The sequence below is a fragment of the Homalodisca vitripennis genome, chromosome 1 (genome assembly GCF_021130785.1).
Source record: "Homalodisca vitripennis isolate AUS2020 chromosome 1, UT_GWSS_2.1, whole genome shotgun sequence".
Taxonomy (NCBI): Eukaryota; Metazoa; Arthropoda; class Insecta; order Hemiptera; family Cicadellidae; genus Homalodisca; species Homalodisca vitripennis.
Window position 1 is genome coordinate 229,619,300 of NC_060207.1, and position 288,358 is coordinate 229,907,657.

A 288,358-nucleotide genomic window follows, 5' to 3' on the forward strand; every position below is an offset into this window, starting at 1 on the left:
AATTGGTTCATGGCGTAAGTATAGATTATGTGTACTATATCTGATGTTTTTATTTTAGCTAATGTTCGTAAGCAAGTATATTTGCATCACATTATCCACTCATTACAAAAGTAACCAATTTATGAGTATGCCTATTTATGCACACATTATTCTAAAAAGTTAATTGAACTCAATTTTTCCAAGTGAAAAATATTGCTTTTGTAGTACTAAGTGATTTTCTACATTTTTCAAAACAAAATATGCAATAGTTGTTTTAGTTTATTTTCTCTCTCTTCAAGTGAGTGGGCTTATTCACAGTTCAGATACAGAGTGTTACATACGGTACAGAAACGTAATCTACATAGCCTCAAGTATATTTACCTGAATAAAAAAATAGTGCCACGTGGCAATCTCTGGTGTCGACTATTCTAATTGGGTTTTCGTTTGGTTCATAAAGCCGGGAGCCGGGAAGAACCGTACATTACTGCCTGCGATATTTACAAAGCATGAAGTTTTGGTGACAGAACTAATAGTGAGTCTGAGCTAGTTGTCTGTTCCTTCCAAGACAGCCTGATTCCGCGGTTATACCCTTCTATAATTCGATATCACTAAAGCGTAGAAAACCTTTCAGAGAAGTACCTGAAGCTTAACAATTGCAATAAGTGAAACAAAGCTCCAAACAATATATTAAGTTTATAGCTAATTTCGATCACAAGATATCGAACGGACAGACAGACAAATAAAATGTTTCCAAATGTATTTTTTACCAAATTATTTTTAATCCTAGTTTTTGAAATGCGACTATTGTAGAAAGACGAGTGTTATCGTTTGAGAAAGCTAAATAGTTTTACCAGAGCGAAGCGACATCGTTATACGGAGCACTCATTACAACATAACGAGATTCCGCTGTCGCTTCTCCGTTTATTTCCAATTAAAGTTTGTTTATTATGATCGGTTCATCCGCCTCATTATTCTATTTATTTGTGACATAAACTTCATTATATTTTAAATTCGCCTGAATAAAAAATAGTGCCACGTGGCAATCTCTGGTGTCGACTATTCTAATTGGGTTTTCGTTGGTTCATAAAGCCGGGAGCGGGGAAGAACCGTGCATCACTGCCTGCGATATTTACCCAGCATGAAGTTTTGGTGACAGAACCAATGTTGTGTCTTAGCTAGTTGTCTGTTCCTTCCAAGACAGCCAGAGTCCACGGTTATACCCTTCTACCTGTATAATTCTACATTTAAAATATGATGAAGTTTATGTCACAAATAAATATAATAATAAGAGGCGGATGAACCGATCATAATAAACAAACTTTAATTTGAAATAAACGAAGAAGCGACAGCGGAATCTCGTTATGTTGTAATGAGTGCTCCGTTTAACGATGTCGCTTCGCTCCCGTAAAACTATTTAGCTTTCTCAAACGATAACCCTCGTCTTTCTATAATAGTCGCATTTCCAAAACTAGGATTAAAAATAATTTGGTAAAAAATACATTTGGAAACATTTTATTTGTCTGTCTGTCCGTTCGATATCTTGGGATCGAAATTACCTATAAACTTAACATATTGTATGGAACTTTGCTTCACTTATTGGGATTGTTAGGCTTCAGGTATTTCTCTGAACGGTTTTCACGCTTTAGTGATATCTAGTAAGGAAACTTTGAATGTGAATTACGATCATAATTCTGTGGTAGTTGCCGAAGTCACTCTGGTTCTAGTGTTTGTCACAACATTGTCACGCTGAAAGTAGCAATAAAATCTTTGATAAAACTGTGGACTACCTTTAAGTAAAGTGGCCAAATAACTTTGGAGCGGATAGTCTGCTCGATTTGGGAATTCTCAATCAAGACAAGTGATTTGGTGTCAGGAGACCGCAACACTGAAGAAAGTACTGCCAGCAAAAGCTGAAAGAGCGCAGAGAGGAGAGTAGTGAAACAAAGATGACAGGTATGTGATGAAGAATAACCGGTACCTAAACTGGTAATGATATCTATAAAAGGACTTTTTATTCACATTTATAAATATTTTTGCACAATTTATTCTGCAATCTCAGTCTTATAACAAAAGGTACACAGACACAGTCGACACTATTCACTAACACAAATCATGCAGCAAACAATATTTAAGCAATAGAAAATATTTACTATCGCAATAATTCCATTTCTATTCCGTCTAATAAATATCCCTCTTACATTAAAAAACGAAAATCCTGTCTTGATTATGTCGGCAGTGAAAAGACAGAGCCAATTATCTCTGCTGACAACGCAAAGGCATAAACTGACGAGAACGTCCTCTATTGCCACATAAACTGTAGATGGAACATTTCAGTTTCATTAAAATAAATAATATTATTATTATAAATATTATCGCCTTAGTGAAGGTTTTTATTTGTACTTTTATTTTATAAATATAATGTTTTAGTATGATATATTAAATATATTATACTTCAAAATATTTCAGCATAAGTATTTATAACTCTAAGCTATAGGAGCTTATCTCGTGTATGCTCTTTGTCTCTTGAAAATCCATTACTCTACAACACAGTATTGAGGTAGCGTCATGAATGTAAAACAAATGTTTCTAATTTTATTTTAATTATCATGCCTAATGGTTTACAATGATTGAATGTGGAACAATTTATACTTACTTGGATATCTTGAATATAAAACATAGATATTAGGGCTTGGCAAAACGCTGAAAGAGGAAAGGTATATCGGGCTGCGAAATGTTCCAAGAGCACAGGATAGGTTGTACAAAGACTGGCAAGCTGTAGAATTAAGGCTTATGTAGACAAAGCGAGGTATTACCAGTGAGAAAGATCCTGGAAAGTTGTGAAACATTGAAATAGAGCAATAACTAGCTGTCCTCATTGCGCAAAAGAGTGCAAATATAAATGTTATGATAAAAAAGGGAGGAAGTAACCTTTAGAAGAGAATATTATGCAAGGTAGAAGCATACCGCACACAATTCCGTGTAAGAGTTTAGAAAAAAACTAAATGTTTACTTGAATATGTTGTTAAAGCAACTCTGTAAAGTGCTAAGGAAGCGTATAGGGGAGGGAACAGATAACAACAGGAGCAATTAAGAAGCGATCATCTTCAATGGTAACGGCTTTTTAAAGAGGAAAAGATGTGTGTGTGCGCGCGCGTGTGTGTGTGTTTGTTTCTTAAGTACAAATGAACAAGGAGTTTCAAACAATGGAAAAATGAAACAATGTGACAAGGAAAGTAGGCTGCTGTATAAGTCTCGTACTTGTATCTGGAAATGGAGGAGGCAACAAAAGCTTCACTTCTCTCTCTCTCTCTCTCTCTCTCGTCTCTCTCCTCTCTCTCTCTCTCTCTCTCTCTCTCTCTCTCTCTCTTTCATCGTTATATGAAAAATGTGGAGGATCGACATAGAAGATGAATGGTCTCATATGGTATGTAACATCCACTATTTAAGACTATTCTCTTGTATGTCACAGTTACACTGACTGTTTGTAATAATCACACTTTAACATTCATATAGTGCAACATCCTGATAACTTGAGGCAGGTGTAATTTTCTATTTATTAGTAATGATTATTATATTTCTGTCACTCCTTGTATGTACTATGTAGATATGTATATATTAAAAATATGTATGCGAATTGTTGCAGACAGCATGTGAGAGGGATTACAAGATAAACAACACTGATAAGAAGTCTCTCCTAAACTTTAAACCTTCGCTGTATTTACCTTTTGGTCGTAATTTTTAATTTTGATTGTTCACGTAATTTCCTCACGAATAATCAGTACATTACTGCTACATTTGATAAATATGATCGCTTTTTTATCAAGAATATAATCAATTCTAAACCATTCATAAACATGTAGTAAATTAACAAAAAAAAAAAAAACTTTTAAATTTAAAAATTGTTTTAATTTTTTATACAAAGAGAATATAATAAAATAATTTAAATTTAATATTACGTCAGTAAAATAGTAAATACTCTAGACACAACTTTCACTTTTGTATTACCTTTTCAGTAATAAAGTTTCATTTGATATAATTATTACCTAAGATATGCCATTATAAAGGCACAATATTTTAAGTCTTACATATAGAAACCAAGATTATCAGAAACAAAGTCACATTTATACAATGGCCTGAAATGTAATTCTTCATTGTTTGAAATGTTTTACTCTTTTGGAGAATATAAGAATACAAGAAGCGGTCAATAATAGAATTTTTATTCTTCAAAGCACTTTACCTGAATCTGCAGTAGAGACACGTGACAATCTCCTGGTGTCGACCTTAATCTTATTGGATTGTTTGCGTTTGTTCAGGAAACATTATTGTAGAAGGATCTTATTTCATTTCCTGGTAGTCTCTTTGCCTACCTGTGTCTCAGGCATTTTATTTAGTATTGAACATTTAAGCTCTAGAACCTTGATTATAAAGCACCTATAAATAAAACTGGATTATAAACAAGCAATCCTTGCACAACAAGCCTGCGCTCATCTTCACGTCGAAACACATTTTTAAGATGTTTAACTAAAGCTTTAGCTTTGTTTGGTTACATCAGAAGAATGAGCAGTCCGTGTCAGCTTAACTCGTGTATTTATTTTCAGCAAGAAACAAATTCAAACATTTAATAAAGAGAAACAATGTATGTTGTAGTTCATATTTGAATGAAGTAAATTTTTAAGTTACTTGTATAATTAGGTTACTTTAAAAAAAATTAATAGACCTAGTAGTAGTAAATACAGTAGGTTATTTTTGATTCCTAGTAGACTGTTAAGATTGTATTATCTAAATTTACGCTATTAGATTAGCCACACTATTAAATTAGTGCTATTAGATTAGTGAATACCCTTTATGTTGTAACACCAATAAAAATTAGGAGTACTGTAATGCCAATAAATTCGTCCGCGTAGTGTTGAAAAATTATGTAGACGAATTTAGTCAGAGATGAGAAGGATATCCTGCGATCGAAAGCTCGCTTTAACCTAAACTATTTTAGGTAAGAGGAAATTTTTCAACAATTGCAATTAATACAGTGATACAAGGTATCAGTAACACTTTTTTTAAATCTGTAATCTGATCCCTTCTTCGAGTGGATAATCAACCTAAAACTTGACTACAATCAAGATTAAAGTAAACTATCAGAGCATTTTGACATGCAAAATTCAGGAACCACAATAACTATGTGGTGTATCAACTGCATTCACAATATCTATAAAATATATACTTAATAAATACAAAACAAAAATTACTGAAACCGGACTACAGAACATAGATCGTATTAGGTCTAAATTAAAAATTCTAGCCATGGAAGAGTAAATTGTTTTTTGAAAGCATTCATATTTTTTTCAAATCAATAAACTAAAAATTTCAGAGATGATATATGCAACAAAGAAATGCAAAGTAATCTACATAATTAAAAGAAGAGTATAGTGCATTTGTTTACTAATCAATAGATTTTTGTAATTCTGCAGTTTAATTCTGTATTTTTAACTTTTGTATGGTTATCATTGCTATCTCATTATATTTTATATACGACAGTTATGTTGTACTCGTATGTCTACCCTGTGAAAACAGTAAGTATACAACCCTGGCTGCTAAGTACTCGTATGTGTGTGCAATACTTTTTTCACTCTCTGATTACGCTGCGACGTTTCCTCTCCATGTGCTGTTGATCTCGTGATTAAGAACTTCAAAAAATGTCACCTTAATAAGATCATAACTAGGAATAATTTAACTTATGCCTAATTTATGTCTAAAAGGATTTTGGGTTTTTAAATTGTTTTTAATTATATTAAAATCATAACTCGAGAGACATAATATTTTTAAAATCGTGTTAGGCAGGAAATAGGTCAAGTAAGATAGAATCAGGACCCCCCTAATGGAAATGACAAGCTTTTAAATACTACTTAATGGACAACACTGACCCTTGCAAAGAGCTTCGTCCATATAAATACTGTTGTTCTTAAGAGCACTAAATGTGTATCTCTGATATATTTGAACTTACTTTTGATTAGGTTTTTTTTCATTAGTACGGTGCGGTCTTGGATGTTCTATACATAATTCTACAAGTGAGTATATTCACGGATACGTCATATATGCGTGTGCATAGTAACGTATTATTATCTAAGAGAAATGCAAACAACATTATTTACAACAGTTCTCCCCCAAACTAAAACACAGCAGTTGATATTACAAGGATAGTACCTAAGACCACAGATGTAGTCTATAAACTCAATTACCTTGTACAAACACTCCCTCTGGACTAAATTACCTGAGTTATGGCATCCTCAATTCTCCCTCGTACACGACCTCGCCCTCATAATATTCACTCACTGTCACAAGTAGTCAATATAGCTTACTATGTACGTTTACTTTGTAACGTATATATATATATATATATATATATATATATATATATATTTATTTATTTTTAAGCTTCAAATTTATAAAAAATAAAGGTATTATGTATTTCATTTATGTTGTTATACTTGTATTATTTATACCAATTGACATTAACAATGTTATTGCAGTAGCATAATTACGTTCACGATAGAGCATACTATCTAGCTCTTATCTCCATTGCTGTATTGTATAATATAAATTGATGATAAATTTCATTTTAAAACACGACTTGGACAATACGTTGTTTCCGAGAAGAGTTCCTATTATTAAACATATACTGTGGAATATACAGATTATACAGTAGATTGAATAATTTTGTATTAAAACTTAACTGAATTTCGTAGAAAATATTTAGAGGCGGTTAAAATCACTTTTCAAATTATACTTCTTCTGCCCTCGTTACCGTAAGTTTCATTGTCAAATAGCCATTATTTATTTATATCTCACTGTAATGTGCATAATTAACACATCATAAAATAATGGGATGTTTATAATCAAGGTCATAAATTAAGACTGTTTCTATAAAGTTTATTTAATTTCTCTCGCCATGGAAAGTAAAATCTAACATAATCTGATATTATTTACTAGGAAGTCAGGGACAGACACGTAGGTGAACACAGGCAAGATACGTAAACACTTCTTATTATGGAGCTCCGAGAACGTGGCTTACCCTCCAGTTCTCTGACGGTTTTACATTTTGTGTGCCAGGCAGAACATGAATTTCAATATAATTCTGATAATATAGATCACAGAAAATGCCACTTTTGTCATTTTCCTACTTTGATTTTTTTACACATCAGGGTATCGGCAATATAAGGATATGAATAATGTACTGTGAATAATGTTTGTAAATATGTCACTAAATATTATCATCAGTCCCGACACCAATACCCGTTATAGTTAATATACTATCCGTTCCAAAAAGAACAAACACAAGTTGGCTACTACTCCGTTTCTACTTTTAAATTGTTCAAACAGAAACTTTAATGACGTGTTGCACAGTTTCTAAAACTCACAAAACACAACTTTACTTTACGATGTTTTAAAAATCTAACAATGAAATATTGACAATCTTTGCATTTCAAAATGAATTCAACTAGAAAGTGCATTTTAGAAATGTTGTGTTACTCAAAATCGTGGTCTAATAGCGAGTGAATGATGATCACGCTGTATTGGGTAAACATTTTTATCAGTGTCTTAAGTTGATGAAATCTTTTTAAACTCTAGTAACGGCCAAAATAAATTAATAAATGGGCTAGCCAAAGTATTAGTTTATACAGGCAGAATTAAAAGTCAAACAATGACAATATGAAGCTGCAGGGTGTATGTCGACACTTCTACCAAACCCATAATATATAATATTTGGTATCATAGTATTGACCTGTTTCTACCTCTTTTTTATTTAGAACATCTTTAAGCTTTATTTCTGCAAACAAAGATCTTAAAGTTTAAAATTTTAGTAACGTTTCTTCACAATACTCTGCAAGTACAATGTTAAAAATATTGTAAAATTTTTACCTTTGCTGGGCAGCCTTCCATGAGCTAAGTGCCTTTATTGTAAGACTCATATGCTTCAACATCTACAGTAGACTTTGCAAGAATTAATCAAAGATTCAGAGGATTGTAAAATGTTGTTACTCATTTAATTTTGCAGGATAATTATTAATAACGCTTAAATTTCTCCTATTATTTTTAGGACTGTCAGGTCATCCAACGAGTGTTAGTTCTAAAAGGCTCTAAGCAATTGTAGTAATATGGCCACTAGAGAGGTGTAGGAACTATCTCTAATCCACTTATGCAGTCGGAGAGACTATTACTTGTTGTGGTTACATTGTCCATTGTTTACAATCACACGTGACTGACATAGCCTACCTTATTGAAATGCGGTGTGAACGAAAATTCTTCTACTACTTTTACACCCTGTCCCTCTTCTATTATTTTATGTCTATACCCATATATAAACTCCCTGTTCGACATAACTGTGGTCCTAACTTGAAAATGGTTACTGGAATTTATTTGTTTTAGAATATATTTTTTTTGAATTTATGCGTTTAAAACCTACAATTTCTCATTCAGCCAGGAGCAATATATGTTTAAAAGTGTATCTTTGATTAAAACTCTGCTTTAATACATAAAGTTATCAAAAATCTACACTCACATTAGCACTATTCTAAAGAAAATAATGTAAAAATAGATAATTCTGTTTAAAGCATACGGATCTTTGCATCCAATATTTTTACCACAATTTTGTGCGATAAAATACAAGGCGAGAATTCCAGTGTGAAGAGGACTGGAAAGCAGCTTGTATTAAATTGTAGCGATATTAAAAAAAAGCTTTGAAGGTGATCTAACCCAAATTATGTGTGAGAGTTTTCTTGTCAACAGTAAAGGTGACACTCTGGCTTGGTGATTTTACCACAAGACCGCTTTTTTGTCTCACAGGAGATTACCAACTCCCACCTGCCGAGGTTATTGTCAAGATGGCTTCGTAAGTGCCACGCCTCCTCCATACACTGATGAACATTGCTGTACATTTTAATAAATAATATTATTTATTGGCATTATTATTAGGGATTAATCCAATAATATGGGTTTATTTTTTACAAATTAATTAAAGTATCACAACGTTATTAATGTTAAATTTTAACATTCAAATCATTACTTTTCAATTTATTTTGAATAGCGAATGTATCAACGAATCGATATCATGGCAAACTAATACGTGATAATAACATAGATAGCATAATTCAATTGCTAATTGTTAGTTTGTACCAATAAATAAAAGATATATGAAATATTTACCATATTCGGGAATACTCATTTAAATGAACTGTAATATTGATGCCAATTTCTAAAACCACCCGTATAATGAAAGAAAATAGTTAATAAGACTTGCCATTCTTATGAATATGTATGCCTAATGATTTAATATTTACAGGAGGTATTAAAGGTATCATCCAGGAGTCAATGTTATAAAAGGCCAGCGATTACTAGGCGATAAAAAGACTTGCATAGTTTTATGGTAATTAATATGTACAATCGATTGATTACAATTCTACAGGAAGATGACTGCATGATTAATTATTGGCAAAATAAAATATAATTTCATGAGTTCATAGCGGCTAGACGCTAGAAGCTTGTATGGCTGATCATGCACCACGGTTCCATGTGTAAGGGTGCAGATTTGTTCAGCAAACCCAACAGATAGTACAGTAAGTGGTGAATCATTTTAATTTGAAACTCAAATGATTTATAACCCCTTTATTCTCGTATTCATATATTAATTAATATGGTATATTGGAACTTTTACAGTTTTCTCTAACTTAAGTTATGCACTCAATAATAGGATTCTCTACTAAGAATGGCCATTTTATAGCAACTAACTAAAGATTAAATTATTCGCTCCTCCAGATGTGAGTACAATCATATAATCTATTGTTACAACAAGACGTTAGCAGAGTTACAGAAGGGACACAATATAATTACTTCGGTCAAGATTCTGCCTTAGGCTGTTAACTTTCGAGAACGAGTTTATAACTCTTGTGGTACTCTTATTAGGATCTTCAACTGATCATTTTCAAAATTTTTTGTTATTCAAACATCTTTAAGAAGCAACTTATACAGCAATATTTACACAGATTTTAGGTAATTATCAATATTGTTAATTCAATTCTTCAATTTTAATTTGAAGAAAACAGTTTATAAAACGAGTTTTTTATAGTAGTCGTATATCATTATTTTCAGGTAAATTAATATAAATTGTCGTCTATTGTTAAGTGAATGATTATAACTATATAAGATACTTACACTTTATTGCACGTAACTACTGTTTTGCAATAATTTATTGATACAAATATTTTACTCATTTCAAACATTTCTATTAATAAACCAGTGATATTCCTGCTTTCATAACTATATTATGTCTTGCCTCAATTATGATACCTCAAAATTAGGTTTATTATTTTATAAGAATTTTCCCTCATTACGTACCTACAAATTATTCTTTATAAAAACGCCGAAAATAATATTCAAGATATGTTTGGTTAAGTAATAATTTTATATACTATTATGAAACTATATTTATATTTTATTATAGCTGTATCCTTTTATGTTACTATCTTATACTTGTACGGTATATAATTTAAATTTATCGAGTAAACTTACAAGTAATCATAAGTCAGGTTTTATACTTTCATTATTAACTATGTCATTGTTTTGAGAAAATAAAGGGTTTTGTTGTTATTTCCTATAACTATTATCTATATTTATACCGTATCATAAATTGGGTCATTGGATAAGGTATTAGAATATGTCATTTTGCAATTTCAAAAATATTATATAATATGCCTTTTAAACTTTTGATAAAATGATAAACGGACATGTTTTTCATAAGAGTTGAAGTGCAAACAACGTTGCACCACTAAAGATGGCGTAAGACGAAATATTGTTGACTGGAATGGGTATTTGACAAATTGCAGATCGTGGTCAACATTGGCTTTAATGTCAGATGATCGAAGAAGCCCCATGTGGAAGAGTAATATCCACGTTTTCAGCCTTCTGGTAACTGACGAAGATTGCCGTTGTTAGTGAACTTGCACAAATCTGAGAAATGCATCAGGATGTAATAAGCCCTCGGATAACCCTTTGAGCAATATTGAGGTCATTTGTTGGACGAGAATCATTACATGTGACCGCTGACCAAATAATAGTCCCAAACATAGGACACATTTGGGGTACAAAAGTGAAAATTTTGATGGCGCTTCCTTCAAAGGAATGTGATAAAAAGCTATCGCTTCTGGTACCCCTTGAACTGACCAGATTAATCTCATTGAGTGATTGTCGCAAGTATCAGAGTGTTCCCCGCCTATTTGGAGAAATCTATACTTTTTTAGGTAATTGTTATTATTGGAACTATTTCCAAGAATACCGTTGTACCGGAATACGCTTATTTCTAATATAAAAACAAAGATAAAATAATTTACAGAATTAAGCCGTAAAATAATGAATCTGAAATATATTATTATAGAACATAATTCAAGATTGGTAAGTAAGAAATTATACTAGTAATTTCACTTCATCATGCAATAAAATAAATTTAGCGGTAGCGTAGGTTTATTTCTATATTGGCACTTGAGACTCTCTAAGGAAGTTTTAATTTAAAAGTTTTCTCGCTTTCTCAGCTTTGCATAATTTCCCTTTTATTGCCCATGAAACCTTTAATTACTAAAGCGAAACAAAGATACTGTTAAAGGAATAATGAAAGTTAAATATTGTGTTGTTTTTTACGAAATATTTTGTTTCAAGACAACAAAATCATTTTAAGATAATAAAAATATAACTTTGTATTCCTGGACTTGTTTGTTTCCAAGCACATAATGGATTTACAATACTTAAGTATCAGGCCTGACCTTGATACAGTGCTCTTACATTTATTCCAAGATGAATGGTGACACAAGTGAATATTGCTTATTTTGGTATATAATTAACGAAACATTAATTCAGCATCACACGCTTTTAAATAATTGTTTATACTTATTTCTTTACCATAACTATATACATAAATAAAGACTTCTTAATGATTATACGAGTTATGATTATGAGAACTAAATCTCCTTTTAAAATTAACATTATGCATTTGAAGGAAGTCTAATTTATTATTAGTTTCATGAGTCCACGTGAACTTACAAGAATTTAAGATAAGAATTTAGAAAATTCTGTAATTTAGTAAAAAACGGCTGAAGTGAATTATGAGATTTTTACAATAAGAAAAGAGAGTTACAGCTTCATGGAGTAACATTTCCAAATATCTCTATCAACCCCTCTAAGAGAACATATATATTTTTAATTGATTTATTATGTATTTTAGTTATTCCTATAATAAGTATTTCAACTATTTAGATTTAACGAATTATATCTGACGTTTCTAGCCCGTGGTTAAAATAATGGCTGAGAAAGTCACACAGGAAATGATGTTTTTAAACATTTTATATTACAGACGAGGCGGATCGCTTTATTGCCTATCGACTGTTTGGATATCATTTTAATTTTGTATTATAAAATTTTTATTATTTTACAGTTTTAAGGCATTTTTGATAAAATTTTAAATTAACCAAACTGAATAATGAATAATGATGAATAATGATATTTATTCCGTAAGTACATACAAATTAGAAATACATTTTCGTCTCGGAATTCCACTAACCATCATTATCCAGTATCGATGGTTAGGCAACAAAAATTAAAAACTAATTATTCAGTCTACCTCAAGTTGACACATAATATCTTCGGGCTTGTGCACATAGATAAATATAATAAATAATGTAAATAACTGTTGTATAATAAATAATGTAAATAAATGCTCTATAATAAATAATGTAAATAAATGTTCTATAATAAATAATGTAAATAAATGTTGTATAATGAATAAATTAATTAATTAAATATAGTTAACAACACATATATAAAATCAACAAATCTAAATAACAATAACAAAACTTAACAAATTATACAACAAAACTTTAACCAGTTAACAATTTATTTATATTAAAACATGTAAACTGTAACTGTCTATGACAAACAATGTAAATAAATGTTCTATAATAAATAATGTAAATAAATGTTGTATAATAAACAAATATATTAATTGAATATAGTTAACAACACATATAGAAATATCAACAAATCCAAATAACAATAACAAAAACTTAACAAAATATACAGGGTGATTCGGTTAGTGATACCGGCACTTTCTGAGCTGATTGTACTATACAAAATAAAGAAAAAAGTTCATATAAACATGGGTCCGGAAATGCTTCCTTACTGGGTTATGGCCATTTGAAGATTTCACCAAAAATTGTGTGCAGGAGGTCAAATGATGATTTGCCGCGTGTTTATGAAGAGATATTTATAGGCGAATGCAACTTTTTCTAACGGATTTTTAGATGAGAAATAGATTTCATCTCATAGCTGTATCTCATTTAGTTTTTTTGTTATACTACAAAAAACAGAAATAAAATATTTTTGAAAACACTTTTTTAAGGTTTAACGGACAATTATTTTGTTAAATAGGCATTGAAGACCCACATTTTTACAAAGAAACTTGCAGAAAATTTAATTCTGAATAAACTTATGTGCCACACGGCTATTAACAGCGAAGTATTAGTTTCTGGAATTTAAATTTTACAACAAACATTCTACCAAGCAAGAAATTCCAAAGCAAAGGAAAACCGCATTTTAATGACATAGACTAGCCTAGACATAAGATTTATTAGGATGCAATTTAAATTAAGTTTTAAATAAATTATTTTTTTTCATCTAAAGCTTATAATACTACGTACCACTTTCATAACAGGTGTTCAAAAATCAGTCCTTGTACTTCAATACACTTAGCAGCTCGCTTTCTGATTGATCGAGTTATCCTCCGCAACGCTGCACGATTGTTTTTGATTTGTGCGGCGGCATCTTCAATTCGATTTATAAACTCTTCACGTGTATTTACTTTTTCCTTGTACACCAGGTTCTTCATCCAACCCCATATACAGAAATCTAATGGAGTTAGATCTGGTGATCTTGGTGGCCAAGTGTGTGGTCCACCGCGACCAATCCATCGCCCGGGAAACTACTCGTTTAAGTGCATTGTTACATTATGGGAAAAGTGGGCAGGGGCACCATCATATTGATAAATAATATTGCACCTTGCTGCTAATGGAACATCTTCTAATAATAGTGGTAGTTGTTCTGTAAGGAATTCTAAGTACATGCGGGAATTTAGATGTCCTCGGAGAATGAATGGTCCTATTAATCGATCATGAATGAGTCCACACCATACATTTACACTAAATCTGTGTTGAAAGTTGCGCACGATTGTACTATGTGGATTTCCCTCTGCCCAAGTGTGTTCATTGTGAAGGTTGTTTACGCCATCTCGGGTAAATTGAGCTTCATCAGTGAATAAAATGGTTCTATGATGTTGACGGTTTCTAATTAACCAGTAGCAAAATTCCAATCGAAGAGGAGGATCTGTTGGTTGAATATTTTGAACTTGTTGTTTATGGTAAGGGAACATGCTATTTTTGCGCAAAGTTCTCCATACTTCAGACTGAGACACTGCGAATCGCCTAGAAAGACGCCGTGTACTGACACCAGGACTGCGTTCAGTAGCCATGATTATAGCCTCTTCCATATCTACATTATTCTGGGCAGGGCGATCCCCATAATTATTAATACTAGGAAGTTTACCTGTTACTCTTAGGGTACGAAATGATCCACTGATCGTTTTTGGGTTTGGAACTCTGCGATTAGGAAATCGTCTTCGGTATTCTGCAGTAGCAGCGGTTGCATTTCCGTCACAAACGCCTAAGACAAATACCATGTCGGCATATTCTTCCGTTGTAAATAACAAAGGCATTGCAATTGTGATAGTAAGTTACTTTAAAATACACTTCACTAACAAACGAGTAGTAAATTAATTGTATTAAATTGCACTCATTAAACTAGTACAGAATTGGTAACAAATAATTTGGATTCCTCAATAAATTGCAGTGTATTGTTGAACAGCTGATTTGTGATACCAACTTATAAAAACATAATTTACCTTCTGTAAAGCTAACGTGACAAAGATATGTAGGTACATGATGTAACCATTTGAATAGTCCTAAAAAGTAATAGTATTATTGTAATAGTATTATGTTCCATTAGCAGCAAGGTGCAATATTATTTATCAACATGATGGTGCCCCTGCCCACTTTTCCCATAATGTAACAATGCACTTAAACGAGCAGTTTCCCGGGCGATGGATTGGTCGCGGTGGACCACACACTTGGCCACCAAGATCACCAGATCTAACTCCATTAGATTTCTGTATATGGGGTTGGATGAAGAACCTGGTGTACCAGGAAAAATTAAATACACGTGAAGAGTTAATAAATCGAATTGAAGATGCCGCCGCACAAATCAAAAACAATCGTGCAGCGTTGCGGAGGATAACTCGATCAATCAGATAGCGAGCTGCTAAGTGTATTGAAGTACAAGGACTGATTTTTGAACACCTGTTATGAAAGTGGTACGTAGTATTATAAGCTTTAGATGAAAAACAATAATTTATTTAAAACTTAATTTAAATTGCATCCTAATAAATCTTATGTGTAGGCTAGTCTATGTGATTAAAATGCGGTTTTCCTTTGCTTTGGAATTTCTTGCTTGGTAGAATGTTTGTTGTAAAATTAAATTCCAGAAACTAATACTTCGCTGTTAATAGCCGTGTGGCACATAATTTTATTCAGAAATAAATTTTCTGCAAATTTCTTTGTAAAAATGTGGGTCTTCAATGCCTATTTAACAAAATAATTGTCCGTTAAACCTTAAAAAAGTGTTTTTCAAAAATATTTTATTTCTGTTTTTTTGTAGTATAACAAAAAAAACTAAATGAGATACAGCTATGAGATGAACTTTATTCAATTTCTCATCTAAAAATCCGTTAGAAAAGTTGCATTCGCCTATAAATATCTCTTCATAAACACGCGGCAAATCATCATTTGACCTCCTGCACACAATTTTTGGTGAAATCTTCAATTGGCCATAACCCAGTAAGGAAGCATTTCCGGACCCATCTTTATATGAACTTTTTTCTTTATTTTTTATAGTACAATCAGCTCAGAAAGTGCCGGTAACACTAACCGAATCACCCTGTATAACAAATCTTTAACCAGTTATCAATTTTTTTTAAGAGTTTAAAGAAAAGAAAACCAAAATAAAAAAGAGTTCTAACTTAATACCTTTGTCAACTGCATAATTTCCTCATCCAGCAAAAGCCAGCTTTTTAGGGTTTTTTTAAATATGTTTAAAGATTTAATTCTTTTAATTTTTTCGGGAATTAGATTAAAGATTTGTGGTCCAATAAATACAAAAGATCTAAGTAAAATACTTTTTAAGACCTTTGGCTTTCTGAGTAAGTTGGATGATTTACTTCTTGCGTTATATTTATGGTGTACCTGTTCAGTTTGTTTGTTTCCACTTCTCGTATAAAATATTTGCAATACTTTAAACATATAGAGGTGCTGGACAGGCAATATCTTAAGCTGTACAAACAGTGGAAAAGAAGATTCCAGCTTTTTCTTACATACAATTATTCTAATAAAATGGTTTTGCAAGGTTCTCACCCTTTTCACTAGAGTTTTAAAAGTACCTCCCCAACAATGTATACCGTATTGGAGTCTTGAATTTATTAATGCGTAGTAAAGACATCTAAGTAAATCTATGTCACACATATTTCTTAAATAGTAAAATTTTCTTACACTACTTCTTAACACTTTAATTAACTCTTCAATACGCTCTTTCCAAGTTAACTTGTAATCAACTATAACTCCAAGATATTTAAAATAGTTTACTTTGTCAACTACTTCACAATTGCATTGTATATTTAGAGCACATTTCATAGAATGAAATCTTATTTCTCTTTCAAAATTAAGTTCTGTGGAGCCAAAAATTTATTTATTTTGTTTTAGATACATTAACACTCATTTTATTGTCAATACACCATTGTCTCACAGTTATTAAAGTGTTATTTACATTATTCCACAAGGTTTGTGTATTGTTACTAGATCCATCCAAACTAATCTAATCAAAAAAAACTAATCATCCAATCACTCTCCTAGATATATGAAAATCTTCTTTCTTTCTTTTCTTATAGTTCTAGATAGTCATTATTCTCCGGTCTCTGTGTTTCCGACATATACAGAGACTTATACATATTTTTCCAGCTTTTACGTGTAATCATTAATGTCTGTGATCCATATAATATAAGAAGAGACTTGAACACAGCCTCCATAAATAGATATTTATCTATAATTTATGTTCTAGTACACTTAAACACAGACTCTTATTTGTTATCCTCCAAAAATTTCTGTGTTATTTAACAATTGCGCGATCCAGAAAGATTCTTCTAGTTAAAAAATTACAGATAATATACTCTTAATGAATCCAAAGTTTAAGTGCACTTAAAAAACTTATCTGTCTCTCTAAGTTAACTTTCTTATGGCATTTCCAAAGTTTCATGAAGAGCACTTTCCAAATAATCTGAAAGAGCACATAAAACCCGAATAAAGCATGAAGCACATTCTGTTGTCAGCCTCGTGACACAAACAGTATATTCCCCTTAACTTTTACTTTGGTAGAGTACTAAATTCTGCTCCCGATGCAACATCCTGTCACAACACAATCTGTTCTTTCCTTCAGTTCTGCGAAAAAATTTGCCCTAAGCACATAACGTCTTATTATTGGTCGGCAATTAAATTTCGTTTTTTAGAATTGCCTTGTTAATACGTTACCATCAATCAGAGTTTATGTAACTAAAATGAATCTCACGTTTTAAATTGTGTGATATTCTTGTATAGGGGACTCAGAACCTAATATAAATTAACGAAAATGTAGGTAAATTTATAGAATAATTATGTGAACAACTAATATATCTTCAAAAGTATTTGTATATACTTTCTTCTTCATTACACTTCAAAAGCTTGTTCTATATGATAAATGAATAGTTTATAAACATTCATCTAAGAGTGTAGGGTCAATATTCCATAGTACGTTAATGAATTTTGGGGATAAATCTGACAACTGCATTTATGAGAAATGATATGCGAGATTAGGTAATATCGCAATAAATGGACGCCACATAATGTGTCGCTTAACAGGCTTCGCTTAGGTTGAATATAACATTACAAGTCTATAATTCATTTTATTTTATATCCATTTGCAAGTATATTAGCTAGTTTTTTCAATATTTGAAGTAGAAAAATGGAACAGTTGAGAGCGCCTTAGAGTACAATGAATGTATATACACACAAATATCGGAATTTGTTTGAGTAATTTTAATATCTCCTAAGAGGCCAGAGGAGCAGGGCTCTTGCTTGGTAGCCGATCTGTGACTCTTTTTAGTAAGAACTTATGACATAGCATGAACATACATATTAAAGTTCATGACATTTAAATGAGTAGATTATCAGATTTAATAGCTATATGTGTATGAAATGAATAAAAGTCAATGTTAATTGTGTACTATTATTCCTTTTATTTGGTATTTTCAAAATAGTATTACAAATTCAATAACTGGACTGTAACCAGTTAGTTGTGAGTAGAATTTTGTGTAAAGAAATAATGAAATCGGTTAAAAAACTGCAAAACACTAATGTTTTTACTACATATAGACATTTTCTGAATTTACGTCGCTTGAACGAAATCTTCAGAAAAGTTTTAAAATATATTTGTAGCTGAAGTTAAGACAACTCTCACGTAGTTTAAAAACTACATGTTTTCTATGTAAGGGAATCTAATTTACTACATAAACAAATCAAACGTTATAAACCTGCAATTCTCTGAATAAAAATCCCTAACATTGGAGTTCAGATTTATCTATTTCTGATAAGAATTCATTGAAACCTTCTTTCCAGATAAGAATGTACTTTGTGAAGAGGCTGTCTGATAAGGAGTATATTTATGGACACTGTAATACATCCTCCGGTTTTCTTATCCCTCCTTGTATATTTCATGTATCTCTTAGTATGATAAATGAGTTTTGTACATAGAAGAGATGAAAGTTTCAAGTTTCATTGGGCTTATACTTTGTTCTCCAAGAATATTTTTTTTCGTTTGTTTGGTGTTAGTCTTTAACATAGAAATATATGCATTAAAAACTTATATTGTAACTGAATTTAAAACGTCAGCAGTAAAGTACCTTATCGCATGATTATTATTTCAAAACACTAAGTTTTATTTACTTCATTATTTAAATAAACGTTGCCTTTTAATGTAAATGTTATTACATTTTACACCGAGCGGTTTTGCGTCTGTTTTGTCCTGATATTTATAATATGAGTTTAATTCCTTCAGCTCAACATATTAACCACCACATACATATTAATTATTCAATAAAAATTTATAACGTTTAATCGGGTCAGGGATAGTTTGTAAAAATATATAACCCTAAGACACCGGATAGAACAGTCGAGAGGGGTAAAATCCAGGGTTCGGAAGGGAGAGGTAGTTTCCAAGTTCAGCTCAGAACCGAATTAATGTAAAACCAAAACCCGAAGCTAATACAGCACCGATGATCAACGGATCAATATGCTTTCATCATCGCAGACTCGGAAACGAAAGGGAATAAAGGGAAGGCGTCAGCATTTGCTTTAGGATGACTGTTCCACTACCTAAACGTCCCCTAATACGACAGTTGTTAGTTCAACTGAAGCTCGAAAACGAGGAACGCTGGAGCCAACTTACGTCAAGCGACCCAGCGGCCAAAAAAAAAGAAATGATAGCTAAATAAATCGGTACTTTGGGATTATACCGACCACACTAGTATGAAGAACACAAAAATAGAAATTTATAGAAACAAACATGATAGAACGAAAAAACAACTCTTCAATTACAAAATTACAAACTTACAAGCATTTCCAGGTATTGTGATCGGTATTGTTGTCGCTGTTATCTTATCTTTCTCGAGAATCCTGATTACGGCAGGCCGCGCGGCATCACGTGATTTGCACGGTACATAATTGCCTTTCCATTACAATTCAATTTATATTTCTGATTAGCCCCTCTAGAATTTGATATTTTACTGATAGGTACTATCTCGAGGGATGTTTTTCTTTCGTCGACATCAGCGCGGGGCAGCACCGAAGGTGCTGCCAAAGCCCGCGCTGATGGCCGGAGGCACTCGCATTTTGGGTGGCGGAATGTGATCAAGAATAAAAACAAGTTTTTAGTGTTTTTTTAATAAAGAGTTTAGTTTGGTAAATGATTGTTTTTGTTGAATTTTTGTGTTTGGAGAAATGTAGAGGTAAAACACGGAAGTACAACAAAGCGATGCACCAGCTGAACGGGCGGCGAGACTGCAATCACGTTATCTAGTAGACGCTCGACTTTGACCTCTGTCTGAGGATGGGGAGGGGTTTGCGATAAGACAATTCCTGTTTTATATTGACGAAATATTGTTCTACGCTAATCTAGTAATCAGTAGAAACGAAATGTGAAATAACGACTCATGTCTGGGTGTGGTCGGTATAATCCCAAAGTACCAATAAATCTAAATGCGAACACTAGTTCGCTCGAAATCACACATAGCTCGACAAGCGCTCGAAAGTAAGGAACGCTGGTGCCAACGTACGTCAAGCGACCCAGCAGCCTCGAAAAGAAACGGTAAACTAAATAAAAACTAAATGTAAACACTGGCTCGCTCGAAATCGCGCCTAGAGCACGAAACTAAGGAACGCTGGTGCCAACGTACGTCAAGCGACCCAGCGGCCTCGAAAAGAAACGATAAACTAAATAAAAACTAAATGTAAACACTTGCTCGCTCAAAATCGCGCCTAGCTCGCCTAGAGCTCGAAACTAAGGAACGCTGGTGCCAACGTACGTCAAGCGACCCAGCGGCCTCGAACAGAAACGATAAACTAAATAAAAGCTGAATGTAAACACTAGCTCGCTCGAAATCGCGCCTAGCTCGCCTAGAGCTCGAAGCTAAGGAACGCCGGTGCCAACGTACGTCAAGCGACCCAGCGGCCTCGAAAAGAAACGATAAACGAAATAAAATTAAACTAAAGCTCAGGAACACTGGTGCCAACGTACGTCAAGCAACCCAGTGGCCTCGAAAAGAAACGATAAACTAAATTAAAATACGTTCAATCCTAGACCAAAATTCAGGAACGCTGGTGCCAACGTACGTACGTCAAGCGACCCAGCGACCTCGAAAAGAAACGATAATTAAGTAAAACTAAATTAAATTACGCCTAGCCCGAAGCTCAGGAACGCTGGTGCCAACGTACGTCAAGCGACCCAGCGGCCTCGAAAAGAAACGATAAACGAAATAAAATTAAACTAAAGCTCAGGAACACTGGTGCCAACGTACGTCAAGCAACCCAGTGGCCTCGAAAAGAAACGATAAACTAAATTAAAATACGTTCAATCCTAGACCAAAATTCAGGAACGCTGGTGCCAACGTACGTACGTCAAGCGACCCAGCGACCTCGAAAAGAAACGATAATTAAGTAAAAACTAAATTAAATTACGCTTAGCCTGAAGCTCAGGAGCGCTGGTGCCAACGTACGTCAAGCGACCCAGCGGCCTCGAAAAGAAACGATAAATTAAGTAAAACTAAATTCAAACTCTTCTTTACTAGTGATAGAATCTAATCCTATTCGTACTGATCTATTTTCTTGCTACACTTTATATCTATAATTATATTCTGTTAGCAGCTTAAGTACGTAATGTCATGTACTTATCCTATCGTTAGTGACTAGGCAAGTTCAGGTAAAAGCGTGTTTTGGCAGGTAAATAAGTACCTACTTACTTGCACCTTATCGTGGCGTATGTGGGGGCGGCGACTCCGACTCGACGACTTCGACTGCTAGACACCGGCGAAAGACAGCGACCGAGAGAGCGAGGAAGCCAGGCACAGCGTACTTACGTACTGGAGTCGTCCGCTGTAAGGCGCTTCAGCCCTTGAAGCGAACTCCGGCGGATGTATCCTGAAACTCTGTGTCTTACCCGGTCGAGTCGGACCTCGTCAGCTGACGTCTCCTGCTTTGATGTTGAGCTACTAGAGTATAATTAATTGTAGGTGGAAGAAGCAAAGATCTTAACATGTCATTAAACTAAAAATAATTCTCCTCTCAAAAAATAAAAATGCCTTATTTAAACCCCCTGTAAAAATGACATGTTTACATCCCCCACCCACTTCGGGGAAACAATATGAGAAAAAAGTTAAACTTTCGATTTCTATCAGTTGGACCCCGTATACGTTTTCACGTCCTTTACATGGGCCGTTTGAGTTTTGTTTGTCGAACTTTCTTTCAATTCGACGATATTTGGGCCTTTAAACGTAACTACTTCAAAGGGGCCTACAAAACGGGGCGCCAGCTTCGATGCATACGCGTCAGGAGCCGAAGACATGGTATGATGTCTTTTCCAGACCAACTGTCCAACACGGAGATTATGATCTCGTCGCCTGAGGTCATAATATCGAGACTGCCTCTGGAAGGCACGGGCTAAATTGCGATGACAGCTTTGATAAATCCTTTTAAATTCTTCCATTCGTTGTTCGTGTCGTTTCTCCTCGTGTAGTCGTTTCCTGGTCGCCGGAGTACTCAAACGCAGGTCCACATATTGCTCTAGGTAGTCTCAGCTCGCGTCCAAAGTTAAGCATGGCTGGCGTGAATTTTGTTGATTCGTGGTTCGCTGTGTTTAATGCATATCTAAACTCACTTAGTTTAGCATCCCACGATCGGTGGTCTTCACCAACGAATTGCGATATCAAGGTTTTGATGACGCGGTTAGAACGTTCTACTGGATTGCTCTGAGGACTATAAGGGGCCGTCAGCTGACAGTCGACGTTCCAGTTTCTACAAAGATCCCGAAATATTTTTGAAACAAATTGTGACCCATTATCGGTTATTAAAACGCTGGGTGCACCGTATCTGAACAAAATCATTTCTTTGAAACTCTTTACCACATTAGCCGCCGTGGCCGATCTAAGTGGACTAAGTTCTAACCACTTGCTGTAGTAATCTTGACATACTAGTATAAACCGATTTCCGCTCTTCGATCGTGGTAAGGGGCCCACTATATCTGTGGTAACCGTGTACCACGGACCTTGTGGCTTACGAAAATACATCTTCCCGGCGGGCTTCGTTTGGTCAACTTTATATCGTTGACATATCAGACATTTTTTTTACGTATGCCTTTACGTCACGAAACCAACCTGGCCAGTAATAACACTGGGAGAGCTTTAAGGCAGTTTTTCTAACACCCAAATGACCTGCAGTTTCTTTGTCGTGATTTTCTTGCAGTACTTTCGGGCGGTCTTCTTCGCGAACACACATTTTCCAGTGGGCTTGTCTGCGTCCGTTATTTCCTTTTACTACTATTCGACGATAGAGGTTCCCATCTTTTATAATTAGATTTGAATCACCCTTTGTGGCCATCTTGTATAGCCTTTTATACCATCGGTTCCTATCAACCATCCCTACATCATTGGATTCATCTTTAATTTCTTCCTGACGTGGTCTTCTGTTTACCTGCCTTCTTTTCTGAGCTGAACAATTTTCAGCCGTAAATGATCCTATATGCTCAATTTGTTGCTCATATACCGGGTTCCGAGACAGAGCGTCAGCCACTTTGTTTAGGGCTCCTTTTTCGGTATCATATCTCCATGTCATGTTGCTGGAGTTCCAACACCCAGCGGGCCAGCCGACCAGAAGGAGTCTCTAACTTTTGTAACCATCTCAAAGCCTGATGGTCCGATTCTGCGATAAAGTGATATCCCTCTAGGTATGGGCGAAATTTTTTTACGGCCCAGACTAGCGCTAAGCATTCTTTTTCTGTGACTGAGAATTTGCGTTCATTGCCCGTCAACAATCTGCTACCGTACGCAATCACAACTTCTTTTCCGTTCTGTGTTTGTGTTAACGATGCTCCAAGGCCATCGCCCGAGGCGTCCACTCTTAAAACAAACGTTTGTCCAAAATCAGGACAGGCTAGGATAGGCGTAGTCGTTAATTTTTCCTTAAGAGTCTTGAATGAACTCTCCTGTTCTTCCGTCCATTGCCATCTAGTATCTTTCTTCAACAGTCTTGTGAGGGGGGTGGTCAGAGATGCGAAGTTGGGGACGAACCTCCGATACCACGAGGCCATACCAAGGAAGCCTCTTAGAGTTTTCAAATTGGACGGCCTAGGAAATTCTACAATGGCTCGAACTTTCTCTGGATCTGTCTTAATGCCCCTGTCGTTCACAACGTGACCCAAATACTTCAGTTCAGTTTTGCAGAAGTGACATTTGGCAGGGTTAAGTTTCAGACCTGCTCTTCTTAGTCGTTGAAAAACCTCTTGAAGAAGCTCTAGATGAGCCTCGAAGTTAGGGCTCACGATAACCAAGTCATCCAGATAGGCAAACACTTTAGGTTCCAATTCTGGTCCTATAACGGTGTCCAAGAGGCGCTGGAAGGTAGCCCCAGCCGAATGCAAACCAAATGGCATGACGCGAAATTGGAACAATCCTTTTCCAGGTACAGTGAATGCTGTCAGCGGCCGACTTTCCTCTGATAAAGGGACCTGCCAATATCCATCTTTGAGGTCGATGGTCGAAATATAGCGGGCTTCCTTGAGTTTTTCTAGAATGGGGTTGATTTGTGGCAAGGGGTAAGCATCCTTCACCGTGACTGCATTTAGACGCCGAAAATCGATACAAACTCTGTATGTACCAGATGGTTTTTTGGTAAGTACAATCGGTGAGCTCCACGGACTCGAAGACGGTTCGATCACTTCAGCTTCGATCATACGCTCTAACTCTTTTTCTAGTACAGCCTGCATTGCCGGATTTCTCGTATAGTACCTTTGTTTAATAGGTGTATTATCGATCAGGCGAATCTTGTGTTCAACTAGTGCTGTTTTACCCGTAACATCATCGAATTTAGGCAACTCCTCTGTTAGAAATTTTTCTAAGACCTCTTGTTCATCTTCTGATAGCTGATTCAATCCGCTAACATCCCCTACATCACTCCTCTTTAAGAAGATATTACGTTCATGTCGCGTCTGGGAAGGGAAATCATATGTCAGCAACCCCAACGATTCAATCGAATCGACACCAACTATCAGGTCCGAAGTAAGTGACGGCACGCAAAGTGCTTCCAACGTATGCGTCGTATCTCTATAGGAGATCAAGCCTTCGAACGTATAATATTCTTCTAACGATGTCTGTGAGCCATCAGCCATCCGGATTTTCATCGGGCGTTTAAATGGTACATTTCCGTTTCTTCTCAAATGCTCAGCTAGTCTCTTTCCCACCATTGAAATCGTTGCTCCAGTATCTATTAGAGCAGAAAATATGCTACCGTAGATTTCTATTTCGATGTGTGGTCTGCTGTCCATGTTTCTGCTGCTCTGTACTGATCCAGAAAAATTCGCTATTGTGCGAAGCCAACTCTGCCAGTCTTCTGGGGTCGTTCTTAATTTCTTCGGTTGGGACTCAGGTGACCCCTTCTCGGCTGAGTCCACCGACCGTTTCCCGTCTGGCAATTGCAAGCGGTAGTTGCTATACCTTGTCGCTTACAATAAAAACACCTCAAGGTCTTGGGCCTCTGGCATTCTCGAAAAAAATGCCCTCTTTTTTCGCAGTTCCAACATATGGTGTCGTCGCGTATACGCCTCACCGTGTTAACTGGGGTTTGGAACCTCACGTTAAGCTCACGTTTATCTTTTTGAACGTTAGGTTTGACAATTTTGGTTTCTGTCGTCCGTCTTTGCGTGTGGTTCGCCTCACCATGAATGGTGCAACTCATTTCATTTTCTACTTGAGCGGGTTTTGTCTTTGTAACGCCGTTCTTGCTAACCGCAGACGCTTCGTGAGATTTATCACACTTCTTCTTTGCATAGTATGCCGTCTCTGGCACTAGGGCGAGTGATGGCAGTGGAGGAGGCCGGTAAGTGTTTCGGGCCCTCAAATATTCTTCATACTGCTCAGCCTGGTGAATCATATCCGATATGGTCCTACATTCTTGTCGTTTCATCGTAAGTTTATACTCGGGACGCATGTTTGAATATAAAATATTGAGTTTTTTCGTCTAATGTTACCGAACCTCTTCTGCGCATTAATGTCATTAAAGCCACGACAAAGTCTTTAAATTGCTCCTCTTGACCTTGTGTACGCTTCCGGATCTCGTCATCAAGATTTTGTTTGTATCCAGGAGGAAGAAACTGTGTTCCAAAGTCCCTCCGAAAATCCACATAATTGTCCCATAAGTCCTTGTTGTTCCTATACCACAGGAGTGCAGAGTTTTGGAAAATCTCTGGCAAGGCTGTAAGGATGTCGTTTCGTTCAATACCGTACGCGTCGAGTAGCTCATCCAATCTCTCTAGGAACGAGATCGGTCCTTTCACTCCGTCAAAACGAAGATTCCATTTCCTTACTAGGTTGCATAAGTTATGCGAGTCATTCTGTAGATCGAAACAACCTGGTCGTTTTTGTTTCGCCTTATTTAAACCCCCCTTAAAAATGACATGTTACAAATTAAATAATTTATAAGAGAATATTTCATTTCCTCATTACCACAAGTCATTAGTCGTTTTTTGTGTTTTTGTATCCAAACCTGAACGGTAATGAAAATTATTGTATTTTGATTCATTTGAATTTTATTCTCCAGCACAAAAGGAAAATTTATAACAAATAGGTAAAGCTTAAAATAAATACCAACTATGAAGTTACGCAAAGAATATACAAGGTAGACTATGTTATCTGGATGAATGAAGAATGTAAGCTGAGATTTGGGAAACTTTGCGGACATTAATTAATCTGAACTCACGAGTTTCTATAATCTCTATTACCTTTAGTTTTACGTTGTTAATTTACGGATGGAAACTGAATATTGTAATAATGACAGCAATTTCTTTGAGGAAAATAAATATTTTGTCGTTTCTCTTTTATATTATCGGGAGGAACATTTCCTAGTCTTAGATTATAAGTATTGATTGTCAGCTAACGTCATAAATTAAAGTTCATAAAGTCGGGTGTATTTACCTGTCATCATAACAGTGAATTACGCCTTTTAAATATTGTTAAAAATGGTATGTACTTTAAAAATAAAATAGGAACGAAACAACCTTGAGAACAATATCAATGTTGGATAACGAATCCTTGTATGAGTTTTTGAAGCGTATATGAATGGATACTTCTTTAGTTTATATTTTTAACGAATAAAAATTCTTTTAAAGGGTTTTCTTTATTTTGGAGGGCTTTTCGTCCTGTTTATTCATTAAATGCAAGAAATGGGCAAATTTCTTGGGATGTCTTTAATTAAAAGAAATATTTTCTTTTTCTCTAACTGAGGTAAGACGAGGTTTTATTGCCGCTTCGGGAAACCTTTCGATGAAGTGCGATTTGGAAATTACCTTATCTAATTTTAAACATTATAAAGTATGTACTTGATGAATTAAAATTTCTAAAAAAATACTTCAACTTACTTCTAAATTTATGTAACCATTTTACAACAAATCTCAATTGTTCTCAACTATCTATTCAGCTACAGACATATTGGGAACAAAAATTGTGATCCTGTCATCGCATTCCTGTTTGTTATAGTGAATATTGTTCAGTTTGTTCAAATATAAATTGCATATTTCATATGGCACTGAGTGCACTGGCTGAAGTTTCATTGCTCGCATTCCTGTTTGTTATAGTGAATATTGTTCAGTTTGTTCAAATATAAATTGCATATTTCATGTTGCACTAAATACACTGGCTGAAGTTTCATTGCTAACAGTCTGTGCTTTGTTATTATTAGTTCTAACACTAATCTCAGTAATATTTTCTGAACACTGATAATTCTCTAACAACTGAGTCTCTTAACAGGATTTCAGACATTTGCCATCTTCATATGTTGCAGAGTATAACACTACGTTTCGAGGATTGAAATCTACCCACTTCCTCAGGTGTTCAAAAGACCCTAAGTACAATTACTGTTAGATTAATTATTAAGTAATACCTGATGAACTACATGAAGTCCAGACTGGAACTTTCATTGCTTCACCTTCGTTGGTTCGGGCGTGACGTATTTGAGCTCTTTGATCCAGTGAAGAGACATCGTTTAGTTCAATCTCTCCGGGGGTTTTGTCCAAATAATTGCACTTTTATCCTGATATTTTGTTATAAGACAAATACAGTATTATATACTAAATTCAATACAGTTATTTTATATGTATTTAATGTAAACTCAACTAAAATGTAAACCTTTTACTCGAACCTGAGTTATTCATTGTGGTTGGAAAATGCTTACGGGACTGATTGTTTGTGCGTTTTTACCTTCAGTCAAACCTGGTACTGTCATGTTTATCGGACTTTTTTTATCAGGTTTACACCGTAATAGGATGATTTTAAGTTCAAGCCCAAGCATAAAGTAAGGCGTTTTAAATTAGGGACATCCTCTGTGTAAAACCTGTTTTCGCCCACCGCTGACATCTATTAGATGACTTGGATGGTGTATGGTGGGCGTAACACGTAGGATCTGAGTTAGAGTTTGCACAGTTTTAAATTCTGTCTCTGAGCGTAGCACTTTTTATCAGTTCTGTTGGCATTGAACAGTACCTACAGTGCTTCTTATAATGTTTGATAGGATCCTCGCACAGGCCATCAGGCCATGAAAACGGTAGAGTAATGCTAAATAGGAATCGATCGGTCTCTATAATAAAACAAGTTTCATTGACACTCACCGCTTTCAGATGATTATTAACGGTGAAGCACTCTTTTGTTGGTGAAACAAATTACCTTACGGCTTTAAAGCTATTGGCAGTGGAGACCGAAAGATTAAAGAAACAAATGAGAGGTCACGTGATATATCGACCTGCTTTGTTCTGACACAGTACAGCAGCAGCCTCTCTGTCTCTGCCTCCATCAGCTGTGCACAGCTGGTCTGCCATTAGTGTTAAAACAGTACCGTAATGTGCTGTGTAGAATTAAAACGCTTGATTTCTCATTATTGTTTAAAGTGTATTTTGATCAAGTATTTACTAATAGATAATTATAACGCCGATCAATACTGTGGCATTTGTTTTACATTGAAGTTTATGTGTGGACTAGCGGTTACCCGCGGCTTATTGTTCGCGATTTCGTACTGGATAACAAGTACGTCATTGGCATGACATTTTTAAAATGGATGAATAAACACTCCTGAAGATATTACTTCCCGTCATCGCTATTTTTCGGAAGAAATCGCGTTTGTGAGGCTGCCCTAATCGAGAAAATATATGCATTCATTGGTCTCAAAAGTTTACTATAAGCAAAAACCTTATACTTACAACCAAAAATAATCTACTTACAGTCTACGGTATTTCTGGCGTTATAGTAGCGTTTGAATTGTTGTCCCGATCTAGAAGTTTGGTCCGAAAAGTCTACTTCGGTCAAAAAGTGACTACTTTCGGCCATTTAAACCTGCTTCCGGTGCCGTAATAAAATTTCCGTTTTTACACTGATTAGGATATAGTAAAATTTCATAATTAATCTCTAAAGTGACATAATGTGGGGCAAGTACACTACCGCGTGAGGCGAAGCCCTGAGTCCCGCAATCAAACTTTAGAGATGAGAATTGGACGATTATGAGTATGTGAGAGTGGGTAATAAGCATATGATAATGAAATCAGAGCTGTTTTTAGTTTTTTATTCAGTACACGTTAGTGAAGTTGACAAATACCATGGTGGTTGTGACCCTGACTTCCGCGTTTGACAAAAGCTTTGGTATGATTTGTTTATTTTAACCTAGTTTATAATTATGTGTTAAGTTTGTTCTTTACCTAAATAAGAGATTATATTTCAGATGCCGAACGTAGTGTTACCGATTTTTGTATCACTAAACGATGGCAAATGTCCGGAAAAATACGGTTTTCATTCACAATCCTTCCATCATCAAAAACAAAATTCAAACATAGAGTAATACAATTTGTATTGCACATCAACATGTGAACGTTATCTTTATCGTCAAAGTAAATTAAATGCTAAAAGTTGTTCATTTTTTAAACACATTGTAGAACACAAATCCCATAGAATAGTTGATGTTTTAAAAGACCTGTGCTTCTAAATGTAACTGCAGATAAGATTTAAACTGTGAATAATAATAATTCTAATTGTTAAAGATTCTGGACAGTCATAATGCATCTGGATTCAAAACAATTGTCACCAAATTGTACATGTTTTTCATAAGTAAACGTCTTCTCTAATAATATTCTAAATTATTGATTATGGACACTTTATTCAGAGGATTGTATCTTCTATTTGCATCATTATGTGTTGTATAAATTAAACACGAGTATTAAAACGGTTTATTTTCTTACAGTTGTACAACTTAAAATAAAGTACGTCTAAATAAATAAACAAGTATAATGAAATGAAATATAAGTAATTTGTAGTGACTAGACATTTCAAAAATTTTCTTAGGACCTCTAATCTATTATTACATAAGAGACGAACACTGTTTTTTTTTTAATTTAGCAGTGTTTCTCAAAATCTATCAAGATGGATATTAAATACTTTATTATTGTTATTTATGAAAAAACATGCAGACTGAAAAAATAAACGTCGTAAAATATTGGGTTTTAAAAGTCAAATATATCATTATAGTAGATCAAAGGCTTAAACACCTATCCCTATACATTGGGAAAGTCATACGAAGTCATGGGTACCAACTAATTCTATATAAAATTATGATAAACTTACAATCGAACGTTATCAACAGCAGTATAAGCCTAAACTGTTTGCTTAAAGTTAATGTACTATCAATTAGGTCAATTCATCAAAGAGCTATAAACAATTGACAAAAGCAATCAAACTGCAATTAACGCCATTACGATTTAGTGTCAGGTGGCGGAAAGAGGAGTCTCTGATGTATTGACTGGAATATTACCATTGCTTCACCATAATTGACTGTTTGAACTTCAATTAAATAGTTCATTACACAAAATTTTATCTTCATACTTTATTTTTGTCAAAAAATATAATTATATTTTCTAAATTTTTCTAAAGATGAATGTCGGGCTATGGATCACGTAAAAACACTATAGTTCACTGAGAACTCAAAATAAATGTTATGATTCAATTATAATATTTGCTTATAAACGTTTTCAAACATTTATTACTTCTGTATACTATGTCTATGACGACATAGTTACGTTATTGATAAATCATTTTTTTAGAGAAGTGAACTTTGTTATAAACCAAACAATTTACAAGCAAAGTGAGTATTACCGCAAATGTTCAGTTTTTTCTTATCTAACAGTAATATGCATGTCTTTTCAACCAAATTTTAAAACTTAAATAATGGATTCATGCGTTTCATTGCTCTCTAGTGCTTTAGGTTGAGTTCTAGAGTACGAAAATCATTACTGACTCCTGGATTAGCTTATCAAAATAAAATATTCCCTCAGCCTTCTCTTCTCTTACTTATCAAACAGAATCATGTACAATCAAACATTTAATTATAACAACTAGTAATTTTAAACCAACGTCAAGAATATATTCATTGTTGTTTTGTTTTAGTAAACATTTCTAATCGGAAATACTGATATAAAAACTACGGATTTGTGGCAGATGGAAGTAAATATCTCGACTTATCAATTACGTTGGTCGAAAAGAAGAATTATAAAAAAATAATATTGTAATCAGCATTCCTATGAGCAACATAATTTTCAAGAGAATTTAGCAAAAGTTTCAAAAACGAAAATCTTTTAATATTGAAAACAAGTTACAAAAAAAGTTAACACAATAAAGTCTTTATATTTCTAAGAGACTGCTATATAAAAATTACACAAATATTCCTCTTCTATCAAATATTCCCAAAACTCAGATTTAAATCTCTGTACTCTCTGTAGCCAAGAACCCGAGAGTTAACTTGTATTTATAAGCACCCATCCTGGTTTTTATTATAATCGGTTAAGGCATCTCTTCTAAGAATAAAATCGATCATCATCATCAATGATAGTTTTAGTGGAGGTTCAAATGGGAGGGTATGGAAATTGTTTAAAACATCTAACGATCATTTTTTCTCAAATACTATTTCTCATGGATTTAGATACTTCAAACAAACCCTCAGACACATAAATTATAGTTACACCATCATCACGAAACTAGATAAAGAGAGTGAAAATCTCCACTTCCAGCCAAGTAACCGGCCTTTGTAGGCTGCAATAAATACATAATTTATTTCGTTACGATCAATTAGTAATTCTTGTGTGCTACCATTTTTATGATTCCTCTCACAAAGCTTATGTGAAACTTTAGAAAACACTCAAACCTAATCAAATGCATTTAACATAGTTTAATTTATTTAATTGACCTTTGTTTAAAAATAGCTTCACTATTGAACTCAGAATCGTTCAAGTTACATATTTACGCTTAGATATTGAATACGGTAATGAAGATATCTTCACATTGCCATAAAATTGATTATAATAATAGTAATGTTAAGATATTTTATGGTAATGATGAAAACCCCGGTTCGTGAAGCTCCTGATGCACTCAAATAGAATATTTGCTAACCGACAGGATTACAATATTTATAAGTATTGAACAAACTGATATTTTTAATAAAAAACACATTTTATTAAAATTTAAAATTAATGAGTAAGAAGTACAATTAATACAGGTACGCAATTTCAGTAGTCATACTACCCCAAATAAATAACACTCGTACAGAACTCTGTGAACCTTTCCAATTATGATGAATTATTCAATTAGTTCGCTCGGTGACACGTTTAATACGTCATTCATGAGTGGTAATTGGTCGGGACGAGAACTCATATTAATTACACTCATCAGTCGTTTACGTTTCTAACCGAGTTTGGAGCGTCAGGTCTTAAATTTTAATAAAGGTCTTAATTTAATACGTGTCCTGTAATCTGATTTTTTATGTATTTTCACACCTGATTTCATGGCATTACTCCCAGATATAAACTTTGGTAGGGTTATAGTGGGGTGGAGTGTCTGAGTATGGTGCGATAAGGGGCTTGTATGTCAGAGATATATTGCCACATAAAGAGATTCCTATTATATGCAATATAAAACTAATTATAAAATATAATTATAATTATTTTTATAAGTGTTTAACAAAGTCTTGTGCGAACTAACGTCTCGTTACAAAACTTTGACATCAAGGAATGTTCGAAGCATAAATTCATTTTACTCTTAGACAATTTTTCAAATAAATGACAAAAGGAGTATATTTTTAAATGTAATTGCGAGTCTAATAAATTTTTATTCCTTCATTTAAATGCTAACACCATCACGACTAAAGTAAACGAACTGACATCAAAGTGTATAAGATTAGCCTCATATTTACAAAATTTTCTAGCTTGTGATTTATAAAATCACTATGTTATCAATTGAAAATCATGAGTTGGGTGGTTTATATGATCTAAAACAACATAAATGGGGCAGTGTAGAACATTTAACTAGAGAATTTCACTAAATTGGAGCTCTAACAGAAACACGAATATAAAATGTGTTTTATTATTTATTGTTATGCATCAAAATAATTTTAAATATACAAAGTAATCAAGTAAAAGCAGTATGTTGAGGATGATAGATACCTGCACAAGTAGAACGGCGACACACGACGGTTCATGTATACATAGTGGTTGTTACGGTGCAATAACCTAGTAAACTTGTTATATAGCAGGAACTTGGTGAGAACGAATATCACTTTAGATTGGCTATAACCAGCTCACTATTGTGTGATATTGCTGCAAAACAAGGAGCGACTAATCGATAGTCCTGTGGTATTAATTATTCTCATTTGATTGAAACAATATGGCATACCATTAGACTGTCTTACTCTTGTAAATGAATTCTTATGGTTAAAGCTAAATCGATTTTTGATCAAAAGGAGAAATACCGTCCTCAAGGACCTGTGATAGGTTTTATCATAACAGAATACGATGAGATAGGAAGGGTTTGGTATCAAACATGGTGGTTAAACACTCACAGACAGGATTTGAACTTATGGTTGTTCTGCTTGCACAGGAGTACTTGCTTATAATAGCACAGATGGCGTAAGTAGCAAAGTTACATTGCCTTTACTTAGTTGATATATCTATCTTCTGAAGCCACATAAACTACTTGGCTAAATGTTGCAGAATAATGTATGGGAAGATGTATAGCACTATGAAAAAAATAATTTACAAAGTTCTAAACGAGTATCCAAGATAAAGCTGATAAATTCAATAATAAAATAGCGTCAAATGAACAAAAACCTGGCAACCTGTAATTAAAAGCTATGATGAAATTATAAATAACTTGCTAATTTAAATATACTCGATATAAATATCGTTGTTGAACAGGTATTCATTTGATGGTGTGAAAATGTAGGTATATTATGGGGTAATTTTTGATGCTTGAATACTTTTATGTAATCATTTTGCTCTTAAAATGTCATCCTCTTGCAAAAAGAAACGTAGAAATAAAAATTCTCAATACATTGGCCAGTTACTAACAACGAGGATCGAATACAAAGAGGATCGAGTTTCAATGAGTTTATTGATTTCACAGGCAGACGAGCGATGTATTCGTATTTCCACACGTAACTTATTGCCAATTACTTACACCCAATTGTCAGTTCCCACAATCTGATTACAGGGAAATGCATATTTATAAAGCGTTAAAAAGTATAACTTTAGTTACTTTAACGCCTACTGCCCTACTCCACCATCAAGAGAGAAATTATGTTACTATATTTGCTCTTCAATGCACAATCACACAGCTATACTGGCGTAGCAAATGATTAAATATTTTAAGGCCATAATGTAAACTAGAGTGTCTAGCCTGTAGTCTTCAAATTGGTGTAACCGTGCAGGTCTTAATCGTTCACAAGTAAGCATTTCTTTACGGAATATCAATGCTTATAATTAAACAAAAAACATCACTTTCTATAACTTTAATTCACTCATAATTCTGGCCCAATACACGTCAGTCTCATTTAAGTAAAAGGTACAACAATTTATAATTACCAGTTACCTTAATTATGGACCATGTAGACTTAGTCAAATTGATAACCTACCCAAAAATATGTATGCCCGCAATATAAGATTGTACATGGAACTAAAGGTTTTGTTCTGATTGTACATCAGAAAAATAACCAGAAACACAATGTGAAGAATGTAAAATGCCTTACTTATTACAGTGTTAAAAGTTAGAATGACAATCATATTTTTGTTCTGGATATATAAATTTTAACTTATACTATCCAACCCAATTAGATTTTAGGCCAACCACCAATCACGACCCTTTATGCTGTAACTTGGTCTCAGTGTTAATGTTGAGTTTGCTCCAGTTCACCTTCCTCTCAGTTCAGCATCTTAAATCTGACGCTGTCACACACTTGACTCCTGGAATCTGGAGTCATGTTCGTCTGCAGAGATCCATAAAAAACTCGATGGCAAAGAAGTTCAAAAATAACTCTTTGCATACTATTATATGAGTATTTTTTGTATGTTAATCAACAACAATTTGTCATTTACAGTTATAATTTATTTCATATTAAATGCATAATTTCGTAAATAATATTGCACCTTTTCATCGATATTGTGTAACACAATTTAAGTTCGTATAAGGTTTGACATAAAGCAAATGCACAAATTGTAATTAGTAAAGAGTATATTTACATTTATAGTCAGTTCTCTTGTATTAACCTCTCTAACATAGCTCTAAACTAGCATGATGTTATCTTACTAAAACTGAGTAATCACCGTGTAGAACTATCCTAACCTTAGAAAGCAACGTTTACAGTACAAACTAACAACTCTCCCCGATTACACTTTACTTATAACCGAAGCAAAGAAATCCTCTGCTCAGCCAACGTCTCGAACTCTCGCTCCTTGAAAGACCACCTAATGAGGCGCGAGATTGTATTTGAAAGAAACAACATTTATATTTTCCCTCCAACTTTCTCTCAGATATTTTCAGGCAAAGGGTCTTACTTGAAACACGTTTAATATGTTTTTATAGAATTCGTTAATGAAGGTGACTTAAAAAAGTGTATAAGAGCAAAACTGAGTTACAAAACTTTTAGGTAAAGAGGCTTTAAATAGTAAGAAAATTAACTTTTGATATTTCGTTAAATAATTGTTTACAATAAGTAAGAAATCAAGCATAATTCATTTAGTATTATTATATGACTTCAATAACTTGTTTTCGTTCATATTAAAATTAAATTATTAGTAGCCTACTGTCCAGCCAACTTATCTGTCCCTCTAAGATATGGGATTATCTTGCGGGCTTGGAATTCTGCGGCCAGAACACAGCCTTAGGTTTTCCCACGCTTGACGAGGTCTTTCAATCAAAAAGTATCACTAGGGTTGTCCAGTAAGTTTATCTTCGTGGTTTGGCATCTGTAGGGAAGTAACATGGTTAATATGCGCTAGCTGTATCTGAGGATTGGCCTTCCAAAGGTATACGACACAGCACATGATGCGTAAACAAGACGTGGCTTCGCTGAGAGGTTGACAAAGTACTTTATATTTTTGACTAGCCAGGGCTGTCTGAGCTTTGTTATTTCACTATTTATACTTTCATCACACATGAATCTTAATATTGTCGTAAGTGCTGATGACCTTTGTTCAACTGTGACTTTTTTGTGTAATGTTTTTACCTGTCAAACAGGTAAAAAATCGGTAACGTTCATAATGAAATTTAATATATATATATATAAACTCATTCTTCCCCCTAGGCTAATATATAACGAACCTAATGAAAGTTTGCATCTTTAAATTCAATCGTTAACCTATTAACATGTTTAAATGCCTACACGTCATGATCGATGACTTTATTTACTTAATTCATGCTAAGTATTTAAAACCTGGTAACGTAGTATTTTATTATATTCAAAGTTAAACAAGAAGCTGATAGATTTTCTGTATTTCAATATGTTTTATGAAATAGGGTAGAAACATTTTAATTAAATATTCAAAATAAGAAACTCAAAGTTTTATAGAGGTCAAACGGGGATACAAAGTATTAAAGAGCCGTTTAAATTATTCCTTCATTGAATCTCATTGTCATAATTGTGTTTCTGGTAAATCATTATTTAAATTCACTGACCCAAACCAACGCAACAATTTATTTTATTACAAAATTGTAGTTGATTAATATATAAAAGTAGCAAATTTATTTATTACTTTCTTCTTCAACTACTTCTGGATTTAAATATTTTAAATAAATAAAGACTATATACTATAAGTATAGTGTTTCATTAGTGTATAGATAATATTTAGATCAATGTTGACCTACATTTTGTTTATAATTGTTTTTAGAACAAACTTGATCATAAAATATATATTTCATGTACACTCTCAGCACGATTTTAGTGCATACTTTAAGAAAGTCATAATTAAAAAATAACTAATAAGAGAGGAATTGTAATTTGATACAATGATTAAACAATTTTTAACGTAAAACTGTGAGAGAACTTTCGAATTAGAGATTTCTTCTTCAGCAACAACGTCAAGCTAAGCCACGCCTCGGTTTGTCGATTACGGTTTACCTGCTAAATATTGAGATGTATTTACAATGTGTATGAGTATGAGATGTGTGATCGCTCCTGCTTACAACCTCAGCATGTGGGTGGGTTAACATAGCAGCAGCTGACACATTATTGGTTCAGTTGACATTAGTTAAAATATTGGACTAACGGAGTCAGTTCGCTTGTAGCTGCCACAGTAAACAACAAATTTGATTTCTGGATGCCACCATTTGTCTCTGTGTCTGTCCGGATGAATTGTTTAAATGTCCATAGGTACAGCTAACAATATACTTACTCTTATTTCTTTGTATGGCTAAATATTTTTAAGATATTTCTAACCAAATATGACATGGTTTTATTGTTGTTACCCAAATCTGTACCATCATTTTGGTACGGGACGTTTCATTAATGTAACATACTTTTATCCTTAAATGTATGGCATGGTTTAATTTAACAAGTATGTATATGTGAAATATAATTCATCACTACTTTGAAATGTGATGAGACGTGATTAAATAATTTGCTCATTGTCATTTTACCAAAATACCAATGTAGATCAAACTTGTATTTCTTAGGCAACCAAAAAAAGTGAATACGTATGTGAATATTACGTTCTTAATGGTGTATAGAAATAATATATATATATATATATATATATATATATTGTACTTAGAAAATTACTTAAAACTCATCAGCAATAAGTCTGTAATAAACATTAAAATCCGCTAGCTAAGCAACTTGTTAAAATACTTTGCCAAAACAAAAGTAATGTCATGGACATAGATACAACTGAAAATTAAAATTTTAACAGTATAATATACAAAATTAATAAGATTAATACAGTTTTACAGATTCCTTTTAAAATGTCCCTAAAATCAACCTTGCTTATATGAGCACGATACTTTATTTCCTTATTGTAACATAACAGAATTACATTACAACATTTATGCAGTACAATAAATTTACTATCTAAATATAACTTAAAATATGTTGTTGTCAGAAAAAAACAGATCACGAATTTCTACAAAATAGCTTAGAAAGATATCAGTTTTGGGTTGTTTTTCAGTGACTTATTTCTTTCTTTCTTTTTGGCAGAAATTTTAACTCACATCACAACACACTCATGTTATATATGATCGTGTTGCTGAAACTATTTTTCCATCAGCCGATAAAGCAAGAGTTCCAGTCCAAGCTTGTTGTGACAAAGGGTTTACATAAAAAGTACATTTTCCGGATACCACGCGGTCACCCAATATAGCTTTTCTTTGTCGCAATCCTTTCACGCTGAGAACCCAACACGACGGGTCAAATTAGTTCACTCTTCCTTCTGGAATGTATTTAAAATACGAAATACCGTTACTGCCATAATGCAAGGTCAAGGTAATGTTCAAGTAAAATCTAGGTTTCAAGTAAATTTCGGATGTTATACTGATCTATGTAAGTAATACATTACAGACTTAGAGGTTTGCTTGATATGATTAAGATAGTTATAATACTTAGATATACTTACTTGCACATACTTATTTCTGGTTACTAGTGTTTACCTGTAAATACATTACGCAAACAATACTTAACGTGCATCACTGTTATTGTAGGGTAAGGCACTGATAATACTATAAATATGGTGTATTTATTGAGGTTTATCGTTATGTACACTCATGCTACACAGTGCTTAGTAATAAATATTCACGTTTCAATAAAGTCTGCATAAAAACCTCATGATAGAAAACAGTAAAATATTTAAATTTGTGTTAGTTTAAAACCTCTGTTAGCGCTGTTAGTTTCCTTACCTATGAGTTTTCTTGAGACGAAACACGATGTAGTGATACACAATACAACTACAACTTCAGAAATCCTCGTATAAAATATCACGGGAAGAGTATTAATTGTATATATTTTAGAATTCAAAATATGTCAACTGCTCTGGGTGCGTGATAACTATAATTAGGCATTTTCGAAATTTTGAGAAACGTATTCAAATAGAACCTGTATTGATTTTAATCAACTTTTTTATAGACACCTAACACCTTCTGATTTTCAATCTGCTTCCCGCCGCGTATCTCTCCAGGAGGTACGTGCAGGGGCGCAACTCACTCCACTTCCACAACCGGTATTGCCCTTGGTCCTTGTCCGCCCTTACCAGTTCATTCCTTCGCCAAGCATCTACTTGGGCGACTATTGGTTGTACAACAAGGCTAACATCACTAAATTTTTGCTAGCTTAAGTTAAGTACTTTTAATTACTTCTAATTAAATGATGAATGAAGTTATATGCATATAATGTTACAATAATTTGTTGCAAACAAGTAAACAATTCAAAACATGTTCATTTTTGAAAAATATAATTAGCTAAAGGAACTTCACCGCAAAAAAATAGTTTTATTCTTCTCTCATAATAAAAAGCATTCATAAAAAAAACTATACTCAATTGAATAATAAATGTTTTTAATGAAAGTGGTAAAATCGGTGTCAACTTGAAATAAATAGTCTAACCGTCACTTTAGTACCAATTTTAATTTGAATTTACTATACATTATGGCCGTTACCCACATTTCCGTAATTCGTCCATAAACAATTCAAACCTGCTGCATTATAACCCAACTAAGTAACAATTTAAAAATAAGATTAAATTTTTTAATAATAGTTAATTATTTACAAACTTAATTTTACTTACAATTTGAACAAATAAATAAATATGTATATATATATATATGTATATATATATATATATATACATATTGGCCAATATTGCCTATATTGGCCTATGGGCAATACGAAAGCCATTCCTAAAAATAAAGTATCCTTTGGAAGGTTATTTTTTTATTTTGTTCCTTGTAATAATTTATCTCTTAAATACGGAACAGGTCGATCGTTGTAACAGCTTCCAGGTAATAGGAGGACCAAACATACAGTGTTAGAGTAAATATTCTCATACATAGAATGTATTGTATTAGGCTATAGTTAATTATAGATACCTAATTATTATTTAATATCTATGTACAGTGAATATGAGTGATTACTGCTGTTTACAAACTGAGCATGTGCGGCGAGGTTGGCAGCAGCTGACACATTATTGGTTGAGCTCACATTACTCACAATATCGGATTAATGCAGTCAGGCCGGCTTTAGTGGTCGCGGTAATTGGCAAATTTGACTCCCGGACATCACCATTTGTTTCTGTGTCCGTCCTGATTCAATTAAAGTCTCATATTTATAACTACGGGAATAACAACAATTTATCACTTAAAGTCGTGTTGTGATCCTTAATTGGTATTAACTGCTTTCGTCAAACATACATTACAGAGTTAAATTTATGTAATATTGTTTACAAAGTGTATGTTTTATTCCATAATGTATGTGTATCGTGATTTTACAATATAATCAAAAGGCGTCAGTTCCTCGGTCACCAACCCTACATTTGACATGAAATGAAAGATAAAATACTGTGTAATAATACTTTCTGGTCTGTTTCTGAGCTGCAATATATTATGGCAGTTTTTAAAACAACCAAAACTGTTTATTATAACGATTAAATACATTAAGGCCCTAATATAAGCAAATTATTATTTCATAGTAAAATAATAGTTCCAGTCCTTTATAATAAATATAAGCGTCGTAAATGTTTGATAACCATATGAAATACTATTAAAATGTACGTTAACAGTGCTATTAAGTTAAAGATAAATAATTTTACATTAAATAAAAATATCTTTAAGTCTGGAGGGGAACAGTGCTACTAAGTTGAAAAAATAATTTTACTGTTTAAGTTGTTAAAATAAGCTACTGAAATGAAAGATGTAATTTTGATTTCATATATTTCAACTGTCAGAAGTCAGCAAGGATCCATTATATATTGTGTTTAGAGGCCAACTAAGACTAGAACAGCTGTTAGATAAATATTTTATAAATCATCAATATTATGCTGACTTTGATATTAATTTATATTTCATACTGAGTTAGTTCCAAACAATCCCCATACAAAATTCTCTATCGAATAATACGTTTGAAACTGATCTACATTAGTGATAACTAGAATAAAGAGCCGTGGCATTTTATGCCCTTAATGACTTCTACGTCAATTACGAATGCCATGTGGTTTTGACAATATCAGTAGTTCTAATATGAACAATTTTCTTAGGCCCTAGCCTGGTAACATAGGTTCTCCTTGGTGTATCATCTGGTGCCCATGTACATAGTGTAGATATTGATAATCACATTAGTGATGATAGTTAGAAGCACTTTGAACCTTGATTTTTCTATGTTTTGCACAAGGAACTAAAGAACTATGGAAGGGCCATAAGTAAGGGTCCATGTGAATGTTGTGTTTAATTTCAGTTCACGTTCTTCTTAAAGCAGCTTCTGGAATTTTACGCTATCATCGACTTAACTCCTGGCCCTAGTAATTTACAGATATCACAGCTCAAGATTTTGTGTCACTTCAAATTGAAACCAGGATTATTTTCATTTCAAGTAAGTTCGAATCATCTGGGAAAGTTTTAGATGATGGATAGTGCCGTTCCGTTTCCCATATATCGGTGACTAAGGGGCTTTCAGCATTTAATAGTTTGCGATTTATCGGTGAATAAGGCGCCTGAGTACTCAGTACTTTGCGATATATCGGTGACTAAGGCGCCTGAGTACTCAGTACTTTGCGATACATCGGTGATTAAGGCGCTTCAGCACTCAATAGCTTGTGGTTATTACTCAGATAGTAATCAAGGCTATTTTATTTCCCATAAAACAATATTTTTAAGAAATGCAATATTTAACACCTTATTATTATTTTAATCTAAAATTGTGTAACATCTCCACATATTGCCGAGTGGGTCCGCAACTTAAAAACAGAATATTATTGGAGATTTAAACAGAAAAAATAGCATTCAAATTGAAAATTTCTTGAAAATACTTACTTCTAGTTTTTTAGCTAATTCAAGAAGAATTATTAATAGTTATAATTTATAATGAGACCATTCCTCTCTGATGTGTTCACGTCACGATATATACGTGGCTAACTCCAATTTGCAGTAAAGGTCTGATTAATTATATCGTCAGTAACGGTCAACTATAATGGACTGATGATAATTGCATTGTGTTGGGAATTAATCAAGCTTGTTTATATTGCAGCTATCGACTATTTTACTTATTTTATTTGGTAAACAGTTACTTTGAGTCTATAATAAATTTTATTGCCCCAGAACCAAGAAACTAACTAATAAAGACACATTTCCGTAAGAAAATTTGTTCCGAAAGAGTTTGATCGGTTGTACTTTAATTTAACATGACAATTCACTTTGTAAATAATAGTTAATTCATTTTGTAAGTAGTTTCCTACATGTGAACGATTTATTGCTACAATGTATAATTTATCTTACCAATGTCATTTCAGTAAGATTTAATTTTCTGTTGGATCGCGTATGCAAACGAGAACAGATATAAAATAATAAACGAATTTCATGAGTATTTATGTAGCTGTAACTCCAGCTACTGGAAGCAGGATTATGGAAGGCTTCAGGTACCTTATGGCTTTAGTCTAAGCTGGTTACAAGAGAACAGGTTTACACAGGAAAGGCATTACGGCAATGTTTTGGTTGTAATCGCATTGAATTTGTAAGTTTCTCTTAGATGTAACTCTTCTAAAAGTATAAATAAAATACTCATCATAGATAAGAAAAATAAACCGTGCATATTCCATGGAGTTGATGATAATTTTTAAGTATTACTTCTACTGACAGTTTTCAATGTGTGAGAAAAAGTATATTTTGAAACATTTTATTGTTGCATACTATACTGTCGGTAGGTAATGAAATGACGATAAAATAATTAGTGAATTCAATTTAATCCAATATTTAGTATACTCAAAGTATCATGATTATGAATGATAATGACAAAAATGTACAGATACCTGATTTAGCCTAAGACTCCCTGGGCAGTCTAGCGGTTCTCGGGTTAAAACTAGAAACGCGTTGAAGGAGGTCGTATTATAATAACAAAACCGATCAATTACATTACATGAAATAAACAATTAAATGGTCGTTTAAAAAATTACACGCCTAATTTAATGACTTGCCGAATTTTTATGTCGCACAGTTCATTAAAAAGTTCTCATATAATTATAAAATAACCTAATCAAAAACAGTTGTACCTTTCTTTCCCAAATAGTTTTTAATCGGATTGCAGATTTCAGATTTAAGAATTCCGAAAGTCTTGTTGAAAAGTATAAAACAGCATTATTAATCTTTTTATCTACTTAAAATCTGCAAGTTTTCGTTTTTAAATAATTTTATGCAGAAAAAACAAATTAAGATCTACCGTTTAGCTTGTGATCAGCTCTTAAATTAGCGATCTATAATTTTTATCCGAAAATACTTTTTATCTCAACTTTACGAGTTGGATTATTGTATTTCTCAGTTTTTTCAGAACCCATTACACAATGGTGTAACAAACAAAGTAAACACTGGAAGCCTTTGAATTAGGTTTTAAAAGAGAGTAACAAACAAGTTTAATGTATACAAGTCAAAAAATAAAGGTACAAATGTCATACATTTTTATATTTATAAACAGTTATGTAAAATTATAAGTTATGTAATCTAATATTATTTCCCTTGTTAATTGGAAAAAAATCAACCTAATATTTATGAAATTATTAAACTTGTATCTGTATTTTAAAACACACAAAAAATTAAAACATTTAAATTTTGTTTTGTAAAATAATACAGAAAACTTGAATAATAAGGTGACACGCTTAATTTAAAAATAAAATTGTTGTAGTTTGCATTATAAAATCCATTATACTACTTAAAGGTCTAAATAAGTGGTTATACGGCTTAGGAGGGTAAGTATGGCTTATACTTTTGGGAGTGAGGAATAATCATGCCAGTTCGTGAGCTGCAAAATTATTGGTGATTTAAAACCGCCTAAATTGCATTCAAGTTGACAAAATGTCTAGAAACTACTTACTTCTAGTTTTTTCGCCAATTCAAAAGAGTTATTAATAGTTATAGTTGTAATGAGACCATTTCACTCTGAGGTATTCACATCACGATATGTACGTGGCTAATTCTAATTTGCAGTAAAGGTCTGATTGATTACATCGTCAGTAACGGTCAACTGTAATGGGCTGGTGGTAATTGCATTGTGCTGGGAATTAATCACGCTTTTTTATATTGCAGCTATTGAATATTGAATATACATACTTATTTTATCCGGTAAGCAGTTGCTCTGAGTCTATAATAATTTTTATTGCCTCAGTACCAAGAAACGAACTAATAAAGAAACATATCCGTAATAAATTTTCTTCCGAAAGAGTTTGATCGGTTCTACCCTAATTTAAATGACAATACACTTGATAAATAATATTTTATTCATTTTGTAAGTAGTTTCCTACATGGGAACGATTTATTGCTACAAAAGTACAATTTATCTTACAAATGTAATTTCAGTACATTTAATTTGCTCTTTGATCGCATTTGCAAATGAGAACAGATATAAAATAATAAAAGAATTTAATGACTCTTAGAACAGTGAGAGTTATTTTTATGAGTATTTATGTAGCTGTAACTCCAGCTACTGGAAGCAGGCTTCAGGTACTTTATGGTTTTGTTCTAAGCTGGTTACAAGAGAACAGATTTACACAGGAAGTGCATTACGGCAATGTTTTGGTTGTAATCGCATTGACTTTGTAAGTTTCTCTTTGATATAACTTTTATACAAGTATTGTAATAAAATACTCATCATAGATAAGAAAACCAAACCGAGCATATTTTTTGGAGCTGATGGTAATTTGTAAGCGTCACTTCTATTGAAACTTTTCAATGTGTAATAAAATTGTATATTTTAAACCATTTTATTGTTGCATACTATACAGTCGTTAGGAACATTGTTTCTTCAACTGTAATGAAATGACGATAACATTATTAGTGAATTCAATTTAATCCAATATTTAGTATAGTCAAAGTATCATTATGATGAATGATAATGACAAAAATGTACAGATACCTGATTTAGCCTAAGACTCCCTGGGCAGTCTAGCGGTTCTCGGGTTAAAACTAGAAACGCGTTGAAGGAGGTCGTATTATAATAACAAAACCGATCAATTACATTACATGAAATAAACAATTAAATGGTCGTTTAAAAAAATTACACGCCTAATTTAATGACTTGCCGAATTTTTATGTCGCACAGTTCATTAAAAAGTTCTCATATAATTATAAAATAACCTAATCAAAACAGTTGTACCTTTCTTTCCCAAATAGTTTTTAATCGGATTGCAGATTTCAGATTTAAGAATTCCGAAAGTCTTGTTGAAAAGTATAAAACAGCATTATTAATCTTTTTATCTACTTAAAATCTGCAAGTTTTCGTTTTTTAAATAATTTTATGCAGAAAAAAACAAATTAAGATCTACCGTTTAGCTTGTGATCAGCTCTTAAATTAGCGATCTATAATTTTTATCCGAAAATACTTTTTATCTCAACTTTACGAGTTGGATTATTGTATTTCTCAGTTTTTTCAGAACCCATTACACAATGGTGTAACAAACAAAGTAAACACTGGAAGCCTTTGAATTAGGTTTTAAAAGAGAGTAACAAACAAGTTTAATGTATACAAGTCAAAAAATAAAGGTACAAATGTCATACATTTTTATATTTATAAACAGTTATGTAAAATTATAAGTTATGTAATCTAATATTATTTCCCTTGTTAATTGGAAAAAAATCAACCTAATATTTATGAAATTATTAAACTTGTATCTGTATTTTAAAACACACAAAAAATTAAAACATTTAAATTTTGTTTTGTAAAATAATACAGAAAACTTGAATAATAAGGTGACACGCTTAATTTAAAAATAAAATTGTTGTAGTTTGCATTATAAAATCCATTATACTACTTAAAGGTCTAAATAAGTGGTTATACGGCTTAGGAGGGTAAGTATGGCTTATACTTTTGGGAGTGAGGAATAATCATGCCAGTTCGTGAGCTGCAAAATTATTGGTGATTTAAAACCGCCTAAATTGCATTCAAGTTGACAAAATGTCTAGAAACTACTTACTTCTAGTTTTTTCGCCAATTCAAAAGAGTTATTAATAGTTATAGTTGTAATGAGACCATTTCACTCTGAGGTATTCACATCACGATATGTACGTGGCTAATTCTAATTTGCAGTAAAGGTCTGATTGATTACATCGTCAGTAACGGTCAACTGTAATGGGCTGGTGGTAATTGCATTGTGCTGGGAATTAATCACGCTTTTTTATATTGCAGCTATTGAATATTGAATATACATACTTATTTTATCCGGTAAGCAGTTGCTCTGAGTCTATAATAATTTTTATTGCCTCAGTACCAAGAAACGAACTAATAAAGAAACATATCCGTAATAAATTTTCTTCCGAAAGAGTTTGATCGGTTCTACCCTAATTTAAATGACAATACACTTGATAAATAATATTTTATTCATTTTGTAAGTAGTTTCCTACATGGGAACGATTTATTGCTACAAAAGTACAATTTATCTTACAAATGTAATTTCAGTACATTTAATTTGCTCTTTGATCGCATTTGCAAATGAGAACAGATATAAAATAATAAAAGAATTTAATGACTCTTAGAACAGTGAGAGTTATTTTTATGAGTATTTATGTAGCTGTAGCTCCAGCTACTGGAAGCAGGCTTCAGGTACTTTATGGTTTTGTTCTAAGCTGGTTACAAGAGAACAGATTTACACAGGAAGTGCATTACGGCAATGTTTTGGTTGTAATCGCATTGACTTTGTAAGTTTCTCTTTGATATAACTTTTATACAAGTATTGTAATAAAATACTCATCATAGATAAGAAAACCAAACCGAGCATATTTTTTGGAGCTGATGGTAATTTGTAAGCGTCACTTCTATTGAAACTTTTCAATGTGTAATAAATTGTATATTTTAAACCATTTTATTGTTGCATACTATACAGTCGTTAGGAACATTGTTTCTTCAACTGTAATGAAATGACGATAACATTATTAGTGAATTCAATTTAATCCAATATTTAGTATAGTTAAAGTATCATTATGATGAATGATTAATGACAAAAATGTACAAATATCTGATTCAATCTAAGACAACCTGGGCAGTCTAGCGGTTCTCGGGTTTTAAAAACTAGAAACGCGTTGAAGGAGGTCGTGGTATAATAACAAAACCGATCAATTACATTACATGAAATAAACAATTAAATGGTCGTTTAAAAAATTACACGCCTAATTTAATGACTTGCCGAATTTTTATGCCGCACAGTTCATTAAAAAGTTCTCATATAATTATAAAATAACCTAATCAAAACAGTTGTACCTTTCTTTCCCAAAGAGTTTTTAATCGGATTACAGGTTTCAGATTTAAGAATTTCTAAAGTTTTGTTGAAAGGTATAAAAAAGCATTATTAATCTTTTTATCTACTTAAAATCTGCAAGTTATCGTTTTTAAATAATTTTATGCAGAAATAAAAAAGTTAAGATCTACCGTTTAGCTTGTGATCAGCTCTTAAATTAGCGATCTATAATTTTTATCCGAGAATACTTCTTATCTCAACTTTACGAGTTGGATTATTGTATTTCTCAGTTTTTTCAGAACCCATTACACAATGGTGTAAGAAACAAAGAAAACACTTGAAGCCTTTGAATTACATTTTAAAAGAGAGTAACAAACAATTTTAATGTATACAAGTCAAAAAATAAAGGTACAAAGCTCTTACATTTTTATATTTATAAACAGTTATGTAAAAGTTGCTGTATTTTAAAACACAAAAAATAAAAACATTTAAATTTTGTTTGGTAAAATATTACAGAAAACTAGAATAATAAGGTGACACGCTTAATTTAAAAACAAAATTGTTGTATTTTACATTATAAAATCCATTATACTACTTAAAGGTCTAAATAAGTGGTCATACGGCTTAGGAGAGTAAGTATGGCTTATACTTTTGGGAGTGAGGAATAATCATGCCAGTTCGTGAGCTGCAAAATTAATTATTTTAACACTCTTAGGGACTAAACTCTGTCACTGAAAATGTTATTTTCCATGGCTTTACAGTTTGCCTGCCTGTACGAAATGAGTGCCATTATACGTTTGCATGCTGACGATTTATACCTTTAATCATAAAGAAATAGTCCAATAAAAAAATCTTCTTATATTTGAGGTTCTGAGGTGTGAATCTGTTTTGGGGACCTTTGCCATTTTTCTTCAACATTTTTAATTACTAGAATTGTCAAACTTAATTTTTAATCAATTCTTCATAATACCTTGTATTTTAGCACTTTCTTTTGTTTATGTTGTCATGAATAAACAAGTCATCAAAGTTCCCAAGTCATCATTATGAACGTGACGTAGGCCTGAAAGATTAGTAGTTCATAGCAACAGTTAGCACCCTCTCTTTATTAACGTAACACAATTTATTCAAGTAACAGAATAATATAAATAATGTATGGATTCTAAATGGTTTGACTCACAAAGGCGATAATATTTAAACATACCAATACTGATGAATTTATGTGACCAATAATAACTCTAATCATATACATTAATGAGGAAAATTGGACATGGACGCGGTTGTCACTTGAAGAACGTGGCAGGCAACCCACATTCACTCTACTGCAATGTTGTCGATGTGAGATGTCGTTCGCTTCTGGGTAACCAACATATTCATACATCTTTATAATTATATAATTTATAACTATCATCATAATAGATTTTTTTCAATTGTATTATTGCATTGTTATGTAATTTAAACGTGTAGTGTTATGGGTAACTTTACGGTTATAAAAATAAAAGTTCAATCAACACATTGTGATTGTGAAATGGTATTCATGAGCAATTGGTTCTGTCACTGACTTCTCCTGTATTCACTTCCACAATTCACATGATGTGCATATACTGGTATTATACCATCTTACCGTCATAATTATGCATTAAAACTATATCTTCACGAAATATGGAAAATAGAAACTGTAGAGCAGGCATACACTCTTGCTTACTCACAGATGCCGTGTACTCTTGTCCGTGCCCATTCGCTTGTTTTTATTTGCTCTGGGATTAAATACGAGCACAAACATTTAAACATCCGACACCGTTTATATGAAACCAATTGTACACGAGCCATTGTTGTCTACACCCCTCTAAGCGTGACAAATTCAAAACCATGGAATCTGTTAAACCACCCAGACCATCACTTGCATCGTTTTTTGCTGGATTTTAACTAAGCTTATATCAACTACTGAATCATATGAATCGCGACGACTTTTGAGTTTTAAAGTGTTACACAATGATTTTGCTAAATTATTTTGTGTAAGCTATTTGTTATTTTAACTATTCATACTAATAATATATGGCTAAAACAACAACAGTAATTCTATTAAAGATAATCAGATTGTCTTCTTTCTTTGATAATACCATATTTATAGAGACTAGTAGTAAGTAGTACTCCATGTTTTGTTAGCAATAATACATATAATAAAGATAATCAGGAAATGAAATTAATCAATGTATAGGCTAATAAAAATTGTAGATATTTTCAGAAGAAGAATAAGTATTATTATGAGTAAACTACCCATTAGTACTGTAATAATTCGATAAGTTAGAGTAAAGGCTAACCAGAGTTCAAATTGTCTTCGACGAGTAAAATCTTCAATTGTTTATTTACTAGTTAAATCTGATTAGCAAATTTACCTGTTCCTGATTCTAAACTCTAAACAATCAAACTTGTAGTGAATGACGTTATTGTCTGTTTGTCATTACGGGCGTTACAACAATTCCTAATCAGGTGGAAGTGTGCACGTGACTGGCTTGTCGAGCTGGAGGTTGAACTTGGAACTCTCACCGTACATTTGAGTCGTACCTGCAATTTTCCTGGTTATTAGTGTACAGTAAAGGGGAAATACTATCTACACAGAATTAACTGTACGGATCATTTTTCAATTTAGTTTCGAACTTGATCCCTGGTATTGGATTAATTTATAAAACTTTCATATTCAGCGGTTATTTAGTACGAAAACCATATGAATAGTCCACCTTCGAGAATCTATTTAGTTTGCTGATATTTCACAATTCATGTTTTGCTGATATTTTTTGTGTATTTAGTTTCAAGTTCTTGACATTTGTAATACATTAAGCCACTAACAAATTTTTAGTTATTAATGGTTGTGTTTAATGGAATTAGTATTTTAACACTGCTTAGATATTAGGTTGAAAATAATCAACCGTGCAAAATGTAGAAAATACAACATTATTGCTTTCTGAATAGTGGAGAGAGTAATGCAAACTTTTTTGTAATAATTGGTATTAAATGATAAAAATAACAATAAATACTTACTAGACTCAAGTGAACTTTCAACTTTACTATCCTTTTGACTTATTCAGAAAGTAGACGTAGATCCTAAACGGAAATGTTCAAATGTACGGAAATAGAGTATTATGAAAATGCTATAATAATTGTTTATAACCTCGTACTATTATTGATACTTCACTTTGTCTGAGAAAGATTGCGTGTGTAGAGTTGAAGTTTTGCATTTCTTGATTTCTACTTGATTTCTACAAAGAAAAAAATGAGTTCTATAATGTTATTTGTCCAACTATTGAATTGGCCAGAGGATCGTTGGAGCCTATCACAAGTAAACTGACACAATGCCTCTTTTGTTTGCCAGGGGATGTAAAATGTTATTTGCTCTATGACTGCCTATCGTTCTATCTTTCAATAATGAAAGCTGCAGACTTTAAGTATTGCATTAAACCTAAGCGAAGCCTGTCACGTGACACATGGTGTGGCGTACTCCTACCTCCCTGTATAATGCAACAGGAGTTTATTGGTTATTAAAGTTTGAAAAGAAATTTTTATTTATATACTTCGGAAGATTGCAGTAAAATGCATGTAATTTCAGTAACTACAGTAATATGTGACGCAAAGGATAAACGTAACAGAGAAAGTGTTAATAAAAACCTGCATGGATATATAATTAACTGTAATTGCAATAAAACACGCATTATATAATTAGACCAAGCTGTATGGAGCATTTTGGTCCACATTGAGAAATCGTAGTGCAATAAAACAAAGATCTGTCATGAAAACAACAATTTCCATTTATCAACGCCAATATCAACCAATGAAATCACCGAATTGGTACAACACTGGATGTTTAATTATGGTTTCATACTATTTGTTTGTAAATGTCAATTAAACATTGTAGACAAAGTGGAACTTTGCAAAATGTTACAAAAGGAAGCGTTTAGAAGCTGTACAATTTGACGAAGGTAATGTTATAACACGGCATTAATTTATGGAAATCAGTCTTTTAATAAATATTCCACTAATAATAAATTATTCCTATTAATGCTGAAAAATATATTATTTACTAATATTGGGATTCTTTTAATACTGTCGTCTGAAATAATTGAGGTATAATTTAAAATATTACCATTTACAGTCGTAGAATTACATTTTGGGTAACTTATAATTTCATCGATTCCTACATTGTTACTTGCGAGTTACAATGGCAGTGTCGGAATAAAAACCATACAATAGCCATTAAAATTAATAGGCTACTCAATTATCAAAATTAAACACTTTTCCATTATTTTATGGTGGTTTCAAGACTACATACATCCGAGTTGTGATAAAGCCAGAAAATATTTTACAACCTTCATACAAGAAAATAACCAAACGTGGATGAATAGTTCACCAACAGTGATCAAATTTTTTATTTACGTCCAAGATTTATATAAAAAGTAAGAGCCGTTTTATGATAGTTTTTGATATTTCTCGATAAGGTCAAAAATACACAACTGGCCGCTATTGGCCACTTTAATTTTACTATTAATCAGATCTTTCTTGATATTAAAACTAGTTTTTCTTGTAAATACTATCGGATTAATTTGTTATTTTAATTTGCACAACTATTAGTTTCACTGTATCAGTAACTTATATAGTACTGCTACGACTGAATTAATTGTAAGCTGTACAATAATAGATATTTGACGCGATTATCCATCTATTCTGTGTTCCTTCTGTCGGTAAATTACCTAACGAGGTATTTAATGTTATAGTCTTTTAAAAGATCTCAAGAACTATTATATCAGTTTCTTTGATCTATGGGATATAAGCAATATACCTAACTTGTTCGCTCTCTGATATTGCTCCAGATCACCGGTACGGATGTTAATATCGTGTTGAACTATTCCACTCCATCCTTCAGTGTTAACACTTCACTCTTTTTCACATGCTTTTCGCATCTTCTCTTCTCTTTCATTATATCTGTCTTAAGTACTACCACTGAACTGACACTGAGTTTTTAACTTATTCAGTAGTAAGTGACAAACAAAACTGTTATAAAATTATTTCTATACGTATGTGGTCATTAACAAAAACAGCAATCACAGTTTTACATGTCTTTGCTGCTAGATTTGTAATAATATGGTAACAGTAATAACACAGACATAGAGTATTAAAATATTATATTGTTATGGATTATTTATTATTCAAATAAATAACAACATTGCAAATAGTAATAGTATCACATATCAATTTTGTCTTCAAACAAAATAAAGCCTTCAAAACTTTGTGTTATTAGCATAAGAATTTATTTACTGCACGAATTGACAGCTGACCATTATAAGTTACAGAATAATTTATACGGAGAATACAAGCGGCTTCAAGTTATAGTGATACATTTTGTAACATGTTTAGTTAGTTGACTGATTACATACACTATTTTAGTCTAACGGAGGGGAACATTCTACTCCTAAATTCCTAAAGAGATGTTAAGTGAAGGAACGCAATAGTTCAGTTGAGGTGGGTCGCCAATTTGTTACGGTTTGGCAGTTTGGAGGCCGACACCCTCTTGTTGGCATTCCTGCTGGTTATTTATCTCACTACAAGTAGTTGACAAAACTAGAGCGATTACTGACTTTGTAGATTTCTATTTCTTGTACGTAAGTATGGATTAATTACTCATGGGGTGTATAATAAGTGGATAATAAGTGGAGAAATTAAACCTTTTATGGACTAGCAACTTCCACAAACAGTTCTGATGCTCCTTAGTTTTCTGAAAAGTAAATTATTATAATATGTCATAAAAATAACAAGCAATATAACGTGGTATGAAAAAAAAAGAATATTTTACTATATTTTAATAATCACGGAGCAGTTTTTTACATGCTCATAGTCCTACATTGAAAATATACGTAACAACGATTGAAAATAGGATGCACATGATTCGTTTTAAACTGTAATAAAGTACGAGCATTATTTGAGATATTATACTTAATTTCAAATATTTACCCTTAGTTATAGACTAGTAAATAGAAACTTAAGCGAATGGTTTCTTAAAGTCTCTAAGTATAAATTAATGAAACCATAAAATTCTCTTTCTTTTACAATGTATAGCAGCTACGGGCCTCTAAGACCATTTGGCCTCTGGGAGGTACAACTTTTGTCAGTTCTCTGTCTGAAGATCAGTGACTTTTAGAGCTACTATTCTCTAAGAGCATTCAACTCCTGCGACCTCCAGTTTCTGGAAGTTTTCTATCTGGAAATCTGAAATCCGAAATCTAGCAGCTTCTACAAGCAGTCAGTCTGTATTATCTCCAGATTCTGTCTGCTCCTTAAATTTGGAGATCATAGACCCTTAGAACTCTCAGACTTTAGGAGCATTGAACCTCTGTGACCTCCAACTTCTGACATCGCTCTGTCTGGAGAACATACATAATAAGAGATCTCAGCCTCTAAGAGTATTTCGCCTCTCCAAGCTCCGGATTCTGGAAGCCTCCTCCATTATTTGGAGATCATGGAGACTGAGTGTTCTCAGCCTCTTAAAGCATTTAGTCCATGTGAGCTGAGCTTCTGACAGCTTCCTGTCTTTGGAGCTCTCAGCGTCTATGAGCTGTAAATTATAATACTTACATTCCTAAAAATGAACAATGAATAATTACAATTTAAATATCTCGAAAATGGAGCCCAATATAGTTCTTGGTGAAGTACACTTGATCTTGGACGTGAAGCAATATTGGGCAATAGTGTGTGTAATGAAAAGTTTCCTCCAATTTTGATCGCTAAGCTCAGGATGTTTGGCGATTATACACCTCTAAACTGAAAGCAACCTAGATAAAATTTCTAATAATATTCAATCATATAAATAGTGCTACTACTAATACTAATAATGTTGTGTTTATTGGTGTATATACACTGTATAAAATGGTGTGAAAAAGTCGATCTCTTTGTGTGTAGGGTTACGTTTATTCGTGTCAGTAAAATCTACCAACAGGATACTCTGGCATACTTGCGAGTTAATATTGATCTTCATTTATTGTCAGTAGTGTCGTATTTTCTGAGAATAACAGTATGTGTTTATTCTGGCTAATAATGTATAAGTTTCTTCTTGATAGTTTGAAGCAAAGGAGTTACACAGATTACTCATGTAGATCCACGAGTAAATATTTAAGATGAAGTAGTTGTGATAAAGAAGCTGCCTGCCCCCCCCCTCCCATCAGTTAATGCACACTCCACGGTTATATGTTTGTCTATAATATTTTAGGAACTGTTTTATACACAAATGCGTAAATATAGTAGTTATTATTATGTTTAACATTGCTATAAAATTTACTTTTTAATTTTTATAAAATGGTGAATAGCACAATTTTCAACCACAGCTTATAATTATTAATGAATACCAAATTCCCATATGATGGTTTTCTTATTATTACAAAATATTAGTAATTACAGAAAAAATACCCCGAGTGACTGAACTATAGCGCACGTACGAACATGCTCGCCCTACAACACTGTTTACAACAGGATCGGCTGCTATCCGATTTTACTAGTGAAATGTGAAAAGCCTCTCGAACAGCTGTCACTGATGGAATGTTCAGTAAAAAATGCACTGAACGTTGACACTTCTCACTCGTTCTATCTGCAATGCAATGTCCCACCGGCTATTTTCATCTATAGTAAATATTACTAAATTTGTGGTTATTGACCAAACAATTGAATGGCTTACAGACAGTTTAATATCAAACGTGTTTGTAAATAAGCTTTAGAGTAATGTAAAATGTTTAGATTTTACTTAATCTATAATATTATCGAATTAATAATCGTTGAAATTATCTGTTATGTGACGTATAAATGCGAAAATAATAATGCATCAAAGGGTTTATGTCTGCATCTCCTCTAACTTAAGTACTAAAAATATGTTTCACGTCATTGTATAAGTTTTTATGTATTATACTAATGCTATAGCACATTGTATACGTAGCACATTTTGTATTCATTGGAAAAATATTTAAATTTGTAAGAAAGATAAATTTGTTAATACTGTCTCCAGATATAATGATTTTGTTACTCGCTCTAGTTATAGGTGGGTACAACATTCCTATTTTAGCTTGTAAATGAAGTAACAACGACTAAGAGCTTAGTTTCCAGGCTGCGTTTTGCTTTAGGCAATATTCAATTTTTTATCTCATCGGTAACTACTGATACTCACTTCTAGTATAACCAACAATTAATTATTGAACCATAGCTTGCCGTTATACTACGAGTATAAAAGTTAAAATTCTAATCTAATAATACATCCATCCATTCATACAAGCATTACACACACACACACACACACACACACACACACACACACACACAAACACACACATATCCATTCATTTAGATACACCAGATCGAAATTTGACTGTTTTTAGCTCAATACTATTTAGTTATCCTAGCGACTCACCATGAACTCATCCACCGAGTAAAACGCATTAATCACCAGAATAATGAATAAAAATACTGAAATAATTTAATTGTAAATAAATATTTATCATATAAATTAAATATCAATCACTTGGAAGAGATACGCATTTGAGATGTAAATGTATTTATCTTGAATTACAAATTACAAACTGAAAACAGGAGTCCTAGTCATGGCGTGGACTTCCTAACACTGAGTCCTTTACCACAACTAAAAATTATTGTATTCTTCAGTTTATAATCTGAATTTAATCTATTGAATTTCATGTTATCAACAAAAAATATGGGTTTAAATATGAGTCCCGAAATATAAACAATTTATTAGGAAGAGTATGGTAATGACTGGTATTTCACGAATGGTGTTCAGTTATACAATATAACTAATATCTAAATTAACAACTAATTTGTAAAATGTACTTATACAACGTATTCCTTTTTAAAAATTTAAATTCCACTATTTAAACGTAAATTCCGTATAAAGCAGTTTAACTTCCACAGTAGAGCAGCGTTTTAACAAAACTCGATCACGAGGAAGCCGCAAGATTTGAGGAGTTAAATATGTAAACCTGGTTGAATATTCATGCAGGTTTTGCACAGTTGGTTTTTTTATTAAATACAGTATTCCATTATAAACAGTTCCTTGACGCCAAGTTTTAAATAGAAATAGACTGCAAAACCGCTCATTGTGGCCCGTATTTTCGTACTAAACGTTAAAATATACAAATTGGATAAAAATAGTAAACAGCATTTTAACAGGAGTAATTTCACAGCAATAACGTAGACATTTAGTAGCATTATGTGTATCCGAGCAATAACATAATTTTGGCAGAAAAACTATTTTAAGTAAAAATGTATTATTATTTGGTAAATGTTTCAAAATAAAGTGAGAATCGGTTTGTAGAGCTCAATATATACTTTTGTCAATATTAACAATTTTTAAATCCACAGCTATCTCTGTAAAAAGAACACTGTATGTAAAAGGTAAAGCCCTCACTCACTCATCAATAATTCACTAACTTCACCATATCTCACAATGTTTAAACTTGGCACATGTATGGTTAGGTGTAAGAGAGGACTTAATGGTCCTAACCTCGCCAATTGAATGTGTTTTTCATGTGTTCAATAAAGACATTTTTCATTTCATTTCATGTATGCATCATGGCCTAAATAGAAACACTAAACCATTTTATAATAGTAAAACAGGGATAGAAGTTAAATTACCAACTTTTTGATGCCCTAGAAATTTTAAACACATATGAATTATGTGTGTTATGTATGTATTTTATGACGATCAACTAACCATTGGGGTTTTAATCCTTAAAAAACTTATTTTTTCATTTCTCTATTTTGAAATTTGAAACATGTGCGTCCCATCGTCTAAACAGAAAAATAAATGTTCTTTTTATAAGACCAACCACCCGTATGGAGTAAATGGGGTTCCACCCAAGTGCCTTATGCTCACAAATACAAAGTGTACAGAATTTTCACAAACAGCAAGGCTGTATTTGACACACATGTTTATTATGCCCTCAACATACTACCAGATCTGGAAATACCTTAGACCGGAAGTAGGTTACAGAGGCCGCTTTGTAAATCACTTTTTTTGAATAATGTAGACTTATCTGAACAACTTATGTATATACTATCTCGATTTAAACAATAATTTAAACACTACTACGGTGTTTGAAATATATTTCAGCGGAAAAGATTTTAAGCCAAAGGAAACTTTTCAGACCAACTTTCCTAATCGTGACAACAAACGCTGCTAGGGCACCGGAAAAGCCTTAGACAAAAGGTAAACAAAATTTATATAAATCCCTTATACAAAATCCCGATAGTATTATCGTTACATATTACATTCATAACTTTTGCTCATCGAGTTACCCGGAATAGATATTGTGTCCACCATAACACACCGCGAAAGGGTTAATAGTGGTTAATCTGATTTTCTTTTTTATGCCTCTATAATGCTTTCTATAATTCTCACTTTCAGTTTAAGTATTATGGGCATTGAAAAAAATTGTATTTATTTAATTTCATGAATGAAATTAAGTTCCTGTACGAGTCGGCAAATACTTTTTGTTCAAGAAAAGAATTAAATTAGTTATTGTATGATTAAGATGAGATGAATAGAAAAAACATAATGGCAAAATGATAGGATCTCAGCGAAACCTTGAACATCTGGCCTCAATTTAAATAAAAATCTAAATTTTTCAGTGTAATGAGTCATTATATTATTGAGATTTTAAAATGTTGTGTACATTTTTGACTATTTACTGTTATGATTTTCAAGCTATGTGAGCTTGTATCTCATTATACTTTTACGTGTACTATTTACAACTCAAACAATGCAATGAAACTCTTAGTTTCAATATGGTATTAAGTTTAAAAAAACACAGTTAAAAAGTTGAATAGTTTTAACTACAGGTATAAGGTAACTCTTCAGAACATAATGCAGCAGTTTTATAATATTATATTGATATCTAATAGTAGCTAAACCTATTTCTTAGTAAAGCAATGTAACCAGTGTTTTACCAGATGTATTAAGCAACTACCTTTGTTACGTAAACGTTACTGGATTTTACCCGCTAAGCAAACTGTTTCAATATGCAATAAATCCTGTATTAAGTTTATGTATCTTTAACGGCCGTACCTCAACTCATTTCTTATTACGTGGCTATACTAAACCTCAGCGTTTCAAAATTAACTTAGAGCCGTTCCAACAAAATCTTAAATAAGTATTATTACGTAACATTCGTAATGCATTTAAACACTAATGAATTGATTTTAAAAGATAATCAGCATTAATTGCTTGAATGCTTGTGTTAGTTAACTGTAACGAAAATAAATACAAGTTTCGATAAAAGGTGTCCATTCCCTGCCACTGGTGGTAGAGCCTGAAAAATAATCTTACGCAAACAGAAGAAAGAAACATGGCATCAAACACTCCCTAGTAATGTGGCCAAACCGTTGTACCGACAGCGGGGTAAACACGGTTTGGAAACACTAAAACTCGTTCGCAGCGGCACTACACCACCTTGTCCTCCGGCGTTGGAATTTGATTTCATGGGTTGTGATTTACATAGTGATCATGTAATCTGTGTAATCTATGGGAATTAACTGTTGATTCAACTAAACATGAGGTAAACAAATATATTATTTTTAAGTTACGGAAAACGTAATACTGGAAGAGGAGGAAACAGCACGCATTGTTACAACATTTCATTCACCAAAGCTTATATATTTTACAATATATAATAAAATATGTTATTAGGTTCAAAATAAATTCCTTGTCAAAGAAAGAATTCTTACTGTCTATTGAAATGGAAAACATTACACGGATCTGTAGAATATATGATTGATCCATGCAAATTAATAAGAAAGGGGTGTATTAAATTTTAGGTGTGTACAATACAAAGTGTCTAAACATAAATCTATAAAATCAATCAATCAGCCCATTCGTGTAATAACACGTCATTCAATCAATAAAGAACACTGAGCGTCGCTGGTTATCGTAAGCAGTTGCGAAAATTTACAAACAAAGAATATTTGCTAAGTGTTTGGTGAGCTAATTTCAGTATGTGACCAGCAATGAGCACTTAGCCGTCAGCAACACGTTAGCCACATCAATAGCATTGTGACGTCACTAGCCACCTGTGATATCACCATTTACCAAGAGTAATTAACGTCATTAAAGTTATCGCTGATCATACCTCTACAAAGCATTTGTCTTTCCGTTGTTTCTCTTGTGTTTATTCGATTTTTAACCTTTAAATCCGTAAAATTTTCATAAAAAACAATCCTCATCCATATTTATACCAAGTTTACAACAATCTTCTCAACAACTTCACACTCTCATAATACTCGATATGCACGGAATATTGGTGTTGTCCCAATGCAAATTAGTAAATCCATATCATCAACTAACTCTTTCTATATATCCCATCTTCTATTTAGAAATCTTTGTCGATATTTTTCCTGACCACCAAATTTTTGATTCACCATCGGTATTTATGTGTAAAAAACGTTCAAATGAATGGGTTGTCTCTTATCAGTATTGACGAGGCTGAATCAATTATTACGGCTGAATACAGACGGGACTACTTCTAACATTGCCCCCCCCCTCCTTATCTAACCCTCCTTATCTAACCTGTTACTCCACTACCGACAATTATGAATGGATTCATGGTAGCTCGTAGTATAATTTATATATTTAACTTTACTGCTTCACTTTAATCCTCTCAACCAACTACTGTATATAAGTGAATACTCTGTCGTTCTTCTTGATTCTGAGGAATACACCATCCTAAATTTTAATACTTTTAATTATCCGCTAATATTGACATTAGTACAATATTCCATGAAGTGTGTGTGTGTGTGTGTGTGTGTGTGTGTGTGTGTGTGTGTGTGTGTGTGGGCGCGCGACGACGAGCGCACCACGTAGTTCGAATGATTTTATATTGAATAAAGACAGCAAACTACAATCCGCCCGCCCACGGTTTCATGGCAGCAACTCGAGCCTACGCACAGGCTTTCTACAGGCCCATGTAGGCTTTATTTCCTAGGTCACTAATATTTTTTTATTAATGAGTTCAACTTCTTAAAATAAATTAACTGTTACTACTAACGAATGTACAACTAGTTATATAAATAGATTCCTTAATTGTATATTATTAAATAACTTATAATTACTGCTTAATTTTTACATTGTTACTCTTTGTTTATGTTTTAAGGAGTTTAAGTTTTAGTTTGTACACTATTTCATGTACCGAAATTGGAAATAAATTATGATTCAATTCAATTCAATTCAAAAACTTCGTATAACTAAAGTTGTCGTTGTCTAATAAGATCAAAAGAAAGTCAATGACGAAGAAGCTCAAAACGAAACGTTAATATAGTTTCCACATCAGAGACACCTACAAATAGGTGAAGTGGTAGTCTCATTGTCTCATTAGTTGTGTACCTGATTTGAAATGTTAACTTGTCTATTATTTTAGAAGTAAAACTCTTGTCCGAACAGTAGTGTACCTTTTCTTATGTGACATAATCCAAATGTATGTATAACAAGAATATAGGTTTTTATGGTTTGCTTACGTATTACTGAAATTTAAACAATTGTATAGTAAAATTAAAGAAAAAATGTGGTTACAGAATTGCGATGCTTATGGTTCTATGATTAAAAGTGTTTGCATTTCACTCCAAGTTTGGCAAGAAAATGTTTATGCAATGTGATTTGTGTAAGACAAGTGTTCTCTTTTCAAACTTGATTCAATAACGACTTAGAAAGACCCAAGGTTTTCATAGCAGATAATTTGTTAAACTACCAATTATAAACTCGAGACTGAAACTATACAAAGCTGTAATTTAAACTAAGATATAATCTCACGTTATAACTTTTCTTAAGATGTTTGGCTCAATACTCGAAGAAAACTTTTCACTCGAAAAAATATTTTCCTCAAAAACAGAATGTATACATTTTTATTAAATGTTTGGTCCGTTTAAAATTAATTTATTTACCTGATTATTAATAAATTAAAAATGGACGTTCCCTTTCAGCTATTAGTTATTAACTGTTGGGTGTGTTTATTTCTTAACATTCTATAATGTATCAATATATACAAATTATTAAAGAGCTACTTCAGTTTGTATTATTTCCTCCAATAACTTGACAATGGTTTGTAAAAAAACACATACGAGCTTATAACGACATCTGAAACAATGTTAGAATATAAATGACCGGTTTTTAATTAACTATCGCACTGTTTCATTAACAGTGATTTTGCAGATTCAATGTCAGCAAGTCCAAATTTATCATAGCAATATTAATTTTCTAGCTCAAATAACAATATAATAAACACAGTCCTAAAGCCTACCATACACAAGTAATTGGTTAAACCGTTCAAACAAAACACTAAATGCTTATGAAAATTGACGAAAAATAAAAATACTTGTACTGAAAAAAAAAGTAATACTACTGAACAGTAACTAATTTATTGGTTTAACTTTTAAAAATAAACTGTTTAATACCTTAACATTATTGGGAGTTCGTTGCACATATTTGATCCAAAGTAGTTAAAAATCTTAAAAGCGATCAACTAAACAGTTTTACACTAACAAGAGCTTCACTGAGCGACTACATCACGGGCAGAAAAAATGTATCTGTCAAATATGTCACCTTCTAATGTCACCTCACATAAGTGTTTAACTTGTGATTAAAAAATTGAATTTAACTGATTTATTAAATATTTTCTCCGACTTGACTTGTGCATTGACGTGTTTTAGTTTCCTTGACATATTTCAGTGTTTACATCGTGCCTGGTGTATTTGTGCTATGAGAATAAATTATCATTTAAATATAAAAAAATACTTTCATGGCTAATCTCCAGGCAATATGGTACATAATTCTTATGTTGTAAATGATAATTCTTCAAATAATATCAGACCACATAATGACAGGTTTTACATGAAGAACAAGTCATTCCCATGAGTATTATCATATCGATACAGGGGAAACTCGTATCCTTAACTTCTGCTATATTTTTTTTGGTCCTGTCTTTAGGATAGGAACTATTAATTTTAATCACAACACTTTTACTTATAACAATCAAGTAAAAAGGATTAGAGTAACAAAGATTGTATATAAAATAAGTTCAAACAAACCCAAAGTGATTGAATCATGTTAATTATTGAAAATAAATCTCATTTATAATAGGAAAGCTTTTAAAATCAGTTGAATTGTAAAGTATTTACATTACAAAGACTAAATATAATCCTTCCTGAATTTCACCCAAGCCTTAACGTTTGATTCAAATTTCTTTATAAGTGATTATTGATTTAAATCTGAAGTAACATTATATTTAATTCATCTAAACACAGGTTGTATCTAGCTGAAGTTTTTTTTCAAATTTGTACAAATTTAAATTAATAATAAATACACCGAGCTCAAAAATAAATGGGACCTAATCCCTACACGAGAGTAGGGAAAAGACGTCGATGCAGTTCTACCGTATACTGGAGGAGAACTGACACATGTTATGCCAGACAACTCTTAAAGAAGTTTTCTAATAAAACTTAGTCCATTTCACACGAGATTACATGTCACTTCTATACGGCTTGTCCACACGGGTGACTGATACCTTTGTTGGAACCTGATTATTTTCCTCTACTTCCTATCACAGAATACACACATATCCTTGAGAAGTTTCTCCCTTTAGTAACAAGCTTTAATAGATTTTTCACCAGTCTGTAGCGAAAGTAGGAATGTCCAATAGAAGTTGTGAGAATCAAAAGTGGTAATTTTCCGGTCGGACAGTTGGATATACTCCCCTAACTAGGAAGTCTATTCATAGTTAGGCTAATGGCGCAGTGTATCGGGTATAACGGTCATCACAAGATAACCAGGCCAAACGACGTCGAGTGGCTGCTGTTTGGAAGGGTGGCTGCTGAGCGATCCTATCCTTTAAACAGCCAACCTACCCGATCATTGGTGGTGATTTGGAAGTCACCTCTAAGCCGTTGGGTCCTCATTTTGTGTCAGTGAGACTTTCTTAGCCCTAAGTTCCCTAGGTAAAATAAAACCACTTTTTCCTTTATTTACCACTTGTACTAGTAATCCGTTTTTAATATATAAAATAATAGAACCATCTGTTTTTAATTTAGTTGGCAATATATACTTAAAAAGTGGAAACATCATATTTAACATTTCATCATATAATAATGTTATGTATATATTTTCTTTTTTTGTTATTAATATTTAGAGCGATGTAGACAGTATCTTTCACAACTTGTACTACATAACTTGTAGTGTTGTTCGAGCTTAAATCGAATTTCCGCAATTGTTCAAGTACCGGTAATAGAGGTTATCTTTCTTAGTTTAAAGAAAATTAGAAGTTATACAAATGTAGTCTGTCTTTGTCAATTATAAAAGAAGGGAAATATAATACTTTGATTTGCTAAACAGGTGCTATTAAATACTTTGGTTGATTCGAAGCAAGATATATAAACCTTACATTGTATCGTTTCAGAAAGTGATTAGGCAGGTAAATAGTAAAGTAAGTCAATATTGCCAAATTCTTGGAACAGATTCTCGTTAAAATACACACTGACTTGTTTTTAAATGTTAAATGAAGTGGAATCATAACCAACTTTATGGAGAAGAAATGAGTTTCCTTTGTTGTTCCCATTCGTGTTTAAAACCGCGAAGGAATTATTTTCCTGGAATATATTTGTTTATATATCAAACGTTCCTCTTAATACACAAATAGATTACAATTCAATGTTCTGCAAAATTCTCTATAAGGAAATAATGGCACACAAAAACGGAAAGATTTTATTTATGTTAATATTTGTACTGCCAGATAAATACCTATAACCGTTTGAACTAAAAACAAAATCCACTATCCTGTAAACTTTTATCAATAATTTTCAATATACTACAACTTCGTAGAGAGGAATTTACAGAAATACTGAAATATAGTCCTTTTTTTAGCAAACATGGATTAAAGACTATGTGGAACGTGTATATTCAATGTGGGACTCGTTTTAAATGGAATAATATTAGCCTAATTGGGCCTCAACTTGATTCCAGGCAGGATAAAAACTGTGTAGTATTTTATTGAAAGTTGTCAATCTTCACATTCTAAATCTCTTAAATAATAAACTATAACATTGTCGAGTCTTACACATCATCTTCTCGTTTAAAATTACTGAACTATTCGATATATCCTATAAAACCTAAAAGTTCTTAATAATTTTCAGTTTCATATTTTGGTATCCTAGACCAACTGACGTTTTTAAAGTACTTCATTAAATTGTATTCGATACAACAAGGTCCTGCACGTCCTCTTGTCATTTATTGAGCATTTGAGTAAATGGAAAGTGGATCAGTATTGAGCTGTCTTACTTTACTAATTAGTTTTGTTTTTTAAATTAGGTATAATTTTAATTACAGTTTCGGGTAACATTAAGTGTTTGTTACCACATGTATTTCCAATCCCTGCAGCTTTATTTTTATTTTCATATCATAACACGAATTTCATATGATTGCCAATTAAAATTCTCCAGTCTGGTAGAGAGAGCCAATTTGCATTTTATAAGGGCACAATCTAGTTTCCTCTATGACAAGAATTGACAATCAGCCGAGCTAATTTTAGTGGAGGTCTATAATTATGGAAGTGTAAGATATTACAAAAAAATGATAAATTGGTTTAATTTCAGATTACATTTTATCTAATCGTATTTAGTGTACTAGTTACGTCGTCGAAATCTGCCAACGAGATAAAGAGACTAAAATGGTGGCTCGAATGTGTACAAAACTAGATTAGTACAAACTATCACTCACCTCCCAGAGTACTTTTTCATGATCTTTCCAGTCAGATTTTTCCTTGTTCGATTTACATTTACGGAGGGCTAGGTATGTTTAAGCTATCATGGTACATTCGTGATTATAACATAGTACATATCATAAGAATCGTGTAATTTAATAATGAGAATCTTCGTTTCATATTGTATGTAATAAAATATAACATGAGAAATACACTAAAAAATAAAACTAAAACTCCTATTCGTACGTGGCTGTGTTTACTTCCGGTATGAGTGTGGGTAATTCCTTTTGACTAAAAATAGACGTCTCAACCACAACCAAATACCACAAGCTCTGTCCTCGGGTCTGTGGTCTTTTCGTGGAGCTAATATTCGTGATGCCAAGAATATATATTTCATTATTTATTCTGCTTAAAGGCGAGTGAACCACACCATAGGACGCTCGGAGATCGAATGTAACGATTTAAAATTATCCTTATAAAGAGAATTGCTTTTATTATTGTACACTTGTTGCACTTCGGTATGGACATAGTTTAGTATTTTGCTTTTTTTTAACATACGGAACACATTATTCATGAATAATTCTCAGTATACAAGTACACAGTTGTATATCTTCCTTTGAGTTATCATACTGTACATAACTGTACATTACAGTTTTAAATGGCTCATTATACAATAGACATATTAGTTTTACTAATCCTTATTTTCCTTTAGAGATTATTATTTTGTGATATGCACATTTCAAGGGGATCGGACAAGGAAAAAGCATCTCTTTATCTCTCTGAGCCCTTATACGTATTACCATGTAAATCCTTGGTTAATAACAAGCTTAGATTAAAGCTGAGTACTTTACTATTGGCAAAGGGTGAAATTGAGTTATTTATTATGATTTAACAGCTAGTAAAACATATCTCTATATAAGCATAAAATCTGTGTTGTTCATTATATAATCTCAAATTTTTCCCTCGAATCTAAGTGTTTAGATTTTTAGCTTTTTTAACCTCATAATAAAACACTATATATAACCTGACTAAATAATGCCACGAATGTATAATGATATTTGTACGAATGTATAAATGATACTCCTTCAAAAATCGGCATTTTTTCATTCAATTACAGCAATGTTGATTAACATCTCACATGATTAACCCATAACAGTTTTAAGAATGATGTAATGCAACTATGCATGAAAATCCTTTTCAAAAAGATTATTAGTGAGTTCGTATGAAATTAAATTGAAGGTTTATAAATGTAAACTATACCTTACAGATTCTCTTATAGAGTACAAACGGGATGGACACAACATGAGGCATACAATAGCAGTACGATATTTATTGCCATTAGGCACAACTGCTGCAATAACTCACATTAGCTTTATGTTGCTCTGTTTTTATAAAGGCCTTTATAATAAAGTTCAATGCAGACAGACGTAGACGAATGTTAATGCGCACAATTCAAATTAGCCAATTACAGCCGCACGTGACTGCATCAAGCCAATATTGTGGCTAATGAGAGTTAAGGCAACAATGTACAACCTATTTTTTATTTACAAATGATACTCCTGTTAATTTTTTAAATTAATAATTAGTCTATCTGTGACAAAATATAAAAACACTATATTTTAATTTGGTCAGTTTTTGGGAGTCATAACTGAAACCATTAACTCTTTTAGAATTCAGTATTTAGGAAAAAGCTTTTAGATTGTTTATTTCTTTCTAAAATAATTAGGAAAGAGGTTTTTGACTAACATATTCTAAGAAAAATGCAAGAAAAAAAACACAAAATTATCAATATAAATAAAATAAAATTTGGTCTTCCCTTTCTTTTACAAATTTTGAATTTAAATGTAAACTTTGTAAGCAGGATTATAGAGAATGTTAGAGTATTAGAAGACCGGAATAACAACGAGAGATCTTATAACTCTCGAAAAAGTGGAGAAGTATCAACACAGAAGATGTATAGTTTAAAAGAAATGGAACTTGTTTGTGAAGTAATATTAAAACAATGTTTCATACAGATATAAAATTGTATACACAACATGTTTTGTTACGTAAGTAGCGGTGGAATGAATAGATATCGTCATAGCTATGTCAGAATATCAAATCGTAATTCTCTATCCAATAACACACATATAAAAATATTCTCAGAATTTTTGACGTTATTTGGATTTGCGTGTCTAGAGTAACATGCAAACTGCATTTTAAATATTTTAGTCTCCGATTTGATACATTTTATCTTGTTAAAAGTCCAACTGGTTCTAATATTCTGAAAATTTATATTGCGAAATAACCTAAAATGACTCGGCTGATTAATTTAAAGTTTGCAATTTCATCTAACGGAAGGAAGAGGGGGACTCGGCAAACTTTTGCATGAATAAGAGTTGTATTTGCATAAAGTTGTGTTGCAACAAGACAGTGCCTAAGTATACATCCTTTCATAAAACACAACTGATATTCTGCAACCAACACTTTGAAAATACATTAAATGAGTGAAGTTATTAGATAATCATTTCATCTGTTAATACATTTTTTTAAATTGTGTCGCTACCATTTCGCAGCTGCTCAGGCTTAACGATTATCATTCTTTGAACATTTATAAGAATGTTATTAATATAATGGCATTATTTTTTCTAGAGGGGGTTTGAGGAATTATAAAGCATTTCTTTACAAAAATTTTTTTTTATTAATAATTCAAATCTATAGAAATCAAAGCCAACTCAATACTAAACTATTCTTTTTGAATGGCCTAAAAAAGTAATTGAAAATATGCTGTAAACCATTCTAAAGTCCGGCTCTTTAATATTGTTAAATTCGGGCAGTATTTTTGTTTTTATACAGTTACTCACAATATACGTTTTGGTGTCTTTAATTTATTTTAATCTTCGTTCATATAAGGACCAGAAGAATAGGCATTCATTTTTATATGTTGAAATTTTTTTGTCAATATTATTGTTTTTTAATTTTATTTCATATTAGTTTTAGAAATAGTCAGCCTGCCTTCTTAGAACTGGAAAACAATAGAATGTACCTTGAGTACGAATTTATTACACATAAAAAGTAAAAAAAAAATGTTTAATCAAAATACCAAAACCTAAACTTTTATAATCTTTGATGCTTTCACATAATTTGGCGTACAGGCTGTTCATTAACCTCCAAATACCGTATTTATGTGTGTACTAATAAAATGTTAATTCTAAATAATTTTAAGTTTTTAACTTATTTAATAATACATTAGTGGTTGTGGCCTAATAATCAATTTTCTGATTATGTAATTAACAATTTAGGACAAACATGTAAGACTTCGCATAAACGTAGTTATGGTGGAAAGGGTTGATCCAATTGGGGTTAAAAGGGTTTGAACGTTATGTGTAGACAACATGTTGCTCCAACGTGCATTTACTTCGTGATTATAACATTGTAGTGCAATAAACTAAACTGTTCACCTGGGGAGACAATGAGAACGCCTTTTCACCTAGATTAAATTTTATTTTGTAGCCTAGGTCTCTGATGTCAAAACGTTGTAATAATCTCTTCAGAAGTCTCTATCTCTATGACAGCGTCAAATTTCAGCCTCTGCTCTAAGAGGAAGGTGATACGTAGCTGAACTTAATATTCGCACGTACGATCTGCATGAGAAAAAACAATATGATCAGACCTCAACATCTGAGTGTTCTCTACAATCTTTAAATAAATATATACAATTTTTTTATCCATAGATGTTTACAAACATTTAGAAAATCTAACCGTCAGAAATAGATCATGCATAAAAAATATGGCATAAATAGTTCACATTTATAATTAATAAATATTAAATATTATTGTAATTCATTATTTTCAAGCCAAATAAATTATAAATTGATATATTATTATACACTTAATTTATCTCATAAAATTACACAGATTTGAGTTTTAGTTTTTTATTGGAAAAACACCTTTATATTTTCTTTATTATACAAAAATTAGTATTATTATATACGAAAATTATATCATGTTTAAAAAGAAAATATTTTTGCAATCGTAATAAGACTTACACTGTAGTCTTCTTATACTTACAATTTACTCCTTTAACCGTTCACTCCCATTTCGTGAAAGCCTGCGTCATAAAAGCCAATTGTAGTCCATTTACGGAACAACCTTACGTTTAGGTTTTCTTTGTTTTCATTTTACAATCATATTATCACTATTAAAATAACAAATGGTGCACTTAATTTTTCTTATAAATGACAATGATAAATTCTTGGTTATTTACTCAATAAAACATCGGTTAATCCAATCAAACTTTAAGTTACGTTACTTGCAGAAAATATTATATATTTGTTAAAAATTTTCGGAACTAATGGTCCGGAATGGAAAGGTTATCGTTTAGGTAATGTTTAGTCTCCATGGCTTCGGAAAATTCCTATTCCCATTTGTTTGACAAAAAATAGTCAAAACAACATGTTGAGATACTTTTATTCCAATTTTTTTGTTTTCATTTTCTACAAATCCAGATATGCTGGAAATCCAATTTTAATCGTTAAAATAATATTTTTATGTAGTTTACGTTAGTATAAATTTTGTGTGAAACCTTAAAAAAATTCAAATTTTATTGTGATGAAATATACATATAATTACAGTGCCGTGGATCATTCTGACACACAACAGTCGAGAACAGTTCCAGGATAAGTGACAGTTACGTTGAAGTTGATCCAGGCCATTGGGTGACCTCTAACTGCTTATCTTTACAGCGGTTATCAGGCTGTAAGGGAACATTCAACAGCAAGTTGAGCTACTGCAGTTATTCCACTCGTATACAAACGGATGTCTAAGTAGATATAATTGTGAATTAAATTCACCATTGTATACTTATTCTTTTGAAGTACAATTTGCTATTAAGTTGTAAGTAACTGATATCAAAATATATTTAATTTTTTAAAAAATAAATAAAAACACCTACCTACTATTTGTGTGTTGTTGTACAACTTGTATTTATTTCTTTATTTATTTTTTATTTTTTGGAGTGCCGATGGCCGAGTGGTCTAAGACGCTCGACTTCGAGTCTGAGTTAGACATAGCGCAGGTTTCGAATCCTGTCTGCGACCGTTGTACTTTTTATCAGTACCATCGACCTTGTACTGTATCGACTCTCCCCCTTATTCTGTTTGATAAGATCTTCGCACAGGCTAGTGGCCCATGAGGACGGGCAGAATAAGGCTAAAAGGAGATCGGCTTCTCCTTTAAAAAAAAGAACAAAAAAAAAAACCAGTTGGATTAATTATACTTAAATAGTTATTTAAAGTTAATTAGTTTTTACTGTTTAGATATGTATGCCATTCTGTTGTAACAGATATGATTTGTTTTTTTAATAATTAAATAAGGTTGTCAATTATAAAACTAATTATTTTTAAACATTTTAAATAATAAATATTATAATTTCGTTTCCATATATTTATTGTGAAATTGAATCATAGAAAATATATTTACAACATAAATGTTTATCCTTGCCCATACAAGACTATATGAACCATATTTAACGGACAGTTGTTGAAAAGATTGTGTACTCTACGTATACTGTGTCGGTTAGTGACAAGTGCAGTTTTTCAGTTGTCAAAGACATTGAAGTGTTGTTTTAATGAACACAACTTTTAACGAGTGAACTGAACATGGCCAGATGAAAGGAAAGTCATTTGATGCGCAAAGCGTCCAGCTACGTTCCTCCAATTATATGTAATCGCGTGATGGTTTCTGAAATAGACAAAAAGTAAATACTTTAAATGAAGATCAAATATATTATAAACTAGTATTTCAACAACTTTACACAATGTCATTAAAAACTTGAAGGGTCACAATACAGAATCTATGAATCCCTTCAACTTGTGTTTACTCACAGCATAGGCTACCTATCGCAAAATTTTTTCGATTTTTAGCATTTCAAACCATCCATACCAAAATGTCAACATTGTTAAGGTGTGCGGTAATCGCATAACTGCTCGCTTTTACGTGTCTCTGAAATAAGAACTATATGAATTGTATTCTTTAAACTAATTTTAGTAAACTTTTAGTTGTGATTGTTTTATGCTTTAGGCAAACCGGGATTTTTTAAGTTTGATATAAATATTTAACATATTTTATCAGCAAGTGATATTTTCTAGATAAACCACGTACCTTACAATCTGAATTAGTTCAGTGAGCTGTGAGTTCCAGAGGGTACATAAACTTGAAACTTTGGTCTTAGTGAGTAAATAATTAGTAGTATGGTGAGTCAGTAGCGTTCAGATATGGCGGTTCAATACGCCAGGTTAAAGCAATCACTCATTAGCAAAGTAACTCAATTTTTAAAGAAATAAGATTAATGTTACTAAGTACTAGACGCATATGTGTGTTGCAACATAAAAGGGTTAAATAGGTTTTCACTTAAAACTGCATTTATCAACGGAGTAAAATGAAAATCATAGCTTTTTACAAGTATACCAATATAAGACTATTAAGACTAATAACAAATATAAATATTATATATTGTAATTTACGTAAAATATGGTTAGTTAAAACTGACTATACTATAAAACTAAATCTACACTTCTGAAATAAAAATAGATATTAAAACCAAATTTTACTGTAAAACGTAACTACTATTTAATTAAAACTAGAATAAAATGTTCATGCAAACGCTAGTTTATTGACTGATGATTTCAATGCGAGTTTTCGTATAACGCATGCGTATTACCTATCCTTTACAAGAAATACAAAGAAAGAAAAACAAAATAAGAGTAGCAAAATATTAAGGAATATTAGATAAAAAAGTAAAACTTGTATAAATATCCAAACTAAAGTATAATTATTAAACATTTCAAATATAAAATGACAAACTTCATAACTATTATAAAACATAAAATATATACCGTTAAGTTATTAACGTTTTTTTACAGTTACAACTCTTGAACATTTTAGATTAACGTGTGTTGTCGTCTTCATAACCAATGAAAGTGTAAAGGTCGTTTATTTACTGAGTTTTTTTTAACGGAGGTTACTAATAAATTGTATAGGTATGAACGAAGCATTGATCTAATGTATTGTAGTTTGAATGGATTTATTTAATTAGTTTTAAATCTTAGGCCTTGTCGGGAGGGACAGCTGCAGGAAGTGTTCCTGGCCTTATAGCGTCTTAAAGTTGTCCTCACTACTTAATTATTAGACATGCTCTTGTATTTGTAGCAGTAGAATCTTCTTTCGATAGGGAAATAAATACAATCTTAGTACAAAAAGATTAAAAAAACCACTGAAGAATCAAGAAGGCTTTTACAGTATTGATAAGGCTGCCCCTGTCATTGCTTAAAAGATTCTTCAGGAACCATTTAGGTTACACCAGAAACTATGATGATAATTGTTATAATTACTTTAAGTACTACGATTGATGATATGGTTTCATGTGTCTCTCTGTTATTAAAAAATTTCGTAGATTTTTAGCCTATTTAACTTTACACACACACACACACACACACACACACACAGGATTGAGAATACTATACTAAAGGATTAACAGTGAATATGTATATATATATACAATAATAAACTTTCTTAACACTTTTCGTTTTTTATGTATTTTTAATTAACTTTTCAAATCCTAAGAATTCATCTTCAGTTACTTTTAGGTTGATGAATTCTAAAAGTACCTGAGAATGAATTGTTAGATTTTGAAATGTACATTTTACGAAATAAAAATACATAAAAATTATTAAAAAGGTTTATATTGTATAATATATATATATGTGTGTGTGTGTGTTTGTGTGTGTGTGTGTGTGTGTGTGTGTGTGTGTGTGTGTGTGTGTGTGTGCGTGCGTAAGCCTCGAAAAGCGTTTGATATATATATATATATATATTTTTTTTTCGAGGCTACATCTCTAATATGTTTATATGTTTATGTTTATAACTGATATGCGTCTCCGGTGCCGTCATAAATAATTAAATATTGTTCGTAAGCGTAATGGCGCACTAATGTCACAGTAGAGAAATAATCTACTGTATAGTTAATTAACGCACACAGCGCTCCGTAATGAGAAGAGATGATTACATAGTTGTGATCGACAATGAAGTACCAGCGGCAAGAACATGAATACCTGTTTGATTAAGGAACTCGATCTTGGAATGGTTTTGCTTTAAGCACAGAGCTGTAACTGGATATTTTGTCAAGACCAATATTTGTGGGCATTTTATAACCGACAATGTGTAACTGGGTGATAAGAGTACTGTACATTTGGTACCTTATATATGATGAACTACTTTAATATATTTACAGAAACACTTTTCTTTAGAATATTTCTTTAAATATTTATGAAGTTGACCAACACCAAACAACCATAAATTGATTTTTTTTGTTATGTTAGTTCCATGTTGTTACGCCATATGTCTTAATCTATATATATAAAAATGAATGTTTGTATGTTTGTCCTTTATGGAATCGTGAACTATTGGACCGATCATGATGAAAATTTGTACGTATATGTATTTTTCCACGGAGAAGGTTTATAAGCTATGCCCATCCCTTTCCCGATTCAGGATTCCGCCCCACTGGTTACAGAAATACCCATAAGAAATGCATTGCAGCAAACATATGTTAACGTCTTTTCAAATTTTTAATCAGCTGTTCTTTGTAAACATATATTACACTTATAGTTTTAAAGCATAGAGTAAGCTTAAGAGAAACGACAAATTTTGTTTAAACTGTTTTTGCAATCACTGTTAAACATAGACTTTACTATCCAGATAATACAATTCAAATTTGACGTAAAAATTCACCTTTAACTGCAATATTTATTTAATATAAACCATGCTCATGCTTGATCAGAAGAGTAATGCAGATATCATAATTACTATCTTACGTTGGCTACAAATATAAAGAATGTTATAAAATCAACCTTAGTTGTTTTTTTTGACAGAAGTATGGTTCTCAAAACTCCGTGTGTGTACATATTCTCTCGATCGAGACAACAAAAGCAAGCTCAATCGTGGCATCGGAGATATAACTAATTTAATCTAAAATTTATTATAGTAAAAAAAAAAGTTTACTAAGTAATATAAGGACTTCGGTTCTTAAGATTTGCGTGCGAAGCCGTGGGTAACAGCTAGATAGAGGCAGGAATATGGTACATACCTTCATAATACGCCCAAGAGGCTCACGATGGAACGACTATCAATTATCTCAGCAATGTTTAGAATGTGATAGAAAAAGAATAAGTGAATATAGTGTACTGTTTTCAACGGGAAAATTGCGTGCGAAGCCGCGGGCAACTTTTGCAAAAAATTATTGAAATGCGCAGCAAAGCGCGCCGGGCCCGCTAGTTATAAATAATTCCAAAGAAAACTGCATATTTTAGTATGTAAAATAAAAACTAGTATTGCATTGACATTCTTTAATTAATTTGTTTCTATGTAACTTTAAAAAAAATGCATATGTTGCAAGATAAAACACTAACGAGTATTTGATTGATGTTTTCTTAACTTAGGCCTACTTTGTATTAGTTTATATGCAACTTTAACGAAAATACATACGTTTCGTGATATAAAACGATAACGGGTATTGGATTAATGTTCTTCACTTAATTTGTATCAGTTTGTATTTATTGTATAACAAAAATGCTATAGCTTCATTTCAAGATTATACAAAGTTAAATAGTGACCAGACTGCGGGTCAGAGTAGGGGAGTTCCCGTACACCTGACAGCGGACAACATCCTGCCTAACAGAGTGACTGTCGGTGGACCGATGTTTATCAATGGATAATGTGGATATTGACCGCGATGTAGTTTTACACAACATTTTAATCCTCTATGTTAAATTGTTCGAAAGTTATCGCGCATACAGATGAATACACACAAAGCCAGAAACAGAATCAGCGTATCTGATTACGTCATCAACTGCTGGGGTAGAATACACTAATCGCTTAGCCAATGTTATTTTATATTGCGAGTTATAAATATAAAAATACACTTTAAGAGCGCAGGCCTAGATTTTACAATTAATAAATGTATTTTAAACATTTATTTAAATAAATTCTTTACTAATGTAGAACACAAACCGCTCTTACAAAACCAAATTTTTTTTGCCTGAAAAATTGCTATGAAACAGCAATCTTGTCCCCCTTTTCGGTTCCAGATTCCCTTTTTTTCTCCGTAAAAGGAATGTTCCTGATTAATGACGAGGCCACGTGTATTTATCTTACAAACGTTTTGACTCATGATTATTCTTATCGCTACAACTTCTTGTTTGAACATTGGGACATTTTTAGCAACGCTAAACTGTCTATAATTGTGCAACGACAATGAATCCCACTTTAAGGTTAAAACAGCCTGTACTTATTTTTATTTATGACTGTACTTCTTTGTAAATACTCCTTTGCGTTTGTTTCTTTGTGTATAAAATATTACTGACAAGGCAAAATTATGAAGCAGATCTCGTAAGCATTAGTGGAACGAGGTATAAACCGTAAACTATAATCTAAATCTTCCTAGAAGGGTTAAAATTGCCTACTGCTTTAGAAGTAAACATTTCAATTTGTTTATAACATTGGCAGTTGGATAGTGAAGCCTGTCCCTCGAGAGGCTGGAAAAATGTATTATCTGTCTAAGATAAAATTGCTGAATTAATACATTTGTAAAGAATATGAGTATCATCATATGACGTAGTACTTGACGCAATAACACAATATGCATGCAACCTAATGAAATATGTTACAGACTTGAAAGTTTTCATGCAACCTGAGCAAAGCCTGTTGTGTGACTCCTGCCTTATATTACCCCTAGTGTAGGTCACGTAATGCAAGGTAAAAAAAGTATGTAAAATTATTGCATTGTCTCATTTATAAACTCATTTAATTAATTTTTTGGTTATAGAATCAGACACTTGACATTGTAGATTCTACTACATTTTTGAAGAAAATGTATTAAAAATATTCTCTTATTTTTTTATATAAATTCTAAATATACATATAATACATTTCTTCATTTACGAAACTTAATCTTGCTATAATATACAGTTTAAGATAAAAAACATTGCAAGAAAAGTTATTATATTAATTTCCAAATAATAAATTATGGAATATAATCTTAAAATATGTGAATGTTCGAAAATGTCTTATCAAAAAAGTGTCCGCATTGAGTGGAATTACATTGATTTACTATCAGCACAAAACTATCGTAAAATGACAATAAAAGAGAGTCTGCAGCTGATGCAACATAAAGTTTCTTTTATAGATCAATTCAGTCGGCTGGAAAACTTCCTTCTTCTGGACTGAGACAGACATTAGTATTAATTTAGGAATGACAAATTTATAATTAAAATGCCATGAGAGTTATTTTTGAATATTATTATAAAAATGACCCTTGAGTGGTTTAATTATAGAACATATTATAACATTCTTGACCTGCTGAAAAGGTTTTTAAACAATCTTAATACCTTGGGTGTAAAGTTGTTTTTATTTGATTCTGGTTACTTGTTGACGAAACAAACTCCAGCCTGTGAGGTATATGTTCATAAGTCAGCGTCCTGTGTCTGCCAGTTTGTTAAATATCTCTGCCTCTTCTCTCTTACTTATGTATGTCTAGACCACTTGTTATGCTACAATAACACATACACTTTAAAGATCTCTAAATGTAGAGACTCGAAAGAATCAAGAATTGCAGTTTTTAAGATTCTGTGAGTGTAAATAAGTGTATATTGGAATTATATTTTATTATTTTAAGCACTCTGAAAAATGTGATTTTCCGCTGTCCCGCAGAACACCTAACCATAAATAAATTTCGGTTAAATTAAACCGTAATATGCTATCATCAGAACCTGATTAGAACTGTACTTAGCTAAGTACCTCTAAACACAAATCTCCGAAGGTAGTCTAGAGCAAACGAGATGAATGTGAGGATTCCTAGTCAATCATCGATCTAGAAATATTGTAAGAATTTTTTAACAATCAACCCTCCAGAACAGAGTATTCAAATAAGACAGCTGGTCTGTCCATGGGATCTCCTGATCGTATTACAAAAGGGTGTTTTATTTTAAGGAATGTGCCTTTAATTTGTATACATAATTCAAATCACAATAATTAATTTACATTCATAGTTTTGATTGTATCAACAAAATCTGATTGTTACAGAATATTATTTTGTACTGAAAGGTTGTGTGTTGGCATATTGTACGAGTCATCCATACCATAGTGAAGACCCTATATTACTGAAAAATAAGAAATATAATTACACTGAGGGTTGATCCTTGAGGAATACCGTAACTTAGTTGAATCTTTTTAGAGAATTTCTCTTTGATTAGGAAAACTTATCTTCTACGACTAAGGAGATAATTAAGCTATTGGAGAGGCAAAACTCTGATGCCTTAAAATTCAAATTTGCCATGCAATTTAGTGCGATTAACGCAGTCAATGTTTTTTGTTAGGTCGTGCTGTACGTAATGTGGCATTTCGACCTTCTAGCCTCTCCACACCCTTTTAGATTATACTAAGGACTTCGCTTATGGTTAGGGTTTACTTACTCTTCCTGAAACTAGATATATATACTCAGAAAGTCGGTTGTACTTGTTTAAAGCATTCTAATCAAATGATACTTTGGATTATATCAGTCTAATTACATATTTTGTGTTAAATGCATAAATTTATTTAGTATTACAACAAACACAATTAAAATAATCAATTGTAGTTATTTCGAAATTTATCGAAATTATTTATGTTAATGTTAACTACAATTATTTAACTATTTTACAACAAACTTTATTTTTATTAATCGTACAGAGATATTTTTCATTTTAAATTGTACTTTTTATTTTAATTTTTAATTAAAATAAATGTGTTATAAAAATAATGTCATACAGTCTAAAAATACATTCCTTTCAAGTATCCTTAGCAACATCCATTTAATCTACTTGTAAAAGTTAATCTACTTGAACATTTCCATCAATATTGTAAAAGTTCACTCATTTTGTTTTGTTATTCAGCTTATAAACTTACAAAGGATTTCCCTCCCAACTTGTTACTTTTCTTTTTTAACCCTTTGAGTGCCGGAGCATCGCTGTCAGCGATCCCGCATTATACGTAAGAAATGCCAGAATCGCTGTTAGCGACTTCTCCAGTAACGCTTATATTTTATATAGTATTTATCTAAATTGGCTCAATGACTATACATACGCATTCCAAAGGCTTCAACGTAACTTTTGATGTAGGTTTTGTTGCATTTTGGTTAGATTCTGATTTTTACGGCGGTTGTAAAGTGAGCGCGTCAGTCGCGTTTAGAATCGGCCGCTACGCGGACGAGCCGTCACGTGATTTGTTTGCGCTGCTGTTTATTTCACAAATGATATTGAAAGTTTTTAATTGTAAATGGGTTTGTAGTGTTAGTATCTTCAAATTATTTCGTTTGTGTATGTTGTTCTAGTCTGTGTGTTAGTAGAACAATGACGGCCGCGAGTTACCTTAGCATCTAGTACTTTACTAAATACGTTTGTATAGTTTTTATGTTTTTGTGTTCGTTCAGTGATATTTATAAACAATGAGTCCTACAAAAATTGCTGACAATGAAGACCTAGTATTGCAGGCATTAGATTTAAGCATTATCCGTGTAGACAATACACAAAGTGTTAGGTTAGGTAAGAAAATTTCTAGTTTTGTAGTGGTTCATATTTTCATATTTATTTTCCAAACTTTATTTATAAGTATTAAAAAATGTTTATATGTCTTTTTGTAAAGAATTAAATGGAGTATAAGATAGAATAACTAAAAGGGAAAAAATAAAATATTTCAATAACACTAAGTTGTGCCAAAATAAAAAACTAAATGTTTTTGCTCATAAAGTTCTTATTAATGTTTTTTTTTTATTTGAATAAAAACGTTAAATAAGTAATTAATGTATTATGTGTATAAAGAAAATATATTTATCTAGACAAAAACAAAAACCTAAGACATTATACCTATAAATAAATTTGTTATGAATTTTTAAACAGACCCTTGCAGAACCAGGCATTTTCGCTCGGCATTTTATGCATACCATATAGTAAAACGCTGCGGCACTCAAAGGGTTAAGTATTGAGTTATAACAAAGCTTTATAAATTGTCACTAAAACAACTGTTTCATTAAACAACCACCTAAATTTGCATCTATTTTCTGACACTAAAAGTAAGGAATTCAAAAAAATGTATGCATTATTTTTTTGAAAATGAGAAATAAAATTTCTAATATACTATAGGAATTAAATGTAGAAAGATATTATTTGAAAACAATGTAATGTATTTCTATATGTAGTTGTTGTACTATTTTAAAACAAAATATCTACTACGTCATATTTACTCCCATCACATGTCAAATTTTGAATGGGTCTAATAGAAACTGTCACTGTAAGGTATATTTATAGGGAGTGGAATGTTAGTGAACATTTGGCCCCTTTTTTTATAGTTTTATAAAACAATATTATTCGTTAATTGTGCACATCTTATGCCTATGATACTTCCTGTGACAGTTCCAGATATTTCTGCCTGCAGGTGACGATTAGCAAAGGTTTAAGGACATTTATTACACTTTTTGGGACATTAATAAATAGTAAAAATAATATTTGAATTACTAATATATGATATTTGAGAGTTGTGTAGGTGTATAACCACGTAAAGTACTAAGTGATTCAATATCTCAATATGACTACCTTCAATTTATAAGATTATTTTGTGTATATATAAGATGAAATTCTCAGTTTATGCCAAGACACAACGAAGCCTGAGGATAACCGCACCATTGAGCTGATTCGATAGCTTCAGTTTTATCCGAGCTGGAAAGCTGAAATGGGCTTCACTTTATTTATTGTTGGGCATCTATGCGGATGTTTCAGTAGGGTACATTTCGAAGCAGTTATACTACGTTAATAAAGTTTTATATTTATATTTCGCTAATAAAATCATAGTTATAATTGTAGGACTGATTGAATAATATATGACCATTTGCAACTCTAAACAAACATGCTTATAATTTACAACAAAAAAATATGAAACTTTACAAATCAATTATTATCTTAATAATTTAAACACATTGTTAATTGTACATACATTGTTAATTGAATACATTTGAAAAGCAGACTGCAATTCCCTTACTTTTGTTTAAGTCGAAGCTACGTTTCTTAATGAATCTTTTATGCACACTGAACCTCGTGTCTAATTTAATATATAAACATTAATGGAATAAATATATAGCTTACTGTACTTGTTTATTACATTTTAATATTTTGAAAATTTACAATAAGTTAATTTTTTGTTGAGGCGCCAAATTTAAACATATTCATCACACAAATACAGGAAAACATGAAAACACAATAAAAACAAGAACTAAATCCATTTAATAAAGTAGATTTATTAAAAAGGCTGAATCATGTTGATTTGCATTAGTTTTTTGACAGTTCCAGATTAAGAAACAAAGTTTTACCGAAATTCATGACTTAATAGAACTAGACATATTAAGGAAAGAGTGCAATCTTCAAAAGCTTAGGAACTTTATAGAAACTCACAATATAGAATTCTATTTGGGTATTTATTTTAATAGTAGTGTGTCTTATGTTGATTTGAGAACACTTAAAATTTTTTTTATTGATGTGGTTCAACCTTACTTTTTACATATATTAATAACATTTCCCACATTAGGGAAATGGAGATTACAAGTTGGATTAAAATTTCTCGTTTTTTATTTTGAAGGGCAACTTTGTATTTTATATTTGCGTTACGTTAGTGACCAAGCACTAACTAATATTTGGTTTAAATTTGCTGTTAAAATTATATATTTACTAAAAATCCTCATTTTTATATGTGCTCAACAATGGTAGCGTAAAATACTGATACAAGACGTTCACCTCCACTTTCAATTTGTTTACATTATTAGGCATAAAGTAGCTTGATGATAACAACACCATGGACATTAGTGTTGGAAGCTTTTTTCGCTTAAACCAGAAAAGTTCATAGACATGTAAAACCTACGAAATTTCTTGCGAGCCCTTGGGTAATTGCTAGTTTCATTTAAATAAAATTTATTTATTTATTTATATGAAACACATTTATACAAATTAGTTTTACAGTAAAGTTCTTTAATATATTTTTTCAAACGATATGAATACAACTGTTTTTCATTAAACATATTTTGAGATACAAACATTTAAATAACTGGAAAGAATATTCATTTAGTACTATAATATTTACCGTTCTATAGCTGTTATGGGTTCCTCATATGAAAAATCTAGTTTCATGACGCAAAGCTAAACTTGGCTGTCATGAAAGATTTGACTTTTTGATTTCTAGCTTAGTGACTGGATATCGGCTGTTTAGTGAACTCAAGCAAAACGTAGGATCACTTTGTCAATCCGCTTACAGCCGACACTGTTCACCACTTGACAACAAGCTCCAGGACATTGCGGGGATACTTGTACTTGAGCAGTGGCTGCGGTCTAGTGAACTCAAGCGAAACATACTATCACTTTGTCAATCCGCTTAGAGCCGACACTGTTCACCAATTGACTACAAGCTCCAGGACATTGCGGGTATACTCGTACTTGAGCAGTGGCTGCGGTCTAGTGAACTCAAGCGAAACATACTATCACTTTGTCAATCCGCTTAGAGCCGACACTGTTCACCAATTGACTACAAGCTCCAGGACATTGCGGGTATACTCGTACTTGAGCAGTGGCTGCGGTCTAGTGAACTCAAGCGAAACATACTATCACTTTGTCAATCCGCTTAGAGCCGACACTGTTCACCAATTGACTACAAGCTCCAGGATATTGCGGGTATGCTCGTACTTGAGCAGTGGCTGCGGTCTAGTGAACTCAAGCGAAACATACTATCACTTTGTCAATCCGCTTAGAGCCGACACTGTTCACCAATTGACTACAAGCTCCAGGACATTGCGGGTATACTCGTACTTGAGCAGTGGCTGCGGTCTAGTGAACTCAAGCGAAACATACTATCACTTTGTCAATCCGCTTAGAGCCGACACTGTTCACCAATTGACTACAAGCTCCAGGATATTGCGGGTATGCTCGTACTTGAGCAGTGGCTGCGGTCTAGTGAACTCAAGCGAAACATACTATCACTTTGTCAATCCGCTTAGAGCCGACACTGTTCACCAATTGACTACAAGCTCCAGGACATTGCGGGTATACTCGTACTTGAGCAGTGGCTGCGGACATTCTCGATGTGTGAGAGTTAAACTTTAGAGACTTCTGAACTTCTGGAAAGTCTCAGCTAATGGAAGACTTGTGGGATCTTAACATTTCTGCCACCTGGAGGCTTTTAGAGATTTAAACTTCCACACTTCTAATTTTAAGTTTATGTATACGGACCTGGTTTGAGTTCTTAAAGAATACTCGAATCACATCTATTCTACAAAATGTTTATGCCAATTTCTGATGAAAAACATGCATCTAAACTACGTCAAGTAAAACTATTTCAATCTTTAAAATTCGATGTATGGGATTTAGTACGACTTAATAAGTGTTTTCCAATGAATCATGTTTAAAATAATATGTAAGAGTATGATTGTATTTATATTTGTTTAGATAAGAAAGATGTAATAGATTAATTTAAAATGCACCTAACAGCACTCTCTTCAAATCATTTTTTAAGCACTATTTTAGGTAAAATTACTGTCTTGAAAATTCACAATTAATTATTTATCTTATAAAAAATTAATTTGTTACTGTTTGGGTATTGGTAATTACATGCAAATTTTAATAAATGTGATCTGTATTTATAACCCTATACAACCACCCCTATGCGTAAAATTGGTCATAATTATAACGTGATGAATGTTTATTCGGGGAATAAGTATTTAATAAGAGAAATATATGTGTCATACAATTAACATTTCTAAAATATAATACATTTACCTCAAATAACGTTACTGCAGGTTAGTATTGTACACATGAACCACAACTAAGCTAATAGTTCTAGCTGCAATATCACTGTATTACGTCAGCAACAAAAGGCGCAGATGTATTCACGCCGAGTTCTAAGAACTAAACTATATAAGAGTGTTCAAGCGGGTAACCAGTTAACGAGCTAACTTTGCCACTGCCTTCAAACGATCTTACTTCATCATGAGTTCATGTCAACACTAACAGTGAACCGCAGCGTACATTACATCCTCTACAGTATGTGTTTATGAATGTGTCACTGAGACACTTCTGATTTACTCCTCATTACAATGTGCTTACTAATGTATAGCATCACTTATTAATGAGTTACGTACTCGTTTTGTACAGACACAATATTTGGTAATATTAACAGTCTGATATTGACTCATAGCTTACACTCGAGATCAATTTCAGGGAATGCCGTCGTTACATCTAGTGTAGAATATTAATATTTACAACAAATTCATTTATCAAATTGTGCAATGGGAATGAGCAAGTATATATTACACTACTCGTTATACTAACGAAGAGTTTGTCATGAAGGCCAACAGAGCAGAAAACAAAGTTGAACATAAAGGACTGCAGTGCAAGCTGTAAACAGATTCCAAGGATACTCGTCAAGGATATCGCAATCAAGGTCAGTGCAGACTACAGAACAGCCTCTCAACTGTCAAGGCATTGTATCCTGAACGAAGTTGAAGAGAAAGGGCTGCAGTGTATACAGTAAACAGACTCCGAGGATACTCGTCAAGGATAACGCAATCAAGGTCAGTGCAGACTACAGACTACAGAACAGCCTCTCAACTGTCAAGGCATTGTATCCTGAACGAAGTTGAAGAGAAAGGGCTGCAGTGCATGCAGTAAACAGATTCCTAGGATACTCGTCAAGGATAACGCAATCAAGGTCAGTGCAGACTATAGACTACAGAACAGCCTCTCAACTGTCAAGGCATTGTATCCTGAACGAAGTTGAAGAGAAAGGGCTGCAGTGCATGCAGTAAACAGATTCCGAGGATACTCGTCAAGGATAACGCAATCAAGGTCAGTGCAGACTACAGAACAGCTTCTCAACTGTCAAGGCACTGTATCCTGAACGAAGTTGAAGAGAAAGGGCTGCAGTGCATGCAGTAAACAGATTTCGAGGATACTCGTCAAGGATAACGCAATCAAGGTCAGTGCAGACTACAGAACAGCCTCTCAACTGTCAAGGCATTGTATCCTGAACGAAGTTGAAGAGAAAGGGCTGCAGTGCATGCAGTAAACAGATTCCGAGGATACTCGTCAAGGATAACGCAATCAAGGTCTGTGCAGACTACAGAACAGCCTCTCAACTGTCAAGGCACTGTATCCTGAACGAAGTTGAAGAGAAAGGGCTGCAGTGCATGCAGTAAACAGATTTCGAGGATACTCGTCAAGGATAACGCAATCAAGGTCAGTGCAGACTACAGACTACAGAACAGCCTCTCAACTGTCAAGGCATTGTATCCTGAACGAAGTTGAAGAGAAAGGGCTGCAGTGCATGCAGTAAACAGATTCCGAGGATACTCGTCAAGGATAACGCAATCAAGGTCAGTGCAGACTACAGACTACAGAACAGCCTCTCAACTGACAAGGCTCTGTATCCTGAACGAAGGACACTACCGAGTGCGCGTTACGATCGCCCGGACCCCTCCTGCTTTACTGGCCTGTTTCATATTTATGTTTTGACAAGTAGGTACCTTAACCTATCAACCTAAAACCGCGTAGGAGTATCTGATGTTTATAGGACAGCACGATACTGAAGGACTGGGACTGATAAAGCCAACCAGTTATTTGATCAAGTGATAAGTTTCAAAAAAGGAATGAGATAGTGAATGACCTCTAGCTTTCACCATTAACGTTCTTTCACCACTAGATTTACAATGAAGGATAACTTGGTGGCACCACAAGACATTTTGGTGTTTCTACCAAATACTGAACTTTTTTACAGTTAAGTTTTTTTAATTAAATTTGTATATCGTTGTAAGTAATGCTGAATTTAGTTGTTTGTTAAAGTGGTTAAAAAGTATAAGGGCAATTCCAAAACTTTGCTCACTCTGTATAAACTTATTCATGTAATCTACCAATTCATTGTTTCACTCATAAAAAGTTATATGAAATACAGTAAAAATACCGATTATGTCGTGTTCGTCGGTACAGTTGTCAGTTATCTGCAAGAACAGTTTATCGTGTTGAACAGTGGACATGTCCTGACCTGCCTGGGGCTAAACGTTGCTCGACACAGAGAAACAACTTTACTCCAACTTTGGTTACAGTTAGATTGACTGTAGGGAGCTGGTATTTATATTATTTCCTTTGAACGTTTATTTTAATACAATCACTTTCTGACCAATATAATTTACAGAATTGTCCACAAAAGGAAAAATTACATGATAGAAATCAGTGGCTGTCGCCACCTTTTTCTTGAATATTTATTTCACAAACTACTAAACTGTGTATATAAAACCAATTCAATTATTTCTCAATTTAAAAATATAAACTTATCGAATAGCTTTGCATTTAGAAACATGCGGCTTCCGTTGGTTAACTCTAGTTACGCATGTGTCTGTGATGGGCAAACCCATTTTATAAGTGAACCATAACAGATGTTTTATTAATCACTTTAGAGATAACCTTGAAGTCTAATATAGTTCAATATCAATATTTATATTATAATTGATTTTCTTCATCTCGCGAATGTTTCGTTATGGGTACATATGATAAACTGACATTGCGAAATTATAAATTAGAATTCAATATAATTTAAGTCGAATTGGTATACATTTTCTAATGTTATTTCATTTTATAATATTTATCAATTTAAGACTTTTAAAGTGTGTTGTGTTTTATTATATATAGGTAAGTTCAGCTGTCAATATTGCAAGATGAAAGAAGTTGTTAGACAAAAAATTACTTCTATTTCATAGACCTAAGTTAAAAAAAAAACTATTAGAATCTTTTATAAAATAATAATTTTCAGCTTTTGGGGTATACATTGGGTGCTTCATGATAAAAAACCTTTCTGAATAACTAAATTGTTACACTTTAATGCTATCTATAACTCCTATCTATAAATCTATATGGTTACGTATAACTCCAACTGCATATACGAGGTGCGAATATGGCAGTGAATGTCAACTCCATCACGAATCGGTGATGTACAGACCAAATACCATCATCGTAGACTAATATTGGTGTAACAGTTAATATTGGTGTAACAGTTTGCTTCACAAAACAAAACCAACTTCAATGCCACAATCATCTAAGAAAAAACGACAGTGATATCGTCTCAAAGTTTTAAACTACTTCAGAAGTCATTACCATTAACCAACCAACTAACGAGTGTTACAGTAACATTTTCTCGTAACTTATGACGTGAAAATTCTACTTAAACTTAGTTGAGTCTTTAATAGTAAATTTTATTACTACGTCTTCTCTCTGTTGTTCTGACAATGAAATTTTGATTCTCTCATAAAACTTTTAAATTACTATATCTGACCAGTCTTTCTCACTTAACAGATACACAAAAGAATATGAATGTTTTCTACAAAAAGTTATATATCCTATGTGGATACTATTGTCGTGGATTAACTCTGGACATTTTCAAATTGAGAGAGCACCGCTTCACCTTCAATGACAGTTTAACAAATGGTGTTTGGAGCAGTAGTATTTATGATACCCAAAAATTTAACGTAGACACAAGCTTTTTATAATGAATTTTAAACTAGACGATGCCAACTTACCTTGCCTTCCAAGTCCAGGAGTGTTTCCACAAACAAAGTTTAAAAAGGTTTGCCGTGTTGACTTAGTAACAGTGTCAAAGTTTGTATATCCAAACTTTGTTGCAGTTCGCAAAAGAGTTGAGAACACGCCAGTTACAGTTACTACTGTCCCTCAACTAGAACCGCTGTTTGTAACATTTGACAACAGCACTCTACACTGTGGTCTTGACATTAGTTTAGTCGTGCAGAAAACTCAATAAAATACTGCAATAAGTTCTTAAATATAAGTACTGTATTACATTTCTAATTATGAGTATTTTGTTATTGTTTTTGTTTTATACTGTAGTTAACTTACAATCCTCATGTTTTAAGTAAAAATATATTTTCTTCCCTTCAGATTACCTAACAAATTGTCATATTCGCCTCCAATTACGTCCCTATTACGTAAGAATAAGGTCCAAGATTCGTATAGGGCTGTCTAATTTTCATTATTTTGGTATATTGAAGGAAGAACAGTACATCTCTCTTCCGCACTTGACTTATCTAGACCTGTAAGAGATTCATTTATCAGGAGATAAGACCGAGAGGGTCGCGGAAAACCGGTTTTTACGAAACAGTTGCACAGTTTAGTATTAAATAAATTTATCTACTAAACGGCCATTATCTCTCTGTAAGACGCCTTGGTATTGTTGTTTACCATGTTGATTTCTGAAGAAGAAAAGTTTTTTTCTTTTTACATTTGTAAATCCTTTTTATTAGAGACATTACGCAATAAATATATATGTTATAGTATATAAATACTTTTACGCACTTAAAGCAAATAACCTACGCTCAAATTTAGTGATAAGACAACATTTATTCTATATTAAATTGCCTGTTACAGTCTTCTTGAATAATGTAAATATATTAGAAAATCCTATTGATACAATCACGTACCACGTTTATTTACGCATTTATTCATTCTACAGGTATCCAAAAGTTGTACGCCTAAAAAACTAAAAGGACTAAATTTTATTTACATTAACAACAATCAATATTCAGTAGTTTTGGAATATTGTGGCTGAAACCCGTATAAAAGGGTATTAATGGTATTATTCTCAGGTTTTATTGTAATAATAATAATAATTATAATAAATATTAAAATAAATTATAATTTAATAAACATCTTTCTTAATTTAAAGTTATTCCAACTCAAAGAATATACATTCAATCAACGTATATTCTTCATATCTTGTTCTTGAATTCTTAATCAAAAACACATTTTCTGAAACTGTTTTCATGGTGTGAAGTTAAATTTCGTTATTCTGTTGCTTAGTTCAAAGTTATTCTAGGTGTTTTAAGTACTTTTATGGCGTTCTTACTCTCAGTACACACATTCCAATTAACTTTAAACGGTTCTTTAACGAAGCTGGATTTGTGAAAAGAAAACATTTCTGTGCAGCAGTTTTTATTTCTCTGCTATCAAACAGATATGTGGTCGATATCCACTCAGCTCTAGGGTCCAATATCGACTTCAACAACCTTATCGAGAACCGATCTCCTTCAATGGACACAGGCCAATAATATCCAACACTCTTTAGAACCGCGGGAATTATTTTGGAAAAATGCATTTAGATGATTAACCGAATTATCGTACGAGTAACTTTAAGTTTGAACTGTTCTCTTCAGTATCACGACTCATTCATAAATAATATTTTTTTGCCTGGGAAACGAACGTCCGCTCCACTGTCAGACTTCTAATCCGATTAAGCAGTTCTCTTAAACCATCTTCAATAATCTAGCCAACTTGGAGGTGAAGATAGGCACAGGTATAGGCAATTTTGGACTCTTTTTTGTTTGAAAAAACTTTTTAGAGCCAATTTGATGATGTTCTTCCTATATATATTTGATAAGCTCATCGCTGGGTGATACGGACGTATTAAAGATGTCTTTATAAGTGTGAAATTAACTGATAACACAGTCGACAAATACTATAAATACTGTGTCTTGAGGTTATATATAGTCAAGAACATTGATAAAGGTTATAAGTTTAAAATGTCATCACTAGCACATCTTCCAACAAATCGATTGCCTAATTTTATTTTTTTAATGGTTCAGTAGTAAACTTGAGTGCAATAAAACTAAAATGTGAAATTAAAATGTATGTTCTCATAAGATTAATATCATACTGTTACATTTGAATTTTTATCCAAATTAATCCCTTACTTTATTATCTTCAGCTCAAATATTATAACAAAATAGTTTTATTTTATCTTACTTAGAGGATTTAATGTCCCTTTGAGAAAGGCACTTTTTTATGTACGAGAAAGTAATTTTTTTACAACAGTAAAGTTGTAATTAAACCACCAAAGTGTGTGGTCCTTGTTGGTTTGCAGGCGGTCAACAAAATGTCAGGAGTTTATTACTTTGAGGAGTCTGAGTGCACCACGTGGCTAGCACAGGTAGGTTAGAATATTCGACACTTATTTATGGAAGGACTAAATAAGACAAGAATGGTACATTGATTCTCTGTTTAATATGGTTAGTAACGTCATCCCGTCACAGTTCTTTGTGTATGGTTTAAATACAATAATTACCCATAGAGCACTAATTCTACAACTTCCCAATGTCTTAGAAAGGTAACATTTCACTCACGTGCCTCATGATGTAAATATAAAAAGAAATCCAATTCATGAATTGAGGGATTTTTATGGTGTTTCAACTCCTAGAATAAATATATTTTGATTTTCAAATTCCCGAAGTCCTAGAAATATTAAATTAGATAATAACGTTCTTCGTGTCGTTAATATAAAAACAAAATAATTTTCAAGAATATTAACATCATAAAAACCGGTTTCAACCCTAGAAAAACTATATTTTGGTTCTTTATTCCAATCACCAACAACGATGAAATTTGAATGCAAGTGTTATTTTCTCTCAACTCGCAAAGCAAAAACGTCTAATGAAGATTATCCACCCCTAGGAACTGAAATAAAGTTGCAGCCGGTAGAAGAACTACTCGTATATTTTGTTGTCTTACTTCCCACTAGAAAAATGTTACTAAGCTTTTATAAACTACCGTTATGTGCCCACGTGGGCACTACCTTCACATTACACATCACTTTGATGTAGATATTCGTATCTAATGTCTTTACCTTTTAACACATTTTAATAATTAATAATTTTTATTACGCAGCGATTAAGAGAATTCGTTAGAATTTTTTATATATTTTTTATATCTATACTTATAGAACTATTGTTAAAATATGTAACTTGCCCAATAGAGAAATGTATTAATTAAAAAAATGTCTAAAGAAAAAGAGAGAAATAGCATATATAAAACTTTACAATATTCAAATTTAATATTGAACTTTTAGTTTAATATATCTAAGGTTCCTAACACTCAAAAATAGAAAATATTAATAATTAATAGATTTTGTAAACAGTGTGATACATAGAAATAACAGAAGTTCTATTGAATTTAAAAAGTTCATTTTAAAAACTAAATTGATTTGTGATAGACTAGATGTTATTTTTTTAGTCAGAATCAATATTGCAACATAAAAGATACTGATTTAGTAATGTATTTTTATTTAGGAATATGTTGAAGTGGCAGATGATGTCTTTGGGTTCACCGTGCGGTGGTTTCCAGTCTAATAAACTTGTAAGGCAATTTCCCTTCACAGATAACTCGGCGACCTACGTCATGGATAAAGCCCATTAGCTCGTCCTCAAAGTGACAGGTCGGACAGCAGACGGGTGTGTTGGGACAAAGTTGACTTTATACAAGTACACAGTATGCGGTATAATCTGAAGTATTGTCTAACACGTGTTCAATTGGTAAAAATTGCTAAATCGTTAAATGTGTTTGAACTATGTAACTTAATTTCAATAAGCGACACCATATTGCGCCTCTTAAAAATAATCAGAATTAAACAGATTCAGAAGATAATTTCTTGTAAATACAGTTTATTCAGCATATTCACTGGAACTGAAATCTCAGTTGTGCCACAAACACCGTTTGCTCCTTAGTTGTGAATGTACTTTTCCAGCAATGCTCTTTTCATGCTGAAGTTTCATGATAGATCTTTTAAGGAGGTCCTCTTTTGTAGAACCTGAAACACAAAATTGCCATCGTAATTTCTTTTTTGAAGCCACGGTGAAAGCTGAGTTGGTAAGAATACAAATCAACCAGTATTGATATAATTTCAAAATACGATGACCTTGAGGTACGTTATTTGATTACAGCTACACAAAATCATCATGTTTGAAGTTTATCCGGCTAACTAAATATCGTTCTACAGACACCTATACCATCTATTTTTACCACAGAGTATATACTCCTGCCAGATGCGCTTGGACCTTATAAGATTATACAGTCTCTTGTCACCAACTGGTATCTTGGCGTACATAAACAATTTGTTATATTTATAATGTATTTAAATAATTTTATAAAATATGTTATCACCATATTAAATTAAGAAAATTAATCTAAAAGTATAAGTGTGACATCATTATGTAGTTAAATAATGATTATTTTACTTCATGTTGAATTTAAATATTAAATTTACTATTTCATAAGAGAATAATTGTCATATGTTAATTTTTATTAATTTTTAAATTGTTTTACAAAATGTTTGTAATAATAATTTAAAAACTAATTAATAACACATATCCATGATTAACGGTGGGGGGGGAGATAATTACACTGAGTGCGCGTGCGAGGCGCTTCGGTTGGCGAGGATCCGTAATCCTGTAGGGACTGCAGGTCTCTCTCTATAAACCAACACAGTAAAACACAGAACGCTAAGTAGACCAGTGTGAGGATATGAGACAAAGATCGCATAAATATATCACGTGCAGTTTCGTGTTTAATATTCTCAATAAATATATGCTCATTAAAACCTTTGAGAAGAAGAACTATAGACAAGTTTTATCTTGTCCCTCTCCCTATACTATAACATCCATATTGAGGAGTTAATTAATTTATTCTAAAGTTTCTATAAGAGAGACACATATAAAAGTTAGTACGATGACATGCCACACTATTTGGCGCACACCTCACTAGATTCCTACCACAGATCTGTTCATTGACATATACTGTAGTCCGATTGTCTCACCACCTTAATTTATATACTTTACTAGATGTTACCCACGGCTTCGCACACAAATCTTAAGAACCGAAGTCCTTATATTACTTAGTAAAAGCAATTATGCGCAATTGGCTGCGGGGTAAACAGCTAGTTCGTCAATAAATTCATAGTATTTTTATAACGAAAACTCTTCATTTTCAATAAAATACCAATTACAACCAAATACCCACGGCTTCGCACACGATTTCCTACAGAAAACTTGGGACATAGGAGGCATATTTCTTTTGAATGTCGTTATTACCCTTCTGAGATAAATGATCTATTTAAGATTTAAATTTTAAAACCGTCTCAATATTCACCTGTGAAATAACTGGAATTTTTCTCCAATATTCCATGATTTTTGTATACAATTGAACTATATTAGACCATCGTGGACAGGAGTCAAAAAGTCGGAATTCATTAGCGCACATACAATGAAATAAATGAAGGCGTTCAATGTAATTTTGAAACGAAAATAGGCATTTTTTAGGTACACATTATTACAGTCTAATGATTATGAGCTTCAGATGTTAAGCGAAATTGCGTATGGTTTTTATTTTAGGCTTTGCGCGTGTACCACTTCTGGATCAAATTAGTTATATCTCCGATGCCATGATTGAGCTTGCTTTGTTGTCTGAGAGATTGAGAGAATATGGACACACGGAGTTTTGAGAACCATACTTCTGTCAAAAAAAAAAAAAAAAAAAACAACTAAGGTTGGTTTTATAACATTCTTTATATTTGTAGCCAACGTAAGATAGTAATTTTGATATCTGCATTGCTCTTCTGATCAAGCACGAGCATGGTTTATATTAGATAAATATTGCAGTTAAAGGTGAATTTTTTTGTCAAATTTGAATTGTATTATCTGGATAGTAAAGTCTATGATTAACAGTGATTGTAGAAACAGTTGAAACAAAATTTGCTGTTTCTCTTAAGCTTTACTCTATGCTTTCAAACTATAAGTGTAAAGAAATTTAAAATAGTAATTAATTGATATAAACATATATTTCTTTTGTCGCATTATATATGTTTACAAAGAACAGCTGATTAAATTTGAAAAGGCACTTTCACTTAATAACATATGTTTGCTGCAATGCATTTCTTACGGATATTTCTGTAACTTTTATAGACCAGTGGGGCGAAATCCTGAATCGGGAACAGGATAAAAAGTATCCTATGTCCTTCTCCCAGTTCTTAGCTACCTCCCTACCAATTTTCAGCCAAATCGGATCAGCCATTCTTGACTTATAAATAGTGTAACTAACACGACTTTCTTTTATATATATAGATTACTTAATGCAAGCTCGTCATAATTCACACCCTAATTAGATTAATGTAAAGTTCGACTAGAAGCGCTGTTGTTATGCCGATACAACTGGACTATAACGACTGAGCCGGCCATATATCATGGGTAACTGACCAACTTTGTTGCTGACCGCACAATTTAACACAGCAATTCCTGCCACTCTCGTTATGCCCTTGGTTCGCTCCTGTTGTGAGTCATCATCAACGAGGTAATATATACCGACAACAAATCCTGTTATAACAAACTGATATAATTAGTATGATAATGACGTTGTGTTTGGGTCTTCATACGGTATTGTTTCAACAACGTGTTTTCTATCTTTAATTATACATCTGTACCTAAATAGTTATCCCAACTTCCCAAGCAATAATTTTTTTATACGCCAATTCGTTATAAAATATAAAATAATAGTGCACGAACTAAAAGTCAACTCGCATCGTACACGCTTCAAGTGCTTTCGTTAAGTTTACATAGACAATTATCTTAAAAAGAAGTTGATGTCAGTCGCTCCAACTTTAATGGTGATCGAAGTTTGGAAGATTTAAAAATACCAAACAATAATATCGTATTTTAATATTTCACTTCAGACACTTTAATCCTGCGTCATTTACAAAAATAAAACTGATTACATAGTCAGCGTCAGGCAACTATATAAACCGAGGATTTGGCTTAGAATTCAGCGTTCTGTATATGTATCTCGTTGGCTGAGAGCGTTATACGTAATACTTGTATATTGTACAAGCTTTTTTTTGTGTCAAGCTAAAAAATATGACCTAAAAAATTATTTTTTAATATTTTAAACCCTTTTGCTGCTCTTCTTTTTTACTTCAACAAATAGTGTTATAACGGTTCAAAGTTTTCTTCAGGAAAAATTTCACAACATCTATTTTGTTTGGCTTTACATTAATATTTAGTGAAAATCTCCAAGTTTATCTATCGTTTTTTAAGTATATTATTTAGATTTAATGTAATTTAGTTGTTTCGTCATCAGTCATTTAAACATTTTAAAATTTTTCATGTACTGCAGTATGATAAACATGAGTAAAGAGATTAGTTCTTATTTATCTTCACAGTTTATTTGGGTTCCTTTTATGATAATACATTTCTAAGTAATGAGGAGTTAAAAAACTAACCTACGTAAATTATTATCCATGTAATATATTTAGTTCCATATGGCAAACTAAAAATAAATAAATAAATGTAAATGCAAACAAATAATATATAAATATTTATTATATATTATACACAATGCAATGAATTTGTTCTTGAAGATAAATAGCGATGTTCACTATGTAGCAATTACTTCTCCTGTACTACAGCATAGTAGTGCTCCACATTAAGTGTTAAATAATGCAGGTTGTGTTTTAGCGAAGTGTGATATATGCCGCCATTAAGGGTCCAGTGTTTCGCTTAAACTTGATTTACTGATCAACTTCTTGCGGGTATACGCTGTTAATACTCTCAGAGGTCAACATAAGTCAAACTTACTCACTTGTAAATAATACAATGAATTGTATGAATAATTAAAAAATACGTTGCAGCAGAAAAATTTACTAGATAAACAAAGATTTGGTATTTAAATTTATTCAGATTCGCAGTTAATATTGCTACTATCGGATGTACTTACATAACATTAAATAAAAAAACTGTTAGTTTTATTGTCCAACTTTGTACCTAATAATGTTATTTATGTAAGTATCCGTAGTTCATATTGCAACTATCCGTTGTAGGTTGTACTTATATAACATTAAATAATAAAACTGTTAGTTTTATTGTCCAACTTTGTACCTAATAATGTTATTTATGTAAGTATCCGTAGTTCATATTGCAACTATCCGTTGTAGGTTGTACTTACATAACATTAAATAATAAAACTGTTAGTTTTATTGTCCAACTTTGTACCTAATAATGTTATTTATGTAAGTATCCGTAGTTCATATTGCTACTATCGGTTGTACTTACATAACATTAAATAATAAAACTGTTAGTTTTATTGTCCAACTTTGTACCTAATAATGTTATTTATGTAAGTATCCGTAGTTCATATTGCAACTATCCGTTGTAGGTTGTACTTACATAACATTAAATAATAAAACTGTTAGTTTTATTGTCCAACTTTGAACCTAATAATGTTATTTATGTAAGTATCCGTAGTTCATATTGCAACTATCCGTTGTAGGTTGTACTTACATAACATTAAATAATAAAACTGTTAGTTTTATTGTCCAACTTTGTACCTAATAATGTTATTTATGTAAGTATCCGTAGTTCATATTGCAACTATCCGTTGTAGGTTGTACTTACATAACATTAAATAATAAAACTGTTAGTTTTATTGTCCAACTTTGTACCTAATAATGTTATTTATGTAAGTATCCGTAGTTCATATTGCAACTATCCGTTGTAGGTTGTACTTATATAACATTAAATAATAAAACTGTTAGTTTTATTGTCCAACTTTGTACCTAATAATGTTATTTATGTAAGTATCCGTAGTTCATATTGCAACTATCCGTTGTAGGTTGTACTTACATAACATTAAATAATAAAACTGTTAGTTTTATTGTCCAACTTTGTACCTAATAATGTTATTTATGTAAGTATCCGTAGTTCATATTGCAACTATCCGTTGTAGGTTGTACTTACATAACATTAAATAATAAAACTGTTAGTTTTATTGTCCAACTTTGTACCTAATAATGTTATTTATGTAAGTATCCGTAGTTCATATTGCAACTATCCGTTGTAGGTTGTACTTACATAACATTAAATAATAAAACTGTTAGTTTTATTGTCCAACTTTGTACCTAATAATGTTATTTATGTAAGTATCCGTAGTTCATATTGCAACTATCCGTTGTAGGTTGTACTTACATAACATTAAATAAAAAAACTGTTAGTTTTATTGTCCAACTTTGTGAACCTAATAATGTTATTTATGTAAGTATCCGTAGTTCATATTGCAACTATCCGTTGTAGGTTGTACTTACATAACATTAAATAATAAAACTGTTAGTTTTATTGTCCAACTTTGTACCTAATAATGTTATTTATGTAAGTATCCGTAGTTCATATTGCAACTATCCGTTGTAGGTTGTACTTACATAACATTAAATAATAAAACTGTTAGTTTTATTGTCCAACTTTGTACCTAATAATGTTATTTATGTAAGTATCCGTAGTTCATATTGCAACTATCCGTTGTAGGTTGTACTTACATAACATTAAATAATAAAACTGTTAGTTTTATTGTCCAACTTTGTACCTAATAATGTTATTTATGTAAGTATCCGTAGTTCATATTGCTACTATCCGTTGTAGGTTGTACTTACATAACATTAAATAATAAAACTGTTAGTTTTATTGTCCAACTTTGTACCTAATAATGTTATTTATGTAAGTATCCGTAGTTCATATTGCAACTATCCGTTGTAGGTTGTACTTACATAACATTAAATAATAAAACTGTTAGTTTTATTGTCCAACTTTGAACCTAATAATGTTATTTATGTAAGTATCCGTAGTTCATATTGCAACTATCCGTTGTAGGTTGTACTTACATAACATTAAATAATAAAACTGTTAGTTTTATTGTCCAACTTTGTACCTAATAATGTTATTTATGTAAGTATCCGTAGTTCATATTGCAACTATCGGTTGTATTAACGTAACAGTATAAAATTAAACAATTTATCTTAATAGCCTGCATAATTCTTTAATTAACATTTAATAACATTTTGAAAGTAAATTGTGTGCATAACTGTTTTTAGAAAACGTTTAGAAATTTAAAAAATACAAACTTTTAACACTTGTAAACGATCGTTTTGAATAATACGAGTACTTTACTCTGTAATGTAAACCTTTACATACATTTAGGGACATCTATGAAGCAAGATGAATTTGTCGATGCAATAAAGACTATGTAAAGATTACATGAAAAGAGGTGATTTTACAAAGCACGGTGCTTAAGTCTGCAGGCCTTTATAGCCGCCGCGCCACCACCGACCCAACCCTTGCACATTAACTCTGACGTTTGAGAGCTGAAGTTAAGTTTACCCCGCAACAACAACGATAAACTTCAAAAATATTTACCCCGTAATTTGTGTAGAATTGGGTGCAGTCACATTTTAAATACATGTTTAATACACATCAAATCGCGTTTTAGTTTTTTTTTTTAAGACCATACTTTTTTATTGTATAAACGGTGCATTTGATCAATGGTGATTTTTTTTCAGAATCATTAATAAAAATATGGAAAAATATAAGTAGGGATTTGTACTATTTATATATTTAAAATAATAAATCTCCCATTATTCTAAGATTATCTTAGTACGACACTGTACAAACGTGTGTGTTCTGAACGTAGTAATTATATATTCTAATCTTACGTATTTACGCATCCAATCAGTAATAAAGAAGTTATAATTAAATAATTATGAATAAATGCTTAATTAGTAAGGAAAATAATTTAAAATAAATTTATTATTATTACAAATATAACAATTAACTTATTTTGACTGCCTCTACCGTTCGTTAATCTAAACTTCATTCTTAAAGTATGCATGTACATATTTACTACTGTCCTAGAATGTTTTTGGGAACTTCCACAACTTTAGTCATGAGATAGGATTATTAACATAAAAACATGATTTGATTTTAGGTCGCACTGACCAATTTAAAATGCTCAGCATTTTTTCAGTTTAATTTCTTAGGTCTGGAGCAGTAAAAGTATACAGAGTGGAGAATATCTCGACATATAGGTAAGTAGTGGTTATTTTGGCAACCTTGAGATCAGAGTTTAAAGCGAAACGGAGATGGCCAATTTTCTAATGACCATCGTTGGCCTGGGATATGTAAAGTAAATATCGTATACCGCTCAACGATGACTTACTTTACATATCCCTTTTGGGTTCTTCGAACTTTCAGACGAGAGAGCCTGTTGAAATAAATATTTCAAAAAAATTACCTTACATTTAAAAGTGCCTAAAATATTAAAAAGCGTCCTTACGATACACTTTGAAAACATGTTTATTGAAATAGAAAGATAAGCCATAAACATGATGTCTTCATATGTGTTTAGCATTCGGAATTTTCGTACAGTTACTTTACAGAGTGAGAAATTACAAATTTTGCAGCATAAAAACTTATAGGGAGAGCGTTAACAATGAGTTAGGCCATCCAATTCAAGCAAAAAACCCAACACGGGTCAGCTGCCTTGGTGTTGAATGTCATTAACCGCTTTTTATGGTACTTAGACTTCCCACTCTCTCATAGAAGTTCCGGTTTCATTCATATTATATTCCGTAGTTATGTTTATAATAATAGCATTGCTTCTGGTATGGCGTGTAAAGGTTCCGTTTAAAGTTTTCGATGACTTTGAATGAATCAGTAAATTCTGATTTGGATTCAGATCATTCAGTTAAAAAATGGGAAAGAAAAACGGTCAGTCATGTACGGGAAAATAGCCCAACCGTAGGATTGAGTCTATTTTTATATTTAATCTACTGTGGTTATGAAATCTGGGGGATTATTAGTTTTTTTGTTTGTTTTGTAGGTCTATGAATACGGATAGACCAAAAAACTACTCATAAAAAATTATTTTTCGTATAACTCTTTTATGCGTGTGTATGTATATGAAAAATAGTGAGATTTCCAATTATTACATAAATAATCCATATTTGTATATAACCAGAAGGATGAAATAATACCTCAAGTAAATTTGTATCAATAGTCAGGTCAAGATAAGAATCAGATGTTTTTAAGCATATTACGGACATGACATAATATTAAATTACGATGTACCACAGCACTAGCTGACAACCACTATAAGTTATATTACGACTAACTGACGGTCGATTTACTCCACTTAAGTCTAAGAACTGATACCTTATGCAGTTCACAATTAAATTGTTGTGTATAATTTATTTAAAATATTACAGATATCTTACCATCCGCTAAGTACATTCCCTGAAGTCTGACGCTGTCAAAAACTTGGCTCCTGAAATCTGGACTCCACGTTCGTCTAAGAGTTAAACAATAGTCGGTGACGTAGAGCTCAAATTAGAAACCAAATCCTTTTGACATCAATGACATCTACATCAAATCTAATCTAGACTTGACCTTGTTGTCTTATCAGGTACACAATTTCGTATACTATGATGTTATCGACATTATCCAAAAGCAATCAAGTTTTCTACACATAACGTAGCTAATGTGTAGATAACCTCTATTAGCTTAATGTTTTTTATCTAGGTATCTCTGATGTTGAAACAACGCAAAGAGTTCGATTTGAAATTCTTCCTCAGCTGACTTCTTTTAATCTCTTCCAGATTCCAGGAATCTAGTCTTTGATAGCGTCAGATTTCAGCCCGTGTACTAAGCGGAAGTTGAAATACAGTTTTACTCAACATTAATTAACCCTTTCCACCATAGCTAACATCATGCCATGGAGCTAGAACCAAAGAAGAACATAAGCGTACTTAGTATACTGTACTTAGTAAACAAGTTGTGCGGTAACGTAAATTTAAAAACTTTTAATAATTACATTTCATGCATATTCTCAAACAATTAAAGATATAATCCTACATTCTTAAAGCAATCACAATTAATTGTAAAATTAGTAAACGAAAACTTGGAATTGATAGTGTAATTTTGTATAAAAAACGCTAAAACTGAAGTGCAAATATACGTTATATTTTTTGTAGATGGAAAATGTAATTGGCTTGATGACATAAACGCCATAATTTGTAAAAAATGAGCGCTCTTTACATTTAAACTACTTGATATATTTTTTAATAGTTGGAGCCTACAACAACTCATTCTTTATGGTCTCCCTGGATAGCCAAATGAACCTGCCATTAATACTTGAATGATAGCTTTTATTAAGACCTGTACAATCGGCTATAAACTACACTTTTAGCTTTTTGATACAACAATATTACATCGTCGTTGACAAATATTTTTACAGTGTTATTCCTGATAATGCTAGATACCCAATTTCTGTATTGACTGAGCGTTAGCAAGCATATTTCTGTATATATTAGCTGTCAGCGCTAAATATACGCGATATCTCAAAAAGTACTGACCTTTACATCCTTGTAAGGATGATACATATAGTTAGGCCTACAGTAACTTATAAAACTGGATAGCTTGTTTACTCACATCTAGAAACTGGTGAATATCACTATTAGGTAATTTTTTGCTAGATACCCAACGTTAGCGTTAGCATATATAGTAATAAACTATACATAAGGCTTAAGTAAAATTGAATATCACTTTAATAATAATTAATTGAATAAAATGAGCACTTGTTATATGATATTATTATAACACGTGATCTATTAATGACTTAATGTGTATTTTTATTATTTAAACGCACCTATGAAATTCAACTTAATGGCCAAAAAATGTGAATGTATTATGCAGTAAAATATCTTGAGCAAAACAATAAAAAATTTATTTGAAGGCTAAAAAGATTTTAATAATTAAACTAAAATAACTTCGTACCACTACGTTATTGAGGCCTAGGACAAAATCATAGGACCAAAAGCAGCTGTATTTACCATTCCGCTCCTGACTACCACCTTCTTGTTATTGTCCCAGATTACGCGCGACCTTACCAAATTTAATTTCGAAATTTTTGAGTTTGTCGTCAGAGTTACATTTTCACTTGTGAGTGCGCGCCTTGTTATTTGTGCCCTTTAATTTTGTGCAGTGACATCGCTTCGGTTCTATTTTCTCCAGTCTGGACTTTAATATTTTGATGCATCAGTTAGGTTTGATACACTTTTTTGAGTGCAGCCCAATACCGCACTTTTTAGGTTCATGTGCATACTTATTTACTAATATTTCCAACTGAGGAAGAGGGTGAATTTCAACCGTCGAAACGTAGGGTTATACATTTTTGTAACATATAATACAGGCTAATTTCCGAAAATTTTGTTATTCTTAAAATTTATTTTAATTAATGAACAGTATAAATATGTAACAAAATTCCATAGACTTGTTTTTTTTATCATTCTCTACAGCAACACACTTTTTATATCAAATACAATAACAGAAGAACGCTGCTTATTTCCCAAGCGTGTATTTCATGTTAGTTATTTGTAACATAGAGTAATGTCCAAAATACATAATTATTTAGTACAAAAACAAATATTTCTCATAATACTTTTCATTTTTCAATATGTATTCTATGAGATTAAATATTTTTCACTCTTTCACATTATTTTGACAGGATTACAGTATCTTTGTTTTTCGTTGTTAAACTTTGGAAAATTTATTATGAAATATTATTTACATTTTAATATCATAAATTATTATTTTCTATAGAAATGTATAGCATTAGTCCTTCTTGTAATAAGATAAAAGAAACTCCACAAAGTTTCGAGAAGCAGTATCAGTCCTCTTCTTCAGGTTTTAATCAAGAAAAGTTTAAAAAAACTAAAATTTTAAACAGTTTTAACATATGCGTGAACACATCACAGACAAATTTAACAATGAAATGATCTCTTACGTCAAAAATTACAAATATAAACATTCATGAATCAAACACCACACCCGAAGATACACAGACTACAAATAAATATACAACACAGATCCATCACAAGTACATGTGACATGCCACAGCATACACGGAAAAATATCAGTATGTTTATGGTTTTTGTGTCGTCATGTACCACATATTTGTTGTTAACTTTGAGTTTAGTATGTTCATCTGTCTTGATATGCTTAATTGTACGCTTGATAATGTTTTAGTCTTTGGTACTTGATAAGTGCACAAACATTAATCATCAACACTTCGTTGTCAATGTTACATCATTCACTTGTAGTACTGTGTGACCTTGTAAAATTGTTTTATTATTATTAAATGCATGAATAATATCTTAAATTATCTACAGGTGGTATTTTCCTTATTTGCATAAATCCCACTTTCAAGTTTAGAAGAACATTTTTAAGGACATGGTGTCAAAGTAATTGCGTATGTAATTCGTATTACTGATAATAAACAAGACAACTCAATAAAGAGCGTAAACGTTTATAAAGAAATAATTTAAAGTCAAGATAATAATTGCTTCAAAAATACGTGTTTTAGTAAGCAACTTTTTTAAAACATATAATCTCAAAATACTAAAATGAAAACTTTAATAGCTTTAATAGGAGGAGATAGTGTATTTTATATATTTCACATCTAAAGAAGGCACGTCTATAACGTATGAACTTTACATTTATATCTCAAATAAGTATATAAAGTAGTAATTTAAAATAAATAAAATCGTTGTACAAAATCATGGATTTATTTATAATAATATAAATAATGATGACGAATATTAATTATTATTTGTTGAATATAATTCATATTATTTTAGTTATTATTTTTTATTTTATTATTTACTTAGGGGTAATCATATTTAATAGTACAACATTTGGTTTCTAAAACTAAAAAAAATATTGAAAATCAGAGTTAAAATTCACAGTATCCTTTGTATAACAAAAAGAGTAACTGATATGACTGAAATGCCTTAATTACGATTGTTCGCACAAATAAGTATTTTGCAATATTAAATTGTTTTTCCTAATCCTTCACACACAGACTTAAAATTTATGTAATCATGTGTAACCCTTTTATGGAATTCGTACCCTATAATATACAAGGAGATGAACGTTTAACAGTGTATAATTTTTTAACATTGTAAATAATGTGATGCTTATCAACCGATAACGTTTCAATCGCAGATAGTATTATGTTATTGTTAATGCCTGGTTTTTTTCGTCTAAAATTATATGTTATATATACATACTGGAATGGCCATTGTGTTATAAATTTTATATCACTAACTATACAATTATGTTTGTTTTTGTAAATAATTATCAAATTCAAAATTTGTAGAATGAAAGCAGTATGTTAATAATTTTACTGAACTGTAAAATCTTAATATATTTATACTGGGTGCTTCAAAAAAAATGTATACGCACTTTAAACTATCGTACGTGGCGGACGTACGTTTTTGAGTTTTGAAGAACGTAAGCAGATTATTAAGTGGTACTGGAAGTTTGAGAATGTGAATGAAGTTCAAAGACAGTGGAGAAGGGATTATGATACAGAACCACCTTCAAGATTAACAATAACACGCATACGAGACAAATTCGAAGTTCATGGAACAGTGTGTGATGTGCATAAGTCACGACGATCCAGATCGAAGGTTGCAATTGTGTGAATGGGTTCAGGAGATGGTGATACGTGAACCGGAATTTATGGGTAGCATCATTTGGTCGGATGAAGCCCAATTCAAACTTAATGGAACTGTCAATAGGCACAATTGTGTTTACTGGGCTGAAGACAATCCTCACATTTCAATTGAAAAAGCTGTAAATTTGCCTGGTGTAAATGTGTGGTGCGGTTTGTCTTCAAGGGGACTCATTGGACCTTTTAGATTTGAAGGTACTGTAACTGGTATTAATTACCTAACAATGCTTGCTGATTCCATATTTCCTGCCATTCGTGCATTATACGGTAATGATAATTTTTATTTTCAACAAGATGGTGCCCCGCCGCACTATCACAGGGACGTACGAGCTTACCTGGATCAAAATTTGCCGGGCCAGTGGATAGGACGCAGGGGGCCAATCGAGTTTCCAGAACGCTCTCCAGACCTTACACCACTGGATTTCTTCTTATGGGGCAAAAGAAGAGGTGTACAAACGTAAACCACGTAACCTAGAAATTCTTTGGAATGAGAATTCAAGCTGTGTGTAGAGAAATCTCATTGGACGTTTTGATATGATGTACAGAATCAGTGGTGACTCGTACTCGTAATTGTGTTGATGCTGCAGGTCACCAATTTGAACAGTATTAACATTTGTTATTTACGTTTCATTTACATTGAACTTTAAAGCTTTCTAATTTCCTGAAATTTTTACTTTGTAGAACGGTAAATAAATTTTCTATGGAAGTTCAAAGTGTGTATACATTTTTTGAAGCACCCAGTATTCTTAAAATCGTGAAAGTGGATGTATTGAAGATAGGCTACTCTTTCAGGAGAATGATTTTGATCTCCATGAGATTTGCTAGAAAATATTAATCAGTACAGACAGCTAGGTGTAAGATCAAACACCCGTTTCAGTTAAAATACTATAACAAAACAGTTTATGGATTGGACTACTTGTTTACGAAAATCAGTGTACATAATAAAAATCAACTAAAAATGTAAATGAGGATAAATTTCAAAATATCTCAAAAAATTATTTTAAGAAAATGAAGAAAATAATGATGTAACTGTGTAAGACATATTTTATAAAAGGGGGAAAATGTTCAGTACAATAAACAAAAGGACGACAATGTTTCTTCTTTTGTTCCAATTAAGAGATGTACTAGGAAGGAGTTTCTTGTCCTTTCTCCCCAAGCAGAGGTATAAATAAGCTAAATAATAGAAAACTTTCAATTTTATATACCACAGAAATAGCAATTTATATATATATATATATATTTCATTCAGTCAACATTAAATAGTATAAATATATGAAAGGTAGCAAACATAAAATGTTCTTTATAAATACCTGTATGTAATTTTTTTATTAATGTTATATAGACTGTAGAGTTTTTACAGATTTGAGTAGGCAGTAGCTGTGGGTAGAAATAACAATAGAATAATGGAAATATTAAATTACTGAATATTTGGTAACGGTCAGTATAAAAAATTCAGGTCACCACAAAAAACAAATGTATGATTTTATTCAAATATGATCAGATGGGTTGAAGTAAAGGATGTAAGTAGTGAATCAATTGATTCGACCTTTTTTTATTTTACTGATACTATTCAAATTTGGTATAGTTAATCAAGTTCTACGTTTCAACCAAGATACATACGGAACAAGTTTTGGCAAGATACATACGCAAGGGTGTACCGCCTGCGGTTTAACTATTGTTCATCGATACCGTCATGTGAGCTGTGGTAATGAATATGTATCCTAGTGTTAAGCCGAACATTATGATGGTATGGATTGACAAATGGTATCTACTAAACACTATAAGGTAGCAGTACGCCAGACCAATTCTAACGTAACAGACAGGCTTCACTGAAGTTGGGTGTAAAATTTCTATAGCTCATTATATTCTTGAGATACCACGCTGACAGATAGGCATACAATGAAAAGTGAAAATAGATTTACCAGCACCCTAATTATACGTTTCTAGAACGCTCAGTCTAATATCATGGGAATGCTATCAATATCATTATTTTCTATGTAGAAATGAAGACAAGTGCCAAATTGTAATTCCACAGCTCAATTAGTCGTCTATTTATCCCTGTGAATTACGGTCTAAGCTAAGGAGTAGCTAGATCCCATAAGAAGGGCAAGCACCATCATTAGATTCGATGTTGCCTATAAAGAAATAGAGCTTTATGTAACTTTTCAAGTCTATGAAGTTAGTTCGTTCTCCAGATATGGTGATCGCAGACAGAGACACACAGAAACAAAATGTTACCATCCCATTGATTGAAAGGATTCGCTAACGGCCAGACAATTAAAGATATCGTTCAAATCTTATACATTACAATCACCCTATTATCTCATAGACTTCGTTTTATTGGATCACATGACATATGGTATAATAATAGAATTGTTATGGTTATATAATTACTTTTTAAAATATAAAGAAATAAGTTTGGAATTGCTAAGAAATAACATCACTCTTTTCTCTGGTTTTACTCACGTTGTAATCGAATATGCAGTAAACGTTTCCTGGAACAATATTGGAATCCGTACAACTGTTTAGATGAAATAAAATAGTGCTATTATTCGACTTGAACGATACCTAGTATTACACAAAGCGATTGTAATAAGGACACAAAAGGTAACGTGGATCCCTGTGGGCTGAGATTAATTGTGGGCTAGCGGCACGACCACAACAGAACTGCAAGCCCCACTCAGTAAGCACTGTTGTGGTTTCCTACAGTTTCCTATTGACGAATCCTAGGAGAGCACTTTACAGTTGCATTACAACGTCTATCTAGATTGGGAATCATACCAAGGGTGGAGTTCATGTTTAATAAAATGAAACTGAAATATCAATCCATAATATCGTATATTTTTACTTGAATTACATAATTGTGATTGTAAATTTTATTTATATTTATAAAATTCAGTGAGTGACGTATGTCATACTCGTTTCCATATATTTTAATGTGAGTATGAATTAGTTGCCAGTTTATCATGTGTGTTAAATTTTGCCATTAGTATACACGGTGGTCAGCCAAAACCGTAAAAGAAATAATATTCATTTTCATTTCTTAAACTGTTTCAAATAAAGTAGTTTTTTAATGTTTACCGTGATTTTAACGAGTGTTTTGCGTCATCACGTTTTTAGTGAGACCTGCAGGACGTGATTGTAACGAGTTATTTTAATCATAAATTTTATATTGAAAACGACAGGATGTGATTTTAACGAGTGATTTGAGTCATTCCTTTTATATTGAGACCTACACTTTTTCTTGTATGATTAGTAGTTGAATTTTTTATAATTAGAGATTGTGTTATTCATTAAATAGCATCCTTCATTAACAGAAGTTCACTTGGCTTCCTAGAGTTGGAAAGACTGGAATATCACCATAACAGTGGTGGCGACTCCAGCGATAAGACCGAATATTATCGTTATCACTGTGACGCTAGTAATGTTATGTTCATAGTCCACCTCTTGGTTTATAGCGTGTTCTGTAGCATAAGATTCACCTTGGGGTTCTCTCTCGCCACCCTTCTCATCTACTGTTTGTCGTAGGACTTGATCGTAGAAATTTTCTTCTGTAGTGTTAAAAAATTAATATTGTCAAATAGTTATAAATGTTTGTTTCAGAGGGTCATAATAGAACATAACTTTGGTATTGCTTGTTTTTAATAAACCACTGATAAAACACTTTATACTAAATAATATTACCTGCTAAAAGTATAGCTAAAATAACATTATTAAAGTTGCGATAAACTAAGTGCATAACTAGGGAATGAATTACTTTATGCATTTAAAACGGAACAAATCTCTGTACATCTATTAACACCTTACAATATCTCCTTGCATTTAAGTGAGATACTTGCTGATGTCAAGCGTGGTCCTCCGCGAAAAAAATTATTTTTTATAATTTTAACTTTCCGTTTATTTCCTTCTGATAAATTACATCAATTTTAAACGTAAGTTAAAACGTTAACATTGTCTCTAACATCAAATGAGTCGAAACGTCAATTGTGCTAATTAATTTACTTACAGATCATTGTAATTACATATCAATTTACTTACAGTATCATCATGAGCTAATGCTAGAGCATGCGATACTTATATGAAATACAATAGTGCTATTATTCGACTTGAACGAAACCTAGTATTACACAAAGCGATTGTATAATAGTAATGGAAACGATGTATTTTAGGTGGAAACATGAATTGTTTTAAAGTTAAATTTACAGTTATCAGACAGGGTAATTGGTAGTGTCCACAGGTACAAGCGACTAACTGAATAACTCCGTATAAAAATAGTGAACTGCATTGTTTTGACCTTTTAATGTTTAAGGAAAATGTGTCCTGTCCAGACAGTTTATTTTTAAAACAAACTTTTCCCTGTAATTGATAATGAGCACACCATGGTGCACAATATCACCCAATTATAAAGGTTTCTGTTGCACTTACTACACAAGTTCAAGGGAAATATTTATTTTTGACGACACTACTTCGCAACTGTAATGGTTTAATTTATTTTTCCGTTTCAAGTAATTGTAATTTCCTTAAAATAAAATTAAAGCAAACCATTGCTCAACAAAATTAAGCAAATACGACGAGAAAGGCCAAGGTAAAAAATCAAGTGAAGAACACGCTATCAAATGATAAAAGACTTGGATATCAGGCAACGCCATAACTTTGAAAGCTTATAGGGTCATACAAAGAAATTTTGGTTACAGAGTCCCAAGCAAATTTACTTCTCACAGAATTGGGGTGAGCTAACCGGATCCATTCTGACGAAAATAAGCAGTAAATTAGCTTTAGCTTCGAGCATATCATGTATTCCTCATATCACAAATCATGTGAATCGAACTATCCTAAAGTCATAAGAGTTATGGCTTACGAAACTTAGTAGTTTTTACAAAGTCAATAGTCATCCCTCAACAGCTTCAACACCTGTTTCCATTTTTCGCATGAAACACAGAATGCTTATTGCAATATCTTTGGGCGAGTGCTTTATGAACCAAATGACGTGATCTCTGCATTTTTTGTACGGAAAGTCGTAGATGTCTTCCTCCCTGTCAGGGTCATGCAGTAGTTGATTAATGAGATTTTTTTTATAAAATTTAAAGCATAAATGAATCAAAGAAATTTCAAATAAAGCTTCTTCTGAACCACCACATATAATTAGGGCTCGTAGTCCCTAAACAAAAACTCATCTTCCAAATTTTTTGCTTTCCAGTTACCTAAACGAATTTGCGTAGTAGCACGAACCTTGGATACAATGCCACATAAATCGTACAGAAAACAGATCTTCATCCAATAATCAACTCTCACAAATACCACACCAAAGAGTAATCAATACAACCAACTTAGTCACACTTGTATCAGTAGTTACAATATATTATCTCCTCACAAATATCCGTCAAACTCCATAACCAGATTTTCCATGGGCCGCCATTACTCCCAAGTCACCATTATTAATATTGTAATGGCCTCACCCACCGTTGCTATCGATTATCATCTCACATTGTCGCACAAAATGTTTTCCAACGTTATTCAAATGCCATTTCTGCGACATTTGTGAATCTAGTTACTCGATATAACTTAAAAATAACTTCACTGCGGACTCAGATTGCACGGCATCAGTAATAACAATACACACGTTTAAATACATTTAGGACAGCAAATTGTTTTAATTTATGATTGGAACATACGAAAGGAATTTTACTATCACCTTATATTTTAAATTAGGATATTTATCTTGGAACCTCACCTTTTCGGTAGTTGAAACGGTTTGAAATAATATAATATAATTATTTCAAACATTTATCGTTGGAAAATAATTGTTAAGAAAAACATAACAGTAAAACACATGACCAAACGTTTTATGTCAACCACTGCACATTTTTTCCCAATCAATCAATTTGAAATTTGAGTTATCAGCAGACAGCACAATCTGTCCTCGAACTAGTTGATCATCACTTAACTCCAAATTGCTGTTAATGAACTAGTCTGTAACAACTGAATCGCTTACGTCATAGACTTGAAATTAGATCAAGTGTTAGAAGCAAACCTTATTAAGTTAACGAACCTAAGTGGACAACTCAATTATCTGCTACAAACAGGTGCAATTAGTGCATCTACTTATAATTAATTAGAGTATTTTAATACCCAATTAAGGTGGCTACGCGCAATTAGTGTTTAGTTATAAAAAGGATAAACATATGATTGACAGTAAATGCTGGTACCGCAATGAATTCTACAGTATCTTGGCTAAGCCAGTCGCCGATTCGTCGTAATAAACGTTATCTACAGATGTCTAAATGTATTAACGGATAAAAAGCTACATTGGTAGTTCTGTATTGTGTTAATTATCTGCGTTCGGTCCAGCCTCTCTCTTATGTGACTCATTTCTTGACAGAAACTAAAAGTTTATTCATAGATTTTTGAAAATTGATTCGTTTAATTAATTAAAATTATGTTCAGAATCTAACAAAAAATAGTATTATCTTAAAATTTTAATTCATATTCTTGAATGAATAAAATTTTTAATGAATCACTCCAACATTTGTCTCACCGCTGAATCTGAAAGGAAAGCCTTAGTCCTTAGGCGGAGTAGCGAGTGTTATAAACGACATCTAAGAGTTCTTGACAGGATAACAGGATTTCGGACATTTGCAATCGTTATATATTACTAAAGGTATAACAAAACATTTCGAGGATTGGTATCCCACTTTCTTCCGTGCTGTTGTGATGTGTGATTGTGTTTCTCGTACTCGTGACTTGTGCTCGGGACCTGCATTCTCTGCAGTGACCACGCCTGGACCAGACATCAAGTAGCTTTTGTGTACGTTTGAAACCTGCCTTTTCCCTATTTTATTTTTTTCTGTTCTTTATATTTATATACTAATACCTCTCCCACCTGACGAAGAGGACGAATTCCAATCCTCGAAACGTTGTGTTATGCCTTTTGTAACATATAACGATGGCAAATGCCCGAAATCCTATTGTCCTGTCAAATCTTCCCTCTTCAATAACAAACTAGCCTACGCACAGGCTGCTTGCCCATGGTAGGCTAATTTCCATTTTAGAATATATGTTAATATGTAATAAATAGTTTACTTAAATTATATAAATAATATTTATCCAACTACTGTACTTAAAATTAAATTGTTTTATTTTATCGCCACTTAGTAAGTATAGTAAAAGGGTAATTTACTATTTATCAAATGTAAATAAATCTAATATCTTGGTGTATAAGTTTTTGGAAATAAAAAATGTTTCTATTCTATTCTAACTTTAAACTAAAACTTCTTGAACAATCAGTGACTAAACAGTGTTGTAATCTTGAGATATTTTTATTAAACCGTTAGTCCCCTTCAGTTATAAAATAAAATTCCTGATTATACGGTAGAATTTAAGAGTATTCCACACACTACATGTCGCGTAACAGGATTCGATGACGTTGTTGAAAAATATCACATGTATAGCTTAAAGCACTCTCGAGATAGTCTGCGGACAAATAGACTGACATACAACCTGACATACAGAAAAAAAGTGTTATATCTCTGCCAGGTAATGTTCTGTTAAAACACCCAATCTTGTATATTGTACAAATGAAGTTATGTACAAAATTGTACAGTCTACAGATAAAATCTTTTTCGAGATATCTTGCTAAATTTTATAGTTTCAAATATTTCGTTAAGGTTTTATAAAGCAATTTAAAAAGAAACGGTGTTATTGCAGTGTTTAAAGCAATAAAAGTTCCAGTTTAGTTAGCGCAACTACAACACAAGACTGTTTCTAAAATGAAATGTTGTTACTGTGACCTAACATTAACTTTTCACTCTATTATGTTTTATTGACTCTATGAATAAAAATGACGCTTGTTAAAATCTCGTACAATTGTACTCAGTTTATTTACAAATTTATTTATCCTGCTACTGTATCGTTTGCCACACGGTTATCAGTAGGACGAATGTAAAAATATTCGCTAACGTTTCAGCCAAATCTCGTGGAGTGGAGTGTTGTATTCTCTATTGAACTTAGTGCCGCTTATATTTAAATAAGGGTTCATGCAAACTTTCAACTTTATAGATCAGTTCATTATCGAAATACATTTTGGACAGACAAACAGATAGACAGACAAATAGACATAATTGAAGTTTATTCCAGCTACTCAAGTGATGGGCCTAGTTGACGCTTTACAAATGATATAAACCGGAGTGTTTTGTACCGTAAATTGGTTAATTAAATTTCATATAATGTAAATTTCACAACCTATTCAGCCAGTATAATTTAATATTATTTTTATCCAATGTTCCGGAACTAAATTATTGGGCGGAGGAACTACCTAATTGGCACGCGTATGCCTATTTTCTTCTAACCCTTTGTAGCAGCCCAATTATGTGACCGAGCAGACCTCGCGCGCTTTGTCCGTAAGTAAAATTTATCTTTTCGTATTATTAAATTAGCCCTTTGATGCCAAACGTATAAAAAATGAATGTAACGTAAAGTAATATTGTAAATAGTAAAATAACGTACCCTTGAAGATCTTTTATTTGCTTGATTAAGATAGATAAAAGTGTCCATGGCGAACACGTTGTTTATAATAAGTAATTTGTATCATTAAATGGCTAATACCGTCGCGAATTTGTTTTAGGCGAGTTTACGTGTCCCACGTGTCTCACGGCTCACAGGGCACATATTATTTGAGTAGATGGCTACCAGTTTCTTAACTTCTACTCATCGTCTAGTAACCACCGACTAGACATAACCCTTCTTAGACTACAGCGCCATTGTCTCGTGCCAAGACGCCGACACCCGGGTTGTGAGTCTACACATTGCGAAGGGAAGTAAAATCTTAAATGTCTAATCAAGTAAAACATCGTAGGCATAATTTCAGAGAACATTGGATATTATAGGCCCCACCTAGCAGATATACATTTTTAGTTCTTATATTCTAAGTGGCAGCAACGTGGCATTACACACTTTAAACCTTTGCCATCTAAAAGTGGTGCTTGTAAGTTTTCACAATTAAACTGAACTTATAAGTAAACTTTGCTATTCGAGTATGTTATTACTACGACCTCAGAAGTCACCACCCCCATGTGTTATCGTCATACGGTACAGTTTAAACACGTGTATGATACGGATAATATAAAACATTATATAAATCCTGTGAATTAAAGTAAACCCAACTGTTCTTGACACGTTCTATGAATGTGTGAGAATAATAAAGAAACATTACCGTAATTCTGTGAATAGAAATGTTGCAGGCTACGAGTATATGAAATATTTTATTCTCCACGTTATCCCTTTGAATGTGTGTTACCAAGCATATGCTCTAATCTATAATCGTACTGTTGACCTACACAGGCAATACTGGCCTTTTAATAATTTTGATTTGTAGAATTTGAATAGAAGCTCTAATTCACAGATACACGTATGTGGTATAGAGCCGAGATGATGTTCATATTTACCAAGTCATTGAGGAAGTTTAGCTTGAGGAGAATGGCTCTCTTGGGCACAGTTTGTCTTCATTGGTGAGCGGTCGTTGAATAAGGGAGGAGTTATCAGGGGTATTTTGTTGTTCTTGTTTACCTCCAATACACGGAAAAATTAGCGAAACCAAACATAACAGTTATTATACACATTTATTATAATTAACTATGACAACAAACAACAATAATAATACATTGTTGTTTGACCATAAGCATAACCATTTCCACTGTTTGTATACACAAATTATGTGACCGTATGTTGCGATTCTTTAAACATTCCATGGAAAGCTGAATATTTTGAGATTTTCAAAATTAATTTTTCTTTCTGTCAGTATATCTATACACTGAGTTTAACATGACATGAAACATCCTAATATTTTTTTAACATATCAGATATATTTACAAACTTTGCTGAATGTTATATGGCTATCCTAACTACTTTGTTATGCAATAACCATAACACGCCTACTTTGGGGGATGTTCAGTGTAATGATCGTAAATGTAAGCATAAGTCAATACGCATATAATTTAAAGGTATATATGAAATCCAATAACAAAAGGGCGGCTATTAATAGCCGCCATTTTGAAATGACAAATAACTTTTATTCTTATTCTAGAAACGGTTCTCACTTGTTTAATAATTGCTTAAACGATTTTCTAGACATCGATCCACACAAGAGGCCTTGTTAGTGACGTGCAGTGTAATCCGCGGTTAAACCACCCTTATCACCTGTCAAAGGGTCCACCCCCTCTCCCCCGCTCAGTTTCTCTCAAATGTGTTCATTACAACAATTTCTGAGGTTAAAATAGATATTAACTTAACTTTGTAATTTGTCATTGAAAAGGCTATGTGCTGAAACATAGGGGAAGTCTCCTAAAATGGACCAATAGCTTTCAAATTCTTCAGTACTAACTATTTTCAAATAATTATGAAAAACTTTAATACTTTAGTACAAAGTAAAATACGTGTAGAAGTAGCTCTGAATTTAAAACATATTTTTAATGTAAGTACTAGTTATTTCATGACCAGATACGGTGTTATTAGTAACTGCTCATTTTATTTTATTTCTTGTAATGAAAAGGACAGTTTAAGTCTAAATGTGCTGTATTGAAATACCGGAAGTGTCCGCCTGCCGGATGTTGATAACAGTCTTCAACTACGTCGTGCCGGTGAACGTGGATTGGCCTTGCTATTGTAGGAATACAAATTGACTATCTGCTGTAGAAAATTATTTTAACTCGAGGTTTAAAAAGATCCAGTTAAATTTATAACTTTCTATATTTTAATTTTTCATGCTACAAATTGTTTCGTCCGTTAAGTATGGTAAAATTTATTATAATAATATTTAATTTTGTTAAGGTTCATTAGAATATTTGAGACTGTGAAACAGACATTTTACTTTTATAACGGTGCAATACTTTTAGAAACAAGAATTTTGTTTGATAAACAACTTCATAAAATTTTAATTATTATTAATGATTTAATAAATATTTATTTTGTTATTGAACATTTGTATTTATAAATAAGTATTCGTATTTTAATCAAACCAAGAATTAGTTTTTAACATTGCAAAAAACTGTAGCCAATAGTTATAATTTTGTTAAATTATTGTACTCTGTTTATTGTTCCAAAAGTGCCTTAAAATTACACGTTGCAGATTCAACTTGTAGATGATAAATTCGCTGACATTAATAAAAAAGTGTGAATCTAATGGACATGCTCTCCACTGGTTTATAATGGATATTCTTTCGTTCTCTGCTCGTCTGTCATCAAAACAACGCCGACCGAAAACAAGTCTCTTTTTTTAAATATTTCTACCAAGAATTATTTGTACAAGCGGACGGACAGGCAATGACAAGATCTCTAGAAGATCCTGTTGGGTTAATAATAATCATATTACTTTATTGTTTTGGGTATAATCAAGTCAAAGGATCTAATAGAACAAGTGACAAAATAAATTTCTGTTTTTAATCCAAGACTTGTATAACGAGCATTAATAAAATATCATTCTAAATGATAATTCAAATGCAAAATACTATTTATTCTGCTATTTTCCAATATAAAGAAGGGTTCCAACTTTCCCTGAGCTTTTTGTTAGTAAATAACTTAATAGTTTTGTAACAAGGTTTTATTAAATTTTCAAATCTGATATTGGAAAAAACGTAAGTGACTAGAATATTTATAATGCCAGAGACATTACTTTCAGCTTTATTGCGGCAGCTAGGTCTCTTTGTGTTTGACAGTTAATGAATTAAATTTAACGATTAGCTCTGATTACATGATCGGTTTTATATCTCGCCGCAGCGATACATTTTCAAAACTAATTATTGGAATGGACTAATTTCTACTGGGTTTATAACCGTCCATTGATCTCCTTTTCATTCAAGTAACTAATTTTATTGTACTCGTAATGTTAGAATAAAATACTTTATTGTTCACTGGCAAATTGCAATCTTTAAAAAATTCTCATAACGTATAATAAATGCTATTTCTTAATCTACTGTTAAAAACTGTAAACATTATGAGAGACTATGAACAAAGGATTTAAAAATTCAGGATACGGTTTAAATTCACCATGCATAAGAAAGGATACCAGCATGGATTTAAAAAGACAAGTGTCTTTATGATTTAATAACCATCAAAGAATCAGAATAAAAAATCAATTCTTTCAAATGTTCAGTCGAATTTCTACATTTAATACGACTCGTGTAAGTATATTACACCCCTTAACTTTTAGAATGTATTTATTTTGCTTTACAAGTGTAGGTCTATAAAAGGGTACTTGAAATGTCGGAATAAAACAATAGCTCAGCCAAGTAACATAACTCGCTTACAGGGGAATAATGTAAAACTACAAGTTGTATGTTTACATCCATTATGTTCTAACAGCCTACATCGGATAACCTGATATTTTGTTGGTATATAACTCGTGTATTATTGTAAACTGCTATTCTCTATGGCAACTATGAAAAAAGTCCAAATGATCTTATGCTACTATAGACTGTCTAGAACTTACGTACAACAGTTTTGTGAATTCATTCTTTTACAAAAGGTTAGTAATGTATTTATAATATGTAGAATATCCAATATGTTATTGAGTAACCTGATGGGAAAAATGGGAATGCATCTTCACCAAGATTACACTATATTTTGTAGTCGGAGTGTCTCTGATGTCAATCGATTTTTCGTAGCTGAATTTCTATGAGTAGATAATGAATATGCCGATTCTAGACCACTTTTGGGACAGCTAAGAAAATCAACATAAAATACTGTTTAAAGGACAATAAACGAATCTGTAAAATCAAACAGTAAATCACGAATGTCTATTGTAAACTTCCTGCTTCGAATCAATCTATTGGAAATGAGTCTCAGTATCTGCTTTGAATCAACGAAAATTCTATTGTAAATATATTAAAATCTTAATGAAAAATCTTGAAAAGTGTACAGAAAAATTCATTGAAAAAATAGCATAAAGAATTTAAATTACCTCATACAAAACCAATATAGTAATAAAAGTACTATTTTGTCCTATAACTATACTATTTTTTCAATAATTTTAAGTCTTAGTTTACAGATTTTTCTATAATAAATAGAAGAATCTATCACTGTTTCACCAGAAATTGTGCTGGTTTCTGTCAAATTCTAGTAAAAATCATTACTTTTCCAAATTCTTAGTTAAGAAATTTTCCCTATTTAAATGGAGAGGAAAAAGGTATCATGTCCATACTGCAAAAAAGACATTTTTGAACACCATTATGATAGACATTATAATTCTAAAATTCATCTAAAAAACAAAGGCATTTATGAGAAAGAACTGAATCTTTTAAGACAATGGGCTAAAGAGAATCAAATCGTATGGTCACGAAAAGATGTATAAACATAGAAAAATTGCGTGAATTAAAGAAAAGCTTTAAGGAAGATAAAAAAGATCTCAATCTATTTAAAGATGAAAAAATTCAATCAATCGCTGAAAAATTGTCCATAGAAACAAACGATAAAACTAAGTCTGAAATGATCGAAGAAATTGATAAAACTCTTAACGAAAAACCTGGAAATATCATAGATGTCGAAGTTTTATCCTCTATACACGGTCTTTTCAAGCAATACATTTTAACAAACTTGAACGACAATTACATGTCCAATTTATAAATATCTATCAATTATGAGGCCAGAAATTAAAAAGTTTAATCGAGAAATTTCAAGAAAATGTTAAAAATATGAAAGGATAATCTCTCTTTGGAATGTGAATACGAAAGAACTGTTAGTGAACGGTGAACCACAAACTTGCCCAATGAACTTACTATAAAAGACTTTCCAGACGAAATCTTCGATTGTGGTAAAACTGATTTTAATCACCAAACAATTTAATAAATTAACACATCATGAACAAACAAATCAATCCAAATAAGGGCTCTGGATGGACATTTAAAAGCTGCAAACAACTAGTTTTGAGCATTAATAAACACGAAATGATGAACGCAGGATCATATATCGATTTACCAAAGATAATCAAAGATAGGAAGGCTTGTGTGAATATCAAAAATAAAGATGATTTCTGTTTTATTTATTCTATCCGATGTGCTATTGAAAAACCAGAAACACATGTAGACATGAGCAAAACAATATGAAAAATTTGTAAATGACGAGATATTTTCAGGTTTCGAGTATCCAATGTCCTTAAAAAGATATACAATCATTTGAAAAAACGAAGTTACAATTCCAAGTATAAGTATCCTAAAATGTCTATCAATGTCCTACAGTTTTTGATGAAAATATTAAGGTTGTTTCACGTTACAAAATTTTCTGAAAAAATATGATGCCGAGTTAGAAATCGATTTATTGTATGTTAAACAAGAAGACAAATCTCATTGTTTTGATCACGGATTTAAGGTAGGTTAGTGAGTTCTCAAACATCCAAACATGGACATAAAAATACATATATTCTATGTAAGAAGATGTTTAAGCCATTTCTACAAATCTGGAGATTTAGCAGATCATTTGGAAATTTGTAAAAATCACGAAGTATGCAAACCTATTATGCCATTTCCAGGTCAAACGACAACATTTACTAATTAATCAAAAGAAATTTTCTCATCCTTATGTTATTGTATATGGATTTTGAAAGCATATTAGAGAAGATTCCAACATGCAAAAACAATCCCCAAAAATCGACTACAACCAAGATTCAAATAGGTAAGAAAGGAGGGTTTGCTATGGCTACTTTTCCAGCTACCTGCTAAAAAATCTTACTTTTTTGCAAAATTTTGCTAGAATTCTACTAAATTTAGCAAAGTTTTACTAAAATTACTTCATTTTTGTTCAAAATGTTGAGTTAAAAATTTCAGCTACTTTTAAAAATAGTGAAAAAAGTTAGAAAATTGTACTAATTTCGGCAAATATTAACAAATTTAAAAAAATCCTAATTAAAAATTTTTGCTATATATATGGAAGCTGAAAATAAAATCTGTGCTACTGAGAAAATATATTCCTTAACAGAACTCTTAGGAAATAAGAAAAAACCTACTAACGAACGCTTCGGATGTATGGTTTTTAAACGAGAATTTACATAACGACAATCTGATTACGAACATTGGAGACTTAAACTACGTAGAAAACGAAGAAAGAATGGGGAAATTTAAAAGAATTACAGAACCATTTTTGCGATAATATTATGATTGTTAAAATAACAGATTCTACAGATTTGGAAGGAAAGTTTGTTGAAAAAAGACGTTTGTGGATCATTTAATAGCTATTTGAGGGGTAAATTTTTCATAGATTTCCACTAGCAAAACACGGCGTAAAAGCGAAATTACCGCAATTACTAGATTCTCCCTGTACTTCCGGGCCCTCCCTGCGATATTTACCCAGCATGAAGTTTTGGTGACAGAACCAATGGTGTGTCTTAGCTAGTTGTCTGTTCCTTCCAAGACAGCCAGAGTGCGCGGTTATACTCTTAAAATAAATTTAAAATATCATGAAGTTTATGTCACAAATAAATAGAATAATAAGAAGCGGATGAACCGATAGTAATAAACAAACTTTAATTGGAAATAAACGAAGAAGCGACAGCGGAATCTCGTTATGTCGTAATGAGTGCTTCGTATAACGATGTCGCTTCGCTCTGGTAAAACTATTTAACTTTGTCGAACGATAATCCTCGCTTTTCTACAATGGTTTTAAGTCACATTTTAAATTACTAGTATTAAAAATAATTTAGTAACAAGATAAATTTGGAAAAATTGTATTTGGAAATTAAAAAAACAAAAATCCTGTCTTGATTGTGTCGGCAGTGAAAAGACAGAGCCAATTATCTCTGCTGAAAACGGAAAGACATAAACTGACGGGACCGTCCTCTATTGTCACATAAACTCTAGATGGAACATTTCAGTTTCTTTAAAATAAATAATGTTATTATTATAAATATTATCACCTCAGTGAAGGTTTTTATTTGTACTTTTATTTTATGGATATAAAGTTTTAGTATGATATATTAAATATATTATACTAAAAAATATTTCAGCATAAGTATGTATAACTCTAAGCTATAGGAGCTTATCTCACGTATGCTCTTTTTCTGTGGAAAATTCATTATTCTACAATACAGTATTGAGGTAGCACCATGAATATAAAACAAATATTTGTAATTTTATTTTATCATGCCTATCGTTTAACAATGATTCAATGTGCAACAATTTATACTTACTTGGATACCTTTGATATAAAACATAGATATATAACATTGATATAGGACTTGGCGAAACGTTGAAAGAGAAAAGGTGAAATGTTCGCTAAGTCCGGACCACGAACAATCCAAGAGGACAAGATAGGTTGTATAAAGACTGGAAAGCTGAAGAACCAAGACTTAGGCAGACAAGGCGAGGTATTATCATTGCAAGCAAGTTGCGAAACATTGAAACAGACCATTAAATAGCTGTCCTCATTGCGCAAAAGAGTGCACGTATAAATATTATGATTAAAAAAGAGGGAGAAAGTAAACTTTAGAAGAGAATATTATGCAGGGTACAAGCATACCGCACACAATTCTTAATCCCTGTAAGAGTTGAGAAAAGACTAAATGTTTACTTGAATATGTTGTTTAAGCAACTCTGTAAAGTGCTAAGTAAGCGTATACGGGTAGGAAACTGATAAGAACAGGAGCAATTAAGAAGCGATCATCTTCAATGGTAACGGCTTTTTAGAGAGGAAAAGATGTGTGTGCGCGCGCGTGTTTTTTTGTTACTTGAGTACAAATGAACAAGGAGTTTCAAATAATGAAAAAAGAAAACAATGTAACAAGGAAAGTAGGCTGCTGTATAAATCTCGTACTTGTATCTGGAAAAATGGAGGAGGCAACAAAAGCTTCACTTCTCTCTCTCTTTCTCCCCTTCTCTCTTTACTGTTCATTCATCGTTATATGAAAATTGTGGAGGATCAACATAGAAGATGAATGGTCTCATATGGTATGTAACATCCACTATTAAAGAAAATTCTCTTACATATCACAGTTGCACTGACTGATTGTAACAATCGCACTTTAACACATAGTGCAAGATCCTAATAACTTGAGGCAGCTGTACAACAACTTCTGTCATTCGTTCTATGTACTATTTGGATCTGTATATATTAAAAATATTTACTTGAATATTTACAGACATCACGTGAGAAGTCTATCTTAAACTTTAAACCTTTGCTGTCTTTAACCTGGTCGTAATTTCTAATTTGGAATGTTTACATACTTTTCTCATGAAAAATCAGTACATTACCGCTCATTTGATTAATATGATCGCTTTTCTAGGTTATCAAGAATATAAGTAATTCTAAAGCATTAATAAACATGTAATAAATTAACGAAAACTACAAAACTAAGTTTAAAAAACAATTTTACATTTTTTATACAAAGATAATATAATAGAATAATCTAAATTTAATATTATAGCAGTAAAATAGCAAATAATCTAGACAAAACTTTCACTTTTATATTACCTTTTTAGTAATAGATTTTCATTTGATATAGTTATTACCTAAGAAATATATTCCATTATAAAGGCACAGTATTTAAAGTTTTAGATATAGAAACCAAGATTATCAGAAACAATGTCACATGTGTACAATGGCCTGAAGTGTTATTTATTATTGTTCGAAACATTTTAATCTTTTGCAGGATATCATATGAGAAGAGGTCAAGAATAGAATGTATTATTCTTCAAAGCACTTTACCTGAATCTGCAGTAGAGACACGTGACAATCTCCTGGTGTTGACCTTAATCTTATTGGATTGTTTGCGTTTGTTCAGGAAACACTATTGTAGAAGTATCTTATTTTGTTTCCTTGTAGACTCTTTGCCTACTTATGTCTGGGGCATTTTGTTTATTATTGAACATTTAAGCTCTAGAAGCTTGATTATAAAACACCTATAAATAAAACTTGATTATAAAGCACCTATAAATAAAACTTGATTATAAAGCACCTATAAATAAAACTTGATTATAAAGCACCTATAAATAAAACTTGATTATAAAGCACCTATAAATAAAACTTGATTATAAAGCACCTATAAATAAAACTTGATTATAAACAACAAACCTTGCACTGACAGTAAGCATGCGCTCATCTTCACGTCAAAACACATTTTCAAGATGTTCAATTAAGCTTTAGCTTTGTTTGGTTACATCAGAAGAGTTAGCAGTCCGAGTTAGCTAAGCTCGTGTATTTATTTTCAGCAAAAACAAATTCAAACTTTTAATAAAGAGAAACAATGCATGTTGGGGTTCATATATGAATTAAGCAAATGTATATGTTACTTCTACGTTAGGTTAATTTAAGAAATTAATAGATCTAGTAGTAGTAAACACAGTAGGTTATTTTTTTAACCAATAGATTGTTAAGATTGTATTAACTAAAAGAATTAGGTTACTTTTACGCTTTTAGATCAGCCACACTATTAAATTAGTGCTATTAGATTAGTGTACACCCTTTATGTTGTAACACCAATAAAATCAGGAATACTTTAATGCCAACAAAAAATTCGTCCGCGTAGTATTGAAAAATGATGTAGACGACTTTAGTCAGAGATGAGAAGGAGACCCTGTGATAAAAAAACTAGCTTTACCATTAGCTAAACCATTTTAAGTAAAAGGATTTTTCCGAAAATTTGTAATTAATACAGTGATAAAAGAAATCAGTAACACTTTTTTGAAATCTGTAATCAGATCTCTTTTTTGGGTGGATAATCAACCTATAACTTAACTACAATCAAGATTAAATTAGACCATTATAAGAGAACGTTGTTACATATAAACGTCAGGAACCACAAAAACTATGTTGTTTATCAACTTTAAGCACAATGTCTCTAAATATGTACTTCATAAAAACAAAGCAATAATACTGAAACCGTACAACAGAACGTAGGTCGTAATAGGTCTGCATTAAAATTTCAACCATGGAAGACTAAATTGCTTTTGAAAACATTCATATTTTTCCAAATTAATTACCCCTAAGGCTAAACATACCAAAGATGATTTATGCAATAAAGAAATCCGAAAGAATCTACGTAATTAAAAGAAGAATGCACTTGTTTACTAATCAATCCATTTTTAATACTGCACCTTAGTTCTGTATTTTAACTTTTGTACGGTTATCATTGCTATCTCATTATATTTTATATTCGATAGTTATGCTGCAGTCGTATGTCCACCCTGTGAAAACGATATGTACACGACCTAGGTTGCTAACATCTCGTATGTGTTGCGATAATTTTCTTCACTCTGTGATTACACTGCGACGTTTCTTCTCCATGTTAGCTGTAGGTCTCGTGATTAAGAACTTCAAAATATCTCACCATAATAAGATAAAAAAAAACTATGAATAATTTCCCTTAGGCCTAATTTAGGTCTAAAAGAATTTTGAGTTTTAAAATAGTTTTTAATTATAATAAAAGCATAATTCGAGAGACATATTATTTTAAAAATCGTGTTAGGCAGGAAATAGGTAAAGTAAGATAGAATCAGGACGCCCCTAATGGAAATGACAAGCTTTTACATACAACTTAATGGACATTACTGACCCTTGCAAAGAGCTTCGTCCATATAAATACTGCTGTTCTTGAGAGCACAAAAAGAGTGTCTCTGATAATTTCGAACTTACTTTTGCTTACGATTTTTTATTAGTCCGGTGCAGTCTTGACTGTTCTATATATAAACCTACAAGTGAATAAATCCATGGATACGTGCATACATGCTATATCTGTGTGTACATAGTAACTTATCACTATCGATGTTAAACTGAAATAATATTATTTAGAATAGTTTTCCCGAAATAAAACATAACAGTTTATATTACAAGGATAGTACCTAAGAGCACATATGTAGTCTATACACTCAATTACCTTGTACAAACACTCCCTCTGGGCTAAATTAACTGAGTTGTGGCATCCTCAATTCTCCCTCGTACACGACCTCGACCTCGAAATATTCACTCACTGTCACAAGTAGGCAACATAGTTTACTATATGTACGTTTATTTTGTCAAATTGTATGTAAAGGGTTATTCATAATTTATTTAACCTTTAAATATGTAAAATTTAAATATTTTATGTATCCCTGGGTCATTTCATTTATGTAGTAATACATGCAATTTGTTATTTGTACCATTTGATATTTACAATATTGTTGTAGTAGCATAATTATGTTGTAAACCCATACTATGTTATAATGCATTACGTAAACCTCCAAGCATTAAAGAAATATAATACAATGCTCTTTCTATTTTGTTTTGTTCATGACAGAATATGCCATCTAGCTCTTAGCTCCATTGGTGTTATTAATCAAGAAATATAGATTAATGATACATTTTATTTAAATGACTGGCGTATTGTTTGCGAGAAGGTTCCTGTTATTAAACATATATTGTTTATTATACAGCTTACGTATTATAGATTGAATAATATTGTATTAGAATTAAACTGAATTTCTTAGAAAATATTTGGGGACGTTTAAAATCACTTCTGACCTTGTTACCAACGTGAGTTTCATCGTCACATAACCATTGTTAATTTATATCTCACTATAATGTTCATAAGTAGTACATCATAAAATAATGGCATGTTTATAATCAAGGTCATAAATTAAGACCGTTTTTATAGTTTATTTTCTTTCTCTCGCCATGAAAAATAAAAGCGTAAAGTAAAATCTCACAAAATCTGATATTTATTAGGAAGTCAGAGACAGGCACGTAGGTGAACACAGGCAAGATACGTAAACACTTCTTATTATGGAGCTCCGAGAACGTGGCTTACTCTCCTGTTCTCTGACGGTTTACATTTTTTATTCCAGGCAGAACATGAATTTCAATATAATTCTGATAATATAGATCACAAAAAATGCCACTTTTGTAACTTACCTACTTTGATTTTTTATACATCAGAGTATCGGCAATATAAGGATATGAATAATATAGTGTGAATAATGTTTGTATATATGTCACTAAATATTATCATCAGTCCCGACACCAATACCTGTTTTAAAGTTAATATACTATTCATTCCAAAAAAAACTACACAAGTTTGCTACTCCGTTTCTACTTTTAAACTGTTCAAACAGAAAGTTTAATGTCGTGTTGCACAGTTTCTAAAACTTATAAAACATATCTTTACTTTAGGATGATTTAAAAATCGAACAATAAAATATTGACAGACTTTGCATTTCAACAATGAATTCAACTAGAAATTACATTTTAGAAATGTTGTGTTACTCAAAATCGTGGTCTGATACCGAGTGAATGATGATCACGATGTATTGGGTAAACATTTTTTATCAGTGTCATAAGTTGATGAAATCTTTTTAAACTCTAGTAACGGCCAAAATAAATTAATAAATGGGCTAGCCAAAGTATTAGTTTATACAGGCAGAATTAAAAGTCAAACAAAGATAATATCAAGCTGCAGTATGTATGTCGACACCTCTACCAAACCCATAATATACAATACCAAACCTGTATTTGGTATCATCTTATTGATATTTTTCTACCTCTTTTTTATTCAGAACATTCTTTAAGCTTTATTTCTGCAAACATAGATATTAAAGTTTAAACTGTTAGTAACCTTTCTTAACAATACTGTGCACAATGTTAAAATATTGTACTATTTCCACTATTGTTGGGCAGCCTTCCATGAGCTACGTGCCTTCATTGTATTACTCATATGCTTTAACATCTACCGCAGAATTTGCAAGAACTAATCAAAGATTGATTCAGATGATTGTAAAATGTGATTACTCATTTAATTTCGCAGGATACTTACTAACTCCTAAATTTCTCCGAGTATACTAGTTTCAGGACTGTTAGTTCTCAAAGGCTGTTAGTAATTGTAGTACTATGGCCACCAGAGAGGTAGGAACTATCTCTAATCCACTTATGCAGTCGGAGAGACTATTACTTGTTGTGGTTACATTGTCCATTGTTACCATCACACGTGACTGACATACTTATTGAAATGTGGTGTGAACGAAAACTCTTCTACTACTTTTACACCCTGTTCCTCTTCTATTATTTTATGTTTATGCTCATTTATAAACTCCATGTTCAACATAACTGTGATCCTAACTTGAAAATGATTACTGGTATTTATTTTTTGTAGGATATATTTTTTAATATATGTGTTTAAAACCTACAATTTCTCATTCAGCCAGAAGCAATATAAGTTTAAAAGTGTATCTTTGATTAAAACTCTGCTTTAATAAATAAAGTTATCAAAAATACACTCACATTAGCATTAGTCTGAAGAAAATAATGTCAAAATAGATAATTCTGTTTAAAGCATACGGATCTTTGCATCCACTATTTTTACCACGTTTTTGTGCGATAAAATACAAGCCAAGAATTCCAGTGTGAAGAGGACTGTAAAACAGCTTGTATTAAATTGTAGCGATATTAAAGAAAGTTTAGAAGGTGATCTAAACAAATGATGTTTGAGAGTTTCTTGTCAACAGTAAAGGTTGTCAAGACAACTCTGGCTTGGTGATTTACCACAAGACGGCTGTTTTGTCTCACAGGAGAAGATTACCAACTCCCACCTGCCGACGTTATTGTCAAGATGGACTCGTAATTACCACGCCTTCCTCCATACACTGATGAACATTTGTAATGAATTTCAATAAATAATATTATTATTTAAATTATTATTAAGGACGGATCCAATAATATGTATTATTTTTTAAAAATTAATTAAAGTGTTACAACGCTATTAATGTTAAGTTTTAACATTCAAATCATTACTTTTCAATTTATTTTTAATAGCAAACGTATGAATGAATCGATATCACGGCAAACTAAATACGTTTTTATAACATAAATAGCATAATTGAATTGTTAATGTTTAGTTAGTTTGTACCAATAAATAAAAGAGATATGAAATATTTACCTTACTCGGAAATACTCATTTAAGTGAACTGTAACATTGATGCCAATTTCTAAAACCACCCGTATAATGAAAGAAAATAGTGAATAAGACATGCCATTCTTAGGCATACGTATGCCTAATGATGGCGAGTATTTACTCAGCAGGTATTACAGGTATCATCCAGGAGTCAACGTTATACAAGGCCAGCGATACTCGACCTTATGCCTTACTCTCCCTTATGAAAAGACTTGCATTTTTTTATGGTAATTATTATTTACAATCGATTGATTACAATTCTACAGGAAGATGACTGCATGATTAATTAACGGCGAAAGTAAATTATAATTTCATGAGTTCATAGCGGCTAGACGCTAGATGCTCGTATGGCTGATCATGCACCACGGTTCCATATGTAAGGGTGCAGATTTGTTCAACAACCCCAACAGATAGGACAGTAAGAGGTGGATCATTTTATCTTGAAACTCAAATTATTTATAACCCTTGTATTATTTATTTATCCTTGTATTCATATATTAATTAATTAATATGGTGTATCAAAACTTTTTTTCTCTAACTTAAATCATGCACTCAATAATAGGGTTCTATACTAAGAATAGCCATTTTATAGCAACTAACTAAAGATTAATTTCGCTCCTCCAGATGTGAGAACAATCATAGAATCTATTGTTACATCTGGACGTGAGCAGAGTTACAGAAGAGACACAATATAATTACTTCGGTCAAGTTCTGCCTTGGGCTATTAATCTTTGGAGAACGAGTTTATACTTCTTGTGGTACTCTTATTAGGATCTTCATCCGATAATTTTCAAAACATACACCTTTATTTAAACACCTTTAAGAAGCTACGTTTAAAGATTTACACTTATGTTAGGTATTTATTGATTGTTACCATTAATTTTAATTTGAAGAAAACAGTTTTTAAAACGCGTTTTTACAATAATCGTAAACCATTATTTTCAGATAAATTAAAACAATTTTTGTTTATTGTTAAGTAAATGATTATAACTAAAAATAAATACACTTTATTAAACGTAACTTTACTATTTTGCAATAATTTATTGATACAAATATTTTACTCATTTCAAACATTTCTACTCGTATTAATAAACCAGTGATATTCCTGCTTTCATAACTATATTATGTCTTGCCTCAATTATGATACCTCAAAATTAGGTTTATTCTTTTAAAAGAATTTTTCCTCATTACGTACCTACAAATTATTCTTTATAAAAACGCTGAAAATAATATTCAAGATATGTTTGGTAAAGTAATAATTTTATATACTATTATGAAACTATATTTATATTTTAGTATAGCTGTATCATTTTATGTTACTATCTTATACTTGTACGGTATATTATTTAAATTTATCGAGTAAACTTACAAGTAATCATACGTCAGGTTTTATACTTTCATTATTAACTATGTCATTGTTTGAGAAAATAAAGGGTTTTGGTGTTATTTCCTAAAACTATTATCTATATTTATACCGTATCATAAATTGGGTGATTGGATAAGGTATTAGAATAATGTCATTTTGCAATTTCAAAAATATTATATAATATGCCTTTTAAACTTTTGATAAAATGATAAACGGACATGTTTTTCATAAGAGTTAAAGTGCAAAAAACGTTGCACCACTAAAGATGGCGTAAGACTAAATATTGTTGACTGGAATGGGTTTTTGACAAATTTCAGATCGTGGTCAGCATCGGCTTTAATGTAATGTCAGATGATCGAAGAAGCCCAAGATAGGCCTGTCATAAGTCTAGTCTAAACATTAAAAGCTGCGGAAGAGTAATATCCACGTTTTCAGCCTTCTGGTAACTGACGAAGATTGCCGTTGTTAGTGAGCTTGCACACTTCTGAGAAATGCATCAGGATGTAATAAGCCCTCGGATAACCCTTTGAGTAATATTGAGGTTATTTGTTGGACGAGAATCATTACATGTGACCTCTGACCAAATAATAGTCCAAACATAGGACAAATTTGGGGTCCAAAAGTGAACCTTTTGATGGCGCTTCCCTGAAAGGAATGTGATAAAAAGATATCGCTTCTGGTACCCCTTGAACTGACCAGATTAATCTCATTGAGTGATTGTCGCAAGTAGCAGAGTGTTCCCCGCCTATTTGGAGAAATCTATACTTTTTTATGTAATTGTTACTATTGGAACTATTTCTTGGAATGGAAGAATACCGTTGTACCAGAATACGCTTATTTCTAATATAAAAACAAATATAAAATAATTTACAGAGTTAAGCCTTAAAATAATGAATCTGAAATATATTATTATAGAACATAATTAAAGATTGGTCCTAAGTAAGAAATTATACTACTAATTTAACTTAATCATGAAATAAAATAAATTTAGCGTTAGCGTAGGTTTATTTTTATATTGGCACTTGAGACTCTCTAAGGAAGTTTTAATTTAAAAGTTTTCTCGCTTTTGCAGCTTTGAATAATTTTACGCTTTATTGCCCATTAAACATTTAATTACTAAAGCGAAACAAAGATACTGTTAAAGGAATAATGAAAGTTAAATATTGTGTTGTTTTACGAAACATTTTGTTTCAAGACAACAACAACCATTCATTATTAAGATAATAAAAATATAACTTTGTATTCCTGGACTTGTTTGTTTCCAAGCACATAATGGATTTACAATACTTAAGTATCAGGCCTGACCTTGATACAGTGCTCTTACATTTATTCCAAGATGAATGGTGACACAAGTGAATATTGCTTATTTTGATATATAATTAACGAAACATTAATTCAGCATCACACGCTTACAAACAATTGTTTATACTTATTTCTTTACCATAACTATATACATAAATAAAGAATTTTTAATTATAATACGTAGAATTAAATCTCCTTTTAAAATTAATATTATGAATTTGAAGGAAGTCAATTTTATTATTAGTTTCATGAGTCCACGTGAACTTACAAGAATTTAAGGTAGGAATTTAGAAAATTCTGTAATTTTGTAAAAAAACGGCTTAAGTGAATTATGAGATTTTTAACAATAAGAAAAATGAGCTACGGCTTTATGAGTAACATTCCTATTATCTCTATCAATCCTTCTAAGAGAATTTATATATATATATATATATATATATATATATATATATATATATATAGTATATATATATATATATATATATATATATATATATTCCTATACTAAGTATTTAAACTAGTTAGATTTAACAAATTATAATTTTATTGTAAATTTGACGTCTCTAGTCCAGTCCGCTGTTCAAATAATGACTGAGAAAGTCACACAGGAAATGATGTTTTTTAAATATCTATTACAGACGAGGCAGATCGCTTTATTTGCCCATCGACTGTTTGGATCATATATACACTTTTAAATTTTTATTATAAAATTTGTATTTTTCTACAACAATTACAGTTTTCAGGCATTTTTGATAAAACTTTAAATTAACCAAACTAATTATCCAATCACTCTCCTAGATATATGAAAATCGTATAGTTCTAGATAAGACATTATTCTCCGGTGTCTGTGTTTCCGACATATACAGAGACATCCATATTTTTCCAGCTTTTGACGAGTTATATTAATGTCTGTGATCCATATAGTATAAGAAGAGACTTGGACACAGCCTCCTTAATTAGATATTCATCTATAATTTATGTTCTAGTACACTTAAACACAAATTCCTATTTAGTTATCCTCCAAAATTTCTGTGTTATTTACCAATTGCGTGATCCAGAAAGATTCTCCTAGTTGAAAAATTACAGATAATATACTCTTAATGAATCCAAAGTTTAAGTGCACTTAAAGAACTTATCTGTCTCTCTAAGTTAACTTTCTTATGGCATTTCCAAAGTTTCATGAAGTTGACAAAGTAAATCTTTCATCTTTAGTGTCTCGCACGATAAATAATCTGGAAGAGCACATAAAACCCGAGTAAAGCATGAAGCACATTCTGTTGTCAGCCTCGTGACACAAACAGTATATTTCCCTTAACTTTTACTTTGGTAGTGTACTAAATTCTGCTCCCGATGCAACATCCCGTCACAACACAATCTGTTCTTTCCTTCAGTTCTGTGAAAAAAATTTTGCCCTAAGCACATAACGTCTTATTATTGGTCGCTAATTAAATTTTGTTTTTTAGAATTGCCTTGTTAATATGTTACCATCAATCAGAGTTTATGTAACTAAAATGAATCTCACGTTTTAAATTGTGTGCTATTCTTGTATAGGGGACTCAGAACCTAATATAAATTAACGAAAATGTAGGTAAATTTATAGAATAATTATGTGAACAACTAATATATCTTTACCAGTATTTGTATATACTTTCTTCCTCATTACACTTCAAAAGCTTGTTCTATATGATGAGTGAATAGTTTATAAACATTCATCTAAGAGTGTAGGGTCAATATTCCATAGTACGTTAATGAATTTTGGGGATAAATCTGACAACTGCATTTATGAGAAATGATATGCGAGATTAGGTAATATCGCAATAAATGTATGTCACATAATGTGTCGCTCAACAGGCTTCGCTTAGGTTGAATATAACATTTCAAGTCTATAATTCATTTTATTCTATATCCATTTGCAAGTATACTAGCTAGTTTTTTTCAATATTTGAAGTAGAAAAATGGAACAGTTGAGAGCGCCTTGGAGTACAATGAATGTATATACACACAAATATCGGAATTTGTTTGAGTAATTTTAATATCTCCTAAGAGGCCAGAGGAGCAGGGCTCTAGCTTGGTAGCCGATCTGTGACTCTTTTTAGTAAGAACTTATGACATAGCATGAACATCCATATTAAAGTTCATGACATTTAAATGATTAGTTTATCAGATTTAATAGCTATATGTGTATGAAATGAATAAAAGTCAATTTTAATTCTGTACTATTATTCCTTTTATTTGGTATTTTCAAAATAGTATTACAAATTCAATAACTGGACTGTAACCAGTTAGTTGTGAGTAGAATTTTGTGTAAAGAAATTATGAAATCGGTTAAAAAACTGTAAAACACTAATGTTTTTACTACATATAGACATTTTCTGAATTTACGTCGCTTGAACGAAATCTTCAGATTAGTTTTAAAATATATTTATAGCTAAAGTTAAGACAACTCTCACGTAGTTTAAAAACTACATGTTTTCTATGTAAGGGAATCTAATTTACTACATAAACAAATCGAACGTTATAAACCTGCAATTCTCTGAATAAAAATCCCTAAGATTGGAGTTCAGATTTATCTATTTCTGATAAGAATTCATTGAAACCTTCTTTCCAGATAAGAATGTACTTTGTGAAGAGGCTGTCTGATAAGGAGTATATTTATGGACACTGTAATACTACATCCTCCGGCTTTCTTATCTCTCCTTGTATATTTCTTGTATCTCTTAGTATGATAAATGAGTTGATTTTATATAAAATTTTTAGACTTGCGGAGCCAATTTCCACGCTATATTTAGTATTTAAATTTATTGTACATAGAACAGATGAAAGTTTCAAGTTTCATTGGGCTTATACTTTGTTCTCCAAGAATATTTTTTTTCGTTTGTTTGGTGTTAGTCTTTAACATAGAAATATATGCATTAAAAACTTATATTGTAACTGAATTTAAAACGTCAGCAGTAAAGTACCTTATCGCATGATTATTATTTCAAAACACTAAGTTTTATTTATTTAATTATTTAAATAAACGTTGCCTTTTAATGTAAATGTTATTACATTTTACACCGAGCGGTTTTGCGTCTGTTTTGTCCTGATATTTATAATATGAGTTTAATTCCTTCAGCTCCACATATTAACCACCACATACATATTAATTATTCAATAAAAATTAAATAATTTATAAGAGAATATTTCATTTCCTCATTTCCACAAGTCATTAGTCGTTTTTTGTGTTTTTGTATCCAAACCTGAACGGTAATGAAAATTATTGTATTTTGATTCATTTGAATTCTATTCTCCAGCACAAAAGGAAAATTAATAACAAATAGGTAAAGCTTAAAATAAATACCAACTATGAAGTTACGCAAAGAATATACAAGGTAGACTATGTAATCTGGATGAATGAAGAATGTAAGCTGAGATTTGGGAAACTTTGCGGACATTAATTAATCTGAACTCACGAGTTTCTATAATCTCTATTACCTTTAGTGTTACGTTGTTAATTTACGGATGGAACTGAATATTGTAATAATGACAGCAATTTCTTTGAGGAAAATAAAGAGTTTGTCGTTTCTCTTTTATATTATCGCGAGGAACATTTCCTAGTCTTAGATTATAAGTATTGATTGTCAGCTAACGTCATAAATTAAAGTTCATAAAGTCGGGTGTATTTACCTGTCATCATAACAGTGAATTACGCCTTTTAAATATTGTTAAAAATGGTATGTACTTTAAAAATAAAATAGGAACGAAACAACCTTGAGAACAATATCAATGTTGGATAACGAATCCTTGTATGAGTTTTTGAAGCGTATATGAATGGATACTTCTTTAGTTTATATTTTAACGAATAAAAATTCTTTTAAAGGGTTTTCTTTATTTTGGAGGGCTTTTCGTCCTGTTTATTCATTAAATGCAAGAAATGGGCAAATTTCTTGGGATGTCTTTAATTAAAAGAAATATTTTCTTTTTCTCTAACTGAGGTAAGACGAGGTTTTATTGCCGCTTCGGGAAATCTTTCGATGAAGTGCGGTTTGGAAATTACCTTATCTAATTTTAAACATTATAAAGTATGTACTTGATGAATTAAAATTTCTAAAAAATACTTCAACTTACTTCTAAATTTATGTAACCATTTTACAACAAATCTCAATTGTTCTCAACTATCTATTCAGCTACAGACATATTGGGAACAAAAATTGTGATCCTGTCATCGCATTCCTGTTTGTTATAGTGAATATTGTTCAGTTTTTTCAAATATAAATTGCATATTTCATGTTGCACTAAATACACTGGCTGAAGTTTCATTGCTAACAGTCTGTGCTTTGTTATTATTAGTTCTAACACTAATCTCAGTAATATTTTCTGAACACTGATAATTCTCTAACAACTGAGTCTCTTAACAGGATTTCAGACATTTGCCATCTTCATATGTTACAAAAGAGTATAACACTACGTTTCGAGGATTGAAATCTACCCACTTCCTCAGGTGTTCAAAAGATCCTATGTACAATTAATGTTAGATTAATTATTAAGTAATACCTGATGAACTACATGAAGTCCAGACTGGAACTTCCATTGCTTCACCTTCGTTGGTTCGGGCGTGACGTATTTGAGCTCTTTGACCCTGTGAAGAGACATCGCTTTAGTTCAATCTCTCCGGGGTTTTGTCCAAATAATCGCACTTTTATCCTGATATTTTATTATAACACAAATACAGTATTATATAGTAAATTCGTTACAGTTAATTTATATGTATTAATGTAATCTCAACTAAAATTTAAACCTTTTACTCGAACCTCAGTTATTCGCTGTAGTTGGAAAATGCTTTCTGGACTGATTTTTTGTGCGTTTTATCTTCAGTCAAACCTGGTACCGTCAGGTTTATCGGATTTTTTTTTACACTGTAATAGGGTGATTTTAAGTTTAAGCCTAAGCATAAAGTAAGGCGTTTTAAAATTAGGGACATCCTCTGTGCAAAACCTGTTTTCGCCCACCGCTGGCATCTATTAGATGACTTGGATGGTGTATGGTGGGCGTAACACGTAGGATCTGAGTTAGAGCTTGCACAGTTCTAAATTCTGTCTCTGAGAGTAGCACTTTTTATCAGTTCTGTTGGCATTGAACTGTACCTACAGTGCTTCTTATAATGTTTGATAAGATCCTCGCACAGGCCATGAAAACGGTAGAATAAAGCTAAATAGGAATCGATCGGGTTCTCTATTAAAAAAAGTTACATGGATACACCTACCGCTTTCAGATGATTATTGAACCATAACGGTGAAGCACTCTTTTGTCGGTGAAACAAATTACTTTCCAGCTTTAAAGCTATTGGCAGTGGAGACCGAAAGATTAAAGAAACAAATGAGAGGTCACGTGATATATCGACCAGCTGTGTTCTCCCACAGAACAGCAGCGGCCTCTCTGTCTTAGACTCCATCAGCTGTGCACCGCTGGTCTGTCATTAGTGTTAAAACAGTACCGTAAAACAGTTTTTTCTGAGAACTATCTGCTGTATAGCATTAAAACGCTTGAGCTCTCATTATTGTTTTAAAGTGTATTTTGATCAAGTATTTACTAATAGATAATTAAAACGCCGATCAATACTGTGGCAGTTGGTTTATATGAACATTGAAGTTTATGTCTGGACTAGTGGTTACCCACGACTTTATTGTTCGCGATTTCGTACTGAATAACAGGTACGTCATTGGCATGACCTCTTTAAATGGATTAATAAGCACTCCTGAAAAAAGTAATGGTAACTGAAATATACTGATCAAGTGTTTTACAATAGACAATTACCAACCTTAGAATGAAGAGGTATGTTACAATTCAAAGCAAAATCTGTAAATTGAGTAAACAATGCAAATGCTTTGAATAAATGTGACAGTTTCGAAAGTTCAAAGTTACTTCTAAGCTTTCTCGTTTTGATAAAAATATTTAACGAAAATGTATTCTTAAACCGGTCATGCATTTACACTTAAGAATGTACATAAATATAATTATAAAAGAATCTTTCGTTACTTTTCTAAAGAGTTGTAATTTACTTTCGTTCGTTCGCTATATATCTTGAATTTGGTTAGATAGGTATTACTCTGAATAGTTCAAAGGAAATAACTAATCCATCCAATAAAATTACAAATAATAACATTCAAAGGTCTTTAAAACGGATTCATAGTAAAGCAGGTACTCAATGTAAGAGCTACATTTAACGTAGGTGAGGGTTTCTTCAATAACTGATCTCAAATAGGTTCTAATATAGACTAATGTGATTGTGCCATTAGATGAGTGGCACATTGATAAAAATTAAAATTATCTTGCCCTGATCACAGAGATTGTTTGCCACGTTACGCTGAATCTGCAACAGAGTTGATCGTATCGCATTTCATGTTACAACGAAATTATTTCTGGTTCGTAAATAACATATTTAGTAATAACTAAGTAATTATATTTCTTAGTTTTATTCGACCGAAGTCATGTAAAGTTACGGTTTTTAAAGAATACGTTGAAACATTTATTGTTAATAAAATTAAAATCTATGGTACCCCATCATCGTCAGTCAATATATAATAAACCAAAACTCGCATAGCCTGTAATAAATATCTGCTTGTAAAGGTTGGAAAGGAAATGTATTTGTATTAAAATTAGATGAAACAATTACGATCAATATGTATTTTTTTATTATAGGTTACCATCTGTTTGTTAATCTAGTGCTTTTTTCTTGTCGAAGATATTTTTACCAGAAATAGTGTATAAGGAAAATAACTTCAGCAAATAAGTTACTGTCATTTACTGAAATACTTTTAATCAGCAATAAACAAACAAAGGTTATGGTTTTCACTATTATTTGACATTCTGCCAATCACGATGTAATCTTACCCTCTTAAATTACAGTTATAAGTGGATATGCAATAATTTATTTCCACAGTGAGGCCGAAGTATATCAATATTGTAGTTATTAGCCTTATTTAGACGGAGTTCAAACCAGGAAACAGTCGACACTCAATAATATAAAGATATTTGGCTGTTAGTAAGGATATCCAAAAATGGTCCTGACGAAGGTCATGATTTTCAAACCTTAGGAACGGTATGAGACAGGTAAAGGTAATGGTAATTGGATGAGTACTTCTTTCAATCCTACAGTTATCTTGCCGTTCTATTTCCTCTGTAGGACTGTAATCTTACGAAAATGATGTAGTGAAAAAGAATACAGTATAGAAATGGGAAGTTTTGAAATTAAAATGACCGATCTCAAGTTAAAATCTCAATAGTATGTAGATTGCTAATTTAGGGGTATTGTAAATATTCGAAGATAATACCACTATATACAGCGCTCTCATACTGAGAGAATCATAAGCACCTATTTTAGTGAGATGAGGTGGGACATTCCCTTAATTACAGTCAATAATTGGTTTTAATGTGTTTAGGAATATCTTAAGTCCAATATGTAAATAATTCTTATCTTGCTTTATAATTAAATCGCAAGTAAATTTTTTTTTTTTGCAGTGATAAAAGATTGCCGAATAGTTAGAGGCTTTACTGAACATTATATGCTGCTTCAAAAGCGCCATCTTCTGTCCGGGTAGATGTTCTAGTGACGCCCAAAACTCGAGTATGATGTCTTCAGAGTCTAACCATCCCGATAGGGCTTGTGATTACGCCCTAGATGGAATCTTTTAACTTTCAAAATTAATGCAAGCACAACTTTGCTTCTGTAAAATGGTAAAAATATATATCACGGGTAAAAAATCAAGAACAAATATGTTTTATATTTTCTTTTCTTTTGATTCGTCTAAGCTAATTTCGGTTTTGCAGTTAAATAAGTTTGCGAAACTGCAATGTCACACAACTATTTGTACAAAACGTGCAAGTAGTATTTAGTGTGCCTATGAACTGGCCACTTAAACATACACCTCTTGCTATAATTACTCTACATATTATACAATTAAGTCAATTCATCAAAGATCTATAAACAATTAGTAACCGCAATCAACTTGCAATTAACGCCATTACGATTTAGTGTCCGGTGGCGGAAAGAAGAGTCCCTGGTGTACTGACTGGAACATTACCACTGCTTCACCATAATTGACTGTTTGAACTTCAGTTGAATATTTAATTATAGAAATTGTATATTCGCAATTAGGTTTTGACAAAAAATATAACTATATTTTCTAAACAGTTCTGGAGATTCATGTCAGGCTGTGAATTATGACTGAAAACCATAATTCACACGAAATATAAATGAAATTTTATGTTTTAATAGTAACATTTCCTTCTAAATGTGTTCAGATATTTATTACTTTTGTATCCTATGTATATGTTCTGCATGTCTCGTTTAACGTAGTTACGTTATTGATAGAGAAATTGTTTAATGGAGAAGTGAATTTTGTTAATGAAGATCTCGTAACATAGCGCTACTGATTTTTTTGTATTACTGAACGATGGAAAATGTGCAGAAAATCCTGTTTCCTTCACAGACTATACTGCTATCTCAACACTACATAAATATTCAAGTCTTCCATAAAACATGCTAAAAAAAGTTATTATGTCCATTCTCTATGCGTCATATAGTCAAATAGCTCCCACCTAACTTGTAATGAGCATTCAAACTGGTTTTTATTTAAATCGATTAGGAATTTCATCTAAGAATAAATTCGATCTTCATTTACGATAGTTTTGGTGGACGTTCAAATGGGAGGCTATCAAAATAAATTGGTTAAAATATCTAACAATAATTATTTCTCGAATAGTATTTCTTTTGAATTTACACACTCCAAACTGACCGTCAGATAAATAAATAATAGTTACACCATCATCATTAAACTAGATAAAGAAAGCGAAAGTCACTTCCAGCCAGATAGAAGGTCTTTATAGTCTGCAATAAGCAAAGCATTTATTTCGTAATGGTCACAATCATTCTTATATCCTATCATTTTATGATTCTTCTTACTGGGCTTAAAAACAGTAACTAAATTTTTTTAAACATTTAACATAATTAAAATCATTTTAATTTGTGTAATTGAATAATCGATTTTCTTTAAAAACAGCTTCACTCACTAACTAAGTTAGAATCAGTAAAGTTATACATTTACGATTTGAAAATGAATTCGATAATGAGCTTATCTTCAAATAAATATCTCAGTAATAATAATGGTAGTTTGACTATATTTTAATCTGAATCCTTCAAAAACAAGTTTATGAAACTCCTGCTGTGCTCGAAAAAAAATGCTTGTTAAACCGCCTATAAATAAATTATAAACGAACCGATCTTTATATAAAAAATTAACACATTTTATTGAAATTAAAAATTAATGATTAAGAATTACAATTTATACAGGCACGCAATTTCAGTAGTCATACTACTCCAAATAAATGAGACTCGTACAGAACTCTGGGAACCCTTCCAATTATGATGAAGCATTCAATTATTTCGCTTGGTGACACGCTTAATACGTCATTCATGAGTGCTAATTGGTCCGGACGAGATTCATATTAATTACACTCATCAGGCGTTTACGTTATCAACCGTGCTTGGAGCATCAGGTCTTAAATTTTGCTTGTTTTTCTCTTTCTATACATAGAGAGCTACACTACTGTCCTTTCCACATCCTTCATCTAGTGATAATAAATACCCCGTTATATGTATGTTTCCTGCATATTCACAACCGCCTTCATCGTATTACCCCAGATATACCTTTTGGTAGGATTACAGTGGGGTGGGGTGGCTGAGTGTGGTGGGATGAGGGGGTTGTGGGTCAGAGATATATTGCCAAAAACGAGATTGCTATTATACGCAATAGAAAACAAATATTATTAAAATTATTGTTGGATGTCTATAACAAAAGAAAATATGTACTTACGAAGATTTATGCAAAGTATTGTGCAAAATAAATGTGGCATATTAGTACGTTTAAGTATATAAGGCCATCACACCAATTTCTCAAACTGGAACTCTAATAGAAACGCGTATTTAAAATTTGTTTAATTATTGATTATTATGTATCAAAATAATTTATAATTAATAAAGTAATCAAGTAAACCAGTAGGTCGAGGATGATGGATACTTGCACAAGTAGAACGGCGACACACGACGGTTCATGTATACATAGTGGTTGTTATGTTGCAATAACCTAGTAAACTTGTTATATAGCAGGAACTTGATGCTAACGAACTTCACTTTAGATTGACTATAACCAGCTCACAGTTGTGTCAAATTGCTCCAAACAAGAAGGAACTAATCGTTAATCTGAGATATTAATTATTCTCATGTGATTGAAACAATATGGTCCATTAACTTATCTTACTATTGCAAATGAAACTCTTATGGTTAAACCAAATTCGATTTTTGATCAGTAGGAGAAAGACCGTCCTCATGAACCTGTGTAGTGATAGGTCTTTATTATGACAGAATACGATGGGAGAGGAAGGGTTTTGTATCAAACATGGTGGTTAAACACTGGTGGTTGAACTTATGGTTGTTCTGCTTGCACACGAATACTTGCTTATAATATCACAGATAGCGTGGGTATCAAAGTTACTTTGACTTTACTTAGTTGATATATCTAGCTTCTGAAGCAACATAAACTACTTGGCTAAATGTTGCAGAATAACGTATGGGAAGATGTATAGCAGTATGGAAATAATACTTTACAAAGTTCTAAACGAGTATCCAAGATTAAGCTGATAAATAAATACAATAATGAAATTGCGTCCAATGAAAAAAAACCTGGCAACCTGTAATTAAAAGCTATGATGAAATTATAAAGAACTTGCTACTTTAATGAAATATATTCGATATAAATATCGTTGTTGAATAGGTCTTCATTTGATGGTGTAAGAAATGGAGGTACATCAAGGGGTAATTTTTTATTCTTGAGCATTTTTATGTAAGCATTTTGCTCTCAAAATGTCATCTTCTTGCAAAGAGAAACGTAAAAATACAAATTATCAATATATTAGCCAATGACTAACACCGAGGATCGAATACAAATAGGATCAAGTTTCAATGAGTTTATTGATTTCACAGGCAGACGAGCGATGTATTCGTATTTCCACACGTAACATTATTGCCAATTACTTACACCCAATTGTCAGTTCCCACAATCTGATTACAGGGAAATGTGTATTTAGTATAAAGCGTTAACAAGTATAACTTTAGTTACTTGTACGCCTACTGCCCTACTCCACCATCAAGAGAGAAATTATGTTACTATATTTGCTCTTCAATGCACAATCACATAGAGCTATACTGGCATAGCAAATGATTAAATATTTTAAGGCCATAATGTAAACTAGAAGGCCATAATGTAATGTAGTGTCTAGTCTGTAGTCTTCAAATTGGTGTAACCGTGCGGGTCTTAATCGTTCACAAGTAAGCATTCCTTTACGGAATATCAATGCTTATATTTAAATAAAAAAATCACTCTCTAAAACTTTCAATTATTCATAATTCTGGCCCAATACACTTCAGTCTCATTTCAGTAAAAGGTACAACAATTTATAATTAAAAGTTACCTTAATTATGGACCATATAGACTTAGTCAAATTGATAACCTACCAAAAAAATATGTATGCCCGCAATATATTCTTTAAAGATTATAAATGGAACTAAAGGTATTACATCAGAAAAATAACCAGAAACACAATGTGAAGAATGTAAAATACCTTACTTATTACAGTGTTAAAAGTTAGAATGAAAATTGTATTTTTGCTCTGGATTTATAAATTTAAACTTATATTATCCAACCCAATTAGATTTTAGGCCAAACATCAATCACGACCCTTTAGGCTTTAACACTTGATGTCAGCGTTAATGTTGAGTTTGCTCCAGTTCACCTTCCTCTCAGTTCAGCATCTTAAATCTGACGCTGTCACACACTTGACTCCTGGAATCTGGAGTCATGTTCGTCTGCAGAGATCCATAAAAAACTCGATGGCAAAGAAGTTTGCAACTAACTCTTTGCATACTATTATATGAGTATTTTTTGTATGTTAAGTAACAACAATTTGTCATTTCCAATAATAATTTATTTCATATTAAATGTATAATTTTGTAAATAATGTTGTACTTTTTCATCAATAGTGTGATTAACAAAATTTAAGTTCGTATAAGCTTTAACATAAAGCAAATGCACAAATTGTAATTAGTAAAAAGTATATTTACATTTATAGTCAGTTCTCTTGTATTAACCTCTCAAACATAGCTCTAAACTAGCATGATGTTATCTTACTAAAACTGAGTTATCCCTTTATAGAACTGTCTGTCCTAACCTTAGAAAGCAACGTTTACAGTACAAACTAACAACTCTCCCCAATTACACTTTACTTATAACCGACGCAAAGAAATCCTCTGCTCAGCCAACGTCTCGAGCTCTCGCTCCGTGAAAGACCACCTAATGAGGCGTCAGATTGAATTTGAAAGAAACAACATTTATATTTTCCCTCCAACTCTTCCTCAGATACTTTCAGGCAAAGGGCCTCACTTTAAACATTTTTAATGTGTTTTTATCGAAGTCGTTAATGAAGACGAATTTAAAAATTGTATAAGTAGAAAAATGACTTACAAAACTGTTAAATAAAGAAACTTCAAATGTTAAAACATTAACTTTTGATATTTTGCTGAATGATTGCGAACATTAAGTAATACATCAAGCATAATTCGTTTAGTATTATTATCTGACTTCAATTACTTGTTTTAAATCACAATAATATTAAATTATTAGTAGCCTACTGTCTAGCAGATTTGTCTGTCCCTCTGAGATATGGGATTTTCTTGCAGACTTGGGATTATGTGGACTTAACACAACCTCAGTGTTTTCCCACGTCTGTCGAGGTCTTTCGACCAACAAGTATAGCAAAGGTTTTCCAATAAGAAGTTTACCTTTGTGGTTTGGCATCTGTAGGGAAGTAACATAGTTAATATGTGCTGGCTGTATTTGAGAATTGGCCTTCCAAAGGTAGGAGGAGTACAACACATGATGCGTAAGCAACACGTTGCTTCGCTGAGGTTGACAAAGTCCTTTATATTTTTGACTAGCCAGGGGCTGTCTGAGCTTTGTTATTTCACCATTAATACTTTCATCACATATGAATCTGTATATGACAGTTTCCATAAGTGCAGATGACCATTGTTCAACTGTAACTTCTTGGTGTAAAATCTTTTCTATTTGTGAAGGCATTTAAAAAGTCAGTAACGTTCAAAATAAATATATATATATATATATTAACTCAGTCTTACACTTAGGCTAATATATTACGGACCTAATAAAAGTTTGAATCTTTAAATTTACTCGTTAACCAGTTAACCTTTTAAATGCCTAAATGTTATGATCGATAACTGAAATACTTAATTCGTGTTAAATATTAAACTCCTGGTAACTTAATATTTTGTTATATTCAAATATATAAATATAAAATGGAAGCGAGAAGATTTTCCATATTTCAATATGTTTTATGAAATGGGGTAGAAAGATTTTAATTAAATATTTAAAATACGAAACTCAAAGTTGTATAGAAGTCAAACGGGGATAAAAAGTATTAAAGAGCCGTTTAAATTATTCCTTCATTGAATCCCATTGTCATAATTGTGTTTCTGTTAAATCATTGATTAAAATCACTGACCCAAACCAACGCAACAATTTATTTTATTACAAAAGTTTGGTTATAAATATATAAAAGTAGCAAATTTATTTATTACTTTCCTCTTCAATTACTTCTGGATTTAAATATTTTTAATAAATAAAGACTATATACTATAAGTATAGTGTTTCATTAGTGTATCGATAATATTTAGATGAATGTTGAGCTACATTTTGTGTATAATTGTTTTTAGCCCAAACTCGGCATAAAATATATATTTAATGTACACTCTCAGGACGATTTTAGTGTATAATTTAAGAAATTAATTATTAAAAAAATAACTAATAAGTGAAGAATTGTGATTTGATACAAATATTAAACAAGTTTTAATGTAAAACTGAGAGAACTTTCGAATTAGAGATTTCATCTTCAGGCGAGTATACAAATAAAAAAATAAAAGGCAATTAAGAATAAAGGACACGAAAAAATAACTCTTTTCGCTAATAAAATATATTGACCTACCAAAAATGGTGAAAAACAGAGATACCTGCAGACGAAGTGCTCAGCAACAACGTCAAGCTAAACCACGCCTCGGTTTGTCGATTACGGTTGACCTGCTAGATGTTGTGATGTATTTACAATGTGTATGAGTATGAGATGAGTGATCGCTGCTGCTTACAACCTCAGCATGTGGGTGGGTGAACATAGCAGCAGCTGACACATTATTGGTTCAGTTGACATTAGTTACAATATTGGACTAACGCAGTCAGTTCGGTTGTAGCGGCCACAGCAAACAGCAAATTTGATTTCTGGATGCCACCATTTGTCTCTGTATCTGTCCGGATGAATTGTTTAAATGTCCATAGGTACAGTTACCTATATACTTATTCTTCTTCCTTTGTATGGCTAAATATTTTAAAGATATTCCTAACCAAATATGACGTGGTTTTATTGTTGGTAAGCAAATCTGTACCATCATTTCGGTACGGGATTTTTCATTAATGTAACAAATTCTTATCCGGAAATGTGTTTATTTGTGTGTTTATGGTTATTTTAACAAGTATAGTCAAATATGTGAAACATAATTCATCACTACTTTGAAATGTGATGATACGTGATTAAATAATTTGCTCATTGTTACTTTAAAAAAATACAAATGTAGATCAAACTTGTATTTCTTAGGCAACCAAAAAAGTGAATAAGTATGTGAATAGAAGTTATATTATATATATAGTTGTAATTTGAAAATTACTTAAAACTCATTAAGTCTGTAATAAACATTAAAATCCGCTAGCTAAGCTACTTGTGAAAATTCTTTTCCAAAACCAAAGTGATGTCGTCAACATAGGTACAACTTAAAATTAAAATTTTTATAGTTTACTACCGAAAAAGCCTGAGATGAATATTTTTACAGATTCCTTTTTAAAATGCACCTTGAAAATGATATATATATATATATATATATATATATATATATATATATATATATATAATTTCCTTATTGTAATATAACACAATTAAATAAAAAACTTTATGCAGTACAACAAATTTACTACATTAAAATAACTTCAAATATGCTGTCAGAAAAACTGATCACGAATATCTACTAAGTGGCTTTTTTTTTCTTTTTTTTTGTAACAAAGGGCCAGGTTTCCTAGGCCTGGTAGTTGCCTCTCAGCCATCCGGCTTATTGTGCACCCTCTCCCAGGTTTAAGCTGTATTAAATCCCAGGCCTTTACAAAACCATGAGATCTTCTGAACAATGCTTTCCTGTTCCAACCCCTCTTCCGTATGCATAAGAACACCTAGGGATCTTGAGCGTTTGCTCTGTAATGCCGGACATTCAAATATGACATGCTTGGCTGTTTCGTCAGCCTCGCCACATTTCCTGCACAGTGTTTCCTGAACTGGAATACCTATTCTGTTTCAGGTGACTTCGGAATATCCAATGACCTGTAATAAAACCAGTCACCTTTCGGATCTCCGTTCTACTTCATTCTAAGGGCATCTGCTGCAATGTTCCTTGATGGTCCCTTGAGCATCCGCTTTGCTTGTATATTCCCCTCAGTATTTCTCTAATGTTGAGGTGTTTGTTAACCATCCACTTGGTAACTGATCTACGTGCTAAGTTAAATGAGACCCCACACGTTGGTTCAGGACCGGTAAGAGGACAGTTGGCTCCCAAGTTAGGCACAACTGTCTGCCCCTTCATTGCCTGTGATTCCTCTATGTCCAGGCACCCAAGTTAGAATAACTTTATTGGTTTTCGCCAGCAATTTCATGACCTTATGGCATTCCCAGACTGTCTTCGAATTACAGTCATGGTTGGCCAAGGCCTGCAGAGCAGCCCTGATGTCCGAGCTAATGTAGATGGTTTTGCCTTTGTAGCCCCTTTCCACATTAACTCTTGCACATTCTGCAAGGGCTTATAACTTCAGCCTGAAAGACAGTTGCCAGTTTACCTAGGCTAAAGCTGACTCCCCAGACCCCTGCCCCAGTACCCTTTCAGAGTCTTTGACCCGTCCGTGTACCAGGGTAGAGCCTTCTTCATGTAGTCAGGCTCACCTTTTGACCATTCCTTCCTTTCAAAAATGTTGACTTGAAATGGTTTTTCTCAGTCCGTAACCTTTGCCATTCTGTCAGACATCATTTCTAGAATATCCAGTTTGAGAATGTCAACGATCTTGGAGTGCTTACTAGCATGGTGATGATGCCAGTTCTCATTGCACTTCAGTCTGTAGGCAGCCATCCTAGCCTCTCCTATGACGAATATGTCTAGGGGTGGGAGGTTTAGCACTACTTCCATAGCAGCGGTTGGTGTTCCTCTCATGGCGCCCATTGTCCCCAAGCATGCCAAGCCGCTGTACCTTTGACAGGTTTTTTGCGGCAGTCACCTGTTGGACTTTTGGCCACCATACCACTGAGCCATACACCATTATTGGTCTGATGACTCTGGTGTACAGCCAATGTGACATGTCGGGTCTAAGCCCCCATGTGCATCCTACCGCACGTCCCACCATCATCAATGTAGTCTGAGATCGGCTGATTATGTATTCCAGATGACTATTCAAGTGAGTTTATCATCTAGTTTGACTCCTAGATATTTGAACTCCCTGCTTATCTGTATCTGGCCCCCACATAGGACTGGCTGTGTGATTTCCAGTTTCCTCCTACTTGTAAATGGTATCATGACGGTCTTCGAAGGATTCACTGCTAAGTGGATTACAAAGATATCAATTTTGGAAAGTGTTTCAGTGACATAGTACCTCCTTTCTTTTTGGCAGAAATTTAAACTCACATTACAACACACTCATGTTATATATGATCGTGTTGCTGAAACTATTTTTCCATCAGCCGATAAAGCAAGAGTTCCAGTCCGAGCTTGTTGTGACAAAGGGTTTACATGAAAAGTACATTTTCCGGATACCACGCGGTCACCCAATATAGCTTTTCTTTGTCGCAATCCTTTCAATCCGACAATTCCTGTCGCTGAGAACCCAACACGACGGGTCAAATTAGTCCATTCTCCCTTCTGGAATATATTTAAAATACGAAATACCGTTACTGTCATAATGCAAGGTCAAGGTAATGTTCAAGTAAAATCTAGGTTTTAAAATTTCAGATGTTATACTGATCTACGTAAGTAATATATTACACACTCAGAGGTTTGCTTGATATCATTAAGATAGTTATAAAACTTAGATATACTTACTTGCACATACTTATTTCTGGTTACTAGTGTTTGCCTGTAAATAGATTACGCAAACAATATTTAACGTGCATCACTGTTATTTTAAGGTAAGGCGCTGATAATACTATAAATATTGTGTATTTAGTGAGGTTTATCGGTATGTACACTCATGCTACATAGTGCTTAGTAATAAATACTCATGTTTTAATAAACTCTCCATAAAACCTCATGATAGAAAACAGTGGAATATTTAAATTTGTGTTAGTTTAAAACCTAAAGTGTTTATTATGCATTACAATAATGAATTAAAACATTATAATAATAAGTTATTGATTATCGTTTTAAAATAATCCATAACCTGATCACTTGGAGGTATTATAATGATATGGATTTCTTATTGATCACTGAAATAGTTTCTCTAAATAGGTTTAGCCCATTATTGTGCCTAATTGAGTGCATCGCCGGTAATTGCCAATTATAAGTGAATGATATTAGCTCATAATACCAGGTAAATCCTATCTAAAGTGTAGTATTATATGTCAAATATTAATTTGATTATAATTAGTTGATAAACATTTTTCTGGTAGATGTAGTTTACTTTCATGACGTAATCTCTAAAAGCTTTTAATTGAGTACTATTTCCAAGGAATATTTGATGAAATAATTGGAAATTATTTGGGGGTTTTGTATTGAAGTGATCTGCTAAACGCTGAGAGTAAATTACACTAATTGTCACAATTGGATTAAACATTTAACTATCAGGTAAATATGTTGTATTAATAAATATTATATCAGTATGACAATGTTTTAACTTTCATCGATTCAGAATTTATCTGTCCTTTTTGAAGTGTCTCAAGTGAGACGACAGTTATTTACAAGAGAAAAATGGAATTCTCATACATTCTAGAACGTTGGGATTTATTGTAATAATTCTTGTTTATGTACCTGTAACTCCAGCTACTGGAAAGCGCAGGATTATGGAAGGCTTCATGTACTTTATGACTTTAGTCTTAGCTGGCTACAAGACAACAGATTTACACAGGAACTGCATTACACCAATGTTTTAGCTGTAACCGCACTGTGTTTTTCTTTAATTATGAATATTTTACTATGTATGTTAGCACCGTCAAACATCTCCACTCTTTTTCATTCCTATTATTTATTTATAGGCGCATCTAAGAGTTCGATGCAACTAATGTCATCATGAAATTAGTATGTACAATGTATAATTAATTTTGCATATTTCATGACCAACATAACTTTTCGGCACAAAATCATTTTAGCGCTGTTAGTTTCCTTACCTATGAGTTTTCTTGAGACGAAACATGGTGTAGTGATACACATTACAAATTCAGAAATCCACGTATAAAATATCACGGAAGAGTATTAATTGTATATATTTTAGAATTCAAAATATGTCAATTGCTCTGGGAGCGTGATAACTATAATTAGGCATTTTCGAAATTTTGAGAAACGTATTCAGATAGAACCTGTATTGATTTTAATCAACTTTTTTATAGACACCTAACACCTTCTGATTTTCCATCTGCTTCCCGCCGCGTATCTCTCCGGGAGGTACGAGGAGGGGCGCACTCACTCCACTTCCACAACCGGTATTGCCCTTGGTCCTTGTCCGCCCTTACCAGTTCATTCCTTCGCCAAGCATCTACTTGGGCGACTATTGGTTGGCTCTATGTATTATTGTAACTAAACAAACACAGTTGTACAACAAGGCTAACATCACTGAATTTTTGCTAGCTTAAGTTAAGTACTTTTAATTACTTCTAATTAAATGATGAATGAAGTTATATGCATATAATGTTACAATAATTTGTTGCAAACAAATAAACAATTCAACACATGTTCAGTTTTGAAAAATATAATTAGCTAAATGAACTTTACCGCTAAAAAATAGTTTATTCTTCTCTGATAATAAAAAGCATTAATAAAAAAAACTATACTCAATTGAATAATAATTGTTTTTAATGAAAGTGGTAAAATCGGTGTCAGGTTGGAATAAATAGTCTAACCGTCACTTTAGTACCAATTTAAATTTGAATTTACTATACATTATGGCCGTTACCCACTATTTCCGCCATGCGTCTATAACGTTTATTCAAACCTGCTGCATTGTAACCCAACTAAGTAACAATTTAAAAATAAGATTACATTTTTTAATAATAGTTAATTATTTACAAATTTAATTTTACTTACAATTTGAATAAATATATATATATATAATATATATATATATATATATATATATATATATATATATATATATATATATATATATATATATATATTACAATATTGGCATATAGGCAACCTGAAAGCCATTCCTAAAAATAAAGTATCCTTTGGAAGGTTATTTTTTTATATTTTTATTTTGTTCCTTTGTAATAATTTATCTCTTACATACGGAACAGGTCGATCGTTGTAACAGCTTCCAGGTAATAGGAGGACCAAACATACAGTGTTAGAGTAAATATTCTCATACATAGAATGTATTGTATTAGGCTATAGTTAATTATAGATACCTAATTATTATTTAATATCTATGTACAGTGAATATGAGTGATTACTGCTGTTAACAAACTGAGCATGTGCGGCGAGGTTGGCAGCAGCTGACACATTATTGGTTGAGCTCACATTAGTCACAATATCGGATTAATGCAGTCAGGCCGGCTTTAGTGGTCGCGGTAATTGGCAAATTTGATTTCCGGACATCACCATTTGTTTCTGTGTTCGTCCTGATTCAATTAAAGTCTCATATTTATAACTACGGGAATAACAACAATCTATCACTTAAAGTCGTGTTGTGATCCTTAACTGGTATCAACTGCTTTCGTCAAACATACATTACAGAGTTAAATTTAAGTAATATTGTTTACACAGTGTAGGTTTTATTCCATAATGTATGTGTATCGTGATTTTACAATATAATCACAAGGCGTCAGTTCCTCGGTCACCAACCCTACATGTGACATGAAATGAAAGATAAAATATTGTGTAATAATACTTTCTGGTCTGTTTCTGAGCTACAATATATTATGGTAGTTTTTAAAACAACCAAATCTGTTTATTATAACGATTAAATACATTAAGGCCCTAATATAAGCAAATTATTATTTCATAGTAAAATAATAGTTCCAGTCCTTTATAATAGATATAAGCGTCGTAAATGTTTGATAACCATATGAAATACTATTAAAATGTACGTTAACAGTGCTATTAAGTTAAAGATAAATAAATTACATTAGAAATAAAAATATCGTGTCTGGAGGGGAACAGTGCTACTAAGTTGAAAAAAAATAATTTACTGCCGGAAAAAGAGCTCTTAAAAATAAGCTACTGAAATGAAAGATGTAATTTTTATTTAATATATTTCAGCTGTCAGGAGTCAGCAAGGATCCATTATATATTGTGTTTAGAGGCCGACTAGGACTAGAACAGCTGTTAGATAAATATTTTATAAATCATCAATATTATGCTGACTTTGATATTAATTTATATTTCATACTGAGTTAGTTCCAAACAATCCCCATACAAAATTCTCTATCGAATAATACGTTTTAAACTGATATACATTAGTGATAACTAGAATAAAGAGCCGTGGCATTTTATGCCCTTAATGACTTCTACGTCAATTACGAATGCCATGTGGTTTTGACAATATCAGTAGTTCTAATATGAACAATTTTCTTAGGCCCTAGCCTGGTAACATAGGTTCTCCTTGGTGTATCATCTGGTGCCCATGTATATAGTGTAGATATTGATAATCACATTAGTGATGATAGTTAGAAGCACTTTGAACCTTGATTTTTCTATGTTTTGCACAAGGAACTAAAGAACTATGGAAGGGCCATAAGTAAGGGTCCATGTGAATGTTGTGTTTAATTTCAGTTCACGTTCTTCTTAAAGCAGCGTCTGGAATCTGACGCTATCATTGAAGTGACTCCTGGCCGTAGTATTGGCAGATATCACAGCCCAAGTAGCACTGGATGTTGTGTCCCTTCAAATTCAAAACCAGGATTATTTATCATTTCAAGTAAGTTCGAATCATCTGGGAGAAAGTCTTAGATGATGGATAGTGCAGTTCCGTTTGCGATATATCGGTGACTAAGGCGCTTCAGCATTTAATAGTTTGCGATTTATCGGTGAATAAGGCGCCTGAGTACTCGGTACTTTGCGATATATCGGTGACTAAGGCGCTAATAGTTTGCGTAGCTCTCTTGCGATATATCGGTGACTAAGGCGCTTCAGCACTCAATAGCTTGTGGTTATTATTCAGATAGTAATCAAGGCTATTTTATTTCCCATAAAACAATATTTTTAAGAAATGCAATATTTAACACCTTATTCATATTTTTATCTGAAATTGTGTAACATCTCCACATATTGCCGAGTGGGAGCGCAACTTAAAAACAGAATATTATTGGAGATTTAAAACAGCCTAAATAGCATTCAAATTGACAAAATTTCTAGAAACTACTTACTTCTAGTTTTTTAGCTAATTCAAGAAGAATTATTAATAGTTATAATTATAATGAGACCATTCCTCTCTGAGGTGTTCACGTCACGATATAAACGTGGTTAATTCCAATTTGCAGTAAAGGTCTGATTGATTATATCGTCAGTAACGGTCAACTATAATGGACTGAGGGTAATTGCATTGTGCAGGGAATTAATCACGCTTGTTTATATTGCAGCTATCGACTATTGTACTTATTTTATTCGGTAAACAGTTGCTCTGAGTCTATAATAATTTTTATTGCCCCAGTACCAAGAAACTAACTAATAAAGAAACATTCCCGTAAGAAAATCTTTTCCGAAAGAGTTTGATCGGTTGTACCCTAATTTAACATGACAATTCTTTGTAAATAATAGTTCATTCATTTTGTAAGTAGTTTCCTACATGTGAACGATTTATTGCTACGAATGTACCATTTATCTTACCAATGTAATATCAGTACGATTTAATTTGCTCTTTGATAGCGTATGCAAATGAGAACAGATATAAAATCATAAACGAATTTAATGATTCCTAAAAAAAGAGAGTTATTTTTTACAAGTATTTATGTAGCTGTAACTCCAGCTACTGGAAGCAGGATTATAGAAGGCTTCAGGTACTTTATGGCTTTAGTCTAAGCTGGTTACAAGAGAACAGATTTACACAGGAAGTGCATTACGGCAATGTTTTGGTTGTAATCGCATTGACTTTGTAAGTTTCTCTTAGATGTAACTTTTATACAAGTATTGTAATAAAATACTCATCATAGATGAGAAAACCAAACCGAGCATATTTTTTGGAGCTGATGGTAATTTGTAAGCGTCACTTCTATTGAAACTTTTCAATGTGTAATAAATTGTATATTTTGAATCATTTTATTGTTGCATACTATACAGTCGGTAGGAACATGTTTTTCTTCAACCGTAATGAAATGACGATAAAATAATTAGTGAATTCAATTTAATCCAATATTTAGTATAGTCAAAGTATCATAATGATGAATGATTAATGACAAAAATGTACAGATACCTGATTTAGCCTAAGACTCCCTGGGCAGTCTAGCGGTTCTCGGGTTAAAACGAGAAACGCGTTGAAGGAGGTCGTGGTATAATAACAAAACCGATCAATTACATTACATGAAATAAACAATTAAATGGTCGTTTAAAAAATTACACGCCTAATTTAATGACTTGCCGAATTTTTATGCCGCACAGTTCATTAAAAAGTTCTCATATAATTATAAAATAACCTAATCAAAACAGTTGTACCTTTCTTTCCAAAAGAGTTTTTAATCGGATTGCAGGTTTCAGATTTAAGAATTTCGAAAGTTTTGTTGAAAAGTATAAAACAGCATCATTAATCTTTTTATCTACTTAAAATCTGCAAGTTATCGTTTTTAAATAATTTTATGCAGAAATAAACAAGTTAAGATCTACCGTTTAGCTTGTGATCAGCTCTTAAATTAGCGATCTATAATTTTTATCCGAGAATACTTCTTATCTCAACTTTACGATTTGGATTATTGTATTTCTCAGTTTTTTCAGAACCCATTACACAATGGTGTAACAAACAAAGTAAACACTGGAAGCCTTTGAATTACGTTTTAAAAGAGAGTAACAAACAAGTTTAATGTATACAAGTCAAAAAATAAAGGTACAAAGCTCTTACATTTTTATATTTATAAACAGTTATGTAAAAGTGTAAGTTATGTAATCTAATATTATTTCCCTTGTTATTTGGAAAAAAATCAACCTAAAATGTATGAAATTATTAAACTTGTTTCTGTATTTTAAAACACAACAAAATAAATTCATTTAAATTTTGTTTGGTAAAATATTACAGAAAACTAGAATAATAAGGTGACACGCTTAATTTAAAAACAAAATTGTTGTAGTTTACATTATAAAATCCATTATACTACTACTTAAAGGTCTAAATAAGTGGTTATACGGCTTAGGAGAGTAAGTATGGCTTATACTTTTGGGAGTGAGGAATAATCATGCCAGTTCGTGAGCTGCAAAATTAATTATTTTAACACTCTTAGGGACTAAACTCTGTCACTGAAAAAGTTATTTTCCATGGCTTTACAGTTTGCCTGCCTGTACGAAATGAGTGCCATTATACGTTTGCATGCTGACGATTTATACCTTCAATCATAAAGAAATAGTCCAATAAAAAAAATCTTCTTATATTTGTGGTTCTGAGGTGTCAATCTGTTTTGGGGACCTTTGCCATTTTTCTTCAACATTTTTAATTACATAGAATTGTCAAACTTAATTTTTAATCAATTCTTCATAATACCTTGTATTTTAGCACTTTCTTTTGTTTATGTTATAATGAATAAACAAGTCATCAAAGTTCCCAAGTCATCATTATGAACGTGACGTAGGCCTGAAAGCTTAGTACTTCATAGCAACAGTTAGCACCCTCTCTTTATTAATGTAACACAATTTATTCAAGTAACAGAATAATATACAGTATGCGTGGATTCTAAATGGTTTGACTCACAAAGGCAATACTATTTAAACATACCAATACTGATGGATTTATGTGACCAATAATAACTTTAATCATATACATTAATGATGAAAATTGGACTTGGACGCGGTTGTCACTTGAAGAACGTGGCAGGCAACCCACATTCATTCTACTGCAATGTTGTCGATGTGGAATGCCGTTCGCTTCTGGGTAACCAACATATTCATACATTTTTATAATTATATAATTTATAACTATCAACATAATAGATTTTTTCAATTGTATTATTGTATTGTTATGTAATTTAAAATTGTAGTGTTATGGGTAACTGTACGGTTATAAAAATAAAAGTTCATTCAACACATTGTGATTGTGAAATGGTATTCATGAGTAATTGGTTCTGTCACTGACTTCTCCTGTATTCACTTCCACAATTCACACGATGTGTACATATACTGGTATTATACCATCTTACCGTCATAATTATGCATTAAAACTATATCTTCACGAAATATGGAAAATAGAAACTGTACAGCAGGCATACACTCTTGCTTACTCACAGATTCCGTGTACTCTTGTCCGTGCCCATTCGCTTGTTTTTATTTGAACTGGGATTAAATACGAGCACAAACATTTAAACATCCGACACCGTTTATATGAAACCAATTGTACACGAGCCATTGTTGTGTACACCCCTCTGAGCGTGACAAATCCAAAACCATGCAATCTGTTAAACCACCCAGATCATCACTTGCATCGTTTTTTGCTGGATTTTAACTAAGCTTATATCAACTACTGAATCATATGAATCGCGACGACTTTTGAATTTTAAAGTGTTACACAATGATTTCGCTAAATTATTTTGTGTAAGCTATTTGTTATTTTAACGTATTTAACTTTTCCTACTAATAATATATGGCTAAAACAACAACAGTAATTCTATTAAAGATAATCAGATTGTCTTCTTTCTTTGATAATACCATATTTATAGAGACTAGTAGTAAGTAGTACTCCATGTTTTGTTAGCAATAATACATATAATAAAGATAATCAGGAAATGAAATTAATCAATGTATAGGCTAATAAAAATTTTAGATATTTTTCAGAAGAAGAATAACTATTATTATGATTAAACTAACCATTAGTAATGTAATAATTCGATAAGTTAGAGTAAAGGCTAACCAGAGTTCAGATTGTCTTCGACGAGTAAAATCTTCAAATGTTTATTTACTAGTTAAATCTGATTAGCAAATTTACCTGTTCCTGTTTCTAAACTCTAAACAATCAAACTTGTAGTGAATGACGTTATTGTCTGTTTGCCATTACGGGCGTTACAACAATTCCTAATTGGGTGGAAGTGTGTACGTGACTGGCTCGTCGAGCCCGGAGGTTGAACTTTGAACTCTCATTGTCTAGTTGAGTTGGTTCTGCACTTTTCCTGATTATTGTTTGTAGAGGTGAAAATATTAACTACACAGAATTAACTATACGGATCAGATTTTAATTTAATATTGAACTTGATCCCTGATATTGGATCAATTTATAAAACAGTGTCATTATCAGGGGTAATTTAGTATGGGACAATATGGATAATTAGTATTCTAGAATGTATTTAATTTTTCGATATTTTACAATTCATATTTTTTTCGGTGTTTGTTGGTGTATTTAGTTTTAAGTTCGTGACATTTATAATACTTTAAGGCAGTAACACATTTTTATATATTAATTGTTTGTTTAACGGAATTAGCGTTGTAACACTACTTACTTAGTGTATCAGTTTCTTCTTGTACATACTGTCACAGATTTGTGTTCTATAAGCAGTATATCTAACTTATTCCCTCTCTGATATTGCTCCAGTTCTCCGGTACGGATGTTAATCTCGTGTTGAAGTGTTCCACTCCATCCTTCAGTGTTAACACTTCACTCTGAAAAGCATCTTCTCTTCTCTACCATTATATCTGTATTAAGTACCATCACTGAACTGACACTGCGTTGTTATCAATTTCTTCAGTAGTATTTGACAAACTAAACTATCATAACATTATCTCTAGATAGGTGGTCATTAACAATAGCATCATTTACAATAAATTGTACATGTCTTTAGTGCCAGATTTGTAATAATTTGGTAAAAGTTAAATACGAATTTAGATATAGACATAGAGTATCAAAATGTTATATTTTTATATATTATGTATTGTTTAAATAAATAATGGCATTGCATATAGTAGTAGTTTCACACAGATATTTTTATATCATACAAAGGAAAGACCTCCACATGTTTTATCATCATAATCAAAAATTGTTTTTTACCTCAGAATTTATAGCTTAGCATTGTAACTTACAAAATAATTTATACCGAACGTTAAACCTGTTTCAACTTATAGTGATAGAGTTTGTAACATGTTTAGTTAGTTGACTTATTACATGCACCATTTTAGTCTAACGGAGGGAACATTCTACTCCTGAATTCCTAAAGAGATGTTAAGTGAAGGAACGCAATAGTTCAGTTGAGGTGGGTCGCCAATTTGTTACGGTTTGGCAGGTCGGAGGCCGACACCCTCTTGTTGGCATTCCTGCTGGTTATTTATTTCACTACAAGTAGTTTAACGAACTAAAGCGATACATACGCTATTACTGACTGTATATTTTAATTTCTTGTACATAAGTATGGATTACTTACTTACTCATGAGGTAAAATATAAGCGGAGAAATAAACCTGTGATAGACTAGCATCTTTCACTAACAGTTTAGATGCTCCTTAGTAAAGTTTTTATAAAAAGTAAATAATTATAGTGTGTTATAAAAATACCAAACAATATGATGTGGTATAAAAAAGAATATTTTACTGTAGTTTAATAATCACAGAACGGTTTTATACAAGCTCATACTCCTATATTGAAATATACATAACAACGATTGATAATAGGATGTAAATGATTCGTTTCAAACTGTAATAAAGTGCTGTTCGATAGAAAGTATAGGGTTAAACAGGAATCCTATATATTTAAACAATTTATTATTATGAATAGGGTTATAAGTGATTATACAATATGTTTTTCTATCTACTTTAACAACTCATTTGCAAAAATTACTTATACAATGTATTCCTATATTTTATATTTAAATTCTACTATTCAAATTTAAATTCAGTCTAAAATCAGTTTAACTCCCACAGTAGTGCAGCTTTTTAACAAAACACGATCACGAGGAAGCTGCAAGATTCAGGGAGTTAAATATGTAAACTTTGTTGAATATTCATGGAGGTTTTGCAGAGTTGGTTTTTTATTAAATGTATATTCTATTATAACCAGTTTGTTTACGTCAAATTTTAAACAAACATACACTGTAAACTACTCATTGTGAACCTGTATTTTTGTACTAAATGTGAACATATATAAATTGGATCAAAGTGGTAAACAGTATTTGAACAGTAATATAGTTGGTAAAATAACGTTTACATTTGATAGCGTTATGTGTATAAGCAATAACATATAGTTTTGGTACAAACAACTATTTTAAGTTAAAATCAATTATTACTTGGTGACGGTTTTGGAAAGAAAGTGAGAGTCGTTTCATAGAGCTCAAGATATACTCTTGTAAATATTAGCAATTTTGAAATCCACAGCTATCTCCGTATATGTAAAAAACACAGCCTTCACTCATTCATCACTAATTCCTAACTTCCCCATATCTCACAGTGTTTAAAATTGGCACATATATGAATCATAGTCTAAATAGAAAACTCTAAACCGTTGTTATAATGACGATATATCAATAGGAGTTGAAGTAAGATTGCAACCTAGTAATTATACATTATTTCCTTATGCTCTCAAATACAAATTGTACAGAATTTTTATGAATTTTAATTACTAAAGAGAGCTGAAATAGGTTTTCCGTAACGAATAAAAATATTTTTTTCTATTTTTCTCTATTTTAACAAGGCTAGTTTTGACACACATGTGTATTATGCCCTCAACAGACTACCAGCTCTGGAAATACCTTAGACCAGATGTAAACTACAATGGCCAGTATTTGTCACTTCTTTATTGAAGTAGACTTTTTTGAACAACGTATGTATATACTATCTGGATTGAAACAATAATACAAACACTACTACGTGTTTGAAATATGTTAGAGCAGAAAAAAAGGAAACGCTGAAACAGCACTGCACATTCCAATACCGGAAGTAGTTATATTAAACAGAATTTTTCTTTTAAGTCAAACATATACGTATCTTAAAATTATATATATATATATATATATATATATATATATATATATATATATACATGCTTAATTGGAGTAACAATGCAAACGATACTAAGACGCCAGAAGTTAGTCATTTTGTAAACCGAAGGCAACTTTTAGACTTTCCTAATCTGGACAACAAACTATAATGACCTGAAGTAGCCTCTTCAATATAGACCGAAGAAGACTCCAGATAGTTCCATGCATGCATGCTTTTTCCTTATCTGGGCAAGAAGGCACCAAAAATACTTAGATTGTAACTAAATTACTATGGCCGGTCGTAGGTATGTTTTGACTGTAGTAAACATTTAACATCATTATGTGTGTATATTTTCTTGGTTGGGTTATCAATGGAAATACTACTATGGTGTATGAACAGAAATTTGAATTCTTTAAATGCCAAACATAGAATAAGAGCCAGTTTAGCCATTTTATCAATGAAAATAGAAATTGTACTGCCATAAAGTTGGATAATTCAAAGCGGTTGTAAGACTCCAACATATTACATCGTAAGTGGTTTGTTCCAATGACCTTTTCACACGTTAAGTTTAAGTATTATGAGTGTTAGACGAAATAATAAGAGGAAATATTTAATAGAAAACCCCAATAGTGTTACAAGTCACACATTTCATTCATAACTTTTGGTCATTGAGTAGGCTACTCTGAACGGATATTGTGTCCTTCATAAAACAGGGCGAAAGGGTTGACATACTTATTAATCTGATTTGTTATGACTCTATAATGCCCTTTTCATACGTTCGGTTTAAGTAATATGAGTATTGAATTAATTTCATTTATTTAATTTTGTGAATGGAAATAATGTACTCTTCCTGAACGAGCCGGCATATATTTTTTGCTCTTGTAAACAATAAGATTAGTTATTACATGATTAAGATTAGATGAATAGAAATAAACAAGGCAAAATGATAAGATCTGAGTGAGACCGTTGAATATTTGGACGTTAAAAATCAAAGTTAGTGTATGTAATGTGTCATTAGATTATTGAGATTTGTGTACATTTTATACTATTTATGGTTATGATTTTCAAGCCATCTGAGCTTTTAGCTTATTGTAACTTTACGTACTGTATGTTATTTAAAACTCATAAAATGCAATGAAACTCTAAACACATTTTTTAGTACAGTATACAACCAATGTTTTAACAGGAGTAATAAGTAAGTACCTTAGTTACACAGACGTTATTGGATTTACCCGCTAAGCAAACTGTTTTAATATGCAATAAATCCTGTATTATGTTTATGTATCTTTAACGGCCGTACCTCAACTCATTTCTTATTACGTGGCTATAATAAACCTAAGCGTTTCAATATTAAATTTGAGCTATTCGTTAAAACCATAAATAAGTATTATTACGCAAAAATTCGTAAAACATTTAAAGACTAATTTATTGACTTTAAGTGATACTTTAGGAATTGTGTGAATGTTTAAGTTAGTTAACTGTAATGAAAATAAATACAGGTTTCGATAACAGGTGTCCATTCTTTGCCACTGGTAGTAGAGCATGAAAATTTATCTTAGGTAAACAGAAACACGGCAAACACAGTTCGGAAACACTAAAACCCGTTCTCAGCGGCACTACACCTCCTTGTCCTCCGGCGTTGGAATTTGTGATTGCGTTGGAATTAGTGATTTCATGTGCTGCGATTTACATAGTAATCGTGTTAGCTGTGTAATATATGAGAGTTAACTTTTTATTCAACCAAACAATCAGTAAAAAACATATAACTTTTTTAAGTTATGGGAAACGTAATACTGGAAGAGGAGGAAACAGTACGTAGTGTTACAAAATGTCTTTCATCTAAGCTTGTTTTATAATAAATAACAAAATATGTTATTAGGTTAAATTAAATTCTTTGTTAAATAAAACAATTCTTATGCCTCATGAGATGGAAACGATTACACGGGGATGTAGAATATATCAGTAAAAGTATTATTTTGATCTACGCAAGCATAATGATGTAATAATTAATACAAAGAAATCAGAAAAGAGTGACAATTTTTAAGTAGGTACAATACAAAGTGTCTAAACATAAATGAAGAAAATAATTTGATCAATCCGTTCGTCTAATAGGACGTAATTCAATCAATGAAGAATACTGAGCGTCTATAGTTATCGTAATCATTTGGCGATCGCAAGTGTTTGGTGATCTAATTGCAGTATGTGACCAGCAATGAGCACTTAGCCGCAAGCAACACGTTAGCCACATCAATAGCATTGTGACGTCACTAGCCACCTGTGACATCACCATTTACCAAGAGTAATTTATGTCATTAAAGGTATCACTGATCATATCTCTATAAAGCATTCATCTTTCCTTTTTTTTCTTTTGTGTTGATTCGAACTTTAAGCTATACCATCGTGACACTAAACTAGGTCACTACGCAATAAGATTTGTATTGGACAACGTTTGTTTTATTTGCATTTAAAATAATAACATTTTAAATATTAACAAAATAGCCGCTAAGGTTTCTATAAACTTTTTTTACAAAGCCGTAATATTTTACAAAATCTTTTTATAAACTAAAAAAGGGCCCTCTATTTGAAAGGTGAATTGTTCTGGCTTATTCCTAAAATAGACACGAAACAATATCGTTAGTAACTTTAAATAATTTAAAACGATAATTTAAGCCAATACGGTTAAGAAAAGTGTACTTCCGATATAAGGGAAGGTATAAGGGATATATCTTTACTAAGTCCATGCAACATTTCAAAATAATCGTGTATAATAGGTTTTGCGTTATAGAAGTTTGCTGTTTTGCAGAGCTTGAGCTCTAGAAAAGAATGGCTCGTTAAGGAAAGTTCGTGTTCATTCCGCTGATTTACTTTAAGCAATTGTAAAAATGCTATATCACAATGCCAAGGAAGCCAACCATTAACCCTATATGCAAAAATTCTTAGATTTTTTCATTATGGTGGGATTTATACTATTGATGTAATAGTAGGAATATTCCAAAAACAAACTTTAAACAAAGTACTTTGGTATTTCTAATGCATTCGATGTTTTTGGTCGTCATTGTGCTAAATCTGGATTACAAGATACAGGGTAATGTTGTCCCTATTATTTGCATTCCACTAGTGATCACTACGTACTTATGTAATACTTTACAGAAATTAAAATTTCTAAAAAATTTTTAACCTCTTTGATGAGAAACATCAAAGAAGGTTTTAAAGTGTCAGCAGCTGTTATGCAAAGTGCAATTAAATTTTAAAAAAATTTTCTAATACTTCTTTTCGTCTAAACTTTTCATGGACACCAACGATTTTTTTTACATTATATAATTAGGTCCGCTATTTCAAGATTAGCGCTTTTTTGTTCTCTTAGGACAAGAAGCTTACAAATTGCACTTACTCCTATATGGACATTGGCGCTGCTTCCAGAGTGACAGGATATTCTAGATGGGTAAGGTTGGGGATAGGGGCCGCCTCCAATCGAGATCCATGAGGAAGAATTTAGGGCACTAATCTCAAGTCATGTTCCTCAAAATAAGAGGAGGAATATGACTTGAGATTACATTGATATTACTTATGACATGTTTCCTCACACAATAAATTTAAATGCTCTTTTGTATTGAATGTTTAACATATATAAAATATTTGTAAACATATACTTTATGAGCTCGTGATGGTAAGAGTTTTAGGTCTCGTTCTTTTTTATCAATTTCGTGCTTACAGCTTTTATTTTTTATTTTCAAGATAACTTCTACATTATTAACAAAGTCTCAATAAATCAGTTATCATAGTATCAGAGTTGTAAAAATTATTCTTAAAAACTACTTTAACTGACTTTAATATATCAAAAAGACAATCAAGCATGACGTCTACTTTCTCTTATCTTTGCGGATAGAAAATAGTAATTATTATAATTTTTAACAAAAAATTTAATTTATAAAATGTACAGCATAATTTCTATCACTACTTCTAGACAAAAAAGTGGGCCTGGTTTATATTTCAATCACGTCTCTCTATAGAATGTGCAGTTTCCAGGTACGAGTAAAGCGCGGAGCAGCGAGACGCAGATTAGCTCAGACGGCTTAACATTCAATTACGTGGCAGACACTGACACTAGGGTAACTACGTCTGTGTTCTGCTTATCTTGAAATCTACTTGGGTTTTATGTCTTTTCTCCCGCTTCCTTTTCATCTTCAGATAATATGCCTCATGCAACTTAGCTAGCAACCGTAAATGATAATAATTGTTAATAATATTATCTGCATAAAATGATAAATACGAGTAGATAAATTATTAGAGACAAGACCAAAAATAGTAATTAAAAAATTATCTTAGTTTGTCCGTTTGGTTTTATAATATAAATATATTTAAATTTATGCATTTTTATTCTCTTTCTCTCAACCCTCCCCTCCACTCACTAACGAATGTTCATATTATAAATGGGGGCAAATACAGATATTAAAATATTCAATTGGTTGGTTTTAATGATTGTTTTTTGTAACTCAAAATGATATAGATAACAAATCAATTGACAAATATAAAAATAGGAGATCTTACGGAGTGCACTATTTAACTTTGACGAAAGTCAGTATTGTTAATTTTTATAAAGCAATGATAGATGTAACATCTATTGGAGAATTAAATTACTGAATCAATATAAAGTTTATTAGATTAACCTTCAATAAAGTGAAAGATGTTTAATTAAAGTCCGCAATTTTGTCTCTGCCAAAAGTGAAGAGTACCGGTACTTTAGTTTTTAATGTTGAACATAATACTGGGGCGCATGTTTAACTAGTGCAAAATTACGGATATATATATATATAATATTTTATATATATTATATATATATTATATATATATAAATTAATATTGTGCTTTCTGCAACTTACTACTATACTCTTCATTTAAATCACTAAGGGAACATAAGCATAATCAAAGGAAAAACAACTAAGCGAACTAAAAGTTTTATATGTAAAGGTGCACAGAAACATAATATTTCTAACTTATATAAACACTGAAATACCCTTTGATGTATATTATTAACCAGTTCACTCCTTGAAAAATCAACATCCCATTCTCAACTCTCTAGTTATTAATTATTTTTTATTAATAAAGTCTTCGTTTAATTACTACAAGAGGTAAATTATTACAATAAATATTTGGTAACATACAATATGATCCAAATATAATTGGTTTTCGAATAAATATATTTAACTTTGAAGTATGATTGACGTAAAAAAAAGTAGCTTATAAGTCTGAGTCCATTCATAGAAGAGCATCATTAATGTTGCTAATGTCACAACTAATACAAAACTATAAAGTATTATCGTATAGCAGTGTTGTTCAAAATGATATTGATTCATTAGTTTTAATAAAATTATATGCAAAGAAAACATTAATGCTGAAAGTTTAGTCCCTTGCGGGACTCCAACTGAATTTGATAACCAAACACAGAAAGATATCCATTACAAGATTTTTACTCCTTGATATCAACTGTATAAATAACTTATAAATCATCTTACTGCTTGCAAAACTAAAATGATATGCTTCCAAGATAGATAACAATAACCTATCATCCGCACAATCGAAGGAACGACTAAAATCGAGTAACATCAAGTTGTAAACCTGTTCCTCATATATACTGAGTCCTACTTCATCAGTAATTTTAACTAACTCAGTGTTAAATCATTACTATAGCTCTAAAAAGCTAAACTAAAAAGCTAAAAGCTCTAAATTCTAACTAAAAGCTCTATATTCTGATTTGTATCTGTTTAAAATATTATTACTATCCAAAAATCTTCAAATATTACTATCCGCTAATCTTTCTGATATTCAATAAGAACACAACTATTTAGGACCTGCATTGTATACATTCAGTTGGACTCTTAATTTTGGGTAAAGGCAAAACAAGTGACTTCTTCCACTGGTTAGAATAATACAGTGATTTGGAAAGTTTTGGTTTATATTGGGAAGAAACAATGGGTTACCAAAATAAACCAATCAGGGAAAAAACTAAACAGGAACACTGGAAGCTAAATAAGAACCTCTTGGCTGGCCCTAAAATTGTTCCCCCCCACCCCCCCCCCCCCCCACCCCCCCCCCCCCCCACCCCCCCCCCCCCCCACCCCCCCCCCCCCCCACCCCCCCCCCCCCCCACCCCCCCCCCCCCCATCAAATCGAAAACTATATTGTTTAAAATGCAGTTTGCCTGTTGCTATAGATACACCAAAACAGAATCATGTAAAAATTCTGAGAAAGTTTTATATGCATGTTATTAGACAGAGATATACGATTTGACATTCTGATACAGCTATGACGATATTGTTTATTCCATCACTCCTTAAGTAACAAAACCTGTTTTGTGAATACAATTTTATGTCTGTAATGATACATTGTTTGAATATTGCTTCAGAAACAAGTTCGATTTCCTTTGAACTATATAACTTCTCTGTTGATACTTCTAAACTTTTCTCTCAATCATGAGACCTCTTGTTGATCTTCTATTCTCCCTAATACTCTAAAATTCTCTGAAATATCCTTACAATGTTTACAAAGAAAGGGAAAAAACCAAATTTAATTTGATTTATTTTTCTAACTTTGTGTTTTTTTTCTCGCGTTTTTCTTAGAATATTTTATTCAAAATCTATTTCCTGATTATTTTTTTAGTGAAATAAATAATATAAAAGCTTTTTCCTAAATACTGAATTCTAAATGAGTTAATGATTTCAGTTATGACTCCCAAAAACTGACAAACTGATAATATAGTGTTTTTTTTATTTTGTCACAAATAGTCTAATTATTAATTTAAAAAATAAACAGGAATATCATTTGCAAAGAAGAAATAGGCTGTACATTATTGGCTTAACTCTCATTAGCCACAATATTGGATTGAAGCAATCACGTGCTGCTGTAGCGGCCCTTGTAATTGGCTAATTTGATTTCCGGGCCTTAACATTCGTCTTCATCTGTCCGTTAATAAACTTGATTGTTATGGCCTTTAAAAAAACAGAGGAACATAAAGCTAATATGAGTTATTGCAGCAGTTGTGTCTAATGGCAATAAATAACATCCTACTATTGTATGCTTCATGTTGTGTCCATCCGTTTGTACTCTATAAGAGAATCTGTAAGGTATAGTTTTAATTTATAAAACTTCAATTTAATGCCATACGAACTCATTAATAAAATTTATGAAAACCATTTTTATGCATAGTTGCATTTCATCATTGCAAATATCATTTAGTTACGGTTATATATAGTGTTTTTTTGAGGTGAAAAAGCTAAAAATTTAAACACGTAGATTTCAGGAAAAAATCTGAGATTATATAAAGAACTAAACAGATTTTTATGGTTGTATAGAGATAGTTTTACTACATGTTAAACTATGATAACCAACTCAATTTTCCCTTTTACAATAGTAAAATACTGAGCTTTAATCTAAGCCAGTTACCGACAAAGGATTTACATGGAAATGCGTATAAGGGATCAGAGAGAGATAGAATGATGCTTTCCTTGTCCGATCCCCGTGAAATGTGCTTCTCATAAACAAGCATCTCTAAAGGAAATAGGGACTAGTAAAACTAATTAGCCTATTTTGTATTGAGCGATTGAAAACTGTTTTTATTATGTATGCAGTGTTTATCTGAAAAATTTTATATTTTTATATACAATATTTATATTCATAGGAAGACTTAGTACTGTATACTTTTATACTGAGTAATATTCATGATAAATGTGTTCCTTTAGTTAACAAAACATAATACTAAACTATGTTTATCCCGTAATGCAGGAAGTATAATATAATAAAAGCACTTCCATTTTATAAAGATAACTTTAATCCTTACATTGAATCTTCGAGCCTCCTTTCTTGTGGTTCACTCGCCTTCAGAATAAATAAGGCGACAAATCCTGGGACAGAGCACGTGAGATTTGGTTGTGATAGAGACGTCCTATTTTTAGTCTAAGGATCCATCACACTCATACCGGAAGTAAAACACAGCACCGTCCGACCAGGACTCTTATTATTAAATTATTAGATTTTTATAATATGTACTTATCACGAAATGTAACCCTGTTTGCCTACTTGCACATGGTTTCTCGGTTAAATGTAAATCGTACAAGGACATTTCTGGTTGGAGACATTAAGAAATATATTACTCTAGGAAGGTGAGAGATATTTTACACTAACCTATTTTTGGACACGTTTGAGCTACCGATTGGGTTTCCCTTATTTCGTTGGAAATGATGATGTAACTATTACACTAATTACGATAAGATAAAAATATAAACTAAGTTTAAAGAAATTAATCATTTTTTATTTATTTTTCACTGCCAAGTTCATAGTTCTCCACTGAAATTAGCTCGGCTGATTTTTTATTTTTTGTCACAGAAGTAACTCCCTTCCAGTTTCACATAGAGGAAAACTAGATTCTGCTCTTATAAGGTGCAAACTGGAACTCTCCAACAGAGTAGATAATTTTACGTATCAGACATGTGAACTTCGTTGTCGCCATTCTAGGATTAAAAATAAAAGCTGCAGAGATTATAAGTACCTGTAGCAGCAAACATTGTAGGTTCCCGAAACCTACAATTACAATTTAGAAATAAATAAAGGAACCATAAATAATTTGTAAATTAAATATATAAATGGCACTGATATCCCAATACTGATCCACTTTCCATTCATCCGTCGCCCAAATTCTCAGTAAGTGAATGGAGGACATTACATGACCTTGTTGCATCTAAAAATATTCAATAAAATTCGTTAAAAACCTCAGTTGATCTAGGATAAACCCCAAAAATATGTAACTGAAAAATCATTAAGAACTTTGAGGTTTTAATATCAACAATGATAAATTGACTTATTTTAGAGATATAGAATGTAAAGGTTGATAGCTTTCAATAAAAGACTACGCTGTTTTTAATCCTGTCTAAAGAACTCTGGAATCAAGTTGGGGTTAGAAGTAGTAGTTTTATTTGACTTAAAACCAATCTCACATTGACTATACACGTTTTCTAAATAACCTTTAATCCATGTTTGCTACAAAGGTTAATTATATTTCAGTATTTTTCTTATAAATTCCTCTCTATGAAGTGTTTGTAATATGGAAAAAACCATTGACAAAAGGTTACAGGATGGTGGATTTTTATTATTCCAGTTTCAAATGATACTAAGAATTTTATTTCACAGAAAAGAATATTAACTTAAATGAAATCTATCTATTATTTCCTTATTGAAAATTTTACTAGAGCCATTGAGGTATAATACAATTTACGTATTAAATGGAAACGCTTGAACTATAAAAAAATATGTTTCATGAGAAATACTTTGTTCTCCGGTTTAAACTCGAATGGAGACAACAAAGGAAACTCATTTCTCAATAAAGATTGTTATGAATTCCACTTTATTTAACATTTAAAAGCAAGGTAGTGTTTACTTTAACGAGAATCTGTTCCAGGAATTTTAGTCATATTGAATTACTTACTACTTATCTGCCCAATCACTTTCTGAAGCATTAAACTGTAAGGTTTATTTTATCTTGTTTTAAATCAAACAAAATATTTAATAACATCTGTACAGCAAAGTACAGTATTATATTTTCCTTTCTTTCATATTTGACAAAAATAGTCTACATTTTTTAACTTCTACTTTCTAGTCTTTAAACTTAGATTTATAACCTCCGATGTATTCCCAGTACGTGATTGTGTATTTCCTGAGCAATTAGGACAATAAATAGCGGAAATTCGGATCTAAACCCCCTAAACAACTGTTGGGTACACGTTACGAAAGATACTTTCCATCACACTCTAAATATAATAAGAGGTACATAATATGATTGTATGATAAATGTTAAATGTTTATGTCTACTTATTAAGTTTATAAAGTGTACATTAAAATATATATTACCAAATAGTTAATAATAACAGATGATTCCATTGTTTTGTATATTAGCAATAGGCTACTTAGTGCAAATAGTAAAAAAGGAAAAGGATGTTTTATTTTATATAACCCTTGTCAAAGTTAGGGTTGAGAAGGTCTCAGTAAACACAAACTGGCGACCAACGGATTAGAAGTGACTTAGAATCAACACACCAACGACCGGGGCAGGCGGGCTGCTTACAAAGACAGTATCCGCTCAGGGTCACCATCCATCCAATCAGCAGTCACGCTCGACGTTGCTTGACTCGGTTATCTTGCGATAACCACCGTACCCGCTACACTGCGTCATAAGTCTAAGCATGGTAAGAATGCATAGTTACAAGGTGTACGGGGAGAAATCTCCAATTGATTTTCCAATGTGTGGGGCGGAACATTACCACTCTCGGTACTCTCACAGCTGCTAGTAAACATTCCTAATTTCGTTACTCAGTGGTTAAAACTCTATTAAACCTTGCTACTTAATACGACTAATGGAGAAACCTCTCAAGGATATGTGTGTATTCTGTGATAGGAAGTTAGAGGAAAATAATCAGGTTCCAACAAAGGTATCAGTCTCCCGTGTGGACAAGCCGTATAGAAGTGACAATGTAATCTCGTGTGAAATGGACTAAGTTTTATTAGAAAACTTCTTTAACAGTTTGTCTGGCATAACAAGTGTCAGTGCTCTCCCCAGTATAACGGTAGAACTGCATCGACGTCTTTCCCTACTCTCGTGTAGGGATTAGGTTCCATTTATATTAGAGCTCAGTGTTTTTTATTCTAGACATTGCAGAAGAGATTATTTATATTTATGAGAAGTAGATGTCATGTAAATATCATTAAAGTATTTTAAATTGGCTAAACATTTTTAAAGGATCAATTACGTAGAACATTTTTGTAACTCTTTTCAGTTACTTACTTTAGTATTTTACTATAAGAACTGTGGTATAGGATAAAACATTATTAAAAAATATTACAAATAAAAGTAATTTGATAAATATTTTTAACAAGTAAAAATCTCATTATTATAGTCAATAGTTATTTCTTTATTGCCATTATGTTAAACGACATAAAATATTCAAATGTTTAAAAAAACTTTGTAGAAAAATTTTATAACTTCAGATAATGAAAACCTATCTATATAGATGTATTTATAATAACATTACTTCAGATTAAAATCAATATGCACTTAAAATGTTATTCATTTAAAACATTAAAGTATGGATATACAATTCAGGCAGGATTTTATTTAATTTCATTATCAAAATTTATATACCCAAAACTTTAAAAAATGGGTTGGTTACTCACATTCTTGTCTATCGATCTAAGGGGATTGTGAGTATTAAAATTGATAATTGGGCCTATCCTGAAGTACGAACCAAAAATTGATAAAAGTTAAGAGTACGGCTTTTCACAGTATAGATATGGTAATACTGAAGGGAGTGACATATATTTATTTTTATTCAAATACAACAAGTTATTATATATGGCTAGATATTATTTTAAGAACTATTGTGTATAAAAATAAGTGAAGTATAATTTCAAACGTCAGAATTATGTATCATTTATGGTCTGGGGATTAGCCATGAAAGACTTTTTTTTAAGTTTAAATTGTGATTTCCATAGCAGAAATACATCAGGCACGATGTGAATACTGATAATTTCCAAGTACACTAAAACACGTCAATGCACAAGTCAATCAAAGAAACACGTTGAAACACATGTGACAATGTCAGGACTTGCTATTGTATTATATTTGAGACGATCTGTAATAATTTTTCCTGAAAATTTGACATAAATAAGTAAACAAGCTTAAAGTTTAGAAGTCCATATATCAAATATTTCTACAAGTTTTTCTATAAACTGCAAAACTGAAACTCGTTCATTCGGAATTCTGATTTACGATCTGTATTTAAGCTCTGATATCAAGATATTGTGTCGTGATGTAAGTCGTGTTTTATCCGTGAAAGTCAATCTTTTACACATAAATCGAACACTTACATTATGAGAGGTGACATATGACCGAGACAGTATAATCAAGTTCTGGGCGTGGTGAGTGTCGCTCAGCGCAGCACTCGTCAGTGTGGAGCTGGTTAGTTGAGCGCTCTTAAGATTTTAACTACTTTTGGATCAAAGATGTGCAACGAACTCAAAATTATGGTACGGCAGTGAACTTTACTTTTAAAAGTTAAATTAATGACTTTGTTACTGATAAATAAATAGTAGGCCTAGTGTATTTTGATTTCATGTAAATTTTCATAAGCATTATGTGTTTTATTTGAAACGGTTTTTAACCAACTAATTACTTGCCTATGGTAAATTTTAGGACTTTGTTAATTATATTCTTATTTGAGCTAGAAAATTAATACTGCTATGATAAGTTTGGACTTGCTGAAAACATGGAATCTGAAAAAGCACAGTTAAAGAAACTGTTAAGAAATAAAGACACCATACAGTTAACAACTAAACATTTACAGGGAAAATGCATATTAAATTGTTTTAATATTGAAGGAAAAAGATTGACTGCTTATGATAAGATAAGATAAGATAAGATTTTTATTGATCATTAGACAATACATGCAATAGATCACGTCAGAATACTTATACTAACAGTAAAATTAACAATTTAAATTAAACACTCATTATAGAAGACACAATAGTTTTTACATTAATTTAATACAATAATGTTAGTGAGACAAAAGGTTGTAATATTTAGCAGACAATACACTAAAAAACTATCTCACTGATGTCAGATGAATAAAACTCTGATAAGTCATAAAACGGCCTCTCTACCAGCCACTTATAAATAACAGTTCTAAATTTATTGAATGTAACACTCTGAGCAACTCTGTAACACTCTATTCAATAAGTGGTAGTTTATTGAATAGATCTATTCCAACGGCCTCATATGAAGTTTGAATTTTTGAAAGTCTTGTGAAAGGTTTGTTGATCAGGTTAGCGCCTCGGGTATTGTGAATATGCATGTGCTTATTCAGTGTCAGGTTTTGAAAATTATTTTTGACATGGATCAAGCAGTAAAAAATGTAAAGATTTATAACTGTCAAAATGGCTTCTTTTTTAAAAAATCGGCCTTACAATGATCTTTGAAATTAGCATCCCGCTATAACTCTCATGGCTTTTTTCTGAGTCAATAAAATTTTATCAATACCAGATGCATTGCCCCCACAAGAGCAGACCATAACTAATGATGCTCTGAAACAGCGCAAAGTAAACCATTCTTAGCGTATCTTTGGAAACATAAAGATTTTAGTTTTCGCAATAAATATACCACCCCTGCTCACTTTTTTTATGAACATAACCAACATGCATGTGCCAAGACAGCGTAGGATCTAGAAAAATTCCTAATAGTTTTACACTCTCAATTGTTGTTTCATTCAAAATTGTTCTATTAAGAGTAAATACCAAGTGTTGGGTCTTCTCTGTGTTCATAAAATAACATATTGGCTTTATACCAGTTATCGGCTTGATTTAAAATAATTTTAAAATCATTAAAAATTAAGTCTAATGAAGGTTGAGTTGTAAAAAAAAGTAACGTCATCAGCAAACATAACCGATCTGAAATTGACATTAACATCTAAATCATTAACTAAGACTAAAAAACAAAAGTGGGCCCAGAACAGATCCCTGTGGTACCCCATGACAAACCTCAGCATAATTAGAGTAGGTATTATTGCTGAATACTGTTTGAAAACGATTACTGAGATAGGAATTAAAAAGGGAATTTTTCAATACCAGTTATTCCATAATACTCCAACTTCTTCAACAAAATTCCCCGGTCGACGCAGTCAAACGCCCTAGAAAATATCACATAATATGGCTCCTGTAGGTAAACCTAGCTCAAACTTGGAAAGTATGTGGGACACAAGTCCCTCGACCGCGTCGATCGTGGACATTCCACACCTAAATCCGAACTGACTCTTACTGAAAAGACTGTTAATTTCGAAAAAAGAAGTTAATTGAGTTTTCAGGACTTTTTCGAACACTTTGGAAAAACAGGGGACCAGAGAGATCGCTCTGTAGCTGTTTATTTCACCGTAGTTACCTTTCTTAAAAATAGGTACTACCTTAGACATTTTTAACTTAGCGGGAAAACTTCCCTCCAGTAGACAAGCATTTATACATTTAGCCAGTGGATGAGCTATTGCATCGATTACACCTTTCACAATTACTGACGATATGCCATATACGTCACAGCTTCCCGAGGATTTAAACCCTGAAACCAAACGACTCACTTCACCACCAGTCACTGGATGCCAATTGAAGAGCCGGGAATGGGCCGCCGGGGTACTGCGTTGCAGCAGATCGACAGCAGAAGATGATGGAAGAGAGAGGCTCTGTCGAATCTCGTCCACAGCACTGATGCAGTACTTACTGAAGTCCTCAGCATCGGGTTGCACATGATGTGATGGTCTATCTCTGCCGGTTTCCCGATTCACAATAGTCCAAGCAGCCTTACACTTGTTATCCGCTGTATTAATGAATTCTTCATTTGACTCCCTTCTCGCAACTTGTAAAGCTTGTCTGTAGGTCCTCTTGGCTGCTTTATATGCTTCTATGTACGCGTACCAATCATTGTTTGATAAAAAGGTACAATTTATGTTTGTGAGGAATATATTGTTTCGTATGAAAAGTTCGCACGAGTACTAAGCTAAGGATCTTAAGAAAAGTTATAACTTGAGATTCTGTCTTAGTTTCAGTCACAGCTTTGTCTAGTTTCAATCTAGAGTTTGAAATTTGTAGTTTAACACATTATCTGCTTGAAAACCCCGGGTATTTCTAAGTCTGTATTGAATCAGGTTTTAGAAGATAACTATTTTCTTTCACAAATCACTTTACATAAACGTTTCCTTGCTCCACTTCGAATGAAATGCAAACACTTGTAAACCAGAATACCATCAAGCATGTGCAATTCTGTAACCACCTTTATTGTTTTTTAATTTTATCCTACAACTGTTTATATTTCATTAATACGTAAGAAAGATTATTATTATTATTATTTAATATTAATTATTTATTTTGTTGTTGCCATACATAAGTTTAGATAATTTGAGGTTACAGCAAGTACTGTACTGGTCGGACAAGGAAGATTTCTACAACTAAGTTAAAATTTCATTCATCGAATATAACTGAACTCAAGTTTTATAGATATCACCGCAACTCCTTCAATTAGGGGTTTGGCAATAGCGTTGGTTACAATTTTGACTCTCCAGCACGAAATATATGCAAGGAAATATATGTTTAACATCAGGAGTGGCTTCTCTACTCGTAGTTTGGAAATTGTGTGACTAAGCGACTGGTGAATATTTCGCTTCCCTTGTCCCTTTTTAGGCTCTATTTCATAGCGACACATTTTTGGTCACGTGCCCTATGTCCTGAATAAGGACCATCTAGTCTCTAAGTTAATCCATTGGGAAAAAATGTAATCGATGGCTTAGAGAAAATTTCAAAATTCGCAATGGAATACTTAATGTAAGATTCGCGCGCGAAGTGATTGGAAAATCTTGGTGATGATTATAGGTCTTCTTGAGCCAATTTGAGGACCAGCCAAGAGGTTCTTTTTTAGCTTCCATTGTTTCGGTTTAGTCTTTTTCCCTGATTGGTTATTTTAGTAACCCATTTTTCCCAATGTAAACCAAAACTTTCTAAATCACTATATTATTCTAGTCAGTGGAAGAAGTCACTTGTTTTGCCTTTACCCAAAATGAAGAGTCCAACTGAATGTAAACACTGGAGGTCCTAAATATTATAAAGTGTTCTTAATTAAATATCAGACAAATTAGTGCATAGTCATATTTGAAGACTTTGGATAGTAATAATATTTTAAAAAGATGCAAATCAGATTATAGAGCTTTGTAAAGTAGTGATTTAACACTGCGTTAGTTAAAATAACTGATGACGTAGGACTCGCTATATACGAGGAAAAGGTTTGCTACTTGATGTTACTCGATTTTAGTCGTTTCTTAGATTGTGCGGATGATACGTTATTGTTATCTATCTTGGAAGCATATAATTTTAGTTTTGAAGCTGTAAAATAATTTGGAAGTTATTTATACAGTAGGTATTAAAGAATAAAATCTTGCAATGGAAATCTTTCCGTTGGTTATTAAATTCAGTTGGAGTCCCGCAAGGGTCTAAACTTTTAGCATTATTGTTTTCTCTGTATACAATTAAAACTAATAACTCTATATTACTTTGTACAACACTGCTATACAATAATAAGTTGCAGTTTTATAATAGTTCTGATATTAGCAACATTAGTGATGCTATTCTATGAATGGACTCAGACTTAGAAGCCACTTGTATTTAGTATGTTAATCGTGTTTTAAAGTTTAATATATTTACCCGCAAACCAATTGTATTTGGATCATATCGTATGTTACCAAATATTGATTACAATAATTTACATCCTGTAGTAATGAAGCGAACAATTTATTAATAAAAAAAAAATTATTAACTAGAGTTTGAGAATGACATGTTGATTTTTCATGGAGTGAATAGATTAATAATATACATCATAGGGTATTTCAGTGTTTATATAAGTTAAAAATATTATGTTTCCGTCCACCGTTACGTATTAAAATTTTTAGTTCTATTAGTTATTTTTCCTTTGATTATGCTTCTGTTTCCATAGTGATTTAAATAAAGAGTTTTAGTAGTGAGTTGCAGAAAGCACAATATTAATTTTTGTATATATATAATTTTGTAATACTGTATATGTAATTTTGCACTACTTGAACATGCGCCTCAGTATTATGTTGAACATTAAAAACTACAGGACTCTTTAACTTTGGCAGAGACAAAATTGCGGACTTAATTAAAAATCCTTCACTTCATTGAAGATTTATCTAAAAAACTTTAAATGGATTCAGTAATTTAAATCTCCAATAGATGTTATATCTATCATTGCCTTATAAACATTAACAATACTGACTTCCGTAAAAGTAAATAGTTCACTCCGTAAGATCTCCTATTTTTATATTTGTCAGTTGATTTGTTATTTATATAATTTTGAGTTACAAAAAAAATACAATCATTAAAACCAACCAATTGAATATTGTAATATATTTACTTGCCCCATTTATAATATGAACAATCATTAGTTGGTTGGGTGGGGGGGGTTGAGAGATAGAGAATTCATATTACATCAATTATAAATATAATTATATTATAAAGTCTAACGGAAAACTAAGATAGTTTTATAACTAAATTTTTTGGTCTTGACTCTAATAATTTATCTACTCTTATTTATCATTTTATGCAGATAATATTATTAAAAATTATCGTTTATGGTTGCTAGCTAAGTTGTATGAAACATATTATCTGAAGATGAAAAGGAAGCGGAAGAAAGACATAAAACCCCAGTAGATTTTCAAGATAACAGAACACAGACGTAGTTACCCTAGTGTCAGTGTCTGCCACGTAATTGAATGTTAAGCCGTCTGAGCTAATCTGCGTCTCGCCGCTCCACGCTTTACTCGTACCTGGAAACTGCACATTCTCTATAGAGATAAGATTGAAATCTAAACCAGGCCCGCCTTTTTGTATAGAAGTAGTGATAGAAATTATGCTGTACATTTTATAAATTAAAATTTTTCGTAAAAAATCATAATAATTACTGTTTTATTCGCAAAGATAAGAGAAAGTAGACGTCATGCGTGATTGTATTTTTGATATATTAAAGTAAGTTAAATATTGAAGAATAATTTGTATAATTATGATACTATGATTACTGATTTATTGAGAATTTCTTAATAATGTAGGAATTATCTTAAAAAGAAAAATAAAAGCTGTAAGCACGACATTGATAAAAAAGACTTTTTGTCATCTTTTGTCAAAACTCTTACTGTCATCACGAGCTCATAAAGTACGCTACAAATATTGTATATATGTAAACATTCAATAAAAAAGAGCATTTAAATTTATTGTGTGAGGGAGCATGTCATAAGTAATGTCAATGTAATCTCAAGTCATTCCTCACCTTATTTTGAGGAACATGACTTGAGATTAGTGCCCTAAATTCTTCCTCATGGATCTCGATTGGAGGCGGCCCCTACCCCCTAACCCTAACCCATCCTGAATATCCAATAACTCCGGAAGCAGCGCCAATGTCCATATAGGACCAAGTGCAATTTATAAGCTTCTTGGGACAAGAACAAAACAGTGCTAATCTTGAAAATGGCTGGACCTAATTATATAATGTAAAAATGAATGGTTGGTGTCCATGAAAGGTTTATACGAAAAGAAGGATTGGAAGATTTTCTGAAATTTAATTGACACTTTGCATAACAGCTGTTGACACTTTAAAACTTTCTTTGACGGTTCTCATCAAAAAGGTTGAAATATTTTTTGGAAATTTTAATTTTGTAAAATATTAAGTACATAGTGTTCACTAGTGGATTGCAGATAATAGTGAAAAAATTACCCTGTATCGTGTAATCCAGTTTGGGCCAATGACGACCAAAAACATCGAATGCATTAGAAATACCAAAGTAATTTGTTTAAAGTTACTGTTGGTAAATGATGATGTCACAGCTGGCTAGTGATGTCACAATGCTATTGATGTGGCTAACGTGTTGCTTGCGGCTAAGTGCTCATTGCTGGTCACATACTGCAATTAGATCACAAAACACTTACGACAACTATAGACGCTCAGTGTTCTTTATTGATTAAATTACGTCCTATTAGACGAACGGATTGATCAAATTATTTTCTTTATTTATGTTTAGACACTTTGTATTGTACCTACTTAAAAATTGTCACTCTTTTCTTATTTTTTTTGTATTACTTATCTCATCATTATGCTTGCTTAGATCAAAATAATTCTTTTACTGATATATTCTACATCCCCGTGTAATGGTTTCCATCTCGTGAGGCATAAGAGTTGTTTTATTTTACAAAGATTTTAATTTAACCTAATAACATAGTTTGTTATTTATTATAAAACATATAAGCTTAGATGAATTAAATTTTGTTTTACATTACGTACTGTTTCCTCCTCTTCCAGTATTACGTTTCCCATTAATTAATAAAAAGCTCATAGATTACGCAGGTTACATGATTACTATGTAAATCGCAGCATATGGCATCACAAATGCTAACACCTGAGGACAAGGGGGCCTACTGCTGCTGTGAACGTGTTTTAGTATTTCCAAACCGTGTTTGCCCCGTTGTTGATTCCCCGGCTCCATCACATCAATAGGGAGTGTTTTGATGCCGTGTTTCTCTTTCTGTTTGCCTAAGATTATTTTTCATGCTCTACCACCAGTGGTAGGGAATGGACACCTGTTGTCGAAACTTGTATTTATTTCCATTACAGTTAACTAACTCAAGCATTCACAGTATCACTTAAAACCAATAAATTAGTCTTTAAAATGTTTTAAGAATTATTGCGTAATAATACCTATTTATGGTTTTAACGAATAGTTCAAATTTAATATTGAAACGCTTAGGTTTATTATAGCAACGTAATAAGAAATGAGTTAAGGTAGGTCGTTAAAGATACATAAACTTAATACAGGATTTATTGCATATTAAAACAGTTTGCTTAGCGCGTAAATCCAATAACGTTTACGTAACAAAGGTACTTGCGTAATAATCCTGGTAAAATATTGGTTACATTACTATACTAAGACATAGGTTTAGCTACTCTTAGATCGCAATATAATATTAAAATATTGCTGAATTATGTGCCAAAGAGTTACCTTAAACTTATCGTTACGATTATTCAACTTCTTAACTTCTTAACTGTGTTTTAAACTAAATTTCTGTTAGAGTTTGCATTGTTGAACCAATCAATAAATATATACATACATTAGGCTAAAAGGTCGACTAAAGCAAAAAAGTACCTACTTCCGGCCATAGTAATCTACGTACAATATAAGTATTTTTTCCCGCCGTTTGCCTTTTTGCCTAGATAATAAAAAGGAATGCATGTAAAAATCTGGAGTCTTCTTCGACCATAAAGCATCTTCCTGCCATTGTAATCTATATTTGAAATGTAGCCTCGAGAAGTGTGTACAACAAAATAACTTTTGTAATTTTTATGTGTACAATGCACATTTTGGATTCAAAAAAATCCATCTTTAGGTACTCTTACGAAAAATTTCCTTCTTCCTCGAATGCAAAATGTACATTGTACAAATAAAAATACAGAAGTGTATTCTTGTTAGTCACTGTAATATACTTCCGTTGCCATAGTTACCTTTGCATTGTTGCCTGGATTAATAAAATATGAGTATATAATAAGTTAGTCTGGTCTACATTGGTAAAAAAGTGACCATTCCTGGTCATTTTAATTAGTTCTTTTGGCTTAGCAACTTTAGCATTGATGCATGAACCAAAAAGTTATATAAATGTGTAAAGGAAAGACTATAATAAAGAGGCTACTTCAGGTCATTACAGTTTACTTTTTGTCTAAGGCTTTTCCGGTGTCCTAGCAGCGTTTGTTATCCCGATTAGGAAAGTTGGTCTGAAAAAGCTACTGCGGATTAAAATCTTTGCTCTGAAATCTATTTCAAACACCGTAGCAGTGTTTAAATTATTGTTTGAATCCAGATAGTGTATACATAAGTCAGATAAGTCTACTTTATTAAAAAAATGACTTACAAAGCGGCCTTTATGTTCTTCTTCCGGTTTAAGGTATTTCCAAAGCTGGTAGTCTGTGGAGGGCATAATTACCATGTGTGTCAACAATAGCCTTGCTGTTTGTGAAAATTCTGTACATTTTGTATTTAAGAGGATAAGGCACTTGTATTTAGATTTTTATCGTTATAGAACTTCGGTAAATTGTAAAAAAGGAAGTTTTTCTATGGGTGGAACCCCATTTATACCCATACGGGTGGTTGGTCTTGTAAAAAGACCATTTATTTTTCTGTTCAGACGATGGGACTCACATGTTTCAAATTTCAAAATAGGAAAATTAAAAAATAAGTTTTTGTGGGATTAAAACCCCAATGGTTAGTTGATAGTCATAAAATACACACATAACATACATAATTCATATGTGTTTCAAATTTCTAGGGCATCGAAAAGTTGGTAATTTAACTTCTATCCATGTTTTACTATTATAAAATGGTTTAGTGTTTATATTTAGGCCATGATGCATACATGAAATGAAATGAAAAATGTCTTTATTGAACAAATGAAAAACACATTCAATTGGTGAGGTTAGGACCATTAAGTCATCTCTTACACCTAACCATACATGTGCCAAGTTTAAACATTGTGAGATTTGGTGAAGTTAGTGAATTATTGATGAGCGAGTGAGGGCTTTACCTTTTTACTAGGCTTTTACATACAGTGCCCTTTTTACAGAGATAGCTGTGGATTTTAAAAATTGTTAATATTGATAAAAATATATCTTGAGCTCTATAAAACGATTCTCACTTTCTTTTGAAACATTTACCAAATAATAATACATTTTTTACTTAAAATATTTTTTCTGCCAAAATTATGTTATTGCTCATACACGCTAACAAATGTAAACGTTATTTCATAACTATATTACTGTTAAAACACTGTTGACTACTTTGATTCAATTTATATATGTTCATATTTAGTACGAAAATACGGGCCACAATGAGTGGTTACAGTGTATGTTTGTTTAAAATTTGACGTATACAATCTGGTTATAATAGAATATACATTTAATAAAAAACCAACTGTGCAAAACCTGCATGAATATTCAACCAGGTTTACATATTTAACTCCTGGAATCTTGCAGCTTCCTCGTGATCGAGTTTTGTTAAAAGGCTGCTGTACCGTGGGAGTTAAACTGCTTTTAGACTGAATTTACGTTTGAATAGTGGAATTTAAATTTTAAAAAAGGAATACGGTGTATAAGTAAATTTTACAAATGAGATGTTAATGCATACAGTAGCACATATTGTACAACTGAACACCATTCCTGAAATACCAGTCATTACCATACTCATGATAATAAATTGTTTATTTTTTAGAACTCCTATTTAAACCTATTCTTTTTTAGAACATGAAAATTCAATAGATTCATTTCAGATTATGAACTGAAGAATACAATAATTTTTAGTTGTGGTAAAGGGCTCAGTGTTAGAAAGTCCACGCCATGACTAGGACACCTGTTTTCAGTTTGTAATTTGTAATTCAAGATAAATACATTTACATCTCAAAACCGTATCTCTTCCAAGTGATTGATGGCTGCACAATGCTAATTTTATGAAGAAATATTTACGATTAAATAGTTTTAGTATTTTTATTAATTATTCTGGTGATTAATGCGTTTTACTCGGTTGATGAGTTCATGGTGAGTCGTAAGGATAACTAATTGGTATTGGGCTAAAATCAGTCAATTTTCGATCTGGTGTATCTAAATGTTGGATATGTATGGATGTGTGTGTGTGTGTGTGTGTGTGTGTGTGTGTGTGTGTGTGTAATGCTTGTATGAATGGATGGATGTATTATTAGATTAGAATTTTAACTTTTATACTCGTAGTATAACGGCAAGCTATGGTTCAATTGTTGGTTATACTAGAAGTGAGTATCAGTAGTTACCGATGAGATAAAAAATTGAATATTGCCTGAAGCAAAACGCAGCCTGGAAACTAAGCTCTTAAGTGTTGTTACTCCATTTACAAGCTAAAATAGGAATGTTGTACCCACCTATAACTAGAGCGAGTAACAAAATCATTATATCTGGAGTATTAACAAATTTATCTTTCTTACAAATGTAAATATTTTCCAATGAATACAAAATGTGCTATATATACAATGTGCTATAGCATTAGTATAATACATAAAAACATATACAAAGACGTGAAACATATTTTTAGATACTCCACTTTATAGAGAGGTTAGATTTAAAATTGAATAATATATTATTAATATAATCTCATTATTATACCAACGGTGAATTTCCATTACGGCAATGATTAGTACTTAAGTTAGAGGAGATGCAGACATAAACCCTATGTTGCATTATTTTTATTTCGCAGTAGTACGTCACATAACAGATTATTTACAACCGATTATTAATTCATATAATATTATAGATTGAGGAAAATCTAAACATTTTACATTACTCTAAAAGCTTATTTAGAAAAATTTTGGATATTAAACTGTCTGTAAGCAATTTCAATTGTTTGGTCAATAACCACAATTTTACTAATAATTACTATAGATGAAAATAGCCGGTGGTACATTGCAGTGTAGATAGAACGAGTGAGAAATGTCAACGTTCAGTGTATTTTATACTGAACATTCCATCAGTGACAGCTGTTCGCGAGACTTGTCACAGTTTACTAGTTAAATCGGATATAGCAGCAGATCCTGGTGTCAACAAACGTTGTAGGGCGAGCATGTTCATACGTGCGCTATTGTTCACTCACTCGGGGTACTTTTTTCTGTAATTAATAATATTTTATCATAATAAAGAAGAACCGTCGTATGTCTCATTTATAGTAAACCTAACTATTTGAAATATAATTGTGATATCCATTAATAGTTAACAGCTCTGGTTGCAGATCGTACTATTCATCATTTTATAAAAACTTACAAGTAAAGTTATATAGCAATAATAAACTTAATAAAAACTATTACATTAATTTATGATTTCCATTATAAAAAAGTTCCTGAAGTATTGTAACCAAACAAATAACCTGCAGAGTGTGCATTAACTGTGGGGGGGGGGGCAGGCAGTGACGTTATCGCAACTACTTCATCTTGAATATGTACTCATGGATCTACATGAGTAATCTGTGTAATGCCTATCCTTCAAACTATAAAGATTAAAGTACTACAATGGTTTATATTCTTTACTCTGAGATTTACCTCAGAAATTATACAAGTATGATACAAAGAAGACTACATAAGTCATTTCTAATGAGGATTTCAAACATATACGTATATCGTAGCCATATATTTAATGCATTCCACTTTAATACACCAATATAATCGATCGTAAACGTAACCGTAGAGGCATATGATTAAATGTATCGCATTCTGGTTTGAGAAGAATGTAATATACTCATATATAAAAAATTATACATTATTAGCCAGAATAAGCACATAATGTTATTTTATGAAAACGACACTACTTATAATAAATGAAGAACAATATTAACTTGCAATATATGCCAGAGTATCCTGATGGTAGATTTTACAGACACTAATAAACGATACTCTACTCACAAAATGATCTACTTTTTCACACTATTTTACACAGTGTAATATCACAACATTATTAGTGCAATATTTATATCATTAAATAATATTAAAAATTTTAGCTAGGTTGTTTTCAGTTTATAGGTGTATAATCGCCAAACATCCTGAGTTTAGCAATCAAAATTAGAGGAAATTTTCAATTATACATACTATTGCCCAATTTCACGTCCAAGATCAAGTGTTCTTTACCAAGAACAATATTGGGCTCTATTTTCGAGATATGTAAATTCTAATTATTCATTGGTCATTTTGTAACGAAATGTTTGAGTCCCCAAGTAGTAAAGGGGGGAAAGGCCGTACTTGGACGTGGAAGGTCGAAAGAGATGAGACAATTTGTGTGGGTGGGATTAGAAATGTATAATAAATCAAGCAATGCCCTACTGCTAGCCAGCCCCCACCATAAACAGGCAACCCCCACCACACCTCTTTCACTAGATAAGCAGGAGGCGTGGAGCTGGCAAGGCAGTCGGGCCCTAGCGGCCTGACCAGTCGGACGGGCGTGTTGAGCCCCGACACCCCCGACATGGGCGTGTTGAGCCCGTCGGGACACCGGACGGCGGGCGTGTTGAGCCCCGGTACCTTGTCGGACGGGCGTGTTGAGCCCCCGACACCCCCGCATGGGCGTGTTGAGCCCGCGGGACACCGGATGGGCGTGTTGAGCCCCCGGTACCTCGTCGGACGGGCGTGTTGAGCCCCCGACACCCCCGCATGGGCGTGTTGAGCCCGCGGGACACCGGACGGGCGTGTTGAGCCACCGGTACCTCGTCGGACGGGCGTGTTGAGCCCCCCGACACCCCCGCATGGGCGGTGTTGAGCCCGCGGGACACCGGACGGGCGTGTTGAGCCACCGGTACCTCGTCGGACGGGCGTGTTTGAGCCACCGGCATCTCCGCAGGGGCGTGTTGAGCCACCGCGGAACATCGGAAGGGCGTGTTGAGCCACCGATGTCATTAATAACAATGTGGTTGGATGGGGAATGGGCCCCCCACCCTTCCACATGTTATCTGATACTGTCGTCGGGGGCTCAACACGCCCGTCCGACGAGGTACCCACAAATTGTCTCATCTCTTTCGACCTTCCACGTCCAAGTACGGCCTTTTCCCCCCTTTACTACTTGGGGACTCAAACACTTCGTTACACTCTCCCATTTCTTTCTAAAAAAAAGTATAATAAAGAACTCAAAAATACTTTTTCCTGTTTATAATTTTTTTTTCCTTTTTTATCTCTTTTTTATACACACACAATCTAAGAACTTTTTGTCTGTCTAAGAAAAATAGAAACCAACCATAAGATACATAAATTAACCAACTTTTGCTTAACAATATCAAAGAATAAAAATAACATCTTAATAGTAATAAAAATCAACAACTTCTTAATAATAATAATAAAAATCAATAATAACTTTTTAATACTATAAACAAAAAATAATAACCAAGAATGTAAGGTTATTTCTTCCAGTACTTGGATCCTGTTTGTCGGTCCCTGTACTTCCTAGTACCTTTCCCCAGCCGCTTCACTTTTCTGGTCCGCTGCTTCCTGTTATCACCTTCAGTGCTTGTTTCTCCGGGTATTGATAATTTGTCTGGTAAAGCCTGACAGGGGTCCAAGTATTGGTTAATCACGGACTCGGGGTGCCCCCTTTTCTCCAAGTCCTTTGGTAGTTTACCGCTTCCGTACAAGTACATGTATTAGTTGGTCCGTCTTCCCTGCAAAACCTGCACGTGATCTTTTTTTGGTAGTCTACAGTCGCGAGCAAAATGACATGTTTTTACCTCAATTCCAACAGGTACCATTGGTTTCTCGGTCTGTACTTTCCTGGGGACGCGGATTTTTCTTTCTTGTAGGAGGATAATTCCCTTGTGGTCTGGGTAAAGGGACTCTTCTCTGTTGATTTCTTTGATACGCTACTTCTGGGTACATAGCCTGAGCTGGATCATTAGGTGGTCTATAGCTAGCTGCGGCCTGTTTTATAGCCTCATAGTCACTTGCTGCTTGGATCAGCTCTGGAAGTGTAGTTATGTTATTCCTTAACCCGTATAGCTTATATTCCGGTAACATATTCTCAAATATTTGGTTAAACTGTTGGACCGGGGAATACCTTCCATGCCGTCGCATTAGTGTCTGAATAGCCACCGTATAATCTTTGAAACTTTCATTTTGACCCTGGGTCCTACCTCTAATCTCGATATCTAATTTTTCTCTGAACCTCCTCGGTAGGAACTGTAGTTTCAAAGCACTTCAAAAATTCGTCCCAAGTAATTCCACATGGATTTAGAATTACGGTACCAAAGGAGTGCTTTCCCTTTTAATAGTTCAGGTAAAAGCTACAAGGAGATGTTTCCGAATTAGTATTATATGCTTCTTTGAGCTCATTTCAGTCTTTCAAGGAATAGCATTACATCTCTATCGCCATCATAATTCAAGTTCCATTTCCGTACCATATTGCATATACTTGTGCTATCACTGGAGGGCAAAGAGCTTGAGTTTTGTTCCGAATTGTTTGGATAATTGACTCTAGGTGCTGGAGTAATGTTTAATTGATATTCTCCTTTTAGGAATTGACTAAGGATCTGTCGTTGTTCCTTTACGGTGTCAGCGGAGGGAAGGCGAAATTTTTTTTCAATTCTTCAATTAGTTCGTCTTTCTTTAACTGATAAATCCACGAGATCCGTGGATTCTTTTTATTTTGGGCGGTCGCGACACTCTCAGAAGTCCGAGTCACAGTCTGACATTTTTGAAACAAGTTTTAGAGATTTCACAATTTTCATATAACTAGCAGAAACAAATCTTAAAGTTCTTAAGTTTATGTGTGTTAATATTATAGGGGCAATGTCCTATTATGTTTCTTACGTACCAATAATAATGTTCTTATATGTACAAACCAGTGTTCCATTATAAATCTAATATATACAACTAATCACAATCCAAACCAGTGTTTAAAAAAAATTTTAACAGTTTTTTTTAAAAATAAATTTAGCAAACACAATGTCTCACAAACTGCAACCAAAATACTTTAAACAGTCCCTGTTCGGGCGCCAAAATATGTAAGGGGGTTTTCCTCTCTCTCACTAAACACTTCTATCCCACGGGAAAACCCACCTCCGCACTAGTCTTTTGTAAGGGGATTCTATCCTGGGTCACTAAAGTAAAATGAGAAGCACAGTTTAAGTGAAACACTGGTCTGCTTTATTACATCTATCCCCAGGTCTATGTACACTATATACAAATTGAGCTTCTGATTCCTTAATTCTAATATTTACAACTTGGTGTTCCCTTGAGAACTCCCGCACTGGACCTGGAGCTGGATGGCCGAGCTGGGTATCGAACTACGATCTCTCGTCAGGTGCAGTCCTGGGATCGACTGGTAGCCCCCGTAAGCTTCCTTAACCTCCGTTTTGAAGTGCTCGAGGTCTAGTAGCAGGTTTCGGAGATCAGCATAGCTGTCATGACTCTATGGTCCCCGGTTGAAACAGCGGCGTATGATGTCCCCTAGCTCCGTGTCCTCTCGACTGGCTGGCAGACCATCACATCCAAAATCACGACTCCTACGAGTACTTCTGATCAGGTAGCGATCCTGCATCAGAATGAATCTGAGAACATACAAACTCTCTTTATATGTATCAGATAACATGTGGAAGGAGTGGGGGGCCATCCCCATCCAACCACATCTGTTATTAATGACATCGGTGGCTCAACACGCCCTTCCGATGTTCCGCGGGCTCAACACGCCCCTGCGGAGATGCCGGTGGCTCAACACGCCCGTCCGACGAGGTACCGGTGGCTCAACACGCCCGTCCGGTGTCCCGCGGGCTCAACACGCCCATACAGGGGTGTCGGGGGCTCAACACGCCCGTCCGACGAGGTACCGGGGGCTCAACACGCCCGTCCGGTGTCCCGCGGGCTCAACACGCCCATACAGGGGTGTCGGGGGCTCAACACGCCCGTCCGACGAGGTACCGGTGGCTCAACACGCCCGTCCGGTGTCCCGCGGGCTCAACACGCCCATGCGGGGGTGTCGGGGGCTCAACACGCCCCTCCGACGAGGTACCGGGGGGCTCAACACGCCCATCCGGTGACCCGCGGGCTCAACACGCCCATGCGGGGGTGTCGGGGGCTCAACACGCCCGTCCGAGAAGGTACCGGGGGCTCAACACGCCCGTCCGGTTGTCCCGCGGGCTCAACACGCCCATGCGGGGGTGTCGGGGGCTCAACACGCCCGTCCGACGAGGTACCGGGGGCTCAACACGCCCGTCCGGTGACCCGCGGGCTCAACACGCCCATGCGGGGGTGTCGGGGGCTCAACACGCCCGTCCGACTGGTCAGGCCGCTAGGGCCCGACTGCCTTGCCAGCTCCACGCCTCCTGCTTATCTAGTGAAAGAGGTGTGGTGGGGGTTGCCTGTTATGGTGGGGGCTGGCTAGCAGTAGGGCATTGCTTGATTTATTATACATTTCTAATCCCACCCACACAAATTGTCTCATCTCTTTCGACCTTCCACGTCCAAGTACGGCCTTTCCCCCCTTTACTACTTGGGGACTCAAAACACTTCGTTACAATTTGTAGGAACGTAAGTATTATAATTTACAGCTCATAGACGCTGAGAGCTCCAAAGACAGGAAGCTGTCAGAAGCTAGAGCTCACATGGACTAAATGCTCTAAGAGGCTGAGAACACTCAGTCTCCATGATCTCCAAATAATGGTGGGGGGGGGGGCTTCCAGAATCCGGAGCTTGGAGAGGCGGAATACTCTTAGAGACTGAGAACTCTTGGTGTGTATGATCTCCAGACAGAGTGCTGTCAGAAGTTGGAGGTCACAGAGGTTCAATGCTCCTATAGTCTGAGAGCTCTAAGGGTCTATTATCTCCAAATTCAGGGAGCTGAAAGAAGCTGGAGATAATACAGGCTGAATGCTTGTAGAGGCTGATAGATTTCAGAGTCTAGCTTTCAGATATCCAAATAGAAAACTTCCAGAATCTGGAGGTCGCAAGAGTTTGAATGCTCCTAGACAATAATATCTCTAAAAGTCCCTGATCATCAGACAGAGAGCTGCCAAAAAGTGTATCTCCCAGAGGCCAAATGGTCTTAGAGAGCCCGTAGCTGCTATAAATAGTAAAAGAAAGAGTATTTTATGGTTTCATTAATTTAAATTTATACACTTTAAGAAAGCAATTCCTTTAAGTTTCTATGTACTAGTCCATAACTAAGGGTACATATTTGAAATTATTTATAATATCTTAAATAATACTCGTACATTATAGCAGTTTAAAACGAATAATGTACATCCTATTAACAATTGTTGTTTTGTATATTATAATATAGGAATATGAACATGTTATCTCTGTTCTTTGATTATTAAACTATAGTAAAATATTCTTTTTTCATACCAAATTACATTCTTTGTTATTTTATCACATATTATAATCATTTACTTCTCAGAAAACCAAGGAGCATCATAATTGTTTGTGAGTTGTTAGTCCATAACAAGTTTAGTTTCTCCACTTATTATTCACCCCAGGAGTAATTAATCTAAGTAATGAAAATCTACAAAGTCAGTAATAGCGTAATTATCGCTTTAGTTTTTCAACTACTTTTAGTGAGATAAATAACCAGCAGGAATGCCAACAAGAGGATGTCGGCCTGCAAACTGCCAAAGCGTAACAAATTGGCGACCCACCTCAACTGAACTATTGCGTTCCTTCACTTAACATCTCTCTAGGAATTCAGGAGTAGAATGTTCCCTCCGTTAGACTAAAATAGTGTATGTAATAAGTAAACAAACTAAACATGTTACAAACTTTATCACTATAACTTGAAGCCGCTTTTATTCTCCGTATAAATTATTCTGTAACTTACAATGGTAAGCTGTCAATTCGTGCAGTAAATAAATTTTGATGCTAGTAATACAAAATTTTGAGGTCTTCATTTTGTTTGATAACAAAATTGAAATGGGATACTATTACTATTTGCAATGTTGTTATTTATTTGAACAATACATAATCCATAGAAATATAATATTTTAATACTCTATGTCTGTGTTATTACTGTTACCATATTATTACAAATCTAGCAGCAAAGACATGTAAAACTGTGATTGCTGTTATTATTAATGACCACATACGTCTATATATGATTTTATAACAGTTTTGTTTGTCACTTACTACTGAATAAGTTGAAAACTCATTGTCAGTTCAGTGATGTTACTTAAGACAGATATAATGAAAGAGAAGAGAAGATGCTTTTCAGAGTGAAGTGTTAACACTGAAGGATGGAGTGGAACACTTCAACACGAGATTAACATCCGTACCGGTGTACTGGAGCAATATCAGAGATGAAATAAGTTAGATATATTGCTTATAGCCCACAGATCAGAGAAACTGATATACTAGTTCTTGAGATCTTTTAAAAGACTATAACATTAAATACCTCGTTAGGTAATTTGCCGAAAGAGGGAACACAGAATAGATGGATAATCGCGTCAAATATCTATTATTGTACAGCTTACAAATAAATCAGTCGTAGCTTAAAAAACTAAATATTTGCTAACTTGTACCACTAGCAGTATTATATGTGTAACTAATACAGTGAAACTAATAGTTGTGCAAATTAAAATGTCAAATTAATCCGATAGTATGTACAAGAAAAACTAGTTTTACTATCAAGAAAGATCTGACTAATAGTAAAATGGAAGTGGCCAATAGCGGCCAGTTGTGTATTTTCGACCTTACCGAAAAATACCAAAAATTATCTTCAAACGTCCCTTACTTTTTATATAAATCTCGGATGTAAATAAAAAATTTGATCACTGTTGGTGAATTATTCATCCACGTTTGGTTGTTTTCTTGTATGAAGGTTGTAACATATTTTCTGGCTTTATCACAAGTCGGATTTATGTAGTCTTGAAAGCGCCATAATATAATGGAAAAGTGTTTAATTTTGATAAATGAATAGTCTATTAATTGCATAGCTAGTATACGATTTTTAACCGCCATTGTAACTCGCAAGTAACAATGCAGGAATCGATGACATTATAAGTTACCCAAAATGTAAGTCTTCGACTGTAAAAGATAATATTTTAAATTATACCTCAATTATTTCAAACGTCAGTATTAAAAGAGTCCCAATGTTAGCAATGAAAATATTTTTCAGCATTAATAGGAATATTTTATTATTAGTGGAATATTTATTAAAAGACTGATTTCCATAAATTAACGACATTTTATAACATTACCTTCGTCAAATTGTACAACTTCTAAACGCTTTCCTTTGTAACGATTTGCAAAGTTCCACTTTGGCTACAATGTTTAATTGACATTTACAAACGAATAGTATGAAACCATAATCAAACATTCAGTGATGTACCAATTCGCGCTTTCATTGGTTGATATTGGCTATTTGATCATGTAGTGACGTTGTTTCCCTGCGGTAATGGGTGTGTAATTGGAAATTGTTGTTTTCATGACAGATCTGAGTTTTATTGCACTACGATTTCTCAATGTGAACCAAAATGCTCCATAAAGCTTGGTCTAATGATATAATGCGTATTTTATTGTAATTACAGTTAATTACATATCCATGCAGGTTTTATAAGCACTTTCTCTGTTACTGTCATTCTTGCGTCATATTACTCTACTTACTGCAATTACATGCATTTTTCTGCAATCTTCCGAAGTATAGAAATAAATATTTCTTTCCAAACTTTAATAACCAATAACCGATGCTGTTGCATTGTACAGGGAAGTAGGAGTACGCCACACCATGTGTCACGTGACAGGCTTCCTTAGGTTCAATGCAATTCTTAGAGTCTGCAACTTGCATTATTGAATCATCGTTCTGATAGGCAATCATAGGGCAAATAAAATTTTACATCCCCTGGCAAACAAAAGAGGCATTGTGTCAGCTTACTTGTGATAGGCTCCAACGATCTTCTGGCCAATTCAATAGTTAGTCAAAGAACATTATAGAACTCATTTTCTCATTTCTTTGTAAAAATCAAGTTTAATGCAAAATTTCAACTCTACACATGCAATCTTTCTCAGACAAAGTGAAGTATGATGAATATTGCGAGGTTATAAACAATTACTATAGCGTTTTTATAATACTCTATTTGCTTACATTTGAACGTTTCCGTTTAGGATCTACGTCTACTTTCTGAATAAGTCAAAAGGATAGTACAGTTGAAAGTTCACTTGAGTCTAGTAAGTATTTATTGTTATTTTTAATATTTAATACCAATTATTACAAAAAAGCTTGCATTACTCTCCACTATTCAGAAAGCAATAATGTTGTATTTTCTACATTTTGCACGGTTGATTATTTTCAACCTAATATCTAAGCAGTGTTAAAATACTAATTCCATTAAACACAACCATTAATAACTAAAAATTTGTTAGTGGCTTAATGTATTACAAATGTCAAGAACTTGAAACTAAATACACAAAAAATATCAGCAAAACATGAATTGTAAAATATCAGCAAACTAAATAGATTCTCGAATGTGGACTATTCATATTGTTTCAAACTAAATAAACCCTGAAAATGAAAGTTTCATAAATTAATCCAATACCAGGGATCAAGTTCAAAACTAAATTGAAATCTGATCCATACAGTTAATTCTGTATAGATAATATTTCGCCCTGTACACTAATAATCAGGAAAATTGCAGATACGACTCAATTAGACGATGAGAGTTCTAAGTTCAACGTCCGGGCTCGACAAGCCAGTCACGTACACACTTCCAGCCAATTAGGAATTGTTGTAACGCCGGTAATGGCAAACAGATAATAACGTCATTCACTGAAAGTTTGCTTGATTAGACCTTAGAAACAGTAGCAGATAAATTTGCTAATCAGTTGTAACATAACATCTAAAAACATTTTACACGTCAAGGACAATCTAACTCAGTTGACTTATGCTTAACCTTTATTTCAACTTATCAAGCATTTGCATTACTAATGGTTTGGTTAATAATAAAAATAAGTTACTCTTCTTAAATATCTAAAGTCATTACAATAAATTAGTTAATTCAATGTTTAAACAGTCGTATGCATTTTATTAATCTAAATAAAATATGGAGTGCTAAGTACTAATCGTCTCTATAAACATGGTGTTTTTAAAGATAGAAAACAATCTGGTAATCTTTAATAGAAGTCCTTTTGTTGTGTTAATCTTACGTTAGTAGTAGATGAAATTAACTATAGTAAAACTAGGTATATTACATTCACAATACAATAAAGCGCAATTATTCTGTAACATTCTAAAAGTTAAAATTGTCGCCATTTGCATGATTCAATACATGATATAAGCAAAGCTATAACCCAGCAAAAACGAGGCAAGTGATGATCTGGGTGGCTTAACGATTCATCCGGGGTTTTGGATTTGTCACGTTCAGAGGGGTGTACACAACAATGGCTCGTGTACAATTGGTTTCATGTAAACAGTATCGGGAATTTAAATATTTGTGCTCGTATTTAATCCCAGTTCAAATAAAAACAAGCGATTGGGCACGGACATGTGCTCACAGAATTTCAGGGTAAGCACGAGTGTATGCTTGCATTACAGTTTAAATTTTCAATATTTCGCGCAGTTTTAATGCAAATTATGACAGTAATTTGGTATAATATAAATAATTGTATACAATTTCACATCGTAAAACTGTTGAAGTGAAAACAGGAAAAGCCAGTGACAGAAACAGTGAGTGATTACTCATTATTACTTCACAATATGTAGAATGAATGTTTAATTTTATCCCTGAAAAGTCATTAATTAACACCTTTAAATTATATAACAACTTAATAAAATTATATTGAACATTATAACAACTATGTACATAGTTATAAATGATATAAATATAAAAATTGATAAACATGTTGGTTACACAGGGGTAAACCACATTCCACATCGAAAGAATTATACAACTATGAATGTGGTTTATTACGTGACAAAAGTGTCAAAGTCCAATTTCCAGCATTATTAACATATGTGATCAAAGTTATTGTTGGTCAAATAACTCCATTAGTATTGGACTATTTAAAAAGTACGGCCTTTGTGAGTTCAACTACTTACAATCCATACTGAATTTGTGTTATTTTGTTATTTCAATAAATTATGTTACATTAATAATCAGGACGTGCTAACTGTTGGTGTAAAACACCAAACTTCCTGCCTACGTCACGTTCACAATGGTGACCATCCTTCTATATAAAAAAACAGAAAAAAGTGTTAAAAGTCAACGTATTATGAAGACGTGCTTAAAAAGGAAATTTAAAGATACTATATAGTTAAAACTTTGCGGAAAAATGGCGAGATCCCCAAAGCAGATTGATAACTGAGAACCAAAAATATAAGAAAGCTTTTTCATTGTACTATTTATTTATGATTGAAAGTAGTATGATTTATTCAGAATGCTCACGTATAGTGACGCACGTCTCGTACATGCAAGTAAACTGTAAAGCGGTGGAAAATAACTTTTTCGGTGACAAAGTTTAGTCCCCAAGGGCGTTAGAACAATTAATTTTGCAGCTCACAAACTGACATGATTACTCTTAACTCTCCAAAAGTATAAGCTATACTCTCTACTAAGCCATATAAACACACAGACTATGTTACATCTTTATGGAGAATAAAGGATTTAATGTGTCAAACTAAAACATCCGTTTTTGTTTTAAAGTTAGGCGTAAGTCAACTTTTATTATAATTTTATATTATATTTGACTAAACTAAATTTAAACGTATTTCTTTTGCTGCTGTTTTAAAATGCAGAAACATGTTTGGTTGCTTTCTTTCCAAATAACAAGGGAAATACTAGCACAATATTTGGTTAAAAATGTTAACAGACAGATAAGACGACGTAGAAAGCAAAGTATATTTAAAATTATACACACGTGTAGCCTATATCTAGTTATATTTAATTATAGATTGATATTATATTTATAAATATACAAATTGAAACCTCTTTAAACTTAATCTGTATACTAAACATGTTCATATTTCCCCTCTGATGATTCTGTTTTATTGCAAATCTCATTAAACTTGCAGTCATTGTGTCTCATCGCATGCTCAGTTACATCAGATAATTACATCAGCGTCATAGGTATATTATAAACAGCTGGTCTAATTTTTCACTAGTAAAATGTTCTTTCTATACATATGTTTCTCTCAACTCACTTGGAACTAGACTCAGATATGGTTGATGATAGCCAGCCCACAACCACACACTAAAGCGAGGATGTACTAGTTATTCCTTGACAGCAGCAGCTACTGTTGAGTTCTAACATTACTTAATTGTCCAAAAAACATTTTAAATTGATTATATCTAAATTTCAGAATTAATCTTAATAAACACGCCAATGTAACTCGTCCTACAGAGTGCTTCTTCCGAAGCAAATGGCGTTTATTTGATCACACATTAACACTTCTACTGCTGACGTCTTTAGGTGTCCAAGACATGTACAGAAGACGCGTAAAAGCGTTTTACCGAAATCAGTAAAGGTTTTTGTTAGTTTTGTTGTCTAAGTTAGTAAAAAGTATTTGATTATTAAAATATGTTTTAAATATTTTACAATAAAATAGATTATTATAATATTTATATTATATAATAATAAATATATCAGACAAACCTCAAACATCAAAATTGGTTCACATACCATATTACATTATATTATGTGACAAAAACGAGGGGCTGGAGGTGAATGCCCTTCCCAATCATCGCATTCCTGTCTCATGGTTTCAAATGTCACGCCGTGAGACCGCAGGAAGTGCCGACAATAATATTTTGTTAATACCCTACTTTTGCCTGAGCCGGTGTCATGTATGATAGTGTTCTTTAATTTCGTGCTCTTGATCATTTACAGAGACAACGCTTTGGTTCAGTTTTCCTGTCTGAACTTCAAGCAGTTTTCGGGTACGTTTGAGCCATTTTTCTTTTTATCTTTCTTCTTTCTTTAATTTTTACCGTCAGACTGCTCATGGCATCTTAGTGTAACTCAGATATCTATACATTTTTATCATTAATCATTCATCATCATGGTACTCTGACTTTACTAATAATTGGATTTCATTGAACTTACTAATTATTTGTTGATAATTTTATTACGGTTGAAGAAAATATTAATTTCTTCCGATTATATATCATGCAACAATAAAATTGATCCAAAATACTCGATAAGAAGAGTTTCAATAGAACTCAAAAATAAAAATTGTCATCAGCTCCAAACAAATGCACGATTTTCTCATTTACGTTGACAATTTCATAACAATAGTTATGGAAAAGTTAAATCTAGGAGAAACTCGCAAAGCAATACGATTACAGCTAAACCATTGGCGTAATGCAGCTCCTGAGTAAATGTGTTGTCTTGTAACCAGCTTAGACTAAAGCCATAAAGTACCTGAAGATTTATATAATCCTGCACTTTCCATTATTTGGAGTTACAGCTACGTAAAAACTCATTTAAATAACTCTTACTTTTTGATGAATTATTAAAATTTATTATGATTTTATATTTGTTCTCGTTTGCTAATTCCATCCAAAAGTAAATTAAAATTTATTGAAATTCAAATATTATTGATATTAGATTACATTGGCATTGTAAATTGTCCGTTTCATGCAAGAAATCGTTGACATATAATAAAATTACCTTGAAAATGAATAAAATATTATTTAATAAGTGAAATATATCTTACAATGTTAAATTACGATACAACCGATCAAAATCTTTCGGAACAGATTTTCTTACGGAAATGTGTCATTAATGGTTATTTTCTTGGTACTGAGTCAGTAGCGCTTATTATGAAGCCGGAGCAAATGTTTATAGACAATAAGTAAAATAGTCGATAGTTGCAGTATAAACAAGCGTGATCAAAACCCAGCACAATGCAATTATCACCAGTCCATTATAGTTGACCGTTACTGACGATATAATCAATCAGTCCCTTACTGCAAATTGGAATTAGCTACGTTCATATCGTGATATGACCACCTCAGAGAGATATGATCGCATTATAACTATAACTATTAATAGTTCTTCTTTAATAAAATAACTATAAGTAAGTAGTTTGTAAACTTGTTGTCAACTGGAATGCAATGTAGGCTGTTTTAAATCACCAATAATATTCTATTTTTAAGTTGCGGTTACTCTCGGCAATATGTGGATGGTTATACAATTTCAGTTGAAGATATAAATAAGGTGTTAAATATTGCATTTCTAAAAAAATATTGTTATTTGGGGAATAAAATTTTTACTATGATTAAAGAAATAAGAAATCAGAAAGACGGCATGTCAATTCCTTGTTTATTTCTGGTGGTGTGTTCTTTTTTCTGATTAAAAGTGAGGTTTTCACTCAACCACACTAAACCATCTAAGAACGTTTGTGCACGACCTTGTCTAGATTTCAGTTGAATCTGTGCTCCCACTCCCACTGCAGGACTTAAAAAGCTTCAATATCCAGTTAAAAATACCTTTTACGTCATTCTCTTCCTCCTATATATGGCCACTTCTCTTATTGCTCATGGCCGAGAATAAGTAGTATTGTAAACAATTATATAACACCTTTCCTGTCATAGATGAAGAGGGGTTGGGGCTACATTCGTTTAAAGACATTTCTGTAATGCTAATTTACATAATTCTATCTCATGTTATCTTTCTTGGCCAGATGTATTGGTTAAAATAATCCGATCGACTTATATCACTAATAGATTTATTTACATGTTTATAATATTTGTATATTTTGTAAAGGGCCGTTGCAAGGACACATTACTTAAAAAATGGCATTAAGGTTGCCTATATGCCAGGATCGCACAATATGACCGCTAGATAACATTAGCATGACCGTTTCGTATTATCATCTATTTTCTTATATTCCTGCAATTTAGCAGCCCGCTGACCTATTTGCGCTCCACTACGAATATCCGGAAATAAATATTTTTGTCCCACTTACTCTCCATCACTCTATTAATCCTGCTCAACCCTAAAATCTGGAAATAACAATAGCAAGAAGGCACTATTTTTATGTTTTTCAAACGTATTGTAGAAACTAATAACAAATAATTATTACACTCAGTCCATTAAGTATTTGACATTTTTGTCTTTATAAAATTTTCTATTTTAAGTATTGTTGCTTTAATTTTTTTATACACCAAAAAATACATTCATGTATTTTTATATATTACTTTTATAAAGTTGAAGTTATACCTTTAACATTTGTAAAAAATACTTCATGTTTGGCAGAAATTTGAGATTGCAAAATGATGCATGAAATTGATTTTTACAGCTTTACAAATTAATACATGAATACAAACTAAGTTATAACCATTCCTTTCTGTAGCGTTTTTAAAGCTTCATTTATTTTTTTATAATTAAAACTTTAATTAAATGCAAATTTTGGTATCGAAATATTGGTTTTTAATTTCAGATTAGATTGTGAAAATTCTGGGTAAAAACGAACATGTAATCCTTTGGCAAGTTAGTACCGATAGTTTTTAAACTCTTAGGAAGGCAGGTTGACTGCCTTAAATTGATTAGAACTTGTCTTGTTGCGACTATTGTTCTCCTTCTTTGATACAGCTGGACCAATAAGAGAACACCGCGGATGTCCTGCAAAGTTGATTGGAAAGGGAAGTATTTAATCGCCCGCTCATAATTTTCGCTCTTCTTTTGGTCATTTTTTGGAGTTAAGTTGATTACATTCCACTATGTTTCTTAATTTTGTTTCCGCGAGGGATTTTGAGGAAAAAATTAAATTCATAGAAACTACAGATTAATGTGCATAATTTAATTCTTGATGAATAGAATAGAATAGAGAAGAATAGAGAATAGAAAAGTGCTTTATTAAAACCATTTGTTGTCTTTGGAACATGGTAAACATATTTACAAATATGAACTTTAATACATAAATTAAACGCAGAAAATGTCTCTTGTTCCACAATGAGATGCCGCACATAAGCCATGGTCAATGACCGTCGGCTGGTTGGCTTAAGAAACAATACCACGAATTAGAATTATATACAGTATTCAACTTAAACTCAAAATCTATATGTATAAAATAATATATATATATATATACATATATATATATAACATAATAAACTTAACATAAATAATAACAATAATACAACAAGAAGAAAATAACATAAATTAGTGCCGTGATGAAAATACAAATAACTAATAAAAGTATACTTTACGTCTTATTATTTAAAGCTAATTATGAAAATTAATCAAAGATACATAAATTCAAGCAACATATAAAATATACAATTTTACACAAACAGATAATATTCACTTGCTTACACTTCTCGTAAACATCTATATGCTATAATAAATTATGAAATAAAATGCAAAGGTTTCCGTTTATTAACTATTTATTTTAGAAATTAAAAATTAAATTCGTACATTAAAACCCAACGGTACGCCCACGTAATCCTTCATATAATTACCCAAATTAGGCCAATCCCTTCCATTGAGGTAAGATTCAAATTCGTTCCTATTTAAGGAGGTTTTACCGAGCCATTTTTTTCTGTAGTAATCAAAAATAGGGCAAGAAGCCACGTAATGGAATACGTCTTCGTTTTCGTTTTTATTACATAATGAGCATAAGTAATTTTTGCCGGTTATCCAGGGTTTGTAATTTAAAATCAACAAGCTCTGCTCTGACCTTAATTGCCCAAGACATAAATGAAACTTTCAAATTATCAGTGAGAAAGGTTCTGTTGCCCAGGTCAAGGTCAAGTGTCAAGTATTGTTTGTGATAAACAGACGTCCTGGCTCTGCCGACTGTATAGGCCCGCCCAAACTGCCCGCTCTGCCTCCACCACTTCCGACAGTTGTGATTGCAAATCACTATCAATGTCAAAATTTAATGTTTTCCCCACATTCCTTGCTAAAATTTTCCAATCTTTACACCAAAAAATATTTTTTTCTACAATTTGTCGAGCGAGAATTTTTGGTAGCCGCTCCTCAGGCCGACTCCAAACTTTTAATAAATACTTAATATTCAGAGATAAAGTAAACATATGCAACTTTTCAATTCCCGTTTCGAGATACAATAACATAGTTTGGTGTGTTTTTCGGAAGTCGAAATAATTTTTTAATAAAGTTTTTCTGCACTGATTCTACGTATTCATTTTCGGAGAATCCCCCAGACCTGAGCCCCGTAGCAAAGTATCGACTTCACCACCGAGCTGAATAATGTAAACTTAGCGCTTACTGGGACATCAATGTTATTTAATCAGTCGATTCCAAACATAATTAATTGCAATATTTGACGCCCTGGCTTTATCTTTGAAGTGTTCCGACCAAGAAAGAGACGATGTAAGAGTAATTTCCTAAGTACTTGTAACTGTTCACAACTTCTATTCGTTCCCCGTTAAACCACCATTTATCATTAACACTCAATTTACCCCCCCCCTTTCTAAAAAACTATAATCTTGGATTTATTCAAATTAACCTTCAGATTCCATGTAGTACAATATATTTCTAGCTTTTTGATCATGTGTTGCATACTGGTGCTTGTTGGAGCTAATAAATACAAAGTCATCTGCATACAGCAGAATATTGACGCGGTGGTGTGTCAAAACTGCATCCTCCACCCAGCACTTCCGGAAGCTCATTAATAAATAATGAGAACAACAATGGACTGAGAATGCAGCCCTGCCTTAACTAACCCCATTCCTGTGTCAAAACTCCTTGTTTTCACCCTCTTGAGTCCAGACACTCGCTGACGTGCCGTCATATAAATCTTTTAATACTGCCACCATACGTGACGAAATACCAAAATTTAACAATTTAAAAAAATAGTGCTTTTCTATCAATTCTGTCGAAAGCGGCGGAAAAGTCCACAAAAAAACAATATAATTTTCCTTTCTCCATAGCTAATCTTAAATGAATCATACTAGTTAAACTAAAAATATTATCTATAGTTGAATAATTTTTCCTGAAACCAGCCTGGAACTCTGTGATTATTTGATGTGTATTCGCCCACTTGACTAAGCGATTGTTTTAATAAACTTGTAAATATTTTGGCTACGCAATCAATGAAACTCAATCCCCTGTAATTGTCTACACATTCTAAATCACCTTTCTTGTGTAATGGGAAGATAATAGATCTTTTAAAACTTGGCGGTACTGCTGCCCTCTCTAAATATCTTATTAAATACTTTTAAAATGTTTTTTAAAAAGGAATTAGGGCATTTTTATAAAAACTCGTACGGGACTCTGTCTAAACCTGGCGATTTATTTCTTTTCAACTTAAACAATACTTCATTAAATTCGCTCATACTAAACTCCGAGTCTAGACAGTCATTAGTAATTAGGGGTTCTGCATAATGTAAAGATCCCCGCTACTAAAAGTAGGATTCAATAAGTTTTTTAAAATGTCTGTTCCATCATCAACGCTAATATTATTTATATAATCTTTTCTATTTTTATTTCTAAAGTTATTTATAGCCAACCAAAACGATTTTGAATCAGAGGATTTTTGTAAATTATCTATGGTATTACAATAAAAAGCTCTTTTACTATTTTTTACATGTACTTTTAAACACCTTTTCTGCCTCAATGTATTCTAATCTATCGTTTACTGAACCCGATTTTCTAAATTTTATTTAACAGTTTAAAAACCCTTTTTCGAGCTGCCAAAACACCTATAATCGAACCACGGTTGTTTGTTAAAAGTACGGTGTTTAGGAGATTGGTTTGTTACGTTATCCGCACACTCATTAATGTAACTTTATAATTTGATCAATATTTTTTCTGGTTGTCATTTTTCAATTGTAAAGTGCGAAGCAGCATGACCTAGCCTACGCTGATAAGCCACACATCTGCTATCATTCCATCTCGCTCTGGGCAACAGCGGGACCGGTTTTCTCCTCCTCCCTTGTCTCAGATGTACCAACTTTTAAACACAATTCTATTGGAAAATGATCTGATCCTGGAAACCCTATTATTCTAAAAATCGTGTACCAAATGTAAACAAGCCGAGGACACCGCCGCTAAATCTATAACCGAGCTTCCCATAGCACCTACCAAAAGTATACTGTCCCTTCTTTGTCACCTTTAGATCTACCGTTTAAAATAATAAACCCGTGATTGTCCAATATGTCTAGCAGCCTTCGGCCTTTAGCATTTATTGTCAAGTCTTTCGAACATCTATTATATTCTATATTTTTAAAATCTATTAAAAATTCTTCTGGTAAAATTTTGTTCGATTCCCACTCGACCATTAAAATCCCCCATTATAATTAAATTTTGTACAACATTTAAATTTAGAAAAGAGGCTAAAATTATCAAAATCTGTGTTCCATTCGTTATAATTTAAATATATCGGCAAAATTCTTGATGAATAATAGAGCATAATAGAATCATAAAAGTTACAGTTGGTTCAATCTTGCAAGAAAAGTGAATTAAAATTGAGCGTTGTTAATAACTTTAATTGAGATTTTGTAATTTAGTAATTTATTAACATTTAATTGGATCTGTTTTAGTGTGAATTATTAATTGGAAATTAATTGAACATTCATCATTGTTTGAGAGAGTTGTAATCTGAATTGCAGAGACTTGAAAGTTAAGATTCAACTAGGGGATAGAGAAGTTTAAATTTTTATTTAGAATTTTGAGTAAACAGAAGTGAACATTTTTATTTTAGTTATTTCCAAGTGGTATTTGATTTTGATTTTAAAACTTTATTATTTTATTTTAGCAGAGAGCACTGATTTTTTAGTTTGATATTTTTGATTAATATTTGTATTTCTTGCCAAAGGAACCTTTAAATTTACTAAACGGTTTGTCAATTCTTTGTGCAAAATAGAGTAATGAAAGTTCTGAAACGTTGAACTTATTAATTTGCCAGTTTAAAATAAATCCATTGTTTTTATTTAGAACTGTGATTTTTATTTTAGACAAACCAGATATTATTTAACAGTTAATCAATTTAGTTATAAATTGTACTAAATATTCACTAAGATCAAAAAATATTTTATATCGTCTTGGATGTCTCATTGATAATTTAAATAATAATACTCTGGAATATTAATATCTACAATCCAAGTCGTTATCCTTTCCCTACTTTAAACAGCCGTATCTTGAAACCTTAGAGTACGTCAAAAAATTTAAGTAAAGTTAAAGTTGTAAGTAGAAACGTAATATTAAAATTGTGTAATTTTTATTGGTACTTGGTTGGGTTACAATGGCAGTTTTGAATAATATACAGCCAAAAGGCAGAGTTAGTGGTGAATTCCCATAAGTAGGTGGTACTCTAAATTATAGTACATTCAAATTAAAGTAGGTACCAAGGAAATATTTACACATTACTTAGATTAGTTCTATACCAACAAAACCGAACTGAATTACAATCAATAAAAAGTTTAAAATAACAACTTCTGTATTAAAAACAAAAACACGACAAAATGCTAATGCCTTGAACATTAATTCCATAAAATTAATTATATATTAATTACAAAATGCTAGTAAAAAACTTTAAAATCCTGTTATTTTGTTCAATCTTCCATCGACTGTAATCAAATTTGACACCTACAATTTACATTCTTATTTTAATCGTTCATTATTTAAGATGGTTAAAAAATAGTTATAAAATATTTTACCAGATCAATCCAATAAATGGCGATTTCGTATTACAACAGCATTTTAAAACTTTTGAAACCATGTCCAGAGGTGAAAATTTCATTCTCGCTTAGCTGCAAATTTCACATGTGGCTGTTACCTTGAATTTGTACAACGATTTTATTTTTATGTATACTTCTAAACCTTTTGATTAGCATTATCTTTAAATGTACAGAATCGGGAAAACATTAGTTGCAATAATAGTAGTTTTAATATACTTGAAAATTTTGTCTCAATTCTGATTTATATTGTGATATATTCTAGTTTGAAATATATTCCAAACACGAATGGCCCCCATCCTGAAAATGTCCATTAATTGAGACTAGCTAAATAACTTATAGAAGCAATATATAAGTTCAAATTGAACGGGTTGTAAAATCTAATCCTTAATTGCGACAGTTTTACTTTGAGCATAATTATAAAATATCCTTCAAATGCGTATCTTCGTCAATAGATGAATTTCTAGGGATTTGCTTTGTTTCCTATTCTTTACATTTATATATAGATAATATATTAGAGTGACGGTTAGAGTATTTATTCCAAAATTTCAGTGATTTTGTCACTTTCGTTACAAACAAACATTATTCACTTTAGTATAAAATGTTTTATTATTGTTTTATTTTCTGAAAGAGGAAGAAAAATTTTTTAAGCAAAGAGCCCTGGTCGCGTAAAGCGCCTTGTCAAGTGGGGAAGTTCATTTAGTCAAATGTAGTTTTCACAACTGAAAATGTATTAAATAGTTTATTTATTTGCAAAAAATTATTATAAAATTATATGAATATAACTAAATTTGTCATTTAATTAGATAATAGTGCTCAAGTTACACTAGCAAAACTCAATGATTTTAGCCTTGTTTTAAAACTATGTTTGTTTAGTTACAATAGTACAGAGAGTTGACCAGCAGTAGATGCTGAGGAACGATGGAACGAACTAGTAAGGGCTGGCAAGGACTAAGAGGAATACCGGTTGTGGAAATGAAGTGCCTCCTGGAGAGATGCCCGGCGGGAAGCAGATAGAAAATCCGAAGGTATTAGGTATCTAAAAAAGTTTATTAAAATTCAACACAGGTTCTATCTGAATACGATTCTCAAAATTTCGAAAATGCCTAATTCTAGATATCACGCTCCCAGAGGAATTGACATATTTTGAATTCTTAAATATATGAAATTAATATTCTTCCTGTGATATCTTATACGAGAATTTTTCAATTTTTCATGTGTTTCACCATATCAAGTTCCGTCTTAAGAAAACTCATAGCTACGGAAACTAACAGCGCTAAACAAATTTCGTGTCGTAGTTATGTCACATGAAATATGCAAAATTAAATATACATTGTACATACTAATATTATTACGACATTAGCTGCATCGAACTCTTAGTTGCGCCTATAAATAAATAATAGGAATAAAAATGAGAGGTGATGTTTGATGGAGCTAACATATATATATATTAAAAGATGCATCAATGAGAGAAAAACACAGAGCGGTTACAGTTAAAACATTGGCGTAATGCAATTCCTGTGTAAATCTGTTGTCTTGTAACCAGATTAGACTAAAGTCATAAAGTACTTGAAGCCTTCCATAATCCTGCGCTTTCCAGTAGCTGGAGTTACAAGTACATAAACAAGAATTATTACAATAAATCCCAACGTTCTAGAAAGTATGAGAATTAAATTTTTCTGTTGTAAATAACTGTCGTCTCACTTGAGACACTTCAAAGAGGACAGATAAATTCTGAGTTAATGAAAGTTAAAAACATTGTCATACTGAAATAATATTTATTAGTACAACATATTTACCTGATTGTTAAATGTTTGATCCAATTGAGACAATTAGTGTTATTTACTCTCAGCGTTTATCAGATCATTTCAATACAAAACCCCCAAATAATTTCCAATTATTTAATAAAATATTCCTTGGTAATATTACTCAATTAAAAGCTTTTAGTGATTACGCCAGGAAATTCAAGTACATCTACTAGAAAAATTTTTATCAACTAATTATCATCAAATTAATATTTGACATATAATACTACACTTTAGATAGGATTTACCTGTTATTATGAGCGCTAATTCATTCACTTATAATTGTCAATTACCAACTATGCACTCAATTAGGTACAATAATGGGCTAAACCTATTTAGAGAAACTATTTCTGTGATCAATAAGAAATCAATATCACTATAATACCTCCAAGTAATAAGTGAATTGATTATTTTAAAACACTAACCAATAACTTATTATTATAATGTTTTAACTTATTATTATAATGTTTTAATTCATTATTGTCATGCATAATAAAAAGATGTTTTAAAATAACACAAATTTAAATATTTTACTGTTTTATGTCATGAGATTCTATAGAGAGTTTATTAAAACATGAGTATTTATTACTAAGCACTGTGTAGCATGAGTGTACATACCAATAAACCTCACTAAATACACAATATTTGTAGCATTATCAGTGCCTTACCTTAAAATAAATGTGATGAAAGTTAAATATTGTTTGCGTAATCTATTTACAGGCAAACACTAGTAACCAGATATAAGTATGTGCAAGTAAGTATATCTAAGTTTTATAACTGTATCTGAATGATATCAAGCAAACCTGTAAGTCTGTAATGTATTTCTTACATAGATCGGTACAATATCTGAAATTTTAATACCTAGATTTTATTTAAACATTACCTTGTCCTTGTATTATGACAGTAACGTTATTTCGTATTTTAAATACATTCCAGAAGGAAGAGTGAACTAATTCGAGCTAACGTGTTGGGTTCTAAGCGTGAAAGGATTGCGACAAAGAAAAGCTATATTGGGTGACCGCGTGGTATCCGGAAAATGTACTTTTCATGTAAACCCTTTGTCACAACAAGCTCGGACTGGAACTCTTGCTTTATCGGCTGATGGAAAAATAGTTTCAGCAACATGATCATATATAACATGATTGTGTTGTAATGTGAGTTAAAATTTCTGCCAATAAATAATAGTTTAAAAATCTAAAACAAACACCCTTTAATAGCTAACCAAACTAAAAATAGAAAATAATTTTTAATTACAAAGAGTTTATACTGTGGTAGTAGAAGGCAAGACAATCATTCATAGTCAATCACCTCAAAATAACATTATAATAAAAATTAAGTTATTAACAAAATAAATTAATTCAGATTAAGAAGCCTGGGGTTCTTGATATATTAAATATTACAATCATTCTATCGGTAATTATCTTTGAGAGGAGACTTATGAAATGTAGTAAAATGCACCCCACGGTTTTTACTCTGAATTAATTTATTCTGTTAATAACTTGAATTTTATTATAATTTTATTTTTAGGTGATTGACTATGAATGATTGTTTTGCTTTCTACTACCATAGTATAAACTCTTTGTAATTACAAATTGTTTTCAATTTTTTTAGTTTATTTAGCTATAAAAGCGTGATTTTTGGTTTTTAAACTATTATTTTATTTCATTTTTTTAGTTCGATGTATCAATAAGTTTGTTGTGGAAACGTGGTATTTCTTACAAATCATTCCGCAATCTCATCATTTCATTTAAAGCTTCACTATTGCATGTGGTATTTAATGTTAACTTACAGCAATCAAGTTCTTCAATCCGAATACCTTCTAAAGATCTTACCCGACTAAGTGCTACATAGGCTTGTCCAGCAGCAAACAATCGCAAGCCTAGATCAAGGATGTCGGGTCGGAGAGGTTTTTGCCCACTTGGTGCGTTTCTGTCATCGGTGCCCCATTAAAGGTTCTGTCCTATTAATAGCTACCAACGGGGAAATAGCAACCTGCATCGCCTCAATATGACTCCTCGAGCTTGCACTTAAGATGTCGGCTCTGATCCCTGGAGACTCGGTGCTTCGCAGTTCGCTTTAGATTAATTATTGTCGTAAAAATCAAAGGCTGGCATCTACGCTACTAAGGAACTGTGGCTGTTTGAAACACCTTTGCTGGACTTGAGGGTTAGGTATGTGAAGTATTTAATAAACGTAATGTTGGCTAGTATATATCATTTATCATTCTTACTGAGCTGTATTAAAGCTATTACTTATTTAGATATACTATTATAAAATGTTACACCCTTAACTAAGTAGAATTTTTCGTATCGTAAATCATTTGATATTTTTATCAAATGACACACACACACACACACGCGCGCGCGCGCGCGCGCGCGTAATATTCATATACTTATTTTTTGGTTGCCTAAGAAATACATGTTTGATCTACATTCGTATTTTGGTAAAATAACAATGAGCACGTCTCATCACGTTTCAAAATGGTGATAAATTCAGTTTCACATATTTGAATATTCTTGTTAAAATAACTATGCCATACATTTCCGGATTAGAATATGATACATTAATGAAGCATCCCTACTGAAATGATGGTACAGATTTAGGTTACAACAATAAAACCATGTCATATTTGGTTAAAAATATATTACAAATATTTAGCCATGCAAAGGAAGAAGAGTAAGTATATTGTTAACTGTACCTATGGACATTTAAACAATGAATCCGGACAGACACAGAGACAAATGGTGGCATCCAGAAATCAAATTTACCGTTTACTGTGGCCGCTATAACCGGAATGACTGCGTTAGTCTAATATTGTTACTAATGTCAACTGAGCCAATAATGTGTCAGCTGCTGCTATGTTCACCCACCCACATGCTGAGGTTGTAAGCAGCAGCGATCACACATCTCATACTCATACACAGTAAATACATCACAAATCTAGCAGGTCAACTGTAATCAACAAACCGAGGCGTGGCTTAGCTTGGCGTTATTGCTGAAGAAGAAATCTCTAATTCGAAAGTTCTCTCACAGTTTTACATTAAAACTTGTTTTATAGTTTTATCAAATTACAATTCTTCACTTATTGGTTATTTTTAATTATGAATTTCTTAAAGTATACACTAAAATCATGCTGAAAGTGTACATTAAATATATATTTTGTAACCGAGTTTGTGCTAAAAACAGTTATACACAAAATGTAGCTCAACATTGATCTAAATATCGATACGCTTATGAATAGTATATCGTATATATACGTATATAAAGAATAATATACTTATAGTATATAGTCTTTATTTATTAAAAATATTTAAATCCAGAAGTAGTTGAAGAGGAAAGTAATAAATAAATTTGCTACTTTTATATATTTATCAACTAAAATTATGTCACAAATGAGATAAATTGTTCCGTTGGTTTTGGTCAGTGAATTTAATCAACGATTTAACAGACACACAATTGTGACAATGGGATTCAATCAAGGAATAATTTAAACGGCTTTTTAATAATTTGTTTCCTCCTTTGACTTCTATAAAACTTCGAGTTTCTCGTTTTAAATATTTAATTAAAATGTTTCTACCCCCCCATTCCTATTGAAATATGGAAAATCTTCTAGCTCACATTTTTATACTTATATACTTAAATATAATAAAATACTACGTTACCAGGAGTTACATATTTAACACGAAATAAGTATTTCAGTTATCGATCATAACATGTAGGCATTTAAAAGGTTAACTGGTTAATGAGTAAATATAAAGATGCAAACTTTTATTAGGTCCGTAATATACTACCCTGAGTGCAAGACTGAGGTAATACCTGTATATATTAAATTGCATTATGAACGTCACTAACTATTTACCAGTTTTTACAGATAAAAAAAACTTAACACACAGAAGTTACAGTTTAAAAAACGCATATGCACTTATCGAAACTGTCATATACAGATTCATATGTGATGAAAGTATTAATGGTGAAATAACAAAGCTCAGACAGCCCCTGGCCAGTCAAAAATATAAAGGACTTTGTCAACATCAGCGAAGCCACGTCTTGTTTACGCATCATGTGTTGTATCGTACTCCTACATTGGGAAGGCCAATTCTCAAATACATCTAGCACATATTAACTAAGTTACTTCCCTACAGATGCTAAACCACAAAGGTAAACTCCACTTATTGGAAAACCTTTGGGATAATTTTTGGTCGAAATATGTGGAAAACACTGAGGTGTTGTTCAAGGCCACAGAATCACAAGTCTGCAAGATAATCCCATATCTCAGAGGGACATATAGATCGTTTAGACAGTAGGCTACTAATAATTAAATATTATTGTAATTGAAAACAACATTTGAAGTCACATAATAATACTAAACGAATTATGCTTGATCTATTGCTTAATGTTCGCAATCATTAAGCAAAATATCGAAAGTTGATGTTTTTAACATTTAAAGCTTCTTTATTTAACAGTAAAAAAAAAAAAATATATAATCTAACTTTATAAGTCATTTTTGTTCTTATACAATTTTTAAATTCGGTCTTCATTAACGACTTCGATAAAAACACATTAAAAATGTTTAAAGTGAGGCCCTTTGCTTGAAAGTATCTGAAGGAGAGTTGGAGGAAAATATAAATGATGATTCTTTGAAATTCAATCTCGCGCCTCATTAGGTGGTCTTTCACGGAGCGAGAGCTCGAGACGTTGGCTGAGCAGAGGATTTCTTTGCGTCGGTTATAAGTAAAGTGTAATTGGGGAGAGTTGTTAGTTTGTACTGTAAACGTACTTATATTTAACATGAAACAAATTATTATTGGAAATATAAAATTGTTGTTACTTTACATACAAAGAGTATTCAGAGGTTCTGTTTAGTAATGTTGTACCTATTAAACTTCTATAATAATCTTTTATAAACACCGAAAGTGCTTAATTCCAGTACAACTTAACACTTTCAGTACCGGATTTATTTGTTATTCTACAGTGAATGGAAATGCGTTTAGCGTGAATCTTTACCCGGGGCTGAGAGTGCATTGTGTACTTTAGCTAGTACATTATTGCCATATAATATGTTAAGATTTGAAACTTTTATTTAAATTAATATAACATATAAATAATGCCTTAGTACTTCAGCTAGAGCATTGAGCATTTTTAAACTTAATGTATCATAAGTAAATTATGAAACAAATACCTATACAGTAAAAGTGCTACATATTGTTGAAAGTAATTTAAAATAAGTTACACGAATTACTTTCTCTTAAGCTTAGATCAAATTTCCTGACTAGCACAGAAGAATGCGGCTTTATACTCTCGACACGTATTATCCTAAAATAAGTTACACTAATTACTTTTTTGTAAGCTTAGATCAAATTTCCTGACTAGCACAGAACAATGCGGCTTTATACTCTCGACACGTATTATCCTAAAATAAGTTACACTAATTACTTTCTCTTAAGCTTAGATCAAATTTCTTGACTAGCACAGAGGAACGCGGCTTTATACTCTCGACACCTATTATCCTAAAATAAGTTACACTAATTACTTTCTCTTAAGATTAGATCAAATTTCCTGACTAGCACAGAGGAATGCGGCTTTATACTCTCGACACGTATTATCCTAAAATAAGTTAAACTAATTACTTTCTCTTAAGCTTAGATCAAATTTCCTGACTAGCACAGAGGAACGCTGCTTTATACTCTCGACACGTATTATCCTAAAATAAGTTATACTAATTACTTTCTTTTAAGCTTAGATCAAATTTCCTGACTAGCACAGAAGAATGCGGCTTTATACTCTCGACACGTATTATCCTAAAATAAGGTACACTAATTACTTTCTTTTAAGCTTAGATCAAATTTCCTGACTAGCACAGAACAATGCGGCTTTATACTCTCGACACGTATTATCCTAAAATAAGTTACACTAATTACTTTTTTGTAAGCTTAGATCAAATTTCCTGACTAGCACAGAAGAATGCGGCTTTATACTCTCGACACGTATTATCCTAAAATAAGTTACACTAATTACTTTCTTTTAAGCTTAGATCAAATTTTCCTGACTAGCACAGAAGAATGCGGCTTTATACTCTCGACACGTATTATCCTAAAATAAGTTAAACTAATTACTTTCTCTTAAGCTTAGATCAAATTTCCTGACTAGCACAGAAGAATGCGGCTTTATACTCTCGACACGTATTATCCTAAAATAAGTTAAACTAATTACTTTCTCTTAAGCTTAGATCAAATTTCCTGACTAGCACAGAAGAATGCGGCTTTATACTCTCGACACGTATTATCCTAAAATAAGTTACACTAATTACTTTCTTTTAAGCTTAGATCAAATTTCCTGACTAGCACAGAAGAATGCGGCTTTATACTCTCGACACGTATTATCCTTGTGTTCACTTCGACCATCTCAGCCCCGAGTCCTTGAATAAATCTTAAGGCTGCTGCTTCCGCCAACGCCCATCTTAGACTGATGAATCATCTGTCATGAAATTATATAAGAGGACAACAACAGTAATGTGTGAATATGTACGCTTTTAGGTTATGACGGCTATTACGAGTATTTTATATTATGTTTGTATAATGTTTATGTTAGGTTTGTGCTTATAAATATTACCTACTTGTCGAGTGTTCCTAGAGCATCCTAATGTATTACAGCATTAACGAAATATAATTGGTAACAAATGTAACTATGGTGGGAGGGAGGGTTGATTCCAATAATAGGTGAATGTTGGGTATTTTCCTAAGAGGAAGGTGAACTGGAGCTAAACTTAACATTCACATTCAATCAGGTCTTCCCACCGTAGTTACGTTATGTTAAAATAATTTGGTTACTCCACCATACTTTAGAATCATGACTAAAACATCGCAGTGCATTCAATTGTGTACCTGTTGAGACAATGAGAATACATTTTCACATAGATTAAACTCTATTTTGTAGTCCAGGTGTCTCTGATGTCGAAACGACGCAAAGAATTCGATGTGAACTTCTTTGCTAATGATTTTTCTTTGGATCTCTGTAGTCGAACATGACTCCAGATTCCAGGAGTGAAGTCTGTGACAGCATCAGATAAAAGTTGCTGCACTGAGACGTAGGTGAACTCCAGCAAACTCGCCATTCACATTGACACCAAGTTACAGCCAAAAGGGTTGCAATTGATGGTTGGCCTAAAATTTTTTGGATATTATAAGCTTTAATTATTAATCCAGAGCTAAAACATAATTTTCATTCAATATTTAATACTTTAATTTATAAGGCATTTTAGATTCTTCATTTGGTATTTCGGGCGATTTCTGAATATAATACCTTTATTTCCATTTATAATCTTTAAGAATATGTTGGCATACATATTTTTTGGGTAGGTTATCAATCTGGCTAAGTCTATATGGTCCATAAATTAAGGTAACTGTTATATATATATATATATATATATATATATATATATATATATATATATATGACTTTTTGTACCTTTTACTGAAATGAGACTGACGTGTATTGGGCCAGAATGATGAATAATTGAAAGTTTCAGAGAGTGATTTTTTTATTTAAATATAAGCATTGATATTCCGTAAAGGAATGCTTACTTCTGAGCGATTAAGACCCGCACGGTTACACCAATTTGAATACTACAGGCTAGACACTCTAGTTTACATTATCGCCTTAAAATATTAAATAATTTGCTATTCCAGTATAGCTATGTGATTGTGCATTGAAGGGCAAATATAGTAACATCATTTTTCTCTTGATGGTGGAGTAGGGCAGTAGGCGTACTGTACAAGTAACTAAAGTTATACTTGTTAACGCTTTATAAATATACATTTCCCTGTAGGCCTAATCAGATTGCGGGAAGTGGTAATTGGCTGTAAGCAATCGGCAATAAGTTACGTGTGGAAATACGAATTCATCGCTCGTCCTCCTGTGAAATCAATAAAATCATTGAAACTCGATCCTCTTTGTATTCGATCCTCGTTGTTAGTAATTGGCCAATATATTGAAAATTTTTATTTTTACGTTTTTCTTTGCCAGAAGATTACATTTTAAGAGCAAAATGTTTACATAAAAATGTTCAGGCATACAAAATTACCCCTTGATGTACCACCATCTTATGACAATCAACAATCTTTCTTACAACATCAAATGAATACCTATTCAACAACGATATTTTTATTGAATAGATTTTAAGTAGCAAGTTCTTTATAATTTAATCATAGCATTTTGTTACAGGTTGTCCGGTTTTTGTTAATTTGACGCTATTTCATTATTGAATTTATTTATCAGCTTTATCTTGAATACTCGTTTAGAACTTTGTAAAGTATATTTTCCATACTGCTATACATCTTCCCGTACATTATTCTGCAACATGATTTTCATAATTGATAAAATTTTTATGTTTACAAAAGTCAAGTATGAAAATTTTAGAAATATAAGTTTAATCTTATACACTTTCATGTTAGTTCGTTCACTTTAGGAGTTAGTGATAGTAATGAGCATTTAAATAAACAAATACAAATTTATTAGATTTTATTAGGAATTTTAAAATATATACCTATTGGGTTTTTTGTTTTAAAAATTGTATTAAAGTAAAATGAATTTATGTTTTGAACATTACGTTATGTCATAATATTCTAACGAGACAGTATGTTTTTGTTATACACGTATAAAAATATTTTGTATAATATTTTGTAATTAATTTTCTATTGCATATAATAGCAATCACTTTTTGTGGCAATATATATCTGACCCACAACCCCCTCATCGCACCATACTCAGCCAGTTCACTCCACTGTAATCCTACCAAAAGGTATACCTGGGGGTAATTCCATGAAGGCAGGTGTGAAGATGTAGGAGTCATTCAGATAACCGGAAACGTATTTTGTAGATAAAAGATGTGGGAAGGACGTTAGTATAGCTCTCATGTATACGGACAGGAATACACGTCCAGTTTAAGACCTGACGCTCCAAACACGGTTGAAAACGTAAACGACTGATGAGTAATTAATATGAGTCTCGTCCCGACCAATTACCACTCATGAATGACGTATTAAAAGTGTCACCAAGCGAAATAATTGAGTACCTCATCATAATTGGAAGGGCTCCTGGTGTTCTATACGAATCTGGTTTATTTGGAGTAGTATGGCTACTGAAATTGTGTGCCTGCATTAATTTTACTTCTTAGTCATTAATTTTCAATGTCAATAGAATCAGATTTTTTATTAAAAAGATCAATTTGTGTAATACTTATAAATATTTCAATCCCGTGGTTTATCAAATATTCTATTTGAGTACATGAGGAGATTCACGAACCAAACTTTTCATCTTTACAATACAATATCTTAAAATTAATATTATTATAATTATTGAGATAATGATAATTTCAAGATAGAGTTATTACCGGATGAGCTGTTCTTAAAGAACGATAAATTAAGTAAATTAAACTATGTGATATTGCATTTAATTAGGTTGAGTGTTTTCTATAGTTTCAGTTGCTGTTGTTAAGTCAAGTGAAAGGAATTATAAAATGATAGGAGACACGAATTACTAAGTGATCATTACGAAATAAATGCTTTATTTATTGCAACCTATAAAGACTTTATATTCGGCTGAAAGCGGAGATTTTCGCTCTCTTATCTAGTTTCGTGGTGATTGTGTAACTATTAATTAGGTGTCTGATGGTCGATTTGAAGTGAGTAAACCCAAGAGAAATGCGGTTTAAGAAAAAAATTATCGTTAGATATTTGTAACAACTTCGATACCAGTTCATTTGGACCTCCACCAAAACTATCATGTATGACGATCAATTTCATCCTTACAACAGGTCCGATTGTAATAAAAACTAGATTGTTTCCTTTTAAATACAAGTTTGCTCTCTGTTCTTGACTATAGAAAGTACAGATATTTAAATACATGTTTTGAGTATATTTTATGGAATAATTTAATATCTGTTTAGTGTTGAGATAGCTGTATGGTCCCTTATAAATGTAAAGACTTAAGTCTTTTAATGTGTTAAACATTGTTCCTAACTTATTTTCAATATTAACAGCGTGTATTTTTAACAATTTGCACAATTTTCTTTGAAAGTTATGTTACCAAGAGGAATACAGATTAAAACATTATTTTTTTGCCATTCTTCTTTTCGACCAATGTAACTGCGAAGTCGAGATATTCACTTCCCCATTTATCATAAATCTGAAAATATCAGTATTTTCGATTAAAAATGTTAACTTAATAAAAATGAATATAATTTTGACGTAATTGTATATTACTAGTTATTACAATAAAATAGTTGATTAGAAATTATTGTGTTTATAATTTTTTAGAAAAAAACAACTCGGAGGAAATATTTTTTGGTGATACGAAGTTTCTTACAAGAAGATGTATGATAAAAAGCAATTGTGTTTTATAAGTACAAGAAAAGAAGGCAGCGAGAATACTTTCTGTTGACGACCTATAGGAGCTGTTATTTGCACCCTCAGACATGTAGTCTGTCATCATTTGCGTACTTACACCTAAACCTAAAGCACTGGAGAGCAATGAAACAAACACATTAACCAAAACAAATATTTGTAAGGCATGCATAAATCACTGTTAATCTGAATTTCTGCAGTTATACTCACTTTGCTTGTGAACTGTATAGTTGATAACAAAATTCACTTCTCCAGTAAACAGTTTCTCTATCAATAACGTAACTACAGAACAGAGACATGCAGAACATCGTAGATATAGTATACACAAGTAATAAATGTCTAAAAACCTTTAGAAGCAAATATAATCATTAAAACATAAAAGTTATTTTGAGTTTCAGGTGAATTATGGTTTTTTTCTATGATCCACAGCCTGACATTCATCTCTCGAAATATTTTTAAAAATATATTTATATTTTTTGACAAAAGTAAATTATGAAGATAAAATTTGTATAATGAACCATTTATTTGACATTCAAACAGTCAATTATGGTGAAGCAGTGGTAATATTCCAGTCAATACATCAGAGACTCCTCTTTCCGCCACCGGGCTCTAAATCGTAATGGCGTTAATTGCAGTTTGATTGCTGTTGCCAATTATTTATAGCTCTTTGATAAATTCACCTAATTGATAGTAAACTAAATTGAAGCAAACAATTGAGGTTCAAACTATCGTGGATAACTTTCGAGTGTAAGTGTATTTTAGTTTTTATATAGAAATACTTAGTACCCACGACGTCGTATGAATTTCCCAAGGTATAGAAAAGCCGTTGAAGCCCTTGATCTACTTTATGATTATATATTTTAATTTTTAAACCCATTCTTTTATGTCGTGTATTAGTTTCGGGCTGTATATTTTTTTATATCTGTAAAACAATAATAATAAACTATTTACTAGACATCGTGATATGCCTTGTCAGTTGCCTTAATATTGATGAACACTGCTAAATTAAAAGTTTTAATGATATCTTTTATTTAGTAATATATTAGAGGTCCTAACAAAGTTGTTGATGTCTGTTCGCTTTAGACAATTTACTGTTATTTCGTTTCATCATGCTTGTATATATATTTAGACTTTATTTTATGTTGTGGGACTGTAAGAAAAAAAACAGTAGAAATAAAGTCATCTTTCAGTTACTTTAACACATAATGATACAAGCAATAGTTACCATCCTCTAAAAGAGTCCATAATCAATAATTAAAAATATTATTAGACAATACGTTTACTGATGAAAAACATTTACAATTCGATGACAATTGTTTTCATTCCAGATGCATTGAGAACACCAATGTCCACGATTTTATCTAATTAGAATTATTATTATTGGCAGTTTAAATCATATCTGCAGTTACATTTAGAAACACAGGTCTTTTATGGCATCAACCATACTATGGATTTAGTGTTCTACAATGTGGTAACAGAAATGCAATTAGCATTTTATTCACTTTGACGATTGCGATGACGTATAAAGGTATATATGTAATAAAAATGTTATTATTATGCTTACTACACACTGGCACATACTCATAATCGTTCAATTATCATCTCTACAGTTTTATTGCGTGGCTCGGGTCTTCGCCTCGCGCCCAACCATATGTCACTTTTGTGACAATGGAAATGTTACTAAGACACCAGAAGCAGATTTAAATGGCCCAAAGTAATAACCTTTACACTAAAATTGACTTTTTGTACCAAAATTTCTAGATCGAGACAACAAAGCAAACGCTACTATAGCGCCGGAAACACCTTAGACCGTGGGTAGATTATTTTGTATGTAAGTATATGGCTTTTAACTATTGATAAACCTTTGAGAACTATGCATGTATATATTGAATTGATCGGGACAACAACGGAAACGTTTTATCTCCCCGGAAATTACAATGACAGGGAGTAGTCGCTTTTTACAAAAGTTTTTTTTTTCAGAACGACTAATTATATATTTTCTTAATCAGGGCAACAATACAAACAAAGGTACAAAGACACCGGGAATAACTTATATCGGAAGAAGATTACAAGGGCCGAAAGTTGAAACTTTTGGACTGAAATAGGATTTTCAAACCGAGTGTGTATATCTTCTTCTATCGAGGAAACCAGGCAAACTTTACCATGATATGTAAAATATAATTTATTCGCATCGGAAATGTTTCTTCACACACTAAACTAGTTAAAAACTTTTTTAGCTTTTGAAAATGTTTTTAACAATTAATACTGTAGTAATATGTATCATTAACGTTTCTACATCCGATTAAAAATTATTGTGGGATTCAATCTTATTACTATATAATGAAATTATTATTACGGATTTACTATTCCTCCAATTTTTTTATTTCAATTGTTACTGAAACTGATGGAGGTATTATATGAAATGTAACAAAGAAATTTGTGTTTTTCATTGGCACACATAAAAACTATTTCACTTTTCAGAACCCGAAAACCGCTCTTTAAACTTCAATTCAATTTATTTTTAAATGAAAATTGAAGACTGGAAGATATTTTTCAGTGACCATTACTTATTTTCAGGAGTGGTTATTAATCCATTTAAAGAGGTAATGCCAATGATGTAACTGTTATTCAGTACAAGATCTTAAACAATAAAGGCGCGGGTAACCGCTAGCCCACATATAAACTTTAATGTAAAACAACGGCCACAGTATTGATCGGAGTTTTAATTCTCTATAGATCAAAATACACTTTAAAAACTAATGAGAGTTTAACAGTTTTAATTCTATACAGCAGATAGTTAACTAGACAATAATACTGTTCCAACACTAATGACAGACTAACGGTGCACAGCTGATGGAGGCAGAGACAGAGAGGCCGCTGCTGTTCTGTGGCAGAACACAGCAGGTCCATATATCACGTGACCTCTCATTTGTTTCTTTAATCTTTCGGTCTCCACTGCCAATAGCTTTAAATACGGAAGGTGATTTGTTTCACCGCTTTGTTTGAGTGCTTCACTGTTATGGTTCAATAATTATCTGAAAGTGGTGAGTGTATTCTCATGTATCTTGTCTCTGATTTATTTTCTTAGAATATTTACCTAGAAATTCAATGATTCTGAAGTATACTTGTAAATGGAAATAGAATGAAATGAATTATAGATTTGAAATGTTATATTCAATCTTAGCGAAGCCTGTTAAGCGACACGTTATGTGGCGTACACTTACTGCGATATTACCTAACCTCGCATATTATTTCTCATAAATGTGGTTGTCAGATTTGTCAAAAAAATGCATTATTGCATCATGGAACATTGATCCTACACTCTTGGATGAATTTTTGTAAATTATTCAATCATCATATAGAACAAGTTTTTGAAATGGAATGAGGAAGAAAGTATATAATAAAAATACGTTTTTCATATAATTATTCTATAAATTTAACTAGATTTTCAATAATTTATATTAGGTTCTGAGTCCCCTATTCAAGAATAGGACTCGGATTTGCATATGTAAACTCTATAACAAGGCAAATCCAATAAAGACAATTGAATTGCCGACCAAATAAGTTAAGTGCTTAGGGCAAATGTTTTTGCAGAACTAAAGGAAAGAACAGATTGTGTTGTGACGGGATGTTGCATCGAGAGCAGAAGAATTTAGTACACTACCAAAGTAAAAGTTAAGGAGAATATACTCTTTGTGTCACGAGGCTGACAACAGAATGTGCTTCATGCTTTACTCGGGTTTTATGTGCTCTTCCAGATTATTTATCGTGCGGGCACTAAAGATGAAATATTTACTTTGTCAACCTCACGAAACTTTGGGATAGTTAACTTAGAGAGACAGAGTTCTTTAAGTGCACTTAAACTTTTGGATTAATTAAGCGTATATTTTCTGTAACATTTTAACTATGAGAATCTTTCTGGATCATGCAATAGGTAAATAACAAAGAAATCATTTGAGAATAACTAAATATGAATCTGTGTTTACGTGTACTAGAACATAAACTAGAGATGAATATCTAATTAAGGAGGCTGTGTCCAAGTCTCTTCTTATACTACAAAGATCACAGACATTAATAATAACACGTAAAAGCTGGAAAAAATGTGTATAAGTCTCTTTATATGTTGGAAACACAGACACCGGAGAATAATGTCTATCTAGAACTATGCGAATTTCATATATCTATGAGAGTGATTGGATAGTTAGCTTGGTGAATTTAAAGTTTAATAAAAAATGCCTGAAAACTGTAATCGTTTAGTAAAAATACAAATTTTGATAATATAAAATTAAAAGTATAACCTGTCGATGGGCAATAAACCGATCTGCCTCGTCTGTAATCAGTCTGCAATCGACAATGCTATTTAAAAATCATCATTTACTGTGTGACTTTCTCAGTCATTAATTGAACAGCGGACTGGAGACGTCAAATTTACAATTATAATTTGTTAATATTCTCTTAGATAATAGGAATGTCACTTCATGATGCCATAACTCTTTTTTCTTATTGTAAAACTCTCATAACTCACTTCAGCCGTTTTTTACAACATTACAGAATTTTTTTTTTAATTCCTACCTTAAATTCTTGTAGGTTTAGGTGGACTCATGATACTAATAATAAATTGGACTTCCTTCAAATTCATAATATTAATTTTAAAAGGAGTTTTAATTCTACGTATAATAATTAAAAAGTCTTTATTTATGTACATAGTTATGATAAAGAAATATGTATAAACAATTGTTTGAAAGCGTGTGATGCTGAATTAATGCTTCGTTAATTATATATCAAAATAAGCAATATTCACTCGTCTCACCTTACATCTTGGAATAAATGTAAGAACTCTCAAGGTCAGGCCTGATACTTAAGTACTGTGAATCCATTATGTGCTTGGAAACAAACAAGTCCAGGAAAACAAAGTTATATTTTTATTATCTTAATAATGAATGGATGTTGTTATCTTGAAACAAAATGATTCGTAAAAACAACACAATATTTAACTTTCATTATTCCTTTAACAGTATCTTTGTTTCGCTTTAGTAATTAAATATTTGATGGGCAATAAAGCGGAAATTATTCAAAGCTGAGAAAGCGAGAAAACTTTTAAATTAAAACTCCTTAGAGAGTCTCAAGTGCCAATATAAAAATAAACCGACGCTACCGCTAAATTTATTTTATTTCATGATTAAGTTAAATTTGTAGTATAATTTCTTACTTACCAATCTTGAATTATGTTCTATAATAATATATTTCAGATTCATTATTTTACGGCTTTATTCTGTAAAGTAACTTATATTTGTCTTCATATTAGAAATAAGCGTATTCCGGTACAACGGTATTCTTGGAAATAGTTCCAATAGTAACAAGTACATAAATAAGTATAGATTTCTCCAAATAGGCGGGAAACACTCTGCTACTTGCGACAATCACTCAATGAGATTAATCTGGCCAGTTCAAGGGGTTCAAAAGCAATATCTTTTGATCACATTTATTTGAAGGAAGCGCCATCATAAGGTTCACTTTTGGACCCCAAATTTGTCCTATGTTTGGACTATTATTTGGTCAGAGGTCACATGTAATGATTCTCGTCCAACAAATGACCTCAATATTGCTCAAAGGGTTATCCGAAGCTTTCTTCATCCTGATGAATTTCTCAGAAGTTTGCAAGCTCACTAACAACAGCAATCTTCGTCAGTTACCAGAAGGCTGAAAACGTGGATATTAATCTTCCGCAGCTTTTAATGTTTAGACTGGACTTAAAACAGGCTCGTTTTGGGCTCCTTTGATCAGCTCAAATGAAAGGTGATGTTGACCACGACCAGAAATTTGTTAAAGAACTATTCCAGTCACCAGTATTTGGTCTACTACCATCTTTGGTGGTGCAACGTTGTTTGCACTTCAAACCTTATGAAAAACATGTTTTATTATTATATTTTATCACGAGTTTAAATGTCAATTCTAGAATATTTTTGAAATTGTAAAGTGACATTTTCTATTACCATATGTAATCACCCAATTTATGATATAGTATATATTTAGATTTTATTTGTAGAAAATGACTCCAACACCCTTTATTTTTATGAATGACATAATTAATAAGGAAAGTATAAAAGGTGACTTACAAATAGGTGTTAAAAACACGATATATTTAAATAATATATACTGTACAAATATGAGATAGTAACATAAAAGGATACAGCTATACTGAAATTCAAATATAGTGTTATAATAGCATATAAAATTATTACTTTACCAAACATATCTTGAATAGTACTTTATAAAGAAAACTTTCTAGGTATGGACTATATTAAAAAGAGGAAAAATTCTTTTAAAAGCATAAAAATACTGTTCAGGTCTCATAATTGAGTCAAGAAATACAATAAATAATAGTTATGAAAGTTGGAATATCACTGGTAAATTAATAGAAATGTTTGAAATGAGTAAAATATTATTGTATCAATAAATGATTGCAAAATAGGAAAGTTACGTGCAATAAAGTGTATTAATTTGTATTTATAATCATTTACTTAAAAATAGATGACAATTATATTAATTTACTTGTAAATAGTGATTTACGACTATTGTAAAAACCCGCTTTAAAAACTGTTTTCTTCAAATTAAAGTTAATGGTAACAATCGATAAATACCTAACATCAGTGTAAATCTAAACGTAGCTTCTTAAAGGTGTTTGAATAAAGGTGTATGTTTTGAAAATTATCGGATGAAGATCCTAATAAGAGTACCACAAGAAGTATAAACTCGTTCTCAAAAGATTAACAGCCCGAGACAGAACTTGACCGAAGTAATTATATTGTGTCTCTTCTGTAACTCTGCTCACGTCCAGTTGTAACAATAGATTCTATGATTGTCCTCACATCTGGAGGATCCAAATTAATCATTAATTAGTTGCTATAAAATGGCTATTCTTAGTAGAGAACCCTATTATTGAGTGCATGATTTAAGTTAGAGAAAAACTCTAAAAATTTCAATATACTATATTAATTAATATATGAATACGAGCATAAAGAGGTTATAAATAATTTGAGTTTCAAATTAAAATTATCCACCACTTACACCACTTACTGTCGTATCTGTTGGGGTTGTTGAACACATCTACACCCTTACACATGGAACCGTGGTGCATGATCAGCCATACAAGCGTCTAGTGTCTAGCCGCTATGAACTCATGAAATTATAATTTACTTTTGCCGCTAATTAATCATGCAGTCATCTTCCTGTAGAATTGTAATCAATCGATTGTAAATAATAATTACCATAATACAATGCAAGTCTTTTCATAAGGAAAAGTAAGGCGTAAGGTCTAGTATCGCTGGCCTTGTATAACGTTGACTCCTGGATGATACCTGTAATACCTGCTGAGTAAATACTCGCCATCATTAGGCATACTTATGCCTAAGAATGGCATGTCTTATTCACTATTTTCTCTCATTATACGGGTGGTTTTAGAAATTGGCATCAATATTACAGATCATTTAAATTGTATTCCTGAGTAAGGTAAATATTTCATATATATTTTATTTATTGGTACAAACTAACAATTAACAATTGAATTATGCTATCTATGTTGTTAAATCGTATTTATTTTGCCGTGATATTGATTCATTCATACGTTCGCTATTCAAAATAAATTGAAATGTAATGATTTGGTTGTTAAAACTTAACATTAATAGCGTTGTAACACTTTAATTAATTTTTAAAAGATAAACTCATATTATTGAATCAGTCCTTAGAAATAATTGAAATAAATAATATTATTTTTTGAAATTCATTAGAAATGTTCATCAGTGTATGGAGGAGGTGTGGTAATTACGAGTCCATCTTGACAATAACGTCTGCAGGTAGGAGTTGGTAATCTTCTCCTGCGAGACAAAACAGCCGTCTTGTGGTAAATCACCAAGCCAGAGTTGTCTTGACAACCTTTACTGTTGACAAGAAACTCTCAAACTTCATTTCTTTAAATCACATTTTAAGCTTTATTTAATATCGCTACAATTTAATACAAGCTGTTCTTCGAGTCCTCTTCACACTGGAATTTTCGCCTTGTATTTTATCGCACAAAAACGTGGTAAAAATAGTGGATGCAAAGATCCGTATGCTTTAAACAGAATTATCTATTTTGACATTATTTTCTTCAGACTAAAGCTAATGTGAGTGTGGATTTTTGATAACATTATTTATTAAAGCAGAGTTTTAATCAAAGATACACTTTTAAACATATATTGCTCCTGGCTAAATGAGAAATTGTAGGTTTTAAACACATATATTAATAAAAAAATCCTAAAACAAATAAAAAACAGTAATCATTTTCAAGTTAGAATCACAGTTATTTTGAACATGGAGTTTATTAATGGGTATAAACATAAAATAATAGAAGAGGAACAGGGTGTAAAAGGAGTAGAAGAATTTTCGTTCACACCACATTTCAATAAGTATATGTCAGTCACGTGTGATGGTGACAATGGACAATGTACCCGCAACAAGTAATAGTCTCTGCAACTGCACAAGTGGATTAGAGATAGATCCTACACCTGGTGGCCATATTACTACAATTGCTAACAGACTTTGAGAACTAACACTCGTTGGATGACCTGACAGTCCTGAAAATAATAGGAGAAATTTAAGCGTTAGTAAGTATCCTGCGAAATTAAATGAGTAACCACATTTTACAATCCTATGAATCTTTGATTAATTCTTGCAAAGTGTGCGGTAGACGTAGGCTGCCCAGCAAAGGTAAAAATTTTACAATATTTTTAACATTGTACTTGCACAGTATTGTGAAGAAAACGTTACTAAAATTTTAAACTTTAAGATTTTTATTTGCAAAAATAAAGTCTTGAGAATATCTTTGGAATAAAGAAGAGGTAGAAGAAAATCAATACTATAATACCTAATAGAGGTTTGTGTTGACATACATACTGCAGCTTGATATTATCAATGTTTACCTTTTAATTCGGTCTGTATAAACTGTCTGTATAGTTTGGCTGGGACATAATTAATGCATTTAGGCCGTTACGAGAGGTTTATAAAGTTTCATAAGTTTATGACACTGATAAAGAAGTTTTACCTAATACATCGTGATAATAATTCACTGCATATTAGACCACGATTTTGAGTAACTGAACATTTCTAAAATGTACTTTCTAGTTGAAATCATACTTGAAATCTAGTCTGTCATTATTTTATTGTTAGATTTTTAGAACATCCTAAAGGAAAGTTATTTTTATAAATGTCCAAAACTGTGTTAAACGTCATTAAACCTTTTATTTTAACAACTAAAAGAACGAGTCGTTGTCCTATAATTAAAACAAAGGAACTGCACAATTTTGTACTTGTACATATTTCCGCAAGGATTGCTTCAGGACACAGTTGTAGAGTATTATTTTATTATGCAAATATTAAATTATTTTAACCAATATGTCTTTTTTATTGCCTTCCTCTTCTTGATAGTTTGAAATTATTTTTTGTAATGGCTTTTTCTTTGAACGGATAGGATATTAACTTTAAAACAGGTATTAGTTTCGGGACTAAGAGTAATATATGTGACGTATATGCAAACATTGTTTACACTTTATTATTCATATCCTTATATTGCTGATATTTCTGACGTATAAATATACCAAAATACGTAAGGTAAGAAAGTGGCATTATTTTTATTATCAGATCTATATTATCAGAATTATACTGAAGTTTATGATCTTCCTGGAATAAAAAATGTAAACCGTCAGAGAACAGGAGAGTAAGCCACGTTCTCGGAGCTCCATAATAAGAAGTGTTTACGTATCTTGCCTGTGTTCACCTACGTGCCTGTCCCTGACTTCCTAGTAAATATCAGATTTTGTGATTAATTTACGCCTTTATCTTCCATGGTGAGAGACTTTATAACAACAGTCTTAATATGTGACCTTGGTCATAAACATCCCATTATTTTATGATGTACTACTTATGAACATTATAGTGGGATATAAATAATCAATGGCTATTGTGACGATGAAACTCACGTTGGTAACAAGGTCAGAAGTGATTTTAAACGTTCCCAAATATTTTGTAAGAAATTCAGTTTGGTTCTAATATAATATTATTCAATCTATAATATAATCTGTATTTTAAATAATATATGTTTAATAATAGGAACTCTTCTCGTGAACAATACGCCAGTCAGTTTTTAAAAATAAGATTAATCATTATTTATATGTATTGATTAATTGTAAATTACAGCAATGGAGATAAGAGCTAGATAGCATATTCTGTCGTGAACAACAAAATGTAGAAAGAGCATTGTATTATTTTTCTTTAATGCTTGGAGGTTCACGTAATGCATTATAACATAGTATGGGTCTACAACATAATTATGCTATTACAATAATATTGTAAATGTCAAACGATACAAATAACAAATTACATGTGTAAGTACATAAATGATATGACCCAGGGATGCATAAAATTTTTAATTCTTATATATTTGAAGGTTAAATAAATTATGAATACCTCTTTACATACAATTTGACAAAATAAACATAGATATTATAAGATATGTGCCTACTTGTGACAGTGAGTGAATATTATGAGGGCGAGATCGTGTACGTGGGAGAATTGAGGATGCCATAACTCAGTTAATTTAGTCCAGAGGGAGTGTTTGTACAAGGTAATTGAGTTTATAGACTACATCTGCGGTCTTAGGTACTCTCATTGTAATATCAACTGCTATATTTAATTTTGGGGGAAAACTGTTCCAGATAATATTGTACCAGTTTCACTTAGATAGGTATACGTTACTGTGCACACGCAGATGTAGCGTATGTACACGTATCCATGGATATATTCATTTGTACGCTATTGTATAGAACGATATATAAGGAATGATGACCGAGTTATATTTAGAAGCTTGTCATTTCTATTAGGGGAGCATTAATTCTACCTTACTAGTCATCTCTCCTGCCTAACATGATTTTAAAAATAGTAAGTATATCGAATTAGGCTTTTATTACAATTTAAATTATTTGATGAGATATTTCGAAGTTCTTAATCACCAGACCAACAGCTTACATGGAGAGGAAACGTCGCAGCGTAATCAGAGAGTGAAAAAAGTATTGCACACACATACGAGTACTTAGCAGCCAGGGTTGTATACTTACTGTTTTCACAGGGTAGACATACGACTACAACATAACTGTCGTATATAAAATATAATGAGATAGCAATGATAACCATACAAAAGTTAAAATACAGAATTAAAATGCACTATTACAAAAATCTATTGATTAGTAAACACGTGCATTGTATTCTTCTTTTAATTAGTTCGGATTTCTTTGTTGCATAAATAATATTTGAAATTTTTAGCCTTAGGGCTAATTATTTGGAAATATATGAATGTTTCCATTGCTGCAATTTAATTGTAGACCTATTAAGACCTATGTTATTTAGTCCGGTTTCAGTAATTGTTGTTTTGCATTTATTAAGTACATATTTTATAGATATTGTGCATAAAGTTGATACACCACATAGTTTTTGTGGTTCCTTCCATTTGCATGTCACAACGCTCTGATAGTTTACTTTAATCTTGATTGTAGTTAAGTTTTATGTTTATTATCCACCCGAAAAAGAGATCAGATTACAGATTTAAAACAAAAGATGCTGTTTTCTCGTATCAATGCATTGATGGAAAATGTTCGGAAAAAATCCTGTTACCTAAAATGGTTTAGGTTAAAGCGAGATTTCGATCACAGGATCTCCTTCTTTTCATCTCTGACTAAATTCGTCTACATAATTTTTCAATACTACGCGGACGAATTTATTGGCATTACAGTACTCCTAATTTTTATTGGTGTTACAACATAAAGGGTATTCACTAATCTAATAGCACTAATAGTGTGGCTAATCTAAAAGCGTAAATTTAACCTAATTTCTTTAGATAATACAATCTTAACAGTCTACTAGGACTCAAAAATAACCTACTGTATTTACTACTACTATTAATTTTCTATTAATTTTCTTAGAGTAACCTAACATATAAATTAAGTAAATTTATATATGAACTTCTACATACGTTGTTTCTCTTTATTAAATGTTTTAATTTGTTACTTGCTGAAAATAAGTAAACGAGCTAAGCTAACTCTTTTTATATAAACAAACAAAGCTAAAACTTAATTAAACGTCTTGAAAATTGGTTTTGAAGTGAAGATGAGCGCAGGCTTACTGTCAGTGCAAGTTTTGCTCGTTTATAATCAAGTTTTATTTATAGGTGCTTTATAATCAAGTTTTATTTATGGGTGCTTTATAATCAAGGTTATAGAGCTTAAATGTTCAATAATAAACAAAATGCCTCAGACATAGGTAGGCAAAGAGTTTACCAGGAAATGAAATAAGATCCTTCTACAATAATGTTTCCTGAACAAACGCAAACAATCCAATAAGATTAAGGTCGACACCAGGAGATTTTCACGTGTCTCTACTGCAGATTCAGGTAAAGTGCTTTGAAGAATAAGAAATTCTATTCTTGACCGCTTCTTATATTCTTATATTCTCCAAAAGAGTAAAACATTTCGAACAATGATAAATTACATTTCAGGCCATTGTATAAATGTGACTTTGTTTGTGATAATCTTGGGTCTATATGTGAAACTTTAAATATTGCGCCTTTATAATGGCATATCTTAGGTAATAATTATATCAAATGAAACTTTAGGAATTCCCAATTATTTTCTCACATTCAAACAACGTTTGTAGAATAGTTAGATTTATTCTAATTCATATGATTTAGATGTTTTATATCGTCTATATCATACATGTATTTATATACTTTGGTTTATATCATTTGTAAAGCGTCAACGAGAACTATCACTGAAAATGCTGGAAAAACATTAACTATGTCTATATATCTGTCTATCTCTTTGTTTGCCCGGAATATATTGAACTGAAAATGAACTGATATATAAACTTGAAAATTTGCACCAAGCTTCATTATAAGCAGCACTAAGTTCAATAGTGAATAGATCCTTCTACTCAATGGGATACTGTACAGGATTGGGCTGAGCGTTAGTGATTTTTCCCATTCATCTTATTGGCAACAATTATGGTAACGATACAATAGCAGGATAATATTTTTTTTAAACGGAGTATAATAATACGTGATTTTAATAAGTGCCATTTTAATGAGCTTTATTCATAGAGTAAAAAGGAAATGATAGAGTGAATACTCAATGTTAAGTCATTAACAAGATTTAATATAAGCACGTTCTTTTGTTTACATTACTCTTTCTAGCACAACTAAACCGGAATTTTTATTACTTTAACACAGCTATAAAACTTTCATGAACAAATATGTGAGTCAATATCATGTGGCAGAGAAATATTTCATCTGTTGACCTTGTATTTCCTATGAAAATTAATTTATACGTAGACAACAATGGTTTTTATAACGGTGCAATATACGCAGGGGATGTAAATATTTAATTTCTGTATGATTGCATGTTTGTGCATCTATTCGCAGGACATTCCGAGAGTAAATTGAGCTATACATTTGACATCTTTCAAGCAACCTCTTCTAGCCCTGTTACATCACGTGTGGTGTAGAGTACTCTTTCCTTGTACAATAAACAGAATCAAGAATTTCGGTTTACCTCTCTTGACTGAATATGTCTGACAGTTGAATAAAATATCTCAAGATTATAACTGCTTTAGCAATGTTTGGACACGGTTTAAACAAAAACTCTTAGATGACCGCTGGACACCCACCACTCCGCCTATATGGGTTATTTCGCCGGAATAAGATGTTATTTTGATTTAAACGGTAGAAAAATTTTGGATTGACTAGTTTGAAATAGAAATCTATTTAAATTAAAAGAAATTTCTATATTGCTTTTAAACCTAATATTAATTGTTTCAGATTAAGAGCTGTGTTTGACTCTGGTGGTGCAATAATAGCTATATTTATAGTTTATATTATTCATTTACGATTTAAATTTGATAAATAATCTTACTAATCAACTGATGCGTGATCCTGTCTGAGAGGAAAACATTGATGACTTTCTGCGCATTTTCAGCAGAGATCATATCGGTTAGTAGATTAATCACTCACCCAGTGCTTAATCTACTATATCTACTTAATCTTCTATTGTGTTGTATAGATTTTACTTGAAATTGTGATTGAATTTGTTGAACTTATTCGGACTAAAGCCCTGAAATTAAACTTTTACTGCTTGTGTTTTGTAAGGCATACCTGTGCCTAAAAGTTTATTAGTAGTTCAAAGTAGCTAGATCATAATATATTGATAGCTCATACTCAGAATACCCATTAACGCCTAAAGTGGTCTCGTCAAAAATAAACATTTCTCTTGAACTTGTGTAGTAGGTGTCACAATAATTGAGTGATATTGCGTAACGTGCTGTACTAATTGTCAATTATAGGTAAAAATCTATTTAAAAAAAATAAACTCTCTGGGCTGGAAAAGTTTTCCTTATAAATGTTTAGAGGGAAAAACATTGCAATTCACTTGCAATACTAGTAATTCAATTGAAATACTATGCGGAATAATTCAATTAGTTGTTTTTACCTGTGAACACTATTAATTACACTATCTAATAGATGTGAATTTCATTTTAGAATCATTCATGTTTCTACTTGAAATACATCATTTTAAGCACTGTTAGATATGAGTATTGCGTGCTTTACACTGTGTTAGGAATGACCTGTGAGTAAATAAATTGACATTTCGACTCATTTGATGCTGTTATCTTTTATACAGTATTCCGTCAATGCAGTGGAATAATTTGCCAGAGTTTTCTTCCTGATTATTCCACGGCGTTGTGGCTGGTGGAGGCGCGGCTTGTCTTGGTGTACGCAGTCACATTAGATGTTACTAGGCTTTACATAGATATACATTTTTAGATAATAGTTGCCAGCCGGAATGTTAACGCGGAGGCATGACGTCAGTAAATATCTCACTTAAAATAAAGGTGTAACTATATTTGCTCCGTTTTGTATGTAGAAAGTAATTAATGTCAGTTTTCAAATCATTCCGTAGCTACTGCTATGCATATAGTTTATGCAAAATATAAAATGTTTTATTTTTGCTGTAATTGTTTTGTTAATACACAGTTAATATTATTTATTATAAAGTATTTTAGCAGTGGTTTATTAAGAAACAGCAATACTGAAGGTAGCTCCTATTACTATTCTCTGAAACAATTGTAACTAATTGACAATAATAATTTCTTAACATTACAGAAGAAAATTCTACGATCAAGTCCTACGGCAACCAGTAGACGAGAAGGGCGGCGGAGAACCCCCGAAATGGTGAATCGTATGCTACTGGACACGAGAAAACCAAGACCTGGCCAATGAACATAGCGTCACTAAGTTCCGATAACGATAATACTTGTTCTTATCGCTGGAGTTGCCACCACAGTTATGGTGATCTTCCAGTATTTCCAACTGTAGAAAGTCATTGAACTGTTGATGAAGACTACTATTTCATGAATAGCATAATCTCTAATTTAAACAATCCAACTATTAACCGCACTAGATATCATTTACGTAAAAATCACCTCTTGTAGTTCTATATATGAAAGTTATTAGTCAAATCATTCGTTAACATCACGTCCTGTAGATCTCAATATAAAAGTGATGACTAAAATCACTTGATAAAATCCCGTGTGTTAGGTCTCAACATAAAAATTATCACTGAAATAACTCCTTAAAATCACTTCCTCTAGGTCTCAATATAAATGTGATGACTCAAATCACTCGTTATAATCACTTCCTTTAGGTATCAATATAAAAGTGATGACTCAAATCCCTGGGTAAAATCACATCGGCTATAAAATTAAAAAAAGAACTGTTTTATTGGACGAAACTTGTCAATGAAAATTAATATTAATTTTTATACATTTTTGGCTGACCATTGTGTATAGTAATGGCCATATCTATCACACAGGAAAACTAGCTCCTAATTCATACTCGCATTAAACTGTATGTATACGAGTTCGGCATATGCCACTAACTTAATCTGATTTCTTTAAATATAAATAAAATATAGGACCAAAATTATTCAATTTACATTAAAATATAAAATGACGGTACAATATTTATGTCCAATTTTAACGAACATAGTCTCATCCCTCCGTATGATTCACAATCTAGATAGACGTTGTAATGAAACTGTAAAGTGCTCTTCTAGGATTCTTCAATAGAAAACTGTAGGAAACCACAACAGTGCTTACTGAGTGGGGCTCGCAGTTCTGTTGTGGTCGTACCGCTAGCCCACAATTAATCTCAGCCCACAGGGATCCACGTTACCTTTTGTGTCCTTATTACAATCGCTTTGTGTAATACCAGGTATCGTTCAAGTCAAATAATTGCGCTATTGTATTTCATCTAAACTGTTGTACGGATTCAAGTATCCAATATTGTTTATTGTTTATTATTTATGTTAGGAAACGTTTATTGCATATTCGATTACAACGTGAGTCAACTTGTATATTTTTAGAGTTCTGTCCTTTGATGCTAACTGGGATTAAAATTAATGTAATACAAGTATTAACTGTTTTGTCAGAAAATAAAGGCTTCATTTTTTTGGCAGGAAATTCTAAGTTCATAAAAAATATACATTTATATATTTAATCATAGTTATACCTTATACATCAATATTAGTTAAAACGGTGTGGTTATAAACTTACATAGTACGATTATAATATATTAAATAGACAAATTTAATAAATAAAGAGAGAGAAAGAGAGAAGTGTTCTATTATTAAGCCTCTGCTCAGGGAAAAATGGCAAGAAAACTCTTTCCTAGTAAATCTCTTAATTGGAACAAAAGAAGAAACATTGCCGTCCTCTTATTTACTGTACTGAACTTTTTTACCCTATTAAAGGTTATATCTTCCACAGTTACATCATAATGTTGTTCATTTTGTTAGTTACTTTTTTATTTATACTATATTTTACCAGTTGTGATTTTACAATGTGTTTTTTTTTCTATTTCTTAAACTGATCTTTTTCAATACATAGACTGACCCATAAACATCCAAATTTATAATTTAAGAATTAAAATATATTAAAATGTTACGTGTGATAAGATATTGATTCTCTGATACCATTCTGTGATTTGTTTTAATTTGTGTACACGGTTTTCAATATGTAAATCTTTACACTTAAAAAATCTGTATATTTATATAAATAAACAAAATTGTAGAATTAGTTGGTCAACGAATGTTTTTATTTGTTATTTGTTAAGTAAAAGCAGAGTCTTTTATTTTTAAATTTGACTGTAATGTATTCACCACATGTGTTGAATTGTATACATTTTAACTGCTTAAACCTTTCTAGAATAACACCTGAAGAAGAGAACTGATACTAGTCCTCGAAACTTTAGTTTATTTGATTTTAACACAAGAATGGCCATAACTTGAAATAAACCATAACATTTTACAATAATAAAATTTAATTGATACTCAATTATAAATATTCCAAAGTTTTAGTTTTGGGTCCCTTTATTGCGTTATAACACACTGTATTTAAGATTATTTTATAACTTTAGGTAGTGAAGTATGTTGTATCTGAATAAATCTACCGTATTCTTTATCACTACTATTAACGAAATGACTGACATAGAATTAACGTAGTTTTTGTATAGTTTTACGGCGTAAATTAGCTCACAAGCCTACATTCTGGTATTTCAGTTCCTATTATGGACGAAGTTTTCTGACATCGCTGAATAGTTGTTATGCTTTTCACATTACCGTAATGGAATAAACTGATACAACAGAGTATTGAAAGACTCGACGTAGCAAAAGTGGAAGCGCACAGACGGACGTACTTTTTGACCCCAAAATTAATAGCATTCTTCCTTGGATCAAAGAAAATCTATGTCCCAAGTTTCAAGACCGTAGGACCTTTTTTTCAAAAGTTATTGTACAAACGGATGTACAACGAGAAGGATTTAGCAAGGATCATTTTTAAAGCGTAGTTGAGCTTTACAGTTTACTTAATTCCGCATCTGTAGAAGATTGCCCATTGCAAAATTTTTGTATTCTAACATACCTTATTTATATCAAAAGTGGGATGCAAGTTTCCAATTTGGAAATTCTAAATTCAATTGCAAAGTAATATAAGTTCTACTGCATAGCAATATAATTTATAGTTATTGTAATAACATACGCTATAAAATAAATGTATAACTTTTACATTATTATCTAGTGTTATTATTACTTAAGTGATCGTTTATAATTTTGTAGAAGGTGGGATATATCCTTATTTAATAAACGCCGATTTATATGTATTTAATCCTTAAAAAAACTAAGCATAGACACATCATAAATTTTACTAATATGTGGGTAAGACAACGACTATGAACTTCATTAAAACAACTGTTGTCAAATCAGCCAAGTAAAAGTTATCAAGACTTGAATAGCCGCTGGAATTGCTGCAACTTGACGATCAAACCGCTTTATAAAGTTCTGTGTCGTCAACCGTTTCTAAAGCCACACTCAATTGTTGAATATAAAATATATTTCCATTGTACTTTAGTGTGTATAAAAAACTTAAAACCCACTTAGAAAATAGTAATGAGCGATGTAATGTGTAACTGCATTTTATGCTGTGTTGATATCATTATGTATAATTAATTATTTTAATCCAAGTTTCGTAACAAAAGTAACTTGTGGCGGTGTACAAGCACTCTCACTTTAAAATTACGTTTCATTCCCTGTATACTTTTGAAATATTTCCCTAAAAATAAATTTTCAACTGATCTAATACTGATACAGATCAAATGGATGGTAAAAATATATAAGAGTTTTGAGTTATATATGTATGTTCCGTGTTTTTGGAAGTATAATCCAAACAATGAGTGTATTAAAAATAGTACAGTTTTATAAGTTCTGGGCTATAGGTGGGATTTATGCTTATATTATCATTACAACGATCCGATAAATTAAAATACATACTTGCTCACATAGCATACAAAAATAAAATAATACTAGATACTTTTTTAGGAATAAATTAATATTTGTTATATTCTGTGCATTAATTAAACACAGCAAAAAACATATATACTGCATTCATCTACAAATAATAATAATCATAACAATATTTAAATGAAGAGAATATACACAGGCGAATGAAAGTACTGCAAATCTATTTGTTTTCTCAGTAAATAATTAAATTGTATGTTAAAATTGTCGTATGTTACAAATAACTGACATGAATTACACATTTGGAAAATAAACAGCGATTTTCTGTTATTTTTTTACATGAAAACTGTGATGCTCTAGGGGATCATGTATAAAATAATAAACAAGTCTATGCAGCTTCTTGAAATATTTTATACTGTTTATTTATTAAATTAAATTTAAAGGATTGTAGAATTTTGGAAATTACCATCATTATATGTTACAAAATCTTTAACTCAACGTTTCGAGGATTGCAATCTATTCTCTTTCTCAGTTGGAAATATTAGTACATAAATATGCACGTAAAATCTAAAAATTGCGGCGATGGATGGCAACTCAAAAAAGTTTATCAAACCTGATTGGTGCACCAAAAAGTCCAGAGAAAATATACCCAAGCGATGTCACTGCACTGAAATAAAGAGCGCAAATAACACAGCGCGCACACGCAAGTGAAAATGAAACACTGACGAGAAAATCTGTCTAGATTGCATTTAGTAAGGTAGCGCGTAATCTGAGACAATCGCAAAAAGGTGATAGTCTTGAGAAGAGTGGTAAATTTAGCCGCTTTCGGTCTTATATTGATGTCCTAGAACTTACTAACGTAGTGGTACGAATTTTATTTGTAGATGTTTGTTTGATTGTTAAAATGTTTTTAGTTTTCAAATAAATTTTTATGCATTATTTGCAGTCACACATGACATATTTATCCTTTTCTATCTAATACATTCACATTTATATTCATTAAGTTGGATTGCATAGCTATCATTAACTAATAGAAGTATACTCAACAAGTAATAAATAGGACACGTATTATAAAATATCATATAAAAGTGCTCAGTTAGTTTACACCATTTAATTATTTAATTAATGTCTTGTTGTGGCAATGTTTATCCATAAAACTGATGTAAACATGTTCAGTAACGCTCAGCTAAATCCGATAATGTGATATAATGTGATATGATGTCTTTGAGTCCTATATTGTGCGAAGCTTTATGCATCTCTTCCAGTCTATAGGTCAGTTCGTTTTTGAGATTTTGTGCTGACAGAAAATATATAGAACGACTCTTTGCTAACGCTCAGTCAGTAAATGAGTTCGATATCTAGAACGATCGGGAATAACACTGTAAAAAGAAATCACCTAATATTTGTAAAACTATATCACCAGTTTCTCGATGTCGGTCAGTAAACAAGCTATAAAGGAAGTTCTAATGGCAGGTTAATGGCTACCCAGGGAGACTTTTAAGAATGAGTTGTTGTAGGCTCCAACCTTTTAAACACTTATCAACAAGTAGGTTAATGTGAAAAGCACACTTTTTATAAATAATTTCATTTGTATATGTCAAAGCTAAATATCTCCTATAGTAAAAGATTAACATTTTTAGCGGTCTTATACATAACTACATAAATAATATCAAGTTATCATTTCCTAAAACGTTGCCATAGGACCGTTTGATATAAGAATCTAGGGTTAAACGAAAAAATGCATGAGGATTTCATGAATTTTTGAGAATATGCATGAAATATATTTATTTATCTGTGGTGTAATGGTAGCACATTCACCCAGCAAGTGAGAGATCAGAGTTCGAGTCCCGGCGGAGCAAGTACTTTTTGTGACTCAATGTTTACTGAAATTATATACATATATATAAATTATATATATATCACCAAATAATATTTTTCGGAAACATACTACGAGTCGGTGGCGGCGCGGCGGCTATAAAGGCCTACACACTTACGTACAGTAATTTGTTAATTCACCTCTTTTCATGTAATCTTTATTGCATCGAAAAAAATTCATCTTGTTTCATAGATGTCAATAAATGTATGTTAAATTTTATATTAAAGAGTAAAGTCTTATTCAAAACGATATTTTACAAGTGTTTAAAAGTTGTATTTTTTTTATTTATAGAGAAATTCTCTAAAAACAGTTATGCACTCAAATTATTTTCAAAATGTTAATACCTGTTATTACATAACGAAGTAGGCTAATAAGATAAACGGTTTATTATTTTACTGTTACGTGAGTACAACAATATCTTGTTGCAATATTTACTACGAATACTTATTTAAATAACATCCGTAGGTACAAATTTGGACAATAAAACTAAAAGTTTAATTTTCTACTGTAATTTACGTATAGTAGCAATATGAGAATACTGTTTAATATCATAAAAATCTTTAATAACATTCTTTGTTTATCTCGTAAATGTTTTCACCTGCAAGGTCTGTATTGGTTATTCATACAACTCATTGCATTATTTACAAGTGAGTAAGTTTGACTTGTGTGGGCCTCTGAGAGTATTAACAGTGTATATCCGCGAGAAGTTGATCAGTAAATCAAGTTTAAGCGAAACACTGGACCCTTAATGGCGGCATATATCACACTTCGCTAAAATAGAACCTGCATTATTTAACACTTAATGTGGAGCACTACTATGCTGTAGTACAGGAGAAGTAATGGCGGCATATATCACACTTCGCTAAAACACAACCTGCATTATTTAACACTTAATGTGGAGCACTACTATGCTGTAGTACAGGAGAAGTAATGGCGGCATATATCACACTTCGCTAAAACACAACCTGCATTATTTAACACTTAATGTGGAGCACTACTATGCTGTAGTACAGGAGAAGTAATGGCGGCATATATCACACTTCGCTAAAACACAACCTGCATTATTTAACACTTAATATGGAGCACTACTATGCTGTAGTACAGGAGAAGTAATTGATACATCGAGAACATAGCTATTTATCTTTAAGAACAAAAATCTTTGCATTATGTGTATTAAATACAATATAAATAAGAAACCAATGCAGTTATACACTTGAGCGGTTATAATATAATGTAAATAAATAAACAATATTTTTAAATAAATTCTATTTTTGTAATTGGAGTTTAAAATAGTGGAAAGAATTGACATATTTGGGTTGGTATTTTTGTAACACCTCATTAATTTTACATTTAGTAACAGTGCGATCCACAGTAATAAATTAGATAAGAATAAAAAATAATTTGCTTACTTATGTTCCTCATCCTTGAGTACAGAAACAATTTAAAATATTTTAAAACGTATATAGTCATGGTACAAAAAAGATTAACTGGAAGGTTTTTCACTACATATTTATGTACAATTGAACAAACAAGATCTTGTCACATGCCACCTGAGGAAGAGGTCGATCTTCAAATACACTATTTGTGGAAGGAAAGGGACGGGTAGCAAAGGAACTAAATTTAAAATAGTTTTCTCACATTGGCTAATGAAGCTTGATACTTTCAAAAAGTATAAAATACATAAGTAATATTTATTAAATACTCAGGTAACGAATTAAGAGACTTAATTTCGCATTTTAGGCAGAATGTTTGTATCTCTATATAGTTGTATGATGTTGATATCAGTTTTAATTCCGTTCCTGACGTTCGGTTAAAAGTTTGTGAAGTGTATATTGAAATCCGATATTATAGTTTGGTAAAAATACCTTCCGAATTCGACTCGCACAAAAATTGAAACAAATGACGATCAATCTCTTTGATCAATCTGTTTAAAAGAAATCTCTGTGCATACTTAACAAAAGCACTTGAACCTGGTAATTATATTAGTCTGTTAAAACAGGATCTGTTGTCCGTACATTTTACCTCGTTGATAATGACTCACAACAGGAGCGAACCACGGGCATAACGAGAGTGGTAGGAATTGCTGTGTTAAATTGTGCGGTCAGCAACAAAGTTGGTCAGTTACCCATGATATATGGCCGGCTCAGTCGTTATAGTCCAGTTGTATCGGCATCACACAACAGCGCTTTTAGTCGAACTTTACATTAATCTAATTAAGATGTGAACTATGACGTAATCTAGTGAGGTGTATTTAAACTTCTGTACCATCTCATCGTACGTAATTTTCTCTTATAGATTCTTGTCTTTAGTTGTTCTTCTACTCAAAGGTTTATTGGGCCATAGATTTGTTGGAAATATTGAACACGAAACTGCAAATGATGTATCTAAGCGATCTCTCTCTCACATCCCCACACTGGTCTACTTAGCGTTTCGTGTTTTACTGTGTTGGTTTATTGAGAACTGCGGTCCCTACAGGATTACGGACCCTCACCAACCGAGGAGTCTCGCACTCGCAATTCCACTATTAATTATCTTCCGTCAATAATCGTAATGTTTTACTAATTAGTTTTTCCAATTATTTTTAATTTAAGTTAATTATACCAAATATGAAAAACATCAAATAAAATAAAAATATAATCAAAATACGACGATACTCGAATGAAATAGGAATTAAAAAAATTAATCTAACCTGTAGTAAAATCATACAATATTATGTCACACATAATTTTAGAATAATTTCTTAATATATTATGATGATTTTATGTCTTATAAAATTATTTAAACACCTTAAAATATAAAATTGGTCTTTTTACACCAATATACCATTTGGTTGCAAGATACTGTATAGTATTTTGAGGTCAAAGATCCTGTAGATAGAGGTATATACTCTGTGGTATATATATATATATATATATATATATATATATATATATATGATTAGATAAATATATATAATTAGCCGGGTAAGTTTCCAGCATAATTATTTTGCGAAGCTGTAATCAAATTACGTAGCTCAAGATCATCGTATTTTTAATAGATATAAATGATGATCGATTAGTGATTTTACTAAATGAGCTTTATTCGTGGCTTCAACACCAAACATTAAATTACAATTGTAATGTCCGTGTTTAGGTTGTCCAAAAGCGGATCTGCTTGTAAACTTTTTCATGTTTGAAGACTGGATACTGGATGTGTGTTTGCTGGTCACATTTGAACAGTAAACGATGTTTTTGGCGTAACTAATATTACAGTTCCTTTCAAAGAAATTAAATTCTGAATATGTTTAATTAATACTGATTGTGGTTAATAAGTGCAATCGGAATCAGTTTTTACATTTCGGCTACACAATTCAGATGCATTAAGGGATTTAGGAGAGATTACCAATTAAACACGCGTTAGTCAACACGATTATACCACGTACTGTGTACTTGTGTAGAGACAACTTTGTCCCAACACACCCGTCAGCTGTCCGACCTGTCACTTTGAGGACAAGCTAATGAGCTTTATCCACTACGTAGGCCAAGGCAAAAGCCTAACCGGCAGAGGCCTTGAAAGATGTGAGGGATCCACCCCCCCCCCCCACAGTCACAGCGACTTGGACTTGGGACTACGTAGGTCGGCGAGTTATCTGTGGACGGAAATTGCCTTACAAGTTTATTACTCTGGAAATCACTGCTGGTTCCCCAAAGATATCATCTGCCACTTCAATACATTCATAATTTACAATAAATACATTATTAATAGGAATATTTTATACTGAAATACTGATTCTCTCTGAATAAATAACATCAACCCGTAAACGTTAACATGTTGTCTTTAATCAATTTAGCTTTTACATCTACTTACTTTAATTCATTAGAATTTCTATTACTTCTATGCAAACACTTCTTACAATATCCGTACGTTATTATTATGTAAGTTTAAAAGTTCAATATTTATTTTAAATATTGTAAATCTCTCCCTCTCTCAAGGTATAAATTCCTAAAAGTTCATAAATTTGTATTTTGGGCAAGTTAAATAGTTTAACAACATATCTATGAGTATTTAACTAAACAATACATTAACAAATTTAATGAATTATTGTACTCATCGCATACAAAACTTATTAATTATTAAATTCTGTTACAACTTAAAAATATTAGTTACAAGTAACTACATGAAAGTACTATATTTTAGGAAGGCAGTGTCCATGTAGGTACATGCCGGTAATTTTAGTTAAACAACCATGTACAAAACTGTATCGTTCTGTGACTGTAGAAGATGAAAAAACAAAATATAGTTCTTCTGGCGGCTGCAACCTTATTTCAGTCCCTATAGGTGGATTACCTTAATTAAATGGTACATGTATTTAAAATCTCATAATTGTTGGCCATTGGAAGTTTTAAAACCAAAATATAGTTCTTATAGGGGTTGCATCCCATTTAAACCCCCAATGCTTGGTTAATATTCCTGGCATGGCATTTGTGTTTATATTTACGTCATAAGGCACGTGTGTGAATTTCACCTTCCTGAGACATTGGGAAGTTGGAGAATTAGTGTTGTTTAGGTAGTATTTAAATCATACACGAAGAATTGTGAATGAATGACGTCACTAACCATATTAAACTGATAATCAATGTACCATTATTGTCATATTTAGTATGCCCATAAATCAGTGACAAATATTCTAACCTACCTGTGCTGGCCACGTGGTGCACTCAGGCTCTTGAAAGTAATAAACTCCTGACATTTTGTTGACCGCCTGCAAACCAACAAAGACCACAAACTTTGGTGGTTTAATTACAACTTTACTGAGGTAAAACAAATTACTTTCTCGTTCATATAAAGTGCCTCTCTAAAAAGGACATTAAATCCTCCGTAGAAGATAAAATAAAACTATTATATTATAATATCTGAGCAAAAGGTGATAAAATTTAGAATCAATTGGATAAAAATTCATATAGTAGAGCATGTAATTAGTTTTGTGAGAACATAAATTTAATTTGAACATTTTAGTTTGTTTAAACTCATGTTTGTTATTGAGCCATTTTTAAATAAAATTAGGACTATCGATTAGTTACCAGAGTTTCTTGCGATGACATTCTCAATTTTATGAATGTTATTGACTATTCATAGCCTCATGACGCTGGATCGATAGTGTTTTTTGACAGCGATATCAGTTATTTTCACACTAATGGTACTTTCAGTTACTCCATGTCACACAGCGATTACGGTTGCCAAGTGTCAGTATGAAAGACATCATCACATTAATCCTTAATAGACATTAATAGACTGAAAACTGTCTGATATTGCCCATACATATGCCTATCTTCAATTCAACAAGGATAAAGTATGGAATATGGACGAAGAGAATTGCATGCCTAATTGGATTAGAAGTCCGACACAGTGCGGTGGGCGTTAGTTTCCCTGACATTTATCAATGAGTCGCGTTACAGAAGATAAAAATTCTCAGAATATTTCTGTTAATCATCTAAATATATTTTTCTAAAATAATTCCCGCAGTTCTTAAGAGCGTTGGATATTATTAGCCTGTGTCCATTGAAGAAAATCAGTTCTCGAAAAGATTGTTGAAGTTGATATTGGACCCTAGAAGGGCTGAGTGGATATCGACCATAAAAGAGTTATATCTGATAGTAGAGAAACAAATACTGCTGCAAAGAAATGTTTTATTTTCCAAATCCTGCTTCATTACGAGATCTTTTAAAGTTAATTTCAATATGTCTACAGAGAGTAAAACAGATGAGATCATATTTGATGTTGCGTTATTTTACTACGGCCTAAACATCGAAAGTCATATATGTAAGCAAAAATACATGTTCTGTTGTATATGTTTAGAAAATAATAGAAATAAAATATTAGTAACGTTCTTGAACCTTTAAACATGGTCAATATTTTAACTGAAACATTTTTAATATATTAGAATATAACCCTAAATTGTTTAAATCTAATGAATTTAAATGATGAATTTGTAGCGTACCTCGGAGGAGCGAGGAAAATGGTGATTAAACTTCACAGGAATGGTCGACCGAGAATGTCTCCCTCAGCTTTGTCTTCCATAGAACTAATTGGCAATTTAATAGAGGTTGCATTTTTCCATTGCTACATCATATCCAATATTTCAACCTACCAGTCAGAATCCAAACGACCCATAAGTAATTCTGTCATAGTGTAATCAGCAATACTATTTTCACCTCCAGGTATTAGTAATAGGTAATATTGAGTGAGAAGGTTTTCGTAGTGCTTTATTGATCAGAGTAAACCTAATCTGAAATTATCCAGCAATTGTTTAAACTGAACTGACAGGATATATGGTCGCTGCCTGACACTCCATAGTAAATCAGTCTTAACACGAGAGCTTAACTGTGAAATATTAGTGACTAGTTAACTAAACGTGTATAACACCAGTTTGTACAATCAACCCCTGTAAAAGTGGGAGGATTTAAAAAATCACAAAATCAAAATCATCGAACTTTATAACTAAACATTCTTCCTTTTCCATATCATTTTCAATATTTATATATCTTTGTACTTTAACTCATATAAGTTTCAATTATACTTAAAACAATAAAAAAGTTTAACGTGTAAACACCTCACCTCATAAATTCGGATGGAATAATTTTAAAATAAGGATTATGTTCATCAAATTATTGTAAAGAAATTACCCTAAATCATATGGTAATTAATACCTATTAATATCCCTTTTATATGGATTTTCGGTCTAAATATTTCGTTACAACTGTTGATTATTCATTATTATTAATGCATTCAAATTTAGTCCATTTAGTTTACTTGAACGCATAGGCGTACAATTTTTGAAAAGTATGAATAAATACATTACAAGTACACGTATTACTTGATCGTATTAATAAGGTCTTATAAATTTATATTATTCAAGGAAACTGTAACTGACAGTTTAATATTGAGTAAATTTTGTCTTGTCACTAAATTGGGGGTAGTTCTCTATTTGCCTCAAACATGTAAAATATCTGTATTTTACAACACATATCTTTATTTGCGTAATGTCTCTAATCGAGAAGATTTACAAATGTAAAAATATAAAACATTAAAAATATATAAATCTTTAAATTAACATGGTGACAGCAAAACTAAGCCGTCTTACCTTACAGAAAGATAATGGCCGTTTAGTATATAAATTTATTCTATAATAAACTGTGCATCTGTTTCGTACAAACCGGTTTTTCTCACTCTCAACTAATGATAAAGGTGTCTCTAGTAGGTTAATAAAGTGCGGAAGAGAGATATACTGTTCTTCCTTAAATATGACAAAATAATAAAAATCAAACAGCCCTATGTAATCTTGGCCCTAATCTTTACGTAGTAGAGAGGTAATTAGATACAAATATGATAATTTGTTAGGTAACCTAAAGGTAAGAATAATATAGTGTTTATATCAAAAGTGAAGGTTGTCAGATAACCGTCAGCATAAAACAAAAATACTTATAATTAAAAATGCAATACAGTACTTGTAGTTGAGAACTTATTGCAGTATGTTATTGAGTTCTCTGCACGACTAAACTAATGTTAAGACCACAGTGTAGGGTGCTGTTGTCAAATGTAACAAACAGCTGTTCTAGTAGAGCCAGGACAGTAGTAACTGTAGCTGACGTGTTCTCAACTCTTTTGAGAACTGCAACAAAGTTCGGATATAAAAACTTTGACGCTGTTATTAAGTCAACACGGTAAACCTTTTTTAAACTTGGTTTAAGGAAACACTCCTGGACTTGCAAGGCTATAACATTTGGAATCTACAAGTTTAAAATCCTTTACGAAACTTTTGAGTCGACGTCATACGCCAAGAGAAAACGTTACTGTAACATTCGTGTGTTCGTCGTTTAATGGTAATTAGTTTCTAAATTAGTTCATATCTCACAAAGAGAGACAATTTCGTTTTGTCTTTGGTGATTGTGGCATGGAAAGTGGTTTCGTGTTGTGAATACACAAATATTAATCTACGTATAAAGTATTTGGTCTGTACACCACTGATTCGTGATCGAGTTGGCAGCACTGCCAAATTCGCACATAACATACGAAGTTGGGTTTGTAGATAACCTAGCATTAAACTATAACATTGTATTCATCCAGAAAGGGTTTTTATTATGAGGTGCCCACTGTGTGACCCAAAAGCTGAAAAATTATTATTACATAAATGAGTATATGAGATTTTGTAAGCTTAAAATTTGTGAAATAATAAAAATTTTTTAGTGAAAAGTTCTTACATCTTGCAATAGTGACATACAGCTGAAGAGCTGTAAAACGATAAGTATGTTTTAAAAATATTATAAAAACGCGCCACAATTAAAAATAATCTTTAATTGATAAATTATGACATGAAATAGTATTAGTAAACGTATTCCAATTGGAATTAAATTGCATCGTATTCTCATTGATCATTTTGCAATGTAAGTTATCATTATTGTAGCCATAATGTTATATTCGTGAGTCAAGGAAGACCAATATTGGTGTAAATATTAATGAACTAAAACAGACTTCACTATTATTTTTATATAACAAAATTTGCTAATATTTAAGGAAGCCACATGTTTCTAAATAAAATGTATTGCGATGGAGCTTACATCATTAAAATGAATTATCCAAAACCAGAGGCTTCCCTACTAGGATGAATACACACTGAAAAATATTCTCGGTTAATATTACTCTACATTAAATACATACTCATTTTGATTAAAATCTATGTATTAATAGTAGTGCGGCTGGAGCTCTTCTATTTTGCAATGCATTAAAACTATCCTGACTTTGCTCTACCTACCATAACTCAACCCATACGATTGCTTTAAAAGATTGGTTTCAACGGTGGACTCTACATTTTTGCTATAAAAAGAGCTCACAAAGTATCTTCGGTTACAGCAGCTTTTATTAAAACGACTCCATCGTCTTCAGCTCTATTCTCATGCTGTTTACGAGCATGATCTTATTTATATTTATTTCGATAAAGTGCAATACTCATTTAAAGTGTACCTAATAGCACCCTATTTAGAACATTTATTTTTAGAGCACTATTTATGATCCCAGGTTGTTGATCTCGAGAGATACCAACGTTCAACTTACTTCGAATTTGGCATAAATATTCTTTGGAACATACATTAATGGAAAGTAGTTATGTGTTAGTAATAATCCCCTTACATTAGCATGGCGTTTAAATATTCAATATCAGTGATCCTATGTTTTGCTTGAGTTCACTAGACCGCAGCCACTGCTCAAGTACTAGTATCCCCGTATTGTCCTGGAGCTTGTAGTTGTCAACTGGTGATCAGTGTCGGCTCTAAGCGAATTGACAAAGTGATCCTATGTTTCGCTTGAGTTCACTAGACCGCAGCCACTGCTCAAGTACGAGTATCCGAGTATCGATGTTTGATGTCATTACTATATCTGAGTCTTGGTTAAAGCCGAGTATTCCTGACGGTGAGGTAGCACTTCCGGGTTATTTAATTTTCAGAAATGATAGATTGTCCAAAATTGGTGGGGGTGTGTGTGTATTTATAAAAGAAAAATTTTGGGGTTAAGCACTTGTACTCTACACCGCAGGAATATTCGGGTAAACCGGAATTTATGTTTTTAGAAATTAATGTGTCTGTTTCAGAGGTACTTCTCTTAGGATTATGTTACCGTCCACCTAAGGTGGGGCATATGGATGACTTTGAGGATAATCTCTTGCGCCTTCTCCCGGGCTATGGTCGTGTCTTGATTATGGGTGACTTTAATACGGATCTTCTGAAACCTAACAATCACAACACTATACAGCTCACTAGGATGTTTCAATCCTGCAGCCTGACTATACTACCACTGAACGCCACGCACCACACTGCCGAAACCGCCACCTGGCTAGATCTTATGGTAGTCTCGGACCCTGAGGAATCATTATACCATGGGCAGCTTCCAATTCCGGCAATTTCCCATCATGATTTAATTTTCTGTGCCCTTTCATTAAAAGTTCCCAAACCTAAAGAAAAATATATAACTTACAGATCATACAGAAATATGAATGAAATTGCATTTTTTGCGGATGTTTATTCATACCCATGGCATTCCGTGCAGAATAAGGAGACTGTTGATGAGATGGTTGACTCTTTAAATTCTCTTATATTAAAGCTGTATGACAAACATGCCCCTCTTGTTACCAAGCGAATTAATAAGAAACGACCCGTTCCCTGGATTACCGAGAATATTCTCGGTCTAATGGCCGAAAGAGACGCCTTGTTTCGGAGGGCTCGGCGCTCTAGAGATGTCAACTTAATGATACGTTACCGCCATCTTCGTAACCAAGTCAAACAACAAATTAGAAATTCCCGTCTTCGATACATAAATGGAATGTTTTCAGACAGAAATCAATCGACAACTGCGTTATGGAGTAATGTCAAGAAGCTTGGTTTTGGTAAGCAACCCTCTCCTGCCTCTACTAATATTTCACTTAATGATCTAAACGAGTATTTTTCATCATTTTCTCAAAAATCTATCACCGCAGTTGTTCAAACCCATTTAGATGAATTGAGTCAACAAACCCATAATATTCCCTCAGACAGCCAGTTTCGTTTAAATCCAGCATTAGAGGTAGATGTCCTTAAAGCAATCAGGCGTATACAAACGAATGCTACGGGTTCAGACAACATATCAATCTTATTAGTTAAGAAAATTCTTTTTGCTATTCTCCCTGTCATTACAGCAATTTATAATAAATCTCTCACAACAGGTGTTTTCCCCACACAATGGAAGTCCGCCTTAATTCGTCCACTAAATAAAATTAAATCTCCATCTGAACCCCAAGACTACCGACCAATTAGTATCTTACCAGCTCTCTCGAAAGGCCTTGAGCGAATAGTTCATTCCCAAATATCAGATTTCTTGTCTAAAAATAATATTATTAATGTTTTTCAGTCTGGCTTTCGCCAAAACCATAGTACAGAAACTGCACTTCTGAAAATAACTGATGACATTCGATTAGCCATGGATCGAGGTCTTTATACCTTACTAGTTCTATTCGATTTCATCAAGGCCTTCAATACAATCATTCATAATATTCTATTTAAAAAGCTTAAAAGTTTAGGTTTCTCTGAAAATGCTTTAGCATGGATAAAATCATATCTGAGGGACAGAAAGCAGTGTGTGTGCAATGACAACTCAATGTATAATTTCAGAACTGTAACCTGCGGAGTTCCGCAAGGATCAATACTTGGCCCACTACTTTTTATTTTGTACATAAATGACATTAACACTGTATTGCGACATTGCAAATTTCACTGTTATGCTGATGACTTACAAATCTACTCACACTTTAACATTATCGACATAAACCAGACTGTGAAGTGGATGAATGAAGACATACAACGACTTGTTCAATGGTCTTTAAAAAATGGACTTAAACTTAACCCGGATAAAACCCAACCCATGATTGTCTGTCATCAACGACTTGCCAACTCCATTGACCTACAAAATACACCGACAATAAACTGTAGACGGAAAACTTTTACCATACGTTGAAAGGGTAAAAAGTTTAGGACTAATCATAAGCAAGACACTTGGATGGACCGATGCAGTGGTGTACACCTGTAACAGGGTGTTCGCTGCTGTGCACACACTGAAACGAATGCAAGGACTTCTACCATTTCACATTAAACTTCTGTTGATCAAGTCACTTGTGGTTCCTTACTTTAACTACTGCAACTCTGTAATCAATGACATGACTGTAGCCCTTAGCACTAAACTGCAAAGAGCACAAAATTACTGCATTCACTTTCTGTTTGATTTACGTCGTAGGGATCATGTTACAACCATATTTTATTCAATCATCAATTCTAAAATTAGCTGATTTAAGATCGATTAGAATTTTGTCATTGTTGCACTCTATTATTAATACGGATTCACCAAAATATTTATCTGAAAACTTTCAGTTTTTGGCGGGGAGTGGCGCAAGAGAAACTCGGTCTGGTGCACTAAGTCTCAGAATTCCAATACACAGAACCAAAACCTATAACCGATCCTTCACCGTTACCGCATGTAGATTATGGAACTCCTTGCCAGATCCTGTCAAACAAATTGAGAGCCGAAAACGGTTTGTGGCGGAGCTGAGACGAAAATACCTGGACCGGATGATCGTGGCGGGCGGCGGGGCTACTCTTTGAATCGTGACTGTGTGAATGGAAGAGTGAATGGAATACTGTAAGTGTAAGCTATAGTTAATTAGCCTTAATTTACATTATTAAGATTAATTTTTTAAGAGGTTAAATGTAAGAAAGGACCACGTGGTCCTAATTTCGCCTCAATAAAGAAGTGTTTCTTTCTTTCTTTCTTTCTATCCCCGCAATGTCCTGGAGCTTGTAGTGTTCAACTGGTGAACAGTGTCGGCTTTAAGCGGATTGACAAAGTGATCCTATGTTTCGCTTGAGTTCACTAGACCGCAGCCACTGCTCAAGTACGAGTATCCCCGCAATGTCCTGGAGCTTGTAGTTGTCAACTGGTGAACAGTGTCGGCTTTAAGCGGATTGAAAAAGTGATCCTCCGTTTCGCTTGAGTTCACTAGACCGCAGCCACTGCTCAAGTACGAGTATCCCCGCAATGTCCTGGAGCTTGTAGTGTTCAACTGGTGAACAGTGTCGGCTCTAAGCGGATTGACAAAGTGATCCTATCTTTCGCTTGAGTTCACTAGACCGCAGCCACTGCTCAAGTACGAGTATCCCCGCAATGTCCTGGAGCTTGTAGTTGTCAACTGGTGAACAGTGTCGGCTCTAAGCGGATTGACAAAGTGATCCTATCTTTCGCTTGAGTTCACTAGACCGCAGCCACTGCTCAAGTACGAGCATCCCCGCAATGTCCTGGAGCTTGTATTTGTCAACTGGTGAACAGTGTCGGCTCTAAGCGGATTGACAAAGTGATCCTATCTTTCGCTTGAGTTCACTAGACCGCAGCCACTGCTCAAGTACGAGTATCCCCGCAATGTCCTGGAGCTTGTATTTGTCAACTGGTGAACAGTGTCGGCTCTATGCGGATTGAAAAAGTGATTCTATGTTTCGCTTGAGTTCACTAGTCAGCAGCTATCCACTCACTTGGCTCTAAGGCCCCAATCCTTAATGGAACCAAGTGTTTTTCTTTGCTTTCCATAGAAAGTATATGTTTTTATATGACGAACCCATAACAGCTATAGAATGGTAAATATTATAGTACTAAATGAATGGGTATAATACATTCTTTCGACTTAAAAGATTTTATCACCAAATACGTGTTATGAATAACAGTTGTTAGACGTTTGTATTCACATTGTTTAAACGATATAAATTAAATAATTTAACTGTAAAACTAAGATGTATAGATGTGCTTTGTAATAAATCACTGTTATTTAGATAAAACTAGGAATTACCACTGGGAAGTAGTTTTGCACGTGTAAGATTGTTTCTGGTTCAAGTGAATAGTACTGCCAACGGAAACTTCCACGATTACAGGAAATATTGAAGTAAGAAATACTGTTATGATCAAGCTAACTTTATGCCTAATAATATTAACAAATTGAAAGTGGAGATTTAATTTTTAATATACATTTGTGCTGACATAACAAGTAATTTACAGAGTAAAGTACAGTACAGAAAAACACTCGTTCTTTATTATAATATTATGAATGCGAAAGTTTTTTAGGGGTTTACGAGTAAAATATTCAAACAAAACCGTACTTAATTTTGGGGAGACCTTTTTAGTGACCACTATTTTAGTATACCTGTTCTTATTTCAAACTTCCTTTAGAGCCATGCCTCATTGTCTTTAAAATACGTTACAGCAAACGAATATTACTAATCAAAGAACCTGTGAAATGTTCTGTATAAAATGTACAACAGTGCACTGTGACAACAAAACTCTATGTTTAATTACACTAACCACAAATTTTTATTTGTTCAAATTGTTAGTATGAAGAACGGCCTTCAGTTGTCACCAAGTAAGTGTTAACTTTACGCGATGAAAAAGACATCATTTGCTTGTCACTTTTATTGTATTTGTGTACTTATAATATTAAAATTTGACACCTCAAGAAAAACTCGACTTATTGTAACTTCTCAAAATAGGAACATTTAATTCATAAATACAGTAAGCTATGTATACCTTTAATATGTATATAACCTACTACATCAAATGCCAGGTTCAGTGTGCATGAAAGATCCATGGCAAAACTTAAAAAAAAGGAAAGGAAATTACAGCTTGCTATCACAATTTCTTAACGATTAACTTTTATTACTTTTCAACCGAAAATCAGTTGAATTAAACCGTTTTTAGTTTATCTCTCGATTCTCCCGCAAATAAATATAAGATCAAAACGGTATATTATTAATTATTCAATGGTTCTCTGAAATTAAATGAGTGGTATATACAGGGTGGAAAAAAAGTATGGAAACGCTTTCACTAATTTTGTATGGCTTCACTTATACAAATTAAATTTTGTACATCACCACTTGTATTAAGAACCTAGTTTTTGAGACCAGTGGGGACATTTTATCTTTTCAGGGGGACGGCCCGTGAGGAGTCAGACGAAAATCTTAAATGTAAGCATAGGCCGAGTTTGGTATCAAATTAAAGGTCTAGTAAAGAGAAACTCATTACCGCAAACCGCACTTAAAAAGGTTTACCCTATCCAGAGTACGGGCCGTATGAATTTCATGACAAAGAAATTTAGTAATTTTGTCTGTTATGTAAATTTGAAAAACAATTTCCAACAAAAAATTATTTTTTTTTACCTCTACATTTGTTGGATAACAGTAAATAGGGGTTTTTCCTGTCTTGTCTTCAAGAAACTGAGAGTATTCAATAATATCACCATAACTCCTTATCAACATGAGGTCAAGGTCCAGTCCCTCCAGCCCTTTTATCTCAGGCAAACATAAACTGGTTTAGGCAATACAAACAGTACTGTCACAGCAAAACTCCACAGTTTTGTATTTTTAATATCAGCTTGGTTTTTATTCTACGTTATAATTTCGTCCACGTAAGATAAAGTTGAAAGTCTTCACTAGAAGGTACTGCGATAATTATACATTTTTTTACTTAAGTGTTTACATTTTATTCTACTAGTTTTAAAAGCAATGTCACTTAGTGAGTTTGAGAGAATCACGCTGCTTATGATGCGTGGGTATGGATATCTAGTTCGTCCCTATGAAGAAACAGCGCATTTGTTTAATGACACTTTTCTTGATAGACCCCCAATTAGTAAGTCAACAGTGTTTAAGACAGTAAAAAGATTTGAAGAAACTAGAACAGTCAAAGATCGCGAAAGTAGTGGCAGGCCTAAATCGGCAACAAATGAACAAAAATCTTTGGATGTACTCCAAACATTTGTTGAAAATCCCAGCACCTCGGCCAGAGTGGCTGCAGAAGATCTTGATATGAGCCATACCTCAGTGTTGAATGTTTTACACAAAAACAAGTATCACCCTTTTAAAGTAACCCTAACCCAAGAACTTGCAGAGGATGATTTTGATCGAAGGACTGAATTTTGCGAAATAATGATGAGAAAGTGTGACGAAATTCAAAAATTTTTAAGTTTGATATTGTTTTCAGATGAAGCTACATTCTTTGTTAATGGACAAGTTAAAATAGGCATAATTGCCGGTACTGGGCCGACCATAATCCACACTGGATGATAGAAGGCCACACACAAAGGCCTCAGAAAGTGAATATGTGGGCTGGAATAATAAACAATAATATTGTAGGACCGTTTGTGATAGATGGAAATCTAACAGGCGAAATTTATTTCAATATGTTGACAAATAACATTTTGCCAGCAGTGCGTGCTCTTCTTGGGGCAAATTTTAATGCAGTATGGTTTTCAGCAAGATGGAGCACCGCCCCATTACTATTTGCGGGTGCGCAATCTGTTAGATGAAGTGTTTCCTAACCGTTGGATTGGTCGCAGGGGACCAGTTGAGTGGCCGGCTAAGTCACCGGATCTTAATCCACTAGATTTCTTTTTGTGGGGCTTCTTAAAAGATAATGTGTATAAAACTAAACCAGCCAACATTGAGGAGCTGACAAATCGTTTATTATTAGAAGAAGCAAGAAGAAGTACACCCGAGATGCTTCAAAATGTGACTGCAGTAGGTTTTTATAATAGACTAGCTCATTGCCAACAAGTGTTCGGAGAGCAGTTTGAGCACCTCTTTTAAAAGGTATGGTTATTTTTTGTAATACATAGATAATTTTTAATTTAATTCTTTTGGATAATTGTGTTCCATAAAGTGTCATTTTCAGTCAGAACAGTTTACTTGAGACTGTGAAATTGCGGAGAAATAATAATTAATCAAACGTTACTTATGAAATTCAAACGGCCCGTACTCTGGATAGGGTCAACCTTTTTAAGTGCGGTTTGCGGTAATGAGTTACTCTTTACTAGACCTTTAATTTGATACCAAACTCGGCCTATGCTTACATTTAAGATTTTCGTCCGACTCCTCACGGGCCGTCCCCCTGAAAAAATAAAATATCCCCACTGGTCTCAAAAACTAGGTTCTTAATACAAGTGGTGATGTACAAAATTTAATTTGTATAAGTGAAGCCATACAAAATTAGTGAAAGCGTTTCCATACTTTTTTTTCCACCCTGTATAACATTAATTAAATTGGAATAATTTTGTTCACGACAGACTTTACGACGTTATTTGAATTTGAACAGCCCCCCTATTTTGTACACATTTAACAAATATTTTTAAATTATTGAAATATTTATTGACTTTTCATTTTAATAATTAAAAAGTAATAGGTACTGTTATTTTTTGTGTTAAAATGCACACTATATATCTATATCTGGCCACGATAACTGGATTGTGTAATTGGCAATTCTTTCTTAGGTTTCATATTTATTAAATTCCAAAAATGTTTAATGTTGAAGATAAATCTTCATATAATTGTATCAGTCCTACAATTATTTTAACTGATTAACTATGCCTTTACTAGCGTAATATAAACATCACACCTTATTAACATAGTATAAATGCTCGAAATGTACTGAAATCTCCACAAAAAATGGCCAACAATAAATATAGTGAAGCCCATTTCAGCTTTCCAGCTCGGATAAAACTGAAGCTATTGAATCAGCTCAATGGTGCGGTTATCCTCAGGCTTCGTTGTGTCTTGGCATAAACTGAGAATTTCATCTTATATATACACAAAATAATATAGTAAAGTGCATATATGTTTATATATATATATATATATATATATACATGGTTATATTATATATATATATATATATATATATATATATATATATATATATATATATATATATATATATATATATATATATAATGATTTGATATAATATATTTCTAAATATAATGATGAACAATGAATACTACAGCTGGGTTAATGTGTATACTTTATCTATTCATAAATAACAATTATGACAATTTAATTAAAAATGTGTTATTCGAAATTAATATTAATGTAGGTTTCATACCACAAGACGGAAGTTTTGCAACTGACTTAATTGATCAATAAAAGAAACTTTATGTTGGATCAGCTTCAGACTCTCTTTTATTGTCATTTTACGATAGTTTTGTGCTGATAGCAAATAAATTTAATGCACTCTATACGGAAACTTTTGATAAGACATTTCTTAACGTTTCCTGATTTTCAGATTATATTTCAATTACTATTTATAAATGAATATAATTACTTCTCTCGTAATAGTTTATATATTAATTCTGTATATTATAGCTAAAGTAACTTTCGTATATATATTATATCTATATTAAATATTCAAATATAAAAAGAGAAAAGTAAACACAATTTTTCTAAAATTTGTAGAAGCAACGATGTTAACTGTCTGCTTTTATAACCAGAAAAATAATGGGATCCACTAATTATTTAACGAAAAAATTACATAATTAGACTTACGTTTTTACCCTGCGTAGCGTGACCTATAATACTACTAACATAAGGCAGGAGTCACGTAACAGGCTTTGCTGAGGTTGCAAGGAAAATTTCAAGTCTATAGTTTATTTCATTTGGCTACGTGTGCATTGTGTAATTAATTACGTCACGTATTACGTCATATGATGATACTCAGATTCTTTACAAATGTATTTAATCTGCACTTTTATCGATGACAGACAATACAAAATTTTCTAGCCTCTCTACAGATAGGCTTCGCTATCCACAGCCAATGATATAAGTAAGCTTAAATTACAAATTAGGATGTTTACTTTAAAAGTTGTGAGAAACTTTAACCGTTCTATGAACCTTTATATTGTTGTATATGGTATAAATCTTATTATTATAATGCGTACGAGATCTGACCAAAAACGTGCCTTGTCAGTAATATTTCATACACAAAGTAACAAACACAGAAGAATATTTACAAATAAGTAAAAAGTCTTGAAGAAGAAGATGTTGAAAAGATGAAGAAAGGCTGACATAACCATCAAGTGTGATTCACTGTCATAGCACAATTCTAGACAGTTAGCTTTGGCCAAAATGTACCAATGTTCAAACAAGAAGTTTGTAGCGTTAAGAATAACCATGAGTCCAAAAGATTACAAGTAACTCAGTAAAATAAGGCAAAATAAGGATGCAACCTCGGAATGAAAGATAATAAGCTGAAAATTTGCATACGTCTTTATTTTGATGGTATAAAACTTACTCCAAAAGTCTCATATAATCACGTGTACGCGTCTTTAGATATTTAAGGTCAAAGTTCACGAAAATCAGTTTTTTTGCAAATATCTCGTTTCCCTTACGCTAAATGACTTTGAAGGTGGTTAAAGAAATTGTAGAACGGAAAATTCTCTTCAACTTTTGTATAAGGTAATTTTATGTACGTTCAACCCTTTTTGAGATACAGCGCAAAGAGTAGGGAACCGCTTACCTGTATATACTATAATGCGAGGTCAGCCAGTAGAATACAATAAGTAAATGAGTTATATTGTTAATTATTCACTTACTATTATTATTATTATTATTACTTAGTACTATTAGTATTGTTAGCATTGTTATCATTATTATTAAATTTTTTATTATTATTTAATATACCTAGACGAAACCACTACAACATATATTATCGATGGTGGATTTCTCTCGCATCGCGTTGTATGGAATAAAGATGATACTATCTCTGATATTTTGAATAAATACGTCAAATATTTACAAACACATTATGGGTCAAGTAACGTTGTTGTATTTGATGGTTACTCAGATTACACTAAGGACATTAAAGCAATGGAACAATTAAGAAGAACTGCTGGTGTTTCAAAATCTTACGAACTCCGCTTTGATGAAACAATGGAGGTTGCATTCAGCCAAGAAAAGTTTTTATCGCATTCATCTAATACAAAAATATTTATAGACATTATTATCAACAAATTAAAAACTGTTAATATCACTACAACAGTTTTACAACTGTTAATATCTCTGTTAATATCAGAGATGATGCTGATGTTCTCATTGTAGAAACAGCTATTGCAGAGTCTGAACTTAAAAAAAAAACTTCTGTCATTATAAGGGAAGATATTGATTTGCTAGTTATCTTGATAGGACGTGCTCAATCACATCAACAAGAATATTTTTTTTTTTTAATGGGTAAGGGTAATGTGGAGACAAAACTGGATTCATCGAAAAGTTTCGATAAATACCCTCATTCTAGGAAACACATATTATTTTTACACGCGTTTAGTGGATGTGATACGACTTCTGCGCTTTATAACAAAGGTAAAATATCGTTTATTAAAATGTTAGAAAAAAAATCACGATTTAAATCAATCAGCTTAATTATAAAAAAAACTGCTCTGTACAAGAATTATTTGAAAATGGAGTACGTATTTTCTTAGCAACGTATAATGCTCCGAAATCAGAAGTGTTTTCGATACACTCAGTTCATCAAATCAACAAGACTCAACTAACCAGTGCAGTTATCAAGTCTTCCACCTTCAAGTACAGCAGCTCGTCAGCATATCCTTCGTGTCTATTATCAGACCCAACTTTGGTTGGGAAATGATTTAGAACCCCAGGAATTCGGCTGGGTAGTTCAAACAACGTTAACCAATAACAATAACCAATAACAACATCATTACCACCAGCACCAGAAGAACTGCTGAATACAATATTTTGCAATTGCAAGAAAGGTTGTGGTTCTAATTGCGGATGCAGGAAATCAGGATTGCGATGCACTTTAATTTGTGGGCAGTGTACTGGACAATCATGCCTCAACGCCTCATCAACTTCATGGTTTCAATGAAGAAAGTGAATATGCACCTGAGATTCTTGAATCTTTCTATTCTGATACTTTAGTAAACGAGAATGATGATAATGAATCCGATATTGAACAGCCAGAGGAAGAAGAAAAAGAAAAAGAAGAAGAAGAAGACGATGAACAAGAAGATAATTAAAACAAAAATATGAATCATTAATAATGAAAACAAATATTTTATATTTGTAATTTTAATAAATTGATTATTGGATCAATAAATAAATACATAATTGAAATTCATTTGAAATATTTCTTTTAATATTGTATGTTTGGTAAAAATTAAAATAAATATTATGTAGAGAATATATAATTTACAATTAATATCTATAAATATGGTCTATTAAATAATAAATAATAATAATGATAATAATAAAAATTTAATAATAATGCTAACAATACTAATAGTACTAAGTAATAATAATAATAGTAAGTGAATAATTAACAATATAACTCATTTATTTATTGTATTCTACTGGCTGACCTCGCATTATAGTATATACAGGTAAGCGGTTCCCTACTCTTTGCGCTGTATCTCAAAAAGGGTTGAACGTACATAAAATTACCTTATACAAAAGTTGAAGAGTATTTTCCGTTCTACAATTTCTCTAACCACCTTCAAAGTCATTTAGCGTAAGGGAAACGAGATATTTGCAAAAAACTGATTTTCGTGAACTTTGACCTTAAATATCTAAAGACGCGTACACGTGATTATATGAGACTTTTGAGGTAAGTTTTATAACATCAAAAATAAAGACGTATGCAAATTTTCAGCTTATTATCTTTCATTCCGAGGTTGCATCCTTATTTTACCGGACTAAAGATGAGTAAGTGGCTTCTTCATTAGTCAGGTACATTCTTTTTAATGTGAAAAATAATAAGAGAATCTAAACCGAAATGGGGACAAGATTGCAATTTTTTGCAATTTTTCAGGTGCAAGTGCAGTTTGTATCTACATTAATAAAGATGTGGAAATAAATTATAAAATACATTTATTAATTGTAAAATGTAGGGCTGCGTTCTTAAAGTGTATTTTTTGTATTTATAATTCTCAATATAAAATAAAATTGGCTGAGTAATTAGTGGATTCTATCCCAGCAGTTGATGAGTTAATCATATTTCTGGCTTTATGTGTATCCATATGTTTGCACGATAACTTTCGAATGATTTAACTTAAAGGATTAAAAATAGTTTGTAATACTCAAAGTATAATTCCTCTATATAGATATTATTAACGATAAACATCGGTTCATTGGGAGTCACTGTGTTGGGCAGGATGTTGTCCGTTGTGAGGCGAACCGGAAGTCTCTCACACTGACACAAAGTCCGGAGACCGTTTAACCTTGTATAACTTTTACATACATAAAAATTAACAGGATTTCGAACATGTGACATCGTTATAGTTATAAAAGGTATACAAATGTTTCGAGGATTGGAATCTATCCTCTTCGTCAGGTGGTGGAGGTATTATCTTCCCCACCTGACTCGTTCGCGTGCGCTAACTGTGAAGAGTTCCGGTATTTTATCAAGCCTGACTCCAGGTCTTATCGCGACCTGTTATAATTAACCTCAGCTGATAAGGGTAATTCGATCTTATCTATTGCTGACTGGACCTATTCACATTACTGATAAAATGTCAGAGTCACTCGTGTATTAATCAGACTTCAAATAACAAATAACAATAACAAATGACGTTAATATAAATGTATTGGGCTGTGTTTCTAATTTATTTCGTCGAGAAATACAGTGAAAACCTATTTACCCGTTTATGTCCTAATACAGACATTTGTTGCACTTAGTAACATTAATACTATTTTTTTTTTAATGCATTAACTTTGGGCTATAATAATTTGCTAATGGTTGGTTGTTTAAACTTGGCGTACTTAACCATCTTATCTGAACGATACTGACTAACGATATTGTAACTAATTCTTTACTCGTTACAAGTAAGAGTTCGAATACAGGCCCCTTTGGAACTCCCACCTGAACTGAACTAATTGAGATAGAGAAATCTCTAGCAAATCTCACTTATTACGAAAAGACGTTTCATACTTTTACTAAACGTACACATGAACGATGTTGACATTTTGTTATGGATGGTTTGCAATGCTGAAAGTAAAAAAGTTGCGGTATATAGCTTATGCTGGGAGTAAACACGAGTTGAAGACATGAATAGATTCTTTATTGTGACTCTTCAAGTTTTTAATGGAATTGTGGAATGATTTAAATAGTTTATAATACATTTGTTCTAAAGTTACAGTATTTAGTTTTTATCTATTTCAGAAACCATTGTGTGATAACATATAATTGGAGGAGCGTAGCTGGACGCTTTGCACATCAAATGACTTCCCTTTCATCTGAACATGTTCAGTTCACTCGTTAAAAGTTGTGTCCATTAAAACATCACTTAAATGCCTTTCATAATTGAAAACAACACTTGTCACTAAACGACAGTATATGTAGAGTACACAATCTTTTCAACACCTGTTCGTTAAATATGGTTCACATGCTCTATTATGGGTGAGTATTTATATTCATCAATAAAATGTAACTATAAATATATGGAAACGTGGTTATAATAAGTAAAATATTTTCTTTACACTGCTTAAACGTTGGTTGTTTTATAATTGACAACCATATTTAATTAATAAAAGAATAACAAAATAGTGAATCATACATATTTTTTATTTATAGACAATAAAAAGTAATTAATTGAAACATACCTAGATTTAAAAGAAATATTTATGTATAAATAAATCCTACATGAATGAAAAATTAAATATATTTTGGTATCAGTGAAATACGACTTAATAGCAGGTTGAACTTCAAAAGTATAATTTTAAATTATGCCTACTTATACATCCGTTTGTATACGACTGGAATAACTGCAGAGGCTCAACTTGCTGTTGAATGTTCCCTTACAGCCTGATAACCGCTATAAAGATAAGCAGTTAGAGCTCACCCAATGGCCTGGATCAACTTCATCGTAACTGTCACTTATCCTGGAACTGTCCTCGACTATTGTGTGTCATAAATATCTACGGCACTGTAATTATATGTATAAAAATAACAATAAACGTGCGAAGTTTTTCGTTAAGATTTATCAGAATTATAAAAAAGATAATAAACATGTGAATTTTTTTGTTAAGAATTATCAGAATTATAAAAAAGATATTCGTGGTGCGTTCACACGAAGGTTTAAATAATATGAAGTACATTTAAAAAATTTAATAGTTAATATATGTGAATTTGAATAAGTGAAAACCAAGAAATCGAAAGAACGTAACTCAGCATGGTGGTTTTACTATTTTTATCAAACTATTTCAAATATTATTCTGAAGTGATAACAGCTAAATGTAACCTAAATAACATCCTTTCCATTCTGCATAGTTAATTCTGAAATATTCTGTTACTATGTCATAGAAACTTATATTTGGAGCTCAAAACAAAAATTAAAGTATTGGATGTTCGTGCTAAGTTTCAAAAAGTATACCATGACAATTCCATAAATTGGGGTAATAAAATTAATATTATTGTGAATCTGAACTTATTTAGAGAAAAACGTAAAGTTTGGTTGGTTTAGCAGTTGCTTATGGAGTAAATCGAAAATCTCGTTTTTATACAGATTTATGTATTAGAGAATTTTACTTCATTTTAATTATAAGCAAAAATGTCTATAAATTATTCATTCTATGATTATAATATTTTAGAAAAATATTGTGAACTAAAAATAAAAGTAAACCGTACATTAAAGTTTGTACGGCTAGAAAGAAGTAAAATCATATAGAATATTGCATTATTGAGCATTCCAAAAATTATTACTATCTTGCTGTAGAGAACATTCTTTAGTGGAAAAAATTAAAATCCAAGGTTGTAAGATCAGTAATACACATACAGCAGCGGGTAAAAAAGGCGGAATTTTATATTGATTGGCTGATGTTGAAATAAATATACCAAAATATTACCATTTGACAAAAATAAGGCTTCCTTATCACAAGCTGCCAAATTTTGAATACTCTGATGCTGTCATCTATGTTGAAGTAACGTTCCTTCTTGATTACTTCTAAACGCTTTTTTTGCTCGGATAGAATGGAAGTCTAGAACGTTGTTACGATGTTAGTGAATTAGCAACTAGTGTAATAACTAGTTTAATAACTTGTGTATTGATTTGAACTTTCCTTACTCTGAGTATGGAATGTGCCTCCGTCCTGGAAGTAGATCATTAATATGTCTGTCATCATTAATCATTTAACGTCATAAATATTTGTACTATAAACAAATTTGTATAACTGTAAACATGGTCTTTGTTTTGCCACTTGTGAAATCACTAAAAACATTTTATGAACTATTAATAAACTGTGTAAAAATGTAAAATATAAAAAATTTACAAACAATGTAATTACATTCTACGTATTATTTTAAATACGGAATAGGAATAGATCTTTCTGTGAAATAGCGCAGAGATACCTCAAACTAAACTGGCGTAACATTTATAATTTTTTTAAGTTAAGATAGTTTTACATTTTTACAAAATTTTGAATTGTTTAACCAATGAGAGGATTTCTTTGTACAAATCACTTTTTGCACGCCAAATAGTACCTAGTGCCATAAGTGACGTTGGAACCATTTGACAGGCGTCCTCCTCCTAAAATGTTTTAATAAAAAATGTAATAAAATATTTTGTGCTAAGGTTTCACTGTTGCTCTTTAACTAAATAATGTGACTGAAAACAAACTACAGGGGTTTAATAGTGATCACGTGGTTTTACTCATATTATTTCCATAACAATAAATTACAGGAATATAATAGAAAATGTTTTCACTATACTTTTTTATTTGTGAAGTATATCATAATTGTATTTACGCTTTACTTTTTCAAATATATCATATAAACAATTATGTAGCCGTAAGAATTTAAATAAATCATTTAAAAAGAAGTAAAGTACGCCATTTGCTACATAATAGTGATAAAATCATCGTAAAATGAAAAGAAAAGAACCTAAACGTAAGGTTGTTCCGTAAATGGACTACAATTGGCTTTTATGACACAGGATTTCACGGCAATGGGAGTGAACGGCTAAACAGTAAATTGTAAGTCTAAGAAGACAACAGTGTAAGTCCAATTAGCATTGCAAACATATCTTATTAAAAACGTAATAAGATTATTCTATGTAATAATTCTAACTATTATAAACGTTGTCTTGTAAATAAAATACAAAGGGTATTTCCATTAGCAAACTAAAACTTAAATCTGTTTAATTGCCTTGGAAAAATTCAGTGAATAGTTAAACTCTATTTTCTAGCTTAATGTGTTTAAAAATCATGAATTATGATAATAAATTTTAGAAATTGTTAAATACAATCTATTTATGTCATATTTTTATGTATTATCTATTTCTGACAGTTGTATTTTCAAAACGTTAGAAAAACATCTATGGATTTAAAAAATGTTAGATATATAAAAAAATATATCAAAACTTTATTAAATATTTACACAATTCACCAATCACCACAAGTTATATTGTGAGTTAACATTTATAAATTTATAAAATAACGACTATTTTCTAAATGTAACAGTATTGAAGAGCCGTATTTTTTATGTTTTACAGTAGATTTTTAATTAATTGTTTTGAGCCACTAAATAAGAATAATATAGTATTGAATTGACTTTGGTTTCTGTGTATTTGTATAATAAATAATTAAGATAAAAACAGAAGAATTATATCTCTTTGGGTATTATTTCACTATGTATTTTTAAAGCTATATTTTTTTAAACCTCAAATCCTGTCTAGGTAAAAATGTTCAGAGAATAATAAGGGACTAAACCTTAAAACCAGACATACGAAACTGTAGTGACACAACTACAGAAATGTATTAATAGAAGAAAGGTTTTCTAATAATTCCAGTCATTTAATGTGTTTTCTAAGTTTTGGTTTGAGGATATCAGTTGTGTTTCATGAATTTATTGACACTAAGGCACTATCCTGTTGCAACGTAACTTTATGCAAATACACCTCTTATTGATTCAAAAGTTTACCGACTCCCCCCTTCCGTTAGATAAAACTGTGAATTTTAAATTAACCAGCCGAGTCATTTTAGGTTATTTCACAATATACATTTCCAGAATATTAGAACCACTTGGACTTTATGAAACATAAAATGTATCAAATCGAAGACTACATTGTTTAAAATACAGTTTTTATGTTACTAAAGATACAAAAAAAAAGAATCATGTTAAAAATTCTGAAAAAGTGTTATATATGTGTTATTTGACATTTTGGTATACCTATGACGATATTTATTTATTCCATCGCTACTTAAGTAACAAAATATGTAGCGAAAATAATGTTATTTCTGTATGATACGTTGTTTTAATATTGCTTCAGAAACAAGTTCGATTTCCTTTAAACTGTATAACTTCTCTGTTGATACTTCTAAATTTTTCTCTTCTCGATCATGAGATCTCTTGTTGCTCTTCTGTTCTCCTAAGTCTATAAAACTTTCTCTGAAATCCACCTTACAAAGTATACATTTAAATTTCAGATTTGTCAAAGAAAGAGAAAACCAAATTTAATTTTATTTATTTTAGTAATTTTGTGTTTTTTCTTGCATTTTTCTTAGAATATTTTAGTCAAAACCGCTTTCCTGATTATTTTTTAAAGAAATAAATAATCTAAAAGCTTTTTCCTAAATACTGAATCCTAAAAGATTTAATGATTTCAGCTATGACTCCCAAAAACTGACAAACTGAAAATATAGTGTTTTTATATTTTGTCACAAATAGCCTAAATAGTAATTTAAAAATAAACAGGAATATCATTTGTAAAGAAGAAATAGGCTGTACATTATTGGCTTAACTCTCATTAGCCACAATATTGGATTGATGCAGTCACGTGCTGCTGTAGCAGCCCTTTAATGGGCTTATTTGATTTCTGGGCATTAACATTCGTCTACGCCTGTCCGCAATAAACTTGATTATAATGGCATTTACAAAAACAGAGCAACATAAAGCTAATGTGAGTTATTGCAGCAGTTGTGCCTAATGGCAATAAATAACATCCTGCTATTGTATGCTTCATGTTGTGTCCATCCGCTTGTACTCTATAAGAGAATTAATAAGGTATAGTTTACATTTACAAACCTTCAATTTAATTTCATACGCAAATTAATAATATTTATGAAAATCATGTTTATGCATAGTTGCAATACAACATTCTTAAATCTGTTATGGGTTAATCATGTGAGACGTTAAACAACATTGCTGCAATCGAATGAAAAATTGCCAATTTTTGAAGGAATATCATTTAGTTACGGTTATATACAGTGTTTTTATGAGGTTAAAAAGAGATAAAAATCTCAATACTTAGATTCCAGGGAAAATTTTAGACTATATAATGAACTAATCGGATTTTTATGGTTATATGGAAATAGCTTTTACTGCATGGTTGAACCATAATAACCAACTAAGTTTTTCCTTTGCCAATATAAAAATACTGAGCTTTAATCTAAGCCTGTTACCGACAAAGGATTTACATGGACATGCGTCTAAGGGATAAGAGAGAGATACAATGATGCTTTCCTTGTCCGATCCCCTTGAAATATGCTTTTTCTCATAAACAAACATCTGTAAAGGAAATAGGGATCAGTAAAACTAATAAGCCTATTTTGTATTGAGCAAGTGAAAACAGTTCATTATGTGTGCAGAGTTTAAGTGAAAAAGTGTATATTTTTATATACAGTATTCATGTTCATAGGAAGACTTATAACTGTATACTTTTATACTGAGTAATATTCATAATTAATGTGTTCCTTTAGTTAACAAAACACAATACTAAACTATGTTTATCCCGTAATGCAGGAAGTATAATATAATAAAAGCACTTCCATTTAAAAAAGATAACTTTAATCCTTACATTGGATCTTCGAGCGTCCTGTCGTGTGGTTCACTCGTTTTCAAGCAGAATAAATAAGGAATTAAAAATTCTTGGCTCTACAACTATTAGCTTCACCATAAGGCGACAAATCCTGGGACACAGCATTTGAGAGTTGATTGTGGTTGAGACGTCTATTTTAGTCTAAGGAATCCATCACACGCATACCGGAAGTATAACCCGTATGAATAGCGAGTTTCAGTATGATTTTTCAAATGTATTTCACTTGTAAAATAAGTTATATTTTATTATGTTCAATATAACACCAAGACGCTTAATATTAAATTATTCGATTTTTATAATATGTACTTATCACGAATGTACCCTGTTTGCCTATTTGCACATGGTTCTCGGTAAATGTAAATCGTACAAGAAAATGTTGTCTGGTTGGAGAAAACATGAAAAATATTACTCTGGGAGGTGAGAAAGATTTTGCACTAATATAGTTTTTGAACACGTTCGAGCCATCATTTTGGTTTCTTTATTTCGTTGAAAGATGTTGATGTAACTGGTACACTAATTACGATAAGATAAAATATAAACTAAGTTTAAATAAATTTATCATTTTTTATTTAATTTTTCACTGCCAAATTCATAGTTCTCCACAAAAAATTGCTGGTCTGATTTTTATTTTTTGTCGCAGAAGTAACCCCCTTCCAGTTTACATAGAGGAAACTAGATTGTGCTCTTTGTGGTGCAAACTCGACCTCTCCAACAGAGTAGATCATTTTTCGTGTCAGACATGTGAACTTCGTGTGGTCATTCTAGGATAAAAATAAAGCTGCAACCTGCAGTAGCAGACATTGTAGGTTCCAGAAACTACAATTAAAATTAAAAATAAATAAAGGTGCATTATTAATTAATAAAGTAAATATATAAATGACACCGATATTCCAGTACTAATCCAGTTTCCATTCACCAATTTCTCAAATTCTCAATAAGTGACTGGAGGACGTACATGACCTAGTTGCTTCTAAAAATAATTAATAAACTACTTTTAAAACCTCATTTCCTCTAGGATACCAAAATATGAAACAGAAAATCAATAGGAAGTTTGAGGTATTAGCACCAACGATGTTATATTGATTTATTTAAGAGATAAAGAATGTAAAGGTTGATAGCTTTCAATAAAAGACTACGTTGTTTTATCCAGTCTGATGAAGTCTGGAATCAAGTTGGGATCCAAGTAATATTATTCGACTTAAACCCAATCGCACATTGACTATACACGTTCCAAATAAACTTTAATCCATGTTTGCTAAAAGGGTAATTATATTTCAGTATTCCTATAATTTCCTCTCTACAAAGTGTTATTATATTGAAAATCATTGGTAAAAGGTTACAGGTTGGTGGATTTTATTATTCCAGCTCAAACGATTCTAAGAATTTATTTGGCAGAACGAATATTAACATAAATTAAATATATCCGTTATTGCCTGCCATTATTTGCTTGTTAAAGATTTTACTATAACATTGAGGTATAATCAATTTACGTATTAAACGGAACGTTTGAACTATAAAAAAATATGTTTCATTAAAATATTTTGTCTCCAGTTTAAACACGAATGGAGACAACAAAGGAAACTCATGTCTCCATAAAGTTGGTTATGATTCCACTTTATTTAACATTTAAAAAGAAGATAGTGTTTACTTTAACGAGAATCTGTTCCAGGAATTTAGTCATATTGAATTACTTACAATTTACCTGCCCAATCACTTTCTGGAGCGTTAAAACTGTAAGGTTTATATATCTTGTAAATCAAACAAAATATTCAATAACTTCTGTTCAGCAAAGTAAAGTATTATATTTCCTTTCTTTCATATTTGACAAAAACAGTTGACATTTTTTTAACTTCTAATTATCTTTAAACTTAGAGAGATAACCTCCGATGTATTCCCATTACGTGATTGTCTTTCCTGAGCAATTAGGGCAATCAATAGCGGAAAATCGATCTAAACCCCCCAAACTCTGTTGGTACACGTTACGACTTTCCATGACACTCTAAAAACGAGTATAATAACAAAATGTACAGGATAAATGTATACATAATTTGATTGTATGATAAAAAATTTTCAAATTTCTTGTCTACTCACTCATAAAGCGTACATTAAATATATATTGCTAAATAAGTAATAATAACAGATGAATCCATTATTTTTTATATCAACAACAGTCCATATAACAAATAGTAAAATAGGCAAATAGTAAAAAGTTAGGGTTAGAAAGGTCTCAGTGACACAAACTGGGGACCAACGGTTTAGAAGTGACTTTAGAATCAACACCAACGGCTGGGGTCTTCTTACAAGGACACCCATCAGCGGTCACCCATCCAAACAGCAGTCACGCTCGACGTTGCTTGACTCGGTTATCTTGCGACAACCTCCATACACGCTACACTGTGGCATTAGCCTAAGTATGGTAAGAATGCACAGTTACAAGGTGTCTCCAATTGATTTCCCCGATGTATATCGGAAAATTAACACTTTCGGTATTCACTACTACTATTGAACATTCCTACTTTCGTTAAAGAGTGGTCAAAAATCTATTAAAGCTTGTTACTTAATGAAGAAAGTTCTCAAGGATATGTGTGTATTCTGTGATAGGAAGTAGAGGAAAATAATCAGGTTCCAACAAACGTATCAGTCACCCGTGTGGGACAAGCCGTATAGAAGTGACATGTAATCTCGTGTGAAATGGACTAAGTTTTATTAGAAAACTTCTTTAAGAGTTGTCTGGCATAACAAGTGTCAGTTCCCCTCCAGTATACGGTAGAACTGCATCGACGTCTTTCCCTACTCTCGTGTAGGGATTAGGTTCTATTTATATTAGAGCTCAGTGTATTTAGTCTAGACATTGCAGAATAGATAGATCATGCGAAGTAGATTTCATGTACATATTATTAAAGTATTTTATATTGGCTAAAAGTTTTGAATGGATGAATGACTCAGAACATTCCTGTAACTCTTTTTAGATACTTACTTTATTATTTTACAATGCGGACAGTGATATAGGATAAAAATGTATTAAACAATATTATAAATTAAAGTAGTTTGATAAATATTCTTAATAGGTAAAAATCGCATTATTATAGTAAATAATTATTCATTTATTGCCATTATGTTAAATGGCATAAAATATTGAAATGTTTAACAACTTAGATTTGGAAAAAATTTATACATTTCTGATTATGAAAACCTATGTATATATGTATTTATAATAACATTAAGTTAGATTTCAATCAATATTTACTTCAAATGTTGTTTATTTTAAACATTAAAGTATGAATATAATTCAGGCAGGATTATGTTTAATTTCACTATCAAAATTTATCTACCAAAACTTTACTATTAAAATGAGTTGGTTACTCGATATAAAGGGGATTATGAGTATTAAAAGTAATAATTTGGCCTATCCTGAAGTACGAACCAAAAATTAACAGACGTTAGGGTAGGTACGAGTTTTCACAGTATAGATATGGTAATACTGAAGGGAGTGACATATATTTATTTTTATGCCAGTAAAAAACGTTATTATATATGGCTAGATATTATTTTATGAACGTTTGTTTTAAACTATATCATATTGTCTGGAGATTAGCCATGAGGGTCTTTTTGAAAATTAAATTACGATTCTCAGAGCAGAAAAACATCAGGCACTATGTGAACACACACACACAAATATGGGCTATCATTAAAAATAAAAGTCCACCAACTGAAAGACAAATTGAGCTTCAGATTGGAAACGATAAAGTCAGCGATACAGCCAAAGTCGCGGACGCTTTCAATAATTTTTTTGCCTCGGTTGGTGCTGACCAAGGATTCAGTCCAAAGCAGCATCAGCCACATTCCACTTTGGTACGGAGCCCAGCAGCTTCTATGGCTCTGGCTCCTACTACAGAAGAGGAAATTGCCAGAGTGATGAGAGATCTTCCTTCAAAAAAATCAAACGATTTAAATCATGTTTCAATGTGGCTTCTTAAGCAATGTGCACAGCACCTGTTCAGGCCGCTTGAACATTTGATAAATCTCTCTCTCCGCTCAGTAATATTTCCATCCTCTCTGAAAAAAGCCAAAATCACCCCGATATTCAAAAAAGGTGACCCCAAATTAGTTAAAAATTATCGTCCTATCTCAATTTTACCAGTTTTCAGTAAAGTTTTTGAAAAGATCTTCCTCAGTCGACTCTTGAATTTTTTGGAAAAACACAACTTACTATCATCAAACCAGTTCGGTTTCCTAAGTGGGAAGTCGACAATAGACGCAGTCGTTGGGCTGGTCGAGATGATAGTAGAAGGAATTGAAAGTCATAGAGACACACTTAGTGTGTTTCTTGACTTATCTAAAGCATTTGACTGCGTTGATCACAACACCCTAATTCACAGACTGGAGTATTACGGGATACGAGGAGTGCCACTCTTGTGGCTTGAATCGTATCTCAGTAATAGAACACAATTCGTAAAAATTTCTGACGTACGGTCGGAGGGGGGTGAGCTGGGTTTTGGTGTTCCTCAGGGCTCCATTCTCAGTCCGCTACTCTTCCTATTGTATGTCAACGATGCTGGCTCATCTTTGCACCAAGGACGAATAGTCCAGTATGCCGATGACACGACTCTCTGTTTCAAAGAAAAATCAAACACACAACTTGAAATGACAACATTCACTGAGCTCAACAACTTAATTCAACATTTCAATGAGCTCAATCTTAAAACAAACCCGTCAAAATCGGTGTTTGTTCAATTTCGTTTGCGGCCGACCGTCTCTGATCAAAGTCCTATAGTGATGTTGGAGGAGACTGAGATCGAAGAAGTCTACTCGACTAAATTCCTTGGAATACACCTTGATCGAGGGTTGACATGGGATAGTCATGTAGACAACGTTTGTTCAAAATTGTCCTCAGGCATTTATGTTTTGAGGCAGCTATCCAAATACTGCCCAACTCAGGTACTGATGACGTACTATGGATTGATATACCCCCACCTGTCATACGGAGTGGTCTTGTGGGGAGGCTGTGCAAATACACATTTCTCTAGAGTGTTTACACTCCAAAAAAAAGCCGTTCGAACAATTGCAAAACTACAATGGAGAGAGTCGTGCAGACCAGCATTCAGAAAACTGAAACTGTTGACATTACCCTGCCTCTACATTCTAGAGACGTCTATGTTTTTCAAGTCAAAATGCAATCTCATCAGAGGTGATATACACTCATATGAGACTAGAGGCAGGGACAACTACCGAACTGGGAGACACAGGACGGTAGTACATGAGCGCTTGCCTTCTCAGGCAGGAGCTCAGTTTGTCAACAAACTGCCAAATTTCATAAAAAGTGCCGCAATGCCTAAGGCATTTAAAACTCGTCTGAAAAGTGCATTGCTCTCAGAAGCTTTTTACAATACAGACGAGTTCATGGCACATGTTTGGGTGACCACATAATTGGCTGACTGACGCTGGTGCTAGAGTGGGAAATTCGAATAAATGAGCAGTAGGATGGATGGAATAAATTGTATGTACGAAAGTAACCTAGATGTAATGTATGAATCCAAAATTTTAGCTTATTTTCTTCTTTGACAATTGCTATAACATGTACATGTTCTAAAGCAATAAAATTATTATTATTATTATATACACGCACACACACACACACACACACACACACACACATATATATATATATATATATATATATATATATATATATATATATATAAAATATTCCTTTGTTAGTTTTTTTAGAAACTTTTTCTATTACCGGAAGTTTTTTTTACTTCAACGCGTTCTTTCGGAATTCTGCTTTGCGGTCTGAATGTATGCTCTGATGACAAGATATTGTGTCGGGATGTTACATTATATTTTTATCTGTGAAAGTCAATCTTTTATACATAAAATTATACATTACGAGAGGTGAAATTTAGATCGAGAAACTTATCTGACTGAGGTGAGGTCGCTCAGCGCTGCTCTCACCATTGTGAAGCTGGTTATTTGATCGCTTTTAACATTTACTACTTCAGATAAAAGATTTACAGCGAACTCCAAATAATGTTAAAGCAATCAAACAATTTTTTTTTTTTTTAAGTTAAATCAGTGTCTTTGTTACCGATCCGTTTAATAGCAAAGTAGTATTTTGATTTCCTGTAAATTTTCATAAGGCTAATGTGTTTTGTTTGATCGCTTTTAACCAATTACTTATGTTTTACTTATGTGTGAGTGTGTAGGTTTTAGAACTGTGTTAATTATTTAGCTTTTTAAGCTAGAATATTGCTGTATCATAGCTATGTTAAATTTGGAATTATTAGACTAAATGCCGACATTGAATGTGAAAAAGCACTTTTAAGGAAATGATATTATTGAAATAAAAACGTCATTTTATGTCTTACACTGTTTTACACGTCGCTGTAAGCTCGTGTGTATTTTTTTGTACCATCGTCAAGTCAAAGGAGGAAATCGTACAAACTAAAGTAGCTCATTAATAATAAATTAGTATGCATTAATATATTTTTGCATTTTTAAGAAATATTAATTTTTTTTATTTAAAATTTAAAGGGACATTCTTATTAAATTGTTTTAATATTCTGGTAAAAATATTGACTGCATTTAACCCAAAAATTGTTTGATAAGAACGTATAATCTCTGTTTTTGAGGAATATATTTTTTTGAGTAAAAGGTTTTTACGAATACTGAGCCAAACGTCTGATAAAACTTATAACGTAAAATTCGTTCTTAGTTTCAATTATAGCTTTTTCTACTTTCAATCTCGAGTTTAAAATAGGTAGTTTAACAAATGATCTGCTTGAAAACCCCGGGTCTGTCTAGTCGTTACTGAATCAAGTTTTAGAAGAGAACTCTTTTCTTTCACAAATCACTTTACATAAACGTTTTCTTGCCAAACTTGGAATGAAATGCAAACACTTGTAATGAGAAAACCATCACCATCTGCAATTCTGTAAACACCTTTATTGTTCTTTAATTTTATTCTACAATTAATTGTTTATATTTCATTAATACGTTAGAAAGATAATTATTGTTTAATATTAATTAATTATATTGTTGTTGTCATACAGAACAATACAGAATACAATACAGAATAGATAATGTGAGGTCACAACAAGTACTCTACTGGTCGGACAAGGAAGATTTCTACAACTAAGTCAAAACTTTAATCATGGAATATAACTGAACTCAAGTCTTATAGATATCTCCGCAACTCCTTCAATCAGGGTTTTGGCAATTGCGTAGGATACAAGTTTGACCCTCCAGCATGAATATAACGACTTGGATTGCAGGTATTAATATCCCAGAATATTAAGATTTAAACTATTAATGAGACATCCAAGAGGATATAAAATATTTTTTTATTAGTAAGCTCCGAGTGAATATTCAGTACAATTTATTACAAAATTTTTAACTATTAAATATTATCTGGTTTGTCTAAAATAAAAATACAGTTCTAAAAATATAATGGATTTATTTTAAAATGGCAATTTAAAAGTTCAATGTTTCAGAATTTTCATAACTCTATTTTCCACCAAGAATTGACAAACCAGTTATTAATATTAAAAATGTCCTTTGGCAGGAAATATAAATTTCAGTCAAATATCTCAAACTAAAAATCAGAGCACTCTCCTGAAATAAAATAATACAGTTTTCAAATAAAAATGAAATAACACTTGGAAAATAACTAAAATAAAAATGTTCCCTTCTAGCTAAGTTAAAACAAAATTCAAAAATTAAAAATTAAACTTCTCTTTCCACTATTTGTACCTTAACTTTCAAGTCTTTCCTATTCTGATACAACTCTCTCAAACAGTTATTAAAGTTCAATTAATTTGCGAATAAAATTTCACAGTAAAACCGTTCAAATTAAATATTAATATAAAATAACTAAATTTCCAAAACTCGATCAAAATTATTAAAAAAGTTCACTTTTAATTCACTATTTTGCATGTTTGAACCAAATGAACCATCAAATGCTTAAAGTAAATCAGCGGAATGAACACGAACTTGCCTTAATGAGCCGAGCCATTCTTTTTTAAACCTCAAGCTCTGCAAAACAGCAAGACTTATATAACGCAAAACCTATTATACACGAATATTTTAAAAATATGTTACATGGACTTAGTAAGCATTTCTCCCTTATATCGGAAATACATGTTTCTTAACCGTATATGTTTAAATTATCGTTAAAAATTATTTAAAGTTGCTAACGATATTGCATCGTGTCTATTTTAGAAATAAGCCAGAACAACTTGCCTTTCAAATAGTGCATTTTTTATGTTATAAAAATGTTTCATGTAATTGTAATTTACTTGTAATTTTACTATTTAACGTAATTTACCTTTCAAAAAGAGGGCCTTTTTTTAGTTTATAAAAGATATTTTGTAAAATATCACGGTCTGTAATGAAAGTTATACAAACCTTAGCGGCTTTTTTTTTAAGTTATTATTTTTAATGTAAGTAAACCAAACGTTCTCCTATAAATCTTATTGCGGTGACCTAGTTTAGAGTCACGATGGTATAGCTTAAAGATAAATTTAACACAAAAGAAAAAATGTAAAGTTGAATGCTTTATAGAGGTATGATCAGTGATAACTTTATGACATAAATTACTCTTTGTAAATGGTGATGTCACAGGTGGCTAGTGACGTCACAGTGCTATTGATGTGCTAACGTGTTGCTGGCGGCTAAGTGCTCATTGCTGGTCAGATACTGCAATTAGACCACCAAACACTTACGAATACGATATAAGCTCAGTGTTCTTTATTAATTGAATTACGTCCTATTAGACGAACGAATTGATCAAACTATTTTCTTCATTTATGTTGTATGACACTTTGTATTGTACCTGCTTAAAATTTGTAACTCTTTCTGATTTTTTGTATTAATACAAATTATTACATGATTATGTTTGCGTAGATCAAAATAATACTTTTACTGATATATTCTACATCTCCGTGTAATCGTTTCCATCTCATGGGCATGAGAATTGTTTCATTTACCAAAGAATTTAATTTAACCTAATAACATATTTTGTTATTTATTATAAAACAAGCTTAAATGAATTAAATGTTGTAACACTAAGCACTGTTTCTCCTCTTCCAGTATTACGTTTCCCATAACTTAAAAAAGTTATATGTTTTTTACTGATTGTTTGGTTGAATAACAAATTAACTCTAATATATTACACAGCTAACACGATTACTATGTAAATCGCAGCACATGAAATCACAAATTCCAACGCCGGAGGACAAGGAGGTGTAGTGACGCTGAGAACGGGTTTTAGTGTTTCCGAACTGTTTTTGCCGTGTTTCTATTTACCTAAGATAATTTTTTATGCTCTACCACCAGTGGCAGGGAATGGACACTTGTTATCGAAACCTGTATTTATTTTCATTACAGGTAATTAACTTAAGCATTCACAGTATCACTTAAAGTCAATAAATTAGTCTTTAAATGTTTTACGATATTTGCGTAATAATACTCATTTATGGTTTTAACGAATAGCTCAAATTTAATATTGAAACGCTTACGCTTATTATAACCACGTAATAAGAAATGAGTTGAGGTACGGCCATTAAAGATACATAAACTTAATACAGGATTTATTGCATATTAAAACATAGCGGGTAAATCCAATAACGTCTGTGTAACTAAGGTACTTACTTATTACTCCTGTTAAAACATTGGTTGCATACTGTACTAAAAAACGTGTTTAAGGTTCATTGCATTTTATGAGTTTTAAATAACATACAGTACGTAAAGTTACAATAAGCTAAAAGATCAGATGGCTTGAAAATCATAATTATAAATAGTAATAAATGTACACAAATCTCAATATTCTAATGACTCATTACATACACTAACTGTGATTTATGACGTCCAAATATTCAAGGGCCTCACTCAGATCTTATCATTTTGCCTTATTTATTTCTATTCATCTAATCTTAATCATGTAATAACTAATCTTATTGTTTACAAGAGCAAAAAAATATATGCCGGCTCGTTCAGGAAGAGTACATTATTTCCATTCACAAAATTAAATAAATGAAATTAATTTAATACTCATACTACTTAAACTGAACGTATGAAAAGGGCATTACAGAGCCATAACAAATCAGATTAACCACTATGTCAAGCCTTTCGCCCTGTTTTATGAAGAACACAATTTCAGTTCAGAGTAGCCTACTCGAGGAGCAAAATGTATGAATGTAATGTGTAACTTTTAATTCTATTGCGATTTTCTATTAAATATTTCGTCTTATTATTTCGTCTAATACTCATAATATTTAAACTTAATGTGTGAAAAGGTCATTATAGAGTATTAGTGTATTAATGATTTCGTCTTATTTTAGGGAACAAACCACTTAAGATGTAATATGTTGGAGTCTTAAAACCGCTTTGAATTATACAACTTGGCAAGTATAATTTCAATGTTCATTGATAAAATGTTTAAACGTAATTGCCTCTGGCTCTTATTTTATGCTTGGCATTTAAAGAATTCAAATTTCTGTTCATACGCCATAATAGAGCTTGCATTGTTGTCCCAATCAAGAAAATATACACACACACATTGGTGTTAAATGTCTACTACAGTCAAAATATACCTACGTCCGGCCATAGTAATTTAGTTACAGTCTAAGTATCTTTAGTGCCTTGTTGGCCAGATAAGGAAGAAGCATGCATGGACATATCTGGAGTCCTCTACTTCAAGTCATTATAGTTTGTTGTTCAGATTAGGAAAGTCTGAAAGTTTCCTTCGGTTTACAAATGACTAACTTCTGGCGACTTAGTATCGTTTGCTTTGTTACTTCAATCAAGCATACTTGTATATGTTTGACTGTAAAGCCTAATTCTGTTTAAAATAACTACTTCCGGTATTGGAATGTGCAGTGCTGTTTCAGCGTTTCCTTTTTTTTTCTGCTCTAACATATTTCTAACACGTAGTAGCGTTTGTATTATTGTTTCAATCCAGGTAGCATTTACATACGTTGTTTAAAAAGTCTACTTCAATAAAAAAGTTAAAAATACTGACCATTGTATTTTACTTCTGGTCTAAGGTATTCCCAGAGCTGGTAATCTGTTGAGGGCATAATACACATGAGTGTCAAAACTAGCCTTGTTAAATAGAGAACAACTGTGGATATGGGGGAGTTAGGAATTAGTGATGAATGAGTGAAGGCCTTTTATATGTAGAAAAAGCTGTGGATTTCAAAATTGTTAATATTTACAAAAGTATATATATTGAGCTCTTTAAATGTTTCTCACTTACAATAATCTCTCCTTCACCAAGCAATAATTCATTTTAACTTAAAATAGTTTTTTACAAAAATTATTTGTTATATCTTATACGTACACATAATGCTATCGCATTTCAATGTTATTTTCAAACTATTTTACTGTTAAAACACTGTTTATTACTTTGATCCAATTTATATATGTTCCTATTTAGTACGATAATAAGGGCCACAATGAGTAGGTAAACTATGTTTATTTAAAATTTGACGTAAACAAACTGGTTATAATAGAATATACATTTCATAAAAAAAACCAACTCTGCAAAACCTGCATGAATATTCAACCGTTTACATATTTAACTCCCTGAATCTTGCAGCTTCCTAGTGATCGTGTTTTGTTAAAAGCTGCTCTACCGTGAGACTACTTTTAGACTGAATTTATATTTAAATAGTAGAATTTAAATATAAAATAAAAGAATACATTGGATAGGTAATTTTTACAAATGAGTTGTCAAAGCAGATATAAAAACATATTGTATAAGTGAACACCATTCCACAAATATCACTTATAACCATATTCATGATAATAAATTGTTTATATTTCAGGGACTCCTGTTGAACCCTATACTTTCTATCGAAAAGTACTTTATTCCAGTATGAAACGAATCATGTACAGCCTATTATCAATCGTGGTTGCGTATATTTCAATATATGACTATGAGCATGTATAAAAACGGTTCTGTGATTATTAAACTATAGTAAAATATTCTCTTTTTATACCACATCATATTGTTTGGTATTTTTATAACACATTATAATTATTTACTTTTCATAAAACTTTACCAAGGAGCATCTAAACCGTTAGCGAAAGTTGCTAACCTATGAGGTTTATTTCTCCGCTTATATTTTACCTCATAAGTAAGTAAGTAATCCATACTTGTGTACAAGAAATGAAAATATACAGTCATTAATAGCGTATGTATCGCTTTAGTTCGTTAAACTACTTGTAGTGAGATAAATAACAAGCAGGAATGCCAACAAGAGGGTGTCGGCCTCCGACCTGCCAAACCATGACAAATTGGCAACCCACCTCAACTGAACTATTGCGTTCCTTCACTTGTCATCTCTTTAGGAATTCAGGAGTAGAATTTTCCCTCCGTTAGACTAAAATGGTGTAATAAGTCAACTAACTAAACATGTTACAAACTGTATCACTATAAGTTAAAACAGATTTAACATTCGGTATAAATTATTTTGTAAGTTTAAATGCTAAGCTGTAAATTCTGAGGTAAAAAACAATTTTTGTTTATGATGATAAAAAATGTGGAGGTCTTTCCTTTGTATGATATAAAAATATCTGTGTGAAATACTACTATATGCAATGCCATTATTTATTTGAACAATACATAAAATATAAAAATATATTATTTTGATACTTTATGTCTATATCTAAATTCGTATTTAACTTTTACCAAATTAATACAAATCTGGCACCAAAGACTTGTAAAAATGTAAATTATGCTATTGTTAATGACCACCTATCTAGAGATAATGTTATGATAGTTTAGTTTGTCAAATACTTCTGCAGACGTTGTTGAAAACGCAGTGTCAGGGGTACTTAATACAGATATAATGGGAGAGAAGAGAAGATGCTTTTCAGAGTGAAGTGTTAACACTGAAGAATGGGGTGGAACACTTCAACACGAGATTAACATCCGTACCGGTGACCTGAAGCAATATCAGAGAGGGAAAAAGTTAGTTAATTGCTTATAGAACACAACTCTGTGACAGTATGTACAAGAAGAAACTGATACACTAAGTAAGTAGTGCTACAACGCTAATTCCGTTAAACAAACAATTAATATATACTGTACAAATTTGTTACTGCCTTAAAGTATTATAAATGTCACGAACATAAAACTAAATACACCAAAAAACACCGACAATAATGATTTGTGAAATATCAAAAAATTAAATACATTCTCGAATACTAATAAACCATATTGTCCCATACTAAATTACCCCTGATAATGACACTGTTTTATAAATTGATCCAATATCAGGGATCAAGTTCAATATTAAATTATAATCTGATCCGTATAGTTAATTCTGTGTAGTTAATATTTTCACCTCTACAAACAATAATCAGGAAAAGTGCAGAACCAACTAAACTAGACAATAAGAGTTCAAAGTTCAACCTCCGGGCTCGACAAGCCAGTCACGTACACACTTCCACCCGATTAGGAATTGTTGTAACGCCCGTAATGGCAAACAGACAATAACATCATTCACTACAAGTTTGACTGTTTAGAGTTTAGAAACAGGAACACGTAAATTTGCTAATCAGATTTAAATAGTAAATAAACATTTGAAGATTTTACTCGTCGAAGACAATCTGAACTCTGGTTAGGCTTTACTCTAACTTATCGAATTATTACGTTACTAATGGTTAGTTTAATCATAATAATAGTTATTCTTCTTCTGAAAAATATCTACAAATTTTATTAGCCTATACATTGATTATTTTCATTTCCTGATTATCTTTATTATATGTATTATTGCTAACAAAACATGGGAGTACTACTTACTACTAGTCTCTATAAATATGGTATTATCAAAGAAAGAAGACAATCTGATTATCTTTAATAGAATTACTGTTGTTGTTTTAGCCATATATTATTAGTAGGAAAAGTTAAATACGTTAAATTAACAAATAGCTTACACAAGATAATTTAGCGAAATCATTGTGTAACACTTTAAAATTCAAAAGTCGTCGCGATTCATATGATTCAGTAGTTGATATAAGCTTAGTTAAAATCCAGCAAAAAACTATGCAAGTGATGATCTGGGTGGTTTAACAGATTGCATGGTTTTGGATTTGTCACGCTCAGAGGGGTGTACACAACAATGGCTCGTGTACAATTGGTTTCATATAAACGGTGTCGGATGTTTAAATGTTTGTGCTCGTATTTAATCCCAGTTCAAATATAAACAAGCGAATGGGCACGGACAAGAGTTCACGGAATCTGTGAGTAAGCAAGAGTTTATGCCTGCTGTACAGTTTCTATTTTCCATATTTCGTGAAGATATAGTTTTAATGCATAATTATGACGGTAAGATGGTATAATACCAGTATATGTACACGTCGTGTGAATTGTAGAAGTGAATACAGGAGAAGTCAGTGACAGAACCAATTACTCATGAATACCATTTCACAATCACAATGTGTTGAATGAACTTTCATTTTTATAACCGTAAAGTTACCCATAACACTACACTTTTAAATTACATAACAACACAATAATACAATTGAAAAAATGTATTATGTTGATAGTTATAAATTATATAATTATAAAAATGTATAAATATGTTGGTTACCCAGAAGCGAACGGCATTCCACATCGACAACATTGCAGTAGAATGAATGTGGGTTACCTGCCACGTTATTCAAGTGACAACCGCGTCCAAGTCCAATTTAAATCATTAATGTATATAATTAAAGTTATTATTGGTCACATAAATCCATCAGTATTGGTATATTAAAATATTATTGCCTTTGTGAGTCAAACCATTTAGAATCCACGCATACTGTATATTATTCTGTTACTTGAATAAATTGTGTTACATTAATAAAGAGAGGGTGCTAACTGTTGCTATGAAGTACTAAGCTTTCAGGCATACGTCACGTTCATAATGATTGCTGGGGAACTTTGATGACTTGTTTATTCATTATAACATAAACAAAAGAAAGTGCTAAAATACAAGGTATTATGAAGATTTGATTAAAAATTAAGTTTGACAATTCTATGTAATTAAAAATGTTAAAGACAAATGGCAAAGGTCCCCAAAACAGATTGACACCTCAGAACCACAACTATAAAAAGATTTTTTTATTGGACTATTTCTTTATGATTGAAGGTATAAATCGTCAGCATGCAAACGTATAATGGCACTGACTTCGTGCAGGCAGTCAAATTGTAAAGCCATGGAAAATAACTTTTTCAGTGACAGAGCTCTGTCCCTAAGAGCTTTAAAATAATTAATTTTGCCGCTCACGAACTGGCATGATTATTCCTCACTCCCAAAAGTATAAGCCATACTTACTCTCCTAAGCCGTATAACCACTTATTTAGACCTTTAAGTAGTATAATGGATTTTATAATGCAAACTACAACAATTTTGATTTTAAATTAAGCGTGTCACCTTATTATTCTAGTTTTCTGTAATATTTTATCAAACAAAATTTAAATGTATTTATTTTGTTGTGTTTTTTGTATATATATTTATTTATAAAAATACAGAAACAAGTTTAACAATTTCATACATTTTAGGTTTTCATACATTTTTTCCAAATAACAAGGGAAATAATATTAGATTACATAACTTTTAATTTTACGTAATTGTTTATAAATATAAAAATGTAAGACCTTTGTACCTTTATTTTTTTACTTGTATACATTAAACTTGTTTTTTACTCTCTTTTAAAACGTAATTCAAAGGCTTCCAGTGTTTTACTTTGTTTGTTACACCATTGTGTAATGGGTTCTGAACCAACTGAGAAATACAATAATCCAAATCGTAAAGTTGAGATAAGAAGTATTCTCGGATAAAAATTATAGATCGCTAATTTAAGAGCTGATCACAAGCTAAACGGTAGATCTTAACTTGTTTATTTCTGCGTAAAATTATTTACAAACGATAACTTTCAGATTTTAAGTAGATAAAAAAAGGAATACTGGTGGTGGTGTTTGATACTTTTTGATTATTGAGCTTTCCAGGAATTATAACTCTCTTGCTGTAGAGAACAATCTTTAGTAAACAAATTTAAAATCCAAAGCTGTAGGATCAGTAATACACACACAGCAGCAGGTAAAAAAGGCGGGATTTTATATTGATTGGCTCATGTTGAAAAAACCTTCGAAAATATTACTATTTGACAACAATAAGGCTTCCTTATCACACGCTGCCAAGTTTTGAATACACATGCTGTCATCTATGTTGAACTAACGTTCCTTCTTGATTATTTCTAAACGCTCTTTTTCCTCGGAAAGAATGGAAGTCTAGAACGCTGTTACGCTGTTAGTGAATTGACAACTAGTTTAACAACTTGTGTATTGAATTGAACTTTCCTTACTCTGTGTATGGAATGTGCCTCCGTCCTGGAAGTAGATCATTAATATGTCTGTCATCATTAATCATTTAAATTCATAAATATTTGTACTATAAACAAATTTGTATAACTATAAATATGGTCTTTGTTTTGCCACTTGTGAAATCACTAACAACATTTTATGAACTATTAATAAACTGTATAAAAATGTAAAATATAAAAAATTAACAAACAATTTAATTACATCCTACGTATTATTTCAAATACGGCATAGGAATAGATCTTTCTGTGAAATAGCACAGGGATACGTCAAACTAAACTGGCGTAATATTTATAATTTGTTGAAGTTAAGATAGTTTTACATTTTTACAAAATTTTGAATTGTTTAACCAATGAGAGGATTTCTTTGTATAAACCACTTTTTGCACGCCAAATAGTAGTTAGTGCCTTGTGTTTTTGTAAGTGACGTTAGAACTATTTGACAGGCGACCTCTGTCTTGCTCAAGATGTAATTCATTAGGTTAAAATAATATTTTTATTAATAACAAAAAATTAAATAGAATTGTTTTAATAAAAAAAATATAATAAAATATTTTGTGCTAAGGTTTCACTGTTGTTCTTTAACTAAATAATGTGTCTAAATACACGCTAGAGGGGTTTAATAGTGATCACGTTGCTTTACCCATATTATTTCCATAACAATAAATTACAGGAATATCATAGAATAAAGTTTTCAATATACTTTTTTTTTAAAGTATACCATAATGTATTTGCTCTTTACTTTTCAAATATATCATATAAACAATTATGAAGCCGTAAGAATTTAAATCAACCATTTACAAAGAAGTCAAGTACGCCATCTGCTACATAAATAGTGATAAAATGATCGTAAAATGAAAAGAAAAGAACCTAAACGTAAGGTTGTTCTGTAAATGGACTTCAATTGGCTTTTATGGCACAGGCTTTTACGAAAATGGGAGTAAACAGCTTAGCAGTAAATTGTCTAAGAAGACAACAGTGTAAGCCGCATTAGCATTGCAAACATATCTTATTTAAAACATAATAAGATTATCCTGTGTAATAATACTAACTATTATAAACGTTGTCTTGTAAATAAAATACAAAGGGTATTTCCATTATCAAACTAAAACTTAAATCTGTGTAATTGCTTGGGAAAAATTCAGTGAATAGTTAAACTCTATTTTCTAGTTTAATGTGCTTAAAAGTCATTAATTACAGTAATATGTTTTATAAATTATGAAATGCAAACAATTTATGTCATATTTTTATGTATTGTCTATTTCCGACAGTTTTATTTTCAAAACGTTAGAAAACATCTATGGAATACAAAAATGTTAGATATTTATTTGATGGTCGTAGAGAACATTCGGATGAAGGCTGGTTGATATGTTTTTTCTCGAGCAAATAAATATAACGTACGAATGATAATTTCAGCTCCTTATCGCCTTCCTCTTAGCAGAGAGTACCAAATCTAACGCTGTCACAGACTTGACACCTGGGTCCTGGAGTCCACGTCCTTCTGAAGTGATCAAAAAAATGTCAGCATCGAATAAAGTCAAAACGAACTATTTCCAACGTTTCGACACCTAGACTACAAAATAAAGTTTTATCTATGTTGGTATGTGCTCTCAGGTGAACAATTTATTGCACTACGATGTTTTAGCACTAACGAAATGAACGACAGACTTGTGTACACATAACGTAGCTATTGAGAGAAGGGTTCATTAAACCCTTTTAAACCACGTTAATCAACTCTTCCCACAATAGTTACGGTATGTGAAGTTTTAGAAATGAATGTATGCGTAAAGAGTAAATAAATTATTAGGCCACAACTATTAACATATTATTAAATAAGTTGAATATACTTCTTACTGTATCACTTAAATGTTTACTAATTTGTTTATGAGTGTTCAGGGACACTAATAATCCCATGGCTTTGAAGTTAAAAATATACCTTTTAAATTTAATAAAATTCATATTCAAGATAAATACCGAAATTGTGTATTGAGTAAATATTACTCTATCAGGCCATTTTACTAACACAAATAAACATTTATTAAAACTTTATTAAATATTTACACATTTCACCAATCACCACATGTTATATTGTGAATTTATATTTATAAATTTGTAAAAAACGGCTATTTTCTAAACTTAATAGTATTAAAGAGCCGAGTTTTTTATGTTTTACAGTATATTTTTAATTCATTGTTTTGAGCTACTAAATAAGAATAATATAGTATTGAACTGACTTTGGTTTCTGTGGATTTGTATAATAAATTACTAATACAAAAAAAAAGAATTATATCTCTTTGGGTATTAGTACACTATTTATTTTTAAAGCTATATTTTGTAATAACTCAAATCCTGTCTAGGTAAACTGTTTCAAAGAATAATAGGGGACTAAACCAACCAGACATGCGAAACTGTAGTGACACAACGACAGAAATGTATTAATAGATGAAAGGTTTTCTAATAATTCCACGAATGTAATGTATTTTCCAAGTGTTGGTTGCATGATATCAGTTGTGATTTATGAATGGATGATTACTAAGGCACTGTCCTGTTGTAACGTAACTTTATGCAAATACAACTCTTATTCATGCAAAAGTTTGCCGACTCCACTCTTCCGTTAGATGAAACTGTGAACTTTAAATTAACCAGCCGAGTCATTTTAAATAATTAATTCACAATAGACATTTCCAGAATATTAGAACCACTTGGACTTTATGAAACATAACTTGTATCAAATCGAAGACTATATTGTTTAAAATGCAGTTTGCCTGTTACTATAGATATACAAAACAGAATCATGTTAAAAATTCTGAGAAAGTATTATATGTCTGTTATTAGAAAGAGATAGGTATAGCATTTGACATTCCGACATAGCAATGACGATATCTATTTATTCCATCGCTACTTAAGTAACAAAACATTTTGAGAATACAATTTTATGTCTGCATGATACATGGTTTTAATATTGGCTTCAGAAACAAGTTCAATTTCCTTTGAACTAGATAACTTCTTTGTTGATACTTCTAAACTTTTCTCTTCTCAATCATAAAACCTCTTGTTCCTCTTCTGTCCTCCTAAGACTCTGACATTCTCTGAAATCCTGCTTAAAATGTTTACGTTAAAATTGCAGATTTTGTAAAATAAAGGAAAAAACCAAATTTAATTTCATTTATTTTTAGTAATTTTGTGTTTTTTTGGCATTTTTCTTAGAATATGTTAGTCAAAACCTCTTTCATGATTATTGTTTAAAGAAATAAATAATGTAAAAGCTTTTTCCTAACTACTGAATTTTAAAAGAGTTAATGATTTCAGTTATGATTCTGATAATATAGTGTTTTTATTTTGTCACAAATAGCCTAATTAGTAATTATTTTAAAAATAAACAGGAATATCATTTGCAAAAGAATAAATAGGCTGTACATTATTGGCTTAACTCTCATTAGCCACAATATTGAATTGATGCAGTCACGTGTTGCTGTAGCGGCCCCTGTATTTGGCTAATTTGATTTCTGGGCATTAACATTCGTGTACATCTATCCGCAATAAACTTGATTATAATGGCCTTTATAAAATCAGAGCAACATAAAGCTAAAATAAGTTATTGCAGCAGTTGTGTCTAATTGCAATAAATAACATACTGCTATTGTATGCTTCGTGCTATGTCCATCCGTTTGTACTCTGTACGAGAATCTGTAAGGTATAGTTTACATTTATTAAACTTCAACTTAATTTCATAAGAACTCATTAATAATATTTATAAAAATCATGTTTATGCATAGTTGCATTACATCATTCTTAAATCTGGTATGGCTTAATCATGTGAGACGTTAAACAACATTGCAGTACTTGAATGAAAAATTGCCGATATCATTTAGTTACGGTTATATATAGGTTTTTTATGAGGTTAATTACTCCATTAATTTGTATATTAGCAACAGCCTACTAGTGCAAATAGTAAAAAAGGAAAAGGGTGTTTTATTTTACCTTGCAAAGTTAAAGTTAAGAAGGTCTCACTGACACAAACGGGGACCAACGACTTAGAGATGACTTCAGAATCAACACCAACGGCCGGGCAGGCGGGCTGCTTACAAGGACAGGATCGCTCAACGGTCACACATCTAATTAGCAGTCACGCTCGACGTTGCTTTACTCGTCAGTCTCCCGTGTGGACAAGCCGTATACAAGTGACATGTAATCTCGTGTGAAATGGACTAAGTTTTATTAGAAAACTTCTTTAAGAGTTGTCCGGCATAACAAGTGTCAGTTCACCTCCAGTATACGGTAGAACTGCATCGACGTCTTTCCCCTGCTCTCAAGTAGGGATTAGGTTCCATTTATATTAGACTGTATTTATTCTAGACATTACAGAATAGAGAGATTATGAGAAGTAGATGTCATGTACATATAATAAAAGTAATATATATTTGCTGAAATTTTTGAATGGATCAATTATTCAGAAAATTCCTGTAACTCTTTTTAGTTACTTACTTTAGTATTTTACAATACAGACAGTGATATAGGATAAAAAGTTAGTAAAAATATTATAAATTAAAGTAATTGATAAATATTCTTAACAAGTAAACATCTCATTATCATAGTCAATAATTGTTTATTTATTGCCATTACAATGACATAAAATATTTAAATGTTTATAAATTTAGATTTAAAGAAAATTTAAAAACTTCAGATAATTGAAACCTATGTATACATGTATTTATAATCACATTACTTCAGATTTAAATCAATATAGACTTACAATGTTGCTTATTTCAAACATTAAAGTATAGAATTCAGACAGGATTATATTTAATTTCACTATCAAAACTTATATACTTAACTTCCCTATTAAAAATTAATGGGTTACTCAGATTCTTTTCTAACGATCTAAATGGGATTTTGAGTTTTAAAAGTAATAATTAGGCCTATCCTTAAGGTACGAGTTTTCACAGTGTTGATATGGTAATTCTTAAGGGAGTGACATATATTTATTTTTATTCAAGTAAAACATGTTGTTATATATGGCTAGATATTATTTTAAGAACGTTGTTTTTAAACTTAAAAAATATCATATTGTCTGGAGATTTGCCATGAGAGTCTTTTGAAAATCAAATTATGATTCTCATAGCAGAAATACATCAGGCACTTTGTGAACACACACACAAACACGAATATATATATATATATATATACATATATATATATATATATATGTATATATATATATATGTATATATATATATATATATGTATATATATATATGTATATATATATATACATATATATATATATATATATATATATATATATATATACATATATATATTAAGCTAGAAGATTAATATTGCTGTATCATAGCTATGTTAAATTTGGATTTATTAGACTAAATGCCGACATTGAATGTGAAAAGGCACTTTAAAGGAAATGATATGATAGTTAAATAAGAACCCGTGATTTCATGTCTTACATTGTTTCAGATTTCACTATAAGCTTGTATGTATTTTTTCATACAAACGTCAAGTCAAAGGAGGAAATAGTACGCACTGAAGTAGCTCATTAATAATTAGTATGCATTCATAAATTTTGTATTTTTAGGAATTATTAATTTTTTTAACTAAAAATTTAAAGGGAAATACATATTAAATTGTGATAATATTCTGGTACAATCATTGACTACGAAGTATAAACTCTGTGTTTGAGGAATATTTTTTCGAGTAAAAAGTTTGTACGACTACTGAGCCAAAGATCTTAATAAAACTTATAACGTGAGATTCTATCTTAGTTTAAATTATAGCTTTGTCTACTTTCAATCTCAAGTTTAAAATAGGTAGTTTAACAAATCATCTGCTTGAAAATCCCAGGTCTTTCTAGTCGTTACTGAATGAAGTTTTAGAAGAGATATCTTTTCTTTCACAAATCACTTTACATAAACGTTTTCTTGCCAAACTTGAAATAAAATACAAACACTTGTAATCAGAAAACCATCAGCATCTGCAATTCTGTAACCACCTTTATTGTTCTTTAATTTTATTCTACAATTGTTTATATTTCATTAATACGCAAGAAAGACATAAAAACCAAATAACTATTTTCTTGTTGTCATACATAACTTTAGATAATGTGAGGAATACTGTACTGGTCGGACAAGGAAGATTTCTGCAACTAAGTTAAAATTTCATTCATCGAATATAACTGAACTCAAGTCTTAGAGATTTCACCGCAACTACTTCAATCAGATTTTTGGTAATAGGGTCGGTTACAAGTTTGACTCTCCAGCATGAAATAATCTCCAAACAAAGGAAATATATGTTTAACATCAGAAGTGGCTTCTCTACCTCTAGTTTGGAAATTGTGTGACTAAGTGACTGCTGAATATTTCTCTGCCATTGTCCCTCTTTAGGCTCTATTTCAGAGTGACATATTTTGGTCACGTGCCCTATTTCCTAAATAAGGACCATCTATTCCCTAAGTTAATCCCTTGAGAAAGCATGTAATCGATGGCTTAGAGATAGTTCCAACATTCACTACGGAATACTTAATGTTATATTCGCGCGAAGTGGTTTGAAAATCTTCGTGATCATTAGAGGTCTTCTTGGACCAATTTTACGGCCAGCCAAGAGGTTCTTATTTAGCTTCCATTGTTTCTGTTTAGAATTGTTCTCTGATTGGTTATTTTGGTAACTCATTGTTTATTCCCAATGTAAACCAAAACTTTCCAAATCGCTATATTATTCTAGTCAGTGGAAGAAGTCACTTCTTTTGCCTTTATCCAAAATTAAGAGTCCAACTGAATGTATACAATGCAGGTCCTAAATAGTATAAAGTGTTCTTATTGAATATCAGAAAAATTAGTGGACAGTAATATTTGAGATTTTTGGATAGTAATAATATTTTAAACAGATACAAATCAGAATATAGAGCTTTGTATAGTAGTGAGTTAACACTGAGTTAGTTAAAATCACTGATGAAGTAGGACTCAGTATTAATGAGTAACAAGTGTACTACTTGATGTTACTCGATTTTACTCGTTCCTTAGATTGTGTGGATGATAGGTTATTGTTATCAATCTTGGAAGCATATCATTTTAGTTTGCAAGCTTTAAGACGATTTATAAGTTATTTATACAGTTGCTATCAACGAGTAAAATCTGGCAATGGAAATCTTTCTGTTGGTTATCAAAGTCAGTTGGAGTCCCGCAAGGGACTAAACTTTCAGCATTATTGTTTCTTTGCATATAATTTTATTAAAACTAATAAATCAATATTATTTTGAACAACACTGCTATACGATAATAATTTATAGTTTTATATTAGTTGTGTCATTAGCAACATTAATGATGATATTCTATTAATGAACTCAGACTTGTAAGCTACTTATATTTTTACGTCAATCATTATAACATAATGGTGTGTTCCCAAATATTGATTGTAATAATTTACCTTCTGTAGTAATCAAACAAAGACTTTATTAATAAAAAATAATTATTAACTAGAGATCGAGAATGACATGTTATTTTTCATGGAGTGAAGAGGTTAATAATATACATCATAGGGTATTTCAGTGTTTATATAAGGTAAAAATATTATGTTTCCGTCCACCTTTACATATTAAAATGTTTAGTTCTATTAGTTATTTTTCCTTTGAATATGCTTCTAGTCCCATAGGTATTTAAATGAAGAGTTTAGTATTAAGTTGTAGAAAGCACAATATTAATGTATATATAAATGTAATTTTGCTCTAGGTGAACATGTGCCTCAGTATTATGTTCAACGTTAAAAACCAAATGACTCTTCACTTTTAGCAGAGACAAAATTGCGGACTTTAATTAAACATCCTTCACTTTATTAAATGTTAATCTAATAAACTTCATATTGTTTCAGTAATTTAATTCTCCAATAGATATTATATCTATCATTGCTTTATAAGCATCAACAATACTGACTTTCGTCGAAGTTAAATAGTTCACTCCGTAAGATCTCCTATTTTTATGTGTGTTAATTGATTTGTTATCTATATCATTTTGAGTTACAAAAAACAATCAAAAACCAACCAATTGGATATTTTAATATCTTTATTTGCCCCATTTATAATATGAACATTCATTAGTGAGTGGGAGGGGAGGGTTGAGAGAAAGAGAATAAAAATTGCATAGATTTAAATATATTTATATTATAAAGCCAAACGGACAAACTAAGATAGTTTTTCAATTACATTTTTTGATCTTGTCTCTAATAATTTATCTACTCTTACTTATCATTTTATGCAGATAATATTATTAACAAGTATCATTTACGGTTGCTAGCTAAGTTGCATGAGTCATATTATCTGAAGATGAAAAGGAAGCGGAAGAAAAGACATAAAACCCCAGTAGAACATAGACGAGGTTACCTAGTGTCAGTGTCTGCCACGTAATTGAATGTTAAGCCGTCTGAGCTAATCTGCGTCTTGCCACTCCGCGCTTTACTCGCACCTTTACTCGTACCTGGAAACTGCACATTCTCTAGAGAGACATAACAGAACACAGACGAGGTTACCTAGTGTCAGTGTCTGCCACGTAATTGAATGTTAAGCCGTCTGAGCTAATCTGAGTCTCGCCGCTCCGCGCTTTACTCGTACCTGGAAACCGCACATTCTCTAGAGAGACATAACAGAACACAGACGAGGTTACCTAGTGTCAGTGTCTGCCACGTAATTGAATGTTAAGCCGTCTGAGCTAATCTGCGTCTCGCCGCTCCGCGCTTTACTCGTACCTGGAAACTGCACATTCTCTAGAGAGACATAACAGAACACAGACGAGGTTACCTAGTGTCAGTGTCTGCCACGTAATTGAATGTTAAGCCGTCTGAGCTAATCTGCGTCTCGCCACTCCGCGTTTTACTCGTACCTGGAAACTGCACATTATATAGAGAGACGTGATTGAAATCTAAACCAGGTCCACCTTTTGGTCTAGAAGTAGTGATAGAGATTATGCTGTAAATTTTACAAATTAAATTTTTTTTTCAGAATTATAATAATTACTATTTTCTATCCGAAAAGGTCAGAGATAGTATACGTCATCCTTGATTGTCTTTTTGATACATTACAGTCAGCGAAAGTAGTTTTTAAGAATAATTTGTACATCTCTGATAGTATGATAACTGATTTATTGAAATTTTGTTAATAATGTAGAAGTTATATTGAAAATACAAAAAAAGTTGTAAGCACGACATTGATAAAAAAGAACGAGAC